The 288,358-nt window shown below is 35.8% G+C and overlaps 1 protein-coding gene across 7 annotated transcripts; it reads right to left on the bottom strand.

The window, feature by feature from the left end:
* Nucleotides 1-55,579: 55,579 nt before the first annotated feature.
* Nucleotides 55,580-232,437, bottom strand: RPS6KA6 (ribosomal protein S6 kinase A6). Of its 7 annotated transcripts, XM_046673320.1 has the most exons (26): nt 232,387-232,437; nt 231,211-231,397; nt 223,376-223,441; nt 220,930-221,109; nt 209,762-209,923; nt 147,260-147,319; nt 139,780-139,896; nt 131,978-132,059; nt 131,245-131,325; nt 129,728-129,807; nt 118,777-118,883; nt 118,466-118,503; nt 111,427-111,569; nt 108,750-108,820; nt 108,422-108,510; nt 107,549-107,607; nt 105,772-105,874; nt 105,019-105,149; nt 104,448-104,570; nt 103,889-103,978; nt 102,589-102,747; nt 99,538-99,699; nt 94,995-95,071; nt 93,131-93,248; nt 74,226-74,366; nt 55,580-68,113 (listed from the first exon to the last, which is right to left on the bottom strand). In XM_046673320.1, exons 5-26 carry the CDS (start codon nt 209,870-209,872, stop codon nt 67,988-67,990), a joined length of 2,268 nt encoding a protein of 755 aa, XP_046529276.1. In that variant the 5' UTR covers nt 209,873-209,923; nt 220,930-221,109; nt 223,376-223,441; nt 231,211-231,397; nt 232,387-232,437; the 3' UTR covers nt 55,580-67,987. The 7 variants fall into 7 exon arrangements, with proteins under 7 accessions (XP_046529276.1, XP_046529281.1, XP_046529277.1 ...); XM_046673325.1 differs by lacking the exon at nt 74,226-74,366; XM_046673321.1 differs by lacking the exons at nt 220,930-221,109; nt 223,376-223,441.
* Between the last annotated feature and the right edge of the window lie 55,921 nt (nt 232,438-288,358).

The raw sequence follows: 288,358 nt of genomic DNA, 5'->3' as shown, positions 1-288,358 counted from the left end.
CTGTAGATGCATTGGTTTATTTCTAGACTCTATTCTGTTCCACTGGTATGTCTTTCTGTTTTTCTGCCAGTATCATTCTGTATTGATTACTATAGTTTTGTAATATAGTTTGAAATCAGGAAGTGTGATGCTTCAAGCTTTGTTCTTTCTCAAAATTGCTTTAGCTATTTGTAGTATTTTGTGATTTCATACACATTTTAGGATTTTTTTTCCATTTTTTTTGAAAAATGCCATTGGAGTTTTGAAAGGGATTGCATCGAATCTATAGATGGCTTTGGGTAGTATGGACATTTTAATTATTTTAATTATTCCAGTCTATGAATATGGATGTCTTTCCATTTATTTGTATATTCTTCAATTTCTTTAATCAATATCTTATAGTTTTCAGTGTATAGATCTTTCAAGACCTTGGTTAAATCTATTCCTAAATATTTTATTGTTTTTTATGTTATTGTAAACGGACTTATTTTCTGTATTCCTCTTTCAGATATTTCATTGTTAGTGTATAGACATACAAATGATTTTCACATGTTGATTTTGTATCAAGGAACATTACTGAATTCACTGATTAGCTCTAACAGTTTTTTGATGGCATTTTGGAGATTTTCTACATATAAGATCATGTCACTTGCAAACAGAGACAATTTTACTTCTTCCTTTCTGATTTGGGTGAATTTTATTTATTTTTCTTACCTAATTGCTCTGACAAGGACTTCCAGTACTATGTTGAATAGAAGTGGTGAGAGTGGGCACACTTTTCTTGCTCCTAATTTTAGAAGGAAAGCTTTAAGCTTTTCACAATTTGAGAATGATGTTAGCAGTGGGTTTGTCATATATGGCATTTATTATGTTAATGTGTGTTCCTTCTATACCCATGTTGTTGAGAGCTTGAATCATGAAAGGAAGTTGAATTTTATGAAATGCTTTTTCTGCATCTATTGAGAGGATCAATAATCTTTATCCTTCATTCTATTAATGTGATGTATCATGTTTATTAGTTTGTGTATGCTTAACTCTTCCAGCATCTCTGGGATAAATCCCACTTCTTCATGGTGTATGATCCATTTAATGTGCTGTTGAATTTGGTTTGTCATAATTTTGTTGAAAAATTTTATATCTATATTTATCAGGTTTATTACCCTGTATTTTTCTCTTTTTTTTCTTTTGTAGTATCCTTATCTGGTTTTGGAATCAGAGTAGTACTGGCCTTATAAAATGAGTTTGGGTGTATTCTTTCCTTTTCAATTTTGCAGAAAAGTTTGAGATGGATTGCCATTAATTCGTTAAATATTTTGTAGACTTCACCAGTGAAACTACCTGGTCTGGGGCTTTTCTTTTGGGGAGAGTTTTGATTGCTGCTTCAATATCCTTAGTCATTATTGGTCTCTTCAGACTTTCTATTTGTTTGTGTTTCAGTCTAAGAATTTATCCATTTCTTCTAGGTTATCTAATTTGTTGGTGCATGATTATTCAGAGTAAACTTTTATTATCCTTTTTATTTCTGTGGTGTCAGTTGTCTCCACTTTCATTTATGATTTTGTTTGAGTCCTCTCTGTTTTTGCCTCCATTAGTCTAGTTAAAGATTCATTAGTTTGGTTTGTCTGCAAAAAACCAAGTCTTAGTTTCATTGATTTTTTTCTATTGTATTGCTTGTCTTTATTTAATTTATTTCTGTGCTAATCTTTATTATTTCTTTTCTTCTGCTACCCTTGGGCTTTGTTCTTCTTTTCTAATTCCTTGAAGTGTAAAGTTAGGTTGTTTATCTGAAGTTTTTCTTTTTCCTTATGTAGGCATTTATCACTCTAAATGTCCCTCTTAGAACTGCTGTTGCTGAATCCCATAAATTTTAGTATGCTGTGTTTTTATTTTCATTTTTCTCTGCTACTTTTGGATCTCTCTTTTGATTTCTTCTTTGACTCATTATTTGTTCAGGAATGTGTTGTTTAATTTCCATTTATTTTGTGGGTTTTTTAGTTTTCTCCTGTTGTTGATTTCTAGTTTCATACTATTATGGTCTTAAAAGATACTAAATATGATTTCCATATTCTTCAATTTGTTAAGGCTTGCTTTGTGTCCCAACATATGGGCTATCCTGGAGAATGTTCCATGTGTTCTTAAGAATAATGTGTATTTTGGTGCTGTTAGATGGAATGTTCTTATGTCTGTTAGGTTTATTTTGTCTATAATGTTATTCATTTCTGCTGTTTTCTTATTAATTTTCTGTCTGTATGATCTATCCAATGTTGAAGGTGGAGTAATAAAGTTCTCTACTATTATTGTATTTCAGTCTATTTCTCACTTCTGTCTGTGAATATTTATTTCAATATTTAGGTGTTCCAATGTTGAGTGCATATATATTTATAATTATGTCCTCTTGATGAATTGACCCCTTTATCACTATATAGTGACCTTCTTTGTCTCTTCTGAACTATTTTGACGAAAGGTCTATTTTATCTGATATAAGTATAGCTACTTCTGGTTTTTTATTACTATTTGCATGAAATACTTTTTCCATTCTTTCACTTTCATCATGTGCTTTTAAAGCTAAAGTGAGTCTCTTATAGGCAGCATATTATTGGATCTTGTTTCTTAATGATTCAACTAGTTCGTGTCTTCTGATTGGAGAACTTAGTCCATTTTCATTTAAGTAATGATTAATAGATAAAGACTTACTAATGCCATTTTGTTAATTGTTTTCTGACTTTTTTTTGTTTCTTTATTTGTTCCTTTCTTCCTCTCTGCTTCCTTCCTCTTTGATTTATTTTTTTATAGAAGTATACTTTAATTCCTTTTTTTCTCTTTTGTGTATCTATTATAGGGTTTTTTCTTTTTGGTTGCCATGAGGCTTACATTAAATATCTTACAGATTTAACAGTCCTTTTAAAGCTGATAACAGCTTACCTTCAATCTCATACAAAAACTCTACATTTTTATTTTTTCTTCCCTCACATTTTAGGCAATTGATGCCACACTTTCCATATTTTATATAGTGCATCTATTAACAAATTATTGTAGCTATAGTTATTTCTAATATTTTTGCTTTTAACTTTTATACTAGAGATATAAGTGATTTATGCACCATCATTAGAGTATTCGGTTATTCTGAATTTGTCTATATATTTACTTTTACCAGTCAGTTTTATACTTTTATGTTTTCATATTGTTACCTAGTGTCCTTTCATTTCAACTTGAAGAACTACCTTTAGCATTTGTTGTAAAATGGATTTAGTGGTGATGAATTCCTTTAGCTTTTGTTTGGGAATGTCTTTACCTCTTCTTCATTTCTGGTGGATTTTTGCTGGGTAGAGTATTCTTGGTTGGCACCTTTTTTTTTTCCTTTCAGTACTTTGATTATATAACAGTGCTCTCTCCTGACCTGAAAGGTTTCTGCAGAGAAATCCCATGATAGCTTTATGGGACTTCCCCTGTAAGTGATGAGTCATTTTTCTCTTGCTGCTTTCTAAATTCTCTCTTTGCCTTTGCCTTTTGACATTTTTATTATAATGTGTCTTGGAGTAATCTTCTTTGAGTTGACCTTGCTTGGGGTCCTTGGAGCCTCCTGTACCTGGATGTCTATCTCTATCCCAAGATTTGGGAAGTTTTCAGTTAGTATTTCTTTAAATAAACTTTCTGTCCCTTTCTCTCTTTTTTTTCCTTCTGAAACTTCCATGATGGTTCATTCACTTGATGGTATCTCATCATTTGTTTAGGCTTTTTTCAATCTTTTTCATTCTTTTTCTTTTTGTTTCTCTAACTAATTAATTTTAAATGATCTGTCTTTGAGTTTCCTGATTATTTCTTCTGCATGATCAAGTCTATTGCTGAAGCTGTCTATTGAAATTTTTTATCTGTCATTGTATTCTTCAGCTCTAATATTTCTGTTTGGTTATTTCTTATGGTTTCTACTTCTTTCTTACAATTTTCATTTTATTCATTCAGTACTTTCCCAATCCAGTTTAGTTTTCTGTGTTCTCCTGCATTTTATTGTTTCTTAAAGATAATTATTTTGCATTTTTTGTGAGGCAAATCATAGATCTCCATTTCTTTGGGTATTGTTACTAAAGTAACAATCCTTTGGTGAAGTCATATTGATTGATTTTTTGTGATCCATGTAGCATCGTGTTGATGTCTATGCATTTGAAGGAAGAAACACTTCTTCCATTCTTTACTGAGTAGTTTCAGCAGATAAAGACTTTCTCCTGTCTGTTCCCTAGGCTGTTTGGATTACCTCAGGAATAACAGTGGTACTGTTAGAGTTAGCTACAAGGCTGTCACTGGGTTTACAGTGGGGTCTGTTGCTGGCAGGCTTGTTATCAGGGGCTTGGATGGACATGAATCCTATCTGATACTAGGCAAATGGGACTTCCTCCAGTACCTTGTTTAGTATAGTGGCACTGGAACAATGATCCGCCTCAGGGTCCAAGTTGGGCCCTCAGACAGTGAGCCTATTACTAGGTGCCTGGACATGTGTGGTTCCTGCCAGACCCCTGGGACAACTACTGCCTGGCCACTGGGTGGGTCCCTGGTTGGGTGGGACTGACCCTGGACCAGGGTTGAGAGGGGCTGTAATCATGCCTCAAGGCTGATTATAGGGTCCATTCAGCATCTCCTGAGGTCACATGTGGGTGTCTTCTGCCTGCTTCCTGTGCCAGGAGGACTGCTTACAGACTGTGGCTTGGAAGAGGTGAAACTGATTACGGGGCCTTTTCAGCATCTCCTGGGGGTGCAGATGGGAGTGTCTGCCACTGGTTCCCTCGGCCATCAGTGCTGCTCATGGACTGAGACTGGGAGGGTCTTGAGCTGAGTATAGGGCCCTTTTAGGATCTCCAGGAGTGAAGATGGGAGTTTCTCCTACCTAGTTCTTGTCCTAGACCTAGGACTATGGCTGGTAGTATCCTGGAGTTAAGTATAGGGCCCCTTCAGGGTCTTTGGGAGTATAGACAGGAGTGTCTCCTGCAGGTTCATTGTGCCAGCAAGACTGTTTATAGATTGCAGCTTTGATGGGCTGAAGCCCACTTATAGGGCTTTTTTACAATCTACAGTCTGACCAAACTTGGTGGGCTTACCTCAAGAGGCTCTCAGACAACAGTCAAGAGGGGTTGGAGCTGGTTCATGGGCCACTTCAGGGTCCACATCTGGTACTAATGTCTGTATGCAGATTACCTGATGCATGGGTGGGCGTGATTCCTCCCAAGTACTTTGGTTTATGGTACTGGTGACAGGTCTAAAGCCAAATGGGGCTGTAGCTGAGTCTTCATGGGTACGGACCTGTTTCCAGGTCTGTAGCCAGAACTGTGGTTGGCAAGTCAGCTACCTGGCTGTGAGCCTACTTTCTGAAAATGGCTCTCCTCAGTCATGGATTGCACCAAGGTTTCACAATCTCCTATTTGGATCTGAAAGCTCCCCCTTTTGTTCATGCACAGAAGCCAAATTATTGTTGTTGAGGGGAGATAAGACCAAAGGGTGTCTTACAGGGTCATCTTTCATATTCTCTCCTCTCCTGCTGAGCATCACAAGGTCTCATTTCCTCTACTAGAGTGTTTCCACATCCCTCTATCTTTGTTGATAACAAGAGAGTTCTTGGAGGGAGATTACATTTTACCAATTAATATAAGTGAGATATATTTCAGTGTGTTAAGGAAGCAGAGTGTTCTTGCTATAGCAAAATCTAATATATATCTCAGCAGAAGCAATGGCCAGATACCTCAGTTCTACCAGAACATGGCATGTCAAACAGCACCACTGAAAAGTGTAACTCAATGCCTTCCATATCACAAGCCCTTGTAACCAATTATGCCTTACCCAAGAGCAGCCTCAGAATGCCTAAAGGAAGACATCACTGAATCCTGATTCCCAAACTCGTTATGACACCTTCACTCCAGATCTAATTATGAACCTAGCCCCTTCCCATTGTCATGGTTTCTTCCTGGTGGTGGCGGGTGCAGTACACACGACTCCAATTTGTTGGTTCACTTTTCACACCAATCTATCACTCTGTTCACCAAGGGAATTTTCAACAATATGGACTACAAAAGTTGCTTGATATCTGACACTGCTCTTAGGTTATATTTTAGTTCTGGAAAAGCCAATTCATGCTCTTTGCATTTAGGTTTATCTCTACAGTACCCCAAACTAGCAGGCCATTGATCAGATTTTAAAAATGAGATTATAGAGGAGTAACACTTCCATTGCTATATAACCTACAAACTACAGGAAAAGTCTACCTAGTGTACCATAACAGAGCAGGTCTTTTACAACATTTCCTAATGTGTATTCCATGGCTCACCAATCCATAAATTATATCCGAATGGTTACTAAGGATCTCTTTTTGAATGTCTAATAGGCATGTCAAATTTAACATGTTCCTATGGAGTTCTTACTCTTTAGTCACCTAAAACAAAACAAAACATTCTCCTCCTATGATACCTACCTCACTCAATGACAGCATTGTGGATTACCCAGACATTCAATATACTTATACTAACTAGCTAGGTAACAATTCTTCATTTGCAGATATGATAACATCTGTCCTACATTCCACAAAGATATACTATGAGTATTATATGAGATGATATGTGTAATGTATAACATAAAATCAATAAAAGGCAGCCATTCAAATTAAAATCATTATCATTCTGAAACATTCTCGAGGTGGAAGACTTATTTCTCTCACTGCTCTTCTTGTATACGTCTTACCACACCAGGTATTAGAGTCGGCTGTGACACTAATGAGTTTGGTACTTCTTCCACTGTACACTCAGCAACAGATTGGTAGCTTTACGAGCTGGACATGAGGATATAGGATGAGGTATAGATACCTATGAAATAGACAGGAAATATGGTAAATTCATGTAAATGAATCTAGGAAGCATTCTTTGAGTTTTTAGTACATCAATCTCACTTCTTTTAGTAAATATTTTGTACCTCCATCATACATGTTTTGACATGATCTTTGGTGGTTTGAAGGATGTCCAGTTGAGATTCCTGCTTTTATTATAGCTCTTCTAAGTGCTAAACAGAAATCTCTTGGGTGTCACAATACTCAATGGTATTGGGTTGTCAACCAAGTTGGTGAATGTTGGGAGCTAGGATAAGGAGCCCAGTACAATGAATAAAATGTGAAATCTTACCATCACTATTTGCCCTTGTTAGAAGAAACGTCCCTTTTGAAATTATTGGTAAGATCCTCCAATAAGCATAAGAAGTTAAAAGTGGGTGCAACAACATGTTGGGACTAAAGTTGGGCCACATGTTATATTGTAATCTTCCAGAAGTCACAGTAGGGGCATATAAAATGTGTTTGATACATCATATTCCCCTGTAAAGGTAGTATAAGGGAAGAAGTACAGGATATGTGAACAGATTTCTAAGGCAATGTTTCATAAATGTATGAATCTCTCTATGTTTAGCCTCTTTAGGAACTTTTGGCTGCCTCCAGATCTTGGCCAAGTGCTGCTCTGTATGGGTATCAGTCCACTCATTGCTCATGTACTGGGAATCAAGTCATATAATTAATAATCAGTCCACAAATTCAAATGACAGTCATGAGGTTAAAATAGAATACCAAGCCTAGAGTCAGGAGAAAGGCTGGATTGAAACTGAAACAGTTGGAAAGAGTGAAGGTAGTCTAAGACAATTTGACTGGTAATAAACCACATGGTATATGGTTTGATGTGGGACAGATGTGAACTTAATTACCTCTGCCCTTGAAAGTTTGTTTAGGAGCCTACTTGGAGCTACCATTTTTATAGCCATCCATTTTCTTTGTTAGCTACTGGCCTTGCTTCCAATCTAGCTTAAGACCTAAGGTTCCATGATCACTTGTAATTAGCAAACAGTGCCCTTTATGTAAGTTAACTGTGAACATCACTGTGAACTGATTTGACCTGCCATAATATAAAAAACTCAAAAATAGACCATATGTTGGGAAACAAGGCAAGCCTCAATAAATTTAAGAAGATGGAAATCATATCAAGCATCTTTTCTGACCACAATGCTATGAAACTGGTAATCAACTACAAGAAAAGAGCTTAGAAAGTCACAAACATGTGGAGACTAAACAACATGTTATTTAACAACCATTGGATCAATGAAGAAATCAAAGGAGAAAGTAAAAAGTTCCAGAGACAAATGAGAATGAAAATAGAACATACCAACTCCTATGCAATGTATCAAAACTGGTTCTAAGAGGGAAATTCCTAGCAATACTGGGCCCACCTCAATAAACAAGAAAAGTCTCAAATAAGTAATCTTAAGCTACAACTAACATGACTAGAAAAAGGAGAACAAACAAAGCCAAAAGTCAGTAGAAGGAGGGAAATAATAAAAATTAAAGCAGAAATAAGTGAAACAGAGACTAAAATAACAGTAGAAAGGATAAATGAGACTAAGAGCTTGTTCTTTGAGAAGATAAACAAACTTGACAAACTCTTAGCCAGACACACCAAGATAAAAATACAGAAGGCTCAAATAAATAAAATTATAAATGAAAGAGGAGAAATTACAACGGATACTGCAGAAATACAAAGGATTATAAGAGAATACTAAGAAAAACTATGTGCCAAAAAATTGGATAACCGAGAAGAAATGGATAAATTCTTAGACTCTGACAACCTCCAAAAACTGATTCAAAAAGAAATAGAAAATCTGAATAGACCAATCACAAGGGATAGAAACAGTAATCAAACACCTCCCAAAAATAAAGCTGAGGACCAGATGGCTTCTCTAGAGAATTCTATGAAACATTCAAAGAAGATTTAATACCTATCCTTCTCAAACTATTCCAAAAAATTGAAGTATTTGGAATACTACCTAACTCATTCTATGAGGCCAATATCACCCTGATACCACAACCAGGCAAGGATAGCAGAAGGAAGGAAAATTACAGGCCAATATCACTGATGAACATAGATGCAAAAATCCTCAACAAAATATTGGCACACTGATCACAGCAATAGATTAAAAGGATCATACACCATGACCAAGTGGGATTTATACCAGGGATGCAGGGGTGGTTCGACAGCTGCAAATCAATCAATGTGATCCAGCACATTAACAAAATGAGGAATAAAAATTACATGATCATCTCAATAGAAGCAGAGGAAGCATTTGGCAAGATTCAACATAGATTTATGATAAAAGCTCTCAATAAAATGAGTATAGAAAGAAAGAAATTCAACATAATAAAGGCTATATATGACAGACCCACAGCCAACATTGTACTTAATGGTGAAAAACTGAAAGCCATGACCATAGGGGTGCATAAATCTCTTTGGAGCATTGATTTCAAGTTCTTTGGATAAATAACCAGTAACAGGATAGCTGGATTGTATGATATTTCTATTTTTAATATTTTGAGAAATCTCCATGCTGTTTTCCATAGTGCTGCATCAGTTTGTATTCCCACCAGAAGTTTATGAAGGTTCCCTTTTCTCCACATTCTCTCCAATATTTATTTTTTGTCTTGGTAATTATAGCCATTCCAACTGGTGTAAGGTGATATCTTATCGTAGTCTTGACTTGCATTTCCCTAATAATTAGTGATGTTGAACATCGTTTCATGTATCTGTTGGTCATCTGTATATCTTCCTTGAAAAAATATCTATTTCCTCTTCCCATTTTTTGATCACGTTGTTTGTGTTTTTGTTGTTGTTGTGTTCTATGAGGTCTTTGAATATTTGGGGGATCAGCCTCGTGTTGAATATATGATTTCCAAATATTTTCTCCCAGTTAGTGGGTTGTCTTTTAGTCTTGTTAGTGGGTTTCCTTTGTTTTGCAGAAGCTTTTTAGTCTGATGTAGTCCCATTTGTTAAATTTTTCTTTTGTTTCCCTTCCCCATGTAGACATGGTATTCGAAAAGATGTTGCTTAGACCAATGTCAGAGAGTATACTGCCTATATTTTTTTCTAGGAGATTTATGATTTCAGGTCTTACATTCAAAACTTTAATCCATTTAGAATTTTTGTGGATGGTGCAAGATAATGGTCTACTTTCATTCTTTGGCAAGTGGCTGTCTAGTTTTCCCAACACCAAGAGAGTTTCCTTTCCTTTCTCCATTGTATGTTCTTGGCTCCTTTGTTGAAGATTAACTATCAATAGATGTGTGGTTTTATTTCTGGGCTTTCAATTCTGATCCATTCATCTGTTTGCCTGTTTTTGTGCCACTACCCTGCTGTTTTGATTACTATAGCTTTGTAGTATGTTTTGAAGTTGGGGATTCTGATGCCTCCAGCTTTGTTCTTTTTTTCTCAGGATTTCTTTGGCTATTCAGGGTCGTTTGTTATGCCACATAAATTTTTTGATTCTTTGTTCTATTTTTATGAAGAATGTCATTGGGACTCATTGGGATTGCATTGAATCTGTACATTGCTGTAGGTAGTATGGATATTTTAACTATGTTTATTCTTCTGACCCATGAACATGGAATATCTTTCCATTATTTTATGTCTCCTTTAACTTCTTTCAATAATGTCTTATGGTTTTCAATGTGAAGGTCTTTCACCTTTTTGGTTAAGTTTATTCCTGGGTATTTTATTCTTTTTGTTGCGATTGTAAAGGGGATTGTATTCTTGATTTCTCTTCCTGCTAGTTCATTGTTACTGTATAGAAATGCACTGATTTTTTAAAATTGATTTTGTACCTTGAAACTTTGCTGTAGTTGTTGATTATTTCTAATAGTTTTCCAGTGGATTCTTTAGGATTTTCTATATAGAGAATCATGTCATCTTCAGTTCTCCCTTTCTAATCTGGATACCTTTTATTTCTTTTTCTTGCCTAATTATTCTGATAAATACCTCCAGCACTATGTTGAATAGGAGTGGCAAGAGTGGGCACCCTTGTCTTGTTCCTGTTCTCAGAGGGATGGTTTTCGGTTTTTCACCATTAACTATGATGTTGGTTGTGGGTTTGTCATACATGGCTTTAATTATGTTGAGGTTCTTTCCTTCTATACTCATTTTATTGAGAGTTTTTATCATAAATGGATGCTGGATCTTGTCTAATGCTTTCTCTGCATCTATTGAGAATATCATGTGATTCTTATCCCTCATTTTGTTAATGTGGTGTATCACATTGATTGATTTTTGGATGTGGAACCATCCCTGCGTCCCTGGAATAAATATCACTTGATTGTGGTGTATAATCCTTTTAATGTCTTGCTGTATTCAGTTTGCCAATATGTTGTTGAGGATTTTTACATCTATGTTCATGAGCGATATTGGCCTGTAATCTTCCTTCTTTGTGTTGTCCTTGCCTGGTTTTGGTATCAGGGTAATGTTGACCTCATAGAATATGTTAGGAAGCATTCCATCTTCTTTAATTTTTTGGAATAGTTTAAGGAGGATAGGTATTAAGTCTTCTTTGAATGTTTGGTAGAATTCTCCAGAGAAGACCTCTAGTCCTGGACTTTTGTTTTTTGGGGGGGTTTCTATTACTATTTAGTCTCTGTACTTGTGATTGGTCTATTCAGATTCTCTATTTCTTCTTGATTCACTTTTGGGAAGTTGTATGAGTCTAGGAATTCACCCATTTCTTCTAGGTTATCAAATTTGTGGGCAAATAGTTTTTCCTAGTATTCTCTTATAATCCTTTGTATTTCTGTGGTATCTGTTGTAATTCCTCCTCTTTCATTTCTAATTTTATTTATTTGAGGCCTCTTTCTTTTTTTCTTAGTGAGTCTGGCTAACGGTTTGTCAATTTTGTTTATCTTCTCAAAGAACTAGCTCTTAGATTCATTAATCCTTTCTACTGTTATTTTAGTCTCTGTTTCATTTATTTCTGCTCTAATTGTCATTATTTCCTTCCTTCTGCTGACTTTAGGTTTTGTTTGTTCTTCCTTTTTGAGCTCTGTTAGGTGTATTTTAAGACTAATTATTTGAGATTTTCCTTTCTTGTTGAGGTTGGCCTGTATTGCTGTGAATTTCTCTCTTATGACCACTTTTGCTTCATCCCGTAAGAGGTGGTATGTTGTATTTTCATTTTCCTTTTTCTCCAGGTGTTTTTAATTTCCCCTTTCATTTCTTCATTGATCCAGTGGTTGTTGAATAGCTTGTTGTTTCGTCTACACATATTTCTGACTTTGCTGGTTATTTTCTTGTGGTTGATTTTTGGCTTCATGGCATTGTGGCCAGAAAAGATGGTTGGGATGATTTCAATCTTCTTAAATTTATTGAGGCTTGCCTTGTTGCCCAACATACGGTCTATGTTTGAGAATGATCCATGTGCACTTGAGAAGAATGTATATTCTGCTGGTTTTGGATGGAATACTCTCTCTATATCTGTTAAGTCCATCTGATCAAGTGTTTCACTTCAATCTACTATTTTCTTGTTGACTTTTTGTCTGGATAATCTGTACATTGATGTAAGTGGGGTGTTGATGTCCCCTACTATTATTTCTTTGCTGTTAATTTCTCCCTTTACATCTATTAATAATTGCTTTATGTACTTTGGTGGTCCTGTGTTAGGTTCATGTATATTGATAAGTGTTATGTCCTCCTGGTGTAGTACCCCTTTAATAGTTATAAACTGCCCCTCTTTCTCTTTCATTGTCTTTTCTATCTTGAAGTCTATGTTGTCTAATATAAGTATGGCAACACCTGCTTTCTTTAGTTTACATTAGCTTGGCGTATTGTCTTCCATTCCTACATTCTAAGCCCATGTTTGTCTTTAGAACTGAGATGTGTTTCCTGGAGGTAGCATATTGTTGAGTTTTGTTTTTTAATCCATCCAGTTACTGTGTCTTTTGATTGGAGAATTGAGTCCATTTACATTTAGAGTGATTATTGATATTTGAGGGCTGAATACTGGAATTATGTCTCTTGTTTTCTGGTTGTTCTATATTTCCATTTTTTCTCTTCCTTTGTATTTCTGACTGCCATTTCATTTTGGTGGTTTTCTGAGGGGGATTTCTCTCTTTTGAATTGTGGCTCTGTTCTGATTTTTTGTTTGGTGGTTACTGTGAGAATTGCATGAAAGACATTGGAGATGAGATAGTCCATTTTCTCATAGCTTCTTACCTTCATTCTTATTCTCCACTCTTCTCATTCCTCTCCCCTCTAGTAAGTGCTGTTGCAAATTGTTCTCTTTTTAATGCTGCAAGTTTGTGAGCAAGTTGAAGTGATTATCACTACTTTTGATGCTTTCTTCCCCTTTCTCCTTTAAGTTGTAATTTAGTCTTTGCTTTCATGTTCTGTTAGCGAGCTGCAGGTTTTTGATTATGTCTGTCTATTTACCTCCTTGCCCTGAGCTTTGTAGACATTTGTATTTTTGTTGCCAATGTGAGGGCATCTTTATTTTTTGTAGGGGAGGTCTACTGGTGATGAACTCCCTCAGCTTTTTTTTTTAATTTTGGAAAGCTTTTATTTCTCCATCGTACCTGAAGGAAAGTTTCAGTGAATAGAGTATTCTTGGCTGAAAGTTTTTATCTTTCAGTATTTTGAATATATCATTCCATTCTCTCCTAGCCTGTAGGGTTTCTGCTGAGAAATCTGTTGAAAGCCTGATAAGGTTTCTTTGTAGTTTATTTTCTTCTGCCTTTCTGCTCCTATTTTGTCTTTGTCATTGACTTTTGCCATTTTTACTATTATATCCCTTGGAGAAGGTCTTTTAGCATTGATGAAATTAAGCAGTCTATTGTCTTTATTTGTAAATCCGGAACCATCCCCAGCTTTTGGAAGTTCTCAGCTATTATTTCTTTGAACAAGCTCTCTGTGCCTTTCTCCCTTTCTTCTCCCCTTCTTCTCCCCATGGAATACTTATAATGTTTATGTTGCTTTTCTTGATTAAGTCAGATATTTCTCAAAGAATTCCTTCATTTTAAAAAAATCTTAGTTTTGTCTCCTCCACATGTAGAATTTCTACATTTTGTCCTCTAAGTCACTAATTTTTTCCTCCATAACATTGGTTCTTTTTCTCAAGGATTCTAGCTTATTTTTTATTTCATTAACTGTGTTTTTCATATGCAGAATTTCTGCTTGATTTTTTTATATGTTCAATGTCTTTGATAAAGAGATTCATTTTATTGCTGAGCCCCTTGGATTTTCTTTTCATGTTTATTTGTAAGTCATTGAGCTTCTTTATGACAGCTATTTTGAATTCTCTGTCATTTTTGTTGTAAAATTTAGGTTGTAAATTAGGTTGTAAACCCTGATTCTTCAGGGTTGGTTTCCGGAGGATTGTCACTTTCCCCCTGGTTTGAATTGTTGCTGCAGTTTCTCATGGGGTTTGATGAACTAATCTTTTGTTGGGGCATTTGTGATATTTTTAGGTTGCAGATTCCACCTGTTACCACTAGGGGCAAGCAGGAGCAGAGTTTCTGGCCTCACTCCATCTGCTGGAAGCTGTGGAGCTATTATGGGTGCTTGTTGCAGCCTGGAGTCCACTAAGGCACTTGTGTGGACTGTGCTTAGTGGACAGGGCTTGCTTGCTGGACTAAGCTAGGGCCAATCCTTGGTACCACAGGGGCACCCTGGGCACCCCTCCCTGCCAGGAAAGTGATCACCATTAGGCTAAAATCTGCAGCTGCCTCTTCCCACAGCCGCCTGGGACATGTTCCCTTTGGGGAGCTCAGCAGCACTATGAGAGCTCACATGGGCCTGGGGTGTGTTTGCCCCAGCATGTAGATCTGCTGTGGTCTCTGTTTATGGTCTGCAGGGCTGCTGTGCTTGGTGGATGAGGCTTCCTTTCCAGATCGAGTTAGGGCCACTTCTTGGTGGCACAGGAGCATGGTGGGCTCCCCCTCCTTGCTGGAAGAGCAATCAAGAGCAGGGTGTAAGGGTTATCACTGCCTCCTCCTAAAGTCGCCCCTGTGCATGTTCCTAATTTTGGGTTGCTTGCACCAGGCTGGAAGGCATTCATGTGCATGCACAGGGCTACCAGGGAAGAGCAGGGCATGCTCATCTATCTCTGCCACTTCCCAGGGAGCCAGTCCATCCACCCTCAGATGTATAGCTGTGTGTGTCTCTCAGGCATCCTGTTGTTCTGTGTGGGTTTCCTCCATTGGTCAGTGAATGTCCATTTAGTTGTAGTTCAAAATGGGGAGAGACAAAAGGAAGAGCTTACTCTGCCATGTTGCTTATGTCCTGCCCAAAAGGGGTAATATTCTTGAAAAATAAGAAAAAAATATAGAATAAACGAGACATGTGCATGTTTGTACACCAAGGACAAGACTCTAATGGAAGAGAGAGATGCAAGTGAAAGAGGAGGTGCTTGATGGATGGTTAGGATTTGAAAACATACAGGGAAGACTTGATTTGGCAAAGAGAAGGTCATCTGCTATGAGTCATGGGGACAGGGCTGGGTTTGGAGGCTTAGTATTAATAATAAATGCTAACAGGCATAGAATTGTTCATAACGTTCCTTTATTATCATTTTAATGTGCATGGGATCTGTAGTGAAAGCTCCTCTTTTATTTCTGATATTAGCAATTTGTGTCTTCTCTCTTTTGTTCTTGGTTAGCTTGGCTAGAGACTTATCAGTTTTATTGAACTTTTCAAAAACCAGCTTTTGGTTGCATTGATTTTCTCTGTTGCTTTCCTGTTTTTCTATTCCATTTATTTCTGTTCTAATTTTTGCTATTTCTTTCTTCTGCTCACTTTGGATTTAACTTTCTCTTCTTTTTCTAGTTTTCTAAAGTGGAAACATAGATTAGTAATTTTAAATATTTCTTGTTTTCTAACATATGCATTTAATGCTATAAATTTCCCTCTAAGCACTGATTTCGCTGCATCCCACAAATTTTGATGTTATATTTTCATTTAGCTCAAAATATTACTTAATTTTTCTTGAGACTTTCTCTCCAATCCAAGTGTTAATTAGAAGTGTATTGTTTAATCTCCAAATATTTTTGGAGTTTTCCAGTTGTCTTTCTGTTATTTATTTGGTTGGAGAACATATTTTGTATGATTTATATCCTTTCAAATTTGTCAATGTGTGTTTATGGCCCAGGATGTTGTTTGTCTTGGTGAATGTTCAATGAAAGCTTGAAAAGAATGTTTATTCAGCTGCTGTTGGATGACATACTCTATAAATGTTAGTTATATCCAGTTGATTGATGCTGCCATTCAGTTCAACTGTATTCTTACTGATTTTCTCCATACTGGATTTGTCAATTACTGATAGAGGAGTATTGAAGACTTCAATTATAATAGTTGATTTTGTATATTTCTCCCTTGGAGTTCTATCACTTTCTGCTAACATATTTTGATGGTCTGTTGATAGGCACATACATATACAAAAATTCTTATGTCTTCATGGAGAATTAATCCCTTTTTTATTATGCAATGCCTGTCTTTACCCCTGATAATTTTTCCTGCTCTGAAATCTGCCTTGTCTGAAATTAATATAGCTACTCCAGCTTTCTTGGATTAGTATTAGCATGGTATTTCTTTCTCCAACCATTTACTTTTAATCTCTCTCTCTCTTTATATTTAAAGTAGGTTTCTTTAGACACATATTCTTGGGTCTTGTGTTTTTATCCACTCTGATAGTCTCTGTATTTTAATTGATGTATTTAGACTATTCACATTTAAGGTGATTATTGATATATTTGGATTAATACCTATCACATTTTGAACTGTTTTCTGTTTGTTGGCCTTGTTCTTTGTTGTTGGTTTTTTTGTCTTCCAGTCTTTTTCTGTATTTTCTGATTTTAATTGTGTATTTTATGTAATTACATTTTCTCCTCGTAGTATATCAATTATACTTCTTTTTTACATTTCTAAGTGGTTGCCCTAGAGTTTGCAACATACATTTACAATCAACACAAGTTCACTTCAAATAATACCATATTGCTTCACAGATACTGGAGGTTCCTTATAATGAATTATTTCCAATTACTCCCTCCTATCCTTATAACATTGCTGTCATTTATTTCACTTATCATAAGCTATAATCATCCAATATTTTGTTGCTATTATTATTTTGACAAACTGCTGTCTGTTAGATCAGTCAACAAGGAAAATAAAATATTTTATTTTACCTTCATTTAATTCTTCTCTAATGCTCTTTCTTTGTGTAGATCTGAGTTTCTGACCTATAAATTTTCTTCTCTCTGAAGAGCTTCTTTTAACATTTATTGTAAGACAGTTCTGCTGGCAACAAATTCCCTCAATATTTGTTTGTCTGAGAAAATATTTCTCCTTCTCTTTTGAAGGATACAGAATTCTAGATTGGTGAAGTTTTTCTTTCCACACTTTAAATATTTCACTACACTCTCTTCTTCCCTTCATGGTTTCTGAAGAGAAATCCAATGTAATTCTTATCCTTGTTCCTCTATAAGTAAGGTGTTTTTTTCCCTCTGGCTTCTTTCAAGATTTCCTCTTTGTCTTTGATTTTTTACAGTTTACATATGATGTACCTACGTTTTATTTCTTGGAATTTATTCTTCTTGGTGTTCTCTAAGCTTAATGGATCTGTGGGGGTTTTGTCTGCCATTAATTTTAGAAAATTTTCAGCCTTTAGTACTTCAAAAATTTCTTCTCTTTCTCTCTTCTCCCCTGGTATCACCATTACATGCATGTTAAATCTTTTGTAATTGTCTTACAGCTCTTAGATATCCTATTCTTGTTTTTTTTCTATTTTTTTCTCTTTGCTGTTCATATTGAGAAGATTCTATTTACACACCTTCAAGCTCACTGACTCTTTCCTTGGTGTACCCAGTCTATGGATAAGCCCATAAAAAGCATTCTTCATTTCTATTATAGTGTTTTTTTATTTCTAGCATTTCCTGTGTGTGTGTTTAGATTATTTTTTAATATAGAATTTATTTTTTTAGAGCAGTTTTAGGTTCACAGCAAATTTGTCCAGAAATGCAGAAAATTCCCAGATACCCCCCTTGCCAAACATGCACAGTTCAAAGAGATATCATCATCAACATCCTGTACCAGAGTGCTACGTTTTTTATAAGAGATGAACTAATATTGACACATTATCACCCGAAGTCTGTAGTTTACATTAGCGTTCACTCTTGGTGTTTTACATTCTGTGGATTTAGACAAATGTATAATAAGACATATCCATCATTATATAGTATCATACAGAGTATTTTCACTGCCCTAAAAAGCCTCCGTGTTCCATCTATTTATTTCTCCCTCCCTTCAAACCCCTAGCAGCCATTGATATTTTTACTGTCTCCACAAATTTGTCTTTTCCAGAATGTCATATTTTTGCAATCATACAGTATGTAACATTTTCTGATTGGCTTCTTTTACTTAATAATATACATTTAAGGTTACTCCAGCTCTTTTTGGCCTTGACAACTCCATTCTTTTTCATGCTGAATAATAGTCCTTTATGTGGATGTACTGCAGTCTATATATCCATTCACCTACTAGAAGACATTGGTTGCATCCAAGTTTGGGAAATTATGAATAAATCTGCTATGAAAATTCATGTGCAGGTTCTTATGCAGACATAAGTTTTCAATTCCTTTGGGTAGATACAAAGGAGCATGACTGCTATATTATATGGTAAGAGTATGTATAGTTTTGTAAGAAATTGCCAAACTGTCTTCCAAAGTGGCTGTACTATTTTGTATTCCTACCAGCAATGAATGAGAGTTCCCATTGCTCCACATCCTCATCAGCATTTGGTCTTGTCACTGCTCTGGACTTGGGGCATTCTAATATGTGTGTAGTGGTATCTCATTGTTTTAATTTGTAATTATCTAATGACATATGATATTGTGTATCTTTTCAGATGCATATTTACCAGCTGTATATATTCTTTGGTGAGATGTCTGCTCGAATATTTTCCTGATTTTTTAATAGGGTTGTTCACTTTCTTATTGTTGCATTTTAAGAGTTCTTTGTGTATTTTGGATAACAGTCCTTTATCAGATATATCTTTTGCAAACATTGCCTCCTAATCTGTAACACATCCTTTTGATTCTTAGTGTTTCCATCTCTCTGCTCACATTACCCATATGTTCTAGCATGGTGCCCACTTTTTCAATAAGAGGCTTAAGTATATTAATCATAGTTATTTTAATTTCCTAGCCTGTTTATTACAAAATCTCATATATCTCATTATCTCTTTATCTCTTCAAACTGTGTTTTATCCTATCTTTTAGCATGCCTTGTAATTTTAGTTCAAAGCTAGACATGATACAGTGAATAAAAGGCACTGAAGTAAATAGGGTTATAGTGTGAGGTTTTATATTTATCTTGCCAAAGTAAGGCTGTGTTTAATATTTACTGTAGTTGGAGATGTAAGAGGCTAAAATTTCCTCTGGAGTCCATGTTTTTGCCTCTCCTTTTGTCTTGTTTATCTTCTTTGTCTTCTAGAGAATCATTCATACTTAGCATCTGAACCTTCCTTGTAGTTCTTCCATCTACAATCCCCTATTATCATACAGGAGCCCTATTGATATGGTGGTAAGGTGTATGGTAGAGGAAATGTTCTATATTTCTGTGATTAAATCTCCATCTTTTAGTGAGCCTCTGTACCCAGGCTCAACTTCACAAGTGATTTTTAGCTTTTTTTCCCCCTTAGGTAAGACAAGAAGGCTAAAGGGAACTGGAGTTGAGTATTTCCCTTTCCCTATATCAGTTAGTCTCTGGAAAAACCCATATTCGTTAGGATTTGGTAGAATAATTTCCTTGAGAGTAAGCCTTTTGTAAGGAGAAGAGTATGCTTTGGGCATATATTAGAAAGGTTACTTTTCCCCTCCCCTTGACCAAAGGGGCTTTTTTCTAATCTTAACCCTGAGCAGTAGGAGGGACTCCTGTATGTGAAAGTCATGCAAGTGTGGGGGCCTCCTAATGCTTGGTCCTCAAAAATTTTTAATCTCTCAAGTTAGTCCATGGTCAGTCTGTAGCAAGTAGTCAATTACTCTTTAAGTGTTAGCTCTTGGCTTCAATGATAGTTTTTACCCCAAGAAGCTGTGATTCTCTGTATTCACCCAGTCTCCAGCTATCAGGGTGATGTTTGCCCTGTGACCTCAATTCTCTGATGAATCTAAAAAGAGTTTTTGATTTTCAGTATGTTCAGCTTTTTGCTTGTTATGAGGACAGGACTGACAATTTCCAAGCTCTTTACATGCCATAACAGATCCATTATACATTTTTCAATTTTATTTTTCTATTTTAAAAATAAATCATCTTCTTAAAAGATTATTAAAAATTAGGACCCAAACACTGAGCATGCAATAATTGTGAACATTTCTGTGTGTTCTGCAAAATTTTTATAGATGCTTTATTTTTTAAGTACAAAATGAATGCATGCTCATAGTAAAACTTTAAACAGTACAGAAAATTAAATGTTTAAAGTTAAAATCTCCCTCACTATTCTCTTATTCCAGAGATAATCACTCTGAGCTTTTTATTGTATATCCTTCAATAAATGGTCTATGCATATACAAACATGTTTATTGCATTTTATAATGAATGTGTCATACTATATACTCTTCTACAATTTATCTTTTTCCTTTGTGATGTATTGTAGTTGAGATTATAGCATAAATACAATTCCATATCCTCCTTTAAAATTGTATATTATAAATGTCTCCCCTCATATTTTAAATTTTTATTTCAATAGTTGTCTTCATTATGTGAATATTCTGTAATATATTTAATCAAGCCTTCTTGTGGAACATTTGTCTTTTTCTTAGTATTTGCTCTTGATTCAGTCATTCAACAAATATTTAATGAGTGTTTACTGTATGCTAGGCACTGTATATGTCACTAGGAATATAGCAGATATATATGTGTTTGTGTGTGCATGTGCACATGCATGTGTGTGTGTAGCCCTCATGATGATTAAATTCAAGATATAATAAACAATGCTGCAACAAAGAACTTGAGGAATAAATCTATATCTGCCATTTCTCAATATGTCTTTTACATAGATTCTTAAGAGTGGAAATACTAAGTTAGAGGATATGAATATTATAAGGCTGTGAATATGAATTACCAAATATCTCATTAGAAAGGCTGTATCATCTTATGAGCTTGTAAAAGTTGTGCATGCAGGAATCATGTCTGTCTTGCTCACTGTACCACCATATTCCTATCACGTAAGACAATGCCTGGCACATATTTGGTGGTTAATAGATTTTTTAAAAATAAGTGAATGAACAAAATCTCATCAACAATCTAATAGATAGTGGCTATCTCATCTCTCTTTGCCACAATATAGTTGAATAGCTAAAAGTGTACTTTGGAGTCAGGCTACCTGAGTGTGCACGCCCTCATCTGCCACTTAATTGTTGTGTGACCTTAGGTAAGTTACTTGACCTCTTTATGTCTTAGTTTTCTCATCTGCAAAATGGAGCTAATAATAATAGACTTCATAGGGTTGTTGTAAAGATCAATACATTGATTCCCTAAACATTGCCTAGCATACAGTAAGCACTCAATAAATGTCAACTCTAGCTATTATTATAGTTTTAAAAACTCTATATATAAAGACTAAATTTACCACTATGTTATCTCACTGTCATAAGTTGAATTGATTTGATTGTAATTATAATTTTTCCAAAGTATATTATATATAAATGTATCTATGTGAATATATACACATTTTGAGTCTTAGAGTTTCTCCTATTGATTTGTATGAATTCTGTATTTAAAAAAGATTAAACAAACTTTGGACTCTCAAGTCAAATAGATCTAGTTTGAATTCTGACTCTACCCCTAACTTTGTGAACTTCAGTGAGTTACTTAACTTCTCTGTACCTCTATTATGTCATCCATATCATGAAGATAATAAGAATGTCTACCTCAAAATGTTGGGTAATGATTAAATGACTTATACTTACAAAGCACTTTTTAAAGTTCCAGATATGTAGTAATGGCTCAATCAATGTTAGCTATTCCTACTTCTCACCAAGACTTTGACCTCCTGTTTCCAAATCACTTTCCATCCCTATTCCATCTTCTATACTATTTCTAGACTACAAAAGGATAGATTTGCTCATGATGTTTCTCCATCTCTGCTCAAAAACCATGACTGTTTCCTTATCACCTACTAAATTAAGTCCAAACTCAGCCTAGTATTTTAAAGCGTTCCACTCTCTGATTCCAAATTACCTTTCCAGCCTTCTCTACGTTAATACTTCTTCCCTAACCTAGACTCCCTGTTGTTTTGTGAATGTGCTCATCACTTTCTCTCCTCCACACACTTATTGTTACAGATTAAACATTTGTGTACCCCCAAAGTTGATATGTTGAAGACCTAACACCCAGTGCAATAGTGTTAGGAGGTAGGTCTTGAGGAGGTAATTAGGGGAAATGAAGTAATATGGTGGAGCCCCCATGATAGTAATAGTTCCCTTATAAGAAGAGGATGAGGCACCGGAGCTTCCTCTCTCTCCAGTATGTGAGATCATAGCATCTGCAAGCTAGGAAAAGGGCTCTACCCAGGAACCAAAATTGGTATCTTGATCTTGGAATTCCTAATCTTCATAACTGTGAGAAATAAATGTCTGTTGTTTAAGCCATGCAGTCTATGGTATTTTGTTATGGCCACCCAAGATGACTAAGACTCTTACTTATGCTATTCATTTTTCATGAAATGCCTTTCATTCCATCTCTATCTAGCAAAATTCATGCAAGCTTGACTCAAATGTTATCTATTCCAAGCAAAGTTTCTTGTCCCTTGAATTAATGGATGTGCTTAGTGCCTCTCCTGAAGCCAAATTGCAGCACTTTGTATACTTGTGCTATCCTTCATGGGACAATAAGCTGCTTAAGGAAAGGACCTTCTCTCTTTTATCCTCCAGTGCTAAGCACCCAATAGGTGCTCAAAATCAACTTGTTCAATTGATATCCTGGTATTTATAACTAAAATGCTAGAAAGAAGACTAATTCCTGATCTTATTTCTCAGAATTCCAGTATTAAGTTGTTTGGGTGAAAAATAGGTACCTATTGAACACATTCCAGGAAGAAGAAGATTGAAAGCTTACTGAGAATATCTTTAGAAATTTATTTTTTTATCAAAAAAGGTTTATAGAGGACCCACTATGTATATGTAAGGTGTTTCTTTGTAAGCATAATCTTTGGTCACAAGAGCTTACAGTTTCTCATACCAATGTGTTTCAACTCATTTTTCAGAAGTAAAAGGGAAGGAGAGCAAGTGAACAAGCAAGAATGGGTTAAAAAAACCTGTCAAAAGTTTTCTAAAGATGCAATAACTGGAGTAAAACAACACAAAACAAAAACTTAATTGAGATGCCCAGATACAGAGAAAACAACAGAATTTCCCCCTTCTTCCTGCCCTAGTAGCTCAGCCTGAGTCACTTATTCATTTTTTATTTATTCATTTGTTCTAGTTAACAAACCTTTATTGAGTGACTATTATTTGGAGAACTGTGCTTGGCCTGTAGGGGAGAATAGGGAGCTTACAGTCTGGGAACAGAGGTAGGTACATAAATAACAATCATACTAGCCAGACAGTATAAAGAGTGTGTGTTCTGGGAGGTCAAGAGAAGCAGGGGCCACTGGGCTTGAGCTTACTCACAGAGTGAAGTAAATCATAAAGTTCCTTCATGCTACCACACAGCTCACTGTGACAGCTCCAGAATCCCTGAAGAGCATTTCCCGTTGGCATTTGTGGACTTTCTAGCATTTTTAATCCTTTTGACTACATATTTTCTTGTCAATTCTTTTTCCAAACTGGTGCAAAAAGAATTGGGGGTAGCGTTTGGACATTTTACTTTTTTTGTTGTTTTCATTTATAAATTTGAATTCATTATATTTGTTGTCCATGCTTTTCCTCTTCCTCTGAATATGATTTCCCCAATTTTAAAATGAGAATCAGTAGAAAATGTACAGTACCATATGCTGCACAGCTTCTGATTTACTGCCAGTATTTCTGACACAGTCACAGATATCTTATTACTAAAACTCAACTGACCAGTTTTCCTATGCATGTAATAGTTTGATTCATCATAATCAGTTGCCAAATAAATTTTTATACAGATAACTCCTCTCCAAAGAAGGTGTTCCATTTCTAGAAATTTTATATTTTATGAGCTAGTCAGCAGTATTTCTGGCACAGATACAAGGTGACTAACAATGTGTCAAGCACTTTGAGGAACTTTTGAAATAGTATATGCAGCCCCTGTGCACAAATAGCAAAACACTCACAGCTATAACCAGCCATAGATAGTGAAAGATTCATAATAAAGGGAAAAAGTAAGCCTGGTCAAGCTAATGGGACTATGAGGCTTACCACAGACCACTTTTTGATGGGCACCAGTGTCTCATCACAATTGCCACTAATAATTCAAGTTACATTAATATGTTCCTTCTAAAATCATTGGGACAAATGGTCTCCCTCCCTTAAGCCCTTTGCTTCTAGAAGACAGCATGAAGGAAACAGTTCTGGCTTTGAAATCAGATTAACAAAGATTTTAATCCTGGCTCTGCCACTTACTAGTCTGTGGCAGTGGGTAACTTGCTCACTTTCCTACTCCTAACCTGCAAAATGGAGATGGTAATAATACATTCTTCAAAGAATTATTTTGAAAATTCAATGAAATTATAAATACAAAGTGCATGGAAAAGAGTGTGTACGTAACAAATACAAGTTCTCTTAGTTTTCTTCTTTCTGTACTTTTCATGAGATGCAAAGAACACAGCATCTAGGAGTCAGAAGATATCAACTATTTATGTGACTCTGTCAAGTCATCCAACCTCCTCAGGGCTCAGTTTTCTCATCTTACATACAAAGCTGTTGGAAGTGTTGCAGAGCAAAATGGATGAGAATATAAAAGTACTTTGCAAAACCATAATTCACAATGGAAATGTATGGTGTCCTTATTAGTATGCTTAGCAGCACTTTTAGAATCATGAGGAAGCTATCTTGTTATTGTCACTCTCAAACTGCTCTCATTCAGCTTTCACCCCTCTTAAACTTATTTTCTAATAAAATGAGTCAAACCTGCTGCTGTTGCTAATTCAAATATCTTTTAGCTGAATGAACATATCAACTGCAGTATGTGTTTGTGTGAGGGGGTGATTGAGGTGTGTGTGTGTGTGTGTGGCTGGTAGGTCAATCTACCGTTTTAAACACTTCATTTTTGGAACAGTTTGACTTTCTGGTCATTTTTTCCCTCTAAGGCTCAGAGTAAACTAATTATATTTGTTTTCTCCAATATGTGTGGTTGTGGGTGTGTGTCTGTGTATTTCTTTTTCTTATAAATGTATTTTATTGCAAAATTAATAGTAGCACATTATGGAAACTAAAGAAAAGAATAAAATAACCCACTGTCTTAGCATATCCACTAACTTCTTGTCATTTCAGATGCTTTTGCCAAGTGTTTTTCTTCTTTGTGAAGGTAGAATTAAAATCCAAAGGAAGGCATAATATACAGCACAATAAACAGCAGATTTCTCTAAAATTAACAGCCATTCCTGAATCTTTTTGTGCCTTGTCATTCTGCCCCCTGCTCACAGGGCAAAGACTCTTTTATACTCTGGACATTCCTTATAAAAATCCTTCTCAAACTGTACTCTTAGGATCACATGCATCAAATCATCTAAGAGCATGTTAAAAATGCAGTGCCACAGGCCGCTCCCCAGAGCTACTGAATTAGAATCTCTAGCAGTAGTGCTGTCAAAACTGCATTTTAACAGGCTACTCAGCTAATTCTATACATGGTAACAATAATGAATGCCTCAAGTGAATTTAATGGAAAAACTTTCTAAAAATACACAAACATTGTAAAAAAATTTTAAGTAGTTCAAAAGGGCATACAATGAAAAATAAATCTTCCACATATCCCTGGCTCTACCCTGTTCTTCTACCCAGACACAAGCACTGTTGCCTATTTCTTGAGTATCCTTCTAGGGGTATTTTGGGGCGTGTATAAGCATGTATGAATCTATAATATATATTAGAAGATATTTCTTAGGATGAGATACCTTCCCTTGTTTTCATTGTATGCTATTAAAATAGCTCCAGAGCACAGAAAAAGGATTTTCTCATAGGAACCAACTGCATGAGAATCACCTGTGATATTTGTAAAAAAGAAAAATACAAATTCCACATCCTACTTCTCACTCAGTTCTATTGAATTAGAAATTCTCAGGCTAGAGCTTGATAACCTGCATGTGAATGAAGTTCCTAGGCAATTGTGATACACACTCCAGTTAGACAATCATTATAGGCATAACCTAGTACAATGCCTGCCATAGAGTAGCTGCCCAAAACAGTTTTTTATTGAACTATAATTTTAGTATCATATAATTCACCCATTTAAAGTGTAAAATTTAGGAGAAGTGTCAAGATGGTGGTGTAGGTAGAATCTGAACTCACCTCCTCCCACAGACACAACAAATTTACAACTATCTCTGAGAGAGAACTGAAAATGGGATAAAAAGAATCCCTGCAACAAGGGATGGTCCTGACTGAGGTAGAAGAGGCAGAAAGTCCTTTCTGGAGAGGAAAAAAGCCATCTTCACAAGCCACAGTGCTTCATGGAGAGCCAAGAGCAATCCTAAGGTACACAGCCTCCCCTGGAGGAGTGGGGGACCTGGGCAGGTGACCATTACCACTACAAGCATACTTTGGACTTGGCACAATCAAGACAAATGTCATAATATCTGGCTTTGCTGGCTACTAACAATAATGGAGAATACCCCTGGAAAAGCTTTTGGACATAAAGGGATAAAAGCCAGCTCTTAAAGGGCCCAAATACAAATTCCCCCATTTTGGAAAGCAACCAAAAATCACCAGGAGGAAATGTGCATGGCTTTTTGGTGAAAAAAGACTTACCTGATAGGCTCTGGGTGTATCTCAGTAAGAGGTAAGACCTCTCCAGGGACTGAGGCATTGGCAGCAGCCATTTTTGTGACCTAGTACAGGCATGCTGACACAGAAGCTGGCAGACACTATTGGAGTTCTTCTCTGGCCTGTTAGTCCAGTCTCTGCTCCACCCACTAGAGAACTGATTTAATCCAGTTCACCCAGGACAGGCAGCCTGCCCTAAGGACTGGCCCCACCAAACAGCAAGCCCTTGGGCAACTTGTAGGCCTGCATAGGCAGGGTACATGGAACCTCTGCAGCCAGTGAGTGGGCATGTGTGAGGAGTGGGTGGAGTCTGTGGGCATTGGTGGAGTGTGTGGGGCCTCTGTTGTGGGATGACTTCAACTTCAGGAGGTTAGGGCATGTGCATGGGGCAGGACCTTGTTGATGGTGTGTGTGGCCCTGTGGGAAGTGGGCCTTGTCAGCTACAGAAGACTTGTGCTTCTCAAACAGCCAAATAGGGGATTAGCTCAGCCTTCCAAACCCGAAATAATTGGATTCCCCCATGCCTGGGGCCAGCCCCACTCAGCTGTAATCCTGAGAGAGCTGACAAGAGCCTTGCAAGCCACTGAGTCTAGCAACCAGCCACACTGGGGGTCTGCTCACTTAACAGAAAAACTGCAACAGGAATGTGCTATTAGACCTTGAAGCCAATGGTGCTAGGGATCCTCATGCCCAACAAAGTGACTAAAGGGACCATAGCAGCCATACAGCTGAGAAGTACAACCAGCAGGCCAGCAGGACAGCCTAGCCTCCCTGGGAACCTGCAGAAATAGCAACCCTTCCACAACAGAAGGACACATGTAGCCCCCACAGTGGTCACTCCTGGAATATTGGAACTGGTAATGAGAGGGAAGCACACTACTGGGCCTCATAAGGCATCTCATACATAAGGCCACCTCTCCAAGATCAGGAGATGTAGGTGACCCACATAATACATAGACATAAGCACAGATAAAGAGGAAAAATGAGGAGGCAAAGGAATATGTTCCAAGATAACAGGACAAGACCCTAGAAAAAGAACTAAATGAACCAGAAATAAACAATCTACCTCACAAAGAGTTCAAACAAAGAGTCATAAGGATGCTCACTGATCTTGGGAGAAGAATGGATGAACTCCGTGAGAACTTGAACAAAGAATTAGAAAATATAAAAAAGAACCAATCAGAACTGGAGAATACAATACTGGAAATGGAGAATTGACCAGAGGGACACAATAGCTGAGTAGATGATACAGAAGAATAGATATGCAAGCTGAACAAAAGACTAGAGGAAATCACCCAAGCTGAAGAGACAACAGGAAAAAGAATTAAAAAGGAAGAGGACAGTCAAAGGGACCTTTGGGACAACATCAAGCACACTGACATCTGTATTATAGGTGTCCAAGAAGGAAAAGAGAGATAAAGGGGAAGAGAATCTATTTGAAGAAATAATAGCTGAAAACTTTACTAACCTAAGGAAGGAAACAGACATACAGGTACAGGAAACACAGAGAGCATCTTGCTTTATGCAAGCAAGATAAACCCAAATATGCCCCCACCAAGGCACATTATAATAAAATGTCAAGAATTAAAGATAAAGAGAGAATCCTAAAAGCCACAAGAAAAAAGCAACCAGTTACATACAAAAGAAATCCCCTTCTTGCTTCTCAGTAAACCTTACAGGCTAGAAGGGAGAGGCATGATATGTTTAAAGTGCTGAAAGGAAAAGTCCTACAGCCAAGAATACTTTACCCATCAAGGTTATCATTCAGAATGGAAGGAGAGATAAAGTTTCCAAGACCAGCCAAAACTTAAGGAGTTTATCACCAAGAAACCAGCTTTACAAGAAATGCTAAATGGACTTATTTAAGTGGAAAAGAGAAGACCACAAATAGGAATAAGAAAATCATCAGAAAAAAAGCAATAAAATCACTGGTAAATGCAAATATGTAATAAAGGTAGCAGATCAACCACCTGTGGAGCTAATATGAAGGTCAAGAGACAAAAATACTAAAATTGCCTATTTCCACGATAAGAGGGTAAAGGATACACACACACACACACAAAGTGGTTAGATATGATATCAAAAACAAAATGTGTGAGGAGGGTAGTAAAAGACTAGAGCTTTTAGAAAGACGTCAGACTAAAAAGAACATTAACTTAATATAGATTGCTATATATGTAGGTTATTATATTTCAACTTCATAGTAATCACAAACCAGAAAATTATAATAAGTACACAAAAAATTAAGAGAAAAGAACTCAAATATAATAATAAAGAAAGCCATCAACTACAGGGAAGAGAGCAAGAGAAGAAGAAAGTAACAGAGAAGAATTACTACAATACCCAGAAAAAAAGTAGCAAAATGCCAGTAAGTACATACTTATCAACACCTACTTAAATGTTCCACTTAAAAGGTATAAGGTGGTCTATCGGATAAAATAACAAAACTAATATATATGCTGCATAAAAGAGACACACTTCAGACCTACAGACACTCACAAACTGAAAGTGAAGGGATGGAAAAAGATACTCTGTGCAAATGGCAAAGAAAAGAAAGCTGGGGTAGCGATACTTATATCAGACAAAATAGACTTTAAAACAAAAACTATAACAAGAGACAAGGAAGGACACTACATAATGATAAAGACAACAATCCAACAAGAGAATATAAAGTAACATTTGTGCCCATCTTCCTCTACTTTATATGTTGGACGCCTACCACAACACGGCTTGCCAAGCAGTGCCATGTCTGCACCCAGGATCTGAACTGGGGAACCCTGGGCCGGTGAAGTGGAACGTGCAAACTTAACTGCTGTGCCACCAGGCTGGCCCAATACCAAGCATTTTTTCTGACCACAAAGTTATGAAACTAGAAATAAACAACAGGAAGAGAATCAGAAAAGCCACAAATAGGTGGAGATTAAACAAAACACTACTGAACAACGATTGGGTCAATGAAGAAATTGAAGGATAAATCAAAAATACCTAGAGACGAATGAAAATCAAAACAACATGTCAAAATTTATGGGATACAGCAAAACCAGTTTTAACAGGGAAGTTTAGAGCAAGACAGACCTACCTCAACAAACAAGAATCTCAAATAAATAATCTAACAGTCCACCTAAAGGAACTGAAAAAAAGAATAAACAAAGCCAAATCAGTGGAAAGAAGGACATAATAAAAATCAGAGTAGAATTAAATGACATAGAGACTGAAAAACAATAGAAAAAATTAATGAAATCAAGAGCTAGTTCTTTGAAAAGATAAACAAAATTGACCAAACTTTAGCCACACTCACAAAGGAAAAAATGAGAGAAGGCTTAAATCAATAAAATCAGAAATGAAAGAGGAGAAATTACAACAGCCACCTCAGAAATACAAAAGATTAAAAGAGAATACTATGAAAAGCTATATGCCAACAAACTGGACAATCTAGAAGAAATGGATAAATTCTTAGAATCATACAACCTTCCAAAGCTGAACCAAGAAGAAATAGAGAATTTGAATAGACCAATCACCAGCAAGGAGATGGAAACATTGATCAAAAACCTCCCCAAAAATAAAAGACCAGGACCAGACGGCTTCCCTGGTGAATTCTACCAAACATTCAAAGAAGACTTAATACCTATCCTTCTCAAACTCCTTCAAAAGATTGAAGAGGAGGGGAATTTCCCAACACATTCTATGAAGGCAACATTATCCTGATACCAAAACTGGACAACAACCACACATGAGTAGAAAATTACAGGGCAATATCACTGATGAACAAAGATGCAAAAATCCTGAACAAAATACTAGCAAATCGTAGACAACAAAACATTAAAAAGAGCATATAACATGACCAAGTGGGCTTTATTCCAGGGATGCAAGCATGGCTCAACATCAGCAATTCAATCAACGTGATACAACACATTAACAAAATGAACAATAAAAATCACATGATCATCTCAATAGATGAAGAGAAAGCATTTGACAAGATACAGCATCCATTTATGAGAAAAACTCTCAATAAAATGGGTATAGAAGGAAAGCATCTCAACATAATAAAGACCATACATGATAAACCCACAGCTAATATCATTCTCAATGTAGAAAAACTGATAGCTATCACTCTAAGAACAGGAACCAGACAAGGATGCCTATTTTCACCATTTTTAGTTTACAAAGTATTGGAATTCCTAGCCAGAGCAATCAGGCAAGAAAAAGAAATAAAAGGGATCCAAATCGGAAAGGAAGAAATGAAACCATCACTATTTGTAGATGATATGATTTTATATAGAGAAAACCATAAAGAATCCACCAAAAAACGTTTAGACATAATAAATGAATATGGTAAAGTTGCAGGACAGAAAATTAACAAACAAAAATCAGTTGCATTTCTATACAATAACAACGAAGTAGCAGAATGAGTAATTAAGAATACAATCCCATTTACAATTGCAACAAAAGGAATAAAATATCTAGGGAGAAACTTAACCAAAGAGTGATTGATCTGTACACTGAAAACTATAAAACATTGTTGAAAGAAATTGAAGACAGAACGAAATGGAAAGATATTCCATGCTCTTGGATTGAAGAATTAACATAGGTAAAATATCCATACTTCCTAAAGCAATCTACAGATTCAATGCAATCCCTATCAGTGTTCCAACAAGATTTTTCACAGAAATAGAACAAAGAATCCTAAAATTTATATGGAACAACAAAAGACCCCAAATAGCCAAAGGAATCCTGAGAAAAAAGAACAAAGCTGGAGGAATCACACTCCCTGATTTCAAATATACTACAAAGCTATAGTAACCAAAACAGCATGGTACTGGCACAAAAACAGACACACAGATATATGGAACAGAATTGAGAGCCCAGAAATAAACGAACACATCTATGGACAGCTAATTTTCAACAAGGGAGCCAAGAACTTACAATGGAGAAAGCAAAGTCCGTTCAATAAATGGGGCTGGGAAAACTGCATAGCCACATGCAAAAGAATGAAAATAGACTATTAGCTTACACCATACACAAAAATTAACTCAAATGTATTAAAGACTTGAACGTAAGACCTGAGACCATGAAACTTCTAGAAGAAACAAGGGTAGTATGCTCTTTGACATCAGTCTTAACAGCATATTTTCAAGTGCCGTGTCTGACTGGGCAAGGGAAACAATCGAAAAAATAAACAAATGGGACTACATCAAACTAAAAAATTTCTGCACAGCAAAGGAAACCATCAACAAAAAGAAAAGACAACCTAACAATTGGGAGAAGATATTTGCCAACCACATATTGGATAAGGGGTTAATATCCAAAATATATAAAGAACTCATACATAGCAACAACAATAAAACTAAAAAAACTAACAGCCCGATTAAAAAATGGGCAAAAGATCTCAACAGACGTTTTTCCAAAGAAGATACACAGACGGCCCACTGGCACATTAAAGGATGATCAACATCATGAACTATCAGGGAAATGCAAATCAAAACTACAATGAGATAGCATCTCACTCCCGTCAGAATGTCTGTAATCAACAACATGGGAAACAACAAACGTTGGAGAGGGAGGATGTGGAGAGAAGGGAACTCTCATACACTGGCTGGTGGGAGTGCAACAGGTGCAGTAATATGTAAAACAGTACGGAGATTTCTCAAAAAATTAAGAATAGAACTTCCATATCATCCAGCTATTCCACTGCTGAGTATTTATCCAAAGAACATGAAAATATGAATGTGTAAAGATACATGCACCCCTACGTTCATTGCACTATTATTCACAATAACCAAGACTTGGAAGCAACCTAGGTTCCTATCAAGGGACGAATGCATAAAGAAAATGTGGTGCATGTACACAATTGAATACTACTCAGTCGTAAGAAACGATGAAATTCAGCCTTTTTTGACAACTTGGATGGACCTCGAGGGTATTATGCTAAGCAAAATACATCAGAAGGAGGAGGTCAAATACTGTATGATCTCACTCATAAGTGTAAGATAAAAACAATAACAGTCACATAGAGAGAGAGACTGGATTGATGGTTACTAGAGGGGAAGGGAGGAGGGAGGAGGGCAAAATGGGTTATTAGGCACATGTCTGTGGTGATGGATTATAACTAGTCTTTGGGTGGTGAACATGACGTCATCTACACGGCAATCAAAATATTATGATGTACACCTGAAGTTTATATAATGTTATAAACCAATGTTACCTCAATAAAAAAAGAACAGATATATAAATCAATGGAATAGAATTAATATTCTAGAAATAAACCTATGTATTTATTGATTTTTAATCAGGATGCCAAAATAATTAAATGGAAGAAAGAATAGTCTTTCAACAAATGATGCTAGGGCAAGTGGGTAGAAAGTACAAGTTCAAGGTACAATGAGGATGAACCTTGAAAGCATGCTAAGTGAACACAGCCAGACACAAAAGGCCACATATTGTATGATTTCATTTATGTGAAATGTCCATAGTAGACAATTCCATAGAGACAAGATGTAGATTGGTAGTTGCCAGAGGCTGGGAGAAAGGAAGAATAGGGAATGACTGACTGCTAATGGGTATGGAGTTTCTTTTGGGGGTGATGAAAATGATCTCAAATTAGAAAGCGGTGGTGGTTGCACAACATTGTGAATACATTAAAACCCATTAAATTTTACACTTCATTTATTTGTTTCGTGACCCAAAGTCTAATTCCTATTTGTCATCTTTTCTTTTCCACTTAAATAAGTCCCGGGGCTGGCCCTGTGGCCGAGTGGTTAAGTCCGTGTGCTCCACTGCAGGTGGCCCAGTGTTTCGTTGGTTCAATACTGGGCGCGGACATGGCACTGCTCATCAAACCACGCTGAGGCAGCATCCCACATGCCACAACTAGAAGGACCCACAATGAAGAATACACAACTATGTACTGAGGGGCTTTGGGGAGAAAAAGGAAAAAAATAATTTAAAAAAATCTAAAAATAAGTTCCTTTAACATTTCTTGTAAGGCCAGTTTAGTGGTGGTGAACTCCTTTAGTTTTTGTTTGCCTGGAAAACTCTATCTCTCCTTCCATTCTAGATGATAACCTCACTGGATGGAGCATTCTTAGTTGTAGGTTTTTTCCTTTCAGCAGTTTGAATACTATGCCACTCCCTTATAGCCTGTAAGTTTTCTGCTGAGAAGTCAGCTGAGAGCCTCATGAGGTTTCTTTTGTATATAACTCATTGCTTTTCTCTCCCAGCTTTTAGGATCCTCTCTCTATATTTAATTCTTGACATTTTAATTATAATGTGTCTTGCATGGGACTCTTTGGGTTCATCTTGGTTGGTGGTCTCTATGCTTCCTGTATCTGGATATATATTTCCTTCTCTAGGTTAGGGAAGTTTCCAGCTATTATTTCTTCAAATAAGTTCTCTGCTCCTTTGTCTCTCTCTTCTCCTTCTGGGACACCTATAATATGGCTGTTAGTACATTTGATGTTGTCCAAGAGGTCCCTTAGACTGTCCTTGTTCTTTTTAATTCTGCTTTTTTTCTATTCAACTTGGGTTACTTCTTCTACTCTTTTGCTCAGATCGCTGCTCCATTCTTCTGTATCATCTACTCTTCTTTTGATTCCCTCAAATCTTTCATTTCCATTATTGTATTCTTCAGTTTTGATTGATTCTTTTCTATATCTTCCAATTCTTTGTTGAAGTTCTCACTGTGTTCATCTATTCTTCTACCCAGGTCAGTGAGCATCCTTATGACTATTGATTTGTACTCTTTATCAGGTAAATTGTTTATCTCTGTTTCATTTAGTTCTTTTCCTGAGGATTTGTCCTGTTTCCTTATTTGGAACATATTCCTTTGTATCCTCATTTTGCCTACTTTTCTGTGCTTATTTCTATGTATTAGGTAGATCAGCTGCATCTCTCAATCTTGGAAATGTGGCCTTATGTAAGAAATGTCTAATGGGGCCCTGCAACTTGATCCTCTCTCATCACCTATGCCAAGTGCTCCAGGAGTGTCTCCTGTGTGGGCTGCATGTGCCCTTCTGTTGTGGTGGGGTTGCTACTGCTACAGGCACTCAGGTAGGCTAGGCTAACCCTTGGCTGGCTGATTGTGAAGCTCAGCCCTATGCAGCTGCTATGGCCACTTTATTGGTTAGGCAAGCCCCCAGCACCACTGGCTGTGAAGTCTAATAGCACACAACTACTACTGCTGTTTTGCTGGTAGGTGAGTCATATCCCCAATGTGGCTGGTTACTAGGCTGAGGGATCACAATTGATGCAGGCCTACAGTAAGTCTCCCTGTGGTATGCAGATGTTGTGAGCTCTCTTTTGGGCAGGGCAGGCCTCTGGCAAGGTCCGGCTATGTTACCCTGTAGTACACAGGTGCCTCAAGAGCGAAGAGGGGTGTGGCTGGCCCCAGGAATGGCAGTGCACACAAATCATTTCAGGCATTGGATGGTGGGGCAGATGCCTTGTGTGGCTGTTTGTGATGGTCAATGGCACAATTCTGCTGTGGGCCCACATGCCCCACCACTGCAGGCCTACAAGTCCACTGTGGGTTTTTTGGTGAACTGGGCTGGTCCCTGGGTGGGCTGGTCCCTGGGCAGGCTATCTGTTGCCTGCCTGCACTTGATTGCCTCGGGTGCTCTAGTGGGTGGGGCAGATGCCTGCACTAACAGGCTAGAGGAAGGATTCCAATGGCATCTGACAGTATCTGTGTCAGTATAACTGAATAGGTCACAATAATGGCTGCTGCCAGTGTGTCAGTCCCTGGGGGGGAGGGTGGTGGGCACAGCCACCTTTTCCCTCTCCAGGAGGGACTCCAAGCTTAGTAAGTGAGTCTCTTTTACCACTGTATTATGTACTTTTCTATCTGGTGTTTTTGTGCAGGTTTCCAAGATTGGATGAGTTTGTGTGTGGTCCCTTTAAGAGCAATTTTTTCTTTCCCTGAAGTTCTATAGCTTTCCTGGGTATAATCTCTGTTGGTTTTCAAAGCCAACAAGGCCAAGTATCATGGGATCTTGTCTCTGGTGTGCTGGGTCTAAGGGCTGGAGTATCTAATGTGGAGATCAGATCCTCTGCTCCTCTGGGAAAAGCTCCATACCTTTGAGACCACTCTTGGCCATGAAGTGTCACAGCTAGGCTGTAGTTTTTCCCTCAGTGGGGCTGCATTTCTGCCTCTTCCACTCCTGTCTGTGTTGTCCTTGTTGTAGAGGATCTTTTTATCCAGTGTCCTGATCTCTCTCAGAGGAAATTTTTCCACAGGTAGTTGTAGATTTATTGTGTCCATGGGAGGAGGTGAGTCCAGGATCTTCCTATGGTGTCATCCTCCAAACTCCTCCAAGAATGATAAAATCCTCCAGAGTAAGCCTTCCCATTCTGGTAATGGGGCACCTCAGCGCAAATTCTGGTTCTCCACTGGTTCAGCCTAAAATGAAGCTTTAGCCTATGGGCCAGTTTGGCAGTTCTCTGGTCTCAGCTGGACTCTCTCATCTGTTTACAGTGGCTATAGGTCAGCTAGGCATCTCTCCTTCTGGGGGTTGTGGGCCTATAGGCTACAGCTGTCCTCCATGCAGCCTTTCACTCTCCAGCAGGCTAGCTCTGGCTCTTTCTCAAGGGGGCCAGAAGGGTCTTTTCTAGTGTTCTTGGTATTCAGTTTGGTCAGCTGCAAACTAATCCATCGTAGCCAGAAGAGAAATCTTCAATTACCACTCTCTTGAGTCCAAAAATAAAGCCCCCTCGAGTCCTGTGAGCTTGCTGCTTTGTTGCTGCCTCTGGAGGTGCTGGGGAACTCCCTCTTGGATCCTGGATCCTAGGGTTTTGCATCGTGATCCTTCAGACTATTTGGGCATTTCTTTTTCTGGACTTGGTCCAGAAATGGGCTGGAGTCAGACTGGGTTCGACTTAGAAACTGAACTGGGTCCAGGTGTGGACTAGGTCTGACTTAAAAACTGGACTACATTTAACTTAAGCTGGACTGGATCCAGTGTCTCCACTGATCTGTGTATCTATTCTTATGCCTGTACCAAACTGTATTACAGTAGCTTTGTAGCAAGTTTTGAAAACAGGAAGTGTGAGCCCTACAATTTTACTATTTTTCAGGATTGTTTTGGCTATTCTGGGTCTCTGTCATTTCCATAGTAATGGGATTTTTTTTCATTTATATAGGTCTTTTTCAATTTACTTCAACAGTATTTGCAGTTTTCAGTGTACAGGTCTTACACTTTTGTCAAATTTATTCCCGAATATTTTATTCTTTTTGAACCTATTGTAAATATAATTGTTTTCTTAATTTCATTTTTGGATTGGCCATTCCTAGTATATAGAAATAAAATTAATTTTTGTATACAGTCACATCTCATTTTATTGTGCTTTGCTTTATTGTGCTTCACAGATATTGTATTTTTTTTCAATGAAAGGTTTGTGCTAACCCTGCATTGAGTAAGTCTATCAGCACCATTTTTGCAACAGTATTTGCTCACTTCACGTATCTCTGTCATATTTTGGTAATTCTCATAATATTTCAAACTTTTTCATTATTATTATATTTGTTGTGTTGACCTGTGATCAGTGATTTTTGATGTTACTATTGTAATTGTTTTGGGGTGTCATGAACTGCACTGCATATAAAACAGTGAACTTAATTGATAAGTTTATGTGTTCTTACTGCTCCACTGGCTGGCCATTCCCCATCTCTCTCCCTCTCCTCAAGCCTCCCTATTCCGAGACACAACAATATTGAAATTAGACCAATTAATAACCCTATAATGGGTGCAAGTGTTTAAGTGAAAGGAAGAGTCACATGTCTCTCACTTTAAATAAAAATCTAGAAATGATTAAGCTTAGTGAGTAAAACACTTTGAAAACCAAAAGCTAGGCCTCTTATGACAGCCAAGTTTTAAATGCAAAGGAAAAATTCTTGAAGGATATTAATAAAAGTGCTACTCCAATGAATATGCGAATGATAAGAAAGCAAAAAAGTCTTATTGCTGATATGGAGAAAGTTTTAGTGGTCTGGACAGAAGATCAAACCAGCCACAACATTCCCTTAAGCCAAAGCCTAATCCAGAGCAAGGCCTTAACTCTCTTCAATTCTATGAAGGCTGAGAGAGATGAGGAAGCTGCAGAAGAAAAATTTAAAGCTAGCAGAGGTTGGTTCGTGAGATTTAAGAAAAGAAGCTGTCTCCATAACATAGAAGTGCAAGGTGAAGAAGCAAGTGCTGATATAGAAGCTACAGCAAGTTATCCAAAATATCTAGCTAAGATAATTAATGAAGGTGCCTATACTAAACAGCAGATTTTTCAATGTAGACAAACAGCCTTATACTGGAAGAAGATGCCATCTAGGACTTTTATAGCTAGAGAGGAGAATTCAATGGCTGGCTTCAAAGCTTCAAAGGACAGGCTGACTCTCTTGATAGGGGCTAATACAGCTAGTGAATTTAAGTTGAAGCCAATACTCATTTACCATTCCAAAAATCCTAGGGCCCTTGAGAATTGTGCTAAATTTACTCTGCTTGTGCTCTATAAATGGAACAAAGCCTGGATGACAGCACATCTGTTTACAACATAGTTTACTGAATATTTTAAGGCCACTGTTGAGACTTACTTCTCAGAAAAAAGATTCCTTTCAAAATATTACTGCTCATTGACAATGAACCTGGTCACCCAAGAGCTCTGATGGAGATGTACAACAAGATAAATGTTGTTTTCATGCCTGCTAACACAACATCCATTCTGCAGTCCATGGATCAAGGAATAATTTCAAATTTCAAGTCTTATTATTTAAGAAATACATTTTGTAAGGGTTTAGCTCCCATAGATTATGATTCCTCTGATGGATCTAGACAAAATAAATTGTAAACTTTCTGGAAAGGATTCACCACTCTAGATGCTATTGACAACATTCATGATTCATAGGAAGAGGTCAAAATACTATCATTATCAGTTTGGAAGACCTTGATTCCAACCCTCATGGATAACTTTGACGGTTTCAAGACTTCAGTGGAGGAAGTTAACTGCAGACATGGTGGAAATAGCCAGAGAACTAGAATTAGAAGTGGAGCCTCAAGATCTGACTGAATTGCTGCAATCTTATGAAGAAATTCTAACAGAAGAGGAGTTGCTTTTTATGGATAAGCAAAGGACGTGGTTTCTTGAGATGGAATCTACTCCTAGTGAAGATGCTGTGAAGTTTGTTGAAATGACAACAAAAGATTTAGAATATGATATAAACTTCGTTGACAAAGCAGCAGTAGGGTTTGAGAGGAGTGACTCCAATTTTGAAGGTGCTATTGTGGGTAAAATGCTATCAAACAGCACCACATGCTACAGAAAAATCATTCACAAAAGGAAGAGTTAATCGATGTGGCAAATTTCATTGTTGTCTTATTTTAAGAAATTGTCACAGCCACCCCAATGTTCAGCAACCACCACCCTGATCAGTCAGGAGCCATCAACGTTGAGGCAAGACTCTCCATCAGCAAAAAGATTACAACTCGCTGAAGGCTCAGATGGTGGCTAGTATTTTTTAGCAATAAAGTATTTTTTTTAAAGATTTTATTTTTTTCCTTTTTCTCCCCAAAGCCTCCCGGTAAATAGTTGTATATTCTCCATTGTGGGTCCTTCTAGTTGTGGCATGTGGGACGCCGCCCCAGCGTGGCTTCATGAACAGTGCCATGTCCGTGCCCAGGACTCGAACCAATGAAACCCTGGGCCACCTGCAGCAGAGCGCGTGAACCTAACCACTCGGCCATGGGGCGAGCCCCCAGCAATAAAGTATTTTTAACTAAGGTATGTACATTTTATTTTTTTAGACATAATTCTATGGCGACTTAATAAACTATGGTATAGTGTAAACATACTTCTCTATGCACTGGGAAACCAAAAAATTTATGTGGCTCACTCTACTGCAGTATTGGCTTTATTTCAGTATGCTGGAACCAAACGTGCAATATCTCTGACGCATACCTGTACTGATCTTATATCCTGCAACCCTGATGAACTTATTTATTAGCTCTAATGGTGTTTTAGTTGACTCATAATCTTTTCCACACACAAGATCATGCCATCTGCAAATAGAGATGCTTTTACTTCTTTTCCAATTATGAGTTACTTTTTCTTTCTAATTGTCCTAGCTAGAATCCACAGTATTTTAAATAAAAGTGGCAAGAATGCTCATGCTTGTCTTTTTTCTGATCTCATGAGGAAAACATTCAGTATTTTATAATTAAATATTACGTTAGCTGTGGGTTTTTTGTACATGTGCTCTATCAGGTCGAGAAAGTTCCCTTCTATTCCTAGTGTGTTGAGGGTTTTTACCATTAAACGGTGTTGGATTTTGACAAATTCTTTTTCTGTGTCTGTTGGGATGATCATATGGTTTTATCCTTTATTATAATTATATAATATATTTCATTAATTTACTTTCATGGGTTGATCTAACCATGAAATCCAGGGATAAATCCTATTTGGTCATAGTATACAATTCTTTTTAGAAGAATGTATGAAAAATTGGCATTAATTCTCCTGTTAGTTATTTCTAGTTTCATACCATTGTGGACAGAGAAGATACTTGGTATTATTTCAATCTGTGTGTATTTTCTAAGTCTCATTTTGTAGCCTAAGATATGGTCTATTCTAGAAAACGTTCCATGTGCCTTTGAGAAGATGTGTATTCTGCTGCTGTCAGATAAAATGTTCTGTGTATGTCTGTTAGGTCCATTTGATCTATAGTGTTCAAATCTGCTGTTTCCTTATTGGTTCTCTGTCTGAATGATCTACCCATTAATGAGAGTGGAATATTAGAGTCTCCAACTATTATTGTGTTGCTGTTTATTTTTCCTTTTAGCTCTGTTAGTTTTTGCTTTATATATTTAAGTGCCCCAATGTTGAGTGCATAAATATTTACAATTACTATATCTTCATGATGGATTGAACCATTTATCATTATATAATGACATTTTTTGTCTCTTTTTACAATTTTTAGTTTAAAGCCAATTTTGCCTGATATAAGAATAGCTACCCCTGATTTTTTTTTTGGTTACCATTTGCTTGAAATATCTTATTCCATCCCTTCACTCTTAGCCTATGTGCATCTTTAAGGCTAAAGTGAATCTCCTGTAGGCAGCATATTGTTGGATATTGGTTTTTTATTCATTCAGCCATTCTATGTCTTTTTATTGGAGAATTTAATCAATTTAAATTTAAAGTAATTATTGATAGGCAAGATTTACCATTGCCATTTTATTAACTGTTTTCTGGTTGTTTTGCATATTCCTTGTTCCTTGCTGCTGTCTTTTTTGGGGTTTTGATGTCTTTTGGTATCAGTATACTTTGACTTTTTTACCATGTTCTTTTGTATAACGGCTACAGGTTTTTTCTTTGTGGTTACCAGGAAGCTTACATAAAATATCTCAAAATTATAACACTCTATTTTAAACTGATAACAACTTAACTTCGATAGTATTCCTAAACTTTACACTTCTACTTCTCCTCCCCCCTCACATTTTAGGTTATTAATGTTACAGTTTACATATTTTTATATTGGGTGACCAATAACAGATTATTGTAGTCGTGGTTATTTTTACTATATTTGTTTTTTTAACTTTTAAACTAGAGTTGGAAGTGAATTATGCACCACCATTACCATATTACAGAATCTAATTTTGACTATATATTTACCATTATCAGTAAGTTTTACACTATCTTCTTATGTTTTTATGATGTGAATTAGGATCCTTTTACTTCCTCTCAGAGAACTCCCTTTAGCATTTCCTGTAGGGCAGTTGTATTGGTGATAAACTCTTTCAGCTTTTGTTGCAGCAAATCTTTGTCTCCTTCATTTCTGAAGAACAGCTTTGCTAGGTATAGAATTCTTGGTTGACTTTTTTCCCCAATATTTTGACTATATCATCCATTCTCTCCTGGCCTGAAAAGTTTCTATTGATAAACCTGCCAATAGTCTTATTGGTGTTCCCTTACATGTACTTGTCTCTTTTCTCTTGCTGCTTTCAAAAATTCTTTCTTTGTCATTGACTTTGACAACTTAATTATAATGTGTCTCAGTGTAGCCCTATTTAGGTTCAACCTATTCAGGGTCTTTTAAGCCTCTTGAATCTGGCTCACCATTTTTCTCCCCAGGTTTGGGAAGTTTTCAGCCATTATTGTTTAAAATACATCTTCTGTCTCATTCTCTTTTTCCTCTTCTGAAATTTCAATGATGTGGATATTGTTTCTTTTGATTGTCTTCCATAAGTCCTGTAGGTTTTCTTCACTCTTTTTCATTCTTTTTTCTTTTTGTCCCTCTCACTGGATAATTTCAAATGTCCTGTATTTTAGGTCATTGATTTTTATTTGTACATGTCTGAGTCTGCTTTTGAAGTTTTCTATTGAATTATTCAGTGCAATAATAGTGTTTTTCAGCTCTAGAACTTCTGTTTTTTTTTTTTTGGTGGTTTTTATCTCTTTGTTGAATTTCTCATTTTGTTCATGCACTATTTTCCTAATTTCATTTAATTTGTGTGTTCTTGTATTTCACTAAAGTTCTTTAAGGGGATTATGCTAAATTCTTTGTCTGATGGTTCATAGACCTCCATTTCTTTAATGGTCAGTTACTGGAGCTTTATTAGTTTCTTTTGGTGGTGTCATTTTTATCTGATTTTTTATGATCCTTGATTCCTTATGTTTGTGTCTGCACATTTGAGTAAGTGGTCCCCTCTGTTTTTTCTTTAGCTATTTTCAGTAGTTTGTGTTTTTCAGGGAAGTTGTTCATTTTATCTATGTTATCTATTTTATCAGAATGTAAATATTCTTAGTATTCCATTATTATCCTTTTTATTCTGGTAAGATCACAAATAATATCTTCTGTTTCATTCCTGATATTCGTAACTTGAATTTTCTCTTTTGGGGCTGGCCCGGTGGCCAAGTGGTTAAGTTCACACACTCCACTGCAGGCAGCCAACTCTTTCGTTGGTTCAGATCCTGGGCACGGACATGGCACTGCTCATCAAGCCATGCTGAGGCAGCGTCCCACATGCCACAACTAGAAGGACCCACAGCGAAGAACGTACAGCTATGTACTGAGAGGCTTTGGGGAGAAAAAAGGAAAAAAATTAAAATCTTGAATTTTCTCTTTTTTCTTGGTCAGTATAGCTAAAGGTTTGTCAATTTTGTTGAACTTTTCCAAAAGCTAAGTTTTGGTTTCATTAATTTTTCTTTATTGCTTTTAAAAAAATTCTCTATTGCACTTATTTCTGCTCTCATCTTTATTATTTCCTTCTTTCTGCTGACTTTGGGGTCAGTAGTTTGCTCTTGTTTTTCCAGTGTCTTAAAATAGAAGATTAGGTTACTGATTTGGAATCTTTCTTCTTTTTAATATAAATATTTTAAAGCTATAAATTTCACTCTAAGCACTGCTTTCATTGCATTTTATAAGTTTTGATGTGTTTTGTTTTCATTTTCATTCATCTTAAAGTATTTTCAAATTTCTATTGTGATTTATTTTTTAACCCATTGATTATTTAGGTGTTAATTAATTTCCAATATTTGTGAATTTCCCAAATATCCTTTTACTTTTTTCTTAAAGATTGGCACCTAACATCTGTTGCCAACCTTCTTTTTTTCCCCTTCTTCTTCTCCCCAAAGCCCCCCAGTACATAGTTGTACATTCTAGTTGTGAGTGGCTTTGGTTGTGCTATGTGGCATGCCACCTCAACACAGCTTGATGAGCTGTGCTATGTCCACACCCAGGATCCGAACTGATGAAACCCTGGGCCACTGAGGTGGAGTGTATGAACTTAACCACTCAGCAACAGGGCCAGCCTCTGAATTTTCTTCTGTTATTGATTTCAAATCTTATTCTATTGTAGTCCCAAAACATACTTTGTATGATTTCTCTCTTTTAGAATTTACCAAGATTCGTTTTACAACCTAATATGTGGTCTACACTGGAGAATGTTCTATGTACATTTGAAAAGAATGTGCATTATACTGTTGCTGGGTAGAATGTTCTACAGATGCCTCTTAGTTCTAATTGGTTATAATGTTGTTCAATTCTTCTCAAGGATGTGCTTTTCTTAAACTAAACTTTTCATTAAATGTTTTACTAACTCTTTCACAATTATTCAAATCGCCTCCTGATATTACTGGCAGCAAGCAACAGGGGTATAAGCTAACCTTTATACATGCATATGTGTTCTAAGCTTAATAAGTGACTCTACCTTCAGCTTAGTTTATTGATTGAGCAGATGGTTCTGCCCTTAGCTGACAATGTAGAAGATTGGCTTAATTTCCTTCGATTTGGCAGTAGGATTTGATCCCACACAAAGACAAAATCCTTTTCATTATAAACTAAAATCTTTATCACACATGGCTAAAGACTACGATTGGAAAGAAATCTATTTGATATGTTTAACTTTCCAAACAATAGCTAACACTTGTTAAATTTATACTATGTTCAGGCACTGTTTAAGCATTTCACTTGCATCATTTCACTCACGCTTCACAATAACCCTTTGAGTAAGTCTCATTTACAGATGAAGAAAACAAAGGTATAGAGATATTAAGCGATTTACCTAATGCCAAACTGCTAGCAGATGGTAAAGATAGGATTTGAACTTGAGATGCCAGGATCCAAATATTTAATCAGTATTCTATATTGCACAAAGTTGCTGTTAGAATTAGTGTGGCCACTTAATGGTCAAATTACAGTCATGTGAAAGCATCTCAGAACTTTCAAGACAGAAGTAACATTTCAGATCATCTAATTTATTAGCCTCATTGAAACCGAGGGAGGCAATGGCATTGTTACATACCTTTATTCTGAAAAGGGCAAGTTCGGCCATGTCAATCAATCAAACTAAACTGGAGAATCAAAGCTGAGAGAAAGAGCCAGGCCTAGAGTCTGCTCTCGATCAAAACTTACAAGAGGCAGGTTAAGTTTTGTAAAGATTTCTTCAGACCATTTCAGTGAAGGGAGCTAGCTCTTTAGAAAACTAGGAAGCAAAGGAGCCTTTCCAACCTCGTAGTTAACATGTAAGTAACATGTAAGTAAAAGGCCCATATTAAACTGGTATTCTACATGTACTTTAAGTTTCAAGAATGAATCAATTGACTATATGGAAGAGAGAGGTCCTGAGTTTATTTATTATAAATTTCTGGAATCATAAATGAAACCTGCCTTCTTAAAAACAAGAAAAAAATAAACCTAGCTGTGAGCAGGCTATGAATAGAGAGAGAATATTTGTTATAAGTTAATTAGAAGAAATAAAACAGTATTCTACCTAACATTACTTTTTTTTTCTTTTGCTCTATAATAGCATTTTTCAAATCAATTAAAAAGGAATTGACTAATTCAGGTTTTGACTCTATACATTAAACTTTGCTTTTAATTTAACAGAATCCTGATATAGTGAGAACCTAGAGTTTCCTGTAGCCCTAGAACCTCAGCCTAAAAAACAAGCTCTACCACTTTATTAGCTTTATCTCTTTGCTAGTATAAACTTAAATAGTAGCCTTAGTTCTTGTGGAAGGAAAATAAAGAAAAGGCAGCTTTTGCAGAGTCTCCTATGCAGTCCCTGAGAACTGTCCCACCAAAATGGGCCAGTACTCACAAACGTCTCACTTGGGCTGGGTCTCTTCACTTCTCACTCACTACACACACGCGCGCACATACAAACACACATACTCATATTTCTTTATGCCTTCAAGGAATTGTTCACATTCCCTCTGTTCATAAAATCCTTCCCTGTCTTTTATATCTTGTGAAATGCCCACATGAGGGAGGTCATATGGAACAGCGATTGGGTACAATGGCATTGGCATCAAAGAAAGTTAAGCTCAAATCCCAGCTTGGTCTGTTCTTAGCTGTGTGACCCTAAGTGATTTATTTGACATCTGGGAGATTGAATTTCCACATCAGAAAAAAAAAACAGGGATAATAACAGTACGTAACATATAGGGATGTCATGTGGTTTAAGTGAGGTAATAAGCATAAAAAGCACTTTGTTCAATATCTGGCATAGAGAAAGCACTTAATGATAACCATTATTGTTACTCATTTCAAGTTATAGGTCTACTGTTTTGTTTGAAGGTTTCTGCTCCTCTAGACCTCCTGTTTAAAATTTTTGCAGTGCCAAACATTTTTTATATCTTAGGTAATGCATCACCTTCTGTTTCCTATGTTAAATGTAAAGCAAAACAAATAAATATTTTCTAGATGAAGTTGTGATAAGGCTTTTAGTTCTGACACATCCAAGAAAGTATAAATTGGTATTGTAAGCCTATATCCAATAATAAAAATTTGGACAAGTTTTCTTTATGTGGGTCTTTCCTCTGATGTTAAATCTTCTTGGGAAACCCTAGAAATTAGTGATTAATCTGTGTTTTTGGGCCTGGCAACAATCCAATGGCTTTAAGGCCTTCACCAAAGAATATCTGGAAACAAACTGCTACTGACTCAGTCTGAACAAAGAGAATGACACAATACTGCCAGGGTACTAGCTATTGCAATGTAAGTGCTATTTTCATGTATATACCTGGTCTTGAAATTAAAAGAATGAATTTACCTGCCAGACCTCCTTACCTCATTAAGGCTCCAACAGCTAGAAATTTGCAAATATCCTGGGGAAAGGAGCAGCAGGACAAAAAGACTTGGAGAAGATTTACTATAATTATTGACTACTGAGATTTGCTGAAGGCATACAGGTCCTCTGGGTGAGATAAATAGTTTTGATACTTTTTTATTGTACCTGGAAGTCTTAGATAATGATTTTCAGACCGCCTTATTCATAAGCCATGCCTGCCTAAATGGTGTGATGGAATAACAGGGAGAAGGAAATATCATTCCTTGATGGAAAAACACTGGCCAGACCAGGTGCTTGAAACATAAACATCATTAAGGTTGAAGTAGAAGTGAGTGCTGGAGAGAAACAAATTACAGTAGATGCATTTATCAGGTTAATCAGTTGTTTAATGAGACTAGAATATGGAACTGGTGGCTTAGATTGAGGACTAGAAGGAGATAAAAGTCTAGGCCTGGCTTGAGGAGATAGGTAGACAGATGGAGTCCCAAGCAAGATAGTTCTAGTAGCTGAGGGCACTGGGTTTGAAGGGGTGGAAATCTCTCAAGGTGAGAGGTACAGTCTAGGAAGGCCATTGAAAACAGAATTGCAATTTTCCCAAGAGTTGGTTCTTATGATCTTGTCTAGAACTTGTCACTCTGAAAAAAAAATCCCAAAGTTAACTTGCCTAGTGAAAATAGCATAATTAGGTATCACAAGAATCCCAAGTCAGAGTCTTATGTTAAACTAGTCTCCCTCAATCTGTGAAGTACCTTTGAAGCAGTCAGATCATACCTCCAAGATATCCAACTTGTGATTTCCACATTCCGTCCACTACTTGCTATCCTTCTTCCTCAACCACTCCTACTCCCATTCCACTCTCATATTTATATCCAGTGCCTTGTGCACTCTTTATTTTCCCACTAGATTATCCCCCTTCTTGTCTTGCTTTCCCTCTTATCAAGTCTAGATTTCACAATATATGATTTCAGTAGTGTACTCAACAGGATCCCAGATTTATTATTTTTTGACCTTGGGTAAATCCAAGTGACCTCCTTTTTCACTCTGGTCCCCAGGCTGTAGAGCATCCTAGAAGTCCTGAGCTAGGGTGAAAATGCACATTAGGTCCCAAGCTCTCAGAAATTCAATATCACGGCTATTGGTATTTATACTATACATTTCAAGTTCTTCAACATTGAAGACTTGGCACTCACACGTACATACTTGGTGAGAGTGAAAATTGATAACTTTCTAGAGGACAAATTGGCAGTACCATCCAAATTTTAATGTATATACTTGATGACCCTATTACCTAGAAATCTCACTTCTATGAATCTATCACCTGTGAATACTGGTATAAATTCACATGGCTATTCTTTCTGGTATTGTTTTTAATATGGGAAAATTGGATGTATTTCAAAAGATTATCAATAAGAGACTAATTAAATCCATTATTGCACATCCACAAACCAGAATGTTAGGTAGCCATTGAACAGAATGAGGTATGTACTGTCACAGAAAGAAATATTATTAAGTAAATAAAATCTTGTTAAGTTAGAAGAAAAGTCAGGTATAAAATATGTATAGTATAATCTTATATTTGCCAAGAAAAATGTGCACAAATTTATTTCTATATGCATAAGAAAATATTTGGAAAGATGTACTCTAAACTATTAATGTGGATTACCTCTGAGGAGGAGAATGGAGAAAACACAGGGATGGCTGGGATTTGACTTCTTACTAAAACAGTTCAGTGTTATTTGAATTTGTTACAATAAGTATGCATTCTTTTGCAACAAAAAATACGAGATTTTCACATTTTAAGGCAAGGGCTCAACATTGATCTGTACACTGAAAGGGGTAGGAACTCTATATACCTTTTTGTCTCTAAAAGGTATGAGAAACAAAGTTGGGGATGACTGAAGGTAACTTTGAAAGCCATACAGTACCCTTTTATGATAATACAAAGTTCCCTTAGGAACTTTGTCTTATTTCAATATCTATAATTTACAGTGAAGTGCACTTACTTTGATCTGATATTAAGCCTCTTACTAGAAACATTCCAAAAATCTCCTACAAAGGAGTTAAACTAGTCTCCTTTAGAAAAAAAGGAACAGTTCAACCACTGCCCTTCTGTACGAGAGAAGAGCCCAAGGTGATGTTTTGGGGACAAGGCCCTGAAGGAAGGGGAAGAAAATGTGGAAAGTATAGGATGGTGAAAAAGAAAAGGGAGAAATTCCAGGGATGCCAAATATTCTGCTGTTTGGGATTGGAAAGCTAAAGAGTACACTTCAGAAATAACAGACAGAACTCACTTTCCTGGCGTGTACAGAGCTTTCATGCACACCACTGCACCCTCACACCTCGCCCCAGTCTATGTTTCAGTGCCAAAGTTAAATCAAGTAGGATGAGGTAAGGAGGGTTTAATTCTATTTGAGTTACCATTAACATTATCATTTATTTCACAAGTATAAAAGCAAGCTGGAGGGGATTGTTTCTGAAATGCAGTCTTTTCTCAGAAAGCAGTAATGCACACAGGAGTTGTAGTAAAGGGTACTAACTCCCTAGGGGAAGCTCTGCTTAGTAGTTTAGCTCTTCAGAGAAAGAACTAAGGAAAATTCTTCCTTCCTTCCCCCACACAAGCTACCACCTTGCTCATTAGGCTAATTATGGATTTCTAGTCCTCCAAAACTCTGTCCTGAGCCAATCTCCACTTTGCAGGGCCCTCCCATTTCACCGATGGGTAAGAATGAAGAATTTTGCTTCTCAACCAGAGTTGAATGTCCTCCACCACCCTCATTTAAAGCAGGTATTATTTGCTCAAGAAGAGGCTTATTTTTTTAAAATGTCCTGTCCATTTCTTTTTTTCCCCTAATTTCTTGAATTTTTCTTTTCTTCTTTTGATTTTCCGGAGGTGAGGAGAAAAAAGAAGTGCAGTCAAAAAATATGATTATAGCCACGAATCATTCCTCCATACTATTGTCTGTTCTAGTGAACTACAGGGGTATTGATTATTAAGTAGAAATATCAGGGCCTTTTTCATTAGCAATTATGTTAAACTAATCCCTCTACGGCCACAGCACCCCAGGTACACACAAGGTACTCTGGCACATAATCTTATGGCAGTTTTTTCTTGCTTTGTTAATTGTTACAAACTATTTAACTGGAATTCTGTAAGAAAGCTCTCAATGGAAAGCTTATCCAATATAAACTCTCCAAGGATCATGCCGCTTCTAAAAGTAATTTCTGATTTTGATTTCATAAGATGTACAGCTCCATAGCACTGTCAGGCCAATCTTTAAAATTGTAGACTCACATGCAGTTATAAGATATAATGCAGAAGGATTCCATGACCCTTTACCACTTTCTCCAAATAGTAACATCTCGCAAAATTATAATACAATATCACAACCAGGATCTTGAGATTGATAAAGTCAAGACACAAAACGCTTTCCTCACCAGAGGATATCTCATGTTGCTCTTTTATAGCCACATTCACCTTTCTCCTGCCCCCCATCTCTAAGCCCTGGCAAGCACTAATTCATTCACCATGTTTATAATTTCATCCTTTCAAGAATGTTATATTATTAAAATCATACAGTATGTAACCTTCCGGAATTGGCATCTTTTACTTAGCATAATTCTCTGGAAATTCAGGTTGTTGTATCAATCTGTTCCTTCCTTTTTATCGCTGAGTAGTATTCAATGGTATGGATGCACCACAGTTTAACCATTCACCCATTGAAGTACATCTGGGTTGTTTCCAATTTTTGCTTTTATAAATAAAGTTGCTATAAACATTTGTGTACAGATTTTGTGAATATAAATTTTCATTTCTCTGGGATAAATCCCCGAGAGTGAAATTGTGGAGTCGCATGATAGCTGCATGGTTTTAAGAAACTGACAAACTGTTTTAAGTGTGTCTGTATCTTTTTACATTCCCACCAGCAATGTATGAAAGATCCAGTTTCTGCACGTGACACTTTTTTTTATTTTAGCTGTTGTCATGGGTGCGTGTAGTGATATCCCATTATCATTTTAATTCACATTTCCCTGATGGCTAATGATGGGGATAATTTTTCATGTGTTCATTTGCCATCTGTATGTCCTCTTCATTAAACTGTTTCTTCATGTACTTTGCTCATTCTGTAATCGGATTGTTTTGATTGAGTTTTGAGAGTTCTTCACATATTCTATATTCTGGACCTTTGTTGGATATGTGGCTTGAAAATGTTTGTTCCCACTCTGTAGCTTGTCTTTTCTTCCTCTTAACGGAGTCTTTTGCAGAGCAAAAGTTTTTAATTTTGAGAAAGTCCAGTTTATAGATGTTTTCTTTTAAGGATCATGCTTTTGGAGAAAAGCCTAAGGAGACTTTGCCTAGCCCCAGAATCTGAAAATTTTCTCCCGTGTTCTTTTAAAAAAGTTCTATAGTTTTATGTTTTATACTTAAGTCCATGATTCATTATGAGTTAATATAATGTGTGAGGTTGAGGTCAAGGATCTTTCTTTTCTTTTCCTTTTTCTTTTGTTGGCCTATGGAAATCCAATTGTTCCAGCATCATCATTTGTTGAAAAGGCAATAGTTTCCCCATTTAATTGCTTTTGCACCTTTGTAAAAAAATCAATTGTAGATATTTATATAGTTCTATTTCTGGATTCTCTATTCCATTCCACTGATCTGTGTGTCTGTTCCTCCACCAACACCACACAGTCTTGATCACTGTAGCTATACTGTAAGTCTTGAAATTAGGTATATGGATCCTTCTTACTTTATTCTTCCTTTTCAAAATGTGTTTAGCTATTCTAGTTCCTTTGCTTTTTAATATAAATTTTAGACTAATTTTGGTTGTACTTACAAAGATCTGGCTGGGATTTTGACAGGAGTGTCATCAAATATGTATATCAACCTGAGGAGAATTGACATCTTTACTATGTTGATTCTTCCAATTCATGAACACTCTATTTCTATTTATTTAGATCTTTTTGATTTCTTTCATTAGCCTTTTGTAGTTTTCAGCAGACAAGTTCTATACATGTTGTTAGATTTTCACCTATTTCATTTTTTGAGAGATTGTAAATGGTATTGTTTTTTTAATTTGGGCGTCCACATGTTCCTTTCTAGTATATAGAAATACAATGGACTTACTTATGTTGATCTTATATCCTGCCGTGATAGTCTGGGTGCTTTTGTTGGGGGAGTTATAGTCCTTGGAATTTACTATGTAGAAAATCATGTCATCTTCAAATACAGTTTTATTTTCCTTTCTTGCTTTATTCTGCTAATTAGAACTTCCCTCACTATATTGAATAAGGGCACTGAAAGTGGATATTCTTGTCTTGTTCTCAATCTTAAGAGGAAAGCATAGATCCATCACTATTAAGTGTTAGAGTTTTTGTAGCTATTCTTTATGAGGTTGAGAAAGCTCCCCTCAATTTCTGTTTTTCTGAGAACTTTTATCATGAATAGGTATTGAATCTTGTCAAATCATTTTTCTGCATCAATTTACATAACCATGTAATTTTTCTTCTTTAGCCTGTTAATGTAGTGAATAACATTGGTTGATTTTTGAATATTGAACCAGCCTTGCATCCCTGAAATGAACTTCACTGGTCCTGGTGTCATAATCACTGGCCAGATGTCATAATTCTTTTGATATGTTGCTGAATTTTGTTTGCTGATATTCTGTTGAGGATTTTTACAGCTATATTAATAAGGGATTTTGGTACATAGTTTTTTTCCACTGCCTTCTTAGGTATCATACTAATTCTAGCTTCATAAAATGAATTGAGAAGTGTTTTTTAATTACAAATTTAATTCACTAAATAGTTATGGGACTACTGAAACTATCTACTTCATGTTGGGTGAATAGCTATAGGCCTATTCAGATCATCTATTTCATATATGGTAGTGTGTGTTTTTTAAGGAATTGATCCATTTCATCTAGGTTGTCAAATTTATGTGTGTAGAGTTGTTTATAATAACTTTTTGATGTCTGTAAAGTCTGTATTTGTATTCTCTCTTTAATTTCTGATATTGTTAATTTGTGTCTTCTTTTTTCTTTGGCAGTCTTGCCAGAGGTGTTCCAATTTTATTGAGCTTTTCAAAGAACATTGATTTCATTGAAACCAAAGAATATTGGTTTCATTGATTTTTGCTATTTTTTCTCTGTTCCAATTTCATTTATTTCTGTTCTTTATTATTCCCTCCCTTCTGTTTGGTTTGGGTTTATGCTCTTCTTCCTCTAGTTTATTCGAGTGGGAGCTTAGATTATTGATTTGAGACTTTTCTTTTTTCCAATGTATGCATTTAGTACTATCCGTTTCCCTCTGAGCACTTCTCTAGCTGTGTCCCACAAATTTTGATGTTGCATTTTCATCTTCATTTAGTTTAACGATTTTTTTCTATTGCCCTTGAGACTTCTTCTTTGACTCATGAATTGTTTAGAAATATGCTGTTTAATTTATAAATGGAGATTTTCTTGTGTTTTTCTCTTATTGATTTCCAGTTTGATTCTACTGTGGTCAGAGAACACACTCTGTATAATTTCAATTCTTTTAAATGTTTTGAGGCTTGTTTCAAGATATGGTCTATTTTAGTCTATGTTCTGCACACACTTGAATGTGTCTTCTGCAGTTATTGGATGGAGTGTGGTATAAATGTAAATTAGATCATATTGGTTGATGGTGTTGTTGAATTCTATATCCTTGCTAATTTTCTCTTTAGTTGGTCTAGTAATTGTTGATAGAGATGTGTTGAATCTCCAACTATAATTGTGGGTTTTTCTATTTCTCTTTTAAGTTCTATCAGTTTTTGTTTAATATACTTTGCAGCTCTGATATTTGGAGCATACACATTTAGGATTTCTGTCTTCTTGATGGGTTGCTACTTTTATCATTATATAATTCCCCCTCTATTTCTTTGCTTTGAACTCTTCTTTATCTGATGTTAATATAGCCACTCTGGCTTTCCTTTGATTAATGTTTACATGACACATCTTTTTCCATCCTTTTACTTTCAACTGCCTATATCATTACATTTGAAGTGAGTTTCTTGTAGACAGCATGTGATTGGGTCACTTTTTTAATCCATTTTGCCAATCTCTGTTGTATAGTTGGTGCATTTAGACCATTCACATTTAATGTAATTAGTGATATGTTAGGGCTTAAGATTGCAATTTTATTTTTTGTTTTCTCTTTGTTCTGTTTTGCATTTCTCTGTTTTCTTTTAATTGCATTCCTGATGTTTCTTGTATATCTTTTATAACTTCATTTTAATTTATCTATACCATGATTGAGTGTATCTCTTTGTATGGCTTTTTTAGTGCTTTCTACAGTTATTACATTTTATGTACATAATTTAGGTCAGTCTACTGGTGTTATTTTAGCAGTTCTCATGAAGTGTAGAAAATTAACCTCCTATATTCCTTTACAATATAATTGTATTTATTGTATGTAAATCCCCCTTTACAATATAATTGTCTTAAGTATGTCCTCTTATCTATTTAGAACTACATCCAACAAGGTTATAATTTCTGCTTCAATCATCAAACATAATTTCAAAAACTCAAAAGGAAAAGGAATGTCTATTGTTTTTATCCCCATTTTTGCTATGTTCTTTCTTCCTTCCTGATCTTCCAAGTTTCCTTTTTATATCTTTTCCTTTCTACTTAGAAGAACCTTATCTAAAGACTTTTAGAGTAAGTCTGCCAGCAACAAATTCTCTTAGTTTTCCTTCATCTGAGAATGTCGTGATTTCCTCCTTTATTTCTAAAGGATATTTCACTGGATATAGGATTCTGAATTGATGGTACTTTTCTTTTGGCACTTGAATAATGCAATGCTTTCTTCTGGTATCATGGTTTCTGATGAGATACGCTTGTCATTTGAATTGTTTTCCCCCTATAGGCTAGTAGTCATTTTCCTCTGGCTGCTCTCAAGGTTATTTTAATCTTTAGTTTTCAGAAGTTTAATTATGATGTGTTCTGAATTGAATTTCTTTAAGTTTATTCTGTGTGGGTTTTGCAGCTTCTTGAGTCTATAGATAGAAAAAGCCTCTGTTGGTACCCACAGGAGGGTGATCCTTATTACTTCTGGTTGGGAGTATTACAGCTCCTCTGCTAGGCCTCCTCTCATAACTCACTTGCTGGCTGGGGTGGGAGTGCCTCATTACTACTCCCCACATGGACTTCACTGACACCAAAAGGGAGGTGGGGTTGCCTCATTACTGCTGGCTAATGGTGAAAGTCCTAACTCTCCACTATGTCTTCTCTTGCACTACCCCAGTGTTGAGGGTGAGAGATGCCTCTTCACAGCCAGATGTGAGTGGAAGTCCAGCCTCCCCATTGCCCCTTGTGGTGTCCTCTAACAGTGTAGGTGGGAGATGTTCATTACCACTCAGCAGGGATGAATGTCTTCTCTCTCTACCCTACCTTCTCTGAAACCATCCTGGCAGGGAGTTTGGGGTGCTTCATTACAGCTTGGAGAGGGTGAAAGTCTCGGTTCTCTACTTGGCTTTTGCTGGCAAGGATGAGGATGGATGCAGCTATTTCTGTGAAAGTTTGACTGGAGTAGAGCAGTTATTGTCTAACATTTTTCTATCTTGCTAGGCTGCCCCTTTTGTGACACTTTAGCTATAAAGAGTAGGCTTTTGGTTGTGGTTTTTTCCTCCCTGCCACTTTGGGCATTTGTGGGTTGCTAGCGTCTTGAGCAGCCAGTCTGGGATACATGAGGCAAAAAGAAAATACAGAGAACTCGCCACCGTGTTGTTCTTCAAGTCTCAAGGTCCCTAGCTGATTTTTCTTCTCTCTACCTTTCAGAATCATCTTACACCTTTGTCTCACACACGTCAGTGTTTTTAGTTGTACTCAGTAGGAGGAATAGGGACAAGTACATCTACTCAATCTTCCCAGAAGTGGAAATCTCTCGAGTATACCTTTCACATTTAGTTTAGCTGAAGACCCAGGTGTCATTTTTTTTAAAGGGGAGGGTATCATCATGCTTTCCTTAGAAACCTGGATGAGAGGAAATGTTGATCTACTTTTTAGATATCTATTTTATGACATCATTTTCAGAAAATGATTTAACTTCTCTATGGTACCATAGAAGATTTTAATCCTCTATCAACACTCTGATGTTAATGAAGAATCAACTACCGGTGCAGATTTTTTTCCTTCTGAAATTTATCCTTTCAATAGCTGGTAGGAAATGTACTCCAATTTTTTTCTGACTCTTTTTTCTTATTTTACTTTGATGGGCTGAGTAAACAAATTGAGTGGCTTAGAGAGGGGAGTATGGTTTTATCTTTTATTTATTCTTCCAGTTAAAGATTGTAATGTTGGAACAGAAAGCAGATTTGGGAAAGCACCAATTGCATACATCAATATGCAGTATCAATAAACAGTAGTTTAGTTATTGGATCGTAATCTACAGTGACAAATGAACCAGGAACTGAGTGCATACTACAAAGAGCACATTAGGTAGGAGACTTACAAATCTGGTCAAAAGTCTCAAACTGAAATTTGAGAAATAAGAGAGAAAACACCCAAATTAAAATTGACTAACACAGAAGATATTGCAAGTGAATTACAAGTAATTTTTATTATAAGACTATAGAGTTTGGAATTAGAATTAAACGTTTATAATTCTATATGAGTAATGAGTCATGTAAACTTAAGTATTTATATAATAGAGAAATTAGGACTCCAGATAAAAGTATAAGATTACATCATATTAAAAATAGATCTAATTCAAAGAAATAGTGATACTAGTACTACATTTATGCTCAGCACCATATACTTAGTTTTGGAAAAGATCCTAAGCATCATTCTAAATCACTATTCAATGCTTGACCCTTTCCTTAAAATTTGAAAGTGGTCATCAATTTTCACTTGAATACCTTTAGTAATAGAAAACTAATCTAAGAAGGCTTATCTGTTATGTTTTTGACAGCTTTAAGGTATATACCTTTATAGAAATGAAAAAGAAAATGAGTATAGGCATGAGATAAAATATGTGGATGATAATCAAAGGAAAGAGAATCCTAAATGAAGTTTTAGTAATATACTAGAGAATAGCCATCCTAACCAAAGGCATTGGTTCTGCTGTTCTAATATCTTTAAAATATATTAAACAATAGATACAAAGGAAGGATATAATCTTGACAGAATGTCACCTCTCATGAAGACTTCAAACATGAAATCTCATTTTGATAAGAACGGTGGTCCTAAAAATTCTTTACTTGCCCTGCTGAAAATTTCATCTTTTGGGAGACAGAAAAACATGAAAACTGCCTCTCTAAATTAAATTTTGATGAATAGAGATGAATACCTTGGTTATGTGAAAGTGACAGGAATCTTGAGAAAAAGGAATAATATTACGTTGAAGCTTGTGATAATGAATGAAGAGAATGATGGGGATAGTCATGTATATATCCTGGACTTAAGAAGAGTCAACTTGGAAAAAATCACAAATTATATAGGTGTAATCCAAAGAGTATGAAAGGAAAAGAATGTAACACATCAGTGCAATAAATAGCATGGGGGAGAGCCATCTAAAATAACCCAAAATAAAAAAGGATTTGATTGCTGAGCGGGAGCTTGCTGATGAGCTTATATACAAGCAAAATGACATATCTAAAAATTAAAGAAAATAATCAAGGATTAACTTTTTGAGTGGTACAAATCTGTAGAAATATTGTGAAGCCAGGCTATGTATGAGACAAACCAAAGTTTATAAAAATGTTAATGACAACTAGGGTCGTCTTGTATTTTGGTCTGTTTTAAAATTAAAAGAAAAAGGTAGAAAAGGGATAGGAAAATTGTGTGATTTTAAGAAATGATGGTAAGAAAACAGAATTGCTTAACTCACATCTTGCCACCAAAGAGAATAAGCTTCACATTGGAAAGTTGACATTAAACATAGTTACAGAGACATGAAAAAAATAAAAGATAAGTACCTAAATGAACGTAAATCTTAAGCCTCTAGTGATTTACATTCCTTGGCACTGAAATAACTTGCAGATGTGACCACAAAATCATCATCAATCTCTGATAAATTATGGAAAACAAGAGAAATTAACATAAGCCAAGAGTTGTCAATATGGTGTCCGAATATTAAAAACGGTATGAGGAAATAGATTCCAGAAACTATAAGCTAGCAGTACACTTTAGATCCCTAGCAATGTTCAAAAAATAATTTAACAAAAGATATAACACATTTAATAAAAAAGTGTGGGTCTCTGGGAGACAAACTTTGTTCACTAAGAACAAGTCATGTCAACTTACTTTATTAATAGGGTTATTGGACTGGAAAGTCAGAGTTGTAGAAATAGTGGATCTTGATTTCAACATGGCATTTGACAGTCTCACACCTTAGTGAAAAAAATGTAGAATTATGTGTTGAATAATAGTTTTATTTTATAGTTCTACAACTAGTTTAGAAAAACTTTAAAGGGGCTGGCCCCCTGGCCGAGTGGTTAAGTTTGCGCTCGACTTCAGAGGCCCAGGGTTTCACCGGTTTGGATCCTGTGCGCCGACATGGCATCGCTCTTCAGTCCATGTTGAGGAGGCGCCCCACATGCCCCAACTAGAAGGGTCTACAATTAAAATGTACAACTATGTACTGGGGGGCTTTGGGGAGAAGGGAAAAAAAGAAGATTGGCAGCAGATGTTAGCTCAGGTGCCAATCTTTAAAAAAAAATATTTTTTTAAACATTAAAGAGTTAATGTGAACCTGGAGGAAGTCTAGAAATATATTGCAAAGTAAAGTTTTGGACTTATCATTTGTATAGGTAAAGACTGAGGAGGAAGAGGAGGCAACCTTGCTAGAAGGTAGTTTGTGAGAGGAAAAACAATCCCACCATTGCAAACTATAAGCTAAAAATCTGACCTGACCAGTAAAATATCTAATATGATTCTACTCTGCATTAAAAGTACAGCATCTAGAGAAAATTAGTACTGAACTAACATCTGGGGTACTTACTCCTGAAATAGGTGCTTTAAGAAAGTCAATCAAGAGTGATTGGCATGGTGAAGAATCTGAAAAAAATTGTGATATAAGGAAGCGTCTAAAGAATTGTAATATTTAGCCAGGAAAGTAAAGACCTAAGAGAGAAGGAGAACAATGAAAACATTGTTTTTAAATACTTGAAAGGATTGTGATTGAAAGAGGAAGCATATTTATTTTCTGTTGATCCTAATTTTACCCAGAATAATGTATAGAATAGTTACAGGGAAGCATTATTTGCCTCAATATAATGAAAACTTTCTAATAACTACAGCTACCTGAAAATGAAATATACTATCAGTTGAGGCAGTTAAGCTGCGAGTCACCAGCACCGATCACCAGCTACATAAGGTACGGGAGAAAAGGTGTGCACAGAGAGGCTCACGCCTTACCTAAGGTGGAGTTCGGTGATGACAGCAGTATGGGCTAAGAGATTGGAAGCTTAGTGACTAGCAGAAGGACAAAATAAGAATTTAGGTGAGAGATTAAGGCACTTTTTGCTAGTGCTAATCACTGAAAAGAGCAAACAAGTAACCCAGGAAGGTTAGACAAAAAGATAAAAGCGACTTTTCTAGCCTTAAAGTTGCTTAATTAATATTTGAAAAGGTTTTAAATAACTGGCATATTTTCCCATTTTGCAACGCAATTAAGGCACAAATTGGCTAAGTATTAACTCTCCACAATTAGCAACAAAGAATATCAGAACTCCCTAATTTCTTCTGAGAGTATATTCTCGAATTATCTGATGTTTAGTTCCTATCAAAAGCCTGGTTAAGAGAAATAATATTTAAGGAAGATAGGGTAAAGGACATTACACACATTCATTTATTTGTACCAGAACATTTTATACCTGGACTATATTAGGTTAGTCTCCACAGAATTACTTCACTAAAGTTCATTGTTATGTGTTATATTTTTGTCATTTTTTTATGGGCTGATAAAAAATACCACTATGAATAACATCTGTTGTTCTTGCTGTCTAATACCATTCACCTTTCTTCTAGTAACCATACCTTGATTTCCATCTGCTTCTAGACCATGTTTTTTCCACTTTCAGTCTATGTATTTCTGGTGGAGTTCTCTCCTGGCCCCAGAGGCAGTTATATGAATCAGGCCTGGTCATTCAGATTATTACATTCACTAGGCCACAATACTAATTTAGAGTTGAGCGAGTAACTTGGTTAGAGCCAATGATAGAAAATGAAATTTCTGTTTAGGCTTGCCAGATTTAGCAAATAAAATACAGGATGCCCAGTTACTTTTTAGTATGAGAGTGTCTCCTGTAATATTTGAGACATACCCCAAAAATACTCCTTGTTAATCTGAAATTCAAATTTAACTAGGTATCCTGTGTTACCTAGTGATCCTACTTCTGCCAGGACTTCAAGTACTCCTGCTCTCTCCTACTGGATGTTAACGAGAAGCTTGGAGTCTCTCTAAACAATCTGCCCTTATGTGGAAACTGAAAATTAGCCCACACACAAGAGAGTCAAGAGATGGAGAGAAAACAAGTTCTGATGACACTGCTTGAACTTTATACCCAGCAATGTCTGAAAACGGCCTACCTCTAGACTTCTTAGCTATATGACACAATAAATACCTTTTGTTTGTTTACTTAAGCCAGTTTGGGATGAGTTTCTGTCACTTGTAATCAAAATTGTTAACAGAAAATAGAGTTTACAAGTGACAGAAATAGAGAATTAGTTGACTTGAGCAAAGGTGTAGGGCTAAGGATCCCTCTATCCTTAGCTAGGAAGTTGGAAATCTTTTTTATGTGGTAGTGAAACAGATGGCTAAAATGTCACCTGCTTTAACTTAAGACTCAGAACATAAATCTATCAAGGTTATAAAGTTAAGGAACTTGATATGAAAAGTTTAGGACTTTGGAGCATGCTGGTTACTTCTTATGGCTTTAGGTAAGGCTGTATAACAAAGAGAAGGCTAAAACTGGCTCATTTGAAAGCAGAGAGGGAAGAAAACACAATCTCGCTGAAAGAGCTTTCTGCTTTTAGCCAGAAATTGGAATGGCTAGGTATCATGTAAAATTAGATCCTGGTAAGGCTGGGATAGCCAAACCCCTGCCCAAGGTTAAATGAATGATGGAAAAGGCAGGGTGTTGGAAACGAAATGGGAGATAAAACTGGGATATTAGAAAAACAAAATCCCTAGGCCTCTCTCAAATGTCTCCTGTTCCTGAGCTCTTGAGCTCTCTTTCTGAAAAAGGCAACAATTTACCCCATTATGCCTCCCCACCAAGGTGATTGTTTTGAATGATCAGAGGTTAAAATGGAAGATACTGAATTGAGAGCTAGAGGGATAAGCAGGTTTTTGCAGAGAAATAGAAATTCCCAGGATATAGTCTATGTTCAAAGATTATGACTTAGCAAACAGATCAGAAAGATGGAGAAAAAAATATCCCGATGCTATTGCCTAAGATATGAATCCAGTCAATAACTCCCCTTTACTGGTTTAAGCCAGTTTGAGTTAGGTATTAGCACTTACAACTAAAAATGTCTTAATGGATTTGCTGCAAAACCGTGGTTGAAGACATTATTCAGTTGAATGCCCCTGGTATAAGGTTATCCTATGTTAAACACTTTAGTATCAGCAAAAAATATAGTAAGCTGCTGAGTTTCTCTTCTTGCCTCTCCTGTTAGGAAGCTCACAGCTAAATTTAATGTTTAATTAAATTACCTGTCAGCCCTGGCTGTTGGCATGCTTTTCTTCTCATTTTCATGTTTTTCTATGTGTGTGTTTCAATTTTAACAGCTTTATTGCATACATGTCTGTTACTATAAACAACCTTGAATCTCTTTTAGAATAAGGGAGAATAAAATCAGTAGCAGCATCTGGCACAGAAACACAATATATATCTGTTAAGTAAAAAATGCATCTATTAACAAAGAGAATGTGTTTTTGTTAGAATCTGAAAAATCAGAGGGGGTCAAATACAGTGGCTTACTTTAACATACTTAAAAAGAAGAAAAAATCTAAAATACCTAGGCTCAGAAAATACAATAAATGTATCTGAGCATCTTGAAGCAGGAAAGAGAAAGGTAAGGCCTGCGTCCTAACCTGTGCTTAGGCAGGGAGGTAGAGCACAGGGATGAGGGAAGGGGAGATACAGAGAGGCTGCCATAGGCTTGAGTAGAGCAGGTTCTAATTCTAGAAGAAGCCAGTAGTAAATGGACATAAATTCCACCTTCAAAAATAGGTCCCCAACATTTCCAGTCAATCTCTCTCTCCAAGTAAAAAGGAAGAGAGTCAAGGAATTATGGAAGAAACGAATTGTAGTCTGCTTCTTCTATCCCTCACTCTACCCTCCAAGACAGCCTAAGAAGATTAAATCAGGTTTAGCCTGGTAGGCCTAAATTATTTCAGGGCCCTGCTGACCAAAAAATGCATTTATCTTGATAGCTAATGCTTAAAAGACAAACGCAGAATAAAGTAATATTTTATTGGGAATAAGTTGCTTAATGTATCATGATGTATAAAAGATGATCAGATATTTCACTAAGGGGTTGGGGGGATGGGAGGCAGGAAAGAAGCAAAAGCAGAAGAGAGATAAAAAAGAGGTGGTCAGTGGGAAAGCAATTTTTGCAGACTTTCCAATTTTTTCCTAGGGTCTATCTTGTTTACCTTTAAGAAGTTGAAAAAAGCGGAAGAGGCACATGGAGATTTTGATTGGCAGGCTCGAAATGCATTTCTGAACCTCAGAGTATATGTATAACTGCTATAATCTAACATAGCCTACAAAGTACGACTTTTTTGGGGGAGAATTTGTTATTCTACTTGATTCCAAACTTTACGGTAATTTTTCCAGTACTTGGGAGTAAGATTTTAATTTTTCCTTATTACAGAAAAGGTTGTCACCTTAACTAAATTACAGACAAATGCATTCCCCTGATAAGTCCTAATATTATTTTAAGTTTTCATCTTCATTTTCTTGAATTCCCTTGCCTTATAAGAAGATTAGAAGAGTAATCCTAATGTGGGAAAATATTACAGTTCAGGAAATATCAAGGTATATGCATAAACAAATAACACCTTGAAACACTTTTTTTTTTTTTTAGAACTGGCTCCTGAACAATGTATAGCAACTTTCAATGAAATCTGCGTGTATGGTGTTTAGAAAAGCAGACACAGTTTTATATCCATAAATGATCAAGCAAGGTAAACTATAAAATGTTAGAAAGTTGCAGCCTTTTTATTTAGTACCCAGAGAATGCCAGTAATTTAACATGATATCTTGATAAATGTTGCTCACAGAGTTTTAACAAGAACAAAAATAAATATAATTTCTATGTCATCTTTGGCATGTTGTAAATTCAAAATGATAGCCATTTCTTTAAGCAGCACTGTGAGGGAAAAAAACACCATAAAATGCACTACTAGAATTGGTCTTACATGAAAAATGTAGTACAATGAAAACTTTAATGTCAAAAGGAACAGTGCTTTAAAGAAAACATTCATAAAATAAATGATGGTATAAACTCCATACTGTAGTCAGAAAAAGAAAATACAGTCACCTGAACATTGGGGACCTTTTCTTTCAATTGCAGCTTTTAAGTTTTTAAGCACATGTGAATCAAATTTACACACAACTTCTATTTAATGCCATTTCTGTCTTGAGAAGCACAATAAAATGCCAGTAAATATCATATTTTCTATATCAAAAAATAAAGTTAGGAATCCCAAAGTGCTTGGGAAATGTTGGTAAGACAATATTTTTTTATTTTGGCTATAGCGAATTATGGTCTCTCTACATAAACCCTATGTAACTCACAACTACCAACACTACTTACTGTTCTAAAAAAATCAAACAAAGAAAAACCACCATTCTCCTTTTTTATGCTGTGGAATTTAAGACAAGATAAATTCCCATTTCCGAACCATGTTGGCATTTGGATATTTAATCAAGGTTTCCTGTATAACTTTTAAAATGGCTATTTCCTGTTTCCCCGCTAGATTGCTTTTGTGATGTTAAAAATAATTTTATCATACTAAAAAACACACTTACATTTCTTTGCTATAAATGGTATCAATTTCAGAGAAAGTGAACTTGAAAAGAGAACTTAAATGTGACCTAAGCAATATTAGATGACAGGAAAGAAAAAAGCAAATAAATCTACTTGGTCACATTATGACAATTTATTAAGAAACTAATGCACTTAGTACATTCTCTAGCACTGACCCACATAAAATTAGATGCTTAATAAATACCTTTTTAAGAATAAATTAGTTCACATAATTAGACAAATAGAATGAAAGCAAAACAGTTATCCAAAGAAGCTCTACTGTCCAAGGTTTAGAAATGTGAATATAGAAAGAATCCTAACTTGGCAATCACATACATGTTTATTTCTAAGCATTTAGCTTTTTTGCTGGTCAATAAACTAAAAGGTACATGTGGAATATATGTATACTTTAAGTAAGCAAGCTTGAATTTCTGTATTCTAAAAATAATTTTCCTTTGTGTTTTTCTTCATGTTTCAAAGAAACTTATGTCTATAATTTAGGACTTAATATAGCTTCAAGTATTAGCAACCAAATGGAATTTTAGGTGATTAAGGATTATCATTTTATCCAAATTATACAACAGACTTCACAATATTGTAAGATGAAAACTAGGAACAGTGCATCCATAAGTATAATGTATTTGTGAATAATCACTATTAATGCCACTATGCTCTTTCATAGGAAGGCAGATAGCACACTACTGAATTGTACTGATAATTTCAGTAATCATTCATTTTGAGATACATGCCAAAAATACCTGAATAAGCTTTGAAATGTAAGAAATTGTTCTATGGGAATTTAATTGCAGTTCACCAATCTATACTTAATATGGCTTGCATTCTTGTTGAGAAATAACATCATGATAAATAGGATCTCGGTGTCCTGAAATCTAGACAAAGGACCTGGAGACTCAGACTCCACTGATAGTGGGCATTCAACCTTTCTGTGTTCTTGTTTCTTTATCAATACAATAGAAAGTGGGGCTGGGGAGGGGAGATTCCTTATGTTATAGGTCACACACTATGAGAAACAAGAGTACAGATAATATGGCCTTAACTTCACACCATTCACAAGCCTCCCTTCACACCATTCTGTCATAGAAGTTCATTGTGATTAAAAGACTTGCAAGTTGTTAAGAGAAAATGCAGACTGAGAAGCAGAAAGGAACGAGCTGTGCAAAAAAGAAAGTTTATTGGATAATCTGACCCTGCGGCATATTGTGTATCCCTTGCCCAAAAATATCTTCCGTGATAAAAAATGAATTTACAATTATTCTCATCTGGTTAGATTGCCTGAAAACCCAGCAACTAGAAACTCATTTGATTAATGGACATTTTCCTTGAAAAATGCCAATTATCTACTAGCTACTTACAGAAAAATGTGAATTAATTTACTGAGATACCACTCTTTGCACCTTTTTAGCTGAAAATAGCTGCTTGGTGACAATGGAAGTTTTGAGTTGGAGAAGAGGATTTGTGAGGTCCTTTTGGGGCACAGAAGCCTTCTGGAGTAAGCTTTAATCATGGAGTCCTCTGTCAGGTACTCAAGGTACTCAAGTAGGACAGCATGTGGGAGCTAGAAAGCCAGGAGAAAGCGAATGTAGAGAATGCCAAAGACATACTTTGCCTAGTTTAAGCCTAAGTTTTCTAGTTAACCTTAAGGCAAAGGTAAGCGGTTCTTCCCCTTCTTCACATATAAAGGACCTCTAACTGTCAGAAAATACTATTCAATCAGTGTGAATAAGTTTCTGTGGGCAGTACTATTTTAACATGATGTTTCACAATGAGGAAACGTTATAAACACCAAGCGTCTGTTCTTAAGTTGTGGGTTGCCTAGACATATGAAATCCCTTTGGGCTAACCAAAAGTGTTACCAAAATGTTTTACTATGCTTAATTACCAACGGCAATAAATTACTAAAATCAATGTTTAGGCATTCCTGGGTCTAACAAAATGGGCTAAACTTTGATTTTTATGGAAGAATTGAAACCACTGTCATTTTTCACAAAATCACCATCTACCAGTGCTACATTTTAATCATCTTGCAAATGGTTTCCTGAGTTTACTCATGATAATATGTGCTTTAGGACAATAGATTGTTAGTCCATCTGGGTAAACCTGGTGTTTTCCCTGTGAGAAAAAAAAAGTACAGTATCTTCTCCCTTCCAAACGACAATAAAAACCCCAAACTGTGCTATCATCAAATACTACCAAGAACCATCAACTACAAAGAAAACCAATGCAAAATAATTATTCATGAATCCATCAGAAACCACAGTATTCTAAAGTCTTATAGAAAGGATTAGTTTTTACTGGTTAAGCATTTATAGAAAACTCATCCAAAAAATGTCTCATTCATATCTGCATTTGTTGCTCTAGAGTTCTAGCCAAAATGGACATGATTAGGCATCCCAGGGTTCCTTCTACAAAATGGGGGTATAGTTTGAAGCTTTCCTTTATAATAAGGTTGCCCCCTACTACACTTGTTAAGCTACAGTGTTTGAATTTTCCAGCAGAAAACTCTCACACAGTTATTGCGAAAATCCACTAGTATATCTGTGTCTTTTACACATTGTCAATTCTCACTCAGTGATTAGGAATCATGCTGTTCATTGCTTAATTCTGGTCGTGTTCTTTGCATGAAAGGACTGTATAACATGACCCTTCTGAAGAAACTTATCAAAAAATTAAGACCATCTACTTTCAAAAACTACTGATTACGAAAAAGCTGAAAGTTATTTTGTGATCATTTTTCATTTTTCCAATTTCACTTACCCTAATTCTTTTGCTAGAAAAGCATACATGAAAATAGTATCTCTGTTGTGAAAAGTTCAACACCAAAATCACACCTCGGAGGTTGTCATATCAATTCTGATAAGAAGGCATAACAGCACAAATAAGAAAATGACAAGGAAAATAAGTTAGAATATATGGATACAAATTGTTACATGCAAGTACTTCTAGTAAGAAAGCAAAATTAAGAAAGAAAAAGCCAAATTTGGAAATAAAAATCCACAAGATATGATATCAGTCATTTTCTAAGTAGTGCCATATGTTTTCCAAGTAGCATTAGATGTTCTTTAATGTCTTTCAATTATTGCAAAAAGACACCTCAAAATAAGGATATGTACTTTTATATATCACACCCAAGAAACAGATTTTTGTGCCTGGAATATATATCATTTACATTGTAAAGAGACTATGTATAGTTTCTTTTATTAAATACCGAAGTTACAAGTCTCCTATCCTAAATTGTATACTTCAGCGCTCAGTAATCAACTCTCTCTCTGAACTAAGCAAAATAAAATACTCAGCAAACAGTACACCTAGCACACATGAGTAGTTCACTTATATTCACTAAACAAAACTGTAATATCCTCCAGTTTACATTCATGAGTTCTTTCTGTCAGTAGTAGTAGTAGTAGTCATAGTAGTAGTAGTGATATTTTCTTCAATAACATAAAAAGATTCTTTAAAATCCCATCATTTAGAGAAAATAATACATACTACACAGTGGTTCTGAATCATAAATTTAATAATAAGACCAATTTGGCCAGATCTTTTTGTAATAAATATGATTTTTAAATGTCTTCAAATTTTATGTAGATCATTAATATTACTTCCTATTTAAAATGTCAGTTTATCTTCCTGAAGTATAACTATTATGCAGCATTGTCTAAAGTTTACTGAAATGTGTTATACTATATAATGTATGCTAAGCCTACTACAGTAAAATTTCAATTATATTATCATAGGATTCAAGGTAGATTAATACGCTCCACTGTAATTCAAAGCACATGGAAGTCCCAAAAACAACAGTGTAGTTCATTATAAAGGGGACAGTTGGTGATTAAATCCAATTGGTTAGCTTGAAAGTCAGTTTACATAACACCAAGGTAGTATCAACACCATGTACTTTATTTTCAAAGGCTTAGCTATGACCTATGTAGTAAATTACAACACCAATATAAAGCCTTTGGCTAAAAAATTCTTCACTTGTACTAAAATTCCATTAGATGTAAAATTTACAGAAGCCCTATGGAAATCTTTATTTCTACATGAGGCTACCTATGGATAATATACAGGGCTGTCTGCACATATTATTTGTGATTTAATTCTTCTGTAAAAATTTGGCACCAACCATATCAGGAGTTCACATATTAGCACAAATGAATTTTGCTCTGGCACCAAACTACTATGTCTACATTTTAGTAACTACAGAGTCAAATGGAGTTCTTTGGCTATACACAATAAGAAGCTTCTACAATACATTTTGTTTTCTTTATTTAAAAAAAAGCCTATTCTTCAGGATCTGATGTTAAAAAATACTGACATTGCTTGGCATTACACTATTTGCATCCTGATTGTTGGTAATGATTCCCCAAACCATTATTGTATGAAACCAGAAAAACTATTAAAGTGACTTTATTTGAAAGGAACTTTAGAAGTTAATATGCAGAGAAGTTGTTAGGACCTTGTTGACACCAATTATATGTACTTAAATAAACACTTGGACACTACTAGAAAACAACATAGTATGAATATTGTGGACCTGTGGATTTTTTTTATCTCACTCCCCCTAAAAAAGGAGGCTTAAACAGAATATTCAAGTCATGTAGCAGAAAACAATGCCTTTGATATAAGATTAGGCAAAAAGCCACACATTTAATTTTCTCTTCATCCAGTTTGGCTGAGGAACACTGGAAATCTTACAGGCCAGTTGAGGTTCGCTTTTTCATGCTCCGTCGCTGAGCTAAGCTTGAAGCAGCAACAGGCTCTAGGACTGGTTGAAAGGTCTTGTGAGTCAGGGCAGAATATGTGGCAACTACTGCTCCCTAAAACAATGAGAAATATCACAAATTGAATAACAATCTCTAAAGGTGAAAAACTTTCAAAATATACCATGAAAGATTTAACTAGAATACAACTTTATTTCCCAGGAAAATAATGTGTATACTTGATCTGTACATTGATGCTCCCTTGATGAATTAATACCTGATTGCTTCTATATATTTTTTCAATAATATAGTTACAAATTTTTAAAACACTAAAATGTATTATTTCTATCAGTCTTTCATCATTCAATTTGCTTTTAAGTATTTTTTAAAACTTTATTTTTAATAGAAATTGTATATATTTAAGGTATACATGATATTTTGATACACATATACATAGTAAAATGATTACTACAGTCAACATATCTTCTCCTTACAGTTACCATTATTTTGTGATGAGAGTACCTGAAATCTACTCTCAGAAAATTTCCAGTATTTAACAGAGTATTATTAACTATAGTCATCATGCTATATATTAGATGTCTAGACTTATTCATTCTACATAAAGCAACCTTATACACTTTGACCAACATCTTCCCATTTCCCCCTCCTCCCTGCATCTGGTAACCACTGTTCTACTCTCTGCTTCTGTGTAATTGACGCTTTTAGATTCACATATAGGAGAGATCATGTAGTTTTTTCCTTTCTATGTCTGGCTTATTTCACATAGCATAGTGTCTTCCAGGTTCATCCATGTTATTGCAAATGGCATGATATCCTTCTTTTTTCATTTGTTTGCTGAGGAAGATTCACCCTGAGCTAACATCCATGCCAATCTTCCTCTATTTTTTAGTATGTGGGCTGCCAGCACAGCATGGCCAAAAACAGAGAGCTGTAGGTCCATGCCCAGGAACTGAACCTGGGCTGCTGAAGCAGAGCTCACCATACTTAACCACTAGGCAACTGGGGCTGGCCCTGGTAGGACATCCTTCTGTTTTAAAGCTGAATAACAGTTCACTGTAAAAGATGCTTGGTATTATTTCAATCTTCTTAGATTTTTTGAGACTTGTTTTGTGGCCTAATATTTGATCACTCCTGGAGAATGTTCCATGTGCATTTTAAAAGAATGTGTATTCTGCGGTTTTTGGATGGAATGTTCTCTATAGATCTACTATGTCCATCTGGTCTAATGTGTCATTTAAGGCCAATGTTTCCTTATTGATCTTCTGTTTGGATGATCTTTCCATTGGTGTAAGTGGAGTGTTAAAGTCTCCTACTATTATTGTTTTACTATTTTTCCTTTTATGTCTGTTAATAACTGCTTTATATATTTAGGTGCTCCTATGTTGGATGCATAGATATTTACAAGCATTATATCCTCTTGTTAGGTTGTCCCCTTTATCATTATGTAGTGCCCTTCTTTGTTTCCTGTTACAGTTTTTGTTTTAAAGTCTATTTTCTCTCATATAAGTATTGCTACCCCAACTTTCTTTTCTTTGCCATTTGCATGGAGTTATCTTTTTCCGTCTCTTCACTTTCAGTTTGTGAGGGTCTTTAGGTCTGAAGAGTGTCTCTTTTATGCAGCATATATATGGGTCTTGTTTTTTTATCCAATCGGCCTCCCTATGTCTTTTGATTGGAGCATTTAGTCCACTGACATTTAAAGTAGCTGTTGATAAACACATACTGCCACTTGGTTACTTTTTTTCTGGGTGTTTCATAGTCATTATTTTTTTTAAAAAAGAAAAAAACAAAACAAAGAAGTCTCTAAATAAACCTTTAAAAAATATAATTTAAGGTAATAAGTATCATCAGTGAACAGTGTTAATGGCTTTATTAGGTATGAAGCATTCATTGTACTTTTTTAAATTGTATAAGTTTCAGGTGTATAGCTTTATAATTCAACACCTGTATACATTACACAGCGATCACCACCAGAAGCCTAGTTACCATCCATCACCATACAGTTGACCCCCTTCACTCATTTCACCCACCTCCAACCCCCTTCCTCTCTGGTAACCACTAATCTTTTCCCTGTATCTATGAGTTTGATTTTGTTTTGTTTGTTCATTTGTCCTTTTAGATTCCACATGAGTAAAATCATATGGTATTTTGAGTTTTTTCCCTCTGACTTATTTCACTTAGCATAATACCCTCAAGCTATGTTGCCACAAATGGCAAGATTTCATTTTTATGGCTGAGTAGTATTCCACTGTATGTGTGTGTGTGTGCATATATATATATATATATATATATATATATATATATGAGATTGTCACATATGGCCTTTATAATATTGAGGCATGTTCCCTCTTTGCCCATTTTGTTGAGTTTTTATCATAAATGGATGCCAAATTATGTCACATGCTTTTTCTGCATCTACTGAGATCATCATACAATTTTTATCCTTCATTCATTAATGTTGTGTATCATGTTGATTTGCAGATACTGAACCATCCTTGCACCCCTAAATCCCACTTGATCATGGTGTATGATCCTTTTAATGTATTGTTGAGTTTTGTGTGCTAATACTTTGTTGAGGATTTTTGAATCTATGTTCATCAAGGATATTGGCCTGTAATTTTCTTTTTTTTTTTTTGGTGGTGTCCTTGTCTGTTAGGCAGTTTTGTAAAAATGGGTTTGGGAGCTTCCCCTCCTCTTCCATCTTTTGGAATAGTTTGAGAACAATAGGTGTTAAATCTTTGAATGTTTTGTACAACTTGCCAGGGAAGCATTCTGGTCCTGAATTTTTGTTTGTAGTTTTTGATTACTGTTTCAATGTCCTCACTAGTGATCGGTCTATTTAGACTTTCTATTTGTTCATGATTCAATCTTGGAAGATTGTTATGTTTCTAGGAATTTATCCTTTTCTTCTAGATTGTCCACTTTGTTAGCATATAATTGTTTGTAGTAGTCTCTTACAATCCTTTGTATTTCTGTGGTATCTGTTGTAAATTCTCTTTCATTGCTGATTTTATTTATTTGAGCCCTCTCCTTTTTTGGTGAGTCCAGCTAAAGGTGTGTCGATTTTGTTTATCTTTTCAAAGAACCAGCTCTTAGCTTTATTGATCTTTTCTATTGCTTTTTTAAGTCTCTATTTCATTTATCTCTGTTCTGACTTTATTATTTCCTTCCTTCTACTAATTTTCAGCTTCATTTGTTCTTCTTTTTTTCTAGTTCCTTTAGGTGTAAAGTTAGAGTGTTTGAAATTTTTCTTGTTTCTTGAGGTAGGCCTGTACTGTGATGAACTTTCCTCGTATAACTGCTTTTGCTGTATCCTATAGATTATGATATGTTGTATTTTTGTTTTCATTTGCCACTAGGTATTTTTTTATTTTTCCTTTGATTTCTCTGATGACCCATTGGTTGTTCAATGGTATGCTGTTTAGTCTCCACATTTTTGTGTTTTTTTTCCCATTTTCTTCTTTTTTTTAAAGATTCGCAGCTGAGCTAACAACTGTTGCCAGTCTTCTTTTTTCTTCTTCTTCTTCTTCTTCCCAAAGCCCCTCAGTACATAGTTGTATATTCTAGTTGTGAGCGTCTCTGGTGGTGCTATGTGGGACGTGGCCTCAGCATGGCCTGATGAGTGGTGCCATGTCCACGCCTGGGATCTGAACCTGTAAAACCCTGGGCCACCAAAGTGGAGAGCATAAACTTAACCATTCAGCCACAGGGCCAGCCTCTCCTATTTTCTTCTTGTAATTTATTTCTGGTTTCATACCACTGAGTTTGGAAAAGATGCTTGATACAATTTCAATCTTCTTGAATTCATTGATGCTTGTTTTGTGGCCTAGCATGTGATCTATCCTGGAGAATGTTCCATGCACATTTGAGAATTCTATTCTGCTGCTTTTGGATGGAATGCTCTGTATATGTCTATTAAGTCCATCTGGTCAATGTGTTATTTAAGGCCAATGTTTCCATACTGATTTTCTGTCTGGATAATCTATGCATTGATGCAAGTGAGGTGTCAAAGTACCCTACTATTATTGTATTGCTTTCAATTTCTCCCTTCAGTTCCATTAATCTTTGGTTTATATATTTTGGCTTTTATGTTGGGTCCATATGTATTTATAAATGTCATTCCTTTCTGGTGGAGTGACCCTTTTATCATTATGTGATGCCATTCTTTGTCTTTTATTACAGTCTTTGTTTTAAAGTCTATTTTATCTGATATGAATATAGCTATTCTAGCTTTCTTTTCATTTACATGGAATATCTTTTTCCATCCCTTCACTTTCAGTCTGTGTGTCCTTAATTCTGAAGTAAGGCTCTTGTAGGCAGCATACAGATAGGTTGTGTTTTTTTCAATCCATTCAGCTACTGTATATCTTTTGATTGGAAAATTTAGTCCACTTACATTTAAAGTAATTATTGATGCATATGTACTTATTGCCATTTTGTTAATTGTTTTATGGCTTTTTGTAGTTCCTCTCTGGTTCTTTTTCTTCTCTTCGCTTGTGGCTTGATGCCTTCTTAGTTTTATGTCTAGATTCCTTTCTCATTTTCTTTTGTGTATTTATTACAAGTTTTTTCCTTGTGGTTACCGTGTGGTTCACATATAACTTTCTGTGTAAATAGCAGTCTGTTTTAAGTTGATAGCAACTAATATCTGACAACATTCCAAAGCTTTACCTTTTTACTCTCCGCCCTCACAACTTATATTTTTGATATCACATTTGACATGCTTTTATTTTATACAGGTCTTAACTATTTATTGTAATTTTAGTTAATTTTACTACTTTTGTCTTTTAACCTTCATGCTTCATTTATATAGATTGATCCACTACCTTTATTATATATTTACTTTTTCCAGTGAGACTTTTCCTTTCCTATGTTTTCTTACTATTGATTAGTGCTTTTGCTTTTCAGTTTAAAGAAGTTCCTTTAACATTTCTTGTAGGGCCAGTTTAATGGTGATGAACTCCTGTAGCTTTTGCTTATCTGGAAAACCCTTAATCTCACCTTCAATTCTGAATGATAATTCTGAAGAGAATTCTAGGTTGAAAGTGTTTCCCCTTCAGCACTTCGAATATATCATGCCACTACCTTCTGCCTTGTGAAGTTTTTTGCTGAAAAACCTGCTGACAGACATATGGGGTTTCCCTTCTATGTAACTAGCTGTTTTTCTCTTGCTGCCTTTAGAATTCTCTCTTTGTCCTTAACTTTAATGTTTTAATCATAATGTGTTTTGGTGCTTATCTCTTTGGGTTCATCTCATTGAGAACTCTCTGGGCTCCTTGGACTTGGCTATCTGTTTCCCTCCCCAGACGAGGGAAGTCTTCAGCTATCATTTCTTCAAATAACTTTTCTGGCCCTTTCTCTGTCTCTTCTCCTTCTGAGATCCCCATAATGCAAGTGGGATTCTGCTCAATGTTGTCCCAGAGTTCCCTTAAGGTATTTTTAGTTTTTTAAAATTCTTTTTTCATTTTGCTGCTCTGACTTGATGAATTCCACTGTTTTGTTTTCCAGCTTGCTGATTCATTCCTCTACTTTATCCATTCTGCTGTTGAATCCCTCTAGTGTATTTTTCAGTTCAGTTATGACTTCTGTTTGGTGCTTTCCGATATTTTGTATCTCTTTATTGAAGTTCTCACTGTGTTGATCCATTCATCTCCCAAGTTCAGCAAGCATATTTATGATTAGTACTTTAAACTCTTTATGAGGTAGATTGCTTATCTCCACTTCATTTAATTCTTTTCCTGAGGATATGTCCTATTCCTTTGTTTGAAACATATTCCCCTATCTCTTCATTTTGCCTAACTCTCTGTATTTGTTTCTATGTATTAGGTAAATTGGCTAACTTTCCCAGTCTTCAATGAGTGGCCTTATGTAGGAGATGTCCTGTGGGGCCCAAAGGCACAATCCCCACTGGCTACCAGAGCTAGGTGCTCAAGGGGTGTCCCCTATGTGGGCTGCATGGATCTTCCTGTTGCGGTGGGGCCAAAGCTCCAATGTGAGGATGGGCAGGGCACCTGGCACCACTTCAGGGTGTGGCTGCAAGTACTGCAGTGTGTTGATTGGCAGGAGTGATGCCCAGCCCTGCTGGGAGGCACAGCCATGACTGCTGTGGTGCGTTGGTGGGGCAGGGCTGGCTCCTGGCCCTGCTAGGAGGTGCAGCTGAGACATGTATCAAGCATTTAGAAGGTGCACAAAAGTACGCTTGTTTTACCTTAATGACATGTGATGTATCATTTATATTTGGTTGATCATTCGGCAACTGGTCTCTGTGGATTATCCACGAGTGTTTTAATACTTGTTCTGTAGTGTACCGCTGATGTGGGTCCATATGTAGCATATGGGAAAGCAAATCCTAAATTAAAATGAAAAAATATATATATATATATATATGAAACTATATATCAGTGAAGGTTTTGGTAAAATATATCATTTCACATTTTCTTAAAATATGAAAGCATCAGTAGCTTTACAATCTGTTTTATTTTACCTACCTTTAGGGAAAACATAACCTATATTCTGCACAATTAACTGTCAAAAGAGAATCTTGAAACAGATTTTTCAATATACAGTAAATACTTATCGTTTTTAATTTAGGAGATACCAAATCTGTGGAACTGGAATGTGGTCAGTGAGGGAGGTGGAAAATATAAAGTAGCAGGAGTTATCCTGGAATGTGCTAACTGGTCAAGAGGAGAAAGGAGCTGTTGATCTTTGCTGGTAAGCCAGTCCTCAAAATTATAAGGGTTTCTGTATACAGACAGAACATAGAAGGGAGGGTTCCATGTTGTTAATTCACTCAATAACTTGGGGTTTACTGTATAAAATACTAAAGAAAGCAAAACGTACATCCAAGGTTGGCAGCTAACTGCTAGCATGATAGTGTTCAGAGTAGCAAAGGTTTCTCATCAGATTAACTGTGAATATGCTTATTTTATCTGTGTTATAGTAACAAGTTGTAAATGTAAGATAACCTGATAGTAAAACACAATTTTAAATACATTAAATGATGTGATCATTTTAAATAAACTATCTCTACCAAGCATCTTTTATAGAAAGAAGTAAACCCCCCTTAATAAGTATCTTCTAAAAAAGAAACAAAATCATCATTTGTGAACTTTTCTTCAATAGCAGAAGCAGTGAAAGTGAAGACTCAAAGTAGTAACATCAGAATTTGAAGAATAATGTAATTGTTTTAAACTATGTAGGGGAGTAGAATAACCACTCAAAAAAAATCTATTAGGAAAAAAACAGATGTTCAGAAATAAATGGAAAAATAATACAAAAAAAGAAAAAACAGTGAATTACTTTAATAAAACAGACTTAAACATTAATCATAAAAAGTATAAAAGTTCAACAGTTCAAGGACTTCTGCCTCAGGCCAAGATAGAATACCAGGGACTGGATTCACCCACCTACTTGAAACAATGCCCCCCCCCCCAAAAAAAAACTTAAAATATAGGAAACAACAGCTTTCAAGAGATTAGATATTAGGCAATGAAAGACAGTGATTTCTAAGAGATGAGAAACAAATCAAGTAATCCCTATGACTGCCCCAGCTTGCCTCCTTGAGAGTTTTCAGGCTACTGTGCAGGTATGGGGAACCAAGGCAAAGCCTGCTGTATTCCTTGAGTTGACGAGAGAGAACTGAGTCATGAGAGACCAAAGCAGACAGAGTTAGAAGGACAAACTACTAGAGAGGTGAGAGGAGCAAAAAGAGAACTACAGAGGTCTGTAGAGGGTCTCCCTCAAGTATTCAGCAGATTACTGATGAATTCATATATGTGAAAAAAATACCAAAGGCCATGAGAAGAACTATGTGAAAGGATTAGAGGGAAATCAGAGCTCATGTAGGGTGAAGAATATTGCCTATTTCCACCAGCCAGACTGGAAAATCTCATAATTCATAGAGTATTTGGTAAAGTACTTGAAACAAACCTGCCTGAGTAGTGAGTAGCCCTAGACTAAACACTACTCTGGTCCTGCCTAAAAAATATTAAAAGGAAGACCCAGAAGTACCAAACTACTTCCCCTAACTTAACTGTGGCCCAGAATAAAACTCAAGAATATTTATAGGACTACAAAAGCATCCAACACCCACCAAGGCAAAATTCACATCTGATTTCTTATTAAAAATAACCAGGCATACAAATAGAAGGAAAATACAAGCCATGATGAAGAGAAAAAAAAATCAATTAATCAAAATTGATCCACAATTGACATATATGTTAGAATTAACAGACAAGGAAATTAAACAGTTATTGTAACTCCATTCTGTATGTTCAAAAGTAGAGTCTGTATGACTCCATTCATATGTGGAAATTAAACACATGGACAAAGAGAAAAAATTAGTGGTTACCAGGGGAAAGGGGAGGTAGGGGGTGGGCACAAAGGGTGAAGTGGTGCACCTACAATATGACTGAAAAATAATAAAGTACAACTGAAATTTCACAAGGTTTTGAAGTATCATAATCTCAATAAAAATTTTTTTAAAAAGTAGAGACATAGAAGCTATAAAAAGACACAAGTCAAACTTTTAGAAATGAAAAGTAAAACGTGAGACCACAAAAATAAACTGAATAGGATTAACAACAAATTTGATATGGAAGGTAAAAAGATTGGTGAAGACAGCAATAGATACTATTAAAAGGAAATACAGAGTGTAAAACAAACAAGCGAAAGAACAGAGCATCAGTAAGCTGTGAGACAACTTTAAGTGACACAATACACAAGCGCAACTGGTGTCCCAGAAGAAAAAAAGATTAAATTTGCAAATTTAATGGGAACCATAAACCCATAGATCCAAGAAGCTCAATGAACTCCAAATATTAGAAAAGTAAAGAAAATTACATAAAGCCACGTGAAACCAAATGGCTCAAAACTCAAGACTGAGAAAACTTCAAAAGCAACTATAGGGGGAAAAAAAAGCATGCTACATATAGTGAAACAAAGATAAGGATAATGGCAGATTTGTCAGAAAAAAATTCAAATGACAAGTTAACAGAACTCCTGAACAACAAATGTGTCAAAGAAGAAATTGAAAGAGAAATAAAAAAAGTATCTTAAAACAAATGAAAATAGAAACACATCATACCAAAACTTATGGGATGAGGCAAAAGCAGGTCTCAGAGGGACGTTTATAGTGATGAATGCTTACATTAAGAAAGAAGATCTCAAATAAACAACCTAACTTTATACCTCAAGAAACTAGAAAAAGAAAAACAAAGGCAAAAATCAGCAGATGAAACGAGACAATAAAGATCAAAGCAGAAATAAACGAAATAGAGACTAGAAAAACAATAGAAAAGATTAACAAAATTAAGAGCTGGCTTTTTGAAAAAATAAACAAATTTGACAAATTTTTAGCTAGACTATGAGAAAAAGAGAGGAGACTCAAATAAAATCAGAAATGAAAGAGCAGACATTACAACTGATACCACAGAAATACAAAGGATCATAAAAGACTACTAAGAAAACACATATGCTAACAAACTGGATAGCCTAAAAGAAATAACTACATTCTTAGAAACATACAATGTAGCAAGGTTGAATCACGAAGAAACAGAAAATCTGAACAGATCAATGACATGTAAGGAGATTGAAGCAGTAATCAAAAACCTCCCAACAAAGAAAAGCCCAGGATCACATGGTTTCACTGGCGAATTTTACCAAACACGTAAAGAAGAATTAATGCCAATCCTTCTAAAACTCTTCCAATAAACTGAAGAGGAAACACTCCCAAACTCCTTTTATGAAGCCAGCATTACCCTGATACTAAAGCCAGAAAAGGATACTACAAGAAAAGAAAATACAGGCCAATATCCCTGATGAATATAGATGAAAAGATTCTCAACAAAACACTAGCAAACTGAATTCAACAGCACATTAAAAGGAACCTACACCAAGATCAAGTGAAATTTATCCCTGGGAAGGAAGAATGGTTCAACATACACAAATCAATAAATCTGATACACCACATTAACAGAATGAAGGACAAAAATCATATAATCCTCTGAATAAATGAAGAAAAAGCATTTGACAAAATTTAACATCCTTTCATGATAAACAATCTCAACAAATTGTTTATAGAATGAATGTACCTTAACATAATACAGGTCATATATGACAAGCCCACAGAAAACATTATACTCAGTGGTGAAAGGCTGAAGCTTTTCCTCTAAGATCAAGAACAAGACAAGGGTGCCCACTCTCATCACTCCTATTCAACATAATACGGGAAGTCCTAGCCAGAGCAATTAGACAAACAAGCTATATGATAGGCTAATGTGTATGTCTCTGTCTTAGTTTTTAACAAAAATGTTTAAAAAGTGAAAAAAAAGATTAAAATACAAAGAATCTTACAGAATATGGATATAAAAAAGAAAATATTTTTGTACAGCTGTAAAATGTGTGTTTTAAGCTAAGTGTTATTATAAAAGATTTGAAAATTTAAAACAAAATAAAAAATTTATAAAGTAAAAAAGTTATAGTAAGCTAAGGTTAACTTACTATCAAATAAAAATATTTTTTTCTAGATTTGGTGTAGCCTAAGTGGACAGTGCTTATGAAGTCTTTGGTAGTATACAATAATGTCCTAGGCCTTCACATTCACTCACCACTCATTCAGTGATTTGCCCAGAGCAACTTCCTGTCCTGCAAGCTCCATTCATGGTAAGTGCCCTACGCTTAGACATTTTTTAAATTTTTTATATCATATTTTTACCATAGCTTTTCTATGTTTAGATATACAAATACTTACCACTGTGTTACAACACTGCTCCCAGGGAAGACTGTTACCCTATCCTTAAAGCTTTGAAACTTGGCATTGACTTGGCCTCCTTACGAATGAAAGTCCTTTCAGGCATCTGTTTCCAGAATAGGGAGGTTTCATTCACATCCACCTCTAGGAGCTTCTCAACGTCATCCTCATTCACACCCAGGTTAAAGTTGTTTGCCATCTCAACCACAGCCTTGATGATTTTTGCAAACTTCTCATCCTTGGCAAATCCTTTGAAGTCATGGACGAAACTCTTGAGTGTCTTCTTCCAGATGTCATTCATACACTCCCTGTTGACATCACTGCAAGCCCAAGCAAGGTTCTTGATGCAGTGATAGATGGTGTAATCCTTCCAGAATTGCATAAGTGTCTTCCTCAGTTGCAGAAATAGACTTGGCAAAGGTCTTCATCAGTTTTAGGCCTTAAAAGCTGCTATAACTCCTTGATCCATTGGTTGGATCAAAGAGATGGTGTTTGGAGGGACAAACACCACTTTGATATTGGGATGAAGATCACCAATAAAAGGAGGATGTCTGGGAGTATTATCAACAATAAAGCAAAATCTTGAGAGGTATGTTATTCTCCATTTCACTGGCACAGAAATTCAGGAGGGCCTCTTAGAAAAGGAGCTGGGTCATCCATGACTTCTTATTGCTCCTGTAGTACACTGGCAGTATGTGCTTACTGATATGCTTGAAGGCCCTTGGGTTCTCACTGTCCCAGATCACAAAGAGTTTCAATTTGTAGCCTGCAACATTGCCCCCAAGGAAGACTGTTATCCTATCCTTAAAAGCCTTGAAACTTGGCATTGACTTGGCTTTTTTATGAATGAAAGTCTTTTTAGGCATCTGATTCCAGAATAGGGAAGTTTCATTCATAGTGAATATTTGCTCTGGCAAGTAATTTTCCTCCATAATCAGCTTATCCAGAGTTTCTAAAAGTTCTTCAGTTGCCTTCACATCAGTATTCACAGACTCACCACTCACTTTCAAATTATGTAATGAATAAAAATTCTTCAATCATTTAAACTACCCAGAGCTACCAGTAAATTCAACATCATGGTCGGGTCCAGTCTTTTCTTTCAACATCGCAAACAAATTTTGCTTTGGCTGTGACTGTCATGGCACTGAGAGGGATATGCTTCCATGTCTGGTCTTTATCCAGGTCACTGGAAGTTTCTCCATGTCTGATATATGCCCTTCTCAAATTTCTGTTTCATTGCTTTCAATGAAGCATATCCTTTAACATACTTTTATCACATTGATCTCATTCTTCAAGATCATAGCTATGGTGGAATGGGACATGCCTGACAGGTGAGCAATAATTATCACTGATTTTCCAACTATTTAGTCCTTAATCACTTTTTTTTTTTTGAGGAAGATTAGCCCTGAGCTAACTGCTGCCAATCCTCCTCTTTTTGCCGAGTAAGACTGGCCCTGAGCTAACATCCATGCCCATCTTCCCCTACTTTATATGTGGGATGGCCACAGCATGGCTTGCCAGTCAGTACCATGTCCGCACCCGGGATCCAAACCGGCAAACCCTGGGCCGCCGAAGCGGAACGTGCGAACCTAACCACTGCACAACCAGGCCAGCCCCCTTAATCACTTTTAATTTCATTTCCAGGTCAATCACCTCACAAGGACTTTCACTGGCAATATTAGCAGTGAATTTTGTATGTGTAGGGGCCATGTTCAAGTTGAACAAAACAACATGAAATTAAATCAAGCACAAGAGAAAATGATGCAATCAAAAGACACAGTAAACACGAGATGTATAAAGCTGCTGCCACTATAACATAGCATACTGTTGTAGAGTAAACTTTATCTTTTATAAGTAGAAAGAGTACTCCCTAAAACAACAAAAAGGACAATACAGTAAATACATAAACCAGTAACATAGTCATTTATTATCATTATCAAGTATTATGTACTGTGCATAACTGTATGTGCCATACTTTTATATGACTGGCAGCGCAGTAGGTTGGTTTACACCAGTATCACCACAAAACACATGAATAGTGTGTTGCACTATGATGTTACAACAGCTATGACATCACTAGTCAACAGGAATTTTTCAGCTGCATTATAATCTTATAGGGCCCCTGTTGTATATGCAGCTTGTTGTTGACCAAAGTGTCATGACTGAACTGTTAAAATGTCCATACTACTGAAAACCATCTTTAGATTTAATGCAATCTCTATCAAAATTCCAACTTCATTTTCCACAGAAACAGAAAAAATAATCTTAAAATTCATATGGAACCACAAAAGACATCAAGAAGCCAAAGTAATTCTGAGAAAAAAAAACAAAGTGGAGGCATCACACTTTCTGATTTTGAACTATATTACAATGTATCATAATCAAAACAGTATGGTGCTGGCATAAAAAGACACAGAGACCAAAGGAACAGAATCGAGACCAAAAATAAACTCACTCATCTATGGTCACGTAATATTTGACAAGGGAGCCAACATTCAATGGGATAAGAAGAATCTCTTCAGCAAGTGGTGCTGGGAAAACTGGATATACACATGCAAAAAAATGAAATTGGACTACTATCTTATATACCTCTCACAAAAATTAACTCAAAATGGATTAACGACTTAAACGTAAGCTGGGAAACTATAAAACACTGAGAGGAAAAGCTCCTCGAGACTGGTCTCGGCAATGGTGTTTTTGGATATGACACTGAAAGCACAAGCAACAAAGGCCAAAAAAAAAACCCCCAAAAACCAAGTGGGACTACATCAAACTTAAAAGCTTCTTCAAAGCAAAACAATGAACAAACTGAAAAGGCAACCTACAGAATGGGAGAAAATATTTGCAAACCATATATCTGATATGGGGTTAATATCCAAAATATACAAGAAACTCAAACTGCAAAAACCCCTCAAATAACCCGACTGAAAAATAGACAACTCATATGACAGCAAGAAAGCCCCCAAATAATCCAATTTAAAAATGCGCAGAAGACCTGAATAGACATTTTTCCAGAGACATACAAATAGCCAACAGGTACATGAAAAGATGTTAAACATCACTAATCATCAGGGAAATGGAATTCAAAACCACAATGAGATATCACCTCACACCTGTTAGAATGGCCATTATCAAAAAGACAAGAGGTAAGTGTCGGCAAGGAAGTGGAGAAAAGGGGACCCTGTGCACTGTTGATGAGAATGTAAATAGGTACAGCCATTATGGAAAACATCATGGAGGTTCCTCAAAAAATTAAAAATAGAACTACCATATAATCCAATAATCCTAGTTCTGGATATATATTCAAAGGAAATAAAAGCACTATTTCAAAGAGATATCCAGGGACTGGCCCGGTGGCTCAGCGGTTAAGTGTGCACATTCTGATTCGGCGGCCCGGGGTTCACAGGTTCGGATCTGGGGTGTGGACATGGCACTGCGTGGCAAGCCATGCTGTGGCAGGCATCCCACATATAAAGTGGAGGAAGATGGGCATGGATGTTAGCTTAGGGCCAGTCTTCCTTGGAAAAAAGAGGAGGATTGGCAGATGTTAGCTCAGGGTTAATCTTCCTCAAAAAAACAAAAACACACACACAAAACAACAAAGACATATCCACACCCCGATGTTCATTGCAGCATTATTCACAATAACCAAGATATGGAAAGAACTTAAAGTGTCCATAGACAGATGAATGCATAAAGAAAATGTGAGATGTATACATATGAGATATAAGATATTCACACAGACACACAGAGTCTGGAGAGAGAAGGAAATCCTGCCATTTGTGACAACATGGATTTTCCTTGAGGATATTATGCTAAGTGAAATAAGTCAGACACAGAAAGGCAAATCCTGTATTCTGTCACTTACATGTGGAATCTAAAAAAGTTGATCTCACAGAAACAAGAAGTAGAATGGTGGTCACCAGTGGCTTAGGTGGTGGAAGAATGTAAAGATGTTGGTAAAACGTACAAATTTCCAGTTATAACATGAATAAGTTCTGGGGATCTAATGTACAGCATGATGACTCTAGTTAACAATACTGTATCATATACTTGAAAGTTGCTAAGACCGTAGGTCTTTAATGTTTTCAAGACAAAAAATGGTAATTATACGAGGTAATGGAGGTGTTAACTAACCTTATTGTGGTAATTATTTCATAATATATATGTGTATCAAATCATCATCTTGCACACCCTATGGTTACACAATGTTATACGTCCTACACCTCAATAATGCTGGAAAAATGAAGAAGATATTGCAATATCTTTACTGAAACAAAAAAATATGGAAACTTAAAATTTTATATTGAGTGAATATATCTTACAAAATCAATGGGGAAAATTACCAGGGATAAAGAAGATCATTTCATAACAGCTAATCAAGACAAATTTATAAACAATTCTATGCACCTAAAAACAGTGCTTCACAATACACAAAGCAAAAATTGATATAAGTGCAAAGAGAAACAGACCAATCCATAATTATGGCTGAAATAAGAAAGCAGACATCACTACAGAGTCCAGAGATATTTTTATGAAAACTTTATGCCACTATATTTGACAATGGACAAATTCCTTGAAATAAAAACAATGCTAATGCTCACTCAAGGAGAAACAGATAACCTAAATAGCAATATAGCTATTTAGAAAATTGTATTTATAGTTAAAAACCTCCAACAAAAAAAACTTCAAGCCCAGAGGGAGTCACTGGTGAAGTATAACAAACATTAAGAAGTAACTCCAGTTCTAAATAACTCTTCCAGAAAACTGAGGAAGAGGTAATGTTTCCCAACTCATTTAATGAGGCCAGTATTACCTTGATAACAAAATTAGAAAAAGATATTGGAATAAAACTGCAAACCAATATGCCTCATGAACATAAATGTAAAAATTGTAAACAAAACTTTAGCCAAATTCAGCTATATGTATATATAAAAACAATAATATCAGGCCCAAGTATTGTTTATCCTAGGGATACAAGGGTGGCTTAACAAAGGAAAATCAATGTAATTTCAGCATAACAACAAACCAAAAAATAAAATCCATGTGATTCATCTCAATAGATATAAAGACAGCATTTGACAAAACCCAAAATCCACCTCTAATAAAAGTGTTGCTCAAACAGGGAACAGAACAGAACTTCCCCAACCTAACTAAAAACATCTATGTAAAATCTACAGCTAATATCACTCTTAATTTGAAAAATGAATGATTTCCCTCCAGATCAGGAACAAAACAAGAATGTTCACCCTTGTATTTCTACAACAATGTACTACAAGTTCCAGCCATTGAAATCAAGAAAATATATCCGTATGGGAAAGAAAAAATTAAAACTGTCTTTATTCACAAATGACATGATTTTCTATGTAGAAAAACTGTTGGAATCTAAAAAAAAAGCTACCAGAATTAATAAATGAATTTAGCAAAATTGTAGTATATAAGATCAATATAAAAACAATCATATTTCTACATACTAGTAATGAAAAATAGGAAAATGAAATTAAAAAATAATGCCACTTACATGAGCATGAAAAACAGGAAAAACTCAGGTAAAACACACAATAAAAGATGTGCAATACCTACACATGAAAAGCATAAAACATTGCTGAGAGAAATTAAAGAAGGCCTAACTAACTGGACAGAGATATGGTGCTCATGGATCAGAAGACTCAATGTTGTTAAAATGTCAATTCTCCCCAAATTGATCTATAGATCCAACACCATCTTATCAAATTCCTAGCAGGCTTTTTTGGTAGAAACTGAAAAGCTGACTCTAAAATTCACTTGGAAATCCAAGGGACCCAGAATAGCCAAAACAACTCTGAATAAGAAGGAAAAAGCTGGAAGACTACCAGTATGCTAATTTCAAAACTTATTCATGAATAAACAATAATGAAGACAGTGTAGTAATGGGGTAAAGTTAGACAAGTAGGGTGTAACCACCCCTGATGCAGGAAGGGTTAATAATCACTGGAAAAGGCTTGCCAACAAACTGTGACCCGGAGGTGAGAAGGCCGGTTAGCGAATGACGGGTAAGACCTCCAGCGGAGGCAACCTAAGCCAGGCACGGTCGCCTGGGGGCACAGATGGAGATACGATATCGGGAGCAGGAGGGGCCATTGCCTAGGAGGACTTGCATGCTCCGAGATAAAAATATACGAGCACAGCAATAACATGATAATATCAAAACAGAGGCCAAGGGAGGGCTCCTTGAGAAATCACCAAGAATTCTTGGCATCCGCTAATCACTTTGTCCAGAACACCTGTGTATGTTTAACAGATGTAAGCTATGTATATATTGAAACGCTGGTTTTAATAAACTCAGAATGGCCTTCAGCCTTCTCTGCATCTATCCTGGTGTGTACATTGGATCGTGACACCGACATAGGGTGAATAGAACAGAATAGAGAGTAGAAAAATAGAACCACACATATTTGATAGGTGATTTTTGATCAAGATACAAATGCAATTCAGTGGAGAAAAGGATAGCATTTTCAACAAATGGTGCTGGAACAATTGGGTATCCATATGGAAAAAAGAATTTTGACCTATATACAAATATTAAATCAAAATGAACCATAGACCTAAAGGTAAAACCTGAAACTATAAAACTTCTAGAAGAAAATACAGGGGAAAACAATTGAAATCTTGGGTAAGGCAAAGATTTCTTAGCTATAACACCAAAAACATGGTACATAGAAGAAAAATAAAATGAAATATTGACCTTTATCTACGTTATAAACTTCTGCCCCTCAAAAGACACTCCATAAACTGAAAGAAAATATTTGCAAAGCATAGCTCTGATAAAGGACTTGAATCTAGAATGTATTAGGAACTCTTAAAAATGAAAAAAAAGACCCAAATAAAAAAGAAGGGGAAAAAGATTTTAACAGACAATTCAAAAAAGATAAATGGATGGCAAATAAGCATGTGAAAAATGCTCAACATCATTAGTTACTAGGGAAACGCAAATTAAAAATATTATTACATACCTTTAAAAATAGCTAAAATTGTAAAGAAATGATCATATGAAGTGTTGGCAAGGATATGGGAGAATTAAAACTCTCATACACTGCTGGTGGAAATGCAAAATGGTACAAGCACTTTGAAAAACACTTTAGTGGTTTCTAAAAAGTTAAATATATGACCCAATCATTCCACTCCTGAGTGTTTATACAAAAAATAAAAGGTATACATTCATACAAACACTTGTACATACATATTCATTGCAGCTTTACTGGTAATACTGCAAAACTGCCAACAACTCAAATGTCCTTCAACAGGCAAATGGATAAACAAACTGTGGTGCATCCATACAATGGAATATCATTCAGTTATGTAAACAAACAAACTACTGCTACATTACAACAACATGGATACATTTCAAAATAATTATGATGGGTGAAAGAGACCAAAAAAAGAGTACATACTGTGGATTCCATTTATAAACACTTCTAGAAAATGTAAACTAACCTGTAGTGTTAGACAACAGGCTGCCAGGGAATGAGGATTGTGATTTGGGGACGTGGGGCAGGAGGGAAGGATTATAAAGAAGCATGAGGGAACTTTTAGTTATGGATATGTTTATTATTTTGATTTCGGTGATGGTTTCACTGGTGTGCAAATATGTCATAACACTAAATTATATACTTTAAATACATGCATTTTGTTATGTATCAGCTACACTTCAGTAAAGTCGTTTAAAATAAACCAATGGTCTAGCCCAAAAGAATAGGTCCTTCTACTCCCACTCACCAAAGTATGTTTCAACATATAAATCAACTATACATAATAAAATTTAATAAGAAAAAAACACACTCCTCTGCTCATCATTAAACCTTACCTGACCTTTTGAACTTTCCTGAGAATTCTGAGTGATTATTGAAAGGTACAGCTAGTGATGGTGAGAGAGTGAAAAAGAATTTTAGGAGATGGGCCTCTACAAATATTGAAATATACTGCTATGCCTTAAATTTTACTCATGAGGGTCTTTGTTGCTAATGGGAAATTCAAAGATTGACACGAGACTGCCAGAGTGCTTTATACATTCTTAACGATATCAGCTAACACTTACTGAACACTTAATGTATGCTACATATATTAACCTGTTTAATCTTTGTAACAACCTTGAGGTAAGTACTATCACTATCTTCACTTTATAGACGTGGAAAGTGAGGCACAAAGAGATTAAGCATCATTCCCAAGGTCACACAGCTAGTAAGTATGTGTTATAAGTACGTGCATCCAGGCAGGCAGGCAGAGTTTGGCTCATAAATACTAAACTGTACTACCTCTTATTCTTCCCCACTAAACTCAATATCAATGCCTAAACTTTATATAATTATTGCTGCTTTCTTTTTAATGTAGTAACTCTCATGTACACACAGGAAGTATCAATAGTTATAGCATTGAGTAAGCATTTGTGGAAAATATCAAAATCCCTGTTTCAGAAAAAGATTCAGTTTTTCATAATGAAGTATAACAATAAGTTTTATTATATATTCACTGAAAAGATTTAACTGAAATTAAGGACTGTTAAAGCTACAATGGCCATATACTTGTTATCTAAACCAGGACACTTGAGAGTGAAAGGCATAAACCACAACTGTACCAGGAAAACTGTTATGCATGTTCAAGCTACTCAAAGGAAAAAGGATATAATTACTTCTGGGGTAAAATTTAGCTAAGTTATATAAGACTAAGGTACTTTTATAAATGTTCCAGAGGTGCACAAGCATACAAAATGGTCAATTAATTTGGAAACAAAGACTGATTTCCAAAAGCAAAGTGGATTCACCTGAAGTGAAAACGCAGTAAATGTGGCCATATCCTAAATGTTTACAAAACGTTATAATTATTTCCTAGGAAAGATATGAATAGAATGCTGATTAGCTTATGCTATCAAAAGGCTTCATAGCGCAAGTATTAACATTTTGCTACTTTCTTTTAAAGAATTTCAAGTAGTTTTAATAGGACTTAATTTATCTTATTTCTTTTGATCTTCCCTCAAAAATAAGTAGCAAGATCTTGACAGAATGACAAGCAGAGGATGGATGACAAATGAAAGAGCAAAAGTGTCATTATCTTAAGTAATAAGAACTGAATTTTCTTGATAGCTAAGAGGAAAATGAGCTCATCCACAGTTCACAAAAGTCTGTCACTTCCATATGAGTAATTTTCCATTTTTTCTAGGTGGACATAGTAGTGGTGGGCAGTTTTAAAAAAAAGATACTGAGCTGTGACAAGAATGACTACTTATATACAATCAGTTGGGTATTTAGTTAGATAACCTAATTGGAAGAAAACCATCACTAATAAAAAATTATGAACTTAATTCGCCTAGACCTTAAAGATTTATTTTTTTAATATCCATTTTAAGTAAAAGCCAGCAAAACTTCAAAATCTTTGAACCTACATGAATACAGGAGAATAGCAATCTTCCTATTCTTCTCACAGCACTCAGGTGGCAAATTCATTAAAGTTTGGAAACTAGTGATTAATAATTCATCACTTCTATTTCAATGTTAATCATGTGAGTGAGATAAACCATTTTTTATCATAGTTATTACTAAGTATACTACAAGCATTTTAATTTGGTTAAAGCATTACAATTCATACTTCCTCAGTATAAAAGACTGAGTTCCATACATACTTAAGTGACACTTTCTGCCTTGATTACAGGTAACAACAATTATCCCTCACAATAAAACTAAGAGTAGAATTCTAACTATTGAATTTACTAGTGTATCTTCCTAGCTTTGTTTAGACACTGTAGTCTTTCTCTAATATAATTTGGCACAAGATGTGTGAAAGCTATGGTACTAGAAGTTCTAAAAGTTTCAATATAATGTTTTAACTGTAAAATTGCTCTGCAATATAGATTATGTAAAGGGTAATGAGCTTCAGTATACTTAATTTCTATATTATAGAAAAAAAGTAGGTGAGCAATAACACCTTTCCTTTGAGCCTTCTATTAAAGAATTATAGACCTCTTTTTCCTCTATTCCATCCACATAAGCCAAGCTAATAAAGCCTTTCTTCCTCCAGAAAGGCTTCCTTAACATGTGGCAGACTGAAAAGAGTACTAGACTGAAAATCAGTTCCAGTTATCCCACTCATTAGTGTGTGACCATGGACAAGATAAATTCTACACACCTTGTTTTACCTATCTGCAAAACGATGGACCAGATGCCTTCCATCTCTAAAAATCTACGGCTTGTGAATACATGAACGAAAGACTGTTCTATTAAAAGCAACTTGAAGCCAAAATGGAAAAGAACTATTTATGCAAAACCTGATAATTTATTTCAAATCTACAGTCATTTACAATAGGGCAATATTTATCTTTATACAATGGACAAAAAAAGTTTATGGTGCAAATTAATGCAAGGTACACTTGAAGAAAAGATTAAATCGCTTATGAAAAACTATTCAATTAAAGTATCTATTATGCTAGGTGTGATAGGAAATGCAAAAATGAAGATGACATTTAAAGCTCCCTGTGTGGAAAGGATAAAAAGGTGCACACATGAATATATGACAAAGGAGAATGTGATAAGTGCTCTAATAAAATACATACAATGTAGTAAAGGAAATACAGTAGGGGAAAAGTAGCTGCCCCTTTTAAAGGAGGAAAAGGAAGAGGCCTTAAATAATTGTCCCATAAGAACTTCTACTAGGCAATTCTCTGCTGACCAAGGGTATAGGTACTTGAGATAGTAACATTTTATTTATTTAAAATATTCTAAAATTTAGATAGAACAGCCTTCTAATTAATCAGGTATTGTTGTGTTTATTTTTAAGATGGAGTGACACCATGAAATTTTCATTACTTTCCTCTTCTACTTTTTCTTTGTTCACCAGATTCTTCTTCTAGCCTCCCCTGTCTTAAAAAATGGAAGCAGCAAGGCCAGTGTTCTGAAAGTTTAGGATTTGGAGGTGAGGAGCTGGCTGAAACAATTGTAGCAATAAGTCACACAAAGCTAACATGACTTCCACTATCACCCCCATCCCCACCATCATTTAAGTGAATGAGCAAAGTCTAGGAACTCCGCATGGACAGGAGGCAAGCAGAATTATCTTCTATATGCTTCTGGTGATAGTACTCACCAATAACAAGAAAAGCATCTAAAATGGAAAAGTAGCTTGTAAGGAACTAAAATGAAGTAAAACAATTGTCATGAGATGACAGCGAATGACATAGTTCTCACGACTAGAGGGTACTAGTTTAAGGGGTTATGGAAAACTGAACAATAGTTTACCTTCACCACTCATTTAAAACAGACCAAAAAAATCGAACTGTTAAAATGTACAGGAGATAGTTTTTAAAACGTTCACATAGCTCTTCTGCTCAGTAATCTGACACCATTTTCAGAAAAGTTTCGAAGACAAGCTAAAGCAACTTAATCTGTAAAAGGGGAATACATGAAAGACCTTGTGAAATATTTCAACAATATCCCCCCATATCTTTCCTATATTAATTTCTCCAGAATAGCAGACTAAAAGAGGAGAAGAGAATAAAACTGAACTTTAATATGTATTATTCCTTAAGCACTAGAAAGACCCAAACATAAAACACATAACATAGAAAAACAAAAATCTAAGCACAATTGGCATATCTATTTCAGCATTATATTCACTGTTGCCAGTTATTTTTTTAAAGGAATGCAAGAGGATCAGATGTATAGCTTTAAACATCAGAATTGTTCTTTGGGAAAATGTATTTTCTGACTCACAAACTGGCTATCTAGAAAGTACATATCTTTAATGAATAAAACTAGTTGTTTCAACCATTTTACAAGGGGAAATCTGGCAAATCGTAAATAAACCAAATTGAATAGAAATGGAATTTTGGAGTTGGAAGGAACCAAAGGGAGAATTTAATCCCCAAATTTTACAGATGAGAAAATTGAGGCAGTTACTTAATAGATCAAAACCCAGCACTCAGTTCTCCTGGCTTCCAATCAGCTACTCCTTCTACTACACCTCACGGCACTCTTCTGTTATGGCTAAGATCCAAACAGAATTCCTTCTTCATTTTTCTAATGTTTAAAAGGGAATGACATTGAAAGTAGACCATTATCTTACACCGTACATAAAAATTAACTCAAAATCGATTAAAGACTTGAATGCAAGACCTGAAACTCTAAATCTGCTAGAAGAAAATACAGGCAGTACACTCTTTGACATCAGTTGTAGCAGTATCTTTTCGAATACCATGTCTACTCAGGCAAGGAAAATAAAAAATAAACAAATGGGACTACATCAGATTAAAAAGCTTCTGCAAAGCAAAGGAAACCATCAACAAAATGAAAAGACAGTCCACCAACGGGGAGAAAATATTTGGCAATCATCTATCTGACAAGGGGTTAATTTCCAAAATATATAAAGAACTCATTCAACTTAACAACAAAAACATGAACAACCCAATCAAAAAATGGGCAGAGGATATGAACAAATATTTTTCCAAAGAAGGTATACAGATGGCTAACAGGCACATGAAAAGATGTTCAACATCACTAATTATTAGGGAAATGCAAATCAAAACTACAATGAGATATCACCTCACACCTGTCAGAATGGCTATAATTAACAAGACAAGAAACAACAAGCGTTGCAGAGGATGTGGAGAAAAGGGAACCCTCATACACTGCTGGTGAGAAGGCAAACCGGTGGAGCCATGATGTAAAACATTATGGAGATTTCTCACAAAATTAAAAATAGAACTGCCATATGATCCTGCTATTCCACTGCTGGGCATTCATCCAAAGAACATGAAATCAATAATTCAAAAAGATATATGCACCCCTATGTTCATCACAGCATTATTCATAATAGCCAAGGCATGGAAGCAATTCAAGTGCCCATTAATGGAAGAATGGATAAAGAAGAGGTGGATAAAGAATACTGCTCAGCCATAAAAAAGACAAAATTGTGCCATTTGCAACAACATAGATAGACCTTCTGGGCATTATGCTAAGTGAACTAAGACAAAGACAAATATTGTATGATTTCACTCATATGTGGAAGACCAACAAACACATAGATAAGGAGAACAGATTAGCAATTACCAGAGGAAAAGGGGGTAGAGGGAGGGTGAAAGGGGTAAAGGGGCACATGTGTATGGTGATGGATAAAAACTAGACTATTGGTGGTGAACACGATGCAACCTAGCCAGAAACTGAAACATAATAATGTACACCTGAAATTTATGCAATGTTAAAAGTTAATATGACCTCAATAAAATGTTTTAAATAATGACAATCAAATCCCTGATTTATTTATTCTACGATCAGGATATGAGATTTATTCCATAATATGCCCTACAGATTAGCTAGTATTCTTGAGACAATTAGGCTTTATAATTAGCAGATATTAAATATAAGCAATTCTTTTTGCCTTAAAATGTTTTCTACTTCAAATTGAAGCTTAAAAACTTCAGGGTCCTATAAGACACATGCTGACAACTTTTAGGTTTTTGCTTTAAAACTTAAAATTTGTAAATATAAATGTAATAGTTAGTAGTCAAGACTTGATCATTTTTCACCCTAAAATAAGTAAGGCCAGTTATTCTGAAACTGCACTGTCTAATACAGCAGCCACTAGCCATATGTGGCTATTAAGTACTTTTAAGATGTGGGTAGTCCAAATTCAGATGAGCTGTAAGCATAAACTATATACCAGATTTTGCAGTTTTAGTATGAAAACAGAATGTAAAATATCTCCTTAATTTTTTATATTGATTAGATGTTGAAATAAAATATTTTTGATATATCAGGTTAAATAAAATACATTACTAAAATTAATTTCACCTGTTTCTTTTTGTTCTTTAATGTGGCTACTAGAAATTTTAAAATTACATATGTAGCTTGCATTATATTTCTATTGGATAGCTCTAAGCCATCAATAATAAATATCTAGGTGCTACTGATAAAAAGTTCCTATATTTTCTAAAGAATAAGTTAACATTATAAAAATTGCCTACATAATCACTAGTGAATGTCTGGGCTAAAGAAGAAATGATGTATAAAAATACTCTAAATGCAGAAATCAACTTTAGTTGGTTTTAAATATGTATTTTTTTTCCAGCAGATTTACATCTTTAGTTTTGGTTGACAGTGAAACTAGTTTATATTCCATGAACACATATTAACTGATAAGAGAGGAATGTGGCTCAGAAGCATGGCAGAATAAAAAGCTAGACTTTACCTTATTAAACCCACACATACGTGTGATTTAACTTAAAAACAAATAGTGACACACAATATCATCATGCATTCTGCAAATACAGACTAAGTTAAACTTAAAGATGTCAGCAATTTAACGTGAAGGCAACAAAACAAAACATTTATAAGTTATACCTTTGCTCCATCTGAAATACTGTCCCAGTTTCCACCACTCAAAGAGAACTTTCCATTGCCTATACGCAGCAGTATCTCCTCAGGAGTGTCATTGGGGCCATTAGCAAATGGAGTGTAGCTATTAATAAAATAGATTTTAATAGACACGAGGGCCTAACATACATATTAAATCTAACTGAAAGTGATGACTATGAAACTACATGCAAATATTTGCTACAGAAAATTAAGAATATCATCTAATATTTCCCTTCACTGTTCATATCAAATTTTATATTTCAAACAATGAAATTAATCCTAATGAATTATTTAGTTAAATGAAGAGTCTTGGCTACATCAATAGTTTTGTATTTGATCTGTTAATCAATATAAAACAAAGGTGGCTTTTCATGTAAAGTTACAATCTTAAAATCAGACCAGAACAAAACACACAAATTTTGTATTCTCCCAAGCATAAGATAGATAGCAAACCAAATATTCTTACTAAAAGAAATTGTTAATTTTACATATCTGTAAGTATTTATCATGTTGGTTCAAATTTATTCATTAGCATTTTATCAACATTATCACTGGAAACAGGTTAAGAATATTTTTAATTAATGTCTATGAAAAATGATTAGTCAAATATATCAATATCACAAAAAACCTCTATAACCATTAAAATTATTATCTGGATCAAAATTCATGGACAGGAAGACAAATATATTGTATAAAATTAAAGTAGTTTAAAAATATAATTATAGAATGACAAAAAGTGATCAGTTTTGTACCATTTTAACAGATGGAATTGAAAACTGAAAATGGTATTCAAATTTGGGACTGGAAAGACTTAAGGTTAAAAACTATGAGGAATATATTTTAATGTATTAATGTCTTAATTCCCTCATGTAACAATTCAGTTGAGATAACACTAAACACATACACAATCAAGTTTTCTTTAGTCATAAAAGTAAATATTTGAAAGCCTTAGCAATCTAGAAATGGTATCCCATGGTATGAAACCAAAAGTGCTGACTGCTGTTGATATGTAAACTTTAGCTACCCTTAACTTTAGCACTTGCTGTGGTCTGTAACTAAACATTTTGCATACATTTACAATATATCTAAAAGAAGGTGTAATACATAATTATCACCAAGCCAATAAATAATTTAGTCACCATTTTCATAACATATTTATAAAGCTCCTGTTATGTCAGGTATATGTCAATTATACTAATGCCTTCTTTAAAAGTCGCGCCTAAGTACATTATAATTATAATTATTCAAATTCCACTCTATGTATTAGACTTTGCTAAACCTAGCCTTTTTCTATAACCACAAATTTTTACGCCTAAATAAAAGTGCTACTCATTATCAAGGGTAAAACAGCACTTGTATTATCTGTAAATTACCAACATTAACATAATCCAATTATTACTTTTTTTTTATATTTCTTTATTCTTTTAACGGGAGGCAGCAGTACATGTTTCTGTAGTTCAGTATTCTGTTACTATGTAGATTTGTTATAAAGTTTCATCTTACAACATCTGTATTGCCAGGAGAGCCAGAATTCAAGTTATTTTTACTCTAAATTAATGTAATATGAATAAGTTCAGTGGGCAAGTACCTGTTGAAACACGAAATGATTTTATGCTCAAGTAAATATTTTCAAAAACGGATACACTCAATGTAAAATATCAAAATAAAAATATATTCTTTATCTTTAAAAGTTTTAGTTCCAGTTGAAAACTCTTTCAATCATATATCTGAATAGTGCCTCATTAAACAGTGTACTTTATGGTTTTTAATCTGTCCTCTTTCTAGATAAAAATATAGAGGTAAAATTCAAATAATGATGTGAATTATTTTGAGTATATAAGTTTCTTACCCAGCCAACATCGTGTAAAAAAGTACTCCCAGACTCCAAATATCACAAGCAGCATCATAGCCCTGTTGCATAAGAACCTGAGAAAGAAATACTCATTATCTGGCATTACTCAGTACAAACTCAGTTTTCTCATCCAAAAGAAAGTTGTTGTGCTTCTAATAATCTCACAAATGTTCACAATTTAAAAACTTAGATCATCTTAATCTTTTCAAAACCAGATTCACTTAATGTTAAAGGCAACGTCTTCTACAATTAGCAAGCACTGAATAAATGGCTATTAATAAGGTGATTAAGTAACATGGGCCATACAAAAAAGAACCTTATAAGATATGATCCCTGATCTCAATGAACTTTCACTCCTCCTTTTAGGAAAACCAGACACAGACATCAAAATTTAAGATTCATATGTACACAGAATTTAACATATACTACACACAGTACTGTCTTTTAATCCTGACACTGCCTCTATGAGGTAGATATTATTATTTCCATTTTGAAGATGAAGAAACTGATGCAAATGTTAAGTAATTTGCCCAATATCACAACTAGTTAAGTAGTGGAGCAGCTATTCTTACTCTGGAGCCTGTGCTCTTAATATCTATGATAACTGCCTCCTTACTATAGAAGAGATGGTAAGATAATACATGGTCTTATGAAAGCAAGATGAATTTATATTTTACTTACAAGGCTTATGTCTTGAAAAGATCAGTGTATTTCTGGATCGCAAATACACATTTGGTAAATTCTGAATGGTTTCATTAATTTTTCATACAATAATTTAGGCAGTTTTTTTCTTTGAGGGCCAGTATTAATAAAAATCAAATAATATATTTATTATTATACTTCAGGTGGATTTTCTCTATGAAGTTAACAGAGTTTGTTAGAAAAATAAAGAGATGAAATGTGGCCCTTTTTTTTCATTTAGAAAAACAAGCCCACTGTTAAAGCCTTTAGTCATAACAAAATAGAAACATTATTAAAGCTTTAACACTGGGGATTTAACCACCAACTGGACACTTCATTTAGAAAAGGCTAAATATATTAATGTTAGGCTCTGAGAATTGCCAGACATGAATAATGAGTATCTAACACATTTAAGTTTTAAATAAAACTTAAAATTCAAGATTAATGTTTTTTCCCTAGTCAAGGTGTTATTTACAAGCACACGCATATGTGCAAACTTGAAAAGGGAAGAGGCTATCAAAATACCTATATAACTGGCTTACATAATAACACAAGTAGGAACTACAAAAACCTTAATAAATTATGAGGAGCTAAACCACTCACATCATGGTAAACCTAAGTTGGCATCCTCCAGTAAAACACAAAACTCTCCTGTTTTTATCCTCTTATCTCTTTCCTTTACTCATCATCTCTTACAGTTCTGGGCATCACCACATTTTTCCCAGTTCTCTTAGGACAGTATTTTTAAAGCTTCCCAGATGACCCAATGCACAGCCAAGGTTGAGGGACTGCTTAGGAACCAGTTGGACAGGTGAGGGTTAAGCAGTGAGTCAGCTACAGGTATTTCACACTCCCATATCCTTCCTAGCTAATGAGAAAAAGGGCACAGAAGGTGTCATATTGCTTAATCTAATTAGGACCAACCATGAAAATTTTGTTTTAGGTTTACCACACACTTAGACCCATTTTGTATAGGTAAAGAAGAGGCAGTCCACTTTTGTTCTAGAGCAGGTCTCAATGCCCCATAATAGCAAGAATAAATAGCCATAAAAAAATAAGGTAAGGTGGTGGGAAGAATGAAAGAGTACAGTGAAGAAGGTGTGTTTCATACCTTCTTACTTGCATCGAGTTAACTATAAAGAAGATAGAAGTCAGGGTTAAAGTAGTTAATGCCATTAGCTTCTCTCATTTGGCCTCTCAAATTGGCAAAAAGTAACATACATAGAGATTCTCATTCCCTTTGTTGTAAAGTTCAAATCAATTCATATTTGAAGCAAAACATATGACAGCCCAGAGTCAGATCAAAGTAGGGTAATTTCACAATTACTTTATAAAGAGCTGAAGGCACAGGATCCACCCAATTTATTCTAAGTTCCTTTAATTCAGGATAATTCTAAGACCTCAGTAGGCATTAAATATCACTTGAATAACATAATAGATTTGCTTTTATAAAAGAATAAGATATTTTTGTAGATATATTAATTTTTGTGACATAGGCATACTAGAAAAGCACATGCAACTAAGCAAATCTTAAGAGGTTGATCAAACTGATGCAAACCAAAAAAGTGAATGAATATTCCTTCCTTATTAAGCTGAAATTGTACTAACTAGTTTATCCCTTAGCAAACAAGGACTCTTTATGCAGTGTGATAAAATAATGAATTTATACCCCCATAAATGCTATTATTTATTCAAATATCTGCATGGATACTTGAATCTTTCTGATTCTAGTTTAAAAGATAAGGCATTTCATACACTTTATTTACTAATTTTTGAAAGGTCTGAAATTTTAGAAAAAAGTCTTAGCCAAAACCTATGTTTCATTCACAACAATTTACAAATATTCATTGATTGCTAGTAGAGGCTTTGGCACTTGATAATAAAACTTTTCAAAGTATTTTGAAAATACAAACACTAGCCAAAGGTAGTTCAAGCACTAGTTCCAGGGAAGTGGTCTCCACATGCCCACCTGAAAACCTTCACTATTAGAATGGTGAGACTGTCTTACCACAATGGAAGACTGTTAGAATAAAAAGCATCAATGGGCTGTATTCTACTCTGTGGATTTGCATTCATGTAAAAATGTTTACCTAACCATTAATCTAAACATAGACATATTGCATATTTTTCACTTTAATGTCCGCTTTTGAGATGTTCATTTGTAACACATTCACCCCTAACCCTTTTCCAGTGAGAAGTTTCCATCATACCAAGGGGTCCAGGTCCACAAATTAAGTCGGTATTAAGAATTTGGGCATTAAAATGGTTATTCTATACTTTTATGTCATGTCTACTACATAAATATGTTTGAATATTTATGATTACTGTATATCCTATATTTAACAGAAGAGTCCTAATCTCAAATATTTTGTCCTCCTATCCTATAAAACCATTGACATGTCGTAGAAAGGTTAATTTTTTTATGTCTAAGTCATATCTTTTACACCTGTGGGAAGTACGATAACTCCTTCTTGGATCATGCATGCACTCCAATTTTTATTTGGGGAAATATAGTTTCTATATATTGTAATGTGATAAAAACTTGTATATTCATTATTCTATGAATTTACTTAAAATATAGATTAAAGCACATTCTCTGGATATGTACATAATTTCTTATAGGGCAAATCTCTTACCATAAAAACACTGTAAAGCAGGTGTTATGTTTCCTCCTCAACATCAACATCTTAAAGGAAGATTTAATAAATTTTAAAAGGGAATTTCTCATTATTAGAAAGTTATTTTTCTATTTTCTACATTTCTATTTTCATTATTAGAAATATTTTTCTAATAGCTACATTAAAATACAAATTTGCTGATATTTAAATACAAATGGCTTATGTTATCTCTGATGTGAAATATTATCCTGAAAGGGCTAGTATTTGACACAAAAATAAAAATCAGAAAAAAAGCACATGAGATAGGAATTCATCCTCAAATTATTTCACTCTTCTTCCCTGACTTGGAAAATTCAATTTTTCAAACCTGAGCATTTTTGTGTATTTTAATTTGTGTTGAACATATGATAAATGATACAGATTAGCATTATTCATAACATATAATAACAATTCCTCACTTACAAACAAAACCTACAAAGAATCTACATGGTCAAGACCATCCCTGATTCATTTTTTATCAACCATACTTTCACTGCTGTGGGAGATGCTACTATCAAAGCTCCCATCCCTATTATCAGAACTGTCTGTGAGAGCTTGCCGAATGTGAAACTTGTACCCCTTAACTTCCCCAGTCTTACCTTTCCTGACTCTTCCCTCTAAGTTCTATGTATGAGTGTTATTTGCCAAGAAAAACCCTGCTGCTTATAAAAACCCCTGTGAAGCTGTTCTTTCCAGGAATTAGAAGATCTTAAAGACAATCAGGGATGGCATTGCCCTCCTATGTTATGTATAATGCTAAACAGCATAAATCACTTCATGTTCAGCACAAACAGAAATATATGAAAATCTATCCTGAATTTGTGACTAAGTGAATGCTGGATCTTGAGAAAGTTAATTAAGTACTTTGAGCCTGAGTTTCTTCATTTAAAATATTTAATATGTTGAAGGTGGAGTTATCTCTACTCTCCCTCCCAGTTCTAGAAAGGTATGATTCTGAAACTAGCACATAACCCAACAGAACAGAATAGTCTGATCACTACATTCAGGATGGTTTCAGATGCTAGTTACCAGTCTGAATATCTATATTAGGGGTTACCAGAATTCACTGATTTAAAGAGCTTTATAGTGGGAAAGGACAAGATGACTTAGCTTTTACCTACCTACCATAACATATACATGACATCATATGCATTCAACTAAAGGAAAAGAATGAAGGCAAAAACTGAAGTTTTAAAAAATACCTCAGGTGCTACAAAGTTTGCAGTGTAGCATGGAGTTAAGAGAAGTCCATTTTCTCCTCGAAGTTGTTTTGCAAACCCAAAATCACAGATCCTAATGGAGTCTGCATTGGCTGATTCATCCATGTATAAAATATTACTAGGTTTAAGATCACGATGAACAACCTTGAACATAAAAGAAAAAAGAGCATTACATTTCTTTCTTTCTTTTTTTTTTTTTTTTTGAGGAAGATTGGCCCTGAGCTAATGTCTGTGCCAATCTTCCTCTATTTTGTATGGGGGATGCAGCCATAGCATGGCTTAATGAGTGGTGCATAGGTCCGCACCCAGGATCCAAACCTGCGAACCCCGGGCTGCTGAAGTGGAGCATGCAAAATTAACCACTACGCCACTGGGCCAGCCCCAGCATTACATTTCTTCAGGTAACTAAATATCTGCGAAATAAAACATTTTAAGTTGATATTTCCATGAAAAAGAACTTTCTCACTCATCAAATTTTGAAAATGACACTTTCTCCAACCTAATAGCCTTGACAGCCTGAAGTACACAGAGGAAATTATCTCTATCAGATAGATGATCCAGTTTCTACTCAAGTCACCAGTTTTGTTAACTACTTCCAAATTCAAAGTATCAAAACTCAATTCTCAGTTCCACTTCTGGATATCATGGACTAAGACCCTACTCAACATGTCTCTCTCCACAGTAAACAACTATAAAAATCTGAACATAATATCAACTACCTGAAGGTACTGGAGAGTGAACAGAAGCAGGCAGACTCTGGTGGGGAGCACACACTTGGATGATGGAGGGAACACAGGGAACTTTATGAGTCGGTTCCCATATCTATAACTTTTACCCTAGCATTATGTGCAGTCGCTATGGCACACAGTGGTGGTGAAGACACATGTGGAAAAGCCCGCAACCTTTCTGGCCTGGAGGATGAGAAAAGAGATTCTGGGAAACCGAGAATGCTGAGTGGAGGAATGCTGTAAGGGAAAGAGCCAGAACTGATCCCTGCATCAAAAATGTGTAGAAGAGGCTCAAAATAGTTTATACAAAGACAAAAGATATAAACAGAGACCAGAGCTGCTGCCCAAAAAGCAGAGTTTTCAGTGCAAACCATGCCAAGAAAACTATCCAATAAAACAAAAAAACAATAATAATCATTGGAGAAAAATAACAGAATACAAAAAAACCTCCATAACCTAATATTCAAATGTGCAGCATACAATCCAAAGTTATCTGATATACAAAGAACCAAGAAAACTGAACAGTTTTAAGAAAAAAGAAAAATCAATCAATCCTGATTCCAAGATGAACCACACTGGACCTAACAGACAAGGATTCTAAACTGGCTATTATTATATGTCACATGATAGAAGTGCTAGCAAACACTACACTGGTAATCATATTGCAGTATATAAAGACATCAAATCAACATGCTGCACATCTTAAACTTACACAATGTAATATGTCAATTATATCTCAATAAAAATGTACTATTCAAAATTCACAATACTAAACAAACATAAAATAAATTAAAAAAATATAGTGGCTATTATAACTATCCTCAATGAAGTAAAACAAAACATACTTTCAATGCATGAAACTCTCAGCAGAAAAATAGAAACAATGAATAAGAACCAAATGAAATGCTAGAAATGGAAAATATTCTAAATTTCTCTATATGATGATTTCCTCCTGACACTATCCACTTCATTTAATCTAGTCCTATCTTTAATCAGCAGTTTACCACACTGAAAGCTCTTTAAAGACAAGGGCCAAGTCTTACTCATGTTTGAATCTGCAACACCTTTTACAATGCCTGGCATGTAGAAATGCTCAATATATGTCACCAATTTATTTAATTGATGTAAGAACCTGATTGTTTCTAAATAACAAAGAAAAGATGCTTATTATTTTCCTCTTCTCAAAAATTCTGGTTGCCCTTTAGAGTGTTGATAAAGATGATCAAGAAATTAAATTATAATAGAAGTACTCCTTTAGCACTATACAGTTTATAGTTCAAAATACTGAAAATATATTCTATTAAACCACACACAAAACTGAGTATTAGCTTATTTTTTTAATTATAAAAGGGGCCCATGTAGAATTTTCACTGAGCCAGTTCTCAATTGTCCATTATTTTATTGTTTATACCTATGTGGGCACATATCCATTGTTACAACTGATTCAAACTTAAATTTTTAAGTTATTTGAGACTCTATTTCCTTGCATACCTATATATAATAAAAGTTGACCTTTTTTTGGTAACTTAATTCATTTGCTTTCTTTGTGAAGAGACAGGAAGCCAAATAACAGGCCTGCCCCTCCACTACAAATTTTAATATATTAATACTTCAAATGTTTAGAATTCAAATTTCTTACTGTATTTGGGGCAGGGGTTGGCAAGGGCCAAGATATACAGCCCTCTTACTGTCAGTATTTAATATGTTAGATATAATATAATTTGAATAATATTCACAGCATGTGCTTGAATAATTCTATGTGTCACTTTTAAGCTTGATCGGGTTTAATAATTTCAAAGTCAAGGTTAGATACATTTATATAATTGAAAACACTTTTTTTTTTTTTAAAGATTTTATTTTTTTCCTTTTTCTCCCCAAAGCCCCCCGGTACATATATTCTTCGTTGTGGGTCCATCTAGTTGTGGCATGTGGGACGCTGCCTCAGCGTGGTTTGATGAGTAGTGCCATGTCCACGCCCAGGATTCGAACCAACGAAACACTGGGCCGCCTGCAGCGGAGCACGCGAACTTAACCACTCGGCCACGGGGCCAGCCCCCTAATTGAAAACACTTTTAAAACTAATATGCTATTATATCAGGGCCAACAGGTGTAGTGAGGAGAATTAATAAAGCATTACTTAATTTCCTAAATCTATAAACTTCACTACATTATGAGTTTTATTAGGATTTCTCCTACAAAAATATATGTGATAAGAAAAGTAATTCATTTAGGTGGCATCTCCTATACATAATTTTATGAAGCTATAAGCCCAAGAATTGAAGGGAAGAATATAACTACAACTTACTCCTTGACAATGAAGATAGTCAACTGTCTTAGTTATTACAAACAGTACATCACTAGCTTCCCGTTCTGAGAAACATTTTTGCTTGAGAATACGGTCAAGTAGCTCTCCTCCTTTCATCAAGTCCGTAACAAGGTAAACATATCTACCATCATCATAAACCTAAAAAAGAACATATTTTTAAAATGTTATTTTTTAAAACTACAATTCTGAAATGCTTAAATTTTATTTACTTAGTTTTTTTAGTAAACCTCTAGTGTTAAATAAAGACATTATTCATTTACTATTAATATAATATAGGCTGTACTGAAGATTAAACTAGATAAACAACTTCCTACACAGTCCTGTGAGATCATGTTAAACATATAATTTTAACGTTTGAAGTTGTATGTTATACTTTACCAAAGGAAAGTGGATATAAATGGAAAAATAGAACTCTGTACCTCTCAAATGGCATCTATCTCATCTTTTACTGTATTATAGCCACTTCTCTTTCCTACTAATAGTAAGCTTCCTTCTGGCAGGAAATGCATTATTTGTTTTTTAATATACTCCCCACAGTCCATTATCTGACATGGTGTCTTAACTATCTGTTGAATTCAAATACTATACCGGAGAATAAATACGAAAAAAATGTATACCCTTTCACTCCAGCATGTGAGATATATAGATATAGATATAGATATAAACTACTGTTTAAAGACTGTGAATCAAAATGCATATCATATTTATCTGAAACAAAATGATCAAGGTGATGGTTGATTTATCTGTCTCCTCTAAAGAGAAAAGAGCATTATTTTCTTATGTGAAAACTCAGCACTCAGTAACATCTATTAATATGAGTTACATGCTCATATTACAAAACTATAGACATACTATTTCACTCAAGGAACAATCTATAATGCTATAGCCAATTGCTATGCAATCAAGAAAGTAAAATCTTCTAGAATTTGGAAAATTCCCAATCTCCTATATCTTCTATATTTATAGTACTACAGAATAATAAATGGTGCTGGTTATAATGCTAACTAGTTAACCAGCCAAAATACATTCAGGTAATCAGGACACTTTCATCTACCAACCATCATAGTTCGTTTCTCATGTTCTCTAAGAAGGGTAGGAGTATAGAATCACAGGTAAAAAAAAAAAAAAAAAAAAAGAATTGAAGTGGTAAATTTAAGAGTCTTGAGATTTTGTAGCATGAAAGTAAATATATCATAGGCATGAAAAGTTTCAATAAGAAAATAAAATGCCAAGTCATAAATTCATTAGCATAGCTGATACATAGATTTTAAATACCCACATCCTTTAAAGTGATAATATTGGGGTGTTGTCCATAACGCATCAAAATTTCAATTTCTTCTGAGGGGTCTCTCTTACTTTTGTCAATGATCTAAGAAATAAGACAAGAAAAATCACAAAGGAAAACAAATTATTTTATCTAAATATGAATGTATATACTTAAAACTCAAGAGTGATGCCTGGCTCATATTATTTCAACATTTAAAAATTTCCTATAACTGAAACTTAACAATATAAAAAAAGAGTACTTTCTTTAACATTATGTTCCATTTAACTGAAAATATACTAACTGATAATGTGATCTAAATGTGATAGTAACTGCCACAATTGCTCAATCTTAACATAGTACTTGAAAACTATTCAAAAGCAAGACATTCATGAAATACACTATTCCTCCAAATTAACGTCTTGAAAGGAAATTCAAATTGAAAATATTAAGTCATAAGAGTTCTTTTTCATCATCTTATCTTTGCTATCTCCACTGAAAAATGTCCGCAGTTAACCTATAATTTAACTTACATATATGAAACAAACAAAAAAGTTCAGCTCAGAGACAATACCTTCACTGCAAATTCCATGTTGGTAGCTATATGTATACACCGCTTGCAAACAGAATAGGAACCAATACCAATATCCTCTTTCAATTCATATACTTCACCAAATTGTGCAGCATTTCCACTTATCTGGTTTTTTTTAAAAAAAGGTAAAATAATAAGAATGAGATATTTTTACATTTTTAATCTTCTCTCCTAAATATATATCCATTTAAATCTTTAAAAAAATCAAGAATAAATCATTCCAGAGAAGTTTTATCAGTACTTATAGATATAGGCTTAAGCAGCAGACTGAGATGATCCTAAATCATAGGCTTTCTTGATCCCCAAAGCCAATACAATAAATCAACTAGCTTATACATCACCATTACATTTTTTTGCCAATAGATTACATAAACATAATTAAAGATTACTACTGTTTGCTTTTTTCCAAAACATATGGTGACAACTTTAATTCACTACTATGCTCAGAGATAAATGAAGTTCAAAATCACTTAAAAATTATTGTAAATCTATTAGCAATAACTGAAACAAATAATTATCCCTAAACTGAATAATCTGATTAAGTTGAATTTACCTGAATGATTGGTAATACATTTGTACTTGTGATAGGAGTGATTTTATATTCTTCTGCAATAGAAGTTGCAACAAAGCTGAATCCTTTGAAGAGCTGATGAGCATTAGCACTGGCTGGCAAACCAGGAGAATCTAATGGCCAAATAATTATATTTAATTAGAATTACACAGAATTCTATGATATAAAATGTCAGAATTCCTTTGAATATAAAGGAAACCATTAAATGTTACCATCAGTTATTACGCATTTGATTTATTGTATATTATCTGTCTCCCCACACTGGTATGCAAGCTCCATGTGGATTGTAATTTTTGTCCTATTCACTGCTGCATCCTCACTGCTTAGTACATACTAGGTATTCAATATTTGTTGAAGGAATGAATGAAACAGACACCACTAAAAGTAAATCTCATTAAATTCTAAACTGTAAGAGTCAGAGTGATAGATGTCTGTCTTACTTCCTACCCTCTACCCTCTAATACATTAGCAATGTCAAAGGACTTTTAAAACAAGAGAAAAAGAAAATTTTCACCCTTTGCTCTAGTCCCAGCTTCCCTGATAAATATTTCCCATTTAAAGCTTCTATTTGAAAGGTGGCCAAGCAATGCTGCATATAGGATCTACACTTCCATAACAGGCAACCAACCGTATCCAAACATACAATTCTTTTAGTTTTTACCTAAGAAATTAGTTTATTGATTTTAACCATCTAATTAAATAAAAGCCCTGATGTCACACATAAACATGCAATACCTTTAGGAGTTTTTGCAGTATATTCAGGATCAAAACAAAAAGTATCATCTGGTTTTCCAGAAGCAGGCTTGAAAGGAGGTTGAACTTCTCTTTTATATAATTTCTAGAAGAAACAACAGGATAACACAAAAACATTTTAACACTTTAAAATTATTATACTTTGTAAGAGAAAGCAGAACATAATATTCACAGTCCTTAACAGAAGACTCACAATTTCATAAATGAAATTTCAACAGGCTTCAGATACCTATTTACCAAATTCTAAAAGTTTCAATGATAATGTACAGAATCAAATGACCTTGAAAAAGAGCAGTGATGCTACAGGTTGCATTCACAAGGAATAATAATATTCAGCTTTGTACATCAAAAACTGACTTAATTCTCACTGTTAAAATAACCACAGAGAATGTATCACAATGTTACCATGTGGAAATAACTAATAACATTCAAGGACTTCAAAATTAACAGACTATCTTAAAGAAGAGTATATTTGACCTAAAATGTTTACTTTTCACATAGAAATATGCATTGAATGCATGTTTACAGTTCTTATCATAGAATTCAAAAATTTAATCCTGGCTAACAATCTAACTTCCTAAAAATTGTTTTTGAATGACATATAAAGACCCTACAATATATGAAAATCTACTTTTTTTGGAAATCTACTCACAGACCCACAGTCGGGGAAAATTAATAATTACTTTAATATTATTTTCATTTATTTAAATATGTAATCATTTCACTCTCGTTATTTAAATTAAGAGCAATGAACATAAACTGTTTAAATATGAAAATGATAGGGAAAAAGTCTTCCAGTTTGTTGAGTTGAGGATAAAGGAAGAGTAGAGAAGCATTAGAAAAAAATGACAAGGGGATATAAGGACAGCAATAGAAGGATGCAGACAGATATGACAAAGGGCAGACTCTCACATATCACGTCCACTGAGTGTTCTTTTAGGATATTTAATACTAATGGCTTATGTTATGTTGCAATTTTACAATTATAAAAATAAATCAAAATACTGCCTTCTGAAACTTGTTATACAAGCCACATGAAATATCGACTTGGTTAGTGAATAGTGGCTCTCTACTTCCCTAGAAATCAAAGGGACACTTTTTCATTTAAAAAAAATTTTCAGTACCAATGCCAGCACTAGACAATCAAAAATGCTTACTTATGATAATTAATACTACGTAAAATTCATAAACCTGTATTATAAAGCAAACAACAAAAAATGAGCTTTTCCAAAAAAAGCTTATTAGTCTGGGGGTTGCAACTTAAAAAAATTCTATACATAACTCAGCAGAATTTCACGATGTTTCTGTTTTCATGTCCTCTCAAAATTTAGTGAACTACCTATACAAAGATATTCACTTCTTAAAAAATTTAATTTGTTCTAATACATGACGAAGAACCATTTAAAATTAAATAACATTTTAGATTCTTTAGAATTCATTTTCTATAAGAATCTGCCCTATCATTCATTCCCTTTCCCTTTTCTCTTCCTCCTCCACATTCCCCAACCTAGAATCGGGGAGAATATTAACCACACTTAACAAAGTAAAACAAAGGAGAAACAAAAATTTACTAAATATTATCCATACATCTACTGGTTCAAGGTAATTGCCATGATAGTCTACATCTGTAAATAAAAATCCCATACTAAATATAAAACAAATGGATTAAGTTTACCGGCAAAGTGTGTATATTACCATTTACTCTTCAGTTTTTGCTCATATTAAAGTTACTCAGTAACAAACTTTCTACTGAACTTACATTCCAGTCAATATTTGCAAAGAAAAGATGTCTTTTGATTTCCTCAACTCCTTCTGAACCTATAAAAATAGAAAGAATTTTTTACTGGTATGATCTTTTTAATCCTTCTACCTAGCTTCCAAGCTGTTATCTGTAAACCGGAGTACACATATTTCACAGATTCCTTGTTGTGAAGTTTATGATTTCTTATCTGGTAGTTTATTAATTGGTCCTTCCAATTTAATATGATAAAAAAAACTGATGTTCATATTGAAACACATGGAGTATCATGAAATACTAAAATACCTTCTGAATCAAAATCATGTTTAACAAAACATTAAAATTTAAGTACATTTTCTTCATAATTCAACTTATGACCTTGTAGCTACTTGCCAAATTAAAAAGTACAACAGAATAAAGCTACATTGAAATTTTAGCACAAAGACACAAATAGGATAATAGGATTACCTCTGGATCCAGGGAAAGGCTACCAGAAAGTTGTCAAATAATGAGTAGTTACAGAAACATAATATTTACCTTGAAGAATATTGGAAGGGACAAAATAATTATCTTCAGATAGAGATAAAAGATAATAGACATTTGGAGATAAAAGAATTACCTATACAAGGGAGAATTCTGTAAATTATTTCAAAAGAGGTGATCCATATGATATACATGATGATATATATTAGAAGTTTTGAATAACTAGACAACTCCATTTTTTAATCATGGACATCACAGAGTTTACTGGAATCTTTGCATACGCAAAATGCAAAGTTCTAGGTATAACTACATAGCAGCAGTAAATAAACTTAAGCCAGAAAACATAAAGTTATAATTATCGTCCCAAAGCATGCAGTATATTGTTATAAAAGCTAAGAAAATAAACAATACCCAATCTATTTGCTGGATTCCTTTTGAATAACATCCTTAGAAGACTTTGTGCTTCAGCACTAAGAAACTGAGGCATTCCAAGTTTTGCTCTGGAAAAGAGGATTTTAGAAAATTTCATTTAAATCTAGCCATACTTCTAAACTGACAAATCTCCAAATTTATTTTAAAGAATGCCTTCACAATGGCAAATAATGCCCCAGATATGGTAGGAGAAGGGAACAAGACAGTGGGAAAATGTTCTTTTGTGTCAATTTAAAACCACAACAAGTTTCTCAAAATCAAAAGCAAGAAATTTTTCACAAAAGAAAAAAATACTATTTATACTTACTTTAATATCATATTCATGGTCTCATTTCTGTCTTTACCTTGAAATGGCAGAGTACCAGTAAGCATTTCAAACTAAAACAAACAAACAAACAAGAAATAACACAGTCAATTAAGTACAACTTAGAATATACAACAAAAGTCTTCAGGAAAAACAATTGAGACTTGCCATACATGATCATCAAATCATGCAGGATCTACATGATAGTAGGTCAAAATAGGACCAGAAAACTAGGTCACTTAAGGAAATACACTTCTGGTACCCCACTATATATAGTCCAACTGACAGGTGACCTGTAGCAAATGAAACCAACCAATTTTTTTCAATCCTGTCTAATTTGGCTAAGTTCCCAAAACCAAAGCAATTTGGTAATAGACACAAGGCATTTTCTTTAAAAACAAAGACATGCTTTTAAAGCAAACATTTAACAATGAAAGGAAATTAAAAACTAATTACTGAACCATTTCAAATTCATACATACTCAAGAAAGATTTAACCATTCTCATTTCCCTCACTCCTCTAAAAATAGAACCAAAAAAGGAGAAGCTGCTAAACACACACATACACACACACAATATCTTTTTTTAAAAAATTGAGAGTTGTACACAGCATAAGGAAAATATTTTCCCTAAGAGATTTAATTGGAATGCAGATAATTGGAACATTAATTAATGGTATTAAAAAAGACTAGGTCCAAAAATGAAGATCATTATAGTTCATTAAAGAGAAAAGTTTTTATATCCCTAATACTTAAACTTAGATTCAATAATGGCTTGGGCCTCAGTCCTCTTCTCTGTTCATTCATCTGAACTCACAACCTTAGTTAGCTTATCCATTCAACTTTCTCCTATACCCTGATGACTCTCAAATCTGTTCCAGCTTCAAGCTCTCTCAAGACAGACTTTTCTCTCCCAAATCTACAGTAGTGGTTCTCAACTGGAGACTGAAGAGGTAGGGGTAGGAGTCACAGAAAGGGAAACAGGAAGAAGTAAAGTATGGTGTGTGGGGATCATCTCTCTTATGCTCCAAAGCTAAAGTAACAGCTCTCTACTAGGGACTGGAGGAGTAGAGGTGGGAATGGCAAGGACAAAAAGAAGAGAAGGACAATATATCAGAATCACACTTTCCCCTCAAATAAACTATATGTTGGCTGGTTGGGTAGTTTGGTTTTTTTGTTTTAAAAAAATGGTCTCCAGTTGATTCTGATACTCTTTCCACTGCCCTCTCCTAATTTACTACCACCAAGGGGTTAACAACTTACAGTAACTTATGAAACGTGTTAAAAATAAATTCTCTCCCTACTTTAAAAACCAGCTGTCCTTCTCAGCCATCTTTTTCCTCCTGACCTACCAGTCTTTCAATCCCCTAAAGTTCATAAGTTTTAGAGGTATCTTTATCTTTGATCCTTCCCCTCTCCTTCATCTGTGACATTTAATCTGCTAGTAAGGTCAGCCACTTCCTTCCTTTGAAATGTCTTTAAGATTTGCTCTTTTTTATTCTATAATTTTACAACTGTCTTGTGAGGAGACCTTATTGGTCTCCCTACTTCTAGTTTCCTCCAATTTCAATCCATTTATATGATGCTGCCAAGGCTAATCTTCCTAAAACACATTTTTTCTCTAATTACCATCCTGTTTAAGAATTTACAAAAGTTTCCTACTATCCAGAAAACTGCACGCAAATGCTTATAGGCTTATAGCCTGCTTTCCTCCACCTTCACCCTCATTCTCCACCACTACTCTAGTCAAACTGGTTCTCCAGGTCTTTGCTAATATAATCACAATACTATCCTTCCTGACATGCAGCTACTTACATTTTATCCATACTTTAGGGCTTAATTTAAGTTCCACCTCCTCTAATTTTCTGATATCAACTTATATGAAGTCTTGCCTGAATTCCTAAGTTACTTCCAGACAGTTTATTTAGCTATTCCAAGTGTTTCCTCAGCCAGACTGTATGCCTTCTTAGGTCATGTAAAATGCCAAATATTGTACTTTTAGTTTGTTCCAACCCTTCTGCCCTCCCTGAATACCAGGCTTATAATAGGCACTTAATAGACTGATGTGTCATATAGTCTGACATTGTCATAAATAGGCAAAATGGATTATCATATTTCAAAAGCAAATTGTATCTGATTCAACAGCTATTCATTTATCATCCTATTTTACTGCAAATTCTATGCTTAATTTTATACCAAATTAGTCAGTCCATACGCCTACTATGCTAGGTGCTATGGGAGATGAAAAGTAGTATAAGACATGACTGCTTTCCTCAAGAGGTTTACAATCTTTCTAGGGACTTGCTTGAAACAACTGGACAATAAGACAGTATCTATGAAATGCTAAATTCTTTGACACCTAATTAAAACATCATACAACTGCTAAATACAGTATTCTGAAATGTATATTCTGAAATCTGGTAAGCATTTTGCTAAGTTTTAAATTTGAATAATTTGTAAAAGAATGCTGCCATTTACCTTTTCAGCTAGCAACTTTAAGAGAAATCAGAACACTAAAACTCTAATTCTTATTGTATAATATCTAGCCAATCACAAGCTTGTTAATGATAATCATGAATTATCAGAACCCTATTCTCACCCGACACATCTCAAAATTTAAATTAAAATTCTAAATAACATTAACTTTATATTGGCATCACTTAAAAAAATAACACTACTTACCATAAGTACACCATATGACCACCAATCAGCACTCTGGGAGTGACCTCTCCTATTTACTACTTCAGGTGCCATATACTCCACTGTACCACAAAATGAGTAAGCCTTCTTTTCTTGATCTACTGATTCCTTGCTGAGTCCAAAATCTACAATAACAATGTTACACAAAAATATATCTGAAGATCTTCAGAAAACAGAAAATAGAAAAAGAAACAAAATCATGTATTATACCTTAAAACTATTCATGGATAGCCTGTGATTACTCTTAGGAAAGCTCCTGTGATACCAATAATGGAAAGCAGCCTGCATTTCATAATGATACTCTTTAAGAGCATTTAAAGATTGCTCAGTTAAATCTCATCCACAAAATACATGTTTTCATGTCTATACCAGAACATTGTTCAACCATTTTGAGAGGACAACAATTAAATCAAAGCTTTCATAGTGATCTAAGTTTTAAAATAGATTAAGACAAAAAAGAAATAGTAACTTACACTTTTTAAAATATTTAAAAAGGAAATTTGGCTTTGGCGAGCTTCCATTTTTGTTAAGGTCTTCAAACAGCTAAAGGTATCATTATATAAAAGTCAATCTTATTTCTATGTACTTGAAATGAAAAACTTCAAGTTGAAACTTAAAAAGTATCATTTATAATAACATCAAAAAAATCCCCATGAAATCCACAGGTATAAATATACAAAGTAAATGCAAGAACTATATGCTGAAAACTAGAAACACTGATGAAAGAAATCAAAGTAGATCTAAGTGAATGGAGAGACATACAGTGTTCATGGTTTGGAAGATTCAATTCCACTAAAAATGTCAATTTTCCCAAAACTGATCTAAAGATTCAATGAAACTTTAAAATCCCAGCAAGATTTGTTTAGTAAAAATCAACAAGCTGAATTTAAAATGTATATAAAAAGACAAAGAAAATAGAATAGTCAAAACAATTTTGAATAAGAAGAAAAAAAACAAAGGACTTACACTACCTGACTTCAATACTTACTGTAAAGCTAGTAATCAAGCCAGTGTGGTATTGGAGAAAGGCTGGACATATATACATATATATATACACACACACACACATATATATGTGTGTGTATCAATGCAACAGGGCTGTGTTCAAATCAGACTGATACATACAGTCAGTTCTGCTCTAATTCTTATGCTGAAAATGCAAATTTGTTCCAATGCAATTGATACATTAGGAAACAATTTGAGCATAACACAAAATTAGATTGGTTCATGTGCAATTTTGTCTGCAAGAAACACCAGGTAAAACACGAGTAAACTGCACTTAGCTGAACCGACCCAAGTAGAAATACATATACACACACACCCCAAACATATACCAGCTATTTTAGCTCATCATGTGTGTCATGAGCCACTCTGGTCCACCTGTAGTGTTAAAACTTTCCTCTTGATTCCAGATAATCTTCCTCCACTACTTCACAATAACTCACAAACTTCAATCTTTCTGACACCAATTCTACAAGCACATATCAGGATTTTTTTTCAAGGTAAAGTACCATACTTGTTGTAGTATTTATTCTTAATCATTTAGAACATGTAAAAAAATACTATCATTTTAATCAGCTTCCAATATTTCTTTAATGTGTCACACTGGTTATATATTTTAGTATTAAACCCCTAGTCCCATTTTCCTCATAAGTCTTGTGCTTTTTATTATGCAATTATGCACAGTGCAGTGAATTTTAAGATCACATGTGTTGCATTAACAGAACTGAATATATATTGCCAATTGATTTCTGACAAAGGTGTAAAAGCAGTTCAATGGAGAAAGGTCAGTATTTTCAACAAATGGTGCCAGAACAATAGGATACTGATATACAAATATCCATTCTCATACCAGAAACAAACATTAACTCAAAATGAATCATAGAACTATATGTAAAACCTAAAACTGTAAAATTTCCAAAAGAAACATAGGAGAAAATCTTTGTGATCTTGAGTTAGGCAAGGATTTCTTAGTTACAATATTAAAATTATAAGCCATAGAAGAAAAGTTGAAAACTGTACTTCAGCAAAATCACTAACTGCTCTTCAAAAGATACTGTTCATAAAACGAAAAAGAAGCTACACATTGGGAGAAAATATTTGCAAATCTTATATCTGATAAAGAACTTATATTCAGAGTATGAAAAGTCAAAATCCAATAATAAAACAAACGATGCAATTTTTTTTAAATGGGCAAAACATCTGAAAAGACACTTCTCCAAAGAAATCAACACATGAAAAGATGCTCAATGTCATTAGCTATTAGGGAAATGCAAACTAAAACCACAACTTAGTAGAGCTAGAATAAAAAATACTGACAATCCCAAGTAATCCTGAGGATGCAGACCAACCGGAGCTCTCATACATTGCTGGTGGATATGCAATAGGTTACCCACTTTGGAAAACAGTTTGGAGGTTTCTCATTAAGTTACACACTTACCATGTGACCAAGCAATCCCACTCCTTTGGTATTTACTCAAGTGAAATAAAAATTTACGTTCACATAAAACCTGGACATGAATATTTATAGTGGCTTTATTTGTTACTGCCAAAACCAAGAAACAACCCAAAGGCCCCTTACTTGGGGACTGGATAAACAAACCATGGTACCACGATAAAATGCAACACTCCTCAACAATAAAAAACAAATTTTTGATCATGCAACAATATGGATGAATCTCAAATGTACTATACTAAGTAACTGAAGCCAGACTCAAAAGGCTATATACTGGGGGGCCGGCCCATGGCCGAGTGGTTAAGTTCGCGCGCTCCACTTGGGTGGCCAGGGGCTTCACCAGTTCTCATCCAGGAGGGGACATGGCACCGCTCATCAGACCATGCTGGGGCGGCGTCTCACGTAGCACAGTCAGAGGCACTTCACAGCTAGAATATACAACTGTGTACTGGGGGGCTTTGGGGAGAAGAAAAGAAAAGGAAAAAAAAAGGCTATATACTGTATGCCTCTGTTTATATTACACTGTGGAAAAGGTAAAACCATAGGGTCACAAAGCAGACTGGCGGTTGTCTAGGGGTAAAGGGAAGATTGACTTATAAGGGAAAAATTTGGACGGAGGGTGATGGAATTGTTTTATATCTTGATGTTAGTGGTGATTATAAGACTGTATGCATCTGTCAAAGCTTGCAGAACTATACATTAAAGTGATTTTTTTTAAAAAACTAAACTTCCTATTTTGTGACAATTGCAGATTCACATGTAGTTATATGAAATATTATAGGGGTCCTGTTTCCCCTTTATCCAGTTTTCCTCATAGTAACATCTTACAAAACTATATTACAATATCACAACCACAATATTCACAACAATGCAGTCAAGATACAGAATAGTTCCATCACCACAAGGATCTAAAGGATGAGTTTTACTCTGTGTAAATTATACCTTAATTCTATAAATGAAGAAAAGCTATAAGCCCTATATTGCTATTTTAAAATAAAATGCCAACATTAATACTTAATTTTAGAGCTGCTCAAAACTGAGTTTCTAACCATGCTCAGTATTTTCATACAAAAATCACTATCCTTGTATAATAACTGAGTATTATGATTTTCAGCATAATTTTTAAAAATCTTTCCAACGTACTGCTATGTTCTTTCTCCACATTTTGAGACTTTCAAGCTCTGCACATTTCATTTCAAAAATTAAGGGTAACAAAAGCTAGTCTTCGAGGTCAGTTCAGCCAAATATAACAACATACCTTGTAGAGAAGAACACTAGCTTCTTTGGCCATTCCAGAGAGGAGGAAGAAGGAAGAGAATTTTCTTATCCTCTGTTACCTTTCAGAGATTTTTGCCACTCCACAGAGGTCCTTTGCTGTACTATTTCTGACAAAACTGACATTTAATACTAGAATTTGCCAGCAATCGATTGACTAAAATGTTTACAATAGTAAGAGTTAGCTACAAGACTGAATAAGACAGATGTTAACCAGTGGTTTTTTCAAGCCACTAATTTGAAAAGGAAACAAAATGTAGAAATCAGCTATATAAAGGGTTTTTGGGGGGAGGAAGGGCAGTATATCTTTGTAAGCTTAAATGACTTTTTTTTATAAGACTTTAAAGTTTAGAAGCACATCCAGAACACAATAATTTGATGAATATTTACTATACGTAATCTCAGCAGTTAATCTGAAGATAATCATAAAAATTAATAAAACTTTCTCATGTGTACATTGTTCTCTTAAATCGTCACCTCAAGTACCATATGATTTAAATTTCTGACATTATATATTTTTTCTTCCCTCTCTTTATAGAAATTACCCCTGAATTATGTACCTTAGAAAATACATTACAGCAACCATAGACAATACAAATTAATTGTGTTCAGTGTATAACTTTCAATGGGATATTATGAGTAAACATTTTTTTCTAAACAAGACAAGTCATATTATATAGTTAGTTTTTATATAGAATATGGTGGGCTGTTCCAAAAAAATTAACACATAAAGACACTATAAATAATACATTAACAAGTACACAGATATTTTGGGGGTATCCACTCCCATTCTACTGATCTTCTGCTATACAATCATGATCTCAGTATGAGGTCAATCAGGCTTAAAGCACAATCATCCCACAGAACATTTCTTTAGTCTACTGCCATTCCAGAGTAACCTGTTAAACATTAGGTCCATTCTTCAAATCTGGAGAATTTTTAAAGCAGACAGGTAAAAAGAAAGGTATTGCCACTCTCCAAAGATTATTCTGGGGAAATTTATAATGCTAAGGAAGACTCTGCCTAGATGAGATATTCCTAAATCACTACAGCTCACTGGTATCAATGACAAACAGCAATCAATCTGGCACTAACAACTATAGTATTCAAAATGGAAGGAAGAAAGGAGATAAAAAGGGAAGGAAGAAAAGAGGCAGATAAAGAAGGAGGAAAAACAGAAGAAAGCAAGTAAGGAAGAAAAGAAAGAATAAAAAGAAAAGAAATTAAAGGAAAAAATGAAAAAAGTCTTAAAATACTTGCTGTGAATGGTCACACTTCAATCAACCTTATTGGAATGTTGTGAAGTTAAATTCATAAATTTATTACTCATTACAAAACTTTGAATTAGGTTGTAATCATAAAGCAGTGTAAATTATCTAATATTTATTATTGTGTACTTTCTTAAAAAAATGAGTGCCATTTTAAGGAAAACAGATTGAATTGTTAAAAAATACATATATATAAAAAGCATTTCCTTCCTGTTGCAAGCTTGTGTCCCCTGCTTATAAATTAACATTGATTCTAACTACTCCTCTCCTCAACCAGTTTGAGTTCAAAAGGTGTAAAAGAAGAATCCACATTATAAAACTAAATATAAAACAATTTGACATCATTATTAACTTTAATGTAGACGAGATGTAGGTAGGATTTATTGTACTCTTCTCCCACCTCCCTTGCTCACCCCCGATAAAACAGGTATAACTTATTAAGAAAAATCAAAATAATTAAATTCTAATTAGCTCTGCAACTAAAGTTTGATTGCTGTAAAAGGAAAATTATATTTTATACAAAATTTCAAAACTCGAATGTTCTCTCTTCATAGTTTTTTTCCTCTTCCAATCCCTTTAAAACTACTTTGCTTATTTTATATATGAAAAAGAGAAGCAGGCTATGAATGAGTAAGGTTCACTGAACTGTATTTGAACTTTGTCACATCTGCTTGAGCTTTCAAGTTAACAGCTTCATTCATTCAATTTACATTGAAGCAGTATACTTAGGAATTTAAAGCAACTTACCTTTAAAGTGTACTGGTCCAAAATTCTCTGTAAAGACCACATCTTCATTTTATCTCTGTTTTAACATTTTGACAATTAAATACAGAATTTACTATCTATTTAAAACACAAGTAACCTTTTGAGATTGGCTCATTCAGCATAATGCCCTTGAGTTCATCCAAGTTGTTGCATACATCAAGAGTTCTTTCCTTTTTATTGCTGGGTAGTATTCCATTGTATTGATGTAGCACAGTTTGTTTATCCATTCACTCTTTGAAGGACATTTCCAGTCTTGGGCTATTACAAATAGAGCTGCTATGAAAATTCATGTATAGGTTTTTGTGTGCAAATAAGTTTTTATTTCTCTAGGATAAATGCCCAGGAGTGTGACTACTATATGGTTCTATTTATATCATATTCTCAAAATAACAAAATCAGAGATGTAGAATAGATAACTGATTGCTAGGAGTTAGGGAAGGGAGAGGGAGAGTGTAACTATAAATGGGCAGCACAAGAGAGTTCTTTTGTGGTTGTAGAACAGTTTTGCATATTGATTGTGGTGGTGATATTCAAATCTATATATGTAATAACATGTCATAGAACTATACACAAACAGAAAAACAAATGCATGCAAAAACTAGTGAAATCTAAGTAAAGTATATAGTCCAGTTAGTTGTACTGTACCAATCAATTTCCTGAGTTAGATAATGCACTGCAGTTTTGTAAGATGTCACCACTGGGGCAAGCTGGGTAATGGGCACACAGGACTTCTCGGTACTATTTTTTCAACTTATTGTGAGTCTACAATTATTTCAAAATAAAAAGTTTTTAAAAATAGTATAATAAGGATACTTTATGCCTAAGAGTCCTGGGAGGAGTAGAGTAGCACAGAGTGTTAGACATAGTAAACCCTCAATATCCAAAATAAAGTAAAATAAAACATATGTTTTTACAAATAAAGAAGAAAATGACCACTGCTTGTGAAACACTTGATTTAAAAGTTTATAACTCACTAATTTCAAATACGATAACTAACGATAACTCTTTCAGTCTAGACTTAAACTAACATAATGTGTTTGTACCTAGAAAACCAAATGTCACTTCTTAATTAGGATAGAAACTCTATTGTACAATTTTTTGCTATTACAAATAGAACATATTGAGGCTATCCAAAAAGATGAATAAAATACTAATTAAATCAAGAAAAAGGAAAAAAGAAAACGGGCTTAGACAAATATATATTAAAATAACGAAAAATATAAGATGGGCTTAGGATAGAATAAGAAAATTTGCATACCTGTTAACTTGATATGTCCTATTTCATCAAGCAAAATGCTGTAAATCAAAATTCATATTCACAAGATGGAATAAAATATTTTTATATAAAACATTTACATAAAAATCACCATAAACTTAAAATAGATATCTGAAATGCTGAGTATTTTTTAAATGATTAATTTTAAATCAATGGGCATCTTACGAAGATTACTTTATATAAGTTTCATATAATTGTATAATTCATATATATATTTTTATATAATCTTTAAAATAAAAGACTTAATGGAGAAAAAAGTAGTTATAGGATGCATAAAGAGAATATAGCTTTACTTTTCTGGCTTCAGGTCTCTATATACAATTCCTAATTGGTGCAGATGATCCAAAGCAAGGGCCAGTTCTGCGAGGTAGAATTTCACATCTTCCTCTGTAAACAGAACCTAAAATAAAGTAATAATTTACATTTGATCTTTTTTTCAATATTGATTTTCTAAAATTTACTTCTTTAAAAAACAGTAAACAGACAAATCTAGGCAAATAAGAAAATAAGAGAAGTAGACAGAAGAAACTAACCTCTTTAAGAATCCTTCTCTTCAATATTAACCATTTTAATTGTAAATCTTCCTAAAATATATTATGTAGCTTGGAATACACAGCACAGGATTTTTTTTTTTAATGACAATGTCATAATATGATTATTAATTTTAGTACCCTACTACAATATAGTTATGCCCTCAGGATCTTTGAAGTATATAGGATATTTTGATTTAGCATTGGTAATTCCACTATTTTCTCTTTCACTGTCTACTATCACTTCTCAAGGATTTCGCTTTTAGCAGCTCTACTAACACAAAGCTTCTGATACACCAACACAAATTGTTAAATTAGTACCTCTTATATTGAACACAGTTCTAAATCCAATCTCTGACCAAAGGGGTAGCTCCAGGCCTCTTCTGCTAGTAAAGTACATGAGTTTAATGGTACAGTATTCCTCAATCTTTTTGCGCCTCAGAACAGAGCTGCTATGATGACGTGAAAACAGCACTGGACTTGGAATCAGAATTAGCAGTGTAATGTTTGACATGTCACTTAGCCCTCTAGGCTTCAATTTCTAAACTCTGAAAAATAAGGATAATAATATCTGCTATATCTATCTAACAAGGTTGTTGTGGGAATCAAATTAGTTTAAGTGCAAAAAAAACTCCGTAAATTGCAAAATGCTATGTGTGCAACCCTGAAGTATTATTATAGGTTTATGTCTATATTTGAGTGAGTGCTAATTTACACACAAAACTGGGCACTACTCAACCATTAGATCTGAGTTTTAAGATTTATCAAGGGCTTCCAAATGGTAAAACAAATAACTTTTCTAGAAATTGGTTATTTTCATTAAAGAAATCTCTGGATTATTAGGAAAACTCAAAATTTGAATAAAATATCATAAAATCTTGTAACTGGCTTGCCCATTTAGAATTATAGCCACTTAATTACATAATACAGACTCGGGTTACTAGTAAAACTGCAGAGAATGAGCAGTTAAAGATAAATTTTGATACTCCACCTACTTTTAAAAATGATCTATAGAAAAACAAAGATTGTTCATTATCTAAGTTTCAGGAGAGTTCACTTGAATATTACATAATGGTAAAAGTATAAGAACATCATTTTCACTTGATATTTTATTAAGAATAAAAATACTTTTTACTTATTTAACTTCTGAGGAAGGCTAATTAAAATGTTCATTGAAACCTAACACATATGAAAACCCTAAACAAAAACCATTCAAACTTTAAAGAAGAAACTTTGCCTCGGTTCCAGTTTATGGTAAGCATACTACCTTGTCATGAAGTTGAATCTGTGAAAAGCTTCATGATGGATGCAAATAAGAAACTTACTAAGTAGCAATTAGGTGCCAGTCACTATATATTCATTATGTTATTACAATCTTCCAAACAACTCTGTAAGGTTGGTATTATCACCACCTTAGATATGGAGAAAGAGACTCAGTGATAAAATAACTTGTCCAGAATAACAAAGCTAGTAAGAAGCAGGCCCAGGATTTTAACTCTGAAATGTCTGTTTCTAAGAACTACCTCTTCCCCAGAAGTTACTTCTGCCATATGCTATGCTACAACTTAAGCTTTAGATTCATTACCATTAATGCTTTCCAATTTACTAATCAATCTATCACAAATCTCCCCAAAAATGAAAATTACCTAAAACCCCAGCACCCTAATGTAAGCACGGCTAGTCTTTTGTTGACTGCTCTTCAAACTGTTCGCATACGTGTGTGTGTGAGTGTGTGAGTGTGTGTTTTACCATATTCGACATCATACTATTTAATGGTCTCCTTTTTCTCCACTTAAAATTATATCATAAACACTTTCCATATATTTAAAACTTATTTATAAAGAGTTTTCAACATGTGCACAATATCAACATATTAATTTACCATAATTTACTTAAATGTTCATTTAGGTTTTTCCAGTTTTTCACTATTTTAAATAACTCTATAATATGCATATATGTTTTTAATATTTATGATTATTTCCCCAATTTTGATTCCTAAGGAATAAAACAGGAAATACTGGTCAAGGAGAAAAAATAGTTCACAATTTTTGATATACCCAACAAAATTATTTTCCAAAAAGATTACAATAATTTCCACTCCCATCAGCAGTTTATGAAAGTACTTGTCTTACCACATCCATGATAGCATTAAATCTTTTCTAATTGGAAATACAAAAATGACGTCAATTGTTTTAACGTAAATTTTGATTCTTAGGCTAACATTTTTTCCATGTCTAGTGGCTTTTCTATTTTTTAGTGACTTATCAGTTATGTGTTTTTATTTCTTATTTTCCATTAGTGGCTGTTTTTTTCAATTGGTACAGCCCTTTAAATATTAAAAATGTCAGTTGTGGGGCCGGCCCCATGGCTGAGTGGTTAAGTTTGCACACACTGCTTCAGTGGCCCAGGGTTTTCCTGGTTCAGATCCTAGGCACAGACCTAGCACTGCTCATCAAGCCATGCTGAGGTGGCGTCCCACAAAGCAGAGCCACAAGGACCTACAACTAGAATATACAACTATGTACTGGGGATCTTTGGGGAGAAGAAGAAAAGAGAAAAAAGAAGAAGACTGGCAACAAATGTTAGCTCAGGTGCCAATCTTTACAAAAAAAACAACTCAGTTCTCCATCACATTACTTGTAAATATTTTCCCCACTGTGCTGGTTTTTGATGATCAGTAATTCTTAATTTATGCAGTCAAATTTATATATCATTTCTATATGATTTTCCTTCATAACTTTAACGATTAAAGAGACCTCCATTCAATGGTCGACTACATATTCAGCTGAATTTTCTTTCTAGGATCATTGTTTTTCCAGATTTATCTCTTCAATGTAAGTAAAATTTACCTTTGTTTGTGGTAGAGATGACAATTTAAAATTATTTTTTTCTGAAATATCTAACCTATTTCTCATATACTGTTTACTGAACAATCAATCTTTTTGACATTAACTTGTGATTCTTCCGCTATCATAGTAATATATGGTAAGTCATATATACCAGAATACTCCTGGGCTATACAGTATGTGTCTAACCTTGTGTTGATACTGTGATGTTTTCCTTTAGCAGCAACTTTATAAAGTTTTAAACAAGAGAAACGAGATAGGGCAAGGAAAGGGTGTTCTTTATTTTCAAAATGTCTTATGTGTTTTCATTTGTTTACTTTTCCAGATAAGCTGGTAAAATCATTCTGTTAATTTCAAACAAACAAAAGTTCCTACTGGGAGTTTACAATTATTTTAAGCCTATAAATAAATTCTGGAAGAATGCAGCTTTACAATTACTAACCATTCATCCCATTATATTTTCTATATTAGCAAAGAAGGGCATGGCTTAAGAGCTGTGTGTATGTTTAGTTTAGGGGAGAGAAATTTGGGGAGGTACCATTCCCTTTAAAATATATAGGATGTACATTATAAAATTATTTAACATATACAAAAAATTTACTTTGTAAAGTCTTTTTCTAAGGCATAAAGAACAAGTCTTCATTTTGAACAATATAACAGGTTTTTTTTGTACACACAAGAGACATATGACCAATAAACAACTACTTATTAATAAGCTATCTATAGAAATAACCATTAAATCATTTTTAAAAGCCTATTCAATGAATATACTAATTTATTATCTTTTGGGAAATGCATTTAAATTGCTTGCTCTTACCTAATATTCCAGACTTAGGAATCAAAACTTACTGACTGCATCTCTGTGCTAGTATGGGTTTAGATAGTCCCACATCGAGAATGGAGGTCTGAAGAGTTTAAAAGAAAATTAGAAATGACTACAAGTAAGAATTTCTCAAACACATTCTTGACACATTGTTGACACTTTTACAATCTAACAAAAGAAATCATGAATACTGGAGCCTTGTTATACTGTTGTCCCTCTATGTCTTGGGATCAGCTTTTAACAATGTCCTTTAAAGACCCTCCTTAGAAGGTGGTCCTAGACAGATCCTACCACATACTGAATTTTGTTCTATAGTAAACAATATACCAAGATCACAGTCTATGTTCATGCATGTTCTGCACTGGAGATAGACAGATATAAGCCAGAGACCTTAGCCACTTAAGCACTGGCTAGCATCCCAGAAGCACACTGTTCCTTTTTCACAGCAAGTTCCAGAGTTATGGGAATCAAAAGGAGCTCTCCCACACCCAACATTTTAATTCTGGAAGTCAGATGCTGGGCCACTATCACCCAATTAAAATGCTACTCCCAGACTACCACTTCAAAACAAAATGAAGTAGACAAGGACAGGATTTAATCTCCCACCTGATGAAACAACTAAAACACAGAACAAAATATATGAAATGACATTTTTCAATACACTGGACAGCAGGCAACAAAGGACAGCGAATACTGAAAGATGGGAAACAAATGAGGTAACAACCATATCTGCCCCAGCTTACTACCTGGAAAGAGATTCCAAGCAGCAGTGCAGGAAAGGCTAAGTCAGGCAAAGCCTGGAAGACTCCCTGAGTTGATGAGATGGAGCTGAGAGTCTGGGGAGACAAGAAGGACAGAATTCACAAGATAGACTACAGAAGGGAGAATTGCACAGAGAAAGAACTATAGAGTTATGTAAACGGTCTTCCTCAAGTATTCAGCAGAAAAATGCTCAGCACATGTAAGTGAGGAAACCATCCTGAGGCAGGAAAGGAACCAATGAAAGAATTAGAGGGACTAATCTACGGAACTCACACAGGGCCAGGAGTAGTTCCTGCTACCTCCAGCCAGAGCAGAAAACTTCATAATTCACAGGACAATGGCTAGAGTAATCAGAAGGGTTTTGTTTCAGAGTGGAGCAGAATTAACCCGATTTAAAAACCTGAAAGAATCAAACTAGTTGCACATTCTAGAACAAAGCTCAATAACATTTATAGGAATACAAAAATATCCATCACCTAATGAGGTAAATTTCAGAATGCTTGCCATCCAATAAAAAATTGCCAAACCTCAATCTGAGGAAACTACTTGAGCCCAGAAAAGGAACTCCAAAGGATTAAAAGAAAAAACCCAAAGATCTCAGAAAGGACCAGGATAGGTCCTGTTCCCAACAGTGAGAGTAAAGAAACCTTATAATTGATAGGGTGTTGGCTAGAGTACTAAGAAGGGTCATTCATCAGTACTGGGAAAAATTAATCCTAGACTAAATTCTGCTCTGGTTCCACATAACAAAGCTTAAAAGCAAGATTCAAAAGGTTAACTGCATCCAAGAACAAAGCTAAATACTACTTATAAGAAAACAAAAGTATCTAGAGTACAAGAAAATTAAATTCAGAATGCCTGCCATCCAATAAAAAATGATCATGCAATTATCCTACCATTGAAGCATGAAAGGAGCCAAATATAATACTTAAACACATGGGTGTGGCTGTGTTCCAATAAAACTTTATTTATAAAAGTAAGCAACTGGCTATATTTCGCCTGAGACCACAGATTCCTGACTCCTGAGTTAACGATTTATACTACAAACGCTTAAGCAACTACTAAAAAAACACAACAAAGTATTTATAGATAAAAAGCCAATTGCAGAGCTAAAAATGAAATTGCAAAAATAACTAATTAAAAATAAGGCAAAAAAAAGGAGGAAAAGAGAACAAAGAAGATATGGGACAAAAAATACTAAATAGCAAGATAGGAGATTTAAACTCAATCATATCAATAATCATATTAAATGGAACAGGTCAAACACGCCAATTAAAAGGCACAGATTTTCAGATCAGATAAAAGGCAAGGACAATTATATGCTGTCTTAAGTAACGCACAATAAATATAAAGATAAAAACAGATTAAATAAAAATATGAAAAATAATATACCAAGCTAACACTAATTAAAAAAAAGCTGGAGTGACTATATTAATATCAAAGGAGATTTCAAAGCAAAGAACATTAGTAGGCATAACTCATTTCATAATGATAAAGACGGCAATTCATCAAGAGGGACAATAACCCTAAGGGTTTCTGCATTTAATAACAGAACTTTGAAATACATGAAGCAAAATTTGACAGAAATTCAAGAAGAAATAGATAAATCCATAATTATAGCCAAAGGTTTAATCCCTCTCAAAAATTCATAGAACATATGGTAAAAAATTAGGAAGAATATAGTAGACTTAATACCACTATCAAACAACTCGATCTAATTGGCATTTACAGAACCTTCCACTACCCAACAGCAGAATGCACATTCTTCTCAAGTGCACGTGGAACATTTAACAAGATACACTATATTCTGAAGCATAAAAAATTATAAGTGAATTTAAGAGAATTCAAGTCATACAAGGAATGCTTTATGCCCACAATGAAATTAAATTAGAAATCAATAATAGAAAGTTATCTGGAAAATGCCCAAATATTTGTCAATTAAATAACATACTTCTAAGTATCCCATGAGTCAAAGAAGAAATAACAAAGAAATTAGAAAGTATGTTGAACTGAAAGGAAATAAAAACATCACATATCAGGGGCCACCCCAGCGGCATAGTGGTTAAGTTCACTTCCTCTGCTTCAGCAGCCCAGGGTACACAGGCTTGGATCCCAGGCGTGGACCTAGCCCCGCTCGTCAAGCCACCCTGTGGTGGCATCCCACAAAAAAAAGAGGAATATTGGCTCAGACGTTAGCTCAGTGACAATCTTCCACAAGCAAAAAGAGGAAGACTGGCAACAGATGTTAGCTCAGGGCCAATCTTCCTCACACACTCACATACAAAAAATCGCATATCAAAATTTGTGGGAGGATGCTAAAGCAGTATCCAGAGGAAATTTACAATACTACAAACCTATATTAGAAAAGAAGAGGGGCCAGCCCTGTGGCCGAGTGGTTAAGTTCATGCACTCCGCTTTGGTAGCCCAGGGTTTCACTGGTTCAGATCCTGGGCATGGACATGGCACCACTCAATACACCATGCTTAGGCAGCGTCCCACATAGCACAACCAGAGACACTCAGAACTAGAATATACAACTATGTACCAGGCGGCTTTGGGGAGAAAAAGAAAAAAAAAGAAAAGCAAAGAAGGACCCAGCCGCGATGGCCTAGGGGTCTAGTGGTTAAAGTTTGGTGCACTCTGCTTCGGCAGCCTAGGTTCAGTTCCCCCACGTAGAACCACACCACTCATCTTTCAGTAGCCATGCAACAGCGGTGGCTCACAAAGAAGAACTACAAGGACTTACAATTGTGATGTACAACTATGTACTGGGGCTTTGGGAAGAAAAAAAAACAAGAGAGGAAGACTGGCAACAGATGTTAGCTCAGGCTGAGTCTTTCCCAGAAAAAAAAAAAAAAAGAAGAAGAGCTCTTTATTAAAAAAAAAAGAGAGAAAAGAGGGAAGGTCTCAAACCAATAACTTCAGCAACCATCTTAAAAACCAAAAAAGCTAGTGAAACACAAAGTAAGCAGAAGAAATGAAGTACTAAAGATTAAAGTGAAAAACAATGAAACAGAAAACAGAAATACAATAGAGAAAATCAGTGAACCCAAAAGCTGATTTTTTTTTTAAGAAGAACAATAAAATTTATAAACCTCTAGCAAGGCTAAGCAAGACAAAAACAAGAGAAGACACAAAATACTAACATCAGGCATGACAGTATGAACATCACTAATGATTCTACAGCTATAAAAAAGATAATATGGGAATTTATGAACAACTTTCTGCCAATGAATTTGAAAACTTTGATGAAATGGACAAATTCCTTAAAAGACAGAAGATACCAAAGCTCATTCAAAAAGAAAGATAAACTGAAAAGCCCTAGTCTATTAAATGTAATTTGTAGTTAAACACCTTACCATTAAAAAACACCTTCAGGCTTCTTCACTGGTGAATTCTAGCAATCATTTAATGACAATTTAACATTGAACTCTTCCAGAAAATTGAAGAGGATAAAACACTATCCAACTCATTCTATGAAACCAGGATTGCTCTGACATTAAAACTAGACATAAACAATATAAGAAAACTACAAATATCCCTCATGAAAACAGATGTAAAAATTCTTAACAAGCCTTTAGCAAATATCATCCAACAACATGCAAAAAGGATAATACATCATGACTACATAGGGTTCATCCACAGATACAAGGCTGCTTCAACATCTGACAATCAATCAATATAATTCACCACATCAAAAGATTAAAGAAGGAAAAACACGATTATCTCAATAATTGCAGAAAAAAAATTTGACAAACCCTAACATACATTCCTGATACAAACTCTCAAAAAACTAGTAACAGAAGGGAACTTTCTCAACATGATAAAGAACATGTGAAAATACCTATACTTAACTTCGCAATTTATGGTGAAATTAGGCTTCCCCCCCTAAGATCACAAATAAGGCAAGAATGTCTGCTCTTACCAGTTCAACACTGGACTTGAGGGTCAAGCCAATGTACCAAGACAAATAAAAGAAATAAATGACGTCCATAATGGAAAAGAAGTAGTAAAACTCCTTGTTTGCAGATTACAAATAGAAAATTCTATGGAGTCTACAAAAAAACTGCTAGATGCAATAAGTAAGTTTAGTTAGATTGTAGGATATAAGTTCAATACGAAACAATCAATTGTATTCCTATCTAATTTAAAAATGAAATTAAGAAAGCAATTTAATTTACAAAGGGATGTAAAAACAGAAAATAGAAATAAGTGTGACAAAGGATGTGCAAGACCTGTCCGCTGAAAATGAAAAGACATTGCTGAGAGCAATTAAAGACAACTCAAATAAATGGAGAGAGATACCATTTTCATAGATTGAAAGACTCAATATTGTGAAAATTTTAATTATCTGCAAATTGACCTATAGATTCAATGCAATTCCAACCAAAATCTCAGCAGGCTTTTTTTTGTAGAAAATGAAAAGCTGATTTAAATATTGATAAGGAAATGCAAAGGACCTAGAAAAGGCAAAACAATTTTTAAAAAGAGCAAAGCTCAAGGATTTCCACTACCTGACTTCAAAATACATTATGAAAGTACAGTAATCAAGAAAGTGTGTGGTATTGGCATAAAGATAGACAAATAGATCAATGAAACAGAATAGTGTGTCCAGAAATAGACCTTCACATATATGGTAAACTGATTTTCAAAAAAATGCAAGGTAATTCAGTGGAGAAAGCATAGTCTTTCCAATGATAATGCTAGAACAATGGGATATCTATGTGCCAAAAAAGAAAAAAAGGACTTTGACTTCAACACATAGCTGTCACCATATACTAAAATGAACTCAAAATGGATTATAAACTTAAATGCAAAACCTAAAACTACGAAACCTCTAGAAAACATAAGAGAAAAAGATAATCTTTGTGACGAGATTAGGCAAATATTCCTTAAATAGGACACCAAAAACACAATTCATAAAAGGAAAAAAATCATTAATCAGACTTTATCAAAATAAAGAACTTCTGCTTTTTGAACGACACTGTTAAAAAGAATGAAAAGACAAAGTATAGACCAGAAAAAAATATTTGCAAATAACATATACGGTAAAGGACTTACCATCCAAAATATATGAAGACTCTCAAAACTCAATAAGAAAAATAACAACCCAATAAAAAATGGGCCAAAGATTTAAACAGACATTTTATCAAAGAAGATAGAGAGATGTCAAATAAGTGTATGAAGAGATGCTCAACATCATTAGTCATCAGGGTAATGCAATTCAAATCACAACAAGGTACCACTACACACTTATCAGATATCCAAAATTAAAACGAAACTGATCATACCAAGTGTTGGCAAGGATGTGGAGCAAATGAAACTCTCATATGCTGCTGGTGGGAAGGTAAAAATTATATAACCACTTTGGAAAACAGTTTGACAGTGTCTTTAAGATAAGTTAAAACATACACCTACTATACAACCTAGTCATTACACTCATAGGTATTTAACCATAAAAAATGAAAACACATGTACATACAATCACTTGCACATGAATGTTTGTAGCAGCTTTATTGCAATATCCAAAACTGCAAACAACCCAAACATCCATCAACAAGTGAATGAATTAACAAATGGTGGTAAATCCATACACTGGAATACTACTCAGCAATAAAAATGAATGAACTACTGATACATGCAACAACATGGATGAATCTCAAAATAATTACTCTGAGTTAAATCAGCCAGATAAAAAAAGAATACATAATATATGACTCAATTTATATAAAGTCCTAGAAAATGCAAACCAAACAGTGATAGCAGATTCAGTAGGGGCAGGGCAGGAGGGAGGCATCACAAAGGGGCACAAGAATACTGTTGGGGATGATGGATAAGCTAATTATTTTTGATTGTGATGATGCTTTCACAAGTGCATACAAAATGTCAAAATTTATCAAAGTGTATACTCTAATATGTGCAGTTTATTATATGTCAGTTATTCCTCCATAAAGCTGTTTTAAACATGAATAAATTAGACACTACTCACAGAGGAATTTTGGTAGCTTGAGTAGCCAAAGTCCTAGGTTTGTCCCTATCTACTTCACCCATTTATACTGATCTTGTGCCTAAGAGAATAATGAGTAGCACACTGAGATGATCTAAATGACAGGTAGACAGAAAATGTCATTAACTGGCACATCCATTATATACTATGCAATGAAACAAACAGAATAATTACCATTTAAAATTTCTATAGGAAAAAGGTAATTAGCAAAAGAACAAAAACGATTTTTGTTAGTTTTGTTTCAATAAAATATAGTGAAAATTTACAGATACTCACTTCTTTGGATAATCTTGTGAAGACATCTCCTCCCCTGAGAAAATCCAATATTAAATACAGCTTCCCTTCAGTCTGAAAGGCTAATCAGAAATTAGAATGTAATAACAAAACCTTAAAGGTTTAAAAAGCTTAGCATACTTTTAAGTTAATATGTATATTTAGTAATTTCATCACTAAACACTATAAAGCAATTAAGCATTTACTCACATGGTCCATTACTGGATAACATTATTTCAAAATTAAACCTAGTGTTGAAATAGATATAAACCCCTTCCCAGAACATAATCAACCTCGCGTATGGCTTTACACAGTAACTTCTACCACCATCATTTTCCTGATTTATGGAGCATCATGTTCTACTGCAACTGCCTGAACTCTGCCTCCCTGTCTATTGAAATCTATTAATTCTTTCAAGCTCAACAAAAATGCCATCTCCTCTATTAAGCTTTCCTCTATTAAAGAATTCCTCTTTTTCACATTTCCTTAGAGCATCCCCACCCTCCTCCCCATCAGAATTTCTCAGTACTACTTTTGAGATCTCATTGTACTTTATGTCTCTCTTACACTACTTATTCCATTTTGATTTGTACAATTAATTTGTTTACATGTATGTGTTTCCTACTGGTTATAAATTTCTTGAGATCAGAGACTGACCTCTAGAGCCCACTGCATTTAATACAGTGTTTTGCACACAACTGGTGTTTACAGATTAATCTAATAACATCCTGGACATTCAAGGAAGGAGGTCTTTAGATACTACTTTCATTCCATTAGGGTAACGGGAGTGAAACAATAATGGGTGGGAATTTCTTGAGGGTTTTTTATAGAGACAATTGGGTACATATTTTAAGGCATTATTTGTCAAAGTTATCTAAGAATAAAATCAATAGCTACTACTTTTTTAAATCTCAAAAATTTTAAGTGACAATGTAGACCGTATGAGTGATTTATGATGTATATACCTTTGAATTCCCCATGGAAAGCCAAACTCTGCAATCTCATGCATACATTAAATTAGCAATGGAGCCATGATTCCAACTCAACTGTCTGACTCCCAATTCACCTTCTATTATACCTACTACTCACTAGTATTCCTCTCCCTCCAAATATAAGGAAGAATAACTCAAATAGATTAATAAAACTACACGGTCCTTTTCATTAGAACCAGGAAATAAGATTAATATGCTCATTATGAACATGTTCCAAAACAACAGAATATTTTGAATAAATTATGAAAGTAGTCTATAGACTGCGATCACTGGAGGTATAGCCCAATAGAGTACAGAAATACTACCAGACAAGTAATCAGAAGACACTATCTTGTTACCTTAGACAAGCTAACCAACAAATACAGGAAATACAACTATAAGCTAGATATTGATTCTTATTTCAGATAAATACATTTTACACAGTAGAATGCATTAAATCAGTTTGAAGTATTTATTTCTTGTTATATTATTGTCTGAAAGGAAAGCTTAATTAAGTAATTCCATAAATTTTAAAAAGAGATTACATACCATAGTGCAACTTAACAATAAATGGATGATTTACTTCCACCAGTATATCCCTCTCCATCTTTGTCCGAACTCTGTCTCGAACTAAAAGTTATAGAAGGGTAGAATATATTACTCTTGTATATAATTTCAGTAGAGATTCTATCAATAATTCTCCAAAAACATAAAAATATAAAATATAACATTATAAGTGTCTAAATTTGCAGTCTATATATTCCTAGACAGTAATTACCACATTCTCAGAAAGCCAGCAAATTCAGTTTAGACCTAGAGATGGGTTAAAGTGACATAAACTAATATTTGGCTAATATGCATTTATTATATGTTAGCCTCTAATTGCTCAAATGAATTTACTGATTAAAACTGAGCACAGTGTTATTGTTGTCACAGCCTAGAAGATGATGCGTATAAGTGTATGCAGGAGTTCGCACTTTCTCAATATGGAACAGAAAGAACAGAAAAAATTAAGAATCTTGAAATAAAAGAACATAGCTTAATAAAATAAGTTCACTTTGAATTAAATAAAACGTCACTGTTTTTACCAGGGTACACTCTCACTAAATTAGGCCATATGCCAATACCAAACCTAGAAATATCACTTACTGGCTAGAAAACTGTAACAATTACTAATGTTAAGAGGAGACTAAATCTACTCACCTTATACAAGCAATATACAGCATATTTCTTAAAACAAGCTTTACCAAATCCTACTTTAATAAGCTTTCTAATTTTCTACCTTTTAAAGAAGCTTTTTTTAACACCTTCATTGCATAGAGCTGCCCAGCATCAGGACCGGTCTTCTTTCTAACAAGAAAAACCTGATAGGAGAATTTAAAAAAAAAGTAAAATTTTCATTTCAAGCCGTTCTTGCTATACACACACAGTACCATACACATATGTCCTTGCATTTTCTCTAACTTTATAAAGATATACCTTTCCCTATAAATCATACTCTTAGTTAATATTTTCTCACTTTCATTCATTTATAGTAAATCACTCTTGTACATACTACCGTAGAAAAGAAAATTTTAAAAATAGATGATATGGTCATGGACTTTGAGGAGTTTGGGATGTAAGAGACCAATATGTAAGAGATAAATAACATAACAGAAGACAACTGGAGGGAAGGGAGCTCCTTTTAAGATCCAAGTTCCTTTCTGTTACCATAATAAAGGGCAAACAAACATGATGACCCTTGTTAATTTGATACCTTCATTTCTACTTCTTTATTGGTTCATTCTAGAAGTTACCAGGCATTTTATTTTCTAATAAGAAATCAGAGGCAATTCTTATCTGTCTGCCAGGTAAAAGAATCAAGATGGCAAATTATCCCAATAAACAAATGAAAGTTAAACCCTTTAAAGTTACTAAGGAAGCTTAAGTAATAATATTTCATATTTTCAAACTCAGATTATGACTCACTAAAACCTAAGTTCCTAAAAAGGCTCAGTTATAAAGATAAATATGAATAGATTGCAGTTTTATGAGTTATTTATTAGTTGAGGGCTGTTTCATTTTTAAAAATTAATTAGTAAAACTTGTTCACTGCCTCAACCTGCCATCCTCAACAAGCTCTATTCAAGTGTTGCTTAAATTAAAAATCTGATCAAGTTACTAACTTGTTCACATAAAATTCCACATGGGAGAGCTGTTGAGTCACTTTGATCTTGCCTCTTTCCCAAGGTATAGGTCAAAACCCTTTATTCCAGATCTTTTTATGTGATAGTTATATATCAGCCAACTGGGAGGGGTGTTTACTTCAAGGACCTCTGCTTTCTTCCACCCTGAAAGTAAAGCTCTGGATCAGACCTAAACTCAAGTTTAGAGTTTTCACAATCATCTAAGGTAGTGTTTCTCACACTTTCTGTGAAGGCAAACCAGTCTTTTCCCCTTTCCTCCAATCTGTAGACCACACTTTTTATAAAATATAATCAAAATGAATTATTTAGAAAAATGAAATCTAAATGTCATACATAATACAATCCCATTTGTTGCAGGGAAAGATTTGCCCTGAGCTACCATCTGTTGCCAATCTTCTTTTGTTTTTCCTCCCTAAAGTCCCAATGCATGGTTGTATATCCTACTTGTAAGTCCTTCTAGTTCGACGTGCACTGCCGCCACAGCATGGCTACTGACAGATGGGTAGTGTAGTTCCACACTCTGGAACTGAACCCAGGCTGCTGAAGCAGAGTGCCCCGAACCTTTAACTGCTAGATTATCAGGGCTGGCTCTACAATCCCTTTTTAAACTAATATATTGCACCCATAAAATTACTCTGTCAAATTCTATACAAATTTCTAAATGCTTACTCTCAGTGTCTCACAGTGAACCAGTAGCAAAGAGTTCATACCGTACTTGGTGTAATCAAGAAAATCCAAATAGTAACAAACGGTTGGTTTTCGCAACGTCAAACTATCTTTGGAGAAAAGAAGGGGTTGAACCAAATCATAAATTTTGCACATCACCATTACTTCTGTATCGAAAGAGTTAAATTAAAACTACTACCCTATGTAATTTGTTGTCTAAGATCTAGTTTGAACTCCAATAAGACTTCCCCAAACAACTTAGAACCCTAAGAAAGTGTGTGTCTTGCCACAGATTTCAGTGGATTCATTCCATCGAGTTACTTTTACTGGAAAGGATATTCCTAAAAGTCCGTAACTTTTCACTGATGAAAATGGTTAGGCATTTGAACATAGAGTGTCAAATTTAACATACCTATAGCCTACTCTCAGTGTCCTTTATAAAACAGAAGCATTAAAAAATAAAATTAGGGACCGGCCCAGTGGCGCAGCGGTTAAGTGTGCACGTTCCACTTCTCAGCGGCCCGGGTTTCACTGGTTCAGATCCCGGGTGCGGACATGGCACTGCTTGGCACACCATGCTGTGGTAGGAGTCCCACATATAAAGTAGAGGAAGATGGGCACAGACGTTAGCTCAGGGCCAGGCTTCCTCAGCAAAAAGAGGAGGACTGGCAGTAGTTAGCTCAGGGCTAATCTTCCTCAAAAAAAAAATTAAATTAAATTAATATCCTATAAATGAACAGTGCCAAATCAGGCTTTTTAATCACTGAAGAGTATCGTTTAACCTAGGTCAGACAGAGTACACACACAACTAGATTATCCTGGGGCTCTAAATGTCCAATAAAATCTATTGATCAAGCTAAAGAAGCTATGGACCCAGATGTATATTCTCTTATCCATTTTTTTCAAGTTTTCAGTTGGCAAACAAGCAGACTTGTACATATTTGTATAGCTAATTTAAGAGGCAGTCTTCATCAGTTTTTTAAACAGTAAATTAAATGACTTGCCACAACACGCACACAAAAAGCTTCAAAATTAAGCAAATGGTATTAACCCTAAGCACTAAAGTGTTCATTGGGTTTTAGTGATAAGGGCAAAGAAATGCAGATAACCAGTTTCCCTTTTCCTAATCAATATCATGTGACCCAAAATGATGACAACAAAGGAGTAATTTCATGAGTGATGACTCTACCACAAGAAGAACTAGCTTTATTATTCTCTTCCTGGAAAGCAGTTCTCAATCTTTTTGGTCTCAGGAATCCTTTACAAATTTAAAAATTATTGAAGACTCCAAAGTGCTTTTTGTTTTTGTGGGTTATATCTATTGATATTCACCATCGTAGAAATTAAAGTAGAAAAAATTAACTACATATCAATTCACTAAAAAACAAACCTGTTACACGTGAGCATAAATACTTTTATAAAGATAACTGTATTTTCTAAAACAAAAATATCTGGGCCCAGCTCTGTGGCCTAGTAGTTCAAGTTCCACACGCTCTGCTTCGGCAGCCTGGGTTCATGGGTTCAGATCCTGGGTATGGACCTACTCCACTCATCAGCCATGCTGTGGAGGCATCCCACATACAAAAAGTAGAGGAAGACTGGCACAGATGTTAGCTTAGGGCCAATCTTCCTCAAGTGAGAAAAAAGAGGAGGATTGGCAATGGATGGTAGCTCAGGGTGAATCTTCCTCACCAAAAAAATAATAATAATAATGAGAAGAGTGACATTGATTTATATTTTTGCAAATCTCTAATATCTGGCTTAACAGAAGACAGTTGGATTCTCATATCTGCTTCTACATTCAACCTGCTGCAAGTAAGTTGTTTTGCTTCAAGTACAGGAAGAAAATCAGGACTCACACAGATATGTATTTGGAAGAGGAAGGGGTATTTTTTCTTTTTCTGAGTGAGGAAGATCGGACCTGAGGAAACACCTATCGCCAATCTTCCCCTTTGTGCTTGAGGGAGATTGTCCTCGAGCTAACATCTATGCCAATCTTCCTCTATTTTGTATGTGGGATGCCACCACAGCATGGCTTAATGAGCCATGTGTAGGTCCACAGCATGTCTTGATGGTGCATAGGTCCACGCCCGGGATCCAAACCTGTGAATCCCGAGCTGCTGAAGCGGAATGTGCAAACTTAACCACTATGCCACTGGGCCAACCCCGACAAGTGGCAGTTTTTTAAAGGTTGGCTGCAATGAAGAATCTGAAACCATATCAATTAACTGTCCATATTCTGCTACACAATAAGCCACTAATCTACCTTACACTCTGAATGAATTTTGTACTCGTGTTTGATTTGATAATATCATGTGTTGGTCATCTCAAAAACATTGGTTCACTGAGTTACGCAGATCATCCAAATGTTGACAGTAGCAATCTCATCAGAAAAGTCTTTTGAGTATTAAGATGTCAAGCTCATGGTGGCATAAAAATTTTCCAAAATTTTAATTTTTCCTTCAAAGCTCAAATTTTATCATTGAGAAAAATAGTTGTTTTCCATAAAATTACAGGCTTACTCCATTCCTTTTTGAGAAAATATCTACCAAATAGCCAAGTTTAAGTAAACATAGTTTGTCAATCATTCTTTCAAGTAAAAATGGTGTTCCATGAAAAAGTGGCTATTTCAGTTCACAACTCAAAAAATCACACAAGTGCTCTGTCTTGAGACAATCACCCTCTTTTGGTATGCAGCTAAAGTTCTTCATGTGTTCTTCTCATTTCCTCACACAACATTAAAACGAAGTGTACTCAAGGGTTGAGATCTGATAAATTTAATCATTGTTAACACCTCATCAAAGACATTCTTAAGTAAAATTTGCATTTTTTTAAACAGCAAGTGTGTAGCAGTGAAGAATACAATAACTACTGATATAGTTTGGAGTCACTGCCTTGATTGGGCCAAGGTGCCAGAAGTTTTACAAATAGTATCTTGGTATTATTATGAAACAGTTTTTACCTTGAGGAACCCCTGAAAGCATCTTCTGGATGCCTAGGGCTAGACAGGCCACACTTTAAGAACCACTGTTCTAGAACATAGCCCTTAGTAGGGTTTAAAAGAATGGAGTATAGAGAACAATAAGAAGCAATCAAGGAAGAAAGAAAAAACTAGTACAGGCTTTCAGGAAGACACTTGCACAAACCAGTCATTTTTTCCCTAGCTCTTCTAAGACTCACTAGTATCCCAATATGACATCTAATAGAAGCCATCATTAACAGTGTAGCAAAGTAATTGTTTACTTGTTCATCACCTGATTTTGAGGTCTTATGGGTGAACTTTCCTAGCATAAGAAAATATCATCTCACTCTGCTTTCTTCCCATGATCAACTACAGAAGAAGTTGGGTGGCTTCAAACTACTGTATCTAAAAAGATATTAATCCTGACCAGAGAGGTTTCTTTTCAGTCACCCTAACCCAATTCTCAGAAACTGTCCAGAAGAGAAATGAGTTAGTTACTCCAACGTACTTTTCCTTGGTCATATGGACTTTTATACTTTCCATTAAGAAGTACTCAATAAATGTTTGTTGAAGTGAACTGAAAGATCTCACGGCTTTAACCCTGCCTAAAAAGAAAGGACCAAGCACAAAAAATTTTAAGATGTAAATATATATTTTTAAAACTATCTCTTGGTAGTTAATCAATTACTTAAGAGGGCACGGATCTAATATTTTCAAAAATTCATTTCTAAGTCCTATAGTTAAAGGCTTTACTATCACAAAAGCAAAAAAAAAAGTTATAATTCACGAATTTTATGTATGCTTTGTGTAAATATGACTGGGCATGTGAAAAATAAGGAAAGTTAGTCTATTTCAAACATATTTTAATGTATTTTATTTGACTGTGTTTTAAAATAATTAATGTGAGTTTTTTGGTACACTACATTTCAATCGATACATTAATAACATTATACTTCGTGTGCTTAAATACAGAATTTTATATGCATCTTTCATGATGATAATGCATGCTTCTTTAAAGTACAATTTGACAACTGACTTTAGTATGGTTTTTCCCCTATTAAATAGACTATAAAGATATTTAATGTCACAAGGATTTATATAAGCTAAAACTCCATTTATTGCATTTTAATAATGGAACTTTTGTAGAAAAACTTAAATAAGACTGCAGCCCAAAGTTTCTTGGAATTGCTCCTACACTTATCTGATTCACAGCCTTGGCCAAATTCCTGAACAGGTTCAGTATATAACAAGTCACACCCACACAATGCCTACGCAAATGATGTAATACTGACAAGCAAGTATGTTCACATCCTAGGAAGAAAATAAAATAAACCATCTTCTTAATAATTCTTTGGTTGATGAACTCCATCAAGATCACTATTCTGTATTTTAGTATTAGGAATTTTAAAAAAGCTTCTGTAATAGTCTTGTTAAACCAAAGATCCTGCACAGACAAAGCTGAGTATTCCCTGAATTTAAGGACTACATTGAGAACTTTTCAGCATGTTGCTATATTTAATGTGAAGACGTTATTGAAGACATTTCATTATGTCATACTGTGTTCTCTGTATGAAGTCCCATGAGAAAAATTTCTCTGGTCTGCTTGATGTGTTTCTACCTTAAAGATATTGTCAATAATCATACAAGTAAATATATCAGTTTCTTTATAATGGCTGCCAGAAAATTTAAGTCTTCATTTTTGTCCTACTTCTAGAAGACTCATAGGTCTTTATGCCATGCGTTTGTGAAGAAAAGAATGCATTCCTGGCTTCATCTAATCTTTCCTGTTCTAATTTTTCTGATTTCATTATCTTCTCCACTTATTTTTAAATTTTATTTTATTTAGCATTCATCTATGAAAGCCTTAAATCCTTTCTGGAACAAAGCTGGATATAAATAAACACATATATGAATAAATATGGACATCAAATGACAAAAAAATACTTTTAGCGGCTTGAAATGTTTGCCTGGTGAGATTTTATTAAAGTCAATATGTATATATTTGGGATATAAAAGTACATCACTGTTCCTCTAAAATTAACATCATAAAAATATAATGAAAAATAGATGAAGAATATTGTTCTAAAAGAACTTTTAGGAACTTTAAAAAATAAAGGTGTGCAGAATGCACATGCCTACTCTACAGGTCAGTTCTATAAATACCTCCCAACACAATCTATTAAAAGCTCTTCTAGTTTTACTGTCCCTGGAACAACTATTCAAGTCCTATCTCCCTGTCTTCATATATCTCCTGTACCAACTCACTGCCAAAACATAATCCACCCTAGTCTGTCATTTTTGTCCTGAAAGTGTTTCCCTATATTTTAAATATCATATTCTATACAGCATAAATATCAGGCTACTTTAAGACCATTAACATCTATTTTATATTCACCAATACTGCTTTTACAACTGCTGTACACACACTGGGTGTTCAATAAATGTCTTTCTTATAAAATGTTTCAGAGCATAATAAATAATCACTGTTCAATTGACTTATTTTCCCCTTTGAAACTAAATCTTGGCCACCTGAAATTAGTAGTTTCTCCTTATGTTTCTCCCCTTAAATTGTTGCTGCTTTCCTAAAGCAATAATTTTCATGTGCTAGATGTTACACATACAAAAGTCAGGAACCAGACCTATATACTTCTTCTCCAAGAATCATATGCCATTAAGCACTTAATAAACAGTTTTAATAGTAAGTGTTAGAGTTAATCTTACTCAATCTTGCTTTCTCCCTTGAAATTTAAGCCCCTTGGAGGCAGGAGTTTCACATAACCAATACGTCACCCAATACCTACCCTTGCTGTACTTTATCCACATACTGCTTTAACAGATAATAGATGAATCCATGCATTCATACATGAATTGATACATACATTTTGACTTCTGTGATAGAGGTAAGGAATATAGATGCAATCACCAGGAGAGAGCAAGCTGTGATCATGCCAGCATGTGAACAGGGAAACAAGGAAGACCTGTTTTACAAAACTCAAACTACCCTGATTTAGGCAGCAAATAAACAGCATGCTGTATTTTGTCCTAGAGAAGTCAATGAGCTCAGGGGATTGGAAAATCTTGATTATTATAGAGCAGTATAAAGAAATGAGACTAAAAGTACAACAGAAATAAAAGGAGTAAAATTAGAGAGTTACCTTTGTGTCTATCCTTTGACAAGTTTAGAAATGGCACATTTATCAGATTTCTATGTGTACACTTTATTGCTAAATGTTTAGAAGAGAAACAAATGTAGAAAAAAGCATTCATTACCTTTCCAAAGGATCCCTGACCAAGAACCTTGAGTAAGTCAAACTGTGCAGGATCTGCTTTCTCATATCCTTCCTTAACATGGTGAGTAATAGGGATTTCTTTAACAACTCCTTCATCCTGTGAAAAGAAATCCAAATAGTCAAATCCAGATGCAACATCTTAGGATTAGCTCCATTTAGAACCAAATATCATACAGAAATTATTTAATAGCCAACTCCTTCAACATAGCACAGAGTTTTACAGGCTACCAGTATCCCCATTTCCCTGTTTTCTAACACACAGAGATACACCACCACAATCGTCCCTATTATATAAATTCATGTAAATAGAAGCATATAAAATCTTTGCTTCAGCATTCCCTTCCAACTAGCTAGCAACTAAAGAAAAACATCAATAACTAAATGTCCTAAGACTCTAACAGGAGTGTGACTTATGAGGTGGATGCAGAGAAAGTCAAGAGATAGATAAAACTTTGTAAATTATAGGGTATGGCAAAAAAACGTGAACCTCAAGAGTTCTTTTAAATACCATTTCATTATACCTTTTTAAGAAGTCACTGATATATAAATATTTTAAATGTCCAACTAGCTACATAATTGAAAACGAAACTGGTATTGACAGACAAAATCTGCAAAGCCCAAACAAATGCTTCCAGGCCATGACTCTACTTTTATTGAAACTTTGTATATAAATTATAAACCAGATTTCCTACCACCTGGGTCAGGCAGAAAGGTAGCCACTCAGGAAGCGTTCCTACTCCTTGATGTAGGACTCTACTCAGCTGTGAAGACTACACTCAAGTAAGCTGTAATTCTAGACTCTACAGAAGCACAGTAGCTAGGATGTAAAAAACCTGAGATGTATTACATATCACAAAATAACAAGAGTTGAGATATATTATCCAACTTTCTGACTGTAATAGAGGAGAAAACTGGGACTTACAGAGATAAAGTTCACATGACTAGTTAATCAAAATGTGTAGAGGTCTTGGTAGCTTTCCATTATACCATATTAATACTTGTCTGGATGGCAAGAATGTTCTCAACCAATAATCAGTGGTGACTGGTCAAAGTGGGCAAGAAAACAGTCCCAAGAACGCCAGGCATCATGGCAACTAAAACAACTTCCACGCTACATTAGGTAGTCAGACATTCACTCTCTCAAGAGAAGTATCTAAGCAGAGAAATTTTAGCTTTAGGTATTAGCAATCACTCATCAGAAATGAAGAATCAGCTCTGAAAGTTTCTCCATGGATGTTCTTATATATCAAAATAGCATTTCACCAGATCCTTTTAAGTAGCTATGACAATTAGCTTCCCCTTTTGAAGGGGTCTTTTCTTAAAAAGTCAAGAACCTTTGTGAATGCAAATACACACGCTTTGTAGCTGACATTTTGGAAATATATTAAAGTATGGTGTATCTGCATGCACCTTTGCATAATATGTATACCAAAAGCAACATCAGATTGTATACTGTTATTAATATGGTTAACTGAGTTTTCACCACACATTATGAATATAGTACTGGTCTTTAAAGCATAGAATATAACAAAAACATACTTATTGAAGGTTTTCTCCAGTGGAAGGAATTCTGATAGAAGAGTCAACAGATTAAGTTTTGCTCCTAGCTCTGCCATGCCTCAGCTAAGCAGCCTGGGCCAAATCACAAACCACTACACTTCAGTGTTCTCACATGACAAACAGGTTATGTTAGATGGGTCTTTAAGATCCCCTCCAAGTCTCTCATTCTATATTGAACACAATACAGTATCTTTATATTTAAGAAGGCACTTCAGTTTCTGCCATGTTTAAGATCATCATTATAAACATGGGTCATAATGACATCAATTTTTTAAAAATGTTCAGAGGTAGGAAACAACTGTACTCTATTCTAGTTAGTTACACTGAACCTAAGCAAGTCTTTCAAATGAAAATGTCTGCCCAATGCCTCTTCTTCTCTTAATTAAAATCCATATATGCCCATCCTTTAAAAATGCTATATGTCTTTCAATTTTCAGCAGCATTACCCTAAAAATTTTCCAACAATAAAATGCTACTAGATTAGAAAAGACCACTTTTTCTAGTAGACAGCCACCATAGAATACTGTTACACTGTGTCCTAACAACTTATTACCTTGTCTTTCTCTCTCACTACACTGTCAGCTTCCTGAATGGAGGTGTTATCACATTCATCTCTGCATTTCTAATGCTTGGCACAGTACTTGTTTGACTTTATGGAAGCAGATAGCCAATTTCGTAAGAAAAGAATAAGGGAGAGCTTATTTTTAAAAAGAAAGATAAATTTGAAAGGTAAAATTAACCAATTAGAAACCTCAAAATTACTTTTGAATATCTTTTAAAAACACAGAAAAACATGTATCCAGAATTTATTTTTTAAAATATATACAGGAAATAGGGAAACAGGAGATTCATTCTGGATAATGAAATTTTGTCAATTTTGAATAGAACTGACTTTGTGATGACAATATTTCTAAATTTAATAAAAGAAGTATTTTTTTTCCTTAGAGTGTGAGGAATAAAATGAACATTTTCCAGATGATTCATGGTCAATATTTTTATTACACTGTGTTGTACTCAAAACAAATGAAGGGCACAATGCTCCCAGTATCTGTAGTTTAAAAAAAATGCTGATATTAACTTACTCATTGGCCATCTGCCTTTTCTAATAAAGACATATGTTCCTAGGCAAACAGCTACTACGCATTATTAAATTATAGCTAGTTTTCCTTTAAGTAGACAGTAGTTTATAATGCCCTAGCTGCAAATAAAAATCCCTTGAATAAATATTTATTCAATATACATGTTTGGTTCCCACCCTCAAAGACTATGGTTCAGTAGAACTAGAGTGGGGTTCAGGCATGTGCATTTTTTAAAACCTCTCCAGATGATTCTAATACATGGTCGGAATTGAAAACACTATTTAGGTACTTCTAAGACATACAGATTTATAAATATAGACATATATGCACACAAATACACACATATACATACACATACACACATGGTTACTTATTACAGAAATATTATATCATTTGTATGCCACTAGCTCTTTTTTACTGTCAAATTATCTGATACTCTGCTGTGTTATCACTTCCAATATTCGTCTTTCTTATTTCATCTGCCCCCCGCCCCATTCTTGTCTATTGCCTAACATTTCTCAGCCTCCTCAGTGCTATTTTTATTGATATTCACTACTAAAAATTTTTTTTGTCATCTGCAACTAGGCTTCCTTTCTCCACCTGGCTTTCTTCTGTTTCTGCACCATTCTAAAAGCTTGAGAGTGGCAGCAGTCTAGCTGGAAATAAGGTAGTAATGAATTTATAAGTAACTCATTTCTTTTTTCCTAAAAGTGAATTATCTTTGAAAAAAATTTCCCTACCCTGGGGCCGGCCCCATGGCGCAGTGGTTAAGCACGCACATTCTGCGTCGGTGGCCAAGGGTTCGCTGGTTTGGATCCCGGGTGCAGACTTACACACCACTTGTCAAGCCATGCTGCGGCAGGTGTCCCACACATAAAGTGGAGGAAGATGGGCACGGATGTTACCTCAAGGCCAGTCTTCCTCAGCACAAAGGGGAGGATTGACGGCAGATGTTAGCTCAGGGCTAACTTTCCTCAAAGAAAAAAGTTTCCTTATCCTGGTATAATAAAGTTTTAATATATTACCTTATCTTCCCATCTATACACTCTTTTCTCTTTAATTATTCATTTACTCAAAAAATCAACAAGAATCATGAAGTACATGTTATGTTATCAGACATTGTGCTATACGCTGGGGATACAGAGATAAAATGTGGACTTGAGGATAGCAAATTTTGTCAGAAATATCATATCCCTTAAGGAAACAAAGAGGTATACAATATATGTTATGGGATGAATTGTGTCCCCTCAAAATTCATATGCTGAAGTCCTAACCCCTAGTACCTCAGAATGTGGCTATTTGGAGATAGGGTCTTTAAAGGTAATTAAGGTAAATGAGGTCATTAGCGTGGGCCCTAATCCAATATGACTGGTGTTCTTAAAAGAAGATTAGGAGGCAGAAACACACAGAGGCAAAACAATGTGAAGGCGCAGGGAGAAGACAGCTATCTACAAGCAAATGAGAGAGGCCTCAGAAGAAACAAAACCTGCCAAGATCTTGATCTAGGACTTCCAGCCTCTAGAATTGTGAGAAAATGAATTTGTTGTTTAAGTCACTCAGTCTGTGGTACTTACTTATGGAAGCTGTAGGAAACTCATATATAGTAACTAATCATAGTTGATCTGTGTAAAGAAAGTTGCTACTGTGAAATTAAGATTTAATAACTTTAATAGTGACCACTATTCTTTCCAACATCAAATGACAAATCTGAGACAAGAACGATTGAGTTAGTTTTTTTTGGAACTTCAAAGTAATTGTTGACAAATAGAAAAACTAGGAAGGCTCAACCACAACCAAAACAGTATGCTCTGACCTCTACAATCTGTGACCATCTTTTTAATTCAGGGGGCCAACAATGCTGTAACATTGGAAAAACATACTGACGAAGTAGAAAATGAACTATCAAATACACTACTGCTCCATTCATTTGACAACTGATTTGTTTAGGTGGAAGAAATCACCTGTTAGTCAGAAAGAGCAAGAGCTGATGACAATCTATTAGGAAACCATACTATATAACTCTATCATTACAGTTTCATAGGACTGTGGAATTAAGCATAAATACCTCTATGAAACAGATCAAAACAAAAGAGGAGGGATTTGTAAAGCCTAAACTTTTGTTTTTTATGTAATAACACAACATCCATCTGTCCAAACATTTGCTTTATTTGTGGGTAGATAAGCAAATTTGATCACGCTGAAATTCCAAGAGGCATTTAGTTGTGGATTTGTTAAAACATACATGCAGAGATCTGGAAAAGCAGCTTGATGTACCCTTCTCATGCAGTGAATAATCCAGGGTCACTGAAAACCAAGCCAAGTATCAGCAGACTTTGAAAGAAGGCTAACAGTAATAATAATGTAAATGTCAAAATGCCACTAGTGGGTGAACTACACACATCAAATGATGTACACATTAGAAAGTAATTGCAGAATATTTAAGTCTGAAAAATTGTATCAATTTGTATTGATGACTAAATATAAAAGAAGGGTGCTAAACTAGTTCTCACTTGGGTTGGTTTATTCTACTTACTAGGGTCAGTGCTTTAGTTCTCTCATCCATAAAATGAGAATAAAACCTGCCCTATCTATTTCAGATCTCGGTCATGAGTCAACTGAGAATTCTGAAAACCACAAAACATAAATAAAATCAAAGTTACTGAACTTATTTATGCTATTTATCTCTGCATCCCACGTGGTATAGCATACAACTCCACCTTACAGTGGTTGTACATCAACACTTAGTTGAACAATAATTGTTTATCTAAGTTTTGCGTATCTGTAATACAAAGGGTTCCAAATTTTTTTAAAAAGGTAAATGACTAAAAAGCAGAAGCAAGCACCGACTTTGCAAGGGAAGAAAAACACTGCAGCACAGCAAGGGTAAACGTCCATCAGAATGGAAAGACAAACAGAGGAAGGAAAAATCAACCATACATGAAGCATGCCCTCCACCTTAAAGTATTCCCTACTTAAGGCTACCCAAGAGTTTAAGTAAAACACACTTGTGAAAGAGTATTTTTAAAAGGATTCTTATGAGACACGTATGTCAGGTATAGGTTCTAAAATTAAAACTTAGAGCTTAAAAATTCAGGAAATCAGTTTTGTTTCTTCGCATGTACGTTTCCAGTTAAGTGTAACATTTACATTTCTAGGTAATAAAAATATAAATCAATTTAGAGACTAAACCCATTGCTAACCTTGTGCTAATGGGATCAACAAAAAATCTAATTGTTAAGTAAATCTTCTTTTGAAATTCTTAAAATATTGGTAGCATCAAAAATATGATGTATTTTATTTCAGAAAATAACCATTTCATACAAACTTTAAAAGTAAATGTAAATGGATCATAAACTACCAAATATAAGACATCTGTTTATTTTGACAACATAAAATATTAACTCATGTCAGTCATCTACTAAAGAAGAATATTTTTTCTAACCTGGACAGTGGTAGGAGAAATAGGGGACTAGGTAGTGAAATATCATCTGAGATAACTTTTATCAGTGGCCTGTTACTTAATACTCACCAAATGTGAAGGCTGTGTTGAGAAACAGAACAATGCCTCATAATAAATCTAGACATATTAAAATTATACTAACTATAAATCAGCTTTGCTACTTTTTGCTAGATATATATGGTGTATGGGAAGCATTTTATTTAGTTTTGATTGTTTTAACTGAAGAAAAGAGATCAAATGACCATGAAAGTCTAAAGCTACAATAACTGAGATGGAATGGATTAGTTGTCTAAATCAGTTAATCGCAAAACAGCACCATAGGCAATACCTAAAGTTCAAATTTAAAGAACACGGTTTAAAGAATCTATCCATTATATAGCAGTCTCTGCTATCCTCCGTAATTTAAAAAGAAAAAAGCCAATCATTAAAAAACACACAGCTGCCAGCATCACAATGGAATAGGCAACCACAACCAAAAAAATCCTACATATGAAAACATTAAACAAAAGGATGATAAACTTATATGGTTACTGTTTCTTATCAGCCATATCATTTAATTGACACAAAATGGGTACCTGAACCATCACACAGAAAAAGTACACCATTTTAAGTCTAGATAACTCAGGCCACAAACTAAATTAAATCCTTGGAAGTAATTCTAGGTTCCTTATTCTGAAAAACTTCATACTCCCCTTTCTAGCCACTGAAGTTGACTGCCTAATATAAATCATATAGCATCTAGCACTGTATATTTTTATTATCTTTACATTAAAATTTCACTTTCACATTCATTTATTAAAATTAGAAAGGCAAATATTTGACAATAGCCCTACGTATATGTCTATGCGCTTATGCTGGCTACACATGTACACATATACAGACACGTTTTTTTCTTCTTCTTATGGTGTGGGGCATGGTATTTCCCTGTAACTTTACTCATACTGAAAACCACCCTTCCCCACTGCCTTTTGTAATTCCTTACACTCTTTATCTTCTACAAACTAGCAACATAAATATTACTATGCTTCTTCGTCCATATGATCTGTAAATAAAGCTCTAGATGATTTTGGCAGAAGTTTCCATTTAATTTTACTCAAGATTAACATGTTATTAGTATTACATAAATTGCAAAAGTGAAAATGACAACACTTTATCTCTCATCTTGTTAATAAGAACTGAGACTATTGTTACATCATCACTATCTCCAGAGACAGTTCATTTTTATTATTAATAATTGGATTTGCTTATTATTAACTTACCTGAGTAAATTTCTTTAAGTGACAGAAGATTTTCTCCTTTCTCATTATTCTCTTTCCCTAGATTCTAAAAATGTAGCTTAATAAGTTAACACCAGTACTCACTTGGCAAGAATCTGCTTCTCCCTCTTCCATTGGCTCATCAACCATTTTTAGACCATTCACCTGAAAAATATTGTTCAAAAACTGAAGTTCACAAGTACTCGCACAAGAGTAATAACTAGAAAATACAACACTGTGCATTTCTTTTGCAATCCAACAAGATTCACACATACTGCAACAAAAAAAGGACAAAGGACACATAGAAGGTACTTAAAAAAGGAACAATATTATATGGTTTCCTGATTGTCCTTGAGAATCTTTGATTTTCAGAGCTGTTTCATTTTATATTGTTTAGAGCTTTGCTATGATGGATGAATATACACTAAACATATGACCTGTCCTTAAGACTTCATTAAGACTTTCATTAAGACTGTCCCAAGCCAAATATTTATGAACAGGGGAAAAAAATACCACTGGAGAAATCTATTGTGGGGATATATTCAAAGCAAATTAGGATGGTAAGAGTTTTATATAATTGCACTATTGTGACTTCCTTTCCTTTCATTCAGTTTAATTAAATTTTGAGTCACTCTACAGAAGAAAGAATAAACTGTAGGAGAAAAATATAAGTGGCCATGGAAACAGAATTATTTCAACATACAAAGCTCAGTAGGTAATAATACTTACTCTTCAATACTTACTCTTACAGGAAAGAGTAAGTGTAGAGGACTTAGATCAAAGATCTTCAAGCTACGGCTCATGGGCCAAATCTGGCCTGTTGTCTGTTTTTATAAATAAAATTTTACTGGAACACAGACACATCCATTTGTTTCCATATTATCTGTGGCTGCTTTCTCACTGTAACAGCAGAGTTGAGGAGTTGACAGAGACCCCATGCCTGCAGAGCCTAAAATATTTACTATTTGGCCCTTTACAAAAAAAGTCTGCCGACAACAGATCTAAGATGTTTGAAAATTAAGCAACAGCAAGATGGTGCGGAAAAAAAGAAACTTTACCGCTGCCTATTTATAAATGGAGGGGGAGGAGGGAATGGGGAATGGAGAGGGGGAGGGAGAGGAGGATTTGGAAAAGAGAAGGATGAGAAGAGGGGAGACAGGGAGGAGGAAGGAAAGAGAGGAAGAAGAGGAAGAGAAGAAGAAGAAAAGGAAGAGGAAGGAGAAGGAGAAGGAGAAAGTAAATTTAATAAAGAAGAAAACAGTAAATTAAATAGAGGTTTTGGTGACAGCAAGATGGAATAAGCCTCTCTCTCCTCTGATTAAACTAAAAATTTCGGTCAAAATACAAAAATAAACTACCTGAGGACTCTGAAAATTAAACAATAGCTAGAAGATTAGGGAGGGAGATCAAAATTTGAATAACCAGTACTGTGGTGAGTTTCCTGGGTTTATTTTCCACCTTTACCTCCTGATTTTGACCCAAGGAGAGACTGTGTCATGGAACTCCACAGTGAGCATAAACAAAACACCCAAGAGAAATCCCACTTTCTGGACAGAGGACCAGGAAAAGATGCACTTTTGAGCTGGTGAGCATAAGGAGAACCCCAAGTTTTCTTTTTTTCCCATTTATTTAATTTTTTGACTCTCAGTCCTGCTCCAATGCAAGCCCCAATCAAAAGAAAAACCTATCTGTCTGGTCAGAGAAACCAGGAATAGAGGCACATATGATAAGGAAAATGTAGTGATAATCTCTTATTTTTTTCACTCTCTCCTTCATATCTCCCCAAGGGCAGCCCTAATAGTGCAAAACTGTGTGACAGTATGAAAAGCTAAAACTCTGTGAGAAACTCATTATTTCTGGTCAGAGGAACCAGGATAAAGAACCCATTGGAATAGAAGACTCAACAGAAGAAATCATGGAGAAGACTGAATGGGGGAAGGAGATCCTCTAATTCTGTGTATGAATAGACACAAGTCCTGGTCTCACCAACAAACTACACGTGTGTGGAATATAATCAAAACAGCCTTTTGCTTTGAAAACTGAACCCCAATATTAACCACTGGTCAAGGCTCAGACTAACCACTGAGTCAGCACATGCACTGAGTGACATATGAAGGGTGCTGACTCAAATACTCTGAAAACATAATTAACATTGAAACCGTCATCCAGAGAGAGTGAAACATAATTTCGAAGTCTGAACCTAACGAGGTAGATAGTCTGCTGAAATAAACAATCAAAATCAACAGTTATCAATTCCAGGATAACTCTGATGTTGAAATACCTCACAAGGAATTTAAGCAGCTATTGTAACTATGCTCTTTTGGGTAAAAATAAACAGACTTGAATGGAATGATAAAAAGTTATCAGTAGAAAAATAGAAATTATAAAAAACTTTAAATTTTAGAACTAAAAATAAAAATGTCAATTTTTTAAAAATTCTGGATGAACCCAATAAAAGAATGGAGATGGCAGAGGAAATAGTAAACTTGAAGATAGATCACTAGAAATTAACCACTAGAAAGAAGACAGTAAAAGTGATTAAAAGCAAATAAACGAGCCTCAGAGACATGTGGAACAATATCAAAAGATCTAAAATCCATACTATTAACATCCCAGAAAAACAAAAGAGTCGCACAGAAAAAATTACTTAAGTAAATAATGGCAATTGTATTCATATGAAATGTTAAGAAGGGGAAAATTCCTAGAGATAAAAAGTAAATTAGTGGTTGCTTAGACAGCTGAAGGGTAAAAGATTTCATTTTGGTATGATAAAAAAATTCTAAAATTGACTACGGTGATGGCTATAGATATCTGTGAATATACTAAAAACCATTAGGTTGTACTTTTTAAAGGGGTGAATTGTATGGTATGTGAATTATGTTTCAGTAAAGCTGTTCTAAAAAAAATGGCTGAGAATTTCCCAAATTTGGTGAAAGATAGAAATTTACAGTGTCAAGAAGTTCAGTGAAACTCAAAAAGGATAAAGTTTTTAAAAGCCACCCAAGACATATCTTAAACTATTGTAAACCAAAAAAAATAAGAGATGAGTCTTGAAAGCAGTGAAAGAAAAACACGACATTACATAAACATCAAATGAAATAGCTGCAGACTTCTCATGAGAAATCAGAGGTCAGAAAACAGTGAATATCTACCTGAAATATGGAAACTTACGTTAGCACAAAAATCTATACATGAATGTGTATAGCAGTTTTGTTCATAACTGTCAAAAACTGGAAACATTCCAGATATCCATCAACTGATAAATGGAGAAAGAATAAAACACTACTCATCAATAAAAAGGAAAGGACTCTTGATACTTGTAACAACATGGATAAATCTCAAATGTATGTTGCTAACTGAAAGAATCCAGACCCAAAAGCCTAATATTATACGACTACATATATATGACATTCTGAAAAATGCAAACCTATAAGGGAAAGAATTTATATCATTAGTTTCCAAGGGAAAGAAGTAGAGGAAGGTGAATACTACTTAGCAATGAAAAAGGAATGACCTATTGATATACTCAACAGAATGGATAACTCTCAACTACATTATCACAAATTTTAAAAAACAGCCTCAAAAGGCTATATACTGTATGATTCCATTTATGACATTCTGGGAAAGGTAAAACTATAAGGTATGGAGAAGGAATTAGCAGTTGCCAAAGGCTAGGCCTATGGGTAGGGGTGCACCACAAAGAGCCAGCAATGGGAATTTTGGAGGAGGGATGGGACTATTCTGTATCTTGATCATGGTGGTGGTTACTCAACTCTATGCATTTGTCTAACCTCAGAACCATACGCGAAAAAGAGTGAATTTTACTATATGTACATTTTAAAATAAACATTAAAAAGTAAATTACCCAGCATTATTTATTTGACTAGCATCTTTCTTCTAAAAAACTCAGTGAGAACCAAACAAAGTCACCAATGATGTCTATTGTTCTAATAGATCCATCAGTCCTCATCTTACGTGCTCTTGCTGCAGCATGTCACAGTTAACTCTTTCCTATTTGAGTCTTTGGATTCCATGATATCACATTTTCATTCTCTTTTGCTCCAATTTCTTTGTTCTTTTTCAGTATACTTGAAACACTGCAGATCCTCAGGAAATAAAATTGGGTCACCTTCTCACCTCACACCACATTTTCCCCCCAGAAAGCTAATTTACTGACATGACTCACATTTACTCAGAGACTTCTTCTGAGCTCTTGATCCATATATCCAACTGCCTACTTGACATTTCCACTTGCTTATCTCACCTGTCTCTCAAAAATAGCCAACACGAAAAGGAATTAGCAATCCCCCCACACAAATCTGCTTTCTTCCAGGGTTTCCAATTTCAATAAACAGCACCACCATCTACCATCTTACCTCAAAAGCAAAGACAGACTCTGGAGGATGAAAAAACTGTGATGGGTTTATCATTAACATATAGGAAGAGGCACATTCAGCAAGAAAGTCTGCAAACCAGTATTAAGACAGAATCCTGAGAATTCAAATTTTATTACAAAATTACTATCAGAATTATTCATAAGAAAAGGTAATACTGCTTTCCTTTGTTACCTTAGTTACTGGTTACTTCTTATTCATACCATCTTATGACTAACTAATCATGATGCTGTGGGTCTAAAGGAACAAGAAATAAAATAAATCTGAATGAGTGAAAAAGATCACTATATCCTACAAATCATTTCAGTCTACATAAATGGGTTTTAAAAACAGAACACTCCATTACTCCCACCTCATCTACCTTCAACAAGGTACCAGCTTTTCAATGTAAAAATGCTAATTCCTATAGAGGACCTCAGTTTTCACTGATCTTTACTAAAATTTAAGTCATCTCCACCTGTATAAAATCAAAAATATTTTGAGAATTCTCTGGGACAATAAACTTTTATTTCAAAAGTAAAATTTGCAATTTGAAAAGACAAGCAGACATGATGTTTCCCCCAAAAAAGTGCCAAAGAAGAAACAAACAATTTCCTACAGAAGATTCTGGAAAGCTTATTGACAACTGTAAAGGCAATGATAACTCAGATACTCCAAAACCCAAGTAAACAGACTCTCATATTAGAGCCTAGTGAATTACTCTTTAAAATTATTTTTATTTTCTCGGAAAATATTTAAATAGACCACACTTTAAAAGGTTCTGGGCAAACAGAAATACCTAAATTGAGTAGCTGTAATCACCATCTCAGGAAATCACATGGGTCATCTCAAACCTATCATTTTCTTAGTATTAATGACAAAATCAGTTTATCATGGAAAATTGAACTGAGAAATAAATATTTTCCATTCAGATCCTTAAAATTGGAGGTGCTGTGGGAAAAGGAATATATACGGACATATAGTTTTGTAAAAGGGTTGTTATCTGGCCATGATAACTGTATTAATACAGTTAATACCGATGTATTAACATCTGTTCCTCAGTGTTAAACTGAAGACTAATTAAAAGATCTCATGGCTTAGTGCTAAAAGACATACTGAAGAAGGAAGTAGAGAGATAAGCAAGTAAGGAAGAATAAGGTACAAGAGGTAAGGAGAAGTATGAGTGATCCAAATGATTAAGAAAACATACATAAGACATCAGTCTTCACAACAAATTTGACAATTTTCAAGTAGTCTCCCCGATCCCCAAAATCCACCTAGTAAACAAAAGCACTATATTTATATAGTACCTAGTGTGAAAAATGTTTAAGAAGCTCACATCAAAAGAAAATGTTCCCTCTCAAAGAAGCTTCATGTTTACAGGTTACTCGCTGACAGATTTGGAAAGAAGAGTACTTCAACTTTTTACATTTCATTTAAATAACTACAGCAAATTAGATCTAAACTTAAAGGTGGGTCCATACATACCTAGAATAAAGGTCTATATCTGTATATTGAATTAAGCCCTTGACAAATTAAAACAGAGAAGGAAACCTCCCAGTTGATCAATGTGGCAGACAGACTCTAAGATGGACCCCTAACATCCTCACCTTTTGGTGCTCATGCCCTTGTATAACCCTCATTCCCCTCAGTAGGGACAGGACCTCAGTCTTGCTTCCAATCAATAGAATATGGCAAAGGTGATGGGATTTCACTCCTATGCTATGTTATATAAGAACTTAGTGCCTTTGCTGGCATGATGGAAGTAAGTGGTCATGTTAAGGAAGCCCACATAGCATGGCAGCCTCTAGGAACCGGGAGCAGTCTCCAGTTAACACGCAGCAAGAAGCCAGGGTCCTCAGTCCTATAACTACAAGGAAAGGAATTCTGCCAAGAATCTGAGGGGGTTTAGAAGTAGATTCTTCCCTGGTCAAGCCTCCAGATAAGAATGTAGGACGGCCGAAACCTTGTTTATAGGTTTGTGAGACCCTAAGGAGAAGACCTAGTTGAGCAATGCCTGGACTTCTGACGTGTAAAAACTGTGAAATAATAAGTGTGTCTTCATTTAAACTAAGTTTATGGCAATTCGTTATGCAGCAATAAATAATTAATACAATCAATATTACTACTGGACAAAAGTACCTGTGATTTAAAATTTCCCCTAAAACAAACTTTGTAGAGAAAAATTTTACAGTTTAAGACTTTTACTATATATTCTTGATTTTAGGCTCATGTCTTTGTTCTCACTTGGTAGACAAGAAACTGTAAATTACATACAGGTAAAGGACCCAGGAAAAATAATCAAGTAGAGTCAAATTTTTGTTAAACAAATCATATGACCAATAGGGCTACCTAATTAATTTTTATTTTAATTAACTTAAGATTGAGCAGTTACGTTTTTGTCCTTTAATTCTGCTTTCTGAAAAACCAATTGCTAATTTAATAAGCACGGTAGAGAGAACATAATGTCATTTTCCTTTAACAATCTGGGATATTTCGGTGTCATAAGAGCTAACCCTCTGAACACAAATTACCAATGTTGCAGCTTTGTTGCTATGAAAGAAGCAGAAGCTAAAACAAAAATCCAATGGCAGGGGAGCACCTCCAAAGCAGTTCTTGCCTGTCCTAACAGGCAGGTGACCCCAGCCAGCACCAGAATGTGTACAAAGCAGCTCTCATTCCACCTTATCCAGTGGGCAGCCCCGGCTGGCACAGAAGGTCCTCGAAAGTGGCTCCTACCATGGAAGTGCAGACCCGCACAACTGCATGCCCAGAGAAGTCAGGGTCCAGACACAATAAGAGGACAAATGCAGCCTACAGAGGGAACACATCTGGCTCTGCCGACCAGGGAAGATTGCACTACTAAGCCCCACAGGAGAACTTCTACGTAAGTTCACCCCTTTAAAACTGGGAGACATAGCAGATCTACCTAATACACAGAAACAAACATAGAGGATTAGGCAAAAAGAGGAGACTGAGGAATATGTTTCAATGAAAGAACAAGATAAAACCTCAGAAAAAGAACTAAGTGAAATGGAGATGAGCAATGTACCAAATAAAGAGTTCAAAATAATGCTCATAAAGATGCTCAACCAACTCAGAAGAACAGATGAACACAGTGAGAACTTAAACAAATTGAAAATACAGAAAAAAAACCCATCAGAGCTGAAAAAACAGTAACTGAAATGAAAAATACACTAGAGGGAATCAACAGCAGATTAGACGATACAGAAGAATGGATCAGCAACCTGGAAGATGGTAGTAGAAATCACCCACCAGAACAGCAAAAAGAAAAAAGAATTAAAAAAACAAGGATAGTTTAAAGGATCTCTGAGACAACATTAACATCAAATATACTAACATTTGCATTATGGAGGTCTCAGAAGGAGAAGTGAGAGAGAAACAGAAAATTTATTTGAAGAAATAGCGACTGAAAACTTCCCCAATCTGGAAAAGGAAACAGACACCCAAGTCCAAGAAGCATAGAGAGTCCCAAATAAGATGAAACCAAAAATACTCACCCCGAAACACATTATAATTAAAATGTCTAAAGTTAAGGATAGAGAATCTTAAAAGAAGCAAGAGAAAGACAACTAGTTATGTACAAAGGAACCCCTGTAAGACTATAAGCTGATTTTTCAGCAGAAACTTTACAGGTAAGAAGAGGCTGGCTCAATATATTCAAAGTGCTGAAAGGAAAAAACTTAGAACTAAAAATACTCTACCCTCCAAAGTTATCATTCAGAATTGAAGAAGAGATAAAGAGTTTCCTAGACAAGCAAAAGCTAAAGGAGTTCATCATCACTAAACCAGCTTTACAAAAATGTTAAAGGAAATGCTTTGAACAGAAAAGAAAAGGCCATAACTAGAAATAACACAATTATGAAAGAAAAACTCACTGGTAATGCCAAACATATAGTAAAGGTAGTGGATCAACCATCTATATAGCTAATTTGAAGGTTAAAAGAGAAAATTAGTAATATTGTACAACTACAATAATTACTTAAGGGATACACAAAATAAAAAGATGTAAAATAAGCCATCAAAAATACAAAAAGGGTTGGGGGGGAGTGAAAATGTAGTGGTTTTAGAATGTGCTCAAACTTCAGTGACCATAAACTTAATACAGACTACCATACACATAGGTTGTCATATACGAACTCATGCTAACCACAAACCAAAAACATATAATAGAAACACAAAAAAAATAAAGAGAAACGAACACAAACATAACACTAAAGAAAGTAATTAAATTATAAGGGAATAGGGCAAGAGGAGAAGAAGCAAAAGAACTACAAAAACAACCAGAAAACACTTAACAAAATGGCAATAAAATGTAAATGGACTAAATGCTCCAATCAAGAGACATAGGGTAGCTGAAAGGACAAACTAAAATAAGAGCCACTATATATGCTGCCTACAAGAGACTCACTTCAGGTCTAAAGACACACACAGACTGAAAGGAGATGGAAAAAGATACTCCACGCAAATGGGAACAAAAAGAAAGCAGGGGCAGCAATACTTATGTCAGACAAAACAGACTATAAAACAAAGACTATAACAAGAGACAAAGATTGACATTACATAATGATAAAGGGATCAATCCAACAAAGGATGTAACACTTGTAAATATCTATGCAGCCAACATAGGTACATCTAAACACATAAAGCAAATGTTAACAGACATGAAAGGAGAAATTGACAGTAATACCTTGTTAGCAGAAGACTTAAACATCCAACTTACATCCATGGACAGATCATCCAGACAGAAAATCAACAAGGAAACACTGGCCTTAAACAACACATTAGACTAGATGGACTTAATACATATATACAGAACGCTGCATCCAAAAATAGCAGAGTACACATTCTTTTCAAGTGCACATGGAAAATATTCCAAGAGATATCACATGTTAGGACAAAAGTAAGTCTCAATAAATTTTAGAAGATTAAAATCATATCAAGCATCTCTTCCGACTATAACAATATAAAACTAGAAATCAATGACAAGAAGAAAACTGGAAAAAAACACAACACACAGAAGCCAAACAACACACTACTAAACAACCAATAGGAAAAGGAAAAAATCAGAGGAAATGAAAAAACACCTTAAGACAGATGAAAACAGAAACACAACGTTCCAAAATCTATGGGACACAGTAAAAGTAGTTCTAAGAGGAAAGTTTATAGCAATAAAGGCCTACCTCAGGAAACAAGAAAAATCGTAAGTAATCTATATTTATACTTAAAGGAGCTAGCAAAAGAACAACAAAAAAAAGCCCCAAATTAGGAGAAAGAAGAAAATGATAAAGATCACAGTGGAAATCAATGAAATAGGGACTAAACAAAAATTAAAAAAAAAAACTCAGTGAAACTAAGAGCTGGCTCTTTGACAAGATACACAAAATTGATCTATGTTTAGCTAGAATCATCAAGAAAAAAAGAGAGAGGGCACAAATAAAATCAGAACATAAAGGAAGAGATGCTATTACTGACACCACAGAAATACAAAGTATCATAAGAGATTATTACAAACTATTATATGGCAACTACTTGGGTAACCTAGAAGAAATGGATAAATTCCTAAAAACATATAATCTTCCAAGACTGAATCAGGAAGAAACATAAAATCTGAACAGACCAATTACTAGTAATGAGATTGAATCAGTAATCAAACAACTCCCAACAAACAAAATTCCAGGGCACATGGCTTCACAGGTAAAGTCTATGAAACATTAAATAAGTTAATAACTATCCTTCTCAAACTTTTCCAAAAAATTGAAGAGCTAGGAAGACTTTCATTCTACATGGCCAGCATTACTCTGATACCAAAATGAGACAAATACACTACAAAAGAACAAAATTACAGGCCAATATCCTTGATAAACATAGATGCAAAAACTGTCAACAAAATAACAGCAAACTAAATTCAGCAATACATTAAAAGGATCATACACCACGATCAAGTAGGATTTATACCAGGGATGCAGGATGGTTCAACATCCTGCATTGTGCAGGATGTGCAACTGCAACTGTGATACACTACATTAATAAAATGAAGGATAAAAACCACATGATCATCTCAAAAGATGCAGAAAAAGTATGACAAGGTCTAACACTCACTTATGATAAAAACTCTCAACAAAGTGGGCACAGAGGGAACATATCTCAACATAATAAAGGCCGTATATAACAGACCCACAGCTAACATCATGCTCAACAGTGAAAAGCTGCAAGTATTTCCTCTAAGATCATAAACAAGACAAGCATAGCCACTCTCCCCACTTTCATTCAACATAGTATTGAAGTCCTTGCCACAACAATTAGGCAAGAAAAAAACATATAAGACATTCAAATCAGAAAAGAAGTAAAACAGCCACTATTTGCAGATAACATGACATTACACAGAGATCCCTAAAGACTCAGCCAAAAAAAATCAGAATAAATGAATTCAGTAAACTTACAAGATACGAAAATCAATATACAAAAATCTGCTGTATTTCTATACACCAATAACAAACAATCAGAAGAAGAATTTAAGAAAACAGTCTCATTTACAATTGCATCAAAAATACCTAGGAATAAATTTAACCAAGGAGGTGAAAGACTTGTACTTTGAAAACTATAAGACATTGATCAAAGACATTCAAGACAACACAAATAAATGGAAAAATACCCTACGCTCATGGATGAAAGAATTAATATTGTTAAAATATCCATACTACCCAAAGCAATCTACAGATTCAACGCAATCCCTATCAAAATGCCAATGGCATTTTTCACAGAAGTAGAACAAAGAATCCTAAAATTTGTATGGAACCACAAAAGATACCAAATAGCCAAAGCAATCTTGAAAAAGTAGAATCAAGCTGGAAGTATCATGCTCCTTGATTTCAAACTATACTACAAAGAATTAAAACTGTACGGTACTGGCAGAAAAACAGAGACATAGATCAATGGAACAGAATAAAGAGACCAGAAATAAACCCACATTAATCTACAACAAATGAGGCAAGAATATACAACGGGGAAAAGACAGTCTCTTCAATGGTTTGGGGAAAACTTGAAAGCTACATGCAAAAGAATGAAACCGGACTACTTTCTCAGACTACACACAAAAATAAACTCAAAATGGATCAAAGACTTAAATGTAAGACCTGAAACCACAAAACTCCTAGAAGACTTCGACATCATTCTTGGCAATATTTTTTTGGATCTGTCTCCTCAGGCGAAGGCAACAAAAGCAAAAATAAACAAATGGGACTATGTCAAACTAAAACGTTTTTTCACAGCAAAGGATACCACCAACAAAATAACAAAGCAACCTACTGAATGAGAGAATATATTTGTAAATGATATTTTTGATAAGGGGTTAAAAACCAAAATATACAAAGAACTCATAAAACTCAATATCAAAAAAGAATCCGATCAAAAAATGAGCAGAGGGGCCAGACCTGGTGGCCTAGAAGTTAAGTTCAGTGCAGTCTGCTTCTGCAGTCCAGGTTCAGTTCCCGGCCACAGACCTACACTGTTTTGTTAGTGGCAATGCTGTGCTGGCAACCCACATACAAAAGATACAGGAAGACTGGCATGGATGTTAATGGATGTTAGCTCAAGGAAAAGCTTCCTCAGCAAAAAGAAAACAAAAGAGCACAGGACCTAATAGACGTTTTTCCAAAGACGACATAGAGATTGCCAACAGCACATGAAAAGATGTGCAGTATAACTAAACATCAGCGAAATGCAAATGAAAACCACAATGAGACATCACCTCACACCTGTCAGAATGGCTATTACCAAAAAGACAACAAATTACAAGTGTTGGCAAGGATGTGGAGAAAAGGGAACCCTCATGCACTGTTGGCAGAAATGTAAATTAGTGAAGTCACTATGGAAAACAGCATGGAGGTTCTTCATAAAATTAAAAATACACCTACCATACAATCCAGCAATTCTACTTCTGGGTATTTACCCTATGAAAACAAAAAACTAATTCAAAAAGACATATGCACACCTATGTTCACTGCAACATTATTCACAATAGCCAAGACATGGAAGCAACCCAAGTGTCACCAATGGATGAATGGATAAAAAAGTTGTGGTATATATATGCAACAGAATATTATTCAGCCATAAAAAGAATGAAATTTTGCCATTTGTGACAACATGGATGGACCTAGAGGGTATTACGCTAAGTGAAATAAGTCAGACAGAGAAAGGTAAATACCATATAATTTCACTTATTTGTGGAACGTAACAATAAAACAAATGAACAAACTAAACAAGACTTACAAAGAAACAAACTTAGAAAGAACAAATTGGTGGTCGGCAGAGGGAATAGGGGTGGGTGGATGGGTGAAACAGGTGAAGGGGATTAAGAGATACAAACTCCCAGTTATAAAATAAATAAGTCATGAGAATGTAATGTACAGTATAGGGAATAGTCATAATATTGTAATAACTTTGTATGGTGACGGTTACTAAATTTGTCATGGTGGTCATTTCATACTGTATATAAATGTTGAATCACTATGTTGTACACCTGAAACTAACATTTTATGTCAACTATACTTCAACCAAAAAAAAAATTAAAGAGTGAAAAAAATATGAGCTCAGAACATATCTTGGGATTTGCTTGTTCAAAATAATTCCACCACACGTGAGGATGTGGAGAAATTGGAACCTCTGCACACTGTTGGTGGCAATGTAAAGTGGTACAGCTGCTATGAAAAACTATATAACAATTTCTCAAAAAAATCCAGAATTACCGTAGGATCAAGCACTTCCACTTCTGGGTATACACGCAAAAAGACTGAAAGCAGAATCTCAAAGAGCACACCATATTCAGAGCAACAACATTCACAATAGCCAAAAAGTGTAAGAAATGCAAGTGTCTATCGACAGATAAATAAAATGTGGTATATACATACAATGAACTATTATCTAGCCTTAAAAAAGAAAATTCTGACACGTGCTACAACATGGATGAATCTTAAAGATATTAGGCTAAATGAAAGAAGCTAGTCGCACAAAGACAAATACTTTATGATTCCATTTGTATGAAATATCTAGAGCAGTCTCATTCGTAAAGAGAGAAAGTAGAATGATGGTTGCCTGGGGCTGGGGAGGGGGTAGAATGCAGAGTCATGGTTTAATGAGTAAAGAGTTTCAGTTTTGCAAGATGAAAGAGTTCTGGAGATTGGCTGTACATCAATGTGAATGTACATAACACTATTTAACTGTACACATAAAAATGGCTAAGATGGTAACGTTTATTTTACATAACAATTTTTAAATGCTATAAAAATAATAAAATAATCCCACCATATCAAGTAAATTTCTTGTCATATGCATCTAGATTTAAAACTCCTTGAGGACAGATACTGTGCTTTATTCATGAGACAGGCATAGTAATATTACAAATAGAGCAATGCTTTGGCGTCAAGCCAATCTGGATTCAAATTCCAAAATTCTATTTTTACTGCCTCGAAAAAGTTTCTTAAACTTCCTTAGTCCCGATTTCTTCATCTGTAAACTAAGCAATTTAGGGACATTATCAGGACTAACATAATGTTCTTACAACAGCTGGCAGAGTGTCTGACATGTGCCCAATAAATTTCTGATGTGTGAATGTTTTGCTGCCAAAAAAAAAAACAGGAAAAAAAGTATTGGAACATTTTAGTTAATAATTCACCAAAGGTGAATAATGCTACTCGTATACAAAATAATACATCTGTGAATCAAAACTTACTGCTACATCATAATATGCATCATACGCATAATAATTTTAGTTTCAACATATCACACTATTGCGGAAAGATTACTGTTAAAATAATGATATGATTATTTTTGGTCAACTTGAAAAGAAATCATCTAAATCATGCATATCCACCTTGATTTAACAATCACAGATTGAAGAGAAGTGAAAAGTATCTGTATATTTTTACTACAAGACACTTTATCAACTTCACTAACAGTCTTTAGCTGGGCATTTCCAAAAATAAGGGTCTTTTTGTTTTGCATTCCACATAGAAGGTTTAATTTGTATACTGAGTTTTAAACTACTAAATACTTTCAAAGGTTTATTAGTAGTTAGGGCCATTTCCCCAGCAGACTTCATATCTTTTTAATCTTTTAGATTGAATTCTATAGTCAATATACTGCTCATGGAAAATTTGATAGCACCTACAATATTCATTTAAAATGATTTTCTTTGATCCTTTCTGGCTTTCTAATTACACAATATCCCTGTTGTTTTTACCCCAATAGGTTAGTCCTTTGAAACATACCCACCTAACAATTGTCACTGCTTCAGGAAAGATTGAAGAAAGGACAATTCTGTTTCAAACTGATCTGAAAGAGTCATCTTTTAAAGAGAGTCTCACGATGGGCAAGAATGTGCAGCCTCCAAGCTATTCCTTTAGTTGAGTATTTAAAAATATTACGAGACTCTGCTATAGAACAAATTAGCTGATAAAACATAGCCATGTTCAAATCAAAGCATAAAAATAGAGTCCAAATTTAAATATGGATGATATTTGAAGTATTTACCATTCCGGGTTACCTATGCTTTCGAATATCAACTCATCTTTATCAAGACTCTGTGTCACACCTTCCCTTTTCCTTCTACCTTTCCGAATACAGACTTCTATCCATAAACACTGTCTTACTTATTAAGTGTGTGTTCCATCTCTCTATCAGACTGTAAGCACCCCTGAGGAAAGGGATCACATTGTATGACTCTTTGTAACCCCAGTATGTAGTACACTATCTGGAACATAAAAGATTCTAGAAAAATATTTGTGGAATGGAATGATTGAATTTGTAATCTGAATTAATTAAATGTAAAAATAACTTAATAAGTAACTGCCATAGGTTTTCCTTAGATCTTATTAATGTTCTTACTTGAAACATTTTAAAGCAACTTTGAAACCCAATTTCATAAAATATTTCTAGTAAGTGATTTTGCTTATCATTTCTGACTCAATTGTAAATTCTAACTTCCAACAAAATTCAGCTTTCAAAATCATTTTAAAAATATACAGCTTGAGTCATTCATAAGATCGTTTTCAAAAAGAGTATAAATTTTTGATATTTCATATCTTACATGGAAATTATTTCAAAGGGTTATATTTTTTTCAGAGTTAGATTCCTAACTCTAAAATTTTTCAACAGGATTAGTACAAACTTAACTTCGCAAACCACATTCTGAAACCATTTATCTAAACTGGGGCCCATGGGCTAAGAATTTTTTTATTAAACATTTGCAAAGGATTGTTAGGAAAAAAAATATGTGACAAGTTATATACAGCAAACAAACTCTAAAATATTTATCTGGCTCTTTACAGAAAAAATTTACCATCCCTGGGTCTAAAGTATATAAGTTTTTAATAATTATGAGAATAAATTTTAAAAATGCACAAAAAGTACCAAGTTGGCCTAGAAATGAAAGAACTAAAATTATCTACTTTATGTGATTATAATTGCTGCAATACATATAAAATATTGTTTCACCCAGAATATGGTCATAATTTCATAACACTTAACCTGTATTTCAACTTATTTTTACTCCAATGTACCTTATACCCTTGTGAGCTAAAAAAAAAGTCAGCAAAACAGATTCTTATATTTCATGTTTTTTGAAACCAAGAACTTTATTGGGAGAAACTGTGAAATACACCTTCCTGAAGGCACGAAGAAGAGTACATGAGATTTTAGAAACTGTTAATTCTAATAAGAGATTAATGGGTAAGAATATTTAGTTCACTTTTGGAATTGACATAATTTAGCCAAATCATTTTCAGTATTTTAGTTGTGCCATACTAAGTGTTACAGGGATTTAATACAAAGAAAGTCAAGCACACTGCTTTTAAAAAATGTAGAATCTAAGAATGTAAAAAAATAATGATGATGACAGTTGTTTCTCTCAAATTAACAGAATGACTCTAAAGTCATAAAATTTTTTCAATTGGGATGAGTCTCCAAAACGATACTTTAATTCAACATCACTCTCTCTCTTCAGAGACGCTGATATTTCTAGAAAAATAGCCATGCCATCCCCCTCTTAATAATCTCTCTGCAACACAGAGCTCAATAGTTTAAATAAAAGGGCTGAAGTCAGCCCTATGTTATCTAGGCAAATCCATGTTTCTCCGGAACTGCTTACATATATCTGTTAAAATGGCTCACATAGGCTATTATTCATCTTGCTATCCAGGTTCTGAACAAACTTATTATGAAAATGAGACCTAATTTCAAAACTTTACTACTTATTGCTACAATAGCCATTTATGTTCTCTACCATATTTTAGGACACACTTCAGCAAGCTGGAGGTGAAATATACAAAATCAAATGCTCCTGAACTGAGAACTACCACTAGAAACTTGAAGAGTGACTTGCTAACCCAGAAAACCAACCTCTAGAAACCTCATTATTTCAATATCAATGCAGCAAGTCCAAAGAACTGAGACCCAAATTCAAAGGCAATTCATTACTAACAATGTTTCTTTTCCTATGTAGCAAAAAATGATTGTAGAAAGATAATAAATAAAAGCTAGAGAGATATATGCCCAAACATAACAATCCTCTTGAACTGCCATAATTGAATGCCAGGAGTAAAGGGAGGTACGAAAGGCAAGAATAAGGCACAAATTGGATTGCCATACATACTGAGGTTCCACTCTTGACAGGTGATTTGAATAGGAGAAAACATACTAATATTTTTAAAAAGCAAAGGAGTAGGAAGGAGCTATCAGTGAATCTATGTGTAATGCCATAGGAGTATAGAATTAAAATATTAACACCCCAGAAAAATAAAAATTTTTAAAAAGCTTTCTATAAGCCTAAATTTGTCTGTCTTTGTCACACAATATACTGTCCTTTCAGACATTTCCTTGTGACTATGGAAGAATGGACAGGTATACAGTTAAGTGGTTTTCAGTTATCAAGGCAGAAACCTGAAGCAATAATCAAATTAACCCTATCTAGGAACTAGCACAGCACCTTACACATAAGTAGCCATTTAGTAATCACTTGTTAAATGAATACATATAAAATAATATTTAGAACCAATTAAAAGCAATCTAAGCATCATCATGCTTTAAAAAGGACTGGTAGTTGTACAAATGATAGGTTACTATGAGTTAAACTAAGCAAATCAAAATTATATACACATTAGAAGGTATTTGTAGAACATTTGGGTTTTTAAAACTTTGGTTCAATGATAGAAAAGCAGCTTCCCTGGTTACTATTCAGGCAGGATTTGTTTACTCTGCTTGGTTGAAATCAGAGCTAATGACTTTAACGGTTTTGAATAGCTCCAAAGTGTTGCCAACACCAAGGCATGGCCATCTGGCCAGTCTCATATGAGCCACAATATATGCTCTGGAAAGTTTACTTTCAAACGATACTCATATTGTGTGTGGTACAGATGAATGCACACATATACATGATATGTACATACATCACATTCTTTAGTAGTAATTCTTCCCACTGCAATAACCTCTTGGAGATATGAGGTCCATGCAATTTCATTAAAATACTACCTTTGGGAATGAAAAATAAGTTTAAACAGTCCATTGAGTTATTTATCAGGGTAAAAGAAGTACTTTGTCTAGGACACGTAAATATTAAGAGTTATTTTATTGAAAACAACAAGAACTTTATTATCCTTGTCAAACATTACATACAAAGCACAACCGTTTTATTTACTTCTCAAAATAATAATGAACGTTAACTTCCATTTTATATATGAGAAAACTGAAGACCTTTATTTTGCTTTTGCACTTTTCTCAAAAATCAGTTGAATATATTTGTGTGGATCTATTTCTGGGTTCCCTATTCTGTTCCACTGACCTATGTGTCTATCCTTCCACCAATACCACACTGTCTTAATTACCTGTAGGAACATAGTAAACCTTAATCTCCCGTAGAGAATAATTCCTTGTAGTTTTGTCTTCTTTTTCAAAATTGTTTTAGATAGCCGAGGTCCTCTATTTTTACATATGAATTTTAGAATAAACTTGTCTATGTCTACAAAAAAACTTGTTGGATTTTGTTGACTTTTATTTTGAGTAGACATGGCTAGTGAATCAGCAAATCTGATTTACTGATCTGACATAGATGTCAACAACTTGTCTGTATCCTCTCCTTATCTTCCACATCATCCTTATGGGGGAGACGACAAAGTATAGAGGAAAAAGCATGAACTTAAAATGATCTAGGCTCAAATTACAGATGTGCCCCCCACTGATTTGTATGTCTCTTTCTCATCTGTTCAAAAAACACACCTTTTTCTTACCAACCTATTTTGAAGACTCAATAAACCTGAAGAGATAATACACACTCAATAAATGTCATATCTTTCTCCCTTAAGTTTAGATTCATGTATTCCAATGTCTTTTTGGGTAAAAACAACTTACATCAGGTACTAAAATTACTATATTTCCTCTTAAAGTCTGTCCCCAACCACATTATAGGAGAGGCACACAGGTCCTATAATATGAATAATTAGCTGTGGCCTTTGAAATTTTTGTTAGAGACATGATGGGATGTTTTCTTCAAAACGGAGTCGCTATCCCCTTACTCAGCTAGTAACAATGTATGCAGATTCTTTAATCCCCAAATTATAAGACTAAACTATATCAAAATCAGCTAGGACACTAAGATTTTGTTTTTACTCACACGATGGACTACTACTCAGCCATAAGAAATGAGGAAATCCGGCCATCTGTGGCAACATGGACGGACCTTGAGGGTATTTTGCTGAGTGAAATAAGCCAGAGGGAGAGAGTCAAATACCATATGATCTCACTCATAAGTAGAAGATAAAAACAACAACAAAAACCCACATAGCAATGCAGATTGGATTGGTGGTTACCATAGTGAAAGGGGGAAGGGGGAAGGGCAAAAGGGGTGATTAGGCTCACATGTGAGGGGATGGACTATAATTAGTTTTCGGGTGGTAAACACGATGTAATCCACACAGAATCAGAAATATATTATGATGTACATCCAAAAATAATGAATTAATTTTTAAAAAAAAGAAAAGCAACTTCCTCAGAACTACACCACAAGAGCATACAAGACAGCTCAAATACTTCCTTCGCCCCAATCATATCTTAAAACAACAGAATAAAACACAGAAAAACATTACAAATCACAGAAATTTTATTTTAGAGCTAACAGCTTAGGAACTGATATGCTTTTTTCTTGTTGGATAATGAGAACTATATAACTATTTCTCTTTTTACTTTGGTCTAGAGTTGTGGTTCTTTATCTTTGGCTATATGTCATAATCATCTGGGCAATGATGCCCAGGCCCCCACCTGATCAGTTAAACATGAATCTCTGTGAGTGAGGCACTAACATGGAAATTTGCTTAAAAACTCTAGGTATATCTAACATACAGTCAGAATTGAGAACTACCAGCCCAAGGAAATTCAAGGCCAAATTTGCAATTCAACTTTATTTTAAATGTGTAGTAGACCCTTAAAGCCTACTTACTTATGTTCTATTTCATCCTCCAACCCCACCTTCCAACCTTTCCACAGATCTCCTACTTTACTTTTTCCCTTGAATATCAAAATACTTTGTTATTGGATTGTATTTCCTATAAACCATCTCAAATACTTTGTAAAACCAAGCAAAACAAGAGTAAAACACTCTCACCCACACATACACAACACACACACACACACTCATACACACAGCAGGACCTACTTCAAAAGTACACATACAGGTTAAACTCCAGCAACAAAATCAGTTACTTAGAATGCCTTCAGGGATATTCAGAAAACATCTCTGTTATCTACAAAAGCCAGATTACATTTAGCTCTATATCTCCCTCCCATCCAACTCCTTTCCCACCTAAAAACAAACCAAAAGAAAAAATACACAAAGAAAAAAACAAACTGTCAGCAAGAATAGTAAATAACACTTGGAAATAACATAAACATGTAAACATTATACAGCAGTTCTGAAAAAGTACTAAAAGGCTTACATCGAGATTCCAAGTGCTTACCAAATCTTCAAAACTGCTAAGGACAATGACAGCATCCACCAAGAGAGAAATTACAAGTAGGGGAAAGTCTTGTATTTCCTCCTCAAAATTACAGATGAGGAAGACTAAAAAAGAGGTGGTACTAAAACAAAAATACAGCCCAAGAAAGCAATGGCACCAAACTCAGGCCTTATTATGGAAAGGTGAGGTAATAATTAGCTATCTTGATGAAACAATCAAAGTAGGGAAACATAGAGGCCCAGCCCTCAAGAAATTGACCTGAATATTTTCAGACCAGACAGGTATAAAGAAAAATAGTCTTGGAAGAACTGGTAAGGCACCCATGGAGGGGAGGGGCCAGGTACCTGTTGGCCCACCCCCTACTTTCTATTCCAAATAAACCTGGTGAAAGCATATTAGAAATACAGATGTCCCTGTTCTCTTTGCCACATTACAGAAAAAAGCACCAGTCTCTATTTTCAGAACAGCCCTCTGCACCCAGGGGCACCAACTATTTAAGATGAAAATTGATGAATCAAGAATTATAGGCCTAAGGGCCATTTAAAAAGCATGAAAAACTTTTTAGCTAGTAATAAGTGCACTCACCTTGGCAGTAAAGATTTTAAGCATGCCAAGCATTACCAGAAATCTTTAGAGCGGTTTGCTCTTGTTCAAGACGATAAAGAGAGGGGGAAGTTCATTTTAGCCTTCTATCTCCCTATGCTGCAAAGATCTATTTATCTTTGTATTAGTCCTCTGGCTAACAGACACTTAGATTGGCAAGCATGCATTAAATATCTGTTAAATTGAATTGAGTCCTACCACAACATTCCTAATTTCTGTTGTTTTTTATTTTTCCCTCCTACTCCTCAACATCTAATCAGATGTCAAATTCTAACTATTTTATCTCTGCAACATCTCTCCCATCAGTCCTCTCCTTTCGAACTCTTCTGTCCTACTTTAAAAATCTCACTACTACTTCCACTAACTAATACAACAACCCCCTAGCTGGTATTTCCCACATTCAGTCTCCCCGACTCCAATCCGTCCTACACACTGCCATCAGTTATTTTTCAAAGCACAGATCTGATCATGTCACTCATGTCCTCGAAAATCTTCAATAGCTTCCATTTACAGAATAACATGGAACCCTTAAACTCGCTTTAAAAGTCCCATACCATCTGGGCCTAACCTACCTTTAGTACACTCCCTACCTCATCTCACACTATACCCCCACTCTCACATCACAGACTTGCATCCTAGCAATATCAGATTCCTCCTTCCCCCAAGAACATCTCCATGCCTTTACTTATATTGTCCCCATCCACCAGAAATATAATCCTTTCATCTCTGTCTGTGAAAATATTATCCACTCCATAATGCCCTGCTAAAATTCCACCTCTTTTACAAGGTCTTACCAGATCCATCTCTAAACCACCACAACAATCACCTCACTGTCAATGGTCTTGTGACTTATATAACAGTTTCTGCAAATGTCTATCTTGCCCAACTAAATGTAAGCCCATGATGGTGGGGTGACACTCAGTGGGGTATATCCTTAGGCATTTCACATTATAGTACTAAGTACTGCCCTGCCTTGTAGCCAATAAACATTTGATGAACTGTACCAATTCCAACCTAACAAAAGTTCAGAATAAAAACCTAAAAATTCAATGTCAATGTAACACCTTATCAGCCAGTTACAACAAATGAAATCATTTGTCTCTTATCCCTCAAAGTGTTCCTGAATATAACCTCATATTTTATTCCTGAATGATCCTATCTGTGTTTATAAATGTGATTACTACACTTAGATGAAATGATCAGCTCTAGGAAGGCGGTCTTAAGAAAAACTGCTCATAATAGGGAAAGCTGTGGCTATTACCATGGCTATCTAAATCCCAAGGTTTTAATATAGGTGACAATAATTTAGACTTTAGGAGCAGGGAAAAGGAGACTGTGGGAAAAGAGAGGGAACTACTGTGTACTGGAGACCAGTATGTGTGAAGCACCTTGTTAAGTGTATTAAACTCAACACTGCATCTTGTTTTTCACATAACAACTCTTGAAGATGTTTTTTTATCCAATTTACAGATGAAGAAACTGAGGCTCAGAGAAGTTAGGTAACTTGCACTGGATCACACAGCGAGTATGAGTTCGAGATGAAACTGGAACCCAGAGTATCCGGCCTCCAAAGCCCATGTTCTTCCTTCTATTACTACAGGGTCTCATGAAATTAATTAAAACTAGCAGTTTTTGCCAATCTGCCAAATATTTGCCATCCTGGTTAAGTTTTTTAAGTCTGTGGCTTTAATCCAAAACTTTTTTTGTCAGTGAGCTGTATTATTCTCAAAACTAGGTTCCTTGAGATATTATCATCATGGCAGCATGATAGGATCCTTTTGTCTCTCCTCTTCAATCTACAGAGAATAAAACATCCATAACCCAACAAAGGTTACACTGCACAACACACCAGGACCCTGGAAATATCCACACATCAACAGATACAAAGGTGGGTGAATTGGAGCACAGAGAGGAGGCCAAACAGGGGAACAGCAGAAGCAGAGCCCAGGATCCTGGCAGCAGAGGCTGAGCCAGCCACCCTCAGCCCAAGAAAATTTGGTGGGCAGCACCAGAGGCACATGTGCAACTCCAGCCAGCCAGCCACAGAAGCATCTACAACCAAGGGAAGCAGAGTGGCAGTGGAGGTGGAGCTCCATGATACCAGGCCCCCTGGCCTCAGCTCAGAGCCTGGTAGTAGCAGCAGAGGTGCACACAGTACTCCAAAATCCCAACCACAGCAGCACCTGTGACCACAAAGTAACAGGCAACAGCTGAGCTGGTGCCCCATATAGCAGGTTCCCTGCCCACCCTCCCTCCCCCTGCAATGGCAGCAGAGGTTCCAACCCAGGGGACCACAGATGTGGCTGAGGTGCCAGCAATGTCTGTGCCCCTGGATAGAAAAGCCAGTGACTGCAGCAACACAGCAATGGCAAGGCATCAGTGACCCCCAGAAGCACAGGCAGCTAGGACAAGAGTACCTGCGACACCCCAAACAGAGGCAGTGGAGGGTGGAATGTGCAGAACCTCAAATACAGGCAGAGGCAGCACAGGTAAGAGATACCAAAAACTAGTGCTATAGTGCCACCTACTGAAAAACAAAAGAAAAGCGTTTAATCTCCAAGCAACCCAAAAGTTTTACCTAAATAAAAAATGTGTCTGCTGCAACAAAAGTGCCAGCAGAAGAACTCAACAAGCACCACAAGAAGCCACAGTACCAAGGCACTAAATAAAGGAGACAATTCTCCAGAAACCAAACATAAAGTCATGGAAGATTATGATCTAACTGATAAAGAATCCAAAATAGCTGTCATGAAAAAATCAAAAAGCTACAGGAAAACTCAGACAGGCAGTTCAATGAGCTCAGGAATAAAATCAATGACAGAAATAATACTTTACCAAAGAAACTGAAACTCTAAAAAAGAACCAAACAGGAATTTTGAAGCTGAAGAACTCAATAAATGAAAGGAAGAATGCATTAGAAAGCATTGGAAATAGAACAGGTTACATGAAAGAGATAATTAGCAAACTCAAAGATAGAAACCTGCAAATGATGCAGGTAGAAAAGGAGAGAGAACTAAGACTTTAAAAATATGTAGAAATTCTATAAGAATTATCTAACTCCGTTAGAAAGGGCAACATAAGGGTAATGGGTATCCCAGAAGGTGAAGAGAGAGAAAACGGAGCAGAGAGTTTATTTAAAGACATAATAGCTGAGAACTTCCAAAACCTAGGAAAGGAACTGGATATACAAATCCATAAAGCTAATATAACACCCAATGATCTCAACAAAAAGACTTACTCTAAGACACAGGATAATAAAACTATCAGAATTCAATGACAAAGAATATTAAAAGAAGCCAGGGAGGAAAAGAAAATAACCTACAAAGGAATCCCCATTAAGCTATCAGCAGATTTCTCAGCAGAAACCCTACAGGTAAGGAGAGAGTGGAGAGACACATTCAAAATACTGAAAAATAGAGCCAGCCCTGATTTCCTAGTGGTTAAAGTTTGGTATTCTCAGTGCTGTGGTGGCCCGGATTTGTTTCCCAGTCATGGAATCACACCACCTTTCCGTCAGCTGCCATGCTCTGGCAGTGGCTCACATAGAGGAACTAGAATGACCTACAACCAGGATATACAACTATACATGGGGGCTTTGGAGAGGGGAAAAAAAAAAAACAGGAAAATTGACAACAGATATAGAGAGCAAATCTTTAAAAAATAAATAAATAGTGAAAGATAAAAACTGTCAGCCAAGAATACTCTATCCAGCAAAGTAGTCTTCCAGATATGAAAGAGAAGTAAAGGCTTTCCCAGACAAACAAAAGCTGAGGGAGCTCACTGCCACTAAACCAGCCTTACAAGAAATCATGACAGGAGCTCTCCTACCTGAAACGAAAAGGCCAAAATACACAAAGCTTTGTCCAAGATGATAAACCGACAAATAGAATCAGAAAACTGCAAATCTGTATCAGAATAGGATAGTATGCGGTGAATTATAGCAAAGGTTAGAGGAATACCAAACATTAAAAATAACTTTAACCACTTCAATTTTTAAATGAACTCACTATACAAAAAGGAATAATTGGTGACAATAAAAACATAGAAGGGGAAAAGGAAAAGGACAGAACCTCCATAGGTAAATGAAGATAAGGGGCTACCAGAAGAAAAAGAACTATCTTATCTGTGAGACCTTTCATACAAGCACATAGTAACCACAAAACAAAAGTTCAGAACAGAGTCACAAAACATAAAAATGAGGAAACTAAGAAACACATCACAGAAAAGCATCAAACTGAAATCACAGACAGAAACACAAAGAAAAAGAAACAACAGAAATACAGAACAACCAAAAAACAAAAGACAGATAAAATGACAGTATTAAGTCTTCAAATATCAATAATCACCCTAAATGGAAATGGACTCAATTCAATAATCAAAAGACAGGGTGGCTAGATGGATTAAAAAATAAGACTCACAATATGCTGCCTTCAGGAGACCAATCTCAGCTCTAAAGACAAACATAGGCTCAGAGTGAAGGGATTGAACATGATACTCCAAGCAAATGGTAACCAAAAGGAAGCAGTTGTAGCCATACTTATATCAGAAGAAATAAACTTCAAGCCAAAAAAGATGACATGACACAAAGACGGATATTATATAATGATAAATGGGCCAATCCATCAAGAAGACATAAGATTTATTAATATATATGTACCTAACATAGGAGCACCAAAGCACATAAGGCAATTATTAATAGACCTAAAGGAGAAATTAACAGCAACGCAGTAATAGTAGGGGACTTTAATACCCCACTTACATCAATAGAGAGATCATCCAGACAAAAAGTCAAGAAGTAAAGGTTGGCCTTAAATGAAACATTAGACCAGATGAACTTAATAGATATATATAGAATGCTCCATCCAAAAGCAGCAGAATAAACATTCGTCTCAATTGCACATGGAACATTCTTAAAGATAGACCATACGTTGGGAAACAAGGCAAGCCTCAATAAATTTGAAAACATTGAAATCACATCCAGCATTCTTTCTGACCACAATGGTATGAAACTAGAAACCAACTACAAGAAGAAAGCTGGAAAAATCACAAATATGTAGAGACTGAACAACTACTGGATCAATGAAGAAATCAAAGGAGAAAACAAAAAGTACATGGAAACAAATGAAAATGAAAACACGATGTACCAAAACCTATATGGATATCTACATCTATCAGCAAAAGACATACTAAGATGGAAATTTATAGCAACATAAGCCTACCTCAAGAAACAAGAAAAATCTCAAATAAACAGTCTAGCATTGCACCCAAAGGAACTAGAAAACGAAGAATAAATGAAGCCCAAAATCAGTAGAAGGAAGGAAATAATAAAAATCAGAACACCAATAAATGAAACAGAATAAAAAGACAATAGACTAAAAAGATCAACAAAATTAACAACTGCTTCCTTGAAATAAACTGAGATAAACTGACAAAACTTTAACTAGACTAAGAAAAAAGAAGGCTCAAATAAATCAGCAGCAAAAGAGAAATCACAATGGACATCACAGAAATACAAAGTATTATAATACTATGAAAAGGTATATGCCCACAAATCAGATAACCTAGAAGAAATGGATAAATTCCTAGAATCATACATCCTTCTAAAACTGAATCAAGAAGAAACAGAGAATCTGAATAGACCAATCACTAGTAAGGAGATTGAAACAGCAATTAAAACCTCCCTAAAAACGAAAGTGCAGGATCAGACAACTTCTCTGGTGAATTCTATCAAACATTCAAAGAAGATCTAATGCCTATCCTTCTCAAACTCTTCCAAAAAATTGAAGAGGAGGGGACACTTCCTAACTCATTTTACAAGACCAATACTACTCTGATACCAAAACTAGACAAGGATGAAACACACACAAAAAACATTACAGGCCAATATCAGTGATGAATATAGATGCAAAAATCCTCCACAAAATATTAGCAGATTGAATACAATACATTAAAAGGATCATACACCATGATCAAGTATAATTTATTCCAGGGATCCAAGATTAGTTCAACATTGACAAACGAATGAATGTGATACACCACATTAAGAAAATGAGGAATAAAAATCACATGATGATCTCAATAGATGCAGAGACAGCATTTGACAAGATTCAGCACCATTTATGATTAAAACCCTGAATAAAACAGATAAAGAATAAAAATACCTCAACATAATAAAGGCCATATATGACAAATCCATAGCAAACATCATACTCAATGGTGAAAAACTGAAAGCTAACCCCCTAAGAATAGGAATAACACAAGAATGCCCACTCTCACCCCTTTATTCAACATAGTATTGGAAGTCCGAGCCAGAGCAAGAAAAAGGCAAGAAAAAGAAAAGGTATCCAAATTGGAAAGGAAGAAGTAAAACTGTCACTATTTGTGGATGACATGATTTTATATATATAAAGCCCTAAAGACACCACCAAAAAACTATTAGAAATAATTCAAGAGTACAGGAAAGTTGCAAGCTACAAAATCAATATTCAAATATCAGTTGCATTTTTATACACTTACAACAGGGAGAAAGAGAAATCAAGAATATAATCTCATTTATAATTGCAAAAAAAGAGAGCAAAGTATGTAGGAATAAATTTACCGAGGTGAAAGACCTGTCTGAAAACTATAAGACATTGTTGAAAGAAGTCAAACAAGACACAAAAAAATAGAAAGATATTCTTTGCTCATGGATTGGAAGAATTAACATAGTTAAAATGTCCATATTACCTAAAGCAATCTACATTCAATACAATCCCTATGTAAATTCAAATGACATTTCTCATCAAAACAGAACAAAGAATCCTAAAGTTTATAGGGGAAAAAAGACCCTGTATACTCAAAGCAATCCTGAGAACAAAGAACAAAGCTGGAGGGATCACACACTCCCTGATTTCAAAATATATTACAAAGCTACCGTAATCAAAACAGTACGCTACTGGCAGAAAAACAGACACAGAGATCAACGGAACAGAATTAAAAGCCCAGAAAGAAACCAATACATTTACGGACTGTAAATTTTTGACAAAGGAGGCAAGAATACATAACGGAGAAAGGAAAGTCTCTTCAATAAATGGTCTTGGGAAAATGGGACAGTCACATGCAAAAGAATGAAAGGAGATCATTATCTTATGCCATACACAAAAATTAACTCAAAATGGATTAAATACTTGAATGTAAGACCTGAAAGTATAAAATTCCTAGAAGAAAACACAGGCAGTAAACTCTTTGACACCAGTCTTAGCAGTATCTTTTTGAATATCATGTCTTCTCAGTCAAGGGAAAGAAAAGAGAAAGTAGAAAAATTGGACTACATCAAACTAAAAAGCTTCTGCATGGCAACAGAAACCACAAACAAAATGAAAAGACAACCTACTGATTAGGAGAAGATATCTGAAAATCATATATCTCATAAGGGGTTAATATCCAAAATATATAAAGAACTCATACAACTCAACAACAACAAAAAAAACAACCCAATTAAAAAATGGGCAGGGGATCTGAACATTTTTCCAAAGAAGATATACAGATGGCCAACAGACACACGCAAAGATGTTCAACATTACTAATCATTAGCAAAATGAAAATCAAAACCACAATGCAATATTACCACACGCCCATCACAATGGCTATTACTAAAAAGACAAGAAATAACAAGTGATGGAGAAAATATGGAGGAAATGGAACCGTCATACACTGTCAGTGAGAATGTAAATCAGTACAGCCACTGTGGAAACAGTATGGAGGTTCCTCCAAAAATTAAAAATAGATCTACCATATGATCCAACTATTCCACTTCCAGGTATTTATCCAAAGAACATAAAAACACTAATTTGAAAAGATATATGCACACTACGTTCATTGAAGCATTATTCACAACAGCTAAGACTTGAAAACAACCTAAGTGCCCATGGACAGATGAGTAGATAAAGATGATGTGGTATGTACATATATCCAATGGAATACTACTCAGCCATAAAAAGATGAAATCTTGCCATTTGTGACAACATAGATGGACTTTGAAGGTATTATACTAAGTGAAATAAGTCAGATGGAGAAAGCCAAATACCGTATGATTTCACTCATATGTGGAAGAGAAACAAATACATAGATAGAACAAATTGGTGGTTACCAGAGGATAAGGGGGTAGGTGGAGAGGGAAAGGGGTAAAAGGGCACATGTCAATGGTGACAGATGGTAACTAAACTCTTGACGGGGAACAGGATGTAGTCTATACAGAAGGTGAAATAGAATGATGTACACCTGAAATTTATACAATGTTATAAATCAATGTTACCTTAATAAAAAAATTAACTTCCTTAAACAAAAGCAGTATTGTTAAAGAAATAACATAAAAGTACCAATTATAATATAATATGATGATATGATATAATATGCAATATGGAAACTCTATAATCAACTCTTCCATCAGGAAGCAAGCACTCTCACCAAAAAACAAACAAATAAAAACTAAGTGCATGAACTGTAATGTACATGGCACTAACTCATCAAAAGTTCACTTTACTAAAACAGGCTGTTCTTTATGACTCTTGCCCAGGAATGATCAATACCCATCACACCTCAAGTAACACTTCTTCCCTGACCCTGACAGCATCCAAGCAAGAGTTAAAATTGTAGCTGCCTGAGGGGTGATGCCCTTTGAAGTCCCTATTCCCAGCAGACCCAACTTAGACAGTCCCTGCAAGAGTTCTCACAACCAAAGCTTCTTGCTTAACCTATTTTCCCTCTCCCAAGAACCTTCTTCCCAGGAGCCAAGAGAGTCCCTATTTCCCCTTTTCAGGTCCATTCTCCACCACTCACTGGAACCAAGCTAGTTCTTAGTGGAAACCTCTGACACATTTCCCCATAGGACAATTTTCCAAACAGTGGTTAGGCTCCTTATCATTATACATCGCTATTGTACACTGGTCTAAAAATATAATTACCTTAATAACTTTTTCCTGTTGGAAAACATGGTAAGAGTCTCAACCAACCAACTCTCATACTTCTGAATAATTCAAAGGTTAACAACTGCCCATAAATAAGACAGGTAAAAGATATTGAAAAAGACTCCACAATATATGAGAGTGTACATAATCTTTCACTTTCCCAGGATTCCACACACACAGACATTGACAGAAATTATTTCCTTTGACATTAAAGTTAACAGATTCTTACATTTTCTTTAAGGATTCCAATATATTTTCAAAAAATATATTCTATAATGAAAGCACCCCTAGACATGTAATTTAAATAAATATAAATTTATGGATGTAAAGTGGTTTCCTTCTCATCAAAAGAATACCATTATAAACAAACAAAAACAACAGCACCTCTTCTAAATACTAAGCAGATCTGCTCAGATGTAGCATTTAGTTTTCACTCAGATTTTTTTTTTTTTTTTTGGTGAGGAAGATTGTCTCTGAGCTAAAATCTGTGCCAGTCTTCCCCTATTCTATATGTGGGACGCCACCAGAGCGTGGTTTGACGAGCGATATGTGGGTCCCTGCCCGAGATCCAAACCCGCGAACTCCGAGCCACTGAAGCAGAGCACACGAACTTAACCACTATGCCACCAGGCCGGCCCCTAGAATATTTTTTTTCCTTTTTTTTCCCCCCCAAAGCCCCCGGGTACATAGTTGTATATTCTTCGTTGTGGGTCCTTCTAGTTGTGGCATGTGGGACGCTGCCTCAGCGTGGTTTGATGAGCAGTGCCATGTCCGTGCCCAGGATTCAAACCAACGAAACACTGGGCCACATGCAGCGGAGCGCACGAACTTAACCACTCGACCAAGGGGCCAGCCCCCCCAGAATATTTTTAAGTCACTGGCAGAGTTAAACCTAACCAATCAGAACTGTTTTAGACAAAGAAGGCAGAAATACTATCTTCACATTACCTTCACCTTTCGTTTTACTTCATAAGGATTAACAATTTCCACTAAAGTATTTTTCCAAATTGCTGAGGTAGAGAAACCCACTGTTAAATCTCTATAATATCTAAAACATACTGCCAACAATTACAAAAAAAAAACATATATGGTAATCACAATTTAAAACATTTCTGCATTCAAAACTAACAAAAATAATAATAGACATGTGAAAGGCTCCCCCACCTCCCATTCCATCCTTATATCCAAGCATTTAACTGTTTTTATAAACCAGATGCCTGGGACTGTAAGTCAATAGATCACACACATGAATAAAACAAAACTCCTCTCCTCTAAATGAGCCTTGCTAGAAAATTCTTGCAAGTACGAAACATTCCTATGTTTCAAGAAGAAATGAACCCCTCTTCATTTATCCTGTCCTTAAGGGCTGTAAAGTATTAAACCGTATTTCAGAAGTTCTCCGTTTACTAGTAAAATATTCCTTATAAGTAGAGAAGGTTCAACTTTAGGCTCTTTCTGAATTTATTTCCACTACCTTTCCTGTTAAATTGTTATTCTGACATGTAATTTTAACCCCAGTTTGGCTGGAAATTTGAAAAGAATAAATAACGAGTTAAACAGACAACAGTCCAAAATGTATTTTTAAGGATGCAGCAAGTATTTGAAAACAAATCTGCACCTTGAGATGTCGAGGATTGCGAGTCCTACCCCAAAATATCCTACTGTGAATCAATTTGGCATTTAAGTATTTTTAGGAGGTCTATAGTGGCCCCTACTGCAGGACTAGGCTGTCAATCGATTAAGTTAGAAATGAATCCGACTTCTATCCCAAAACTCTCGTTTGGGTGTTTAAATACAGTCCGCTTTTAACAACAATAAAAGCAAAGTACCTGTGCACATCTAAGTTCTCACTGCACAGCTGACCAAAGCCCAATCAGAATAGTTTCAGCAGTAAGAAGAGCGGGAAGAGGCACACCCAAATATTTTGGTTGAACCTTGCTGTCTTGCCAAAGATTCCTCTTACAAGGGCTGGGGTTTACTGTGCGTCTTCTTTTAGGGACCAACGGGGCGGAGACAGCAGTTGGGGAAGGGAGAACCAGCGGGAGGAAGAGAGCGGTAGAATTGAGGGGACCGCAAAGGAGGCAAAACATCACCTGAACGTAGATAAAGAAATCTGGCCTCCAGTCAATCTCCACTTCGGTTGTTACAAAGAAGCACAACAGGTCACAGAGAAACGAGAAAGCTAAGTAATTAAGGAGCACTCATCCGTCTGTGCAAATGTCCCCAGAGTTACTTCGTCACCGTGCTGTGTTTTTGTGGCGCCGGGTTCCTAAAGCACCCGGGGTTCAACAGACAGCTGGAGTCAGCAGCTGGCCCCCAAAGTGTTGAGCAAACCCGGAGCGCGCGGAGCTGGGCGCGCGGTACCTGGCGCGTCCCCCAGTCCCACTTCAGGTCGCAAACTGAATAAACTTAGTCACAACTCTGGCGTGGCCCCCGAGGCGGGCGCTCCGCCCGAGGCCGAGCCCGGGCCCGGGCTGCACTCGTCCCCACGCCCGAGCCCGCCGTCTCATCCTCGCCCGCTGCTGAGCGAAAGCGCAGTCGGACCCGCAGCTTCCAGGGGGCTTGCCTGAGCGCCCTGCTCCCCAGCCCCACGCCCCTTCCGTCTCGGGCCCCAGCCAGGGTCCCGAGGGAAGGAGGGGGTGGCTCCAGCCACCACACTAACCTCGCCGCTGCTCGCGCCGACGCCGAACACCTCCATTGCTCGGTCCCAGGGCTCCTCCGGAGCAGAGAACGGTAGCATCGCCCCTTCAGGAGCACTCGAACAGGAGCTGCCAACGGCTGTGGCGGCCACGCATCCTGCCTTTTGAGCTCGCCTGCTGCCGCCGCCGCCAAGACCCCAGCCCCTGCTTCAGCGACTGCTGCCCTCGCCGCGGGGTCCCTCAGAGGCTGGGAGCGGGGGGCTACCGCCGCCGCAAGCTGCTACGCTCCATAAAGAAGACAACTCCGTGCTGCCTCTCCGAAAGCTGCCGCTTGGCTCGTGCTCACCACTGCCGCCGCCGCGACTGTCGCTTGGCGGTGACTCCCCCCCCCCACCCCGCTTCCTCGGCCCCCTCCCCGCTCCCAGCTCTGTCAATATGGCGGCAGCGGCGGCGTTACCTGTGCGGCGCCTGGAACCCCCCACGGCGGCGGCACAGCGGCGTCACTCGAACGTCAATGGAGATTCCCCAGCCTGGGGTGAAGGGGGGGTGGGAAAGAGGGGTGGGGGTGGATGCGGGGGACCGCGTGGTAGGGGGTGGGAAAGAGGGGAGGGGGGCGTGCTGGGCGGGGGAGGCGGGAGAAGAGTAGTAAAAGCCACTGCTAGCGCCTCAGTAAACCTGCCCACTCCACGGAGCATGCGCGGCGCTGTTCACACATGCTCAGCAGGCCCTCTCCAGTCTATGAAGCCGCGTTGCCAGCGGGAGGATTCCCAAAAAGGATGCGGGAGTTGGGGGACCCTCCTGAGCGTTGGAGAGTCAGCGTCAGGGTAGGACTCCAGGAATATCTGCTTGCAGGGCTCACAAAAGCAGGTGTTCTATACACCTTGCCACGCCCATTTTGGTACTTAGTGACAAATACTAGGGCGGGGATTTTAGTCCATTATACATTAGCCTCCTAGAAGCCAGAGGCAGGAAGGAAATGCATTTGAAGTAAATTAATACACCTGCGCTCCCTAACTCCCCCTCCCCCGTCTCTCTCACTGGCGTCTCCGCTAGGTTGCCTTCATGCTATTGATGACATACGGTGTTTCTAGTCTTCGTACATACATACGCCACTTATTGGACTCTACTTTTGGCAATGAAGGCAAAATGTACGAAGCTAACCTCACCCCCACTCCGCTCTGAGGATATTGGACCTGTAGTGACAGTAATTATTATTCTTCTATCTTCTTCAAATTAAAACCTGTACTGCTTTGCTACTCTAAGCCACACACTGTACTAGGCACTAGGGATATAACTGATATGAATAAAGTACAATCTCATACACGAGGCATGATCAAGAGCCTTCTCATCGAAACACTTCAGAACCCAAAGTAAAAATGTTGTTCCACCTTTGACACTTCAAAGAGACTTTAGAAAGCACCTATAACAGCGACTAAGCCAACTAAACCGGCTCAGTACCTTTAAGAGATTTCTAATGGTAGATGTAAAACGCACAGCACCCCCTCCCCGCTGCTACACCTAGGGCTGTTGTGTTGTACTGGTGGAAAACACTGAACTATGCCCTCCATTTATTTCACCATCTGGCGCCCCGCACTAGCGAAGTAAAGTGGACCACAGAGGTTGGCACTGAACTGCAAACAAGGATCACTAATAGTGCCCTACCTACTCTGCTTAAAATCCCAGGGAGAAAGGGAGATTTGTGAATATGATTCTGTAAAAGTGAAAGCTTTGAAACTAGTGGGTGTATGGGGCTATAAACAGTGAAAACATGTGAGTATGTGCATATGTGCATAAACTCCTGTTTGGCCAAACTGACAGTGTTCTTAACCAAGGCCACCCTTTTGAGTCTTGGATCTCATCCCTTCTTGCCTACTCAAAGGCTTTGTTTTGCAATTCTCTCCCCTCTCTCTTCCTCTTTTATTTTTTAGGAAGATTAGCCCTGAGCTAACATCTGCTGCAGATCCTCCTTTTTTTGCTGAGGAAGACTGACTCTGAGCTAACATACGTGCCCATCTTCCTCTACTTTATATGTGGGAAGCCTGCCACAGCATGGCTTGTCAAGCGGTGCCACGTCGGCACCCGGGATCCGGTGGGCCGCCAAAGCGAAAGGTGCACACTTAACCACTGCGCCACCGGGCCGGCCCCTCTCCCCTCTCTTTTGCATCATCTATTTTCCTCCCTCTACGGGACCTTTCCCATTAGCAAACAGCATCTGTTACTGACTTAAACTTGCTGGACCACTCATTAGCATTTGATGTAGTTCATGACTCCCTCTTTCTTTAAGCATTCTCTTCGAATCCCTCCAAAACAAAACAGGGTTCATTCTCCTCCCATGTCATTAATCATTTCTTCTCAGTGTCCTCTGCTGAATCAGTTTTTGTCTTCCCAGTCTCTAAAGTTGGAACTTCAGGGCTCAGTCCTTGACCTCTATTTTCCCCAACATCCTAGGTATTCCCATATCCCATCCAGTTCCATGGCTTTAAATCCCATCTGAATGTTGAGGATTCTCAAATTTTATCTCCAACCACTAACTCTTTCTTGAAGGTAAGACATGTACATGCAACTGCCTATTCTACTTGGATATCTAATAGGTGTCTCAAACTTAATGTATTCAAAAATGAATTCTTGATTTGACCCCAACCAACCTGCTCCTTGCCTAGTCTTCTCCAGGACAATTAGTGACTTCCACCATCCACCTAGTTTGCTGCTCAAAGATCACTTCTGAGTCCTTCTATGACCATCCTTTCTAAAACACTGTCCCCATGATTCTCTAGCTTCACCCTGCTTTTTCTTCATAACATCAGTCACATGTTATATATATTTGTTTATTTATTCCTCCCAGCACCTACCATAACGCGTTGAACATAATGAGGCTCAGTAAATATTTTATGAGTGAATAAATTCATCCTTTGCTCTTGTTTTGTGCATTTGATAAATACAACTCATCACCTATATTGAGAAGCTTCCTCACTGTGAATGCATTGCTTTGCTTTTATATAAAATTTAACCTTCATATATATTCATTCATTCAACATTCCCCTTAGCATATAAACATACATACATCTCTCTCATTAAAAAGAAAATAATCCAAACACCCTCCTCAATTCAGTGGTTTTAATAGACTCTTGTTCCTCAGATCTTTCAATCAGTTAATAAGTACTTTTACTTCTATCTCAAATATTTGTGAAATGTCTGCTCCATCCCCATTGCCATTACCTTGGTTCACCTTGTAGAATATTTCCTTGAACTAATGATACAAATGATTCCTCTCAACTGGTCTTTCTGACTCTAAATTTATACTATCTCTCTCCAGCCCATCCTCCTCACTGGCAGCCCAGTGACAAAAATTCTTCAATGATTTCCATCATCTCCAATAAAATATCCAAACTCCTTAACTTTGAATGCAAATGTTTTCACCATCTTGCCTCTGGTTATCTTTCCAGCTTCATCTACCACCTCATATTCCAGTCAAATCTATACACATGTTATTGTCTCTTCCCTGAATCAGTCTTCCTGGACAACTTATTCTTAATAGCAAATAATACTAACAACTACTATTTATTGAGAGCCCTCTATGCTCTAGGTATTTGCCCTTCATGAATTCGTTTGGTCCTCATAACAATTTGTGAAAATTGTTATCTGTATTTTACAGATGAGAAACCTAAGCCTGGAAAAGGTTCAGTGATTTTTCCCAAGACCTCACAGATATTAAATGGAAAATCTAGAATTAAAACCAGGTCTACAAATTGACCTTTAAACAAGTTGATTTTTTAAAAAGATATTAACCAGAGTTCCACTTCAGCCTAGAATGTAGAAGAGATGGAAAGAGCATCACTTCTACTCTAACAACAACAAAAAAAGTCAAATGAGGAAGAAAATCATAACATTTCTTGAACCCATCAGAGAGCTAAGGTCACAGGGCAGCAGAGTAGCCTAAAATACAAAGATAAACCTTCCAAGGTGAGACAGAATGCAAACATTGATCAACCTATAGCAGAACACAGGAGTAAGAGACATAAGGTGCCATAAAGCAGTTAAGTGGAATTGAGTTTAAATTTTTGGTGAATTGCTAAAGGCCAGATGTAGAGTAGCATGAGATTATAGAACTTCTTGGAGCTTCAGAGGCAAGGGAAGTTGACGTCCATTCTCAGGCTGTTCTCCACAAACTTAGATTTGCTGATCACAAGAAAGATGGGTGGCAGGGCAAAATGCCAGATAAAGCGTCCCTTGATATTGAAAGCCTGCAAGAGGGGGACAACCACTGTTCCATGAAAGGCAAAAATACTACCAGCAAATGCTACTGGGTGGTGGGGGGGGGGGGAGGGCAGCACATGCTGTTGCCCCTTAGGAAACTTGTGAACACCCACTGTTTCTGAAGAAGGGTAAAAGAAAAATAATCCCTCTATTCCTTAGGACATGGGCAGAAAGCTGTCCTAGGCCCAGACAGTTGGAGCCTTCCTACCAATGGGAAGGAGCAGAAACCTCTTTCCCTCAAAAGCCCACCAAAGATACAAGATAAAAATTGGCCATCATGCAGAGGAGAGGCAATATTGCTGAGAAAACTCCACAGTGGAAAACTAGGGGCACAGAGCCTAAGATTGAGGCTAAACCAGGACAACAGAAAAAACTCCTTGTCCCACCACCATGCTAGCATGTACCAAATAAAAAGCAACAGCAAATTAACTGAATATGGATCATATTGTAAAACGAAAAACTATACAACTTTTAGGAGAAAACATAGGAAAAATCTTTATGACTTAAGGTCACAAGTCTTAGGTGAAGAGTTCTCAAATAAGACACCAAAACCATGATCCACAGAAGAACAAATTGATAAATGAGACCTCATCAGCATTAAAAGATTTTGTCCTTCAAAAGATCCTATTAAGAGCATGAAAACATAAACCACAAACCGGGAAAAAGATTTGCAAAAGATTCCCATATCTGACAAAGGAATTGTATCCAGAATATATAAGGAATTCTATAAAGTCAAAAAAATCCCAAAGAATCCAATAAAAAAATAGGAAAAGTACTGGAACAAACACTTTACCAAACAGGACATATGTGCCAATAAGCACATGAAAAGATATTCAATACTGACAACACCAAATGATGGCAAGGACGTAGAACAATGGGACCTTTCCCTCATCGCTGATAGGAATGCAAAATGGTACTGCCACTTTGGAAGACAGTTTGGTGGTTTCATACAAAACTAAACATAATCTTAACATACAATCCAGAAATTGTGCTCCTTGGTAATTATCCAAAGGAATTGAAGACATTTACATGCAAAAACCTGCACATGGATGTTTATAGTAGCTTTATTCATAATTGCCAAAACTTGGAAGCACCCAAGATGTCCTTCAATAGGTACATCTAGACAATGTAATATTATTGAATGCTAAAAAGAAATGAGCTATCAAGCCATGAAAAGATATGGAAGAACTTTAAATACATATTATTAAGTGGAAGAAGCCAATCTGAAAAGGCTATATACTATATGATTCCAATTATATAACATGGAAAATGAAAATCTAATGAGACAGTAAAAAAGAGCAATAATTATCAGGGGTTAGTGAGGAAAGAAGGATGAATAGATGGAGCACAGAGGATTTTTAGGGCAATGAAACTATTCTGTGATACTGTAATGGTGGATACAGGCCATTATATATTTGTCAAAACCCACAGAATGTACGACACCAAGAGTAAACCCTAATATAAGCTATGGACTTTGGTAATTATGTCTTACTGTGAGTCCATCAATTATAACAAATGTACCACTCTGCTGTGGGATGTTGATGGGGAGGAGGCTGTGCATATATATGGGGAGGGGTATGTGAGAAATCTTTGTATCTTCCTTCCAATTTTGTTGTGAACCTAAAATTTCTCTTTAAAAAGTCTATTTAAAAAGTGAGATAAGGGGGGCCAGCCCAGTGGTGCAGCGGTTAAGTGCGCACGTTCCGCTTCTCGGTGGCCCAGGGTTCGCTGGTTCGGATCCCGGATGCGGACATGGCACTGCTTGGCAAAAGCCATGCTGTGGTAGGCGTCCCACGTATGAAATAGAGGAAGATGGGCATGGATGTTAGCTCAGGGCCAGGCTTCCTCAGCAAAAAGAGGAAGATTGGCAGTAGTTAGCTCAGGGCTAATCTTCCTCAAAAAAAAAAAAAATGAGATAAACATTGCTATGGTATGAATGTTTTGATCCCCTCAAAATTAGATTAGTACTTAGAAAGAAATTAATAGCATTAAAAGCTTATGTTAGAAAAGAAGAAACGTCTCAAATCCATAACCTAAAGTTCTACCTTAAGAAAGTAGTAAAAGAAGAGCAAATTGAACTCAAGGAAGCAGAATGAAGGAAATAATAAAAAATAAGACTGGAAATCAATTAAATTGAAGACAAAGACCAACAAAGAACATCAATAAAACCAAAATCCAATGGTTCTTGAAAAGATGAATTAAATTAAGAAACCACTATCTGCACCAACCAAGAAAAAAGAGAAGGTACAAATTACAGGTATTGAAAATGAAATAGGGGATATCACTACAAATTTTACAAATATGAAAAGGATAACAAGCGATGTTCAAAACAACTTTATGCCTATGAACCCAAGAACTTAGATAAACTGGACCAATTTCTTAAAAGAAACAAAGAAAAGCTCACTCAAGACTAAATAAACATTTAATGGAATATTCAGCTATAAAAGGGATGAAGTACTGACACATGCTACAACATGGATGAACCTTGAAAACATTATGCGAAATGAAAGAAGCCAGACACAAATTACCACATATTGTATGATTCCATTTATATAAAATGTCCAGAATAGGCAAATCCGTAAAGACAGAAAGTAGAGTAGTAGTTTCCAGGGGCTTGGGGGAGGAGGAAATGAGGAGTGAATACTAATGGATACTGAGTTTCCTTTTGGGGTGATGAAAATGTTATATAGTGGTGATGGTGATACAATCTCATAAATATACTAAATTCTACACTTCATAATAGTGAATTTTATAGGATATGAATTTTATCTCAATAAAAATAATAAATAGATAACATGAATAGTCCTATATCTATTAAAAATTGAAGTCATAGTTTAAAAGTTTCCAACAAAGAAAATTCAGTTCCAGATAGCTTAACCAGCGAATTCTAACAAATATTTAATTAAGAAATAATACCAGGGGCTGGCCCAGGGGAGTAGTGGTTAAGTTTGCCTGCTCTCCTTTGGTGGCCTGGAGTTCACAGGTTAGGATCCTGGGTATGGGCGTACACACCGCTCATTAAGCCATGCTGTGGTGACATCCCACATAGAAAATGGAGGAAGATTGGCACAGATGTTAGCTCAGGGACAATCTTGTTCAAGCAAAAAGAGGAAGATTGGCAACAAATGTTAGCTCAGGGCCAATCTTCCTCACCAAAAAGAGAGAAAAAGAGAATACAAGTTCTACACAAGCTCTTCCAGAAAATAAAAGAGGAGAGAATGCTTTCTAAGTTATTTATAATTCCAACATTAACCTCATACCAAAAATAGACAAAGAAATTAAAAGAAAAGAAAAATACAAACCAATATACTTCAGGAATATAATGCAAATATCTTCACCAAAATATAAGCAGTGCCCACAACTAGATAAAAAAAGAAAATGCATTATGGCCAGGAGAGATTTCTCATGAGAATAAAAGGTTAGCCCAACATTGGCAAACAATCCATGTAATTCACTATATTAAGAGACTAAAGAAGAAAAAACGTATGATTGTGGGGCTGGCCCTGTGGCCGAGTGGTTGGGTTTGCATGCTCCACTTCAGCAGCCCAGGGTTTCACTGGTTCGGATCCTGAGCACGGACATGGCAACATGGCACTGCTCATCAGGCCATGCTGAGGCGGCATCCCACATAGCACAACCAGAAGTACCTACAACTAGAATATACAACTATGTACTAGGGGGCTTTGGGGAGAAAGAAAAGGAAAAAAAAAAGAAGATTGGCAATAGATGTTCACTCACGTGCCAATCTTTAAAAAAACTTTTTTTTCAATAAATAAAAAATAAACCATGTGATTGTTTAAATAGATGCAGAAAAAGCATTTGACGAAATACAACATTTATTTATGATAAAAACTCTCAGCAAATTAGGAACAGAAAAAACTTCCTCAACCTGAATAAGGACATCTACGAAAAACATGCAGTTAGCATCTTATTTAATGATAAAATACTGGGTGCGTTCCCCCTAAGATCAGAAACAAGACAGGCAAGAATGTCCATTCTCACCACTACTATTCAACACTGCCCTGGAGGTTCCAGCCAGTGCAATATGAATTAAAAAATAATTAAAAGGCATACACATTGGAAAGGAAAAAAATAAAACTCTCTATTTGTAGAAACATGTGTCTATATAGAAAAACCAAAAACATGTATTAAAAACCTGCTAGAACTAATACATGAGTTTAGCAAGGTCACAGGCTACAAGATCAATATGAAAAAAGCTTTTTTATGTCTATATACTACCAACAAGCAATTGGAAATTAATATTAAATAAACTACCATTTATAATAGCATAAAAGAACATGAAATACTTAGATATAAATCTAACAAAATATATGCAGGCTTCGTATGATAAAACTACAAAACACTGATGAAAAAAATCAAAGAAAATTTATATAAATGAAGAGATGTACTGCATTCATGGATTCTGATTCAAAGACTCAATATTATTAAAATGCTAATTCTCTCCAATATGAGCTGTAGATTCAACACAATTCCAATGAAAATCCCACTAAGAGTTTTGTAGAATTTGATAAGCTGATTCTACAATTTTTCCAGAAAGTCAAAGGACCTAGAATAGCCAAAACAATTCTTAAAAGCAACAAAGTTGAAGGATTTGCAATATCAGATTTCAAGACCTACTTTAAAGATACAGTAATCAAGAGAGTGTATTATTAGAGTAAAGCTAGATAAATAGATCAATGGAACACAATATAGACTCAGAGGGAGAGCCATGCATACATGGTCAACTGACTTTTACAAAGTTGGAAAGGCAATTCAGTGGAGAAAGAACTGACTTTTCAACAATTGGTGGTGCAAAAATTGGGTATCCATGTGGAAGAAAATGAACTTTGATCCATTCCTTGCAGCATATACAAAGAGTAATTCAAAATGGATCATAAACATAAACGTAAATTCTAAATCATAAAATTTCTAAGAGAATGGAAAAATGAAGAAAATTTTTATAACCTTTTGGTAGGAAATTTTTCTTAGATTTTACACTAAAAGCACAATCTGTAAAAGAAAAATTTGGACTTCATCAAAATTTAAAATGTCTGCTCTTGTAAGACACTATTAAGAGAATGAAGAGACAGGTCACAGGGTGGGAGAAAATATTTGCAAATCATATATCTGACAAAGGACTTGTATCCAGAGTATATAAGGAACTCTCAAAATCCAATAATAAGAAGAAAAACAGGGCTGGCCCAGTGGCACCGCAGTTAAGTTCGCACTTTCCACTTCAGCGGCCAGGGTTTCACCGGTTCGGATCCTGGGTGTGGACATGGCACTGTTCAGCAAGCCATGCTGTGGCAGGCATCCCACACATAAAGTAGAGGAAGATGGGCACGGATGTTAGCTCAGGGCCAGTCTTCCTCAGCAAAAAAAGGAGGATTGGCCGCAGATGGTAGCTCAGGGCTAATCTTTGTCAAAAAAAAAAAGAAGAAAATTTTTAAAAAGTGCGAATGCTTTGATATCTCACCAAAGAAGATATACTGATGGAAAAAAGCACCTGAGAGAATTCTAAACACTATTAGACTTTAGGAAAATCCACATGAAAACTACAATAATACACAATACGCTGAACACCTATTATGGACTAAATGTTTGTTTTCTCTCAAACATTCATATTTGAACCCCTAGCACCGAATGTGATGGCATTAGGAGATGGAGCTTTTGGGAGGTAACTAGGTCATGAGGGTGGAGCCCTCATGAATGGAATTAGTGCCCTTATAAAAGGGATTCCAGAGAGAGCTCTTGCCTTCTTTCTGCCATGTGAGGATATAAAGAGAGGATAGCCATCTAAGAACTGGGAAGCGGGCCCTCACCAGACACCATGTCTGCCAGCACCTTAGTCTTGGACTTCCCAGCCTCAAGAACTGTAGAAAAACTTTGTTGTTTAAGTCTATGGTCTTTTGTTGTAAAAGCCCAGATGGACTAAGTCAACACCTATTAGAATGACTAAAATACTAACAAGAAAAACCTGACAATACCAAGTGTTAAAGAGAATGTACAGCAACTGAAACTCTCTTGCATTGCCAATTGGAATGCAAAATTTTACAGCCACATTGGCTATTTATAGCCAGTTTGGCTGTTTCATATAAAGTTAAACATATACTTATGAAATAACCTAGCACCCTACTTCTAGAGCTTACTCAAGGAAATAAAAATATATGTTTACACAATAACCTGTATGTAAATGTTTATAGCAGCTTTTTTTTTTTTGAGGAAGATTGGCCCTGAGTTAACTACTGCCAATCCTCCTCTTTTTGCTGAGGAAGACTGGCCTTGAGCTAACATCCAAGCCCATCTTCCTCTACTTTATACGTGGGACGCCTACCACAGTATGGCTTTTTTGCCAAGCAGTGCCATGTCTGCACCCAGGATCCAAACCAGCGAACCCCAGACCGCCGAGAAGCGGACCATGCGAACTTAACCGCTGAGCCACCAGGCCAGCCCCCATAGCAGCTTTAATCATGATTTCCAAAAACAGGAAACCACCAAAATGCCCTTCAACTAGAGAATGGATAAACAGACTGTGGTACATCCATTGAAAAGAACACTACTCAGCAGTAAAAATGAAGGAATTACTGGTACCTGTAGCAACATGGGCAAATTGCAAATACATTATTTCAAGTGAAAAAGTCTAGCCTCAAAAAGTTTCATGCTCTGTTATTCCATTTTTGTGACATCTTGGAAAAGGCAAACTATAGGGGCAGAAAACAGATTAGTGGTCGCCAGGGGCTGAAGGTGAAGGGAAGGGTTTTGTTCAAAGGGCCGGAAGCTTTTGGGGGTGATGGAAATGTTATGTGGTTGTGGTTACATGACTGTATGTGTTTATCAAAATTTATAGAACTGTACCTTAAAAATGGTGTTTTATTGTATAAAAAGTACTCTTCAATAAACCTGACATTAAAAAGGGCATGAAACAGGCCATAAGATAGGAAATACACACAAATAGACACAAAATATGAACAGTAGTGGAGGGTAATGTTATGATGGTTGAGGATTGTATAGGGAAGTACAAAGAGTAGATTTTGCAGAAGGGCATTTTGAGGCCCAAGGAGAGTATTTAAAAGGCAGATAACCTTTGTGACCAAGCTAGCCTTGTTACCTTGGTTATGGGTGTGAGTGTTTATGTGCTGATTATATAATAACACCTGAAATCCTTTTTAGCAAAAGCCTGTTATGTCACCTGATTTTTCCTCCCACTAAAATACTGAGTCACTGTCCTCCTAGAGTATCTGTGCAGTGCAAGCAACATATTCCCTGCAATAGTGCACAGCATCCTAAAATGGGAGGCCCAGAGAGATTGCTAACATGCTATACCCTAGGGTCAACTGCTGCACCTAAATAAATTTTGATAGATATCCTCAGAAAGGAGCACATTCAAATTTAGATATTTTAAACTTTACATATGTTTTTTAAATGTGGCCACAGTAGAGCTTAAATTGCTTTATTAAATGGCAGAGAAAAGACTTACTTTTCCTAAATATATTTTACTTACATTAAGTTAACATATTATACAAGAGGAATAGAAATAATTATTTGAGTGCTCTTAGATTCATTTTCTTTGGAATGTGCTTGAAATATACATGGTTAAGAATGTATATTTGGGAAACGTAATATCTTTAAAATGTAACATTCATATTCAATATCAGAGAAACAAATATGCCATATGTGGAGATTTAATAAATACCAATATTGAAAATATTTTCTTAAAGTAAAAAGTAATGCTGCTTCTTACATACTGCTTTTTGTAATTTCTTGTGACCATTTAGGCCTATGCTACTAACTCTGATTATCATATTCGCACATTTTCACAATATTGCAAATTCAAGATGGATGTATTTGGGGAGGGGAAAGCAAAACTTACAACTTCTTGACGAGAAAGGATAGCTATAATACCAGTCTGTTCAGTAACTACACCCATCCCAGCCAGGTGGCTACATTGGTAATTATCCCATTGCTTAATCTTAATTATACCTCTTCTTTGGAAGGTAAATTAGTAGTGTAAGAGTTAGAATTATTTATTAATACATTATTTACATATACAATTTATTTACTCTGCCTATGTCCCCAAGCAATTTGAGGAGCCACATTGTTTATCTTCACTGAAGAAAAGAAATGGGAATTAAATAAATGACTCAAATTAATAGAAGTTAAATTATCCACAGATGCCATCTATCCTCTTTGCTTAGAATACATCAAATTTGTGATAATCAGCTGGTTGCCTCCACAATACTCATCTCCTTCAACCTACCTTCCCTCCTTTCCCAAGCCCCTTCTGCTTCTGCCTTCCCACTTTCTTCTCTCCCCATTCTATGTTCAGGCTCCCTCAGCCCTTTTGCACTCTCTCCACCCCCTTATTTCATTCTTGCTCCCTCAGTAACCCACCCTTTCTCTCTCCTTTGCACTCTCTTCTTACTACGTCATTCCCTTCTCACCAGGCCCACCCCCCTAACCCTTTGTCACCTTCTCACTCACTCCTCAGATCTTCCCTGATCTCCTGCCCTCCAGCCCTTCTCCTCTTAGGCCTTCATCTGATTTTGGGAACACTCATATACTACCTCCATAATACTACTTCAATTACCACTTATTAGCTGCCACTATGCCCTCTGAACACTTTCACCTGCCTTCTAGTGTCTCTTTTTATTATCTTCAGCTAAACTTATTCCAAAGTGGCCATCCCACTGGGCGTGTTAAACTCCAGTTACTTGCCTCCCATGGCGTATGGCCCATCATGCTTTTGACTGAGTTCCCATTCTGACATAAACAGTGGTAATCATATGTTCTGATGGCCATCCTCCTTACAACAAAATATAGTATAAACATGGGATGCTAGAACAGCTGGGTATGTTTAATAAATGGCATAAGGTATTATTTAGAACATATTGTACATTAAATAATCCAATTTTCAATTTTATTAAGGTGACAGAAATAATATTCCCTTGCTGACCAACGTGTGCTTTTAATAAAGAATTTGGAACAAAAAATGTATCACATCTCCCAATAAGACTCTTAATTCCAACAAAGAAGTAATTCGTACAATATCTAGTTGTACATGGAAATCTTCAATAGAGAGAAATCATCAATAATATATGTAAAAGGAAAAAGAACTTGGGCGCAGAGGATTTTTTGGGCAGAGAAAATACTCTGTATGGTATTATAATGGTGGGTACACACCCAGTTTTCCAAACCCTTAGAATGCACACCACCAAGAGTGAACTCTAAGGTAAACTACGAACTTTCGGTGATTATGATGTGTCAATGTAGGTTCATCCTTGGTAAAAAACGTGCCGTCTGGTGAGTGATGTTGATAATCGGGAAGGCTCTGTATGTGTGGGGGCAGGGAGTACATGGGAAAGCTCTGTACCTGCGTCTTGATTTTATTTTAAATATAAAACTGCTCTAAAACAATAAAGTCTTAATAACACACACACAAAAGAACTTGAGGCCGCACTCTCTTCAAACTTCTAAACATGCCGTGGCTATCATAAAATCTCTAGTAAATCACTTGTCTTTGCAATATTGAGCTCTAGTAACCTGAAAGAGTCAGTACAGTACATGTAGTCAGTAAAAATTTTAATCCTGCCATCAGGAAATAAGCAGGGGCCATCAGACTATTAGGCCTACATAATGGCCCACCCATGGCTACCATCTGCTATTGGCAAAGGGCATGCTCAGTTCATTTACCCATGCATAGTATGCTTTTCTTCCTACATGCTGAATCTCTCTCTCACTACAGAGAGATTTCAGGCAGTTGCTATTTTGGTAAACTCTACAAAATGTTTAGATAGGTAAGTGGAATCTTTAGAATTTATCTATTCAGTCTTTGTAGCCAGGTTAACTCCACAAATAATGATACTTATTAGTCCTAATTGTCTTCCTCTGATATGGCTATCCATCTACTTAGGCCTGAATTAATGTCACCCATTTGTTTCATCTGCACTATAGAAAGAGAACAATGCACTATTGATCTCAACTTGATTAGAACCAGCACTAAAACCTTTATCAGAAGCACAGGGCTCTGCTTAGATTAGATCATCTCCATCTAGCATAGAAGCTAATATGTCTGCAATTTTAAAAGCAGATTACTCTTACTTTTCTACTTGTACTTCTAAAAATAATCTGCATTTTGAATTACATGCCTAATGGATAAATTAGAGTTAGATCCATTGTATATGATGCACCCCATTTACGTGACTAAAGATCCTGATTTAGAAATATTCATTCATCATAATAAATAATTCAATCTTCTTTTCAGAGATAAAAATCAAGCTGCCAGAAAATATTTAATCAACCTGACCTTATAACCATTATAGAAATGAACTGTGTATCATCACTGACACATACTATGGCAGATATTCTTTTTCAATTGTTGGGAAAGAGAACTTGTTTATAGCTAAAATATTTTTGATTGTTTCCTGCTTTTAGTCTGTCCTAGAACTAAAGGAATAATATAAAGATTATTTATAGAAAGAAAATAATGAGTAAAATAAAATAATGTAAAACTTATTTGACATTGCCAGTATTTTTCCCCTTTGAGCCTGAGTTGTCAGTATCATGGTCAAATGCAATGCTGCAAGGAGGCTGGCATGACCCCAAAGGACAAATCAGAAAGTGACAACTCCCAGGTCCTTTAACTCCTTTCCAGTCCCTGTCAAAATCTCCAGAATGCTTTTTTATTAAAACACATTTGGAGTAGGGGAGCGGAGGCAGGAACTCCTGGATTAAGGAAGGCATAGACTGGAAGTCTGTTTTCCTTTTCCTTTTTTTTTTTTTTTGACTTCTTAAAGTCTTTATTTGATTTAGCAAAAAGAGCAGCAATAAATTTTATTCAAAAGCAGGTTTTTTGTCTCTGTTTTTATTATTTTATTTTATTGAAGTACAGTTGACATGTTATATTACTTTCAGGTGTGTAACAGTGATTCGACATTTATACAGATTATGAAATGATTACCACAAGTTAACTAATCATCTGTCACCATACAAAGTTATTACAATATTATTGACTATATTTTCTATGCTGTATATTACATCCCTGTGACTTATTTCTTTTATAACTGGAAGTTTGTACCTCTTAATCCCCCTCACCTATTTCACCCATTTCCCCAACCTCTTCCCCTCTGGCAACCACCATAAAGAAATTTTTATTTATCATGAGAAAGGCAGTATGTAAAGAAGGCTAAGAAGAGTCCATGGTTGTTATATAAAAAAACAAACCAACAGAAAAAAAATCTATAAAAACACCTTTAGAAATAAAGATGCTTTAAGGTCATTATCTAAGCGTCATCAGTAAATAGCATGTAATGACTTTATTAGGTTTCAAGCATTCATATTATTTTATTTCTTTTATTGTATGTTTCAGGTGTATAGCTTTATAATTCAACATCCATATACATGACAAAGTGATCACCACCACAAGCCTAGTTGCCATCCATCACCATACAGTTGATCCCCTTCATCTGTTTTGCCCACGCCCCCAAGCCACTTCCCCCCGGTAACCACTGATCTGTTTTCTTTATCTATGACTTTGTTTTTATTTTATTTGTTCCTTTGTTTTGTTTTTGTAGAGTCCATACATGAGTGAAATCATATGGTATTTAACTTTCTCCATCTGACTTACTTCACTTAGCATAATATCCTCAGGGTCCATCCATGTTGCCACAAATGACAAGATCCCATTCTTTTTTATGGCTGGGTAGTGTTCCATTGTGTGTGTATATATATATACACACATATACCACACCGTCTTTATCCATTCATCCATCTATTGACACTTAGGTTGTTTCCATATCTTGGCTATTGTAAATAATGCTGCAATGAACATAGGTGTGCATATATATTTTTAAGTTAGTGTCTTTGCATTGTTCAGATACATATCGAGGAGTGGAATTGCTGGGTCATATGGTAGTCCTATTTTTAATTTTTTGAGGAAACTCCATACTCTTTTCCATAGTGGCTGCACCACTTTGCATTTCCACCAATAGTGTGTGAGGGTTCCCTTTTCTCCACATCTTCGTCAAACTTGTTATTTCTTGTCTTTTTGACAATAGCCCTTCTGACAAGTGTAAGGTGATATCTCATTGTGGCTTTGATTTGCATTTCCCTAATGATTAGTGATGTTGAGCATCTTTTCATGTACCTGTTGACCGTCTGGAGGTCTTCCTTGGGAAAATCTCTACTCAGATCCTCTGATAATTTTTTAATCAAACTATTTGTTTATTTGATATTGAGTTGTATGAGTTCTTTATATATTTGGATATTAACCCCTTATCGAACATATCATTTGCACATAACTTCTCCCATTTAGTAGGTTGCCTTTTCATTTTGTTGATGATTTCCTTCACTGTGCAAAAGCTTTTTAGTGTGACATAGTTTCAATTGTGTATTTTTGCTTTTGTTGCCTTTGCCTGAGGAGACAGATCCAAAAACAACCATTGCTAAGATTGATGTCGAAGAGCTAAGTGCCTATGCTTTCTTCTAGAAGTTTTATGGATTCAGGTCTGACATTTAAGTATTTAATCTACTTTGAGTTTATTTTTGTGTGTGGTGTAAGAAAGCGGTCCAATTTCATTCTTTTGTATATAGCTGTCCTGTTTCCCCAACACAATATACTGAAGAGACTATCTTGTCCCCATTTTATATTCTTGCCTCCTTTGTTGTAGATTAATGTGAGTTTATTTCTGGGCTCTCTATTCTGTTCCATTGACATATGTGTCTGTTTTTCTGCCAGTACCATACCGTTTTGATTATTATAGCTTTGTAGTATAGTTTGAAATGAGGGAGCATGATGCCACCAGCTTTGTTCTTCTTTCTCAAGATTGCTTTGGCTGTTCAGGGACTTTTGTGGTTCCACACAAATTTTAACATTCTTTGTTCTAGTTCTGTGAAAAATGACATTGGTATTTTGATAGGGATTGCATTGAATCTGTAGATTGCTTTGGGTAGCATGGACATTTTAACAACATTAATTCTTCCAATCTATGAGCCTGGTATAGCTTTCCATTTATTTGTGTCATCTTCAATTTCTTTCATTAATCTCTGATAGTTTTCAGAGTACAGGTCTTTCCCCTGCTTGGTTAAATTTATTACTACGTATTTTTTTGATGCAATTGTAAAGGATTTTCTTAATTTCTTTTTCAGATTGTTCATTATTGCTGTACAGAAATGCAACAGATTTCTGTATATTAATTTTGTATCCTGCAACTTTACTGAATTCTTTTATTAGCTGTAATATTTTTTTGGTGGAGTCCTTAGGGTTTTCTATATATAGTATTGTGTCATCTGCAAATAGTGACAGTTTTACTTCTTCTTTTCCAATTTGGATGTCTTTTATTTCTTTCTTGTCTGATTGCTCTGGTTAGAACTTCCAATACCATGTTGAATAAAAGTGGCTAGAGTGGGCATCCTTGTCTTGTTTCTGATCTTAGAGGAACTTCTTTCAGCTTCTCACCATTGAATATGATGTTAGCTGTGGGTTTGCCACATATGACCTTTATTATGTTCATGTATGTTCTCTCTATACCCACTTTGTTGAGAGTTTTTTATCATAAATGGCTGTTGAATTTTATCAAATACTTTTTCCATAGCTATCGGGATGATCATATGATTTTTATCCTTCATTTTTTAATGTGGTGTATTACATTGATTGATTTGCAGATATTGAACCATCCCTGCATCCCGGAATAAAAACATTTGATCATGGTATAATCCTTTTAATGTATTGTTGAATTCATTTTGCTAATATTTTGTTACTGGTCTTTGCATGTATGTTCATCAGAGATATTTGCCTGTAATTTTGTGGTTTTTTCATAGTGTCTTTGCCTGGTTTTGGTATCAGGGTAATGCCGGCCTTGTAAAATGAGTTTGAAAGCATTTCTTCCTTTTCAATTTTTTGGAATAGTTTGAGAAGAATAGGTATTAACTCTACTTTAAATGTTTGGTAGAATTCATCCATTAGGCCATCTGGTCCTGGACTTTTGTTTGTTGGGAGTTTTTTGATTACTAATTCAATTTCATCACTAGTCATTGTTCTGTTTAGATTTCCTATTTCCTCCTGATTCAGTCTTGGAAGATGGTATGTTTCTAGGAATTTAGCCATTTCCTCTTGGTTGTCCGATTTGTTGCTGTATAATTGTTTATAGTAATATCTTATGATGCTTTGTATTTCTGTGGTGCTGTTTGTAACATCTCCTCTTTCATTTCTGATTTTATTTATTTGGGCCCTCTCTTTTTTTATCTTGATGAGTCCAGCTAAAGGTTTACCAATTGTTTTCTACTTTTTTAAGTTTCTATTTCATTTATTTTCACTTTGATTTTTATCATTTCCTTCCTTCTACTAACTTTGGGCTTTATTCTTCTTTTTGTAGTTCCTTTAGGCGTAAGATAAGATTATTTGAGATTTTTCTTGTTTCCTGAGCTAGGTCTGTATTGCTATAAACTTTCCTCTTAGAACTGCTTTTGCTGTGTCCCATAGATATTGAAACATGTTTCCATTCTCATTTGTCTCAAGATATTTTTTGGTTTCCTCTTTGATTTCTTCATTGATCCGTTGGTTGTTTAGAAGCATGTTGTTTAGGTGCCATGTGTTTGTGCTTTTTCCAGTTTTCTTCTTGTAATTGATTTCTAGTTTCAAACTGTCATGATAAGAAAAGATGCTTGATATGATTTCAATCTTCTTAAATTTATTGAGATTTGATTTATGGCCTAACATGTAATCTATCCCAGAGAATGTTTCGTGTGCACTTCAAAAGAATGTGTATTGTGCTGTTTTTGGATGGAATGTTCTGTATATATCTATTAAGTCCATCTTGTCTGTGTCATTTAAGGCCAATGTTTTTTTGTTGATTTTCTGTCTAGATGATCTATCCATTAACGCAAGTGGGATGTTTAAGTTCCCTACTATTATTGTATTACTTTTAATTACTCCTTTTATGTTTGTTAATCATTGCTTTATATATTTAGATGCTTCTATGTTGGCTGCATAGATATTTACAAGTGTTACACCTTCTTGTTGGATTGATGCCTTTATCATTATGTAATGGCCTTCTTTGTCTCTTGTTACAGTTTTTGTTCAAGTCTGTTTTGTCAGATATAAGTATTTCTACTCCAGCTTTCTTTTTGTTTCCATTTGCATGAAATATCTTTTTCCATCACTTCACTGTCAGTCTGTGTATGTCTTCAGATTTGAAGTGAATCTCTTGTAGGCAGCATATATTATGTATTGAGTTTTATCCATTCAGCCGCCCCGTGTCTTTTCATTGGAGAATTTAGTCCATTTACATTTAAAGTAATTATTGATAGGTATGTACTTACTGCCATTTTGTTGTGTTTTCTGTTTGTTTTTATAGTTCCCTGTTCCTTTCTTTTTCTCTTGCTCTCTTCCCTTGTGATTTAAGTACTTTCTTTAGTCTTAAGTTTGTATTCCTTTCACTTTCTTTTTTGTGTATGCATTATAGGTTTTTGGTTTGTGGTTAGCCTGTGCTTCATATATAACAACCTATAGATATAGCAGTTTATTTTGAATTGATGGTCACTGAAGTTCCAGCACATTCTAAAAGTACTACATTTTTGCTCCCCCACCACATTTTGTGTTTTTAATGTCATATTTTACATCTTTTTATTTTGTGTATCCCTTAACTAATTATTGTAGATATAGATGATTTTACTACTTTGTCTTTTAACGTTCAAACTAGCTGTATAGATGGCTGATTTATTGCCTTTACTATATGTTTGGTATTACCAGTGATATTTTTTCATTCATAATTTTCTTATTTCTAGTTATGGCCTTTTCTTTTCTGTTTAAATAAGTTCCTTTAACATTTTTTGTAAAGCTGGTTTAGTGCTGAAGAGTCCTTTAGCTTTTTCTTGTCTAGGAAACTCTTTATCTCTCCTTCAATTCTGAATGATAACCTTGATGGGTAGAGTATTTTTAGTTCTAAGTTCTTTCCTTTCAGCACTTTGAATATATTGAGCCAGTCCCTTCTTACTTCTAAAGTTTTTGCTGAAAAATTGGCTGATAGTTCTTATGGGAGCTCCCTTGTACACAACTAGTTGTTTTTCTCTTGCTGCTTTTAAGATTCTCTCTTTATCTTTAACTTTTGACATTTTAATTATACTGTGTCCTGGTGTGGTTCTCTTTGATTTAGTCTTATTTGAGACTCGCTGTGCTTCCTGGACTTGGGTGTATGTTTCCTTTGCCAAGTTGGGGAAACTTTCAGCCATTATTTCTTCAAATAGGATTTCTGTCTTTTTCTCTCTCTTCTCCTTCTGGAACCCCTATAATGTGAATGTTAGCAAACATGATGTTGTCCCAGAGGCCCCTCAAGCTATCCTCATTTTTTTAATTCTTTTTTTCTTTTTGCTATTCCAACAGTCATTTCCAGTACCCTTTCTTCCAGATCACTGTTTTATTCTTCTGCATTATGTAATCTCCTATTGGTTCCCCCTAGCATATTATTCATATCAGTTATTGTATTCTTCAGCTCTGATTAGTTCTTTTTTATATTTTCTCTGTTGAATTTCTCACTGTGTTCATCCATTCTTCTCCCCCAGTTCAGTAAGCATCTTTATGGCCATTAACTTGAGCTCTTTATCTGGTGGATTGCTTATCTTCATTCCATTTGGTACTTTTTCTGAGATTTTGTCTTATTCTTTCATTTGTGACATATTCCTTTGTCTCCTCATTTTTCCCAACTCTCTGCTTGTTTCTATGTGTTAGATCAGCTATGTCTCTCAGTCTTGAACAGGTGACCTTATATAGAAGGTGTCCTGTGGGGCTTAGTAGCACAATTCCCCCAGGTCACCAGAGCCAGGTACACCAGATGTGGCCCCTATGTAGCCTGTGTGCACTCTCTTTTTGTGCCTGGGTTGCAATTGCTGTGGGCACACTGGTGTCCATGACTGGCCCTTTGTGTGGAAGCCATTTTGGAGGGAGTCCAGGGCTGGCTAGGGCCACCCACCATGTTGGGTGGAGCCAGAGCCACTTTGGAAGGATGTTGGCAGGGGCAAGTCTTCAGGGCAATGCTGAGTTTAGGTGAGTGGTGGTAGCAAGGTAGATAGAGAGTGTTGGAAATGGCACCTAACAAGGCCAGGCCAGCTAGGTAGAAGGAGACAAAAAAAAAAAAAGGCACCCACTGTTGCTTCTATCCTTAGGGAAAGTTCCAATGGGTCTCTGCCCCTCTGGCACATGCCCTAAAATTAGTCAATGAATCTCCTTCATGCATAATCCAGGCACTTTTCAGACTGCTGCCCCTGAACTAGGACACAGAGTTAGTGAGCTTGTGTGCATGTCCTTTAAGTGTGGAGTCTCAGTTTCCTAAACCCCTCTGGCTCTCGTGGATGCAAGCCCCACTGGTTTTTAGAGCCAGACATTATAAGGTTTGTCTCCCAGGTGCAGGTTTCCCAGGCTAGGGAGCCAGATGTAAGGCTGGGGTCCCTCACTAGTCCAGGAGGACCTCTGTGGTTGTGATATCCCTCCCACTTGTGGGTCACCATGCCAGTGGTTTGTATTCTGACTAGACAGCATCTCCACCCCTCCTACCCATTTCAATGTGGCTTTTTCTTTATATCCTTAGTTGTGGAAAATCTGTTCTGCTAGGCTTCAAGTCATTCTCAGTGACAGTTGTTCTATATGTAGTTGTAGTTTTGGTGTATCCGTGGCAGGAGGTGAGGTAAGGCCTTTTCTGCTCTGCCATCTTGATCTAACACCAAGGCTGGGAGTCTTTAAAGCCAGAATAGCTCACTCTGTGCATAGTATGTTGAGGAAAGGCTTTAACTACTCTGTTGCCAGAAATATTTGACTACAAACTTCTGTCAGCACAGCTAGTCCATCTGGAAAATTCCCCTATTGTAGCATTTGGTCCAGGATCAGCTCCTCTTTCTGCAAAAAACTCAGTCAAACAAACATATCTCTGCCAAGCCCCACCCTTCATCCTTTTACTTTCATTTCCTGCCCATTTTCCTAGACTAAACCTTATTGCCACAGAAGATTGCTTTACTATTTGTTCCCTCTGTACCTAATCTCTATCAGGCCTAATCTCTGTCTAAAATACTTTTGATTATTCATTTATGTTATCCTTTTTCTTGACTCAACCTGGGACCAACTCCACAGGGAAGATTCTATCCCTCATCCTGGGTGCAAGCCCGTCTCATCCACAGTTACTCTGTGTAGAAATAGAAATTTGCTGCTGACAGTCTTGATTTAACCACATAATTTATGAGATCTCCCTTTCACAATGTCCTAAGTGTGCATGAATAGAGGCATCCTCAAGAGTTTCACCTCAATTCTGGCTTGTTTGCTTGAGCCTCACTAGCATAATTGATATTAATTAGCTCCCACTGGGCAGTGTTATGCTCATCTGACAGTTGTAAATTTTATTAAATCTGTGTCACCACAGCACTGTTCTTGGCAATAGTGTTTAAAAATATTTAATATTAAGATATCTCACAGGGTTGTTGTGAAGCTCAGGTAAAATAATACATATGTAAAAGCTTTGCAAAGAATTAAGTATTACAGAAACACAAGAAAGTATTATGTTATTTAATTTTCTATTTCAATAGATCATTTTTCTAATTGAACTTCATAGTCATTTTGAATATCTGATTTTGTAATTGGAAGTTTAATAATTTGTAATGTAATATGAAATTTGCATTTTTTTAATCTTGGTGTAGTTGAAGTCACAAATCTATTCTCTAATCATATCACTATCAGAAGAGATAAAAGTTGCCCTTGATGGAGACTATATTACATCTTGACTCTTCTCGAAAGTAATGGAGAGAGATAGAGACAGAGATACAGAGATAGAGACAGAAATAGAGAGAAAGTATATATATAAAGTATACATATATAGAAAGAGAATCACTCTATACCCTATGATATTTTGCATAATATTATGCACCAATTTATGTATACATTCCTTCCTCTATCAATCCAACAAATATTTCCTAAGCATCTACAGGCCCTCTACTAGGTAGTGGTGATAGTGAAATCAACAAAACATGATAGTTCACGTCAATAAACAGTCTAGTAAATGTAATGCAATATTCTGGATGGCAACCTGAAACAAAAAGGAACATCAGGTAAAACTAAGGACATCTGAATAAATTACGGACTTTAGTTGGTAGTTATGTATCAATACCAGTTGTGACAAATGTACCTATTAATGTAAAATGTTAACAATAGACGTAATTGGTGTGGGGTATAGGGGAACTCTCTCTGTACTATCTTCACAACTTTTCTGTAAATCTAAAACTGTTTCAGACTAAAAAAGTTTATTAAAAAAGAAACAGTCTAGGTGGCCACCCCGTGGCCTAGTGGTTAAATTTGGTGTGTTCTGCTTCAGTGACCCAGCTTCCGTTCCCAGGTACAGACCTACACCACTCATCAGCAGCCAGGCTGAGGCGGCAACCGACATACAAAAAACAGAAAAATTGGCACAGATGTTACCTCAGGGCCAGAAAAAAGAGAAGAAACAATCTAATGGGAGAAGAATACTGGAGAATGCATAAATAAAATCACATCTGTGTGATAAATTTTATAATCTAAATAGGTATAAAGTGATTTAAGAGTATAGAAAAGGGGCACAATACTCAGTGTTGAGGCAATTAGTGGATGGACTGAGTGAGAGAGGTGTTTGGAGAGTTTCTAAGATATAAGTCTTTAAGGGAAAAAGGGAATTTGGTTGACATGGTATATATGTGTCCTGAGGATGAGGGGAGGGAGAGCAGAGAGAGAGGAAGATTAGCGAAGATAAGTATATTCTAGGTAAGGAAACAACATATGCAAAACTCCTGAGGGATGAGAAAGGCTGTTGCTTTGAGATAACTGAACATAGTTTCTTTGTGTTGGAGCAAAAGGTGAGCAAGAGTGTGTGTGCACTTTTGCGTGTATGATACATAATGTTTCTGAAAAATATGGATTTACAATGCCATCACTTCTCTTCATGTTCATTAAATTTACCCTGGCAATTGGACGGTTTTCTTTTGGTAGATCACCTGTTCTATCCTTTTCCTGTGTTCTTCTATCCACATTTAATTATCCAGGTAGTGAAATGATAGAAATTAGCAATATTTAGCACTCGATTGAGATAAATTATTTATTCAAGGATGAATGGTCATTCCCCAGAATAGAACAAATGAAAGGTGAGTTTGGAGCTGGACTGACTTTTGAAAGATTCCAGGCAACTGGAGATTACAGACTTCAACAGGGAAAAACGTGCTATAAATGTTTACGCCAGAGTGTGCATATCAAGCACTCAACAGGATAATCCATTTCAGATTGTGTCTGAAAGAATATAAAGTATGTTTGGGCTTCACTACATTTCATCTTAGCTTTTCTCCCAAGGTACCCTTTAGGTTCCCTCATAACTTTCTGACCCTTCTTCAGTCGTCTATAATGACTCCCCTTTCTCTAAGCACCTCTAAAATACAGACAGTTTTTTCCTTTCATTTCTCTCCCTTTCTCTCCTCTCATTAATCATCTACTCCTATAGCTTCAACTAGTCCATCATACACTGACAATTCCTAAATCAATATCTTCAGTCAGACCACTCTTCTGGCCTCTAAATATAATCACTGAATGCCTGCTAAACATCTTTAGATGAAATTCTTCAGTCACCTCAAATTCAGTGTCACAAACCAAATTCTTTATTTCTCCCCATCATAAAAATCCTACTACTGGTCTTTTGTGCTCTAACTCTGTTAATGACATCATCTTGCACACAGTCATTTGTGCTAGAAATATTGTAGTTATCTTTAATGCCTTCATCTTCATTTCCCACATCTAGTTGGCAGGTTCAGTCAGTTCTATGCAAGGGAGACCATCTAATCTTGTTTCTTGAAAATATTCACTGGTCCTTCAATGTACCCAAAATAAAATCCAAACTCTTCTCCATGGCCTATAGGGCTCTGTGTATCTCTCCAGCCTCATTTTACTACTAAATGCTAGTCACACTGACCCTTACTAAATTCTAAATTCTGGCCACAGTGACGCTTTTCCCATCTTCCCCATGCCTCAAATTTTGCTTAGCTAATTCCTACTCATCCACAGGTGCCCAATGTGACTTCCCCCTTCCATTACTTAGGAAAGCTTTTTCTGACTCCACCTCTTCCACTAGATTAGAATCTCCTGCTAAACACTTTCAAGGCACTCTGTCTATTTTACTTTTTTATTACTTACTACTAACAATTTTTACTAATATCTGTTGAGACCTTACTATGAGACAGGTAATATTTGTATCTCTATTTAGTAGATGAGGAGCCTTTGAGAGGTTAAGTAATTTGTCCTAAGTCACACAACTGACAAGTAATAGAACCTGGATTCAAATCCCAGCAATTCCGAAGCCAGTGCTCTGAACCACCATATTATGTTGCATCCAACTTCATTAGGACAAGAACTATATCTGTCTTGTTCAATGCTGTATCTTCAACAACTAAGTTGGTTCCCGGGATATAGAAGGTGCTCAATAAATACTTGTGAAAGAATTAACGCATGTGTAAATGAATCTCTTGGATCTGTTCTCTCTTTTCCATTTCTCCTTTTACCAGTCCCAGTTTACTCACTCATCACTTCTTCCCTGGACTATTTCAAGAGCCTCCAAGTAATTTCCTTAACTTGCTTTCTTGACCTACGCTGGGAGTCTAGCTTGTAAGGCCTCTGAAACTTTTCTGTTTTCATCTCTGCAGCTTCTTATACACATTTTTCCCCTGCAGATCTGCTACAGAGGAGACCAAGATATTTCCTGACCTTCAGAAGTTCAAAATCTAATGTGGGAGAAAGTCTCATATGTCAGTAATATTGATAGAAAGAAGATTGTATGCTGTCGGTGTAGAAAAAGAAAAGATTTATTCTTACTAGAAGATAGGAAAATCAAAGAAGACGTTTTAGAATTTAAGGTTTAAGTTGGACTTTGAAGGAAGGATAAGATGAACTTCCTAACATATATCTGATCACGTTATCTCCTGGATTAAAAACCTTCAATGACTGACTATTATATTCAGAATTAAATCTAAACTCAGTAGCATACAAGCCCCTTTATTAACTAACACCTTTATACGTCTCCAGCCTCATCTTCTGATAAATTTCCCATTTACATCTTATATTTCCCTAACTACGCCATGTTACTTAAGCATACAGGTATTTGTATAAGCTATTTCTGTACGTTTTGCCCTCCCCTCCTTATCTACTCAAAAGACTCCTAAATTTCTGTCATAGCCTAGTTCAAGCAACCCCTCGTCACTGAAGCCATCTTAACTCAACAGATTAGGTCAAATTCCTCTCCTTTTTGTTCTGATAACATCACATACCTTTCCTTCATGGCACTTATGCTCTGTATTATACATACATTTATTGTGAGATTGTTATTGTCTGATTCTCCTGTTAAAATGTAAACTAGAAGATAGCAGAGCCACGTCTACCTTTTCTCACCATTGTATATCTCCATCATCCAGCACAGTGCCTAGCATATAGTAAATGCTTAGTAAATAATTCTTGGATGAATGAATGTTGATCATTTGTTTGTGTCACCTCTTTGCTTTGTACATATCTATTTTATTGCACTTATCTGTGTACATGTCTATTTCTCATACTATCTTGAAAGCGGAAAGACTTTCATGAAGTTACATACATGATATAGATGGAAGTGCCAAAGAAAGCCTTCGTAGATTTGCATGTTTTTTCTATAAGTGAGGAAAACTGAGCCCGGATTAAAAGATTTGCCCAAAGTCACATAGCTAATAAATATTACAAATGGGATTCCAAATAAACCTTCATAACATAATAAATATATTTGTAAATGGTGGCATCTGTTCACTGGCAGTTGTTTTAATGGCTACTTCTCTATGTAAATATTCTTTCTCTCATCAGCAAGTAGCAATGTGATGTAGCATCCGTCAGACTGAGATTTAAATTATGGCTTGTACCGCATGTTAGCTGTGTGACCTTGGGAAAGTTACTTAAGCTCTCTTAACTTCCATTTCCTCAATTTTTAACTTTATGTAATTAAGCCTATCTTGTAGAGTAGTTGTGAGGACCATAAAAGATAATGTATGAAAATGCCTACTAGCATTTGGAAGGGGGGAGATGAGGATGGAGGGTGCCATATTAATGGTTAATTATTGCAAATGTATGTGCATTTTGTCACTAATTTATATTGATCACACTGGGCCAAAATTCAAATAGTTGTGTGGCCTGTTTTTGGGGTTATATAGACAACTTCAATTTCAAAATTATAAATTCATTGAATCTACAACTTATTCTATAGTCAAATTATCTGGGTTATTGCTTTCCTGTTTTCCTGATTTGCTAAGTAATGACAATAAATTATGTTGCATTTTCTATTGTTTTAAAGCACTGTTCTGCAATAAAAGACTATTGTTGCCTTGTTTCTTCTACTAGTTTCAACTAACTGATGTTGGAGTAAAGAAGTTTGTTGTGGAGCAAAGACTCTCTAATTATTCAGCCACCACTGTTTGTAACCACTTGTTAGTATGCTCTGTATTATTTGACTTGCTGCTATTTCAAATGTTAATTTCACAGTCTGTTTTTATCTTATTATACATTTTTGGTACGATAATATAGCAAATAACCAAAAAATGTACCAATAACTACAAGAGACAGCTTAGACTCTCTGTTATCTTTTCTCCTTTCCTAATAAGCTTGTTCTCACAAGGACAATTTAGAATTGCTATTTCTCTTCAAACAATGACTTTCTTGTTGGGAATCAGTACTTTATGCATTGCATTAATTAGCACTATTGCAGTTAACGTGCAGACACACGCAAACTAACACAGAAGTTGAGGATTGAGGCAGTTTTCTGAACAAATTTTATACTTTTAAACATTTAACACCAGCATTCTTTCCAGTTCTCAAGCAAAACTCACATTTTGCTTAAAATATTCAGGTACTATAATTGAGGTCAAAGAGGTCATCTTTTTGTTTAAATCATGTGGATAATTGTTCTAATGCTCCACTTCACTTTGGGTGAAGCAACTAATTGACTCAAATTTCCACTGAAAATTTCACTGAAAAAAATAAAGTAAAAAACCAGTCTTGAATATTTTGAAACCCAAAAGAGTCGCTAATTGCCTGAAATTACCAGCTATTTGGTAATCCAGCCTTGGTGCATTTAGATACAGCAATGGTGAAATTGGAATAAAGAAAAATAAACATCCATGCCTACCACAGTGCTCAATCATATATACTGAGTGAGTCAGCAGCATATTAAAAATTCTTACTTTTCTCCAATTTCTCATTGTATCTCTTGAAATAAGTTTATGTTATGAGAATTTATGTCAGTAGAGAATAAAAAATGAGTTGAGATTCAGCTTAGTGGCTCACTTTATTTCAGCCAATTGTCATAAACATCTACTTTGGGCATGGAGAAAAATTCTAGAGTTAGAAAGCTAAATAAGAACTAGAATAATCTCACAAACCAGAAATGTGATGGTTAAATAGAAATATTTTCACGTTTATCATTTTTATGCTGACAGAACACAGCCTAGAAAGTCAGCATAAATAAACGACAAACGTGTAGCTACATTGAGAACTGGAAAAAAGGTTGTTAAATATTTACAAATGTAAAAGAGGTCTTGGAAATCTTAAAGTCTATGTAACTGTTCAAAAACACCCCTGAGGGCAAATGCTATCAAAATTATAATGAGAAACAAAATGGATGTTTAGGAATCCAATTTTCCACTTTGAACTGTTAATACCAAGGTGAATGAACCTTATTTCACAGACTTCTATTACTTAAAAGGTTTTCCAAACGTCTACTTATAGATCCACTTTGCCATATGGCCAATCTGCAATAAAACCAATTCATAAAGTTAACTGTTTGCCCTATTCAGAGAAATCTCAAAGGGGAAATTTTTTTATCTGTCTTTATTTTTAAAAAATTCTACTTTTTCAGTCTGCAGAGTGAGGGGAAGTGTTACATAAAACTGAACCTCTGACTTGACTGGCTATAATTAAAGCTCATCTCCTCTGATCTGACTTGAGTGGATATGTTGAACAGCTGCCTGACCCACCCCTTCCACTCCTCGTATGACATCTTTCCAACTATTTGAAAACTTGTGGTTAATTTAACCCTTCAGTTCTGCTAGGATTTTTTTACAGGGCCATTTTCTAAATCTTTCAAAGGAACCACTTTGGCTAGCTTACGCTGGTCCTTCTCTAAATACTCCACGTCTCATTTAAGCCATGGCAACTGAAACAATATATTATTCCACGTGGAAGACATGATTAAAACCTGACTAATGCAAAATATATCAAGAAGATTGCATCCCAGCCCCTTCATGCTATTAATATATCTATATGGATACATATCTATCTATGAGATAATGGTCACCATTTTCAACCATATGGCATTCTATTGCCGGCATTTTTGACCTATGACTCCAATAGTCCCAAGGCAGTTATTTGCTATACTTATACATAACCAATCCAGGACCATTTTGTACTCATTTCTGTAATCTGCTATTCTTCCTTAAGTGAGCTTGCCTTTAATAGACTTTGTCTCGTTTATTTTTATCCACTTTAGCTTGTCAAAGTTGTTTAGAATCCCAATCTTATCCCACCTCCTAAATCCCCCACACCCAAAAAGGCAGAATTCTTTGGACTTGTATGAGTTCCTTAGAGAAAGTCTCAAACGTAGTACATCTATTTAGTAGATCTGCACACAGTCACAACACTAAGACATTCAACAATCCCCTCTCTTCTGCCCCTTAGTCACAGCCTAATAAAACCCAAAGCATTATTTCTAGATGCTCTTACCAGATTCTCAGGTCTCCGCTGGAGCTCAACGAATGGAAGGAAACAGCACAGGATTAAATTGCAGTTGGCCCTATGGTCAGATGCTCTACGATGTGTCCTTCTAGAACTCATTGCACCTCAAAGTGGATACTGTCTATAAGTGTGTTCCCCCTGGAGTACAGCCTGAAAAAAAACATGTGACTCAGGTAAAACATTGATGGAGCCGGGAAACGTGGCAATTCAATACATGGGGAAGGGGAGGGGATGGAGTAGGGGAAGAAGTTTCCAGAATAGGAGATCTTACCTTAACCCTTGCTCTCCAGGGATATAGAGAGAGTTTTATGCTGGCTGTAGTAATAATAATGATAATAATAATAAAAATAATGAAACTCTTGGGTCAACTCTTTCTCTGGGACAAGAGGAAGAGAATGCAGGAAAAAGGTTGAATGAGACCCCACCTCCTACAAAGCCTAGGCTTTAAATATCCTTCAGGCGTGGAAGGAGAAAATAGGCTGAGTTATTCCCTTTTCCTCTATTTTCTCCCGGGACCTTCACTTACTCTTTCTCACTTAAATTCCTGGCATTCTTATCCCAGAACTGTCTCTGTCCCTGGGCAGTTCCTGGCATAAATATACCCTTCCACCTCAGCCCAGACCTTCTGGGCCACCAGCCAATTGGCTATGTCCCTTCTATCAATAATTAGATTGTCCCTAATTATACAGCATTTAGATGCCACAAATATCAACATGAGTAATTAACTTGGACTGTGAACCCGATCGACAGCATCTACTATGCCATTAACCTTCAATATATATTAAGTTATAATAAACCATTGTATTATTATGTCAATGTAAGTTCGCAGTGAAATTTAAAATAGATTATACCAATGTATGAAAGGTTTGGGAAGATTAAAGTATTTATCAATTGAAAAGATACTTGGCACTTCAGTTTCCCTAGTATAGATGTAGGTAAAGTTAATTTGCAATTTTAAGCACTTGGATTTATGTGGGACAGAGGACAGCTGGAGTCTGACATTGAAATTTTATTTTATTTATTTATAATTTATGCTCCGCCTACTTCTAAAAAGGATTCAAGGCAACTGATATTGAGTTGGAGAAGTGCTATCATCAATTATCATTAAATATTTCATGCAAATATTAAAAAAAACTTCTATATATTTGCACCATTCCTATTTTTACTTAAATACTCCCAAATAACTAGGTTCGGAAAAAAAGTTTTATCATTTTTTAAAGGAACATTTAAAGATGATAGGATTGCAAAGTGTATTGTTGAAAAGTATAGATCCTATTTATAAGGAATGGATAGGTAACAGAACAGTTTTCTCCACCAAACTAATGTGTCCTTGTCTCCTTTTTCAAATGTCTCCAATAACGTAATGTGATACAAAAAAATAGAGTTCGTCCCATTAAAGGTGAATATTATGACTACTATGTTATGTTGTCTTTTCTTCTCATTCTTCAAAGGTACCCTTTGAAAATATTTTTGCACATTAGCTGTTAGAATCAATTACCAAGACCACTAAATTCATGATTGTTAGTGACCCTGGACTGAATTAATATGTACTTGGCTATAAGCATTGTAGCTGATATGAATAAAAACAATGAAAATAGCATTCAATTTTATAGACAAGAATGGTGAGGGTTGAAGAAGAAGAATGCAAGGAGAAAAGGAAAAATATCTAGGTTAGGCAATGACCTAGATGCTTTATGTAAGTTACCTCATTAAATACTCAAAATTCTACAAAGTAGATAATACCATCCCCATTTTGCAGGAAAGAAAACTGAAGTTCAGAGAAGTTAAGTGCCCACAACTAATTAGTGCTATAGCTCACACTAGGATTGAAATCTAAGCACAAAGGCTGTGCTTTTTCCAATACTCACCACTCTGGTAAAGAGAGAACATAAGGAAAATAAAACACAAAAACAGAAGTTAATTTCCAATAGACTGGCTACTCATTCCTTTCCCCATTATTCTTCTAATCTGGCAGAACAATGAAACAAAATGGTATAGTTTCTTTATTTGTTTCCAAAATATATTTACAGAGTTGAACTATTTCTAAATAAACTAGATTTATAAACATTGATGCAGAGTTTTGCTTTCCTGGATTCAGAAATAAGGGCCAGAAAAAAGTGAATTTTAAGGATTAAGCCTTAAAACTGTTGTTCCTAAGCATTAAATACCATTAGTATGCCAAGCCCCCAAACTTAGCCTGTGTGTTTATAGTTTAATCATTTACACTGGTACATAAACTTCTGAGAATCTATTCCCAAAACCAAATTAAAGAAAAACATTGTTAGGGTATATTATAAATGATTAAACATGAGCTGACATGGCTGTAGTATTAACATTCTAACACCGATGGAAAATCAACTAAAAGTCTTTATTGGCTCTGTACATTGGTTGACGGTTTGATGGATTTGGTGAATAACTAGAAGATTTTACAACAAGAATATGTATGGAATAATAATCAAATATTTTAATCTTTAACAACTTTTTGGAAGCATAGGTATATCTAACCCTGAAAACGACTATTATGTAATCCTACTGCTCCCTCTAGCTTCCACCTTGTTTTTTTTTTGTTTTGTGGTTAAATGGTCTACATAAACTTTCTCTTCTTTCTATGTAACCTCCCCCTATATACACCGTTTTAATTTTTATTTATGTTCCACCTCCCTAGGACAAACTGCTTTCTCAGAGTTCACCAAAGACTTCTTTGTTAAGAAATCACATTCTCTCTTCACAGCAAGTTGTCGCCCATCACCTCTACCTTGAACCTCTTTCTTCCTTTGACCTCCATAACAATATCTATCTTCATTCCTTTCTTTTCTCCTCAAAAATTCATTCTTTATTTATTTCACTAGTTAGTCTTCCTTCTATACCTTTCTGTGGGCTTAGTTTTTAATGCCTCTGCTCTTTTTTCACTCTTTACCTTAGAAATTTCAATCATTTTTATGGCTTTTATCACATCTATGTTGATGACAGCTAAAGCTAGATCTTCAGGCAACATCCAGTCTCATATTCCTTACTGAAAATGTTTACATGGCTATTAATCATTACTATAGATTCCTCACATCCAAAACAGAACTCATAATATTTTACTCATAAATGTCCCTTTCCTATCTCCTGCCTACCCTCTGTCTCTCTATTATATCATTCTTCCATCTATGATTCCTCACTTTCCTTTACTTATTTTATCAAGTTAACCACCAAGTCTTACCAAATTCTTCCCTTCATACTGTTCTTATGCCTTTAAGTCAATTGAACACATCTGCCCAAACCAGAGCTGAAACAACATACAAAGCTATCGCCAGCATTTTGCATTGTGCCTCCAGAATCTCACTAAGTCTAAATCCCATGCTTTTGCTGTACTACTTACTCTGTTATCCCAGATCATTGATGTTGACCACTTTTCCCTGCCAAGTCCCTCCCACTAAAATCTTAATTTCAAGGATTTAGCATTTTAGATTTAACATTTATTCCCTTCCATACACAATTTCTACCTTTGCCCCTCTGATAAGACTATATATAACATATCTAGTGCCCCTGCTATGCAATCAAGGTTACTAGTGTTTTGACATATTTCAAGAACCCAAAAACTATGTAATTTTACTGCCTGCCTGCTTTCTTGGAACAACCCCCTCGGAAGCACAATCAGGGGAAAAATAAAATAGTCAAGAGACTATCCCTGTTTTAACTGCTCTATCCAGGCTACATCCTATTATCTATCACTTCAATTATTCTGTTGTCAATTTCCTCACCTTTCTTATTCATTGTCCTTATGTAGCATACACATGATAAATTCCAAAAGATATATCAATCCAAATATCTACCTCTTTGGCCCTACTATATTAAATTCCTGAAATTTGTTGGAGAAAATTACAAATTTACCTAACGCAAATTCTTGTTCTCTAACTTCAACTTGGTTTCGGTGCCACCCAGTCATCCTCCCATCTCGCTCTCTTTTAGCTGCTATTTCAAATATTCTCTACTCTCTTACCACGACCACTCCCCTGCCTTCTAGTCTCTTCAGACGAATCTCACCTCTTGCTATGTGGAGAAATTAAAAACCATCACAGGAGATCCCCTCAAATTTTCTGCAATGCTAACTATGAACATACCTACTCTGCAATCAGTCTCTCCTCTTTCCCTCCTGTACAATGGAAGAGGTGACCCACCTTTGGTATAAGACTAATATTGCCACATAATATATGCTCTTGATCTTACTGCTTCTTCATGTCTCAGGGTTGCCACTCCATCAACTCCTCCATCCCAAACTCACTCTCTCTTTCTCTCTCTCTCTCTCTCCTGTATCTTTAACCTTTCCCTCTCTGCTAGTTCTCCCCAACAGCATTAAAACATGCTTAAGTCTCTATTTTAAAAAACAAACAAACAAACAAACATGGCTCCTTTTAATCGATGCCCCTTTCTAGTTATTGCAATATTACCCGCTTCTGCATAAAAGCCAGGTATCTTTAATGAGTTGTCTACATTCATTGGTTCAATGTCCACACCTATTATTCACTCTTCAACTTACTATAATCTTATTTTCACTCCACTGATTCATTGGAATTGCCACAGTCAACAGTGGCCAATTTATTGCTAAATCCCATGGTTACACTGCCATCTCCCTCTTACTTAAATGCCTCTTCTTTTGATTTCTAAGACGCGATCCTGCTTTTCCTCTTATCTGTGTAGCTACTTTTTCATTGTACTTTTTGGAAACCTACTTCCTTCGAAATTCCCATGTATTGATATTCCTCAGTGTTCTCCCGTCAGCCCTTGACTTTTCTCATTTTACACTCTCTTCTCCTTGTGATCTTATTTCTATATGCTAATATGTCACAAATTTCATCTTCAATCCAGATCTCCCTTCTAAACTGTTTGATTTCTCCACTTGAACTTCCCTTAGCTACTCTAATTCAAAATATCGCAAACTGAATTTAGGAATCTCCACCTCCAAACCCAAAATCCTAGAACTGCTCCTCTCCTTTTATTTCCATTCTCAGTAAATGGCCGCTCTAACTACCTTGTTATTCTTCCCAGAAATCTAGATGTTAACCTTGACTTCTCCTTCTTCACTGAACTTTTCACCATTCCCTAGACATGGTCAGCCCTTTCACAACTCTGTGCTTTTGCAAACAGTGCTTCCTGTGCCTAAAATGTTCTCGCTTCTTCTTCTTTACCTAGGACATTTCCTATATGTCTCACTCAGATTGACTCTTGCAGATTTGATATTAAACATTCTTCCAGGACTTCACTTCTCTGAAGTCCTATAACAGCCTATTCATAACTCTGCTGTGCTAATTACCCCATTGCTTCATTCACTACTCTGTGTCTCCCATAAGACTGTAAGTAATGTGAAGATAGAGGCTGTGCTTTAGTCATATTTGTATCTATTTACTTAATACAGTACATTGGTACCTAAAACTGGTTATTAAATAAATATTTAAATTCTTAGCAGAATGAAGAAGGAAGACAGAAAGAAAAACTAGAGAAAAATATAAAAGAGGTTTTGGTAGGAAAATATAGGTGTCCACTCTATAATAAATAGAGGTAATTCCTTCATCTCTCATCATTAACACTTTTTAATCACTTTTTATCTGATTGTAAAAAATATAGTGTTCATTGTAGGATTATTGGGAAATACAGGTACATTTTAAAAATAGAGTAATCTCGTACAATGATATTATTCTTTTTTGATTATTTAAAAATATCTTTATAAGAAAAAGTTATGAAGAATATTATAGCAAATTCCTGCAAGTCCATGATTATTACTTCTCAAGAACTCAGAGACTCCCCACACTTTTTCACATAGTTTTCATTTCCATGGACATTTTTTTTTTAACCTAATACTGAAAAACTTGTTTTTGGCCCAACATAATCTGTCCTGCTTTAATATTTAGCTGTTTTTTTTCCCCTCTTCAAACTATTTCATGGTCATAGAAGACAAGTGACCAGCATTTCCTTTTCTTGCAGACAGCAATTATATTATTCCTTATCCTTCTCTACTCCCCACAGAGTAGCCTTAATTGTGTCAGGGCCTACTCTCCACCTTATTGATTATTTGGGTCCATTTTCAAGAGAGTCCCTCAGCTTTTCTAAATCTTAAACCAAATAGAATGCTATTTCCAAACAGCAAATGAACTAAAGACCCATCTTTTAGTAATAAAAGAGATATTCAGCTTAGAGAATGAGAACCTGATTTTAACAAAATGTCATGAATGCATTTGTTTTTTCCAACCCTCTATTCAGGACCACACAAAGGCAATTTTTTTTCCCTATTAATTCATGCCTGAAAATAAAGATGTTCAGGGGTTAAAAAACACTAATGAATTACTCATGGTATACGATTTCTAGTTCTTTATCAATGACACTCGTCTTTATAGCCAGATTCCATGTGAAGGCAATATTTTGAAGGTTAACAATAAGAGATTTCTGCAAGCTGATTGATTTCCTACAGTCTTATTTTACTGGGTTGAAGTTGATATTTTTTTCCTCACTTTAATAGCCACCTACACCATAGAGACAAAAGAGTTTCTCGTCACTCCACACTCACATGTGGCTCTTCACAAAGAAGTATGTTAACCAACTCAAAAATTTTGACAAAATTGTTTCCAATTAATTGATGTTATACTCCACTCTTTCTCAAGACTTTTCACTTCAGCTTTATATTCAATGTCCACAGGGAAAGATAATGTCCTAGCCTCCTGTGAGTCAAGCTGTTTTATATCTTTCTTCCCTATCTGTGACCCTGAAAAGAAAAAGACCAGGAAAGTAGAAGAGGTGGCTTGTGGTTATTAAATGTCTCCTTTTACTACCATGGCCATCTTCTGCTCATGAAAGGCTCTGAAAGAAATAGATGCCATAGACAGAGGAGAGTGCATTATACAAGGCTAGGGTGCTCAGCAAAGCTGTAAAAGTGGGAAAGAAGCTTTTTTGCCCTTCTACTTATGTCTTCTTTCTCTACTTCTTCTCTTCCAGCCACTGCCCATACAATGCCTAGGCCTTCCTTGTCTTTCTGTTATCCCCTCAAATGCCCAAGTTCTCCACCCAAACCTGTTTAGCTAGAGTAGCCATCTATGCTCTGGATCTTTCTCTTTCTATTCATCACTAAGAACCCTCACCTATAGTGTGGCTTTTCCTCTTAAAGACTTGCTAGGAGATTGAAACGGATCTGTGAAAATAACCCATGTTAAGATATTAATAGATTATAAAAGCCTAATGAGTTTCTGCTCTGAGGTAGCAAATTAGGACTGATAAGAGTCTTCCACACCTTCTTAACTCCAAAGTGTGACACTTTCAGGCACTATGAAAGACTTTCGAGAGATAGACTTGTGGCCTTCTCTAGTACCCCTTAAGTCATTCCGCAGATGCCTACCAGAATCCCTTGAGCTTCTATAGCAGATTGATAGCATACACATTCCTTTTTATTCCTGCCTGTCAAATCCCATTGCCTATCAGATACAATCAGTGAAAGTAAAGGACCACTATTATTTATCAAACGTTGCCTGGGGACATCTCCCTTTCTTCCCCGCCTTAATATTGTGATTCCCCCTGTTTGGCAAGTGCTTAAGTGCCTGGACAAAGAGGCCTATGTTATTAATTATGTATATATACTCAAGAGGCCTCTGCAATAGGCTCTTTTTATAAACAGAAAGAATAAGTAAACCAGCACTTAGGGGCAAATGGACACCTTGGGTTCAGTGTCCCTTTCAATCCCATACTCCTGGCAATACCCAATTAGTGCTTGTACATTGCAAGGAAAGGCCAAAGGGGGAAGAGCCTAGCCGGGCCTTGCAGGGATCCGTTAACGACTACACTAATCAAATCATTAGTCTACACTCTGTGACTTACTTACTTATATGCTAGGGATGGCATTTTAAAATGTTAATACCATGGATAAATCTAAACCCATTTGAAAACTGCTCATATGCTCAATTGAAAGCACTAAACTTTAAAGTATGTTTAATTATTTCCCATAAACACAATTCTGAAAGCTCATTTTGTTTATTTCCAGTGAAGAAAATCCATTTTACCCATGATGTTATTAACTCAAATCGTAGTTTGGAAAAGTTTTTAATTTATTTTCTTATTACCTCACCTCAGATTTTTCTAGCTTAAGCTCTGGTTCGTGTAACACCTATCATAGAAATTCTACAATGAAAAGTCACACAAATCATCCAAAGGGTTTTTGAAGGAAAAATATTTGGTAGCATTAGGCACAATTTCTCCTTAGTGATGAGTTAAATGGGCTTATTTTATAGACTGTCATCCATTGCTTTTAAAATTACCTCTGTTTTTATACTTGCCATGAATCACTATTAGCTCTCCATCTCCCTTTCTGTTTCTAGGTCTCTTTTATCCCTCATATTCACACCTACACTTTCATTCACAGTCCACATTGTCAGAAACTAAATGGTCATTCTTTGCAGCTGCTGTAACCAATGCTACTTGTTTTTTCTAGAGTCATCAGAGTCAGCTAGAGGTACTAGAACCCTTCCTGCCCATATGCCTAATTACTGACCAAGCACTGCATCAGAAATTGCAGTAAGTAATCACATGGAAGAAGCAGAAGGTATCAATTTTCTTGGGAGAGTGTGAACAAATGGAGATAATGAAGCATATTTCCTTTGGCTTTTAGTTGACATTTGTATTTAATTGAGCACCTTCTTAAAAGCCAGCCATGGGTTTTTACCTGAGATCTGGAGTCTATTTTACAGCAGCATTTCTTAGCACACGGAAACTGTATCGCTGCAGTAAAAATGAAAATGCTAATGCACACAAATAATGTTTTATACCTCTGAACGGTATATACGAACTCAGGCTATATGGAATCATTTACTGATGCATGTACCAATTTAAATCCAAATATTCTTTAAAATTAATAACCTATTCAACATTCCTGGGGAAGATTATGGCTATGAAGGCAAATGCTATTGTCTACCTTTAAGAAATCTTCCCACAATTAGTAAAATCTCTTAGATTTGCGATCAACATTAGGAATCCAGTTCAAGCTCTGATTTGACAAATACTTTACAAAACATGCAAATTGCCTGGCTCAAACTTTAATCTCAATAAGCTCAGTGCATACACAAATATGTATTCCAAGTGTTTCTTTATTTCGATAATGGATGAGATTCAGGCTTTCCTTTCAGTGGGAGGCTTTGAGTATCCAGCCTAGGAGAAACTGCTGTGGTTTTAGAAGGAACAGTTGTTTGGAGGATACATATAATGTTTAATTGGTTTGTAGATTTTATTTATTGTTTCCATGACTGTAGTCCCTGGGCTGACTTAAAGGGTGGACTCTGAAGTGAGAAGCAGAGAGGCACCAGAAGAAATACTAGGTTAAAAATAGAGACACTTGGTTCACTCACAGCTACTACCGCCTCCCTCCTTTCTTCTACTTGAGAAATAGAAAAAAAGAGTAATAAAAAAAATCTCTTAACTGCACTGTACCTGCTACTTCAAACTCTATAAACTGGCAAAAGAAGAAAGTGTTCCACATCTTAATTACACACTTTTTAAAAAGTTCAATCTGCCTTATGTATTCAATAAATACTTGTTGACAAAAGTGTCAATTTTCAAAGGGAATCACAAGCTCCAAACTGAATCCTCACACTGCCATTTTGCCCCTCTAGCTTTGTCTTCTCGAATTACAAAGTCTACCCTCTAGAGCTGTGGGAAAAATCAAACGACTTATATTTGTGAAGCAGCAATAATAAAAGGACCTGAGGATAAAGCAGTCCACAAAACAGAATCCCTCATTTCTGAATGTTTCTAAAAGCACAGTTTACTATAACCAGATATGAAGCTATAGAGAGAGGTAGATAAGGCAGTTCATTATTCATCACTTAAGGCAGTCATAAAAAGAAACACATTTTCATTAGCATTGGGTTGAATCATTAGAAAACTTGAGCTACTCAATCCACGTTCAGTGCTTCCTCTGCTCTGCTAAGTGAATACTGTGGGGGTGGGTAGATTGCTGCTAAATAAGACTCCAATTGAGAATTTACTTCTTTTGTGAGCCCAAACCAAGAGCTCAAAACCTCAGAGGTAGTTAATTTTAATCAGCTTTTTAGTAGTATAAAGTTTTGGGTTGAGCCCCAAAATTTCAGATGTCTCAAAAATCCATCTCATCTAACAATAACTTTGAAGCTGTTAATTCTTCTCCCCCTGCTCACTCTCCCCCCAAATGGTGTTGCCACATGATATGCCAGCTACCATTGTTTTCCACTCACCTCATCCTCTGTCCTTTAGTTTTAATATCTCCCTTCCTTGCTCGATTTTCAATTTTAATGTATTCTCATTCAAAGAAGTGATTGCAAATTCCCTTTACAATCTAGTCTATAGTCCCCGAATTCTGACAGCTTTCATGGAGATACTTCATTTCCTTTTTTTCTCTTTTTGAATAAACATATTTTCTCCTCCTTTCTTCAAGAAAAAAAATTATTTTGGGGAGGAGGGGTAGGTAGGGAGGAAACATCAATATTTTATTTCCTTCCCTCTATTTTTGGTAATAAATATGTGTGTGTGTGTGTGTGTGTCTGTATAATTTTTTTAGACATCTCTAACTCCTCTGGCAATAAATCTCTATCTCTATTTCCCCTATAGACCATCATTCTCTTCTTTGTTCTTGAAATCCTTATTATTTATTTTTACATTTTCTGCAACAATCCCTATCTCAAGTTTTTTCTTCCCACTTTTGAAACCCTCTTATCATTTTAATCCATTTTATGATCTGTAATTTAAAGCTTTGATGGTTTACCACTCACGAGTTTCATGACTCCTTTGCTGACACACTCAATCTAGGCAAACGAAAGCAAAGATAATCTTTTAAAGAACTTCTTAATATTTTTTTCAAGATAAGTTTTGGTTGAGCCCCAGGTTAGGAAGTGAATGATAAAAGTTTTTTGGAGATATTATCTTAGTCATCATTTATAGGGGGACATACCTTCCTTCTCTCATCATCAATCAGAATGAGTAGTATGCCCTTTTTTATTCCCCTATGACTTTTTCATTCTGCTTTTCCTTTCTTAGTGGGATTCTTAGTCATTAATAATACTAATAATAACAATTCTGTCAAAATATGACATCTTATAGTCCAAACAGCCTTGGTCAGCTGTCCCCAGCAACTAGATAATGATCTACAGTAGATCTCAAAGTCTTACCTGGGTGGTCTCCAAGCCATGTAGATGAAGTGTTGAAAGGTTGACATGTAGGTCAGCTTCCCCAATCACATGCTCCTCTCTAAGGCTTACAGAGAGGCCCAGTGGAGGGAGGTTGCATGCAAAAATCTGGTTCAGGGGTAACTACTCCCTTAACTTAGCAACTCATACTCCCCTGCATGCCTGTAGTAATCACAAAACTTTAGTTAAATACAAGTGACTCCTCATCAAGAGATGGTTGCCATTATATTCCTTTTAAGATGATTTGACAATCCCAAAAGAGAGAAAATAAAATTAATATATTGAAGTCTCATTTGTGGAGGTCTTGATTACTGTGACCAAAATAAGAAAAGGTGGGGCCGGCCCAGTGGCATAGTGGTTAAGTTTGCATGCTCCACTTTGGTGGGCTGGGGTTTGCTGGTTTGGGTCCCAGGTGCCGACCTACACACCACGCATCAAGCCATGCTGTGGTGGCATCCCACATATAAAATAGAAGAAGACTGGCACAGATGTTAGCTCAGGGACAATCTTCTTCACCAAAAGAATAAATAAATAAAAATAAAAATAAGAAGAAGCAAAGCAAAAGTGAAGTTGTTGCTTTCGCCAAAGGTCAGTCTCAAATTGTGGACAGTGGAATGACTGTTAATACCTAGTGATTAGGCACACAAAAGATTTCAAGAGCCACCAAGACAATAGTCTCAGAGAAGTTTGGGAAATAGTGGGTGACTGGTTGAAATACAAGTCAACCAATCACCCAGTCACATTTCCCAGGACTCGCCTTAAATAGGCAAGAGGAATGGAATTATGCTATTCTGTTTAAGTCACTCGACTGGAAACTTTTGGAAAAACAAAGCATAGGCCAACAATGGATCCCCACAGCTCTCCTCACTCCCCTTCTTTGCATCCTCATTCAGAAAAGGAAAGTAGGTAAAATGAATAAAATGTTGCAGATTGGCAGCAGGCTATCGTGGAAGAAAACATGCTAACTACAGCTAAAAATCAATGCCATTAAACGGGAGGTTGCAGAAGAATGGGGACTTAATCAAACAGTAAAGGAAGGAGCCCCTTAAGCTAATGAATCAGAAGATGAAGCTATTGCTTGCAATAATGAAAGAAGACAAAGAAAGAGCAAGTGATGCCTGTGAATGAAGGAATCTATAAATGTTTGACATAATAGAAAACCACCTTAATGTTATCATGAAACTATTTAAAGTTACTGAAGCTCAACTGGACAGAATTCCAGTGATGCTCTCCTCCAAAAGTTGCATATCATTGATTTTGTCAAGTATTAAAAGCATTTCAAGGAAAGCACAGTGGATTTATTTTAAACTCTACTTATTCCTTGTTTAAGTATTTATTTAAACTTTATGCTGGTAAAGAGGAATGAACAGCCTAGCCTAAAGGCCACAAATAGATAACTGTCTCATAATAGTAGAGATTATCGACGTCACAGCAGTGTATACAAGAAATGTTAATGAATAACCTAGACTAATTTTTTTAATGAAAATTGGGATTTTACACGAGATCCAGTATCAAAAAGCAGGAGCTGAGGTGGGCAGAAGGGGAAGACAAGTCACCTGTTTAAAAAAGTATTCACACGGTTGGCCCAATAAGGATTTCCAGAAAAACCAAAATAAAAGCTATCCTGATTCCAACTGCTCCAAGTTGAATATTAGGAGGATGGGCACTCGATTATAAGATTTTGGAATTTTAAGCAAGCATTTGGGAAACAAAAAAATATCATGGTACTGAAGCAACATGCTTTAAACAAAATGGGAAATTATTTAACAGATAATTATTCAGATGTTACTCACTAGACTATCTGAACAAAAGTTTGCTATCCAAACTCATTAGCCATCTGAAAGTACTGGGCTCTGAACTGCTGCATAATTTTTAACACAAGATGCTCATGCCAATACCCACAGCTATTGCAAAATATTTCTTGTTAATATTGTAAAACCAGCACTAGACAACACTGCTTTAAATTTCACTATGTGGACATTTACCATCTACCAAATAATTATAGAGAATATCGTCTCAGACTGTGTCAAGAATAACATTTTAAATGGTGAACAAGGCTGATGTTAACGTAGCTAAAATAGGCACTTACCTATCTGGTGTGATTTAAGAGACATTGGGAAAGGCATATGTCCCCAACTATCTTCTTAACTAATGGTTAAAATTCCATCCTTAGGGATTCATTAATTTAACAGTTTCAAAGCTGGTAGATTTCAGCACTTCCTTCATCCCAAATTAAAGTGTAATTATTCCCAAAGAAGGTCAAGGGCCGATCTTTTTGTAATTATTAGTAATTAACACCACACTACTTTATCAGCTATATTCGCAAATATTCTATGATCACTAGTTAAGAGAGTGATGGAGAGGACTCCTAGGGCAAGACTGCAGCAGGAGAAGATACTAAAATAAAGAGGAAGAAAAGTTTGCTTACTTTATTTGTTATTGGGCCAAAAGTTGGTTCTGTCTATAGACCTGGATAATAGATGAACCAAAATTCCTGTAACGGCAGAATAAGAGTAGAATTAAGGACGTGGGTATAGGGGTTAGCACTGTACATAAAGGAAAGACACTTATTCGATAGATAGAAGAGACTGTAAAAATGATAGAGTGAAGAAATTAGGATTTGAGGTAGAGAGCAAAAAAAGGGCTCTTGTATACAAATGTCTACTTGACAATGTCAATGTAAGGACTACTGAGAGGGAAACTGATAAGGGTGAGGATGGAGTTTAGGATGTAAGGATACTAGTAATCATTTGAAAATGTGATACAGGTTTATAAAGAATCTCAGCTTCCTTTGGTGACACTTAACTGCCCAGTTATAGGAATGGACAAAACAGACAGAATGGTCAGATTACTAGTGACAAAATACATATGTTGCACCTTAAAGCTGTAATTGAACCATAGGCTTTTCACATGAAGACAGAGAAGAGGAATAATTAAGATTGAAAATTTAAATTGCCCCCAAATTGTCACACTTGACATAAACCTTTTAGAGCCAGTATGATTATAATCTATATAAGAGTGTTGGGAAAATTGACTGGCTTTATACCACTAAAATGAAGAGTAGGAGATAGTTCATTTGTTCCTTGATTATACTATAACACCCTAATAGTAAAATCAGCCTTGAAAACTGAATTTCACTGTTACATTGGTTTAGCCAAGGTTTTAAATGGAAAGTTACATTGAATTATCTTAAGGCTAAAAACAGATAGCTTGCTTAGTGAAACTGAAGGTTTTGGTGATTTAGGATAGTGATGGTCATTAAAAACAACACTCAGATCAAATTCTTTGGAAATTCATAAAAAATAAAACACTATATGTCCTTTAGAAAAACTAAAAGATGTCATTTTGTTTTCAAAACATAGAGTAATTGAGGCACACATTTAACTTAGAAATATATATGGCAATCCTTAAATTATATTTGGTCAAAATAAGAGTAAAGGTCCCAAGATTCACCAGAAAATTAAGAGAGACTGAGATATGAGAAACAATAGGTTGGTTTAAAACAAGAGGCAATACCTCACCACATTTGATTCACCAGCAATTAGCTCTCAAACAAAGCTGATAAAAGAATTCTATGGCTGCTTTTGATCATCACCATAAGATGCATTGAGAAGGAACCGTAGCAACAAACCAATGAAGTTTGGACAAGAGACAGAATTTGGCCATTAAGCAAACCCTCTAAGATAGTGAAATATTTAGATGTAGCTATTAAGCTTACTATCTAAACTTTATATAGTATTTTCACAGTTTACAAAGTCTTTTGCGAACATCAACTCTGTTAATTATCACAACCACCCATTTAAGATTGGTTTCCCCTAGGCAGGTAGCTTGTCCAAGGTCACAGCAAGAAAGCGAGAGCGAGAACATGAAAACTGACCTTCAGATTCCAAGTGCCTCTCACTCTGCTGTTCCACAGTTGGCTCTCAATAGATACATTTTTAAAACTTATATAAAACAAATAATTAACAATGTAGCTTTGGCAAATGGAGAGAAATTTCCAGGCATCAGCTCGGTAACTAGAGAGGGTTGATAAACCCTGGTTATAGATCACGTCCCAGTGACAATCTGCAAGGTGGCATTTATAGATGCTATTTCAAGTTATCAGGATATTTCTAGTCCAAAAGCAAATCACTGTAAGAAGATTGGGCAACTGAGTTCATGTTATGAAGAATTTCCATAACCAGATTAGCAACAAACGAAGAGCATCACTTACACGATGGCTTCTCCTTGAGTTCTTGTTTTTGGGTCCAGGTAGAGGTAAATTTTTCCATTCTCATTATTACTAATTCAAGGGGACCCAGGGATCCTATACTAATTCTGCCTTTTATTAATTTGTGACCCTGAATGAGTGACCTGAAATATGTAACCTTTACTTCTTTCAACTGTGAAATAGGGATTGTACTGGGGATGAATTATAGCTATAGCTTATATGAAAATACCTTACATGTAATATGTCATTTTTATAAAATTAATTCCTAACTGATAATTCATTAGTTTTATAAAATTAATTCTTAGACTACGGATGAGAGAAGAGACTCCTCCTTGAGCATGAACAATAGGTAGAGGGGCAGAACTAAAGCATTCCCTCTCCTTGTGACCGTACGGTCAATGAGTATAGCTGATCTTAAAATAACATGTAGTATTGGACCCTTATAAAAAGGTCTCTTCCATTAAGAACCCATGCAGAAATCACTAGGAAGCCAGGAGGATAGAATATCAATCAGGACCAACTTACTTACTTGCCTTTCATTAGTTCTTTTAGTTTAGTGTTTTCCGAAACCAGCCACACAAGCTAGGTCTGCTCTCATAAGGTTTTGAGATTCAAACTTCTGAATAAATTAACTTCACTCTCTAGTTGTCTGAAATTTTTCGTTTGTTTGCCATCATATAAATCTTTCCAATTCTCTCTTTATACACACACGGAATATCCCTACAAAGCAATAAATTTCTATTTGCAACATGCATGACAGTTTCATAAAATCTCAGTACTGAAAAGAAACCAAAATCCCATTCTCCTCAATACTATGAAGTTATTTGTACTCTCCAGAGCCTAAAACCTCTTGACAAACATGACACTTGTAGAAATTTGTTCGTACATCTTTGTAACAAAGCTAATTCTGGAGTACATTTGACAGAGTTAAAGCTCAGGCAACCCGTTATAATAAACTTCTATAGGAAGTGTGGAATGGCAATAATTGTCGAGGCCCTAATTACTCCAGAGAATAATACCTTATTCAACTGGAACTACTGAAAGCAGTAGATTTACAACAAAATTTAATTTACCAAATTAGAACCTGCTCAAGAAAATGTCTCTGGGATTTTATCAACTTGAAATAACTGAAAGAGCATACCTTCTTCAACAGTCGAGTATTGCTTAGAAATTTGCTACAGTAACTGCTCTGAGATGATTCATAAGTAACCTAAATGAAGTAGCCTATACGGTATGGTACATCTCTCTGAATTTTTTTATTCTGCACATATTACGTGACGCTCAAGGAAAAAATGTGTGTAGATAGAGAGAACACATCATCTAATCACATGGGTGGGCACATCCATGAATTACACGCAGGCTCACTAATAATTTTTTAAATATCTGATTGATGTGGCAGCTTAGAAACCAATTGTATCCTTGTAGCTTCAAGTTACAAAAATCAATTTTGCACTGATTTAACAGATTGCTTTGGCATGGGAGAAACAGAGCAATCAATGGTGACGTCAGCAGCGTGTTTGTCATGCGGACCTAAAGGAGTTGGCTATAATCAGTCTGAAGCAAGGATAAGTCACTGATGCCAGTATCATCATTGAGTGCTGAGTTTCTTTGGTGTTAAAACAATCTGATAAAAACAAAAGGAAGAAGTCTTGGAGCTTGAAATGCACAGCTAGAAATGAATGATGTATATATTTAATATGTTAAATAAATTTTATGTTAGTGAATTGGTGCTTAAAATGAAAAAAAGAGAGATTTATAGTAACTACATGGTTTATATTCTAAATACCAAACAGAAACTTATTGGAATTGTCATGGGAAACTCAAAGGGAAATGCTAGAGTTGGTGGCTGGATAGGTGGAAAGACGAAGGCCAAAATTCAACAAGCGTATTTGTAACATACATAGGAAAGAATATAAGCATTGCTAGCTATTAATTCAGTAAGTCCTTTGCATCAAGACTACTTGATATACACCATTTATGAAGGTCTTTGAACAAGCTAACAACACAATTCCATAATTACATAGGGATGAGCCAGTTTGATCTTATTTTCATTCCCTTTTTTCCCAAGAGGCAACTTTATCACATTGCTCTGAATTTATAATGAGTTTTTCTTCTAATAATCTTAAGTCATATCGGATGTAGGATCACATTTCTCCCATCTCTATGAGGTAGCTGGAGGAAGGTGAGGAAAGGGAGGAGGGAAGTAGGCCTGATTATTTCTATAAACATAGAAGCTTATACAATTTATAACAATTCACCCAGGTAATCATAGGAAGTTGGCAATAAAGTATAGCCCAGAATTCAACTTTGACTCCAAAGATAAGGAGAAAGAATGAGAGAGAATTCTCCCTGTGAGCATATTTTAGGAAAGAGAAGTGGCGTTTCATCAACAATATACTTATTTTCTTCATGAAATACTTTTCTCAGGTAAAGTGACATCTGCAGAGTAGCTAACAAGAATACTGAATACGGATTTAGGAAACACTGCTTTTTCAGACTACCAGATTAACTCTAACTTTACCTGATTGTATAAATTGGAAAGAATTATGTGAACTCCAAGCCCCAAAGCCTGAACCCTAACTCTCTGTTCCAGACAGGAAAACAAATCCCAATCTAATTTTGTCCACTTAGAAACATTTGAGTGCCTACCATATGCAAGGCACCATAGAGGAAGAGATAAAAAACACTGACAATGCCTGCTTGCCTCTAAGTAGCCGAAACTCTAAATAGTAGGGATAAGACATTCATACATACAAAAAAATTGTAAGTTAAATTGTGTCAGGAGAAAGGAGGTAGTTAGGAAGCTGTTACAATATTGCAGTAACCCATGTAAAAAAAAAAAACTAAAGCACGAGTTAGTGTTGTAGCAGTAGAGTTAGAAAGGAAGAGGCAGATATAAGAGATGTTTCAGAAATTATAGACTTGGCAACTAATTTTATGTGATGGATGAGAGAAGGCAAAGAATGACTCCCAAGTTCCAAGTTTGAACGACTTGGATGATTGTAACATTGACAGAAAAATGTAGGTCAAGAGAAAGAGCAGATTTATAGGGGAAATGGAAGCATTTGATTTCAGACATGATGAATTTCCAGCAAAAGTTCTCTGATCTTGTTTCTATCATCCTCCAAACCAGTGATCTCTAAACTTTGTGTACTTTATCGGTACATTTTGGGTACGTGCCCCCAAAATTTGCAGGCCAATTATATTAATGTATCAATCTAATTATATATATATATATATATTATAAAACTTACATAAAAAGTAGAAAACATAAGAGAATGAGTGAAAAGTAACTAAATAGTTATACTGTTTGTCTTTCCACACCCCAATAGCATATTTTGCACAGTCCATGTTGGAGACCATTTATCTAAACAATTCAGCTACACATTGTTTTTCCAATTTGCAAAACTGAAAATAGAATATTGATTTGTGTAACCCAAGTTAGTGATAAGGAATTCAGGTTACAGGAAAAAAACATACTTTGCATTTCTAAGGAAAAAAATAGTAAAATACTCATCATTAATAACGCTCTCTATCTTTCAAGCTTTGGCGTCAATACAAAAGGCAGGGAGATTCCTATACACTTGATCAGTTTCACACGTGCGTCTTGCCAATGAAACTTTACAAACAGCAAGCTAAAACTTCCAAAAAAAGACAGTCTCCAAAAATAGAACAGCAGGAAAGTGAGTCCCGATTGGGAACAGTTTCTCTTTGCTTTTATATTGTGCGAAGAAAGGAATTTAGCCGTGACAACAGCTTCATGAGGTACCATCCATCTTGGAAAAAAAATGCAAACCCCAGAAACCAGGGAACAAAAGAATTAATTGACTTGCCCAAGGTCACTTAGCTAAAATGTGCTAGAGCTCAAATTTCGTACAAGTTTTGAGCTCAAGTTAATTTCTTTTTACTAGACCACAGCTCCCTTAAATTCTTTTGCTTCTTTTTGCTTTGTAAGGCTTCTTCAGTCTTCCTATCAGTACATATTCTTTAAACTTCCGCCTGGTCTCTAACCCAAACTGCAGAGAAGAAAGAAACAAGAGTGCTTAATATGGATAGAAAAAGTGACAGACTAATATTTCTCTTGCTCATCTCCTTTTTTTTCGTAACAGACAAAGGTTATAGTCTCTCAATTTTCTAGCTTTTACTTCAGTCTATCATACTGACTTTTGGGTCAGTTTTGTGTTAAAAATGGCTGCTTCTGAAGCATTAGCTCTGTCAACTGGAATTTGAGTTCCACTTCTGGGGTTGGTCAGGACAGTACAAATGCTCTGAAGTCTGAGGGCATGTAATTTCTCTTTGTTAAATCCAGATAATTTGAACTGGCAAGACAGAGACCATTTCATCTTCAATAAGCTAGCATGGCTTCATGAAGAATAAGTCAGACCAAACTAGCCTCATTTCCTTTTTTGATAGTGTGAATAGCCTGAAAGATCAGATGAATGCCTTATAGCTAGCATATGTGAATTGAACATAATATTATCTCCCTGTTGTTAGAACAGACAAAATGTGGCCTGAGGTAATAGAAGGATTTATAGTTAGGCAACCAACCGTTCCACCAAATGTATTAACTAATTCGTTGTTGACAACAGTAGAAAATTATAAGGCTCTTCTATTTTATTCATATTGTTATCAGGGTCTCAAATGAAAATAGAAAGGGAATGCTTTTTAAATTGGAAGTCGACAAAACTGGAAGGCAGAGCACATCAGTCTGATGCCAATCTGAAAGGATGGGTAAAATCTAACCACATGAAATGTAAGAAGTAAGTAATGCAAAATATCTTAATTTAGTTTATAAAATTAACTATACAAGTTATACAAGTTAAGAACAATATGCATAACATGGCCACCTTTAGTTATTTTTGTTGATGATAAGCAAAATAAAGCCAGCAGTGAAAGGCGGCTGCTGAAAAACAAAATCCAAAAACAGAAAACAGCACCACCAACAGACAAATCTAATGCAATTTAAAACAAAGTTAATGTCATTTAAAACAGGACAGTGTCCAGATCAAGCTGTTACACCGTTCTCTGACTGGATCATACCATATGCAGTGTGTAAATATTTTAAGGGGGGCACATTTGGAGAAGGACATTGACAAATTGTATGTAACTGAAGAGAGAAAACTGTCCTTAAGGAAGAGATGGGAGGGTTAGGAGTTGGGGAAGGGGATTGTGCACCAAGTAACAATTTTAAAAAGTTTTCAGGTCTGTGAAATAAAGATCGATTTATTCTTATTTGGATAAGACAAATATCTAAATCATCAATCAATAGCGCTCAGTGTTTTAGTAACGTGAGACCCATTTGGGGTAATACAAATCAGATTCCTCCAAAGTATAAGTCACTATCTGATTATCTGCATAATGCGCTTTTGGAATTGTCCCTTATTCTTTCAGATATTATTATTGTATGCTTTCATTTAGTTTTAAACAATAGTGACATATCTCAGGAACTAGAGGAATTCAAAGTTAGGGCAGCCACCAAATTGACTTCTATACCCAGGGAGTTGCTTGATTCTAGGGAGGAGGTGAGCAATTCCTGTAGTTGTGGGTAGACAGAAGAACCATATCACAATTATAAAGTGAGAAGAAGAGTGAGTAGGTAGTCTGTCCAGGTATGTCTGAGCTCAATGACTTGCCTAAAAGTAGGGTCATCTCTAGGACATGAAAAGCCCTAGAGAAATCACACCTTGTTTTTCCTTTCTCAACATTTGGGTTACAGAGAATAACAAGGAATCTGGGAATGGAAGAGTAGTCACTTAGATGTCAGTCTGAGGGCACATGCATAAAAGAGAGGAGGGACAAAGCCACCCCTGGCTGCTGTACCTTGGAGCAGCAGGTGGGGGTGGCTGCAGAGGAGGAATGAAATGTTTACATGTTTGCATATATATACTTCAGGTCTTTTAGCACCGGTTCATGAAATGCCATCCTCACTTTCTATCTACCAGCAGGGGTACCTCAAAGTTACAGCCCCAGGGAGATGAGCCACATTTGTCACATTCTAGGAACATCTCTGCCCGCTGACTTGGGGAGAAAAAAATGCCCATTTTTCAACTCACCTTAACAACCAGAACAGGATTCAAAGAGAGATTATCTGCTCAATCTCTGAGGCTCTTTGTTTCTGAATGACAATACTGGTGTCCTTCTTTAGAAACAGTGACCACACTTCAAGTGGCTAGATGTGATCAGAAGACAGCCTAGTGGTCCTCACAAGAGTGTAAGACCCACCTATTTATTTCCAGTGTTCTGCAGGAAGAAAAATCAATGAGTTTGGCGAGGTTATTAGCTTGAATAGCAGGAATGGACATTTTCTTACTTGAGAAAGCAATGAGTAGCAACTATCTGTTAAAAAAGAGGGGAGAGAATGGCTACTAAAGAAAGCAAAGTTGAATTCTGGAAAGCTCTTCAAGTCTACTGAAAGAAAGCTGTCCCAGTCCCCAGGAAAAACCAACGACAAGTTAGTCCTTCACTCTGGGATTCCCATGCCTGTTCTAAGAACACTCTTGAAAAACTACTCATGTAGTGTGTAGAAGATGGCCCTTTACATGCATCTAGAAGCAGCCAGCCCACTCCAGTGGGAGGGCACAGGAAAAGGAAGCAGGGGCCCTGATTTTTTAGTTCCACTGATTCGCTTTGTGTCATTGAACAAGTTCCTGCACCTCTAACATTGAATCTAACCACCTCTCACAGAGGTGCTAGAAGAACCCAATGAAATCACAGATGTGGAAGCACTTTGCAAAGCAAAAAGCATTGTTCAAGTGTGAGGAATTATCCAAATAGATTTCATGTCAACCCTTCTGGTATCCCTCAAGGCCTCCTCAGCTTTGGCACAGGATTCCAAACTCCCTGGTTAGTCCCTCCAAGTCCTACTTGGGCTGGGAGGAGGAGATTTCACCCTCCCTTCTCTTGCCAGCACCATCCTTAATGAGGCCAGCTAAATGTAGTTCATCAGCTCTAGTGTTACCTACAGAGGTCCAGTCTTCCTCAGGAAAAGACTCCAGCCTTCTATAAACACCAACAACTCTTCAGGCACAACTTACCCATGTGGTAGGTGTGAGGCAGGGGAGAAAGAAAGCTGGAGCAATATACAGTTCCAGGGGAGAAATCTGTGATCTGTGATTTGAGTTAAGCTCTCAGTGCCCAGAATACACACACACACACACACTCACATACACACACATACATTCAATGAAAGGCTCAGGCTAGTCCATATCCATAGCAATCAGAAATCTTACCTGATTGCTTCCCTCTGCTACTGAGCCTGTACTGGCCGTTTTGGGTGTCTGTCTTCTCTCTACCACCTGTGAAGATTCTAATTCAGTGCTACCCATTTATACACTCCTGGGAGTGGCAGAACTCCAGGAATTTCTGCCCCACCAATCATAAATCAGAACTCTCAAGTTTTTGGCCATGTCTCATTTAACCCTATCTGTATAGACATTACATCAGTGTTGTCTGCTTCCTAACTGAGGGCAGGGGTTGGCCTCGAAATCAAGAAGCTACTGTCTCATGCCTGATGTCCAGACCCTGTACCTGGGTTCCCCAATTCCCACAGACAATTCTGTGTGCCAGTAAGGCAGAAAGAGTACTCTGAAAAATGAGTCTCGCAAGCAACATAGGGGAGAAGGCAAGTCCTACAGAATAAGGGGCTCAAGTGTATAATGGATCCAAAGGGAAAAACTAAGGTCAGAGACCTGGGTGTCATATTAAAACAGCAGGAATAGGATATGGACAGAGTTAAAATAGGCAGTGAATTTAATGCTTACAGATCCAGGCTTGGCACAAAAGCGCATACCAAAGCAGGGTCCTAACATTCAAGCAGAATTTGGTAACTCGACATCCTAACTGGCATGGACAGAAGTGGAGTCTAAAGATAAGACACAGGGGGAAAACAGGGTACAAACTGAACCTAAGAATAGTGTCCTAAGCTCTGATACACTCGCATGGGTCCCCACAGTACAGAAGCCATAATATGGCTGAAATTCTTAGGCCAGGAGTACCAATTTTCAGCATCTCACATGATACAGAAAAACAGGGACCATAGAGGAGCAAGCAGGGCTATGCAAGGGTTCGGAATTGAAGCTCAAGCACGGTATAGGGTTCTGGAGTATTATACTGGGTCTACTAAATCTTGGGGCAAATGCCCTACCTAAACAGAATATAAATATTGACTTTCTGGTTTGAAGATTAGGACATCCCAACTCATATTCAGCCCTGGATGGCTTGTAGTCAAAATATTTCTTTCTCCCTCCCTTCATGCTCCCTACTGCTTCTTGCTAATTTACTTCATATTTATTTCAAGTTCAAGCTAGTTTGTCCCAGAATACAACTTAGGACTTTGGATAGTATGCCAGGAAAGAAGTCTGCTGTGGTAGTCTACTCCTCATCACATGTCAATGGTCATAGGGGATAAGAACAGCAAGGGAAATGGTATTAACTCTTGGCAAGACTTGCCATGGCAAAACTGCTCCCTACCAGAGGTGTCTAGAAACTATACCTGATGTAGACCATGCTTCTTATTCATAAAAACAACTATAGGCATCTCTGTTCTCCAGGGAAATGGGAACAGATAAAAAGTATTTGGCAGAGTAGGGCCCAAGTGGTAGGAACATACTGTGTCAAAGGCTGAAGGTGTGAAATGATGACCAGATGTTAGAATAGCCTGTGTAAAGAGAATCACAGGAAAAGAATTAAATTTGTTCTCAAGTGGCTCCATTTAAAATCATAACTGCACAAAGCTTTGCTTGTAGTAATTGGCGCAGCACCTACTTAAAACAGAGCCTGACACACAGTAGGCCTTTAATAAATGGTTTTGATTGATTGAATCATAAATTACATACACAAAAAAACAGGAAAAACTTTCCAGCTCTTTAATCACAGCTGTTAAAAGGATGTAAATTTCTCGTAAATGTCCTCATATATTGAAGCAACTACTTTGAGAAGTAATTTTACATAGCTGAAGTTTTATTTTTTTCCTCTCATGATTTAAAGGCCTTGTTTATGTACAACTATTTCCTGGTTATAATGGGTAAAACTGTCTAAGACCCACTGAGATTAGAGGGCAATGGAGGAAAGAGGAAGGTAACCAATCAAAGGTAGGAAGGAATCCAAGCTTCTTAGATTTGAAGAGAACTACCCCTGACCTTGTTAGTGTGACTATAAAAACTTGTTCTTGCAAAAATCAATCGCTGAGAAAAAAAAAAAAAGGATATATCCATGGATTTTTAAAGTCGACAATTCCTTTTCTAAAGTCCTGGATTCAATTCAATTTAAGTTACTTTCCCATTCAACAGTATTTTAATTATTTAATATGCCCTGCCACATGAAGTGAAAGGAGAAGACGGTGGGCAAATGTGCAGGCCTAAGTTAAAGCATGGGCTGATTCTGGAAGAAAGCAGAGTCCAGCGGCTTAGTGGTCTGAAAGTTGTTAAGAGGATCAACAATATGCCGGGTCAATTTGTCAGTTGCTCTGAGAGCAGCGTCTATTTGTTTCTGCTCGATTTTAACCTATTTGCTGAATGTGATTGTACAGGTGTAGATCACAGCCAGAAGAAACTAAGATGCCTGTAAATAAATTCGACCCTTACCAGAAATCCAGGAGAGAGATAGTAGAATCAGTCCTATCTCTTCTTATCTGGCCCCTTCTCTGAAAGTGAGAAAAGTAGTCACTTAGAGGTCTTCTCCTGTATCTTAGAGCCAACCCTAGAGGCCTATCTATTTGCTAAGCCCACTGTTTTTATTTCCCCAAATTTTCTGCCTTTTCCATGCTCCAATTCCTCTTCCACTGGCTATTTTACTGCTTTTCCCCCCTCTCTCCCCAAACTCCTCACCATTTCTTGCCCTTTCCTTGGCTCCCTGGAATGTGTTGGCCTCACAGAGCTATCACCAGTCACTTTCTCTAAAGTCAGTTTAAACCTGGATCTGCTAGGATGCCCTTGGCCCATAGTTCATTTGTAAACACATAAATACCAAGTTGACAGGCAAGACTAGACAGAATCAAAATCAAATCCAAATGTTGAGATAAATTTTCCACCTTCTCCTTTAGTATTTTTCTAGTTTCTTAACAGTGTTTTTCTTTAGTCTAATTATGAATCATGGAGATTTGAAGGACATTTCTTCTTCTGTATTTTAACTACTGTATGATAATAAATGTCTACATTCAGAATATTCTAAGTAATAATAGTAATATTGAATACCATAATTCAGTTATTTTTGGAAGGACTTGGAGATTCCTTGAATAAAACTTAATGGAGAAGCTGGCTGGTGTAGAGAAAAGAGCTCCAAACTAGCAGTTGAGATCTGCTTTCTAGTCCCAGATGTGTCATTTAATTCTTGGGTAACTTTTGGCAAGTTACTCTTCTTCCTAACAACAACAAAAAGAATAGTGATGTTTATTATGTGGTTACTATGTGCCAAGCAATAAAAAAAGCACTTTAGATGCTTTATCTTCATTTAATCTTTACAACACACCTACAAGATAGAAACTATTATAATCATCACTTTATAGATTAGGTAACTGAAGCTCAAAGAGGTTGAGAAAATTGTCCAAAGTTGCACATAGCCAAAGGGCTATGTAGGGTTTCAGAACTGAAATCCAAGCAGCTAGTAAGTATCAGAACCAGGATTCAAACCCAGGTCCATCTGATTCCAGAGGATCACACTTCTAACCAGTATGAAATGCTGCTGCTTTACAACATTTTATTGAGCCTTAGCTTCCACACTCATGAAATTAAGAGGGTTGTATTGATCTTTAAGGTTCCTTTTAGCTCTAATAGGTTGAGTCTCACATCAAAAGAAAATTGACATCTCCAGGGGAAGCTGAAATAGCAAATAAGAGCCCCAAACCCTACATTAATTTCTTCCCTTATGTCATGTGGAAAGGGCCATGTCACATCAAAGTTTTTCTTAGTGATTTTGGGAAGAAGAAGGAATGTGTAGCATTAATGAGGTTTTGAGTCATAGGCCAAAGGGAGAGAAGAGCCTAGCATTTCCATCAGAAAACAGGACTGCGAGAAGTGTGTGGCTTCTAAGTTCAGATCTAATACATTTTCCAGAGAAAAAATAGACAATCTCTTCCAAGAGCGGAGACCAACCCTGCACAAATTGATAACCCAATAACTGTGTTGTAAAAAGCCTCTTAATCTACTAAGAATAGGGCAAGTCTTGGCTTTCAATGAGGGAAAGCCTTGGTATATTCATTTCAGTGTCATAAATAACAAATTACTGCCAGGGAGAAATATTCCAGAAGAGAAATTCACGCCTTTGGTTGAAACACCCAAAAGGCATGGAGCACTGAGTTATTCCAGGAGTTAATCTCTCTACATTCTCTTCCTTTAAGATCTTGCGCACTAACATAGATTAAACTATCACATATATGTGGATGACTCCAAAATCTATATCTGCAGTCCTATTCTATCACACTAAGTACAAGTCTGTATCACAGCTGCCTCCTGGACATTTCCACACTGACACTTTGATGCCACTTCAAGCCAGTCAAACGTCAAACCAGAATCATCATCTTCTGTCCCAAGCCAGTTCCCAATAAAGTGAGAAAAAATGCTTTGATGCCTATAAGGTATTCCCTCTCCTTCCCTCACAACTAGATTACAAATAGCTTCTTTTCTCTATTTCATTTATCTCTGCTCTAATCTTTATTATTTCCTTCTTTTTGCTTTTGGGATTAAGGAGCTCTTTTTTTTTTAAAGTTCTTTAAAGTGAAATGTTAAGCAGTTGATTTGAAATCTTTCTTCATTTTTAATGTAAGCATTTACAGCTATAAAAGTCCCTCAGAGCACTTCACTGCATCTCATATGTTTTGGTATATTGTATTTTCATTTTCACTGATCTCAAAGTATTTTCTAATTTCTGTAGGATTTCTTCTTTGACCCATTGGTTGTTTAAGAATGTATTGTTTAATTTCCACATATTTGTGAATTTTCTAGTTTTCCTTCTGTTATTGATTTTTAGCTTCATCCCATTGTCAAGGGAGAAGATATTTTGTATGATTTCAATCTTTTAAGATTTAATAAGAATTCTTTTGTGGCCTTGAATATGGCCTAGGGCAAAAGTTTCATCTGCACTTGAGAAGAATGCAGTCTGCTGTTGTTGGATGGAGTGTTCTGTGTATGTCTATTATATCTAGTTGGATTATAGAATTGTTCAAGTCCTGTAATTCCTTGTTGATCTTCTGTCTAGGTATTCTATACATTATTGAGAGTGTGGTATTAAAGTATCCAACTATTCTTGTAGAACTATATATTTCTTCCTTCTAGTATGTCAATTTTTACATCATATATTTTGAATCTGTTTTTAGGTGTGTAAATGTTTGTAATTGTTTTGTCTTCTGTGTTGTCCCAAATTTTTTATTAATATATAATGTCCTTATTTGTCTCATAACTTTTTGGATCTAAAGTCAGTTTTGTCTGATATTAGCGTGGCTACACCAGCTCTCTTTTGTTTACTATTGGCATGGAGGAATATCTTTTTTCATCTTTTGCTTTCAACTTACTTATGTCTTTGGGTCTAGGGTGAGCACCTTGTAAGTAGCGTACAATTGGATGATAATCTTTATCCATTCTACCAATCTCTGTCTTTTAAACGGTGTTTAACCCATTTACATTTAAAGTGATTATTGGTAATGAAGGATTTATTTCTGTAATTTTGCTATTTTAATATATGCCATAACTTTTTGTTCCTCAATTCTTCTAATACTGCCTTCTTTTGTCTTTGACTAATTTTTTCTAGTGTACCATTTTGATTTCCTCTTCATTTTCTTTTCTGCACGTTTTAGTTATATTCTTAGCAGTTGCCATGGAGATTACAGTTATCCTAAATTTATAACAATCTAGGTTGAATTGACACTAAATTAGCTTCAAGAACCATAACTCTTTTCCTCTCCACCTCCATCTCTCCCTTTATGTTGTTATTGTCACAAACTAAATCTTTATACATTGTGTGCTCATTAACCTACGTTATAATTATTGTTTTATGCACTTGTCTTTTAAATCACATAAGAAACAAATAGAGGAGTTGTAAACCACAAATACAATGATAATAGCTTTTATTTTTAACTATGTAGTTACCTTTACTGGAGATCTTTATTTCTTCATGTGACTTTGAGTTACCATATAGTTTCCTTTCATTTCAGCCTAAAGGACTCTCTGTAGCATTTCTTGTAGGGAGGTCTACTGGCAACAAACTCCTTTAGCTTTTGTTTATCTGAGAAGGTCTTAATTTCTGCCTCGTTTTTGAAAGATAGTTTTTCTGGGCATGAAATTCTTCGTTGACATATGACCTAGCAATTCCACTCCTAGGATTATAACCAAAGGAATTAAAAACAGAAACTTGAACAGGTATCTATACAGAGTTAAGGATATAAATTGAGGCCCAAAAAACATCATTTAAGAATTAATATAAAGAACAAGAAACTCAGAATAATTGCTAAAAATCAAATTAATAAAATAGAAGAAAATTCTGGTATAATCACAGTGAATGCAAAGGATAAAGAAAAAGAAATTAAGCTAATTAGATAGAAAATAATAGAAGTAGAGAATAAAGACAATCTAGTAAGGATAATGTTGAAATATAATAACTCCTATTCTACAATGGAACAGAGGAAGCATTAGAAGACATAATAATAGAAAAATGCCCTGAAATAATGGCAGAACTAAATTTGCAAATCTAAAGACTGGACTCTGTGGTCCAGGTGAATTTGATAGATATTGATTGAAATTAAGTCATATCTTGATTACATTATTAAACTTCAAGGATAAAAAAGGTGACTAGGCACAGAAGACAAGTCACATACATGTAGAGGAGAAGAATTTGCCATCCCAAACTATGTCTCTTTGACTTGATTATTTTTAAGAGAAAAAGACTCAGGAAGAAACTTTGACCTTCCCTATATAACTGCCAGTAAGAATTTAAGATAGAAGACCTATTCCAGGAAGGAGCTATCACCACAGATAACTATAGTATAATATGCACTAGGTGTGGCAGACAGGGAGGAACCTAGTAAGGCCCGTTTTATCAAAGTCCTTTCCAGTCCCATTGTCTCTGCAAGGCATGGTAAACATTTGTTTACCAAACATTTGCTTTTCCATCTCTGTGTGAATTGCCTTTCTCCCCTTTGAAGTCCCAACCACTACCCTCAATATCTTCTTTTGTTTTTAGCTGAAGATGGTATTTAAGGAAGTGGCTTTGGCCATTTTGGCAAATTATTCAGTCTTCCTGGGTTTCTCCCATGTGTACATGTTATTAACCTTCGTTTGACTTTCTCCTGTTATTATATCTCATGTCAATTTAATTCTTAGATCAGCCAGAAGAACAAAGAAGGGTGGAGGAAAACTTTTTCATCCCCTACAATGGGCAATAGTGACAAGGATTGGAGAAAACTCAACTGGCTGGACACTGCTTACTCTGGGGACTACTGCAGCTGAGACTTCCTGGACCTCTGATGAGAGCTGGCAGGAGGCAAGAGTTCTTACCACATCAGTCTCTGAGATCTCTGTCTATAGGGTCCAATGGAAATGAGAGTGGTGAGTTTTTTCCTTTTCTAAATTTAGATTAGCAGGAGAAAATACTTGTGAAAGTATTTTCTTGGACTTAGTGACTCTGGGAAACTTGGTAAAGTGCTCTTTGATTTTCATTGATTCTTCTCCAGGAGATGATCATTGTTTCTCCTTGTCTCTGTCTTTTGTGTCATTTGTCATAAAAAGGAAAATTCGTAGGGTGGGGCACAGATATAGCCCCTATTAGCCTGTTGTCTGGACTGGCCCCGTAGTCTGGTGACAATATTTTCTGTGGGCTAACATGGACATGAGGTAAAACCTGTTGCTAAGGGACATCTTGGAAGCCAAGGCTACAAAATTGGTGGGCATGGGTTGAGCATTTAAGAGCCATTAGGGCAATCATCCCCTCAAGAAATCCCCATGATAGGATAAGTTGGTCACCCAACAGGTTAGATTGACACTAGATCACCCATGAAACTTAAGAAAATTTCCATGCAATGAGGTATTCTGTAAAACAACACATAATCCCCAACCCTATAGCATATACTTAGATATTAGTTTGGCTCCAAGAGACCCAAGGCTTAGCTAAATCTGTTAATGCACGTATAAGGAAAAAAAAAAGAGATGAGGTTTTTCTTTTGTTCTTGTTCTATGTCTTGACTCTGTGAGCTTGCCTTTTTGACCAGTGAGAATATTCTCCCTGGTCTCCACCATTCAGAAAGTGCATTTACCAGAGTGTACCTTGGTGGTCAGTCAAATAAACTGGGGTTCCCAGACACTCTTTGTCTTGCTGTGTTAGCTCTCAGTGGAGTTTGTCATAAGGGACCCCCATCCATAAGGGGCCTTTGTGGCCTCAACCTTCATTGCTTATTTGTGCTGGAAAAAATCCATTCCAATAGTGTCTCCCTGGTGTCACAGATTAGTGGGTTTGTGACTGGAGGCATCCCATGTAACCATGGGAGAACAGAGATATCATTTTAACTACAACATCATTACCACCTGTGCAATGAAGATCTTTACTTTCTTAGACTACTTCTGGGGTAAACTTTCTAGATCTTCTGAGTGCTGCTTCTTTTGCACTCTCTTTTGGGGACAACTCTTACATCCATGGTTAAGCCATAAAAGGCTTATTGGTTTGAGTTGCTATTAAGATCTTACTCATCAATGGTCAGACGATGGATCCTTTACATTGGAAAATCTTCTAAATGGGAAAATTTTCTATAGAGCTCTCATCATAAACAGCTGTTTTATTGGTACCTATGGAAAGACCAAATTAAAAAGGTGGATATAAAGAAATAAAAACTAGCTTTCAGAATTTAATCAAATTTGAGGTCTCAGCTTCCCTTAATGGTCTTATAGATGCTAATGAAAACATTAAGTTAATTAAGAAGAGAATGGGAAGAAGCAGAGAGGAGAGTCAAGGGACTCTTCCCAACAAGGTGGAAATTTTTAAGAGGATTATTTGGAAATAAGGTAAATAAAGCAAATATTGTAAGGGGGAAAACAAAGAGGAATCAGAAAGTGAAAATCAAGGGACACATCCTAGCAGGGTGGAAATCTTTAGATGGATATTATAAAATGGGGTGAATAAAATAGACATCAATGGGATTAAAGCCAAAATTTTAATATAGCACTCCCTAATGTTGGGTGGGCCAAAGAGACACCCTGCTGATGCCTCCAACATTAAAGGGCCCCAAATAAGCTCACTCTATTTACCACAGTTTGGAGAAGTTTTAAAAACTGGAAAGTAGAGATCACAATGAGAAACCCAACCAACAATCACTTGAGGCAACAGCTAGGCTAGTTAATCAAGTTAAAGATTGACAAAAAGGTCAAGGTCCCTTGGCTCAACCTCTCACTGAGAACTCAGTCTTTTGCACAGGAATGGGTAAAATGACCAGGAGATGGAGAAGAGAAATTTATGAGACTCCTTGATGCAGGAACTCCACAAGCTGTGGTACAAAAATCCATTGGTGGGACCCTGACTCAGGCTAAAATTAGATTAAGAAAACATAAAAGTGTAAGGGTTGGTAGGATTATAAAGGTTGGAGTGTTTGAGCTAGTATCATATGAACAGGTTATGTCAACTTTTTCTGAGTGTTTTACGGGAATGGATGTTACAGCTGGCTGTGATCACTTCCCTCACCCAACATTATAAGACTGAGACTTGTTGATGAGGTCCGAATGGAAGCAATGGTTAGAGGTATGAGTGGAATTACGATGAAAGTTTGTGGGAGAAGCAGTATATTTGAATGGGCTTTATCTGAAATGATTGCATTTCTTTTGCCTGATTGTATTATGGGAATGGACATTGTGTCTCATTGGGATCATTTCCCCTGCCTGATGTCATAAAACAGAGCATATAAAACCACCCTTCAAGCAATGTTAATTAGACATGCTAAAGGGAGTCAATACAGTTACCTGAGCCCATACAGTGTGAGATGGAAACCAGAGGCTGATATTTGGGGACAAATAGGAAGAATAATGGAAGCTCCCCCAAACCTTCCACCCAGGCGAATTGGTCTAGAGTTGAACTGTACACTCAGAAAAAAGGCCTTTGTTAAATGCTTTGTGCAGACTTTTTGGAGGTGTGAAACATTGGCCTAAAGTTCTAGAACATAAAAATCTTTTGATTTACCTCTTAGTTAAAAATCTCCCTGATATAAAGAAACAAATTGAAGAAAATTTAGTTGGACGAGTGAGTCTGTCTTTTGATATCATTCAGACTACAACTCAAGTATGTGAGAAATTAAAAGCAACTATCTTTGTCTTGCAAATCTCTGCAAAATCAGAAGTGTAAACAAAGCCCACAGTTGCCTGAGACTGATCCCAGTTAGTTCAATGGGTAGCACCTTAAAAAAGAAAGGAGAGGGGCTGGCCCTGTGGCAGAGTGGTCAAGTTTGCACCCTCTGCTTTGGCAGTCCGGGGTTTCACCAGTTTGGATCCTGGGTGCAGACATGCCACCACTCATCAAGCCATGCTGAGGCGGTGTCCCACATAGCAGAACTAGATGGATTTACAACTAGAATATACAACTATCTGCTAGGGGGCTGTGGGGAGAAGAAGAAGAAAAATGAAGCAACACATGTTAGCTCAGGTGCCAATCTTAAAGAAAAAAAGAAAGGAGAAAGTATTTGGGAATTTGACAGATTAAAAAAATCTTATATGTCCTCTCCACAAATATTGGTAAAAAGATTTAACAGGTTAACTTAACTCTTTCCAACTACTGAAACAAAATTTGGATCCAACTATTCTTTTGTAAACTAGTGATTTTTGTATTATACCTGATTCGTAGCAAAAAATGTAATGGAAGCTATAATGTCTCTGACTGTGTCTATCTGTGTTCATATATGTTATTTATATATATAGTAAATGTGAGATATTTTTCTTCCTCCATATATTATTGCCAAACTTAAGAGGTCTATTCGATTGAGTCAAAGATCAAGCACTTGTAAGGACTGGGCATTTTAAACTTCTCAAAAATATAACAGAAACTAACCAAAATGTTTTTCAAGTTAACATGATAAAAAATAATCTTTGAGAAATAAAATCTTATTTAAGTTTGTTGATTTGATTGAAATAAGCATGTCCTAATAGTTATCAACATTGGATATGATGTAGACATGCAGCTTTTATTCTACCTGGGTTTATCAGTCAGATAAGCTCATGTTATCTCTGTTATTAAATTTCTCAGGAAAAATAATAACTATGAATTAGAGCTAATTTTGTCTAATGTCTCATGAAGCTTTCGTTGGTAATCTAAACATAATTGTTGGAGCAAGTAATTTAGATAGATGTAAGTAAGATAAGGGTTTATAAATAAAATTTTTAGCAATAATTATATTTGATGGCATGTGTACTTAGAATAGCTTTCAAAATCTCTCTGGCAACTTGAACCTTTGACATTTTGCTAAGTTAAATTAAATGATGGGAAATTCATTGAATATCTAGATCATTTTCAAATAGGATAAAATAATGAAAAATTAATTTGCCAAACAATTATCAGTTTACCTACTTTTGTCTTATTACAGAGAAACTAAAGATGTTTGGGTCGATTAGTAAAGACGTCTTGTGCTTTATTGAAAGATTGTACCATGAAGTAGCATATGTTTTTAGAAATTATAAAAACCATTCATAAATTTGCCAAGCCACAGAATACTAATGCAAAATCCTTCATAATTGTTTATTTCTTAATTTTCACTAGAAATTAATGTTTTTAAAGGTAAAAATTTCTTATATGAAGACACATTTTGTTAAGGGAAATGAGGGTAAATTTTCTAAACTAGAACTTTTGTTATGAGGGACAAAATGAAATGTACACAAAAGATTGAAGAGAGAGTGAGAGAGACATTTACTTTATGTAATCAAGTTGATTAGAAATTGAATTGTTATTATAGGGATTTTAAAATTAAGTTTTATGCCACAACTAGAAAGACCTTCAACTAAGATATAGAACTATGTGCCAGGGGGATTTGGGGAGATAAAGCAGAAAAAAAGTTAAGCTTTAATATCAATAGTGTACTTATGTAAGACTATAACAATTTTCTTTCATTTGCTTAAAGGAAAGTTTCTATACATTTTAAGCAATCTGCTTAGAAGATGAAGATTCTATGTTATATCAAAATAACTTCCTTTATTTGCTGTCTGTATCAGGCCCTTTATTACTTAGGAAAAGTGAATCTTCTTAATATGAAAAGAGCTAAGTTTTGTTAACAGGTATGTAACCTTATGTATTTGCTTTTAATTTTTTATTGTCGCTTTGGGTAAGTAGATAATCAAGTATTGTTTCATACTGATCTGTGACCCTATTTACTCAAGAGTCCAAACCTTTAATATCTTTAACAAATATACCAAAATCAGATTCTAAAAATGACATCTTTTTGACCTGGAAGAAACTTTGGGATTTTTCCGGAAGGCCCCCATAACATTCCAAAGATTTTTTAAACCAGTTAGGCTTTTTTTGTATGTTAAATCACATGGGAAACATTGTCAATTGATGCTAAACATCCTTTATGTATATCCTTGTATGCATATGCTATTAATGTTAATTTTCTAGAAATTGTATAAAATTATTTTCTGATATGTCCTGGTATAATGTTATCAGTCATATCTCTAGTTATAATCTTAAAATGTTTATGTCACAGAAATATCCAAATTTCCTTGCCAATTGCATTGTAATCAAACCTTTAACCATGCCATTTTAAGTCTTTTGTCATTTACAGACAGTTATTGCTTTACTCTGATGCTTTTGCAAATATGTTTCATCTTCAGAGAGATTCATGGAAAAGACTCTGACAATTAGTCTAGAATAAAGGTTTCTGATAAACTTTCAGATCATAAAACTGACCTGGGTAAAAGAATTACAGAACTATATGTGCCAGCCCCATGACTGAGTGGTTAAGTTCACGCACTCTGCTTTGGTGGCCCAGGGTTTCATGGGTTCGGATCCTGGGTGCAGACATGGCACCACTCATCAAGCCATGTTGAGGTGGTATCCCACAAAACACAACCAGAAGGACCTACAACTAGAATATACAACTATATACTGGGGGCCTTTGGGGAAAAGTAGAAGAAAGGGGAAAAAAATAATATTATAGAACTCTAATGGAGAAACTTACAGCTTCACAAAATTGTTAACAAAGATCTAGATCAAGAATTGCTTACAAGGAACTGAATGAACTGATGAGGATGATTATAAATTTTATGAATTTTTGTATGAAATATTGCTGATTTTTTAACGTTTTGTTTTCCAGATTTAAGGAAACCTTTTTCTCTTTTCTCTTAAGCTAACTATGACTTAAAGCACTTTGGTAAATTATACCTTTGTAAGCAGAATTGAAACATTTATTTCAATTATTTGATTGAAGTCATAATGGTTCATAACATTGTGTAATTTCAGAAGTACATTATAAATCAGTTTCTGTATAGACTGCATCACGCTCACCACCAATAGTCTAATATGTATTCATTGTCATATGTATGTGCCCCTTTAACCCTTTCCCCCACCACCCAACTCTCTTCCTCTCTTGTAACCACTAATCTGTTCTCTTTATCCATGTGTTTGTTTATCTTCCACACATGAGTGAAATCATGTGGTGGTTATCTTTTTCTGTCTGGCTTATTTCACTTAACATCATACCTTCAAGGTCTATCCATGCTGTTGCAAATGGGAAGATTTTGTCTTTTTTAAGGCTGAGTAGTATTCCATTGTGTATATATATATATATGTATATATATATATATATACGTATATATATATATATGTATATATATGATGTCTTCTTTATCCATTCATCTATACCAGGACACTTGGGTGGCTTCCACATGTTGGCTATTGTGAATAATGCTGCAATAAACATAGGGGTGCATAAATCTCTTTGAATTGCTAATTTCAAGTTCCTTGGATAAATACCCAGTAGTGGTATAACTGTGGGATACGATATTTCTCTTTTTAATTTTTCACGAAATCTTCATATTGTTTTCCATAGTGGCTACACCAGTTTGCATTTGCACAAGCAGTGTATGAGAGTTCCCTTTTTTCCATATCCTCTCCAACATTTGTTATTTTTTGTCTTGTTAATTATAGCCATTCTGACGGGTATAAGGTGATATCTCATTGTACTTTTGATTTGCATTTCCTTAATAATTAGTGATGTTGAACATCTTTTCATGTGCTTATTTGCCATCTGTAGATCTTCTTTGTAAAAATAGCTGTTTATATCATCTGCCTATATTTTGATTGAGTTGTTTGTTTTTATGGTTGTTGAGTTGCATGAGATTGTTATATATATTGGAAATTAACCCCTTGTTGTAGATATGATTTGAAAATATTGTCTCCCAATCGGTGGGTTGTCATTTCATTTTGTTCAGGTTTCCTTTGCCTTGTAGAAGCTTTTTAGTCTGATATAGTCCCATTTGTTTAATTTTGCTTTTGTTTCCCTTGCCTGAGTAGAGATGGTATCTGAAAAGATGCTGCTAAGATCGATGTCAGTGTACTGCCTATGTTTTAGTCTGGGAGTTTTATGATTTCAGGTCTTACATTCAAGACTTTAATCCATTTGAGTTAATTTTTGTGTATGGTGTAAGATAATGGCCTACTTTCATTCTTTTGCATGTGGCTGTCCAGTTTTCCAAACACCATTTATTGAAAAGACTTTCCTTTCTCCATTGTATATTCTTTGCTCCTTTGTCTAAGGTTAGCTGTCCATAGAGTGCGGTTTTACTTCTGGGCTTTCAGTTCTGTTCTATTGATCTGTGTGTCTATTTTTGTGCCAGTACCATGCTGTTTTGATTACTATTGCTTCATAGTATATTTTGAACTCAGGGATAGTGATGCCTCCAGTTTTGTTATTTTTTCTCAGAATTGCCTTAGCTATTCAGGGCCTTTTGTTGTTCTATATGTTTCTTAGTATTCTTTGCTCTGCTTCCATGAAGAATGTCATTGGGATTGCATTGAACCTATATTTGCTTTAGGTAATATGGACATGCTAACTAGGTTTATTCTTCCAACCATGAGCAGGGAATATCTTTCCATTTCTTTATGTCTTCTTCTATTTTTTTCAATACTATCTTATAATTTTCAGTTTATACATCTTTCACCTCTTTGGTTAAATTTATTCTTAGTATTTTACTATTTTTGTTGCAGTTGTAAATGGGATTTTATTCTTGACTTCTCTTTCTGCTAGGTAGTTATTAGTGTATAGAAATGCAACTGATTTTTGTGAGGTCATTTTGTGCCCTGCAACTTTGCTGTAGTTGTTGATTACTTCCAATAGCTTCCTGGTGGATTCTTTAGTGTTTTCTATGTATAGGATCATGTCATTTGCAAATAACAAGAGTTTCACTTCTTCCTTTCTAGTTTGAATACCTTTTATTTCTTTTTCTTGCCTAATTGCTCCGGGAAAACCCTCCAGTATTATGTTGAATAAGAGTGGTGAGAGTGAGCACTCTTGTCTTCTTCCTCTTCTCAGAAGGCTGGCTTTCAGTATTTCACCATTAAGTATGATATTGGCTGTGGGTTTGTCATATAAGTCCTTTATTATGTTGAGGTAATTTCCTTCTATACCAATTTTATTGAGAGTTTTTATCATAAATGGATGTTGAGTCTTGTCAAAAGTTTTCTCTGCATCTATTGAGATGATCATGTGATTTTTATTCCTCATTTTGCTATTGTGGTGTAGCACATTGATTGATTTTTGGATGTTGACCCATCCTTCTGGCCCTGGGCTTAATCCCATTTGATTATGCTGTATGATCATTTTAATGTACCACTGTATGCAGTTTGCCAATATTTTGTTGAGGATTTTGGCATCTATGTTCATCAGGGATATTGGTCTGTAATTTTCCTTCTTTGTTTTCTCCTTCTCTGGTTTTGGTATCATGGTGACATTGGCATTGTACAATGAGTTAGGAATGTTCTATGTTCTTCAATTGTTTGGAATAGTTTGAGAAGGATAGGAATTAAATCTTCTTTGAATGTTTGGTAGAATTCTCCGGAGAAGCCATCCAGTCCTGGACTTTCGTTTTTTGGGAGGCTTTTGATTTCTGTTTCAATCTCATTACTTGTGATTTGTTTATTCAGACTCTCTGTTTCTTCCTTATTTTATTTTGAGAGGTTGTATGAGTCTAAGAATTTATCCGTTTCTTCCAGATTGTCCAATTTGTTGTCATATAGTTTTTCATAGTATTATAATCTTTTGTATCGCTGTGGTATTTTTTCTAATTTCTCCTCTTTTGTTTCTAATTTTATTTATTTGAGCCTTCTGTCTTTTTTCTTAGTGAGACCAGCTAAGATTTTGTCAATTTAGTTTATCTTCTCAGAGAACCAGTTGTTAATTTGATTAATCCTTTCTAATGGTTTTTTTTTTTTTTGGTCTCTATTTCATTTATTTCTGCTCTAATTTTTATTATTTCTCTCCTTCTGCTTCGTTTGTTTTTCTTTTTCTAGTTCTTCTGGTATAGTTTGATTACTTATTTGAGATTTTTCTTGTCTGTTGAGGTAGGCCTGTATCGATATGAATTTTCCCCTTAAAACTACTTTTGCTGCACCCCATAACAGTTGGTTTGGTGTATTTTCATTTTCATTTATCTCCAGGTATTTTTGGATTTCTCTGATTTCTTCATCGATTCAATGGTTGTTCAGTAGCATGTTGTTTAGCCTCCACATATTTGTGACTTTCCCAGCTTTTTTCCTGTAGTTCATTCTAGTTTCATAGCATTGTGGTTGTAAGAAATGCTTGATATGATTTCCATCTTCTTAAATTTATTGAGGCTTGCCTTGTTTCTCATCATACAGTCTATTTTTGAGAATGTTCCATGTACACTTGAGAAGATTGTGTATTTTGCTGTTTTTGGATGGAATGTTCTATACATATCTATTAAGTCCATCTGGTCTAGTGTTTCATTTAAGTCCACTGTTTCGTTCTTGACTTTCCGTCTCGATGATATATCTATTGATGTAAGTGGGGTGTTAAGGTCCCATACTATTATTGCATTGCTGTTAATTTCTCCCTTTATATCTGTTAATAGTTGCTCTATATACTTTGGTGTTCCTGTGTTAGGTGCATATATATTTTACCTGTTATCTCCTCTTAGTAGAATTTTCCTTTCAGCATTATATACCGCCCCTCTTTGTCTCTCATTTTTTTTATCTTAAAGTCTGCTTCATCTAAGTATGGCAACACCTGGTTTCTTTTCCTTGCCATTTGTTTCACATTTTGTCCCTTCACTCTGAGCCTTTTTTTGTCTTTAGAGCTGAGTTGTGTTTCCTAGAGGCAGCATTTTCTTGGGTCTTGTTTTTCAGTCCATTTAGGCACTATGTGACTTTTGATTGGAGAATTCCATCCTTCTAATTTTAGATTGATTATTGATATATGAGGGCTTAATACTGTCATTTTATTGCTTGTTTTCTGGCTGATTTATATATCCATTGTTTCTCTTCCCTTGTATTTCTCACTGCCATTTCAATTTGATGGTGTTCTGTTATGGTTTTCTCAGTTTTCCCTCTATTTATCATTTGTGTCTCTGCTCTGATTTTTGTTTAGTGGTTACCATGAGGTTTATATAAAAGATCTTGTAGATGAGTTAGTTCATTTTCTGATAGCCTCATTCCCTTAGTCTAAGCAGGTACCATCCCTTACCTCTTCCCTAAGTTATTGTCACAAATTTTGTTTTGTGTTGTGAGTTTCTGACTAAACTGAGGAGTTTGTAGTTATTTTCGATACTTTCCTTCCCTTTATCTTTTATGCTTTAATTAAGTGTTTGCTCACCTCTTCTGACAGAGTTACAATTTTCTGATTTTTGTCTGTCTATTCACCTCCTTGCTCAAGGCTTTGTAAACCTTTGCCTCTGGTTTCAGGTATGAGGGCATCCTTGATCATTTCTTGTAAATGAGGTCTAGTGATGGTGAACTCCCTCAGATTACATTTATCTGGGAAATTTCTTATTTCTCCATGTATCTGAAGGATAGTTTCTATGATAGAATATTCTTGGCTGAAAGTTTTGTCTTTCAGTATTTGAATATATAGTTCCAATCATTCCTAGTCTGTAAGGTTTATACTGAGAATTCTGTTGAAACCCTGCTAGGGGTTCCTTTGTAGATTATTCTCTTCTGCCTTGCCACCCGTAATATTTTTTCTTTGTCATTGACTTGCCATTTTTACTATTATAAGCCTTGGATAAGGTCTTTTTGCATTGATGTAATTAGGAGTTCTATTGGCTTATTTACTTTTAAGTCCAATTCCTTCATCAGGTTTGCGAAGTTCTCGGCTATTATTTGAACAAGCTCTCTGCTCTTTTCTCACTCACTTCTTCCTCTAGACTACCTATAATCCTTATGTTGCATTTCCTAATTGAGTTGGATATTTCTTGAAGAATTCTTTTCATTTTGTTTGTCTCAGTGCTCTCTCTTCCTCCTCCTGAAGCATTTCTTTATTTTTGTCCTCTAAATCACTAATTCTGTCCTCTATAATGTCAACTTCGTTTTCTGAGATTTCTAGTTTGCTTTTTATCTCATTCATTGTGTTCTTCATCTCCAGAATTTCTTTTTGGTTTTGTTTTTAGTGTTTCAATCTCTTTGGTGAAGTATTCCTTCTGTTGATTAATTTCTTTCTTGAGTTCATTGGACTCTCTTTCTCAGAGTTTTTGTAACTCATTGAGTTTCTTTATGACAACTATTTTGAATTCTCTGTCATTTAGATCATAAATTTCTGTGACTTCAGGATTGGTTTCAGGAGACTTGTGATTTTCCTTATGCTCTGAATTGTTTCTGTAGTTTTTCATAATGTTTGATGAACTGATCCTTTGCTGAAGCATTTGTAATAGTATCAGGTTGCAGATTCCACCCACCACCTCTGGGGCATTACAGGAGCTGTGTTTTCTGAACCTAATGTATCTGCTCAAAATTGTGGTGATAGAACTCATTTATATTTGCTGCTGGTCACAGCCCTTTGGTAGGTCACACAAGCATGCACAGGTGCTCTAGTACAGAACAACTGCCTCAGCCATGGACCAGCCAAACTGGTGTGCTAGGCTGGAGTGGAGGGCACTTTCTTTCACACACGAGCATGCTCTGTAGTCACAGGCAGCTCACCTGAGCTGCTGCACTTGGTGGATGTGCCCATGAGGTAGCTGAACCATGTCACTCAGTGTTGAGGATTCCCTCAGGCCAGGCTGCAACTCCAAAAACTAAAGGATTTGTGTGCAGGCCTGTCTGGCCCCCAGCACCTCTTAGACTTGCATGATGGCAGCTGTGTGAGGACCCATGACCTAGATCACTGCTGCTGAGCAGGGAAAAGGGATCTACTCACCATCTTCTGCTGCTTCCTGGGTATTCAGTACCCCTACCTTCAGATATATGGCTGTGTGGATCTCAGATGTTCTATTGTGATTTATATGGTATCCTCTGTTGGTTTATGAATGTCCATTTGGTTGTAACTTATGGAGGGGAGACTAAGGGAACAACTCACTCTGCCATGATGCTGATGTCACTCCACATTTATCTTTTTCTCCCTAACTTAACCCCCCAGAATTGGAAACTCTTAGTGATGAGTATTCTTATTTTCATGGCAATATATGTATTTTAACAAATCAAATAAGAATCTGTTCTCCTTATAACAGGACACAATTGGAAACATGAATTATATTACCAAGACTTTGACTCAAACATCTCATTTGAGACATGTATAGACTCAGATATGACTAGATAGCTTTAAGGAGTAAAGTTTGACTTCACAGAACGAAGTTCCTTGTGAATATCAGCCTGGCACTTTGCTTACAGGGTTCCTAGTAAGCTCACCAGGTAAATAAAGAATGCCACTTCCTGGCAGATGTAAGAACGTCACAATGTTTTGGGGACCTCAAGAAGCAGGAATTTACCCAAGTCTATAAGTATTTCAGGTGAAGTCTGATAACAAGTCCTTGGCTTGGCTTTCCTGGCCTTGAGAAACCTTTAAAAGTTCAATCTGTGATTCCTTATGAAAAGTTCCATCAAAGCAGGTTTAAAAGAGCCTATATGATTGACTGCTATTCTTGCTGTACTTCTTTAAATAAACAGGCCATTTATTCAAACTAGATTTGTTTTGCCAACAAGTTAGTCTTACTTTGGCTATCTTAGGTAGAAATGACGGTAATCTTAGAGAGAAAAAATATGTTTCAGTAGAAATTATAATACACATTTGTGAATATTAGATTCTAATTCTGTTAATTGTCTTGAAGTTACTGTTTTCTACCTGTTACCTGGACTGGATCCTAAATTCTTCTATTTTACTCAAAAATCTGACTACAAATCTCCAAGCTAACATTTTCAATTTTCTCCCATCCTTTTGATTGGAATCATTGGGAAATTAATCCACCTGAAGCCCTGCAAACTGAAGCAGAACAATTTGATATAAACTTAAGAGAGATAAACAAAATGGCCCATGGTTAGAGAATCTTCATGACTATTGCTGTTTAAGCCACTCAGAAAGATACCTGAATGCTCAATGACATCCTCAGAGACACTAACTTGCAAAAGATGTTTCAACTTTGACATCTAGGGATCTTCTTGCCTGGCTGTCCTCTGAACTCTGAAACTGACTTATAGTTTGCTTCAACCATTAACCTTTGTTTTTCATTTCCATAGAAATGCCTCTTATGAAATACTTGATTACTCGCTTGCACAATATAGGGCCAACTTTGGGATTCCACCAGAATCTCTGTCTCCTGGAATGAATTTAACTGAACTTACCTATTGTCAGGACTAAGCGACTGGTTCAGTGAGATGGAACAATCTACCAACTCAGTTTTTGTACTGTGAAACTTCTTGAAGTTTCAAAGATGAGATTGTAAGGGAGCAGAGTTTGTCACCCCAAAATGTCTCTCTTTGGCTTGATTATTATAAATATTTATTTTTTTTTGCTGAGGAAGATTAGCCCTGAGCTACCATCTGTGTCAATCTTCCTCCACTTTATATGTGGGTTGCTGCCACAGCATGGCTAACAAGTGCTGTTGGTACATGCCTGCAATTCAAATCCACAAACCCAGGCCACCAAAGTGGAGTGCATCAAACTTAACCACTACACCATGGGGCTAGCCCCAGCTTTATCATTTTTAAGAACAAAAGACTCAGGAAGAAACTTTGAACTTTCCTTAACTGCCTAAAAGAATTTAAGATAGGAGCCCTATTAGGAAGTAGCTATCACCATAGACAACTATAGTATAAGATGAACTAGGTGTGGTAGACAGGGAGGAACCTAGCAAGACTCATTTGATCAAAGTCAGCTCCATGTCCCATCATCTCTACAAGCCATGGCAAACATTTGTTTACTGAACATTTACTTTTCCATCTCCATGTGAATTATCTTTCTCCCCTTTGAAGTCTCAAACCACTACCCTAACATCCTCTTTTGTCTTTAGCTGAAGATGTTAGTTAAGGTAGTGGCTTTGGCCACTTTGTCAAGTTACTCAGTTTTCCTGGGTTTCTCCCACATATACATGTTATTAAACTTTGTTTAATTTTCTCCTGTTATTCTGTCTCAGGTCAATTTAATTCTTAGACTAGCCAGAAGAATCAAGAAGGGTAGAGGAAAATTTCTTCCTCCCCTACATACACAAGGAACAAAAAGCTTGTTGATATGGTACTTCTCCAGAGATATAACTAAGATGAGAATACAATGGGGAAAAAATCAATAATTTTCTAAAAGACAGTGTGATCCAAGAACAGCAGTCTAATTTTAGATCAAATGTAAATTTAACAGGGATACATTCTAAAGCATGAAAGAACTTAAAATATACAATGAGTATGAGAACTTTTTTTGCTGGTACAGTGTGACTACTGGAGGATGAAGTATTTCATTAAAAGAAAAACTATGGATGAATGAATGGCTGGCCAACTGAAAGAAGAATGGAGAAGCTGTAGAAAAAGGACTAGTAGTGAACATTTATTCCATTTAATCACAGACTTAAGAATAAACTGAGGGTCATTGTTACAGAATAGAATATAAATGTCACATATTTTGATTAAGTTGTAAAGGTCATGTACTCTGATTATTTTATATATATCAATATCAATATGCATAAATATATGAATTATGCACATATATCACAAATATCAGGAAGTAGTGGAGGAGAGTCTAGGAAATATGAATGCTATTTTCCTCATATTTCAAGGCAGGGAATCAATAGTTACTGTTTAAAATTGAATTATAAAGCTTGATAATTCATGACTCCAAAATGTTACTGTTTTGAATTCTATCTGTTCTTTTATATTGACTGTTCATCAAATAGTAAATATATAGTCCTATATCCACAACTGATGTTTATATGATTATGAGAGTCACCAATATCCAATCTGAAAAGCAACAGAAGAAGGTGCAATGGAAGACAGAGGTAAGATATATGTTCCTACAAGTCAAGGTCAGCTATTGACTAGTCATCTCCATTACTACATGATATTCCCTAGAAGTTGACAGTTTCACCAGGGTGTGGAAAGCAAGAGCAGAAATGAAATATGTGACTTACTAGAGGCTTGGGTACACTAAAGCAACAAATGAAAGCCTTTTAAGCATCACTGCCTCCTAATCAGAAAAATAATTTGAGCAGAACTTACTGTGTGCAAGGGAAGAAAGACAGTGCCAGTTTTAGAAAAGTGCTGACAGTACAATGATCAAGCAGCAGTTTTTTTAGGGTTGTAGGGTGAACTCTGGGGCAAAGGCAAAAATCGGATGGTGACACGAGCAAATGATCTAAGCACACAGACAAGGCATATCTTCATAGGGCAAAGTTCTTCCCTTTGGCAGCTTCAAGGGCAGTGAACTATAAGACACGTCCTTGTTTTGTCATTTCACCTGCTATATGACCTTGGGCATGTCACTTCTTCTCTGGAGGCCTCAATTTTCCTCTCTTGGAATATTCTTGCTAGTCCTGAGTCTCTGATACCAATGGGCCCACTTTTCCTGGCTAGACTAAATCTAGGACAAAGGTCCCTAATTGGTAACTACTAGACTTCATTTCCAGGCATAATCATTGGCAAAAGTATGAGAATGGCAAAGCTTATCGCTGTAACAATTCCATCTTCCTAATTCTGTGGACACTCTTCATTTTGCTGTTTGTTTCAATTCCTCCCCCACTTCCTCCAACAGCTAATCTAAAATCCTTTGAAGGTTAGCTGATAATGTTTTAAATGCTGAAGGTGGGGCAGTGGGAAGGGATTAGGAAAGCATTTATGGAGAGGAAAAGTTAACATTTGAAGTGTAAATATTTGGGGAGAAGGGAGTAGTTCATTTTGCTGGACCCACAGGGTAGATTTCTGGGAGAGATGAGCTAGAAAGGTAAGATTGAGATCAGATTGTGGGGGGCTTTATACCCTTGGGTTGGGGCATTTGAAGTTAATTTGATTGACAGTGGGGAGCTTTTGAAGATTTTGTCCAGGGGGTGATGTAAACAGGATGAAACACAGTTCTCTAAAAAGCCTCAGTTAAAATGCAATTTATGTTCCCTGGGAGGGTAATGCATTAGTTCATTAGGACTTATTAACACCTTAGAGGGAGATTCATTATCAAGGAACAAGGTGCCCTGAGGGACTTGGTCACAAGCATAGGACAGAGCAATATTGATTAGGAAGGAAAAGAGATTAAACAAGGTTCAGAGAACAAGCAGCACCTGAATGTGGATTGCAAGGGGTCCCTGGACAGATGGAAGGCAGCAGGAGAGCAGCACTGGGCATGGAGTGAGAAGAAAAAAGACATCAAGAGTTAGGGTGCCAGGCTAGGTCCTGGGTCCAAGTATAATGATCTGAAGACAGCTTCTGGCCCAGAAACTGCTGTCTTTTCAGCTAGCTGGAAATTATACCATGAGAGATTAATTCTTTAGGATCTGGAAAGGTATTTATTTTAAAATACCTTGATACCCCTAAGAAAACTCAAATAACCCAGGGTAGCAAACACATAATGTGCATTATTGGGCTCTAGTTTCATCACTTCACATAGTCTCCCTTTTCACATTTGTAAAATGGGGATAATGCCTAACTCATTAATTTGAGGTGAGAGAATGAGAAGGTCAGATGAGATGGTAGGTGTTATAGAATTTTGTGAATGATAAAATGCTAGACCAGTATAAAGATGAGTATTTTTATAGTTTTCCTTTTTCCCCATAGTACTAGGCAGACCTCTGGGCATTTTGTCAAATGTATTTGTCAAGACTATTTGAATTAAAATGAATTGTTGTAATTTAATATATTTTCACAAGGTTTATATGGAGCTAAAAATCACTAAGAACAACAAAGACAGAAAAGCTCTTTTTAAGGAAAAGTAGTCCGTGATAAACCTAACTTAGATTCCAGAAGATATATGGAAGCTTGAGAGAGAGCAATTATTTATCTTTACTTTTGTCATAGCTTCTGCAAGATTTATGGCTAGGCTGCTGAAGTCCAAATTTGCTTCAGAGTATCACCACTTCCTAATTAAATGCAGGTTTAGAGTACTGCTCTATGCTGCTTAGCTTTTAAAAAGTGATCTAGTTCTTTTTGTTTATTGAAACAATTTCTTGTGTTTAGTTTTAACATAAGAAAGTCGCTAATTATTTTGGTCTAAATGCTTTATATAAATAGTTATTGATTTTGCTTCATCTGGATATTTTTTTGCTGAAACTCTTTGATCATTCCAAGACTTTGTTTAAATTCAAAGAGGGAACATTAAAATCTTTAAGTGTAAAAATTTATTTTCCTGATCTTCAAGTCACAATCTTAAGGACCTAGGTCTAGGTATTTCAAAACACTCTGAGGATCACTGTGATGCAATGTCTTTGAAATGATTCTGGCTTTTCATCTTTCTCTTGGTTCTCTGCTTCTTTAAGTATACCCCAACCTGGATGAACATCCCCAACAGCAATAAATTCTTCTATATTGACATATGACAGTGAAAGTACATAGTTATAGGGGGAAAAAATAAGATTTACCTGTAGAAAGCTCAGTTTTCAGAAGAGCAAATGATAAAATTTGAGTTATCAGACCTGAATTCTAGTCCTGAGTCAGATATTTACTACATCAGACAAGTCACTTTTCCCTTCAGCGCCATACTTCCTCTACATGTAAAGTGAATTACGGGACTAGAAGATATGTGAGATCTCTTCCTCCTCCATCAATTGAATCTCCATGCCCAAGAATATAAGATACAATTCTACCCATTGACCTAGGTGAGTGATGTCAAAAGAATGCACATGTGTTGGTGCTCTGCCTAATTACTTCATTATATTATATGGGTCTCATAGCAAAATATCATGAAAGATCACTTCTCTAAGTACTCCCCTGGTTGTCAGCTTTAGACATTGCAAAAAGATTTTGGAGTACTTGATACTGATGTATCTCATCACCAACACAGCAACATCTCAAAAAGTGTAACCTAGGGTCATCCTCATTAGAATCATCTAGAATGCATGTTCCAGGGTTCCATTCCAACCTTCTGAATAAGAATCCCCTGGGAAGGTGAGAACTGAGAATCTGCACATTTTCAAGCTCCTCAGCTGATTCTAATGTCTGCTAAAGTTTGAGAGTCATGGAATACAAGGTTAGAGTCATTCAAGCATACGTCAGATACAGGAAGACGCAGAATAATGGTGCCTTTAACACCATGCTTGCTGGGGTGAGAGGAGTATGAGTGCTGAGATAGTCAGGCACACACTCAGTATAAGAAAAGCAAATCCCTGCCTATAGAACAGAACATTAAAAACAATTGAAGAACATAGTAGGCTTGAAACTAAGCACAAGATTACATGAGAACGAATCCTCAGAAGGGAAAAGTGACAATGTGAACATTGGGCATTTGAAAATCACTCAAGTTAAAGATATTCCACTTGTAGAGAGTACAAGTAGTAATATCTTTAAGGTGTCCATCCTGGTTTTATTAGTGAGACTAATACTTATTACTTTTCCCAAGAGTCCAGGACTGTGGCACTGCCTTAATAGAAGCGTCTGAATTTTCCCTGGAGGCTTTGAAAGCCAAATCATTAGGTGCTTCTCTGCACTCTGAGGTGCCAAGGTTCAAAAGAGAAATAATGGAAAGAGCGCCAGAGGAAAAGAAAATGTCAGAAAGAATATAGAAAATGACAGATGAGTGCAGGGAAGGAACTAATCAAGGAGAGAGAGTTTACAGGAAAAAAAGAGAAGGCAAAACTAAGACAGGTAAAATATCAAATAGAGACTTGGATATGGAACAAAGCTGGAAATGAGAAAGAAAAGAACTAGGTAAATAGTTTTCTGAGTAAAACTCTAGTTTGTCACGTTGAAGGAAAAATTGTTTGGTTCTGTATCTAACCTGAAGTAGGGTCCACTGAAGGTCTTTGTGTCCCATACAAATGAATTTCTCCTTGAAGCTGAGACCCAGTTTCAAGGTTGTTTCTGCCTTAAAATATCTTTACAGAGTTGTTTTTTTAAGAGAAATATTCAAATCTCTTTACACATGGTTACACACTAATTTGCCAGACAGACTAATCCTTAGAAGTGGGTAACAATGTTATCCTGAGCTACCCTGGGTAGACTCTGTCTTGTGATTTGATGTTAAAGGGTTCCCATTCAGAACCTTATCCCCCACTCACCTGGTCTGAAACTCCCAGGAGTCACCTGAGTTCTCTTTGTTTCAATAGTCTCAGTTAAAATGCAAATATCATTCCTGGAAGAGGTAACACATTAACCAGTTCACACCATTAACATTCATTAGTTTTTCAGATTAGCTCTAGCAGGTTTGCTTGGAAAAAGGCCCTGAGGGAATGGGATAAGTCTCCAGAAATATAGATTTTTTTGGTGGGAAGGGGTCATGAGGGCAAGATGTTACTGGGAATGCCTGAAAACAGGGTGCTCCTAGGATTCCATTTAAGATTGACCTAGAAAGGGGTGGTGAGTGATGCAGGGTCAGTGAGCTGAGGAGTTGAAATAAAGATTTCTTAGACTCTTAAGATCTGGCAGTAGTGCTCTTTTATTTAGAGAATAGAATAGCATGGGGACAGGACCCACGGGCAGTCAGAGCTGCTGCTGCTGCCCTGAGTTGAGGGTTAGGGCTAATTTTATAAGGCATGGGTATGTGAGTCATCTCTTTACAAGACAAAGGAAAGAACATGGAAAAAAATTAAAATAGTATCAGTGCAGGTGGGGTCTGGTCATTGGGTGATCCCATGACTTTTAGACAAGAATCAAATCGGATTAAGTAAAGGTCAGAAGCCACCACCCTAAATCAGTTACATGAGATTGCCAGACAGCAACCAACCCAACTTCTTTCCTTCCCCATTAGGGACAAGGTCATCTCTCTTCTTCTTCCTGGTACAGAGAGAGAGGCACCTTTTACAGGTAGAGATTTACCTTACAAATGTAAATGTGTCCCAACAAGGGCAAGTTCCATTCCCCAGAGCCTCCCTCCCTGTCCCAGTTTATCGAAAGCAATCAGCCCCAAACAATCCCGATGCCAAAGAGACATATCTTGGGGTGGCCAATTTCAGGTCCCTACAAGGTCATCCCCCCTTCCTTCACAAATGCAAATCTCTCTCAAAGAGCAAGCAAATTCCAGTCCTCGGAGCCTGCTTCTCATCTGCAGTTTTAAAAGTAACCATCCTAAAATCCTCATCAGTGAGGGCCATGAGACACTGGAGAAGGAGGTATGAGATAGGTTCCTTAGAAGCTAGTATTCAAGGACTGGACATCTAGGGTGGAGGCAAGTGTTGGAAAAAAGTATAGACACAAGAAGATATTTTGGGATGAAAGGATGGGGTGAAGGGAGAAAAGGCTCTGAAGACCAACTTCTTTAATAACTCTTGTTATGACCTCTCTGTAGCTCAGTTTTCTCATTTGTTAAGATAAGAGGGATGAATTAGATAATATCAAAACTCCTTCAGGGGCTAACATTCTGGGATTTTTGCCTCACAATGTGATCTAGAGCCTTCCATTCCATCTTTTTTTTTTATGGCTGAGTACAATTTCATTGTGTCGATGAAAATAATTCATAACCAATCTATAAATGAAAATTTGGGAGAGTTTATTCTGAGCTGAAATCTGAGGACCATGGCCCAGGGCCTTTCTTCCTGAAGGAAGAAAGGGCACCAAAGAAGTGAGGTATACAGAGTGGTTATATACCCCCAAAGAGGATGCTTTACATGTGATTGAAATGTCCCTCCCACAATAGTCACAAGATTGCCCTGTCAGCACAGCGCATGATGGACACAGCAGGTAGTGGGTCTGCTATCTCAGAGGGCATAGCAGGAGGCAAGTCTATTGTCTCAAGCTGGGTGGTCACAGGTGAGCGCAGCAATCAGTTCCTAGCCTAAGGAAAGATGCTTAATCCTTAAAGGAATGCCAACATTGTGAGGGAGAGGGAAGTTGCACCTTCATCTCAAGGGCCTTTGTTCTTGCCATAGGGAATATCTAAAGCAGAAATACAATGCATGCTCAATGGCCTCGGTCAGTCCCTTTTGGAAAGACAAGGTCAGGACAAATTATGTTTACACAAAATGGCTTCCTCATATACTCCAATATATCCTATTACTTGCCATTTTTATTTGTGAATTGTATATATATACCACATCCTCTTAAACATTCGTGAGTTGATGGGCACTTGAATTGCCTCCACATCTTGGCTATTGTGAATAATGCTGAAATAAACACAGGGGTGAATAAGTCTCTTTGAATTGTTGATTTCAAGTTCTTTGGATAAATATCCAGTAGTGAAATAGCTGGGTTGTATGGTATTTTGATTTTTAACTTTTTGAGAAATCTCCATACTGTTTTCCGTAGTGGCTACAGCAGTTTGCATTCGCACCAGCAGTGTATGAGGGTTTCCATTTCTCCACATCCTCTCCAACATTTGTCATTTTTTGTCTTGCTGATTATAGCAATTCTAACAGGTGTAAGATGATATCTCAATGTAGTTTTGATTTGCATTTCCCTGATGATTAGTGATGTTGAACATCTTTTCATGTGCCTATTTGCCATCTATATATCTTCTTTGGAAAAATGTCTATTCATATTCTCTGCCCATTTATTGATCAAGCTGTTTGTTTTTTTGTTGTTGAGTTGTATGAGTTTTTTTATATATTTTGGAGATTAACCCCTTCCCTTGTTGAATATATGATTTGCAAATATTTTCTCCCAGTTGTTGGATTGTCTTTTCATTTTGTTCCTGGTTTCCTTTGCCTTGCAGAAGCTCTTTAGTCTGATGAAGTCCCCTTTGTTTATTTTTTCTTTTGTTTCCCTTATCTGCGTAGACATGGCATTTGAAAAGATGCTCCTAAGACTGATGTCAAAGAGTGTACTGCCTATATTTTCCTCTAAAAGTTTTATGGTTTCAGGTCTTACATTCAAGTCATTAATCCATTTTGAGTTACTTTTCATGTATGGTGAAAGATAGTGTTCTACTTTCATTCTTTTGCATGTGGGTGTTCAGTTTTCTCAACACCATTTATTGAAGAGACTTTCCTTTCTACCCTGCATGTTCTCGGCTCTTTTGTCAAAGATTAGGTGTCCATAGATGTGTGGTTTTATTTCTGGGCTTTCAATTCTGTTCCATTGATCTGTGTGTCTGTTTTTGTACCAATGCCATGCTGTTATCATTACTATAGCTTTGTAGTATATTTTGGAGTCAGGGATTGTGATACCTCCAGCTTTGTTCTTTTTTCTCAGGATTGCTTTTGCTATTCAGGGTCTTTTGTGGCCCCATATGAATTTTAGGGTTCTTTGTTCTGTTTCTGTGAAGAACGTCACTGGGACTCTGATTTGGATTGCACTGAATCTGTAGATTGCTTTAGGTAGTATGGACATTTTAACTATGTTTATTCTTCCAATCCATGTGCATGGAATATCTTTCCATTTCTTTACATCCTCATTGATTTCTTTCAGTAATGTCTTATAGTTTTCATTCTATAGGTCTTTCACCTCCTTGGTTAAATTTAATCCTAAATATTTTATTCTTTTTTGTTACAATTATAAATGGGATTGTTTCCTTGAGTTGTCTTTCTCTTAGTTCGTTATTAGTGTATAGAAATGCAACTGATTTTTCTAGGTTGATTTTGAACCCTGCAACTCTGCTGTAGTAGTTGATCATTTCTAACAGTTTTCTGATGGATTCTTTAGGGTTTTCTATATGTAAAATCATGTCGTCTGCAAACAGCAAGAGTTTCACTTCATTGCAAATTGGGTACCTTCTACTTCTTTTTCTTGCCTAATGCTCTGGCCAAAACCTCAGTACTATGTAGAATCAGAGTGGTGAGAGTGTGCATGCTTGTCTTGTTCCTGTTTTCAGAGGGATGGCTTTCAGTTTTCCCCATTGAGTATCATGTTGGCTGTGGGCTTGTCATGTACGGCCTTTATTATATTGAGATACTTTCCTTCTATACCCATTTTATTGAAAGTTTTTATCATAAATGGATGTTGGATCTTGTCAAATGCTTTTTCAATGTCTATGGAGATGATCATGTGATTTTTATTCTTCATTTTGTTAATGTGGTGTATCACATTGATTTGCAGATGTTTAACCTTCCTTGTGTCCCTGGTATAAATCCTATTTGATTATGGTGCATGATCCTTTTGATGTATTGCTATATTTGGTTTCTCAAGTTTTGTTGAGGTTTTCTGCCTCTATGTTCATCAGCAATACTGGCCTGTAGTTTTCCTTCTTTGTGCTGTCCTTATCTGGCTTTGGGATCAGGGTGATGTTGGCCTTGGAACATGTGTTAGGAAATATTCCATCTTCTTCAATTCTTTGGGATAATTTGAGAAGGATAGGTACTAATCTTTGAATGTTTTGTAGAATTCTCTAGAGAATCCATATGGTCCTCATCTTTTATTTTTTTTTATTACTGTTTCAATCTCTTTACTTGTGGTCTATTCAGATTCTATATTTCCTCTTGATTCAGTTTTGGGTAGTTGTATCAGTCTAAGAATTTATCCATTTCTTCTGGATTGTCTAATTTGTTGGCATATAGTTTTTCACATTTTCTCTTATAATCTTTTGTATTTCTGTGGTATCCATTGTAATTCCTCCTCTTTCATTTCTAATTTTATTTATTTGGCCCATCTCTCTTTTTTTCTTAGTGAGTCTGGTTAAGGGTTTGTCAAGTTTGTTTATCTTCTCAAAGAACCAGCTTTTAGTTAAGTTAATCCTTTCTACTTTTTTTCGTTTCAATTTCATTTATTTCTGCTCTAATTTTTATTATTTCCCTCCTTCTGCTGACTTTGGGCTTTGTTCGTTCTTCTTTTTCCAATTCCGTTAGGCGTAATTTAAGATTGTTTATTTGAGACTTTCCTTGTTTGATAAGGTGGGCCTGTATTGCTATGAATTTCCCTCTTAGGACTGCTTTTGCTGCATCCCATATGAGTTGGTATGGTATATTTTCGTTTTCATTTGTCTCCAGATATTCTCTGATTTCTCCTTTAATTTCTTCAATGTTTCATTGGTTGTTCAGTAGCACATTCTTTAGTTTCCACACATTTGTCACTTTCCCAGCTTTTTTGCTTTTTTCTTGTAGTTGATTTCTAGTTTCATATCATTATGGTCAGAAAAGATGCTTCATATGATTTCAATCATCTTATATTTATAGAGGCTTGACTTATTTCCCAACATATGGTCTATCTTTGAGAATGTTCCATGTGTATTTTAGAAGAATGTGTATCCTGCTGATTTTGGATGGAGTGTTCTATATACATCTATTAAGTTCATATGGTCTAGTTTTTCATTTAGTTCCACTATTTCCTTGTTGACTTTGTGTCTGGTTGATCTATCCATTGATGATCATGGGGTGTTAAGGTCCCCTACTATTATTGTGTTGCTATTAATGTCTCCTCTTATGTCAATTATGTTGCTTTATGTATTTTGGTGCTTCTGTGCTAGGTGCATATATATATGTATGTATGTGTTATGTACTATTGGTGGAGTGTCTCTTTTATCACTATATACTGCCCCTCTTTGTCTCTCATTGTCTTTTTTATCTTGAATTCTACTTTGTTTGATATAAGTATGGCAACACCTGCTTTCTTCTTTTTGCCACTGCCTTGGAGTATCATCTTCCATCCCTTCACTCTAAGCTTGTGTTTGTCTTTAGAGCTGAGATGTGTTTCCTGGAGGTGGCATAATTTTGGGCCTTGCTTTTTAATCCATCTAGTCACTCTGTATCTTTTGATTGGGGAATTCAATCCACTTACATTTAGAGTGATTCTTGATATATGGGGGCTTTGTCCTGTCATTTTATCACTTGTTTTATGGTTGTTCTGTATTTCCTTTATTTCTTGTCCCATTTTATATTGGACTGTCAATTCAGTTTGGTGGCTTTCTATGATAGTTTTCACAGTTTTCTCTTTATTTATCATTTGTGTCTCTTTCTGATTTTTTGTTTAGTGGTTACCATGAGGTTTGTATAAATAATCCCATAGGGGCTGGCCCAGTGGCCGAGTGGTTAAGTTTGCATGCTCCACTTCAGAGGCCCTGGGCTTCTCTGGTTCAGATCTGGGCATGGACCTAGCACTGCTCATCAAGCCATGATGAGGCAGAGTCCCACATAGCACAAGCAGAGGCACTCACAACTAGAATATACAACTATGTTCTGGTGGGCTTTGGGGAGAGGAAGAAGAAGAAAAAAATGAAAATTGGCAATAGATGCTACCTCAGGTGCCAATCTCTAAAAAAAAAAAATTAAAACAAAACAAAGATCTCATAGATGAGATAGTCCATTTTCTGATAGCCTCTTGTTCCATTAGTCTAAGTAGGTTCCTTCCCTCTTCTTTTCCTCTTCTAATTTTTTGTTGTCACAACTTATTCCATTTTGTGCTGTGAGTGTGTGGTTATAATGAAGTGATTATGTTTATTTTTGATGTTTTCCCTCCCTTTAACTTTAGAGTTATAATTATGTGTTTGCTAATCTGTTCTCATAGAGAGTCTCAATTTTCTGATTTTGTCTACCTATTTTTCTCCTTGCTCAAGGCTTTGTAACCCCTTTCTTCTTTTTTTTCAGATATAATGGCTTTCTTGATCATATCTTGTTGGGGGGACTTGTAGCTATTAACTCCTTCAGCTTTTGTTTATCTGGGAAAGTTTTCATTTCTCCATCATATCTGAAGGATATTTTCACTGGATAGAGTATTCTTGGCTGAAAGATTTTGTCTTTCAGAATTTTGAATATATCATTCTACTCTCTCCTAGCCTGTAAGATTTCTGCTGAGAAATCTGCTGAAAGCCTGATAGGGGTTCCTCTGTAGGTTATGCTATTCTGCCTTGAGGCCCTTAATATTTTTTCTTTGTCATTGATTTTTGATGGTTTTACTAATGTATTCCTTGGAGAAGATCTTTTTACATTGATGTAGTTAGGAGCTCCTTTGGCTTCATTTACATGTAACTCCAGCTCCTTCTCCAGGTTTGGCAAGTTCTCAGCTATTATTTCTTCGAACAAGCTCTCTGCTCCTTTTTCTCTCTCTTCTCCCTCTGGAATACCTGTAGTCCTTATGTTGCTTTTCCTAATTGTGTCAGATATTTCTTGGAGAATTTTTTCATTTCTTTTTAGTCTTAGTTCTCTCTCCTCTTCCATCTGAAGTATTTCTATATTCCTATCCTCTAGATTGTTAATTCTATCCTCCACAATACCAGCTCTGCTATTTAAGGACTCCAGATTTTTCTTTACCTCAACCATTGTGTTTTTCATCTATAACATTTCTGATTGGTGTTTCTTTATAGTTTCAATCTCTTTTGTGAAGAATTCCATGTGTTCGTTATTTTTGTTCCTGATTTCATTGAATTCTCTGTCTGAGTTCTCTTATAACTCACTGAGTATTTTTGTGATAGCTATTTTGAATTCTCTGTCATTTAGATTGCAGATTTCTGTGCCTTCAGGATTGATTTCTGGGTGTTGTCTTTTTCCTTCTGGTCTGGAGTGCTAATATATTTCTTCACAATACTTGATGCAGTGATTTGTGCCATCACATAGTGAGAACATCTGGTCACAGGTTCCCCCTGCTGCCACTGAGGGGGCAGGAGCTGTGTACTTTGAGCCCATCACAGTTCTTGTTAGTTGTGCCTGTCCAAGTCTGGGCCACTCCTTGCAACTGTAGCAGCCCTGTGGGCTCTCCCACCAAATGGGAAAACAATCACATGGGAGCTCAGGGCTGCCGCTGACTACTCCCCCAGTCCTACCAAGATGCACTCCCCCTTCAGGGCTCCAGTGGTACTATGGGTAACACAGCAGCCAGAAGCACGTTCACCTGGGCATGCAGATCCATCACCATCTGCTCCTAGGTCTGCTACTAGCTCACCCCAGCTGTTGTGTTTGGTGTATTGGGGCCTCCCCACTGGGTCTGAGCTAGAGACACTCCCTGGGATTGTGGTGGGACTGTGGGCTCTCATGCTGGTCAAGAGAGTGATCATGTGGGGGCTCAGGGCTGCTGCTGCCTCCTCCCATAGTCCTGCTGAGACATGCCCCCCTCTTTGGGGCCACAGCACGGCTATGTGTGTTCAGGAAGCTGGGAGCTCATTTGACCAGTTGGACAGCTCCACTGCCATCTGCTCCTACGTTGCACCAGCTGTTGTGTTTGGTGGGCAGGGCCTCCCCCCAGGTCTGAGCCTGAGTCACTCCCTGTGGAGCAGGCAGTGCTGTGGGCTCTCCTACCAGATGGGAAAGTAATCACACAGGGACTCAGGGCTGCCTTCACCTATTCTCACAGTCATGCCAAGGTGCACTCCTACCCTCAGGGCTGCAGTGGTGCTATGAGCACTCCAGCAGAGAGAGCAGTCACTTGTGTGTACTGAGCTTCCTGAGGTTGGGAGAGTGCTCACTTACGTCCACCAGCTTCACAGGGGATAGTCCATCCACCTTCAGATGTATAGCTGCACAGATCTCTCAGGTGTCCTGATGTGCTGTGTGGGTATCCTCTGCTGATCAATGAATGTCCATTTAGTTGTAGTTTAAGGGGGAGAGACAAAGGGAACAGCTCACTCCACCATGTTACTGACATCAGTTTGTTACCAACATTTTTATTGTTATTCCTGAGACCAGTAGGCAATGATATCAGTAATGCTCCTGGACCATGCCAGTAAATAAAACCTATCCTGCAGCAGAAATCTCACAGCCTGAGATGGCTGAAATTCAAAGATTATAAATTTGCTTTCTAAATCTTCTTTGTGCTCTACTTAAATACACAGTCAACTGATTTCTTCCCCTGAAACATAACAATTCATTTATTAGTAAGCCTGATACTATAAAAATGCAAAAGAAAATTTTAAAGTATAATCACAATAAAACATTTCTATAGATTGTCAAATATTATCTTGGTTTATGTATAATGTACTATTGCTCTTTACCATAAGATCAAAACCCTAATGTTGGTACATTTTATGTGATAAATTTTTAGTGATGTGAAAGTTGTCAATTTCTGGTACACTATCCAAGAAAAGTACTATTACAGCTTGATCAATTTATTAGATTAAGTCGTACTCTCTTGAGAGTTTTCAATGAGCAGTCCTTCAAAATAATTCCTTGTTGAATTAATTTGTTTTGAAAAACGGCTATACCATGTGGGGGGAGAATCTGTTTAATTACTGCATTGTAAATGGAAAATACTCACACAGGAAAACAAGAAAATGGTTCTGATTTCTACTGAATGGAAGATATTTGTTTGGAGAAACTAAGAAATTAATATTGATATAATACCACCAAGTAATCTATGAACCTTATTTGAATTCTACCAGTTTTCACAGGACTACTTTTTCTTCTCCAGGATCCCACATTCCATTCAGGTGTCATGTCTTCTGTGTCTCCTCTGGTCTGTGACAGTTCCTCAATCTTTCCTTGTCTTTTCTGACCTGGTCATGATTAGATTGAGACTATGTATTTTTGTATGAACACCGCAGAGGTTACATATCTTTCTCATTTTATCATACATACGTCTTATCACCAGTCATGTTAACTTTGATCATTTGGTTAAGGTGGTGTCTGGCAGATTTCTACACTGTAGTCACTATTTCCTCTCTTTGTAATTAATACATATCTTGTGAGAGAGACATTTTCAGATTGTGCAAATACCCTGTTTCTCAACATATTTTTACCCACTGATTTTAACATCCATTTACGATTCTTGCTTGCAACAATTATTACTGTGATGTTTGCCTAATGATGATTTTCTATTTCCCTCACTCTTCTACATGTTTTCATTGAAATTCTTCTAAAAGGAAGGGTTGTTTCTTCTTTTTCATTTTTTTTATTTATCCAAACATTCATTTATATAAGTATAGACGGAGGAATATTTACTTTATTCTATGGATTATAATCTATTACTATCATTATCTATTTTGTTACCCAAATTGTTCTAGTTTTGGCCATTGGGATCTCCTTTAGGCTGGCTCCTCTGTCCTTTAACATGCTCTCATCCTTTTTTGAGTATTTCATTACTTTCTGGGACAACAAGATGCTCCAGGCTCATCTTTTATATTTCATTCCACAGCCCTAGAATCAAGCATTTCTCCATGGAGTCTTGGTTCCTTTTACTGGAGAACAGTAATTAGAAACCAAAATCTGGAAACTAGGTATATTCAATAGCTACTGGGGTTCACTGCTTCTAGCTTCTCTTTGTGGACTGGGGAAGGAAGTGTACATATATATACTACCCTACATATATATGCACACAGATCTATAATTATTTCTGTATCTATCCATTTGTATATATATTAAACAAAACGTAAGTTCATACTGCTATCTCCAACTTTCATCCCCAATTCCGATTCAACACAACAGAATTCATTCTAGCTCTTCCCCTTTTTCCTGTTTGTAACTTCTTTCCCTGACAATGAGAAGCCTGGCTTTCATTATCCACAACCATATATACGTTAGTAGTTTCAGTCTATTTCTGGACTTTATGTTTTATTGTGTAGATGATTTTTTTAAGTCAAATTGATAGCATAAGGGAAAGAATGGCTTACTTTACAACAGGATCAGTACAGAGAAACAAGTTTTGGAGTAAAGCCTCTATCTTGACTGCATGAATGACATAGACAAATGTCCCATGTGTTGTGAACTCTATTCTCTCCTTTACAGGCAGTGGTAAAATTGTTAAGCTCCTTTCTGGGTCCATAGAAAGATAATACGGGAGGTTTCCTTGCTCTCCCACTCATCTATGTGGTAATCAGTCTACCAGAAAGATCTATAATAATTAATTAAAATAATAACAAAACAACCAACAAACTAACACATGATTACCTGTGCAAGGCAATGTGCTAATTGCTCCACATGCATTAGCTCAATGAATCTTCACAGCAGGCCCCAGTAATGCAAGATTGTAATATTTTCTTTCCAATTTTCAGATGAGGAAAGTCAGGCTCAAAGAGTTAATATGCTCAAGGTCACACAACATGAATGGTCACACAGGTCTTTTTGATTCCAGTGTCAGCACTCAACCACTATTTTACATTTCCTCACTATGGCAAAGCACACTGGTGAGAAAAAGAAGTTCATCAGCTATAGAAAGGATGCTACCCACAGCAAACAAACTTTCCACAGACCAATTTGTGTGTTGCCAATAGCATAAGCTGGTGTTTCTCATACTGTTGTCTAAGGACCATTTGTATGAGAATCATCCAAGATATCTGTAAAAAATGAAGATTTCTGGGTTGCACTCCAGACTTCTCACACAAGAATCTCTGTACTCATGCCTGTAAATCAGTAGTTTACCCCAATATTCTAAGTGATTCCTCTGTTTGAGAACTACTGGTATAAACTATGTACTCCTTGGTAGCTTTGGTGTATTTGAACAGTCAGTTCACACATCACTAGGTAAGTTTCCCAGTATGCAACGCTACACACTTTAGTTTCCTAAAAATATGAAAATATTTGGTATCACAGGCTTATCAGCCCAAATCCTCCAACTGAGGAGAATCTGATGTTATAAGAAATACCCATTCTTTCTCAGAAAGTTACTGAAAGTCTAGTTATTTTTTTCTCAAATCTCTTTGTAGCCTTGAAGTAAAATAAAATGCTCTTGTCTCTTGTTATTTTATAAGGACTGTGAGTAACTGTAAAATGCTAACAGTTAAAACTAATAGTGGAGTTTATACTCTAAGTTTTAGCATTTTTCCTAAAAGCTATATCCGATTTGCAATGGCAGGTGTTTCAGAAGAACACAAAACCTCAGGATTATGAAGAAGAGAGAGATGATTAAGGAAGAGTTAAGGTTCAAACGTTGTGAGATGCAATCCTTCCTTGTTAAATCTTCATGTATCTAATACCATAAACTCACAAACCACAAAGAATTATATTTGTTAGTGCACTTTTAAATATAATCCATCCATATCATTGACTTATCCACCCTTTCCTCCTCTACCACTACTTTGCCACAGGAAATCTGCCAAATCATTACTTAGGGGCAGCAGCTTCCATAGGGTAGTCAGCTTTTATAAAAGCCATCCAGTGGTCCTGTAATACCAACAGAAACAATATAGCCTCTTCTCAGCATCTTTAGATCTGGTTACAACAATGGCAATCAAGCCTATAGACTTGTATCAGGCTAGAAAAGTTACTGGAGCCTCATCCGGTTGCTCTTATAGTTCATGCTATGGATCCACCCAGAAGCAGATTTACCGTACTAAATAAAGTCGAAGCTTCAGGACTCATCACTTGCATAGGTGCCTTCCAAGGCTTTGAGAGGCACCCTAGTAATGTGTTCACATGGTCACGTGCTTGTGTAAAATTTACAAATGTAAACTGTTTCTATTGTTTTTCTTAAATAGGGCATGCCATATTATACACATTTCAGGCCCTACAAAACCTGGATCCAGTTCTGGGTCTACCATATCATAAGCATTATCTATTTCTTAGGTAATTAGGACCATGTGGACTAGGTTCCAAATAGACACACTTTTTATCATATCCCTCCTTCTTAGAGTGAATAACATTACTCACCTGCAGGGTGACTCTCCAGTTTGTAGCTTTGCGGTCAGCCAGAATATACAGGAGAGAGACTATCTTCTTCCTTCTTCTTTCATTTAATGAATGATTATCTTTACTTTACTGCTTTGAAGGCAACTGTGTGTTCTTTTCCATCCTTTGGAGTCACAGGGAGAGAACTGGCTCATGCAAATAGCTCTCTTTTTCACCATTCTCCCTATTTCTAAGCTCTCTCCCTACCAACAGGAAGGGTCATGACCCTGGCCTTAGCTCTATTTTCTCTTCTGTCCTAGTTATCAGTATTTAATCAGGATCTTTAAGATGAATGCATTTAGTAACCTTCATGCAATGCTGAATTTAGCACAGTAATACATATCAGCGTACCAATATCATCTTGAAGCAATGCCAACATTATTTACCTCCTAGTTCTATGAGCAGTGCTTCTAGACAATTTTTACGTGCAAAGTACTTGATTCAGTGCTCAATATCTACAATGATGAACAGAATAGTGCCTGAACATATGCCCCAAAGGAAAATTACTTGTAACAAACAGAGAAGTATGGGCTTTCATTCTGTCAAAGCTTCAGAGCTACCTGCTTCAGTAACAAAAAACATTTCTTGAATACTCACTGGGTGCATGATATTGTACTAGGTGGTCCCATGATTTGATGCTGTTTAGAAAAAATGAGCCTTCTGCTCTTTGCGTAGCTCTAATTAAGAGTTGGAGCTTTACATGGCTACTCCTTGGTCAGAAAACAGAACAGAATGCAATCAGAATTAAAAATTTCTTTTGAAAACTTGGCTCAAACAAAGTGAAAAATGAGACTGTTGGATTATAACCCACTGTATATGTAAAATATGAATCCATGGACCCATATTGATATAAACAAATTATTGAATAAGGAAACAAATGAAAGAGAAGAGAAAGCTCATATCTACTAGTAGAATTTCAGCTAGTAAATGTAGAAAAAATGATGGAAATAGAAAACACCACGATAATAACATAGTGTCAAAGTGTCCCCCACAAGATAATTATTAATTATCAAGAGAAAAAATAATAAATTTAGAGTGCATAGCCCCTTAACCAAATGATCAAGATTAATAACATTAATAGTAATGAGACAAATGGATGTGATATGATTCCTGATACGATGCACTGAGAAGCACACATTACGTCTATGGTATTTCTACCAAAATGCATAATCTGATCACATACCTAAATTGAGGAACATTCTACAAAATAACTGCCAGCACTTTTTAAAGGTGTCAAGGGTGTGAAAGATAAAGACTAAGACACCGTTCGGGCTTAAAGTAGACTAAAAAGACATGACAACTGTAAATGTCACATGAGATCCTGAATTAGATGTTGGACTACAAAGAGCACATTAGTGAGGACATTGGTAAAATTTAAATAAGATCTGTAGATTAGATACTACTTTGGATCATTGTTAATTTCCTGATTTTGATAGTTGAGCTATGGTTATGTATGATGAATACGATGAAGGGTATTCGAGAATTCTTTGTACAATTTTTGCAACTGTTTTGAAAGTCTGAATTTGTTGTAAAATGCAAAATTTGAAAAAATTAAAATAAATTTTAAAATTGGCTCATATGTCTGAACACAACAGATACTTATGTTCCTTTATTAGCTTGCTATCATATCTCAGAGAGATAGGATGTTATCTAATATTGGCTTGAAGAGATTCAGTATATCATGTATTGAACATATCCCATATGTTATGTACAGGAAAATGTGGAAGACATTAAAATGAGTAAGACCTAGTCCCAAGTCTCAGTCTCAGTCTACTATGGAATAAAACATACTCAACTAGGATAAAGAACTCTGATTAGTGGAATAAGAGAGAGGCAGATAGTGTGCTACAGGCACTCAGTAGAAGGAGGACTTATTTCCTCCTTTAGAGTATCAGAGAAAATGCAATTGTGACATTAATCTTTGGGCTAGGCTTCAAAGGATGGCAGGATTTAGAAAGCACAATTTGGGGATATGGTAGTAAAGGATATATACAAGGCTAAGAGAATAGCATGAATAAACCACAGAGGAGGAAAGAAAATTCAAAGACCACTCTCTCCCTAGGCCTTGTCACAACACTTCACACATTTTGTTTTGGGCTATATTATTGGGATATAATTTGGTTATTATAATTTTGATTGCTCATGAAAATTGCAAGCTCATCCCCACAAAACACTAGATTTGGAAGGTACCTTAGAGATCTTCTTACCCAATCCCCTCAGTTAGGTGCTGGGGAAAGTAAGGAGGTTCTTTTAAGACCTCATACAGTTAGTGACAGCAGTGGGACTAGGACCCAGACCCGCTGTCTCCCAATTTAGTGCTCAATCTGTTCTAACACTGTGAAACTTTTAAATAAGCATTGTGATGTCAGTCAGACACATTACCATGCAGATACAGGAATCTTCACGCTGGGTTTTCTAGATTCCTATCATCCCCAGAATCTAGTCATACTGCAATTCTGTCCTCCTTTTCCTGTGCCCCTCCTATCTTCATTACAAAATTTTATATTGAAGATGGGCAGAGAGGCACAGTTTCAAGGCACTGTGTTAGCCAGCTATTAGCTGACTTTGATGGGGCTAAAGTTCTATTCTCATGTAAGCCCACTCATGTATTCATTTCTTCTGGCTGTAATTGGTTGATGAATCATTCATTACTCTGCAACAAAACAATCAACAGAAAGCCAAATTATCTTCTCATTTGTATCTCTTCAGGTAAAGCCTTCATTCATAACCACGCTATACACCCTTCCCTCAGAATCAATTGCTTTCCTTTTTGAAGGGACTACTTATGAATTCTAAAAATTCATTTGCTGAAATCATACGTCCCCAGAATGCATAAAGCCAGGCCAGACACCAGAGAGAGAGAGAGAGTGAGGAAATTAGGTCAGAGGTTGGGAATTAATATTTCTACTCTTTACCCAAACAACTGAAGGTGTCTGCTCTGAAGCCCCATCTCTGACAATTTGCTTCTATTTGTAAAAACCTCCCTATTATCCTCAATGTATCACTCTCTTATCTGCATAAATGTAGGCAAGATTTATGCACATAACAAAGTCAATTGTGAGAGAGAGGCACTGGGGACTTAGAGATCTTCTCACCTCACTGCTCACTAGGCCTACAGGGTCAAAGGAAGGCCTAGAGACCCCTTTGGAATTCTAAGCAGTTTGCCATAAATCTTAATGATTCAGATTTCAGTGGAGCTAACCCTTCATGTCCAAAGCCAAGGTCAAATTCATTTAAATTTGAACCCAAGAAACCAGGCTGGCTATGAATAACGATTAGAAAAGCACAAAGCACAAAGAGAAGATGTGAATAGAAGCAGACCTTGTGGCTGCTCAGCAAAAGAAACACTGAGGTTTTCATTGTTAATTGGGTTATTAAAGGAGGGAAAAAAGGCAGTTAGTTCTGTAATTCTCCCATTTAGGAGCAGCTGCTATTATAATCAGGATCACAGCCAGAGCATCAGGAATTCCTAATTTCTAGGCAGAAGTGCATGTATCCCCCAAATTAGTATGTCCAAGTAGGGAAGCTGGGGACAGCTATGGTAAATTAGGAGGTCAAGATTAAAGTCTTATGTTATCTTTTTTGTTTTGGGCAATCTTCTACAAATTTTCCATGCCCCCTACTGCAGTTCTTCCCCATTGGCAGAAATGGCTGGGGAAAAATACTCTTGTTTTCAATTTTCTCTTCTTACTTACCACTATTGTCTGTTCCTTCCCCTCCCACTGTCACCCAGAGAAGTCCCTAAAACATTTCCCATGTCTAATGCTTTGTTTTTAAGTTGTGCTTGCTTATAGGAACCAAGGCAGAACAGTTCCAGATGGCCAAACTGCAGGACTGGTCCAAATCAGGAAGGTCCAAGATGGTGATGGGGTGCTGTGTGCAAAAGGAAACGTGTGCAAAAAGTGCCATGTGCAAGAAGGGAAGGTCTGCACATGCCCCCAAATGCCCTCACTCCAACCAATGATGTGGAGACCCCTCCCCCTTCACAACCTATAAGAACCCTACTCATCTTCCCTTTGGAGAGACAGTGTTTCAGAGCATGAGCTCTGTCTTCCCCATTAGTTGACCAATAAATAAAGCTTCTGCTCTGCTATTCTGAACCCAGTCTTGTTCTATTGGTGTGAGTGGCTCTGGGCAAAAGGACCCACTTGTGGGTCACCAGTCCCTTATGGCTCAGTAACACCACCATCAAAATCTTCCTGTCCTCTGTCCCATTTCCTCAGGACCCTGCTTAAAGAAGAACTAGTTGAGATGGTTGAGACTGATAATTGTGTAATATGTTCCCCAATTCAGATAATATTTATATTCTAAAAAGGGTCTTAAGCCGTTCTTAAAAGGAGTGGCAAGCTAAGGAAGAGGTGACACTTTGGCGATGGGATGCTTCTTATTGCTCTTCACATCACTGCATGGAGCCGGCCATCTATTTCGCCCTAAGGGTAACGTTGGTCCAGTATAGTAGAGAGCTATCTGGATAACACTAACAGGAAAGACACTACAGCCATTATCTTATTCTATATTCCATGAGTATAACTCTAATGAGTTAATAATGCAGAATACAAACATATCAAATTGAGGTTCCAATATGTGGCTAGATTCAGTGAGGAGAAGAGTTACTAATTTGAGTTTTTCTTGAACTATCTCAATCCCCATTCACCTGTACCCCTACTATCTCCCCTAGGACTGCTGAAATGCCTTCCAATATAGCATTCATTATTTAGTTTGTTGAAACACCTCCACTCTGGGTGCTGCTAATTAGCTCCCTTTATGGATGGGCACCATCTGATAATTATATCAGTGAGAACATTATGAGGTGTGTGACTTTTAATCCTTATCTCATGTAGCTCCTTTGTAGATGGTCTAGCCTTTCTGAGTCAGGAAAAGTCTTCATAATTCAGATGCTATCATATGAATAGGATGTTATGCTTTATATATTGGCTACAGAACAGTTTTGAGATGGCAAATCAGAAATTGGAAGCCACTTCAAACAAATCAAACAGCACCATAGTCAATATGTTATTCATTTCTTTCCACTGTTTCTGTAATAGGTTCAAAGTCACAAAATTGAGCTTCTCAGCCCTGGGAAGGCAAATTATCTCCTGGGATAGCATGGCAATCTCCAAAAGGAAATTATCTTTAATTCTTAACTGAAAGAAATAAATATAACCCAGACAAGCATTTTTGGGAAGCAGGTGGGGTAATGAGTGTAGTAAAATCAAACGGATGAGAAGGTTATCCTTACTTTCCCCTAAAGAGAAATGAATGCATGAGTGTATATGTGAAGTACATAGGTGATGAGAAAGCTGAGGACAGAGTACTCCCAACTAAGTCTCTCAATACACCAGGCTCAGGCAAAAACTGGACTAAAAATGTGGGTCTTACACAGTCCCCTGAAGGTCAGAGCCCCAGGCAGAGAGTCCTTTTTTCAGTAAGGAATTCCAAAGGCAGATGAGCTATTTTGACTCAAAACAGAGCAGAACATTTTCAGGACCTGGGTGACAGGTATATACTCTGGGTGACGGCATGTTTTGAAATACCCACTGAGCAGCTGTGTGTGTTAAGGGAGGCTCACAGAATGAGAGATCCTTGATTCACCCACAGAGATACCACAGTCGACTAAGAGTCCAAGGGGTCCCATTCTGACATTTTGCTTAAGGGCCTAGATTTAAATCAACTGTTATAAGAGGCAGGGGCAAGCATCTCAGAGTTATGCAATCAGAAAAAGTCAAATGTTAACATTTTAAACGTGTTCATGAATAAAGTTGTCAAGTTCACTTGCAAGGCAAATTAGGGGACCAGGAAAGAGGGCTAGTTTAGGTGGAAGAGTATCTGAATTCTAGTCCTGGCCTCTGCTGTTGGTTACCTATGTGATCTTGGGCAATTTCCTTCTCCTTTCTGGGCTTTAGTTTCCTCAATTATTAAATAATTAGTTTACTCTCACTTTGTATTTTTCAGATCTAATAAAAAGATGAGGTGCAAATATGGGATTGCTTAACTTTTATCTTACTAATAAAGATATTTTAAAAGATACTTTAAAAAATACTCTACCATCTACTATTGCCATCATCTATAAACTGGGACAAAATGGCACTTACCTTATAGCGTTGTTGTGAGGATTAAATGAATTGATATATGTAAAGTGTTTACAACAACACCTGGCACATAGTAAAGATTAAATTTATGTTATTGCTATTAACATTATTATAACGCAATAAATAAAAGATATTTTAACCAAAATTAATAAGGTTAATAAGAGCATCATTATAATAAAAATTAGCTCTTGAAATTAATTAAATTTGGCTTTATGAACAATTCACCTTGTCTTCATATTTCTTGTGGAAAACTCTCATAGATCAGAACAAGTCTCACATTTGGTAATCACTGGACTGGATGACCTGAAAAAGTCACTTCTAACACTAGTGTTCTATTCAAGGGGCCACTTAAAACTTAAAAAATAACTAATTGTTAATATAACACATTGAACTTCATGGGTTTTCATAACATTTACCAGTACCAATTCACGTAAAGCATGACAATATTGAGAAATTTGAAAACCAATTTTTGGTGCCCTCTTCCAAACTCTAGCAGCTCTCCTTTCTTTTTGTCCACTCAGGGCTTATTCTGTCATGCATTCTCACTAATTCCTGCTACAGACTTTATATCACTGAAACTTTCGTATTGCCACTCAGGCAAGGATGTTGACCAGATATTTGAGTTGAAGCTCCTTGAATATGAAGCTCTTGGGGCAGAGGTGGGGTGGAGGGTGGTCTGTTAAAGGTTTAATAAAGTTAGTTAAATGAACATCTGTCTATAGGTCATTGCATTGCTACAAGTGAAGTTGGTAGCTAAAGGAAAGCAAAAAAAAAATCCTCTGAAATTTAAATATTACAATAAAGATCCACTTTTTTTACTGATTCCTATAGTATCCTATTGCACAAAATATTTTCTATAGAAAGTTAATACTAACAGTCCAGTCTTGCCCCCAATTCTTCCTCACATGAAACTTGCATTTGGCCAAAATTGACTCCTTAATGTTGTTCATGCTTTTGTTCTTTGCTTGTGACATTTCTTCTCTTTGGAAAGCACTATCTCCAATCACTTCCCATCTCTGCCAACTAAAATTCTATTAGTTTTTCAAATTCTGTCTTAATCACCATCTTTTCTGTGAAGCCTTTCTAAATCCTTTCCAAATGGGTATAATAACCTCTTTCTTTGAGTCTCCATGATACTCTTCCATGTTATTTTTCTTACTCTGCTTAGTATTATAATTACTGGTGTCTTTGTCTTTATTCTTCTACCAAACCAAAAATCCCCTGAAGCCTGCCCCGTGGCCGAGTGGTTGAGTTTGCGCACTCTGCTTTGGTGGCCTGGGGTTTCGCCGATTTGGATCCTGGGTGCGGACATGGCACCACTCATCAAGCCATGCTGAAGTGGTGTCCCACATAGCACAACCAGAAGGACATACAACCAGAATATACCACTATGTACTGGGGGGTTTGAGGAGAAGAAGAAGGAAAAAAAAGAAGATTAGCAACAGATGTTAGCTCAGGTGCTAATCTTTAAAAATAAAATGCCCTGAAGGTAGAGACTATGTCCTGTTTACGCATTTATTCCCCATAGCATCAGGTTTCGCTATATGCAGAGAAGATGCTTTATGAATTGCTTGTTGAGTTGAATTCAAGAAAAAGTTAGGCAAATTGTTGCAAATTTATATTTCATTAGAGCTAACCCAGTTTGAGGTCATGATTGCTGGAACCACAAAGGCAACAAAAGGCCTTATACAAATCAGTATGCCCCCTCAAAGGCTCAGGCTGCTCAACATTATATGTAATGGGGAAAGAAAGACACGCCTGGATGCTTTTGCCAAGGTAGCCTGTCTGGCATGTTAGCTAACTAAGGTTTCTTAAAATGCTCCTGGAAAGGAAAAGTTATGGCATAGCTTCAGGCCCAACCAATTTGCCATCCTACATAGTGGTGATTCTAACCTTTGCCTCATAAGAAGTATTATTGACTTCTTCGAAGTGTTATGCTAGCTGACTGGATTGAACAGGTTACTGACAGCGCAAGTCCCTGAGAAGAATCCTTTCATTTCTAACAATGTCTTTATAGTAGACAGTGTTTTGCAAGGTTTATCACATCACAGCACACATAGAAAATTATAATACTCTGTACGGCATACTGGAGTAAACAGATGAGGCTGTGAGTGATCAGAGATAACCTTGGCTTAGGGAATCCAGCTGCCCCAGGCTCTGCCTGGCAACCCCAATGGCTAAGGGGAAATCATATCTCAGCACACTTGAAACCTATTGCCAGTTACCTGTTGCCTGACACACCAGTTGAGAAGCTCTGCCATACATCCTAGAATAGTGGCATGGTGGCAGTAGCCAGCTTGAATTTGGTAAGCCAAATAGTATACCTGTTGGAGATGCTAGTTCTAGGAGATGGTATATGTTGAAGGAGGGAGGTAGAAGGTGCAGTGAGGAAAAGGATTTGGTGATAAATAGAATTCCCAGTGAGTTCCCAAATCCCAAGGAGTTATATGAGCTTCTATGGCTACCTCTCTCAAATGCACATAGGGTTAAAGAGCAGTAAAATGGATTGATGAGACTCACAATTTCTGCCCAGGCCATTGCAAACATTCCAGGTTGACAGTGAAAGTAGTGAAATAAGCAAGAGAAGAAACCCAGAGGAGATGCAAGAGTGAGGAAAAAAGCAAAATAAACCCCAGAGTTATCAGGGGTGAGCTGTAAGCAATGGAAATCCAAACAAAGTTCTCCAGTTTAACACAATATTACTAACTTTATAAGCTATTCAATCATCAAGAGGGGACAGAAATTAAAATGGAACACAAATTTATTTTCACAAAGAGAGCAGTCAGCAATGAAAAAGCTAGGGCTGTGATGATTAGTTGTGTTTTTCACCTTTCCTTAGCAGTAGATTAGTTCAAACAACAGTACTAGAAATATAGGCAAGTGGAATTGCCTCTGCTTGGAACTTCTCTGAGCCCTGCCACCCCACCCACACTCCAACCTTATTTTTAAAGAAGGTGCAGTTTTCTAAGTTGTTCTCAGAAAGTCAGACAGACTTTGCACTAAAGGTCAGGCTGAAAGTCATCCTGGAAATATGCCTGAACTTTTCACAACTAGCTTAAGTGAAAGTAGAAATTTTACATACCCATAAAGTGAAAGCCCAGAGAAGGTCTTAAGAAACGTGACCTTGAATGTTTATGAGCTCTTAGGAAGCAATGTGAATGCATCTATATTGCTGTGCTGCCCCCTTGTAGTGAACGCAGATAAGAAAACCCGATTAAGAAGAACAGTGGTACCATCCCTTTCACTTCACAAATCAAGCCTCATCCAGTGTTTGAGATGAATGGGATGTAAGACTTCACGCTTCCAAAGATAGAACAGTGATCAATCACTTACAATCATCTTGCTGGCCCTTTAAAGGTTGCAGGTACGTAGGGCTATCAGATTAGCTGCTTTGCTTCAGCAGATTGATCAATTGAGTCATACAGCCAACTAATTTGACAGACTCTTTTCACCTAGCTGACAGAATTGATTGGTTATTTTGATATCAAGTAGGCTCAGCCTCAATATCTTCAGGGAATCTTTCTAGTGGGCACTTTCTAGAGAAAATATTCCACTATAGGCAGAGAAAGAAATATCTTTTAGAAGGTTAATAGCTGCTGTTTATGTCAGGGGATTAGGAACTTCAGATTTTATTCCAAGTGTAGCTTTCTATTTTTAACATGACCTTGAGTGAGTCATATAACCACTGAATGGCCTTATTTTCTTTATTTACAAATATCAAATCATATTAACACCTTAATGTGATGTCAAATTGTATTTTATAGTTGTATTTTTCAATATCTGCTATGTATCCATGTCGGTTCAAGCATCAAATCCTCAATATGGTCATTTCCAGCTCAGCCAATAGTCCCCTGAGATCATACTATTGGAGCCACTCATGGTTAGTATAAAGGAATTCTACCATAGTTCACATAAACAGGCGGAGAGCTAGGCTACTCACTGGTTCAATTCTCTGACACAGATTCATGTACATCACCTCCTTATATTCTTTGAAGCTATATATAGAATCATTAATAATTTCCTCTTGCCTAAAAACTGGAAGAAGAGAATATTGGGATAGTGTGATTTAGTTCTCTGAAGAACTACAAGGCAGAATTGTCTCTCACTGCTTAAAATGTAGACAAAACTACCTCTCACCTTTCAGATTTTGCATGCGTAAAATGAGGAAAACGTGTAACAGCATTTCATCTTACCAATTATGTACACCGTTTATCTATTAAGTACCGTAGCAATCTCTTTTTAAGTAATATTCTAGCCCATACTACCCAAAGTGATCCACAGATTCAATGCAATCCTTAGCAAGATTCCAATGGCATTTTTTGCTTAAATAGAAAAAAAGAATCCTAAAATTTACATGGAATCTAAAGGCACTCAAAATACCTAAATAATATTGAAAAAAAGAAAAATGTTAGAAGCCTCATGCTTCCTGATTTCAAAATATATTACAAAGCTACAGTGATCAAAACAGTGTGGTGTTGGCATAAAGACAGACACATAGAACAATGGAACAAAATAGAGAGTCCAGTATTAAACCCTTGTGTATATGGTCAGCTGCTCTTTGACAAGGGCACCAAGAACACACAATGGGGAAAGGATAGTCTCTTCAACAAATGGTGTTGGGAAAACTGAATACCCACGTGCAAATGAATGAAGTTAGACCTTTATCTTACATCCTATGCAAAACTTAACTCAAAAAGAATTAAAGACCAGAATGGAAAACCTAAAACTGTCAAACTCCTAGAAGGAAACATAAGAAAAATGCTTCTGGACATTGACCTTGGCAATGATTTCTTGGATATGACACCAAAAGCTTAGGCAACAAAATAAAAAAAAGAAAAATGGGATTACATCAAATTTAAAAGCTTCTGCACAGCAAAGGAAATAATCAACATGGTGAAAAGGCAGCATATGGAATGGGAAAAAAATTGAAAATGATTATATCTGATAAGGGGTTAATATTCAGATTATATAAAAAAACTCCTACAACTCAACAACAACAAAAAATAATCCAATTAAAAATGGGAAAAGGAACTGAATAGACATTTATTCAAACAAGATATACAAACAGCCAACAAGCACATGAACAGATGTTCAAAATCACTAATCATTAGAGAAATGCAAATTAAAGTCATAATGAGATATCACCTCATACCCAGTAGGATGGCCATTATTAAAAAAAAAAAAATAAGTGTTGATGAGGTTGTAGAGAAATGGGAACCCTTGTGCACTGCTGGTGTAAACACAAAATGGTGCAGCCACTATAGAAAACAGCAGGGAAGGTCCTCAAAAAACTAAAAATAGAATTACCATATGATCCAGCAATTCCACTTCTGGGTATATATCCAAAAACAATTGAAAGCAGAATCCCAAGGAGATATTTGTACACTTAGTTTATTGCAACATTATCCACATGAGTCAAGAGGTGGAAGCAGCCCAAATGTCCATGGACAAACGAATGGATAAAGAAAATGTGATATGTACATACAATGGAATATTATTCAGCCTTTAGAAAGAAAGAAATCCTGTCCCATGCTACAACATGTATGATCCTTGAGGATATTATGCTGAGCGAAATAAGCCCATAACAGAAGGACAAATATCGAATGATTCCACTTAAATGAGATACCTAGAGTGGTCAAAATCATCAAAACAGGAAGTAGAATGGTGGTTTTTTGGGGCTGGGGGAGGGGGGAAATGGAGAGTTGTTGTCTGATGGGTATGGAGTTTCAATTTTACAACATGAAAAAGATCTAGAGAGCTCAGGGCCAATCTTCCGCACCAAAAAAATAATAAAATAAAATAAGAAATCGTTTTCATGAGATGTCGTGCTATATGCTCCCAAAGTAACTTTAATTAGTACTTTAAAGATTCATATCTTTGCAAACATTTCTAAGATATTGTATTTCAATCTTTAAAATATGACAATTATAACTTTTGGCTTAGTCACATGATCTGTGTAAAACTACTACTGTAGTCTAAGAAGGAGATGTGGCTCATTCAAAATTCTTCATCTTGTATTCTCACATTTATAGTTACGCAGTCTCATTCTAAATGCTGTTATATTGGTCTTCTATCTCTCAGAACACAGTAGCTTTATCTTAGCCAGGAGGTTCTCAGGAATCTCAGAGGGTTGGTTTCATAGGGAATCATCCCCTAGGCCTCTCTACCTATTGCTTTAAGGCTATAGGATACAGAAGTTTACATTATAGCTCTAGGATGCTATCACTGTATGCCCTCCAAGCTCCTGGTATATGATTCAACCACATAGGGGAAAACACCCTTGTTAAGAAGAAGTAATTTTTATCTGAAAATGAGGTGTCAACTTACTATAAAGTATTGGGACTGTACAAATAAGTGGTGCTCTCTTCAAAGTAATAACTTTGAGAAGCTACTCATCTTATTATAATGATGCTGCCTTTGCTCTAAACAATAAAAGAACTTCTCTTTTGAAGCTGCCAACAAAGCCAGTTTATGAACCACATGAGGAAATCAGTCTTACTGCTTTATAGTCACGCCTTGTATAATGTGTGAGACAAAATGGCAGGGCCATTTCAGTGGGAAGTCATCTGAGATTATCTCCACACTGCCATTATAAATGAGGAAAAATTTAGACTTAGCTTAAATGCCCAACTCCTTCCTAAAACTTTGTTTGATTCTCCTCAATCAGAGGCAAACCCTCCCTCCTCTGAACTACCAAAGTGCCATATTGATACCTTTCTTAGGGCACTGAGGTAATATTGCCTTGGGTTAGAGTTAATTCTACACCTTTCCCCCTTTTAGTTATAATTTCCCTAAGAACATGTCTCATTTAGCTTTATATCTCTCTCACAGAGTAGGCTATCAACAAATATTTCTTGATTGAATGAATGACCAAGAGGGAACTACTTTTTAACATTGAATAAAGAAGCTTCCTGGGCATTATCTACCTCATCTATGAAATGGAAACACTAACAGTCACATCTAGTTCACAAGGATGTTATGAGGATCAAATCAGAATAGCTGAAAAAATGCTTTGAAATTGCTAAATGCAACAAAAAGTGTAAGACATTGTTATTAATTTATTTTTTTTTTTTTGTCAAAATGGAAACCAGTCGAAACCCTCAACACACATTTATTGGTACTGTAGTGAAATGAAGATGAATCTGACACCTTCCCTACTCTCAGGGAGTTTCCAACCTTCTTCATAGTACTTTATCACTCCCTAAATTATATATTGATTATTTTTTGTCTCTTCCACTAGAATGAAAGCTTTAAAAAGATAAAGATGTTCTCTGTCATGTTCACTGTTGTATCTCCAGCAATTTGTTGAATGAATGAATGATTGGCTATACCTCGTAGAAAATATGGAACTTTAGACAGTATTCAACAAATATTTACTGAACTTCTACCAAGAGCAAGTCACCAGAGGATGCAAAGGTGAACAGAAAGTGCACAGACATCTAACATAGAAGGCAGAGTGTGAACAGAAAGGTGACAGAGTTAGAAGTACAGTTCTGTGAGAATCGACGAGTTCGCAGTGTTGGCGTTTGATCTGGATCTTGAAATACGAGCAGAATTTGGGCAAGTGGAGATGCGGTAAAAAGATTCTAAGTAAAAGCAGCAGCATGAGCAAAGGCACAGAAGATAGGAAGGTAATGGTACACTCAGGAAATCCAGATAGTCCAATATAACCAGAGCATAGGATCCAGAGGAAGTGAAAATGGTTGGGTCCATAGTGTGTAGGACTTTGAATATCAGGATAATTCAGCCAAACAATATTCCTGTCTGAAGAAAGAGAAGTTTCGTACAATATTGCCGGGAAACAGGGGTTAGACTCAAAGACTTAGAAGTTCACCCTGGACACATTATTTCTTGACGTTTTAATGCTGTTTCCAGTATTATTTTAGTTTAAAATCAAATTATAACAAAAGGTAGGGTCCTAGAGGTCAGGCATACTCAAAGATCTTTTCTGAAACTATGGAAAACAGTTTTGGCATGTTTAGAGAATCTGTGTTTTTGCTAGCAATGGAAAATCTGAAGTAAAACAGGAAACAGCAGAATAATACATTTCCATTTGTTGTCTGCCTTCAAGCCTCTGACCAGAGATTTGCTTATATTTTATCTTGTTTTAATGTTCACATATCAGTACATATCAAATAGTAACAAACTGGCTAAGAAAATGTAAATGAGATTTTGAGTAAACGCCTTTCAAAAAGACTAATGATCACAAGAAGATGTTAAGAAGCTCAGTCTTAACTGGTTGCCCAGTTTCAAGGGTAGTAGTGATGCCTTCTTGCAGGAATATATGTGAACATGAGAACTATTGTCTTCATCGGCAGATCTTAATGAAAGTTTCATTTCTTCATTCTAGTTCCATTTTATTTTCACACACACACACCTGCCTGTAAAACATTTGGGAATGGGGGCTATTGCTTTATTTCATTCCCATTGAAAATTTTTAAAAATGAAAATGCTAAGCAAGTCAGTTTCTTTGAATAGTCGCCTCCTTGTACATCCACTCTTATGTAGAACTAAGTGCTTAATGTCTGCCATTCTTACCTATCTATCCATTCTTCCGTCTATCTGTGCATCTATTTGTCCATTAAACAAGCGTTTACGGAGTATGTACTCATTTTCAGATACAATGTTAGGTACTATGGGTACTGTGCTTTCTCTTACCAAGGTGATTTACATTTATTTCCAGTATATTCATATGAAAATTCTAGAATGGGTCTAGAGCACAAATGTAATAACCTACAGATGGAGCCATTTAATTAAGGGTATGATGTTAAGCAAAATAAGCCAGAGAAAGACAAATACTGCATGATTTCACTTATATGTGGAAGATAAACACATGATAAAGAGAACAGATTAGTGGTTACCAGAGGGGAAGGAGGATGGGGGTAGGCGAAAGGGATAAAGGGGCACATATCTATGATGACAGATAAAAATTAGACCATTAGTGGTGAGCACAATGCAGTCTATACAGAAACTGATAAATAATAATGTACATCTGAAATTACACAATGTTATAAACCATTATGATCTCAATAAAAGAAAAAATCTTTTAAACATTTAACAATGTACTGATTTATTTTACTTTGGTTTTAATTCTCAGTAATTGAATGGATTACCTCAAGACAAATGTTCTTTTTAAAATCAGTTTGCATGGGGAGCTATAGCTAATCATGGAATTGAAACTTTCTTTCTCTCTTTTTTAAAGAAGTTCAAGAATCTCAGACTTAGAAGGAACCTTGCAATATGATCATTAAAAGGCTCATTTAGCTACCATTTTCCAATGAGGAAAATCAACTATATTTGTTCTTAAATATACTGTATGATATTTTTTGTTTTTAACTGACACAGTGATGATCAATAAAAAGAACACTGAACTTAGAGTGAGAATCATGAATTTCATTTTCATGTCTACCATTTATTAGTTGTATAACTAGAGACAAATCAGTCATTATGATTTGACTCATTCTTTATGAGTCTCTGTTTCTTCATCTGAAAATAGGAAAAATAAGACTGCCTTGTCTACCTCAGGGGGTTGTTATGAGAATCAAAAGAAATAATGGATATCAACAATGCTCTTAAGGTATAAAATGATTTTTTTTTTCTTCTTCAGTCTCCATATCCAAAAGTATGAATCTGTAATGGTTAAAGTTAAGCTGCTAAAAAATTTTCAAAAAATTGTTGTAGAAACCTATTGAGAAAGATATTTCAAGTGAAAGACAAAAACAAAACAAAAACAAAAGAAACCCTGCAAAAGTCTACAGCTCATTCTTCTTTAATTCTCTAGAAATCCAGAGCAACACCATTAGTAGTTCTACTTTACTCCTGACTGACTATACTGCATCTGGAATACGATTTCTCTCTACATGCAACAATCTCAGATATTCTTCTAGCAGGGAGTGACCAGGCTGGTTTAAGGTCTGGTTGTGAATTCAAATGTGGAATCATTGGAAAGAACTGGGGTTGTTGGACATGGGAAGATGCTTGTTAGGAATGGAAATTTGAGGTGTGGATGGAGAGAGATGCTATGCTTACTGCTGTTAAATATTTGCAGGGGTTTCAAATACAAAAGGGAGAATTGCTCTATTTCACTTAAGAGGGCAAAATTTGGATCAATATGTAGAAGTTACAGAAAGTCAGAATTTAGTTCTTTAGAATTTTTAAGGGATGTCACAGTGGAATAGATTGCCTTTTTAAGGAATGATATCCCCATCACTAGAAGTGTTCAAATAGAAGCCTGACTTCTTCATAGGAGGACTGTATGCCAGTGATATTTGAAGGGATTTCTTTGTTGGCTTAAAAGTTGATCTGAAACTGTTTAAAGTGTCTTTTAAGTATGAGGCTGTATACCAAAATTGACCCAGTGGATTTTGTCCATAGGATTAGTATTTTTAGAGTAAGATATCACCATCAACAAGCCTTTTTGAGTGGCTATTGTATATAGAGTGCTTTTCATTCTTAAAATTAAATATATGATCACCACAATTTTTTGCTTAGATACTGGTGAATGACTAAAACCTTCCAGCCCTGAAGGTAGAATGTGTGAAAGTCTGCTTTCTAATCATTGTATACTGTAATTCCATTTTGTTTGTGGGAATTATAAAAAAAAACACACAAGTAGTACTAACTGAAGGAATAGGTAAGCTCAAATAGCTGCTTAGCATATAATTGTTTGGTGCAAAGAGTATATAGGACAGCGAACCCAAGATTCCTGGGTTCTATACTGGCTTCTGAATTCTTATCTAACTCGTGGACCTTGGGGAAGTAACTTTCTCATGATAAAAGACGTTCGACAATATTCAGTCCTAAAATATTTCTCTGCTAATGTTAAGGTTTGAAGTACTATGGAGACTCAGGAATATCCAAACTTTACCGCACCAATCACTCTGTTCCCCACTTTAAGGTCATTAAAGAAGAAATCACATGAAAAACAATGGTAAATGAGGAAACAAAGTGTGACTCTATTATTAACTGGACTTAAAAAATCCTGATGTGGAGATTACTGTAAAACTGGCATAGAGAACAGGTTTAGGCAAGAAACTTAACAGGGGTCTTTTATCTCAACACAAATCAGTCAGATCAGTCACCAACTGGCTGCATAGTACAGCAAACTGAAAAGACGTGCTTGAGAAGAGATGAGCAGGCAGCAGTGGACCATGCCTTTTGATGCCTTCTAAGTTCGTGGAAGGAGTGGGTAAAAAAGCTCCAAAGAGAGA

The sequence above is a fragment of the Equus quagga genome, chromosome 10, assembly GCF_021613505.1.
Source record: "Equus quagga isolate Etosha38 chromosome 10, UCLA_HA_Equagga_1.0, whole genome shotgun sequence".
Taxonomy (NCBI): Eukaryota; Metazoa; Chordata; class Mammalia; order Perissodactyla; family Equidae; genus Equus; species Equus quagga.
This window is presented reverse-complemented; position numbering and strand designations above follow the sequence as displayed.

Bases quoted from the DNA above. Each gene is read 5' to 3' on its own strand.
- RPS6KA6 (XM_046673320.1), bottom strand. From the start codon at position 209,872: ATGAGTTCTAGAAGGACACATCGTAGAGCATCTGACCATAGGGCCAAC. The intron at 147,320-209,761 runs GTAAGAGCATCT...AATATTTTTCAG, and splicing joins AGCGGAGACCTGAGAATCTG to GTGAATGGTCTAAAAATGGT. The intron at 104,571-105,018 runs GTAAATTCAACT...AAAAAAAACCAG, and splicing joins ATGTATTACCAATCATTCAG to ATAAGTGGAAATGCTGCACA.